This window comes from Numida meleagris, chromosome 5, assembly GCF_002078875.1.
Source record: "Numida meleagris isolate 19003 breed g44 Domestic line chromosome 5, NumMel1.0, whole genome shotgun sequence".
Classification (NCBI taxonomy): domain Eukaryota; kingdom Metazoa; phylum Chordata; class Aves; order Galliformes; family Numididae; genus Numida; species Numida meleagris.
The window spans coordinates 40161282-40449639 of record NC_034413.1 but is presented as its reverse complement, the minus strand read 5'-3'; the positions used below and the strand labels follow the sequence as shown (position 1 = coordinate 40449639).

The 288358-nt window shown below is 36.0% G+C and overlaps 3 protein-coding genes and 2 long non-coding RNA genes across 17 annotated transcripts in view; 3 read left to right on the top strand and 2 right to left on the bottom strand.

Annotated features, from left to right (window-relative positions):
- On the top strand, nt 8119–62957 carry TFPI (tissue factor pathway inhibitor). 8 transcript variants are annotated; one of them, XM_021398182.1, is made up of 11 exons: nt 8119–8265; nt 8879–9072; nt 14102–14173; nt 27522–27595; nt 39781–39900; nt 47322–47522; nt 50453–50491; nt 51969–52145; nt 53718–53813; nt 54320–54415; nt 60661–61184. In XM_021398182.1, exons 5-11 carry the CDS (start codon nt 39786–39788, stop codon nt 60960–60962), a joined length of 1026 nt encoding a protein of 341 aa, XP_021253857.1. In that variant the 5' UTR covers nt 8119–8265; nt 8879–9072; nt 14102–14173; nt 27522–27595; nt 39781–39785; the 3' UTR covers nt 60963–61184. The 8 variants fall into 8 exon arrangements, with proteins under 8 accessions (XP_021253857.1, XP_021253859.1, XP_021253860.1 ...); XM_021398184.1 differs by lacking the exon at nt 8879–9072 and having other exon boundaries at nt 8148–8265; XM_021398185.1 differs by lacking the exons at nt 8119–8265; nt 8879–9072; nt 14102–14173 and adding an exon at nt 21360–21884.
- Nucleotides 67618–139380, top strand: CALCRL (calcitonin receptor like receptor). 2 transcript variants are annotated; one of them, XR_002439217.1, is made up of 15 exons: nt 67618–68159; nt 99038–99162; nt 101734–101828; nt 102888–103032; nt 104392–104502; nt 105445–105557; nt 106638–106729; nt 112772–112898; nt 115435–115588; nt 116850–116910; nt 117027–117093; nt 123339–123557; nt 123910–123951; nt 129657–131467; nt 139067–139380. XR_002439217.1 is itself a non-coding variant. In XM_021398180.1 (14 exons), the coding sequence occupies exons 3-14, from the start codon at nt 101778–101780 to the stop codon at nt 129876–129878; spliced, it is 1404 nt and encodes a 467-aa protein (XP_021253855.1). In that variant the 5' UTR covers nt 67618–68159; nt 99038–99162; nt 101734–101777; the 3' UTR covers nt 129879–133359. The 2 variants fall into 2 exon arrangements, 1 of the variants encoding a protein (XP_021253855.1); XM_021398180.1 differs by lacking the exon at nt 139067–139380 and having other exon boundaries at nt 129657–133359.
- Nucleotides 148093–242263, bottom strand: LOC110400048. 2 transcript variants are annotated; one of them, XR_002439566.1, is made up of 7 exons: nt 242149–242263; nt 223605–223875; nt 157944–158008; nt 154628–154750; nt 153356–153505; nt 151274–151435; nt 148093–149085 (listed from the first exon to the last, which is right to left on the bottom strand). It is a non-coding gene; the product is annotated as an uncharacterized LOC110400048 (long non-coding RNA). The 2 variants fall into 2 exon arrangements; XR_002439567.1 differs by having other exon boundaries at nt 153356–153502.
- LOC110400466 lies at nt 277265–287546 on the top strand. 4 transcript variants are annotated; one of them, XR_002439864.1, is made up of 5 exons: nt 277265–277450; nt 278012–278182; nt 279433–279621; nt 281663–281805; nt 287461–287546. It is a non-coding gene; the product is annotated as an uncharacterized LOC110400466 (long non-coding RNA). The 4 variants fall into 4 exon arrangements; XR_002439863.1 differs by having other exon boundaries at nt 278012–278191; XR_002439866.1 differs by lacking the exon at nt 279433–279621 and having other exon boundaries at nt 277268–277450.
- The window catches only part of FAM171B (family with sequence similarity 171 member B), a 41108-nt gene continuing 36978 nt past the window's right edge, over nt 284229–288358 (bottom strand). Inside the window, exon 8 of the mRNA XM_021400351.1 lies at nt 284229–288358. This exon is cut by the window's right edge and continues 4262 nt beyond it. The gene's annotated coding sequence lies outside the window, so the exon portion shown is untranslated.

The following is a 288358-nucleotide window of genomic DNA, read 5'->3' as shown; positions in this document are numbered from 1 at the left end:
AGGAATGATAATTTACCTCAATACTTTGCAGTGCAAAACAGCTCTAGGGTACACTGAAAAAGAAGGTAGTAAATGAAATATTGTATCTGAGCTGTCTTGCTGTGAGAATTTGACAAATGAGAACACTAGTTCTTCTATAATTGGAAAAAGAACAGTGGGAGATTAGATAAGTTTACATTTCAGTGCTGATGGCTCAAATCTGGTTGTAGTTACTTTCTTGTTTCTCCTCAGGTGCTCAGATGAATGGCTATATATGTTCTAGGTGTTTTCTTTTCCCACCCCAAAATATATAGAGAAGTGCAAAAAAGGGGCACCCTGTTGAAGATAAGTAGGATACAAAGAATGGACCAAACAAGAATTAGTAGTCATTTATATCAATCGTGATATTTGAAATACAAGTCAGAAAAAGGATAATTTATACACAGTTAAGTAAGGCAATAATGAAGTTTACTTTACTCTAAATCTCTCAAGATGTAGTTTTGAACCCTGGCAGGTATATGGCTATGACAGATTACCAAATGTTCTAAGGTTTGGTGTTTTTTGGCCACTTCTATAGTTTATTTAACTAAATAGGCTTAAATTATTATTTTATTTTATATATATATTTTGGAGACACTGTACTAAAGCAGGACCAGTTTTTGCATTTGGCTTCTTAGGGCATTTGGAACATGTAGATGTCAGCTCAGAGCTGGTTTATATGCTAATGTGATGAAAGGCATTATTGAACCATGTTTCCAACCTATATAAATTAACATTGATTTTCATTAATTTCCATTCATAACAGAGGAGCCAAACTGATTTATATTGGTCTCATTTTTATACAGCTGGCTTTTACAGATGGCCAAACTTGCCTTTCTATTTACACTGGTTGTTAAAATATACTACTTAAATAGAATAGCAAGGGAGAAATGGTGGCGCATGGAGAAATATTATGACCATAACTCAAGTTGATGCAAGTAAAGCTGTGCAAACCAAAGTAAATATTTCCTAACACTCGAGGAGACTTTGCTGTACAATTTCAAACTTGCTACATTCTATTACTATCCAAAAAATATAGATACAGAGTTGTATAGCCTATGGTCTGACTGTATCATTCAGTACATGGTGTGCTGATTAAACCTCAAAAATGAGAAGCATTCAAAGGTACAAAATGTAAAATGAAATAGGTAAGTTAAGCTGTATCTTTAATTGGTATTTTACCACCTTATGTAACATGTAGTGTATATGAAACATGCAGAAATTTGATAAATTATGCAAATATTCATTTTCATGAAAGCATTTGACACGTGTGCAAAAATTCTTATCTTGTAGGTGAGATTATGTGGACAAATGAGGAGTCATTCACTGGAGTATTTCTCCCATGTTATTCACAGTAATATTCTATATTTCTATCTGAGAGCTTTTTGAGTCATTGGGGCTTGCAATTGACTTTGTTTGGATTTTACTTTGTTTTGTTTTTGTTCTGGTTTTGTTCTGTATTCAACTGCAATCTTAACATGTAAAATAGATCATTACAATTGCCTGCATTTTGATGCATTACTGTCTGTGGAATGATTGATCTCTTTCACAGCATTCATTAGCACTGTTTCTGTACAACCTGAGTTTTGAAGTCCTGTCTGAAAACCCCCAGTTCAACTAAATGTGCCAAGTAATGGTTCTCTGTGTTATCTAATGATACATTCACATTACTTTCAGTACTCCTTGTATAATCAAACTAGTAGAATTGTGAAGTACAGTGTGTCTAATTTCTGCTACTTATTCTCGTTGATATCTTTTCTTTAAGAGCAGTGCACTTAGAACTGTTCTTACTACAGGGAAGTCCAAAATTTTGTAGCTTTAAGCAGTATAAGTCAATTTTATGATTTATTTTTGGATTTATTGAAGTTTGTCAAGGATCAGATGGTTGTTATTGGACTTTACTACTTATCTTTCTCTTGTTTTTCTTACATACTTTACTGCTACCAGTTTGTATGGTTTTTTTTGTTTTCTTTTTTATTTTTTTTGTCACTGAAATGTGACACCAGAATCAGGAAAACATTAGGAAACAGTTTTGTGTAGAGAAGAAGGAAAGAGTAATCATTACAGTTTATATTACCTTTTAAAGTACATGCCTTACAGCTCCTGCTGTTGACATGTTACAAAAGGCAAGGAAGGATCATGCTCTATATATGCCATACAAAGAAATCTCACAATGGCATGATTGCAGTTCACTTACTATTAGGAAATCCAGTTCCCAGAGAAACCAATGAATATTAAATACTCCTGTTAATCCAAAATGGTGTGTAAAAAGAGATGGGCAAATACCACTAATACTTTGCCAAAGGAAATACCTGAGATGTTCATCCTGTGTGCATTTTCAACTTCTTTCCAGTGCAAAGGCCTCTCCAAATTTAATAATACTTGTTTATGTTTTCTTTTGAAAACATTACCCTGAAGATAATGTCCTTTCATCTTTATAGCAAGAGGCTGCACTAGCTCTGAAACTGGCCTGGTCTCTCTCGACTTCATACTTCATTTTAAACCTGTCTGTATATACTGCCTTACTACATCATAATCAAGTTACATTTTATTTAAACTTAACAGTTAGCTTCAGGAAGAAGAGTAACATCTGGGGATTGGTGGGGCCAGAGTAAGTTAACTTTTCTAGTTTGCTTTTCTTTTAATCAAAAGAACGCACTGAGTGAAAGGGTGGTATACTGTCAACGCTTTACAGGCGTTCGGCCCAGTTCCGTGACGAAGGGGATGGGGGATCCACGGGCCCACGCCTCGGGAAAAAGGGGAAAAGGGTAAGGAGATGGCCCTGAAAGCAAAGAACAGCGGCAACAATCTGAGGAGAAACAAACTAATTTACTAAATAAGATATTGGAACGCAAAACAACACACTATAATACAATATAGTTACAATTTAAGCTGATAAATCCAACACAGAGAGAGAGAATGTCCCAAAATCAAGGTAGGCCTTACTCTACTACCGACGATAAGACGGCTGGAGAGCGAGGTGCTGCCAAGACGAGAGACGGCGGAAAAAGGGACGAGGTCTTGTGATCTGCAAGTTTTTATACTGCAAGCTTTTATCTTTTCCCTCCGGCTGGAAAATGATAACAGAGGAGCAAAGTACCGTGGGGACTGTAGTAGTCCTTCTCTTCTGTGAACCAGGTACATTCACTACATGATGTTATGATGTGGAATACCAATAACCGAAAATCATAAAACCATGACATACACCTTTTTGAGAAGGACTCTAATGCAAAGTCTTCCTTCTTAGGTGAGCTTAAAACTTTGTTCATGAGTATTCATGTAAAATAAATCTTCCTGCATTATCAGCATTTTATTACTAAAAAAAAAAATCATGGATATTATTTTATAGTGTTCCTTAATTTTAGAAAAAATCTAGTGCTGTTAATAAAGGTTATTTATTTTCTTTAACTATTTTCTTAAGTTTCATAACTTTATAAGGCTGAATACAGCTTGGAAATCAGATGTAAAGTATTAGTATTACAGGAAATAGCTCAAACTATGAGGTTTACCATCAAGTATACTCATAATTGCGAACACTTCCAGAATGTTTTCTATAAATAATCACTAGTGTGGAATTATTACGTGTTGATTCTGAAACCAGAAAGTAAGGGCTCATCTGCTGTTGGCTATTATGTTACCACATGTTAATAATGCCTGGCAAAGATTTTGTTCTTGTGGATTATGTTTGTGGAGAAGTAAGTTAGTACTGTTTTATTCCCGTGAACTGGGCTGATGGCCCAGAGAGCTATTATTAATAGCTACATTGTCATAGTTTATACTCAGAGGTAAAATTTATGTTGATCAGGATGAAATGTGCAACCTGAAAGGAATGTTCTTGGAGAAACATATTTGTGTTCAGTTTACTTTGCACTGGTAGTGGACTTGTCATTAGATGAGGAACAGCTTGCGACATCATACCCAGAGAGTGGTGGCCAGTGACTCAGAGATCAATGACTAGTGATGTCCCTCGGGGGTCAGTACTAGGACCAGTACTCTTTAATATTTTCATAAGTGATAGTAACAGTAGGATCGAGTGCATTCTCAGCAGGTTTGCAGATGACACCAAGCTGTGTGGTGCAGTCGGCACAACCAAGGGACAGAATGCCATTCAGAGAGGTCTAGATAGGCTCAAGCATCCGGCCCAGGTGAACCTCCTGAGGTTCAATAAATCTAAGAGCGGGGTCTTGCAACTGGGTCATGGCAACCCCTGCTATCAGTACAAGGTAGGGGATCAAAGGATGGAGTACAGCCCTGCTGAAAATGACTTGGGGGTACTAGTGGATGGCAAGCTGGACATAAACGAGCAGTGTGCCCTCACAGTCCAGAAAGCCAACTGTGTCTTGGGCTGCATTGAAAGAAACATGGGCTGCAGGTCGAGGGAAGTGATCCTGCCCCTCTACTCTGTGCTGGTGAGACGTCACCTAGAGTACTGCATCCAGATGTGGAGTCCTCAGTACAGGAGAGATGCAAACTTGTTGAAGCATGTCTAGAGGAGGGCCACAAAAATGATCCCAGGGGTGGAACACCTTCTCTACAAGGACAGGCTGTGAGAGCTGGGGCTTACATCCAAACTACCTTACATTCAAACTAAATCTATGCTCTTTAAGTTTGAAAACGTTTGCCCTCTTCCTGTCACCACAGACCCTGCTAAAAAGGCTGTCCCCTTCTTTCCTGTAGCTCCCTTCTAGATACCCACAATCAGGTCACCTTGCGGCCTTCTCTTCTCCAGGCTGAACAGCCCCAGCTCTCTCAGCCTGTCCTCATAGGAGAGGTGTTCCATCCCTTGGATCATTTTTGTGGCTCTTCTCTGGACATGCTCCAACAGGCCTATGTCTCTCCTGTACTGAAGACTCCACATCTGGACACAGTACTCCAGGTGAGGCCTCACTAGTATAGGGGGCAGGTTCACCTCCCTTGACCTGATGGCCACACTTCTTTTGATGCAGGTTTCAATGGTTTCAAAATTAAAGAGGGGAGATTTACACTGGATATAAGGAAGAATTTTTTACAATAGGGATGATGAGGCAGCGGAAGAGGTTGCCCAAGAGAGGTGGTGGAAACCCCATCCTTGGAGACAGTCAAGGTCATGCTGGTTATGGGGTTCTGAGCACTCTGATCTAGCTGTAGGTGTCCCTGTTCACTGGGAGTTGGACTAGATGACCTTTAAAGGTCACTTCCAACTCAAAAGATTCTATGATTGTGTCGTATTTATGACAGCTAGATTTTCAGTTTATATTTGTTGTTACAGAGCTCTTAAAACAATTTTTAAAAACCCTGTTATTTTGCACTGTAAGTCTTGGAAACAGGGCTGCAAGGCATGGCATTGCAACAAGTACCTGAGGATAGATAACACCAAGAGCAAACTTGAATTTGATTGCTGATTCAGCTGTATGTCACTGAAGTAGATCTGCTTAACTCTAGCTTTGTTACAAAATTACTGTCATTTTTTTAAAGTAACAATTGTATTTCAGCACCACCTATAGGTACTTAAAGGAAATGTATTCGAATCTGTGATGAGGATCAGCAAATAAATCTCATAGTTAAGTAAAATGGGTCTTAACTGTAACTAACCCATCGCTACTGCTACAAATGGGTATCTTCTGCTTTCAATTCTTGAGTGACACAAATTCTTACAGTGCACTGTTCTATATAAGAAATATTTTTTATGAAATTGAATGAACACAGAGAATGACAGAAACCTTTCATAAGAGTCAAATTTCAAAAGTAGCTTAATTTTTGTGAAGTTCTTTCTCTGTCTGTGTAACTGAAGGGCTGGGAAATGAAGATTATATATTACACAGCAGAAACTTCCTCTTATTGCATAAGCAGACATTCTATTGTTTTGGAAGTGTGTTTTTAAACAGTGAAAACAACAACAACAAAAAAATCTGTTTGCCCTTAAACTTGTGCAGAGGTTGCTAAGAGTGCAAAGTACCTAGTACCATTTGTATCCAGTCTCCCATGTTTTTATTGGGTGGGACCTATGTTGGCATTTGGCAAGAGCAGTGCAATTACCAGTTTTGAAAGAGTAACATGTGAGAAGTAAGGTTAGCAAGGTCTCCTAAAGAAAATCTCTCAAACAATACTAAATGCATGATTTATTTGTATAGAAAATGTTTGGAGAATGTATGTTTGGAGAATTTTATTTAAATGTTTTATGCATTGCTTGGAATTTATATTTAGTTCAAACAAGTTTGGATTTTTTTTTAGATAAATTGTGAGTCAACATGATGTTTCTGATAATCCATAGAAAGTGTATACCAAAATCTGAAGTCTTAAAATACATTACTAGATCTAAGGTACAAACTATCCAACTAGATTAAATTTTATATTTTACTAGAACTTGTTATATATTCTTGTGGAAGCAGTAATGTTTTGTGTGTGCGTGTGTTTGTTTTTTTTTTTTCTTGATGTATTTCTAGAAACTTTTTTTTCTGTGGTTTAAATATTGCTACAGACATTCATCAACATAGGATACATGATGCATACAGGCTCTTCAGGGTCATTGTCACACTGAGTTGACCTTAGCACAGGGTGAACTAGTAGTGGTACTAGTGAATCTATGTTCATCCAGTTATCAGTGGAGTAGTGTCGCTGTCCAGATACATGTTAAATATGTCCAGATATATCACTGTATGTCAGATGTATTTGAGAAATGCCTCCAACAGATAATTCAGAAAACTTGTAGTCTAGGACAACAGAGGTAGTAGTACCCTGTGACCAACATACCATAAATAGTGCCGAACATTGTAGCATGGACAGTTACTGTCAATGTCCTTTTGGACATGAAGCTGAAGACAATGCTTTTTGCTTTTTTTTTTTTCATCAGTAAAAAGAAAAAAAAAGAATGGCAAACAGTTCTGTCTATATGTAAAAATTTACTGCATGGACTGGAAAGTGACTTGTTTAACAAAACAGAAGCTTCTTACTATGTCTGCATAGTTTGTATAACTGGCTAATAAAAATTCCAAATATGGATTATAAAGTGGAGAACTATGCCTTGTGGTTTAAGGATAAAATGCAAAAAAAGTGGATTGTACTTCTGAGCTTTCTAGTTTTTATTTCTGAATGGGAAATTATTATTGACTATATTTTCTACAGATCTTTACAGAGAGTATAACCATCACTTTGTCATCCCTTACTCTTTTCTGTAATCTCTTTGTCTGTTTGACAACACAGAAAGAATCAAGCAATTGAGAATTTTTTCTGGATGGATATTTTTAGTAAAAAAGGTCACCCTTAATTTGGTAGAAAAAAATGAAATACTTAAAAACAATTTAAAAAACTACTCACAGCAAGCATATTACACTTCTTACCAAAGTGATTTGAAATGAAGCTTAATATCTTAACAATTTAAAGGCACGGTTATATTTGATATTGTGCTTAAACTGAAAAAATTAAAAAAAAAAACAAAAAAAAAACACAGTTGAAGTGGACCAGAGCTACTGGAAAGTTCAATACATGCAATGTGGATGCTGAAAATAGAAGGAGAATGTTCGTGACACACTCAAAGTCAGAAAGTCCTACAGTTTTCATGCAAGCTTTTCTTTCTGAATGATCTTAGCTATGAGCCTACTGATGTGGTCAGTCCAAACTGAAGAGATTTGTTAGAACAAACTGAAATTGGAATCTTCCTCAAGTGTGACTTGTGTGGTCTCTTCTTTAAGACCTATAATGCATGCTAGAAAATCTCCCGAGTGTTCCAGTATGTTTTTTCAAAGTGGTCCAAATGCAGCAGCAGACTTGGCTGTAGGCTGATAGATGATACTTGCTAACTGTTCTTGTTATTTTATGTCACTTTCCAAAGATTTAAATTCTTCATTGATATTTACTTAAGATTAACTTCCCTGAATCTCAGTTCTTATTTTGAACCTGCCTAAGATTTTAATTTTGATCTGTATTTAGGTCTCATTAGAGAAGCTATAGTACAAAGCTATTGAATTCTCCTTCTACCTCATCATGTCTATCATGTGCAGGACATAGCAGGGACTGGATGAAGGGGCAGGAGAACAGTGGGAATATTTCATTTCTTTCTAATGTAGTCACATGCTCTCTGAAAAGCTAAGTGATAGCTTCCAATTGATATACTTGATATTCTAATTTTTCAGAGGCTGTGCTTTTGACATTTTTAGCTTATGTTCAAGTCTTGGATTGGAGGAGTTGAAAGAGAAGCTTGCCACAACCTTTACACAAGACATGAGCTGCAGCTGATGAGGCTTAAGTGCTCTGAATCTTTAGAAAGCACAGGTAGGTGGATTTGAATTGACCTTGGTTCATGCTGCGCACTTTGTACTTTGCAGTACTTACTCCTTCATGCATTAACTAGCCGAGCTTTTTTTTTCTTCTGGCGTGATATATTATTTCCATGCTGCAAGAGTATGTTTTTGTTCCAATATCCATATCAAAATTAAAATTAATTTTGTACTTTCTCAATTCTAAAACATATAAGACTATAGCTGTGGTACCAATTGGTTGAACCAATCATTAAGAATGATTTGTTTTATCTTCTGTAATCTTACCACATATTCTGTTATTTCTTGCCTAGCACCTGTCTTGATAAATCTTATTAAACATAGTTGATAAAACCTTTTTAGTTTCCATAAAGAATGTTATACCTCCAGGAAGGCAAAAGAGAATTTCTTTTTTTTTTTTTCTCCTGCAGGAAAATACTTAGTAACTAAGTTGAATTTGGAAATGAACTCAATCAAAGGACATAAAGCCTCTTCTCTGTGCGTTGGATTTGTTGTTCGTTTTTAAGTTTGCTGCTGAGAAAGATTTTTACCTTGTGGAAATCATTTTATACTCAGAAAAACATGAGACTTCCAGAAACTGTTAATATGTTCCCTCTTTTCATCCACAGAAATTGTACATTGCAAGCTGTGTGTCTTAAATGAGTGAGTCAGCTAAACAGAGACTAGGACTCAAGCTGGTAAATAATGTCACTCAAATGAAACAAAGACACTATTTTCTAATGGAATCCAGTGACACAGTCTTATGAAAAAAAACAGAGTTTGTGCAGGAGGATGGATGGGGACAAAGAAAGAAGTATTCCAGGTAATGCTTGTCAATTGTGAGTTGTATACCTGGTGTGAGCTGTGGAGGGAGATTTAACAACAAAGAGCCCAACAGACTCTGGTAGATCTTATCTCTATGAGGCCTCCGGAGTCTGGAGACAGGGCTAAGGTGTAAACAGAATAGTCTTTAGTATGCACAGCTAATGTGGTCACTTCTGGGACAGTTAGGCAACCCTTTGTTTGTTATCTACGTTGTTGTGAAGAACTTAAGGATAATTAACCGTGAGTGGATTTACTACTTACGAGTGAAGGATATATAAGGTGTGTGTAAAACACAATAAGAAGAACTTGCTATTCTGAGAACTTGCTATTCTGATGCCACACTGACTGGGGGAATTCTGTAACGGGACCAACCGCCGACAGTGTGAGCTAGTTATTTTCTCACTTTGTGGTGTTCCCATCAAGGATACAATTCAGCATGCAAACAACAACAACAGAACCAATTGTTGGCTCACTAGTATATTTTAATTTGGGTATATAGTAGGAGGATAACATTTTGTATTGTTTATTTAAGTTGGAAACAATGAAAATGACATCACAGGTTACACGGTTTTCCAACTATTACAACTATGAGCCAATTTATACAGGTAAATAAATGTAGCAGTCTCCAACTCTGTAGAAATCAACCTTCTGATGGTTGATTTCATCATGCAGACTTCAGCACATTTCTTTATCTGAAAAATAAGCAGAGAGATTGTTTGGTGTTTTTATTAAGCAGATGTAAAAACCTCAATGAAATTTGACAACATCAGTTTGTCTTGCTCTTCTTATTTGTGCCAGGCAACTGTGATTTGAAATCACTTTTATTCCTTTGGATTATGTTTCATCAAAATGAGAAGAGGTTTTGAATAACATTTCTTTATATTGACTGATGCAGTATTTCACAGCTCTACAAACAGAGCAATAAGTGACTACAGAAACTTGCTTCCATACTGTATTGCTCTAAACTGTGGAAAAGTTTATAAATTCAGGCACTTTCTTTATGGACCTCAACACTTCATGGGTGATGTGGAGTCCTTGTGTTTTATGTCTGCCAGCCTTATTTATAAAAGCAGTCTCTGTGTAGTGAACAAGCAGGATATGCCTACCATGTGTGAGGATGAACTCTTCAGGAAGAGAGGAGGCAGTATGGGAATTTAGAAGAATAGGGAAGAGCATTTGTTTGAGTGGTTGGAGGTGGAGACAGGTCTATTTTATAATGAGTATTTTTGTTTGTTTCCTTTTTGCTGTGACTGAATGTCTTAATCCTCCAAGCAGCACTAGGTAGAGATGAAACAGATAGGAATAAATGAAATGAGAAGACTTTTATGCTGGAGTGAATTAGCAGAGTGCTTCATTTAATGCAAGGTTTTTCAGTGAGCTGGCCATTCAAAGACTTCTCATGTTAGTTAAAAAATTAACATCAATGTTAATTTTTTTAGTGTTTGTTTTCAGTAGAATTCCTGATTGGTCTGCTCTGTCCCAGTGAGATCCACACTGAGTGACTGTTGAACCCACACAAAAGATCATTGGTGTCAGAGTTCTTCAGGGAGAGGGAAGATGAGATAAGTTCCAAAAAGCAAACAGATCAGTTACCGAGGAGTAAGAGAAGCATATGATTGTCTTGTAATTACCTTCAAGCATCAAGATAAATAATTAAGTGTTTTCAAATGAGCAGTTGGTTATCCTCACGTCTTTTGCAGATACTGCAAGCATTACTAATTTTTAGTAATGTTTATTGCTTTTGCGTAAAAAAAGTTAGTTTTCATCTACATTTATGGGTCATAATGCTGTATTATAATTTATTTCTTTGAAACATATGTTGTGTGTTTTGGAGGTGCTTAGTATGTAATTGACGTTCCAAAATCTGTTTGAGATGGTGAAGGTGAAGGAACATTCTCGCTAGTTTGGAATAAATTAGTATTTCCTGGAATTTAAATATGAGCTCTTGAAGTTTTGAAAGAAAGAATTTTCCATTCTGTACAAGAAACAACAGTTTACAGACACTTGCTTAATTAGTAAGCTGCTTACTATTTTATGATTTTTTAATTCATTTATTTATTTTTGCAGAACTTCAGATTTTTTTTTTCCTGCTGTGACAGTTGAAAGTTCAGACCACTCGTGTTCCTTCTGTTATTACGTTTCTAAGCCAGAGAATAAAATGTACAAAACAGCAAGCAGACTAGTTAATAGAGCATTTGCCTGAGACCATTTTCTTTTCAGTTAAGGCCCTAATTGCTAATATACTGGTGATTCTGACATCTGTCTTCAGTTTCTGGTTTTCTGCATTGATTTTACCCTGGTATTCTATTGCTGTATTCTAAAAAAAAAATGTTAATCTCTAATATGATGGCATTTTTTGATCAAAAGTTGTTTCATGATTGATGATCTCTGTTTGTACAGCAAATCCACATTTAAATAATGTTTTCCTTACCAAATCCATATCTGTTGATGACTTTGGTGCTTATTAATCTGTATATAGGCATGATTTAAGAGTCTTGCAGGGAGAAAAGGTTAGGGAGAGATTACTTTTTTCCAAGAACAATGTTAATAACATTATGATACAGAGCAGCTGTACAAAGCTTTTAAATTTCTCTTTGATATTTCTTCTAATGTTTTTTTTAAGAGCTTTATTTCCTTTTTGTGTTAAGCCGTTTAACTGTACGTGTATTGAGATAGTGTAGTGTTTGAAATCAGAATGTTTACAAAATATAGTGTCTGTATCTTCTAATACAGCAGTCTTGTAACTTAAGATATATTCTGAGAAATCTATAATCCCTCTGACATTTTCATTATTTTAGACTGTCTTTCCTGTGTTTCTATGGAATCTACATCCGAGTGAAAACTTGGAAAGACGTTAACATATTTTTCTTTTCACTTTTGATAATTGCTTAGTTTCTCTTCAGCATTATACTCCAAACCAGATAAAATGTATGTCAAAAAATTAATTATAGTCTTTTTTATTGTGTGGCATATCAGCTACATCCTGTCAGTTAATAGTGGGGAAAATTCACTCTGTCACAGAACTAGCTAAACTACCATTCATTGGATATGATTTGGGTCTGGAGTGAACTGAATTTGTCCCAAATACCCGGTTCAGGCCATACTGCTACTTTAGCAGTTGACTTCTGAGGGATTCTTAATTTGTCATGCATATAAAAATGCAGAAGTCCTCGATACAACTTTTTTTTTTTTTTTTTTTTTTTTTTGTAGTGTATTTTCCTCTTTCTTCCACAGAGTTTTGGTAGAACAGCTTGAAAAATAATTAGATTTCTGATAGTACTAGTAGTTCCACTCGCAGTACTCTTATGAGCTTGCATTATTAGCCCATTATTGGCCGTGGAGTAAGTGGGCAAGAAAAGATGAAACACAAAAAGGATCTCATTCTAATAGCAGTCAAAATTTTGGTGTCAGTTGTGGAGGATTTTTTTATATATAGTAGGTTGGGAAGAAGTTTATTTTAGCTGACTTAATAACAAAGCTACCTTTTTGGGAACCAAGGATAGTATATTCTTTTTAGAAATAAGATCAGTATGCTGAGGATAATCAACCACCAGATGTATTTGTGAGAGCATGTTGTACATTCTTTGTGGTTTTATATCTGTAAATCAAGATCAGGTCTTAAATATCGTATGGCCAGTAACTGAATTGAGTGAAAGAATTAAAGAATTCTGTAGTTGGAATTACAGAAGAAGTCTAATTAAATGGCCAAAATGGTTTATTTGGCTGCTAACATCTATTAGTCAATGAAGCAACCCTTCACGTTTCTCTTTGGAGAGCTGAAGAGAAAATGAAATTTGTAATGCATAGTTTAATTGCAAGGGGAAATATGCTCTTGAGAATTTAAGTATGTCAGTTTTTTTGAGTAAGCAAAATAAAAGAATTCATAAAGCCTTTTAACTGTGGGAGGTCATAGTAGATACCTTTAGCTTCAAGCCTTACGTTCCAAGCTCCTGGAACGTAATCTATAAAAGCTATACTTTAATGGGGTTTGAGAACTCAGTCTTTTTTCCCATGTAGATGGGGAAAGGTTATACTAGCTTTCATGGTGCAAAGCCAGTTTTTCAGTTTTATCACCCAGGAATCAATGGAATTGAAGACTGGGCAGGTTACTCTAGATAAAGCCATCTCCTGATGACTTACGGGGTTAAGTCTTGCTTACTTGTTTGTCCATCAGCAATGATTTTTCACACGCTTCTGTAATGTTTTATCACCTCTCTTTTGATTATTCTGTTATACCAGGATAGTGAAGACAGACAATACAGTATTATTACACACTTGTGTATATTATCTGCTGAAGAGCAAATTAAGTGACCTCATCAGTAATGGCAGTGTTGTTTTAGTGAACGTAATGACAATGGAAATGTGAGATTATCACATTGTTGATATGATCCATTTAAAAAAAAAAACAAAAAAAAAAACATAGGAGACAGAATAAAACTCCAGGGAGGATTTTTTCCAGTACCTCAACATTTTTCAAGAAGGCAGTCCTTGTTGGCATTTCTGTCTACTGATGTAATCTTGTTGCTTTAAATAACATATAGGCTTCTACAGCTTTTAAAAATTTGAGTAGCAACTTGGTTTGGTGTTTTGTGTCTTTCACTTCTTCTGCCGATGCTGGTGAATTGTTAATGTGGAAAAAGATGTTTTGAAGCTTAAAAAATATCAAAATATAGTACAGATGAAAATACAAGTTAACAGAGATTCATTGTGAAAGTGTTGCCATTATTTGCATTGCTTTTTCTTTGTGTTTGTATTTTAGAAGAAGGTTTGTGTTAGTGTGTCATTTTTTAAAGTACTTCTGACTTCTGGAAATTTGCAGTTTCCATTCTTGACTGTGTTTTTTTGTTGTTGTTATGAATTAGCATAATTACTTCTTTTCTAATGTAATTTGGGTAAATAAAATGCTGGCATTACTTAAAATGACCAATGATCTATGGACAAAAAAGAAAGACCAATTAAGGAGGGGGAAAAATGGAGAAGGAAAAGAAAAAAGGCTCCGATTAACTGTCAGTTTATTGCTTTTGCAGGTATCAAGAGTTTTATATGTAACTCAAGCCCATTGCTTTGCTCTGGAGTTAATTTCAACATCCAGTGACACAGTAAGTAAATCCTGATGTTGTCATCATGGATTGCATTTTAATAAGAAAATTGCATTCTAGGCACACAATCTGAAATGCAGATTAAACACTGCAAGCTGGCACTTTGCAGCTAAGATCTATGAAATAATAATGATGAAAGACAGGTTGTGCAAAAAAATATGTTCTGTTGATGTGGGCTGGAAGAAACTCTTTGTGTTTCTGCCATAATTTTCTTTCCTAAAGAGCTACCTTTATTCCAGTTCCAAATATTCCAGGTATCATTTCCAGGCTTGTTACTGTCTATAAGTTTTATGAACTTGGCATCTTATGTTAATTTCAATGTATTTTTGTCTGTTTATTGAAAAATTATTGACTTGACTTTTAGAATTGTTGTAGCATAATGTAAAAATATACTGTAATTCCCTTCAAAATTACTGTTACTCAATGTTTTCGGAGCCCACTGGTTTCAATTTTATTTTTTAACCCATGATTAAATGGCAGTTGCTACTGTGTTGCTTGCCAGTGAACTGTAGTTAAACTGGTTAAACGTACTGTATTATCTACTCTTAAATTTTCTTACAAGGATCTGGATTTTCTTTGGCACTAATTCAACCGTGTGACATTTTTCTAGTGTATTTCTAGTTTTATTAGTTTATTTGGGGAAGATAAACAGTAACAGATTTTTTCCATCTCTTTATCTTGAATGGATAAGGAAAAGAGGTGAGAAGGGTTTGCTCTTCACAGAAAAATGCCATAGTTGGTAGTAAGGGCAAATGTCAAAAACTATAAAAATAATTGTACTTTTTAATATGAGCAAGAGTCATGTCAGATAATATGAGGAAACATCGCAGCAGAACTTCACGTTTTGTAGTATGAGATAGTAAGACATAATATATATTCCTGAAGCATGTATAACAGATCGTTTATTTCTAGAGAGTGATTACATTGTGCTACTGTTACTGTGTTGTGCTTTATTTGTTCTTTGGATAAAAGAGTCCATTGTAGATGTTATTTGAGCTTCCGTCAAAAAGTCAGGTTTGGAAAAGTGTTGAAAAGAATGAATGAAGAAAGAAACACAAAAATATGTGAGCTGATAAATTATTCCCTGAAATCTAAAAGAAGAGTTAACATCTATTGCTTGTTGTGGCTTTCTAATGTTTTATGGGATGAATACAAATGTCTGACACAGCTGACATTATGGCTTGAGGGCACATGGCAATGTGGCAGCTAAAGTGTCACTCCAACTCCAAGACAAAAAGGGACAGTTACTCACCAGCAAGACACTATGACACTTCTTAAATTGAAACCAGAAATACTGCTTTTCATCAAACTCTCTGATACCTAGTTCAGAACAGATATTGTTTTAAGTGGAGTAGGAGAGGTCCAACTGGGGAGCCTGTGTGTGATCTGACCTAAGTTTTGAAGCCTGTACAGTAGCCCAAGACTGAGGAAAACATGTTGGAGTCTTGGCCATAAAGTAAGCTGATCTTCTAGTTAAATGTCTTAGAATTAATGAGATTTTTAAAATAGTTCTGTCTCTCTAGGAGACATAGTGATATTTGAAGAAATTGTTCTTACTCTCCATAAGCTAAAATGTGTCAGTAGGATTAGTCAGTATTTTCCCTTTTCCTAGGCCATGTCAAGTAGTGATGTTTCCTTATTCATTGTTTGATCATAGACTCCTTGTTTATCTATAATTGTCTCACAAACATTTCTTTCTGGTCATATTATAAAAATGTTGCTTCTCAGACAACAAAGGTGCTGTGATGTTGATTTGAGTAATTTGCTCTCATTAACAGTGCTTCATAAATGTAATGTTGATCAAAGTTCACAGTATCCTTCAGATTAAGTGTGTAAAGGCTCCAGCGAGGAATGTAATTTAACTCTCACCTTGGTTGTGAGTTGGGAATGTAGTTCTGCATAAACAGCCAGCAGTGTTAGAACATTGTTCAGATATCATACAATTACAGAATCATAGGGATTGGAAGGGATCTCTGGATATCACCTATTCCGGCTCCCCCCCCCCCCCCCCCCCGCCCTTTGTCACAGGTTCCGTACAGTAGATTACAAAGAGAAGCGTCCAGATGAGTTTTGAGTATCTCCAAAGAAGGGGACTCCAAGCCTCTTTAGGGAATGTGGGCTTAATTCTCTGCTCTGCATTGCTGAAATAGAATGCATATATTTTGTGCAGTCTTGTGGAGTTTGTGGAAATGAACAATGTATTACTCCATTGAAAAAAATTGTAGAGTTCTGCTACAGTTGTCCAGGCCTGTGTTGTTATCATTGTCCCTTTTGGTTCGCTTCAGACCTTTGTTGCATGAGAGATATTAAATTCCTTGGCTAAGGTTGGTTTTACTAGGCACGCAGAAAGCAGTGTGTGTCCTCCCTCTGTGTGGTGAATATTGACCTGCTTCGCTGAAGACAACTTCCATTTGTATCACATACTGTCCGTGCATGAAATTACTTCTTAGTGACTTGACTTTTCATATTACATGCTGATTAATAGCCTGTGGTGCAATTCTTAACTTTCAGATCCTTTTCATGCAATGTAGAACTATGCTATACTTTCACGGAATCAAATAATACCGACAGGTTAACTTCTTCATTCCTCAGTGGCTATACTTGGTACTTATCTGATACTCTTGTTTGTTTCTTTATTTTCTTTTCTGGTTTTTCTTTATTACTTTTTCTTAGAAGACTTTATTTGACTGGCTAGTTTTACCTCACAGGTTTCTCTTTGGCCCAGTTTACTGAAACATCTCAATAATTTGGTTACTATGTTTAGTTCCTAGTAGGCACTGCTTATAAGGATAAAACAAACAAACAAACAAAAAAAAAACAGAAAACAACTATTAAGCAAATACTACAAAACCATGATGTTAACGAATTGCATCAAATTCTAACAATGCACTGAAATAGGCCAAAACTGGGGTGTACTTCCCTTCCCACCCCCAGTGACTGATCTGCTTTTCTGAGCAGTGGACCTAAAATCTACTAGAGCCAGACAGCAGCAGAGATTTGCCGGAATATGTTGAAGTATCTCTATGCCTGTGAGGTGGTAGATATTCAGTGTTCCACTGCACTGAAACTCCTCTTATTTTGGAGGAAGAGAGATACTTCCACAGGTAGCCGCTGTAACACCAGCATTTCAGTGTGGTTCTTTCACATTATATATACTTTACAAAAAATATATTTATTCTGTGGACAAGTGACTGTTTTTTCTGTAGCTGTAGAAGAGTACAACACATACAAAATGTTTGCTATGTCAAAATTGAGCAACATTTTAAAACAAATGTTGTTGGTTTTTTTTTTTTAATCTTTTGGAAAATCAAAGTACATAAACTCTGCATATCAGATAGACAGTGAGGAAAGAAATCACAATTCCTGTCCTGATCTTGTCTTCATCATATACTTACTTCAGTAACCTGTACTGCCTGTTTAACTTGAGTTGTATATCTTCTAACAGAGCAGAGTTTCATTGTCCTAATTATAAAGCTACACTGAGCAGACTCTATTTTCAAGTCTATTTTGAAATAAAAGCTAGGCAGGTTTTTTCTAGACTTTTCAAAGACATTAGCACGAAGGAAAAAAGTCCATTAGCAAGCTAGGAAGAAAGTTCCAGACTGGTTGTGCTCTGTACAGCCAGGCTGCCTTCTTCAGAGCTGCAGTGCCTTTCTTTGATTCCAGAGGCACAGAAAGTAGGTTGGTATGCACTGATGAAGGAAAACATACAATTTTTCCCACTTTGTCTCGCTGTGAAAACTACCACCAAAGTCACAAATGCTCCTTTAAAATAACTAGCAGATAACCAAATTAAGTATTGTGAAGTATCATGCTTCTCACCAAACAGCAGTTATCACTCACCAACAAACTAACACTTTGGTTTTAAGCACATGCCCCATGATATGCTCAATGCCCAGGCAATACTTAATTGATTAGTCAGTGTCCCCTTAATTCCATAAGCAGAAAAAACTGGCAGCCCATTACTCATGCAGATGTTTGGCTATTCATTTTTCTTTTGTCTCCTGTAAGCAAAAGATTGATAGCCGAGGAAGATTTTGATAAGAAAATCAGATGTGTATGCTACCTGTAAAAATCTAAGGAACTTATTTAGATGATAGATATATACATATGATATGTAGGCTATGTTTAGCAAAGGACAATTTAGTTTTTGGAAAAAAAAGAATGTTTACTGAGGGAGGAACATAATTTAGCATGAATATTTTGATTTCCAAAAAGACATGTAAAAACTCTGCAGGGATTCATCTTTAAATAAATGTATCACTTGCTTTGGGCAACTGCAACTTTTGGGGGTTATTTTTTCCTTCTTTCCAGCTGGCCTGTCCACCTGCTTGCTATTTGTGTCCAAAAAGCACAGTTCAAAAGCCGGTGAGTTTTTTTAAGCAACAGAACAAATTAGTCATGACAATGGCTGTGTTCTTGATTGTTTGTAAAATTTTGACACAACCTGCAAATAAATTGCATACTGACCCGTATCACTGAATAAACTAATGGATTTAATGTTGAAAAACAAAACCATAATAGTGGTGTAGAAGAAAAAAAAAATTGAATTATATACGTTCTTGTGCATGTATTTACAAAGTACTACTTTCCTCATGAATGACTGGTTACTCAGCAGGATGCTTTGTCTTGCTTTCTCATTAAATTCGACCTCATCTGCACCACACTAAAAGAAATGAAATTAACTTTGAATTTAAAAAAAATACTGTTGCCCTGTTGCCTGAATATACATCATCTTGCATAGCTAGCTGGAACAAGTCCTCAAAAACCTTCATTTTTCTTATCTTTAGCTTCAGCATATGAAGAATTATAATCCTATTTTGGATCTGTGTCCTATTCAAGTTCTTTTTATTGATTGTACATCCACGCTTCAACTTTTCTTTTGCTAGCTCATCATTAAAGGAATAAAAATGAGAGAGAAGTTTGTAATTTGGCATGCTTCAGGTTAAGTCATTGGTAGTTCTACTTTGTGTCCCTGATAGATGAAATGGATAGAGTAATGCAGTTACAGGATTCCTGTACTTAGGGGCAAATAACTATCACCTGGTTCCCTTCTGCAGAACACAAAGGAGGGAATTAAGTTATTTCTTTAAAGCATAACTGAAATATTTATGCAACTTTGATCCTCAAAATAAACCTAAAATGCTTCTGAGAATGATTTGCACTCAGAACTTCTGTCCTTGACTAGGTAGGAAATGCGATGCAGTCCTTACTATGCTTCATGGGCTGCAGACCAGTGACATCCTTCTGTTCTAAGTAAGGGAATATACTGTAGTATCTGCAGTTTTCTAGATAAAAATGTGTGGAGTTCTTCATGTTCAGTATCATGGAACAGTGCTCCTCCCACTGCTTATCTGGCACTTCTAGTCTATACAGAAACCTGAAAACACAAAGCTGCATGTACAGAAATAGGCATTTAACAATGGCAGTTAACAAAAGTTTTTCATACTCAAAAGAAGTCACAGCTTGTGAGTGAAATATATGATGCAGCCTTTTTTCTATGAATATTAAGTCAGACATGCAGGCAAAAAAAAAATTCATTTTTTTTCCTAAAACATGTTATCTGATCTCTCTCCTGTGTATCTTCTACTCTTGAGAGGTAGAGCAGTAGAACTACTAGAGATTTCTACTACTAGAGCTTCTGACGTATGTGATGTGAGCGTATACTTTATTTACAGAGTCAGTACAATGGTTTTCCACTGAAACAATGGATTGTATATCCTTGTAAACGCTTACAGTGTTAAGATGATGTATGCAGTCATGAAGATTGTCTTCATATTATCGCTGAATGGCAAAGCCTGCTCAAATAATATCGTGGTTGTAGATAATCACCACCTCACCTGATAACAATTTTTTTCCCCTTATGTTATTCATAGGCAGCTGAAACAGCAAAAAAGCAACCAGCTTGCAATAATCTTCATTCATAGATCTTGCATGTATTCATTTGGCCTCCTGTCCTGCTCTCCTCATATCACTTTTTGAGAAAAGGCATACTTTTACTATTATCTCAGGAAAGAAATCTGGGTTTCTTATTGGGCTTTGACTATCCTTGTACAATTTTCTTCCTTGGTTCAATACGTTCTCTGGTGACGATCAAAAATATTTGTTCAGCTTATGTTCAGATAGTGAGAGGAAATTGCTTCGTTATCTGTATTACTGCAAGTAGTTGGTATTAAGAGCTGCCTTGAAACATAACTGCAAGCAATGGCAGCTTGCATGTATGAGGATTATTCTGTGAAATAAATGTATATGCTTGCATTAGGATAGTCATCCAGGGTATTAGAGCTGAGTATGTATTACAGTATCTTGACCTTGGATGGGTTTTGTTACCCTGAAGTGTAAGGAAGCAAAAATTATGACCCCTACTATCCCACATGCTGTAAAGAAATCAAATAAGCTGCCAGGTTTCTGCCAGAATCTAAAAGAGATTTGTATGGCATTGGAAAGAAATTGCAGAGGATCAAATAGAAATATAGAATAATACTTAACCTTCTTTTCCCAACAGCACCCAAGCCTTATGAAAAATCCTTCTTCTCTACATGTTTTCTTATTAAAAAGGTCTAATTCAGAGAATGTGGATGGATATTTCAACTCTTGATCCAGTTTCACAATGGTGTTTAATGAGGATTGATTATTACAGTCTCACAAAATTAGTACCAAAAGGAAATATCATTGGTAAATAACATACCACCTGTAGGTTTTGTTTGGAGAAGCATACAGAAATGTGATGATGAGCTTTGATTTTATATTGTCTTTCATAGTGATTATGAAAAAGCTTTTTATGTGAATGTCATATATCAGTGGGAGATGCTTTTCATTTAAAAATTATTCCTCGACTAACTAGTACTTTACAGAAATTTAATTTGATGTTTTCCTTAAAAATCATATGAATTTACACATCTTAAATAGAACTTCTTTGAGAACAGCTGTGTTTAACTATGTTTTACAAAGAATGTACTTAGTTGCAATGAATAACCTGCAAAAACACTATTTTTTCTTGTTATTGATACAGCATAATTCTCATGTCAATGTAATGACATTGTCAGCCTTCAGAAGATCACACTCAGTTTACTAACACTTCCAATCTGACTTCTCCTCTGGTAGTGCCATTAGTAAATATTTCACATGAACTGGCTGGCATTAATTTATTCATTGCAATTACAAAATTATTATGGATAGATTTTCATTTGATTCATTAATCTGGTTATTGACCAATACACGCATGCTGATGAGACAAAAATGTGGTAGTAAGTACAGTTTAATGTAGCATCCTGTGAAATATTTTTCTACTTTGTAAAAATACTTCCTTATTGCAGTGTTATTACTCATGTGCTTAGAGTTAAGAATGTGCTTAAGAGATTTTGGCTGGTCAGCATCCCAGATGTTTACTCTTCATTTTGAAAAGATTAAGCCCAAATGGAAAACTCTTGTGAATAACATTATGTTCCATTTCCTGTCTCTTGAGACAGGCAATCTTGCAAAAGATCTGTTTAAGTTTTTCATTTTTGTTGGTGCACCATGAAACTGTTTCACATAGGAAGTGTGTTGAACCCCGTATATTAGTTGAAGTCATTTCTCTACCAAAGAAAGGAGCTGCTGACTGCAGCTGGAAATTCTGTGAAGCTGCCAATACTTCATGGTTTCACTGCAGAGCTGCTAATTGGTCCAGTCTGTGACTTAGTGAAACACCTCTGAACTTCATCTTCTTCTGGTATGTAACAAAATCCAAAGATGTAAAAATTTTGTGGAGTTGTGGATGTTTATGGATTATAAACATTTTTTGTAAACTTTCAATGAAGCTATTCTGATTTTCCATTTATATAATCTCATACTTTTTTATCTGATAGGAATTCTTTATCCATTGTCCTTTTTATAACCTGTCTCTTCAGAATAGGAACTCTAATATTTAGATTTCCTACGCATGTCTATTCTGCTCATAAGGCATTACTTGTTCTCCGTTGCTGAAAAAAAAATAGTGATAATACTGGGAAAATGAGATATTTGTCTCACTACCCGGCAGTGTGAACTTTGCTGAAGATGGCTTTGATGATGGATTCTGTTACCTGAGAAGCATTGATTGTCCTTGGCTTCATGGAGAGTATGAGCATGGCACAGGACAGACAATTGTTCTATGCCTTCTAGGAATTACAGTTGCCATGTAAATAATTCTCTGGTAAGTAGGTGCACTGCAGTAGGACTGTCACATAGGAGCAATTGGCTTTTTTCAGTAGTTTGCTTACTTCTCATGAGAACACCTCAGGAGCTTGTTAGGCTTGGACATGTTTTCTAAGAAAGCTACTGAAGACACCCAAGATGAATACAGCATTTTCAAGAAATGTTCTCTCTATCTTCTAAAGATGCCTTTTCCTCTCCAAGTATATGCTTTGGCTGTCTGCAGGCCATTGAGTTGGGGACGTAGTGGCCAGACCCAGGGAATAGTACAGGTGTTCATCATAGCAGTTGTTAATAATGCTGTATTTTGTTTTTCTACCAACCCTTCAGTTTGCTGCTCATCTGGTTGTATTGTCTTTCTATAGCTGGTATCATCATTAGGAGTGAGCAAGAGGATGGAACGTACAAATAACAACAAGGGCAAGCATGTCAAAGAGCCGCTCTAGGCAAGAGCATAATGACATGGTGTTTGAAGTGAGGTGAACAGAAGGAAGCAGATTTGACATTGCTACAGAGAGGGCTGAGAGTAGATTCAGATTTGGCAAGTTTGTTAGTAAATACATGATTACTAGCTGGTTAGACTTCCCTGAACTGGCTGCAGTTCATGATGTCCTCAGTTGCCATTTCCTACAGTTACTCATCCTCTCAAATATGCTTTTCTGAAAGCATATTGTGAAACTCCTGTTGTTGCTCCTTCTGTCACGGTCTGAGCATCTCTCATGCTTGCTTTATTTCCCAGCCATACCATAGAGGAGTATTCAGCCTCACAGGTTGTGAGAAGCTGTTGTGTTTAAAAACAGAAAAACAAAATGTCATAGAAGACTACTTAGGTTCTCTTCAGAGGAGCCTCTATTACCAGTGGCTTCCAGTAAAATTCACCAAAGAGAAAATAATTTTCATTTCTGTTCATCATTTATTAAGACAAAGGATGTACAGGCATGCTCATAACTTCCTCAGAAATCAATGGAAAGTCCAAAGAACAGGAAATAATGCTCGTTCTTGGTCATCTATCTAAATGTGGGTTCCTTTGAGTTCCATTTTGGTTAATTTAAACAAGAGATGGAAACAGTTAAATACTGCCGTGATGATACATTTATAGTTGATAACTGTAATGCTTATAAAACGCATATCAAGGGGTTTTGGAAAAGTATCTATAAGAAAGCTGACTTCTTACTAACACGTGTTGAAGTTACTCAAGTTTGAAGATTGCAAACATGTAGGTTAGTGTTTCTCTTACTGTTTAGCTTTTCCTCAGGCCAACTAAGGCAAGAGGTGTTGTAATATTTTCAGTAATTACTCATTCCATTTAATGTTTTATATAAACCTACCTACACTTGGGCTTGGGCAATCCCAGGTATTTATACAAACTGGGGGAAGAACTCCTCGAGAGCATCCCTGCAGAGAGGGACTTAGGAAACTCAATGATCTTTGAGGTCCTTTTCAACCCAGGCCATTCTATGATTCGATGATACCTAGTAAAGTATTTTGGAATGCTTTCTAGAAATATTATGTTACTGTTATATATGCATGCATACATGCGTATAATTATAGTGCAATTGTGTAAATATTTGTATATGTATGTTTGTGTATGTATATACTAACAGAATTATGCATTTTTGTACATATAAAAATATATTTAGAAATAAAGCTCTTATCAGAGCAACAAAAACAAAGAATGGGCATGCTTTCTAACTAAAAGAGAAGCAGTTCTGAAATTAAATGAAAACTACACTAGTAGAATAGTCCCTGTTTTTCCTCAAAGCATAAATTTATCCTAAGGCGTGATCTCTGATAAATGTCATATTGACTTCATCCAGAACAGGAAAGAAAAAGAAAACCCACGATAAAATAGGTATATTTACCTCCTGTTTCCAGATAAAATATCTAACTACTTAGTGCTGCAACACTGACATCCAGTGACTAAGCCAGGAAGTTTTAGATGTAATCTACATTTTGATGAATACTAAAGGACATAGGTGGAAAGGAAGCCTTATTTCCTAAAATTCTTAGTGAAGTACTGAACTGATGATAAATAGGGGATGCATGAGAATGGAAAACACAATGAATAGGTGATTAATTAAAATTATGTAGATTGAATTAGCCAATATCTCTTTCAGAATTTGACATGGTATGAGCCAAGCGAGGAATAAGTTATTTTAAAACAATTGATTTCTCCATTGATACATTGTTTATTGAGATCATGCAGCATTTCATATATTTTGATAATATAACAATGAGTTCAACTGGCAATACCTTTTATATATTTTGCTTCAGATAAGATCTACCTTAGAGATAACTGCTGCTGTATGCTGGAAAATAGTTTCTATTTTTATCAAATTAATGAAATAAAAATGAAAAAGAATCAAGAAATCTTCCATGTGTAAGGAAGGTGACAAAATTGATACCACTCTGTCATACCTGATTCTGTTCTAATTAAAGTCATTGTGAGTTTTGTAATGAAATTCAAACCTCACATAGCTTCTGGCTCTTAAGAATGAGTGGCATCTGGTACTGACCTGACACCCTACTTGCTCAGTTATTCAATTTCTTTTGGTTGGAACTGACTCTTGAAATATTGCGATTATTCAAAATGTTATGTGATATATTCTGTACTTTGTTATTGTTGTAATTGTACTGAAGAAGTAGCTTGTGTCCGGGCTTTTCAGAAAGGTAGTAATATAAACTAATTATTTAGAATTTCAGCTTTAAAGCATGTTCCAAATTGCCAACTATGTTACCACTTGAAAATTGGTGAGTGAAGAAATAATTGTAAAAATATGTAAGGTCATAAATAGAAAAATAAACTCAAAAACTGATTGAGAACTGAAAGCACAGCTTTAAGAACAAGTTTAAAGTTCATGCTGTGGAAGTTGTGATATGCTTACTTGCTCAAGACTCAGTAGTCCTTCTGAGCCTCTGCTTCAAATTACTGAAAGGTGTGGTATATCCTCAGACTCAGAAATGTAGGCTACTCTCAATCACTTTTTAAAGTGGAATGGACTAAAATAATGGGAAAAATTGAAAAATGGAAAACTTAATAAAAGTATTTTAAAGAGATTTTAGAGTACTCCAAAAGTAAAGTTACTGTGATGTACCTTTCGGCTCAGAAAAATGGGGTACATACTGCATTCGTCAGAAGTGTGGTCCACAAGCAGAACCAGCTTGCTAAAGAGACTGAGGGATCAAAATTCATGATGAGATAGTGCATTTAGAGTTGTTTATCATAAAGCTGCTTGTACTGAAATACTAGTTAAACAAGAACTCTGATTCAGCTCAAAGTTTCTTTTTTTTTTTTTTTTTTTTTTTTTTACCTGAAAAGCAGATTTAGGTAAATAGTATATTTTTAAAAATGAGAAAGGGAACAACTGTCCACCTAAAACAAGAATTTCAAAGTTTCTCACATCTGGCCGTTTGGCAAGAGGTAATAGTTTTGACCAGTGACACCAGAAAAAAGATAAATTTTAAAAGCGGATGTTGAATGTACTCCTTGCTCCTTCTCAAACAGCTTCAGTATTTCTGAGGGAGAAACTTTTCATCCAGTGAGGAAAGGCTCTGATTAGCAGTTTCCTCTCATCTGTCACTTCCTTTCCTCTTCTCACCCCTTCTCACCCCTATCTAAACGTCCAAAACATACACATCCCTTAGCTTGTTATGAGTGCTGTTTCCCAGACATTTCAGGATGCAGTGAATAAAGACTCTCCATTTGAAGAGTCTACCTTTGAGGATGAGTCCTGAAGTGAGGACAGAAACATTGCCTGCAAATGCGGTTTCCTTATTGTACTATTTCAGTACTCTGTTATCAGAATGCACGATCATCCTTTCTATTCATTCTAATTTTAATCTATGGAAAACAGTAAAGATAGCCATGGTTTCTTTGTAAGAACAGGAAGTCACAGAACGGGGAGGAAAAGGCGAGGACTGTGTTATAGAGACAGGTCTTCAAGGGCCAGCTGCTGGGTTCTTATTGTCCTTTCATGGTTTTTTTCATGTTTTTTAATGTGAGTTTTAAATATGAAATGCTTTAAAGACCACAACACAAGTAACAAAAGAGATATGGTACAAAAAAATTATTAGAGCTACTTGCAAAAATCTATCTTATTAAAAGGAGCATACTTAAAGTTCCTCTTTTATAGCCCATAAATAGTCTTGCAGTAGCATGTCATTGCATATAAATGACCTCGGGTGGAAAAACAAGCATATTCTTCATTCACTTCAGTTGCCTTAAAAAAGATGAACTAATTGCAAGATAATGTGATACTTGACTACAAAACTAACTATTAGCTATGCAAATGCAGAGTCTTTGCCATGTAGCTGGTCCCTAACTTGCAATATTTTGCTATGGCATGCCATTATGTGTGGAAAAAAATAGCAATATTTTGTCCTTTCAGAAGTTCTGCAAGAGCAACAGCTTTGCACTGTGTAAGATGAATAGCGTCTGCACTGAGGCAAAGTTCTTTGGGAGCTTTTGCCATGTACGGTGATAGTGACTACTACCTCTTACCTTTTACTTTAAGATCACTGAGACAAGCCAACTGTGCTGGTAGTATTTTTCCTGTAAGGTTGCTGTCTAGCTCCTTATGAGGATTAAGAATAGTTTCTTATGAGGTTTGAGAAATACTTGCACTTACCCAATTCAAGCACAGAGAAAATGTATTAAATTATGATTTAATTTATTAAAGGCAGGAGACAAGACCGTATTCTATGGAAATCTGTGAAAAAATTAAGCAGTGAAGAAATGAATTGGCATCACTAGGGGGCATTAAAACATCAGAAACGTCTATATTGTTCAAGAACACAAGCAATGTCACACCCTCACTGCCAAAGCCACTTCTGTTGTGACCTGAAGAAGAGCTTGCATAGGCAAATACTTTTGTGTTTCTCCAACTGTGTTTTATTGCCAGTCTTGCCTCATGGATTATAGATTTCCCCAAAATAATGTATTAATATTGTATATGCATACATAAAACTTCGTAATTTTTTTGTTCCTTTACCTGCATTTTGTCACAGTAAAATAGCAAAATTTGACATATGTACATAATTTTTGTTTCTGAACACCACTGCATTTTAAGTATAACATTTTGCTAAGACCTATCAATTTTGCACACATAAATTAAAGATGTATAGTATCGAAAAATTTAAATCTGAAGCTCACAGTCTCTCCCTCTGTCCCTTTCAGCCTCTGTAATCTCCAACTCAAACTGATGACAGAAATTCCAGAAGACTGCTGCTCCAGTATTTTTAAGCTATGAGGTTAGATATTAACCATTTTCTTTCCATCTTCCTGATGTCCTGCTGGTACTATATATGTGTTTACTGGTAGAAGGATAAAGAGGTTATTTTAAAAAATGGAGCTTTAAGACAATTTTTGGTACTCAGTTACAGTATAAACTATGTTTGTGTCAGATTTCTTAATGGAAATTCTTGGAGATACGATCTTGAAAGTATTTAGGAGCTCTGGTCTTGTCTGCTGTCCTTCAGGCCTTTCTGCTTGGCTTTTCCTGCTTCTCTCCAATCTGTGATGTGCTGGGTTCTACTCCCTGAGTAAAGCTATCCTGTCTATAGGAGAATAATCACATAAATGCTCTCTGGACTGTCCTTTGACTTTCAAACCCTGATGCAATTCAAAGTAGGCCAGCAGAAAGTAGCATGTAAAGTGGGCTGGAATATTATTTTGCACACTAACTCTGAGTAAACCAAGCAAGATTTCCGGGGAAAAGAAGAAATGGTGCTGATATATTATGACAGAAACCTTCAAAAATTTTTGAATATTCCTTAAATAAATCACAACATTTCTCATTAAAACAAAAATAATGCCCACTTTAAGTTTAGACCAGGTCAAGTCCCTAGATTTGAAATATTTTTGGACAGACTGGGTAAATTAGGCCCACTCAGTATCTAGCGTGGCTGCACATAAAGCTGTTCCACTATAATTACCTTGTATAGTGGAGTAAATTTGAGTTTCTGTTCATATACGTAGATGAATTCTAAGAATATCAAAATGAAGAAGTGTGTCATTTTTGGGAACCTAGTTCATTTTATTTCTATTAAAAAAATACAGGCAGATTTTTTTTTTAAATCATGATATCATTTTAGTACATTGGTTTTTGTCCTTCTTACTTGTGACCCTTAAAGAGGTGTATAGATAGCACTACCAGATATCAGTTCCTAGCGCAGAGGCCCCCAAAATGTTTTTCAAAGGTATGATGTTACACACATGACAGACTGACTGCTTCCATTTAGCTAGCTTCTCCTGAAAGGGATTGCTCTCTCCTTTTGTCTGAGCTAGGAGCTGGTAATTAGTGACTGCATAGCAGAACCCAACCCTCAGTATTTAAGCTGCACCTTTACATTTTGAGTTTTTCTAGACCTCTTCAGGAGAGGTAATCCATTTGATTACTGACCCAGTCAATAGTTGGTCAACTCAGATGGCTATTGACTTTGCCCTGAAATGTGTTGCAGACATACTTACAATCCAGGAACAACAGACAGAATGTCCGAAATGCTACCAGAAGCACATCTGTTTGTTTTAGAACAAATAAGCCTGTTAATTGGCTTTGAGAAATTTCCCACCTGTTTGAGGATGTTGATGAACATACAAATATAAATCCTCCGTGAAAGAGATTTAACTCCCTTGTTTGTCTTTGCCTGGAAATAATTGCAGTTGGTTACAGCTGCTGATTGTATAAGTTATTGTTCTTCTTCTGTTCCTTCTGGCTCTGCTGCTGTTTAATTCATTACTTGGGAAATTCCCATCATGCAGTGTCCAGGAATATGATTCTAGTCTACTGTCTTTATATGGGCAAGTTAAATATCTCTGTCTTACAGGAGTACTGTGGCTGAGGAAAGGGTTGGATACTGTAATGATGTGTACCTTTAGTTTTATCACTTACTAGCATGATTCAGTCATTCAGAAAGATAGTATTTATTTTGCTAAAGGCAGCATAGCCTTTAGTATAGTCAGGCTCCGGATACTGCAGTGAATGTAGCCTAGATCTATTCTAAATAGCATGGCTTTATTTAAAAATGGATAAACATTAAAAAACAAACACAAAACAAACAAAAAAAAGACACCAGAGTTATAAACTACGACATCTCTATCTTAAATATACAGTGAATATAGCATCCTCCTGAATCAAAGCCTGCTAGGAACAAATAATAGAATATTCTACAGGCTGTCTCTTGTTCTTTAAAAGTGTATTTCAAGTTAGCTAGTGCTCTTTAGAAAGCAAATGCTCTAAACTGCAGGCAGATCTGAAAACTTGGAACAGGAAACTTCCCTGCTGCTGCTGCAGATCTCTGACTTCTACCCAGAGTAAACCTCTGTGCTCTACAAAAGCAGTGACGACTAGCTGATGAATCAACAGGCAGGGGCTGCTCTAAGAAGATCAGGTTGCAGTTTTGCCCTTGCAGTTTTACACCACGCCCCCACGTATTATCTTAAATGTGAATTAGTAGGGGAGGATCACATTCAGCATTGATTCAGGAATTCTTTCTGAGTTCAAGAACTGTTTCTAGGAGTTTGGTGAGTACTTTTTATCATACATTGTTTTACAAATCGTTTTCTTTTTAGCTGGTAGGAAAGTGTCTGCTGGTAGGTTTTCTTTAGAATGTGGTAGATGCGGTACTCAAATATTTAGATTCAAAGTCCAGCAGTAAGTGCTGCAAAAAGGGAGACTTCTGTATAGAGATCTGAAACAGGACAGCAATTAATGTAGCTTGACAGATATTAATGCAACTGATCTTTGGTTGTCAGAATGCCAGATTAAGGTATTTTTAGCTCCAAAAAAGTTTAAGATATTTTAAAGAAAGCCATTCAGAAAGTGAACACATTCATTTTGATCATTAATTGGAGAAAAAAACATGCCCTAGTTAATTGAAACATTTCTTCTAGTGCAGCAACTTCAAGGGAGACTTGACTCAGTCTTGGTTCTGCCAGGCTATTTTAAATCCTTCTAAGGTTTGTAGCATTTGAAGTGATTAATAATCTGAGAACATTTTAGGAAAGTCAAATTAAGCTGATGTTAGTACAAACCAGTTTCACTCGCAATGTATTATAGAAATTCTCGAGTAAAATACTTGAACAATAAATAGGATAGTGAATGAGGCTTGCAGACCTTGGTGGGCAGACCATCTCTGGTGACTTCTTTAATATTTTATTTAAGAATCTGCATAAAATTCATTTTCAGTAACTGTTAATGAAAAACAATGATACTGGTCTGTATTTAAAAAAAAAAAAACTAAACTAAAATTTAAGTTATGGTTCTAGAAAATATAAATATAACTTAAAAGAGGAAAAGGTATGTAATGATGAGAAAAGTAGCGAGGACAACGGTTTAGATGGGGAGAGTATGTGAAAGGTCAGTGTGACTCAGTACTATAGAAATTAGTCATCAAAGTACTTCATGGAAAACGTATAAAGATATAAACCTTCCTTCCTGAATGCCTTATGGACAGATGCAAAGACAGGAAGTACAAGCTGTCAGTAGAGATATGAACATCTAAGGCAAGCTTTAGTAATTTCTAGGCATCTACTTGGGAAAAATTGTTGTCCTTTTTCCTGTGTGATCTTCTGCGTGTTCTTTAATTCTACTAGGAGAGAGCTTGTGATCACCTGTGAAGATGACAAATACCTATATCCACAGCAAAATTTTTATCCACAATAAATTTGGATTATTGTTTAAGCTGAATTTGAGAACTGTAATCATTAAACAGTTTACATTGTGTGTAATGCATACAATTAGAACAACATTAAGGATCTGAAGAAGCGAACACACTCTGCTCTGGCCTCTTTTCCTATCAAATACATCCCATATAAATTTTCATTAAAAAATAGCCACATGACCAATTACTTGATAAATCCATATCTTTCTTTTTTTTTTATGTAGTTTTTGTGATAGAGAATATCCAACTATAAATAGATTTTCTTACTGAAAGTAAACTTTCAGTAATTCAGATTATCCTTAACTTTGTGTGTTTTTTGATTTCAGCTGTATATATTTTGTATTTCAGCTGTCAGTGTAGTTATATGATCTTTAGAGTGCATTTAGCCTTTCAGCACAGTGGCCACACCTACTGATATTGCTAATGAAAACTCATTTGTAACTCATCTAGTTGATAGTCTAAAAGCAGAATAATTTTAAACTGTGCTTTTATGGTCTCCTTGATTCAGAGCAGTTTGTACAATTAATGTAATCCAATGTATCTGTTCTCCTTAATATTGGATGTCTAATGGTCAAAACTCAAAATTGTTGTTAACTATTTAAAGGATGAGTATCACATTTGAAGGGTAATGAGACATACTCCAGAATTTCTGTCAGGGGATATGTCAAGAGATTGAGGGAAAGGTGATCTAAGATACAGTGTAACTATGAAGCAAAGCCTAGGTAAAAGAGCATGCTTCCAAGCAAGCTTTTAGAAAACATATCCAGAGTCTTTTGAGAGACTGTAATGTAACCTCTAGCTAGGCAAGACCCACAGTCAGAGAAGAGTTACTGGATTCCAGATCAAGCTTCAGGGACTAAATACATAAACAGAAGCAAACACTAGCATTGAGGTTTTCTGTCCACTACAGGGTCACCGATATCTTTTATCTTATTCTTCTGACTCTGTGAACCTTAAATTACTTTAGTGCAGAGCACAGAGATATAGCAATGGAATTAATGTACTTTCTGGAGGCATGAGTATTAAGTCTCTGGACAAAAAGAGGAATTGATGCTGTCTTTCCTATTCTGGGAAGCTATTCTAGCTTCTACATTTGCTTTAAAAAGACGATTCTGGCAGTAACTTTCTCCTGCATTTCAAAATAAAGTGGTAGTTTCTAGAAGTGCTTTGCAAGTATAATGATTTTGCTGTGTATTATGTTATTGTGCATTCAGCATTTGCTGGCAATGTCTGCCAGAGTGAATGTGCAAAAAAAAAAAAAAAAAAAAAAAAAAGAAACAACAACAAAACCCAACATAGTAGAGTTTACAAGCCTCAAGAATTATGGAAATCTTGTATACACAATTTGGAGCAAGCTGTTTACGATCCAATTCCAATACTTAACTGCTTTTTGTTTGGACTAAATTTTGATCAGTCTTTCATCTTCTCTCTTAAAAGCTAGGAGAAACTTGCCATTCCTAAAGAAACAAAAACTGCGTAGGTGTGTTTTGATAAGGATTTGAAATGGGGCCTGGATATCTACAAGTCTTCACACTTAAACTACGGAAAACTATCCTTTTTTAAAAAAACAAACAAACAAAAAAAAACCTGCCCCCACTTCTGCGTGTTTATCTTATGAAAGTGTTTTTATTTTACTTCACAAGAATATGGGACAGGGTTTCCCTGGGGACAGAATGAAGCAAAACCATATGGGAAGTCATACAATTTCTTTCCTGTCATAGTTACTTCACAGTAAAATAGATTTATTTTTAGTCCTTTTAATTTTGTCTCGTAACTTCTTTGTTCAATTTCCTTAGGGATTTTTTTCCCCTCTTGATGTTAATGCAACTGTTCATTTTCTTCTGTTAGTGTTGTTGTCACCTTCCCTGATGTGTGCCATGTACAACTGATTATACCCTGCAAGTTACCTAGTTAATTTGATTTGCTCTTTAGAGAAAAAAATAAAAGTAGAACACTTTTAATGTGTTGACACTAGACTCAAGAAAAGTTCAATGGCCTTCTTGAAGAACACAGAGATTTTGAAGAACTGATTTTTAAAATAACTATATTGAAAACAGTCATTGCAACAAGTAATTTAGAAATACTTGAATTATATGAAGGAAATACTTAGCTTGTACAGTTTGAATTAACGTAAAGGTGTGCATTACTGGTTTTCTGTAAACATTTTCTACTTTTCTCGTGTGTAACTGTTACTCATTTTTTGTCATGTTCCCCCTGCCTCCCCTCCATAGCTTTGTCAAGCTCATGTCAATTCTTTGTCTGGTTTACCATGTTGTTTTATGTTGGTTTTGAGTATCTGCAGGGCAGTAATCTGAGGCAGTTTGAGTCTGGGGTTATTCCCAGTAGTGATAATTGCAGCATTAATTGTGTGGTAATCCAAAGCTCACACATCCATTGAAGTTAAAATCTGTGCTGTATCCACCTGAGAAAGATAGGGTGAGCTAAACTTGATTATTGACAGAGCAAGAAAATTATTACTTTAATGTTGGCTATGTGTGCAAAATGTGCTTTATGGTGAGGTTTCATAATGTTAATTGTCAGGTATGGTTAAAATCAATTATGAGATGCATCATTGTGGCAGATGTTTTGCTCCTGTGCCTGCCTGTAGTAGCTGACAGTTCACTTAAGAGAAATCAAGTAGTTATGTTTCTGTAGTGTGTATGATTTTAAAATGCACACAATTGAGTTGATAACAAATATACAGCACTGAAATGACTTGATCCATTAGAGAAGAGGGTTGGTTCTTTTTGTTAACTGACCTCTAAATACAGGACTATTTTTAAGTATGCAGAGCTGTGATTTGGAAACACTGTGCTTTCCCAGTCAAAACTGCTACAAGGACAGGTTAGCAGCTTTCTAATGCTGCTATTGTTGGGGCTGCCATGCTGGTTCCTAAAAGCCTCACTAATTTTACTGCTTGTCTGTTTTGTTTGTTGCTTTTGTGCTGTGAGGGTAGTTACTGTTAGGATGCTGAAGATGTTCCCTGGTTGAAAATGAAAACATATGATCAATATTTTTGCTACTATCAGTTACTTTTTGTACAAACCTAAATACTGCGCACCATTATGTGAATCCTGTGTACACCTTCACTGCTTAGTTTCCTACGTCTGTTCAGTACAAAGTACTTATGGGCTGTATTTTGCATGAAATTATTTGGGTACATCTTATATTCTTTTCAAAGAGCAGGATTGACTATGTAATGGAGATAGGTTTCTGGTTGCTTTTAGATTTGTAAAATAATATGCATTAGTGATTTGGTTTAGTACACATTTAATAATTTGGTAAGAACAAATTAATTTCCTTTCACTGTTGAAAGCTGTGTCACAATGAAAATGGGGATGGATATGAGGAATAGAGATTTACCTCAGATTGGAACATGACATGTCACATAGATGCAGTTGTTACATATAAAGGAATAAGTGACTTGTTAGTTCTTTACCTTGATTTGCATCATCAGTCTTCTATGAGGTGGAAATTGAAATTCAGTTAAAGTATGATGGGGCTTCTCTGCTGCAGGTATGAGAGGAAGGAAACAGGCAGGTGTAATGTAAAAACTAAATACAGATACTAGTTGCATTAACATCTCTGCTAGCCACACTAGATATTCTTTAATAAGTGAACATTTACAAAGATGGTTTGATGTGCTGGTGTACAGCTGTTATGGTTCTTTCTCAACCTTTTTTACATGTGAAACTGTACCTAAAGGGGAACTACATATTGCTTCAGCATAATTTTGCACAAAGAAAAATCTTTGTTAAGCCAGTACTGCCAGAGTGGTGGAAAAGAAACCATCCCTCTCACTACTGAATTGAAATAAAATGTTTTGTTTTACTTTTTAAACCGTTCTGCTTCATGTTGTCAAATCAACATGTGGCTGTGGAAATAAACCTTAGCAGGAGTCTAGTTTGGTAAGGCTGTGAAGGTGGCCTAGCTCTTGCATTCTTGCTGAATATAATGTGTTGTCATTTTAAAAAACAGGAATTAGGAAGGGGAAAATATTAAAACTCAGACCTTTAGTAACTGTCCCCCCAAGACGATAACATTCAGAGAATAAAAGTGCTAATGACACATTGTGAAAACATTGTGGGATACATCTTACCAAACAGAGAAATAAATGTTGGTCAATGGAATTGACATATTTCTTGAGCTAATCTGGTGTTTTCAGGACTAGGATGCAGATGAATCTCAAAGATACATTTTGCATAGCCTGTGACTTGCCTTTCCATTGAAAGAGACACAATTCTGTTAGAATTGATAAATGATGTGATAGGATTCATACTTACTTCATTGTTCATGCATCAGAGTAAGTGAGTAAATGTGATAATTCAAATAGCTACAAAGCAGTGCTTGTAGTAAAAATGCTTTCAGGCAACTCACTGACTAAACAAACTGAGAGAGAATGCTACAGGTATGTTCAGTTAATCATCCATCATACAAGTCCTGGTGGGTGGTACAAGATGCTATAGGGCAAATATAGAGCCTGAGAACTATGGTGAGCTAAGAAAAGTCTGCTTTTATAACAGAGGTGCTATAATCATGTCTAATTAGACTTCCTTATCTTTAATTTCAGGCTGTGCTAAATATAACTTCTGACTATGCATAGCCTATCTCCTGCTATTTGCTCTTCCATGTACTGTATTCTTTGTTTTTTTTCTTTTTTTTCCCTCTCCCTTCCATTTCCTGAGCTGTCAGTGTGAATGAGTCACTTTTACAGTCATTACAACGTCACTTCATGGCATTTTCTGAAACTGTCTGTTTCTGGCTACTACGGAAATGCTAGCTTTTGTTTTGCTTTTTCCCATTAGCTGGTTAGAGATAAATGCCATGCTGAAAAAATGCTTGTTTCTAAACATTCTGGTAACTATAGAGATTGTGCAGAACAGTCTGCTAAGTAAACATACATAAAAAGGTCTCAGAGAATGCAGCAAGTTTTCTACTTCTCTGGCCTTTTCTGCTAAAAACAGATAACTTTGTGTTATTTTTGCATTTAGGTAAAAGGGTAAAAAAGTCTTGGTTATATAAGACCAGATAATAAAGATCTTCAGTGGGGAATTTCCTTTATTGCTTGTGTTCTGCTTTGTCTACCTGAATTGAGAGAAGCTAGTGGCATTACTCATGAGGAAAGAGTTTAATTAGTCAATGCGTTACCACTTGATTCTGCTGTCAGGCAACCTAGATTTGTCTGTTTTCAGATACAAAAACATCTCTAAAGGCTGTTTAGTTTGCGAGCAGCAAACTGCCATTTCTTAAAGAAATATTCTTAAGAATTCAGGAAATTTGCATTACGGACATTTTGATGTATAGAAAAGCCAGTGTTTATGCTGAACTGACCCCTGGCTGTTCTAAGTTAGAACCTTGCTGGAATAAGGAGCTGTACGTACTCTCAAAATTTTTCAAATTTTGGTCTAGATAATCAGGCCATTTAACATGAATTACTATGTAATCAAATCATTTCCTATCTTTCCCATGATGTGCAGTCCTTCTCTCAAGTTCTTTGATATTTTTCTGAGCTGAATGTCATAGATTGAGTATTTTGAATTGTGCTTCCCATATTAGTGCAATGAAAAATAGAATGAATTAAAAAACACGTGATATAATAAGAAGAATCAAAAAACAATATAATGCTTGCAGCTCTAAAATTCTGTTACTGGGCAACTGAACATGGAATCAGATAACTTGGACTTTTCTAGAGGGCTGGGGTTGTTGAGTTGAAAAAGCACTGCCAAATTGATTTTGATCCTGGATTTTACTGTTCCTTAAGGAACTAAAGGGTAGACTTTGCAATAAGATAGACATAGAGTTAGGTAGTCTAAATTCTTCATTTTGAGAAATTGCTAAAGCATCAGCAAGCCCTAATTCCGACGTGATCCTCTTTTCAGAGAAAAGCAGGAGTTAAATGTAAGAATAGAAATACCGTAACTTATTAAGATTTTTGTTCTCTGTACAAATACACTAATTTGTCTTCAGAGTGGCATGGTGACTATTGCTCATGGTAGCTCATGGTGTACATAATCCTGTTCTTCAAATGAAGAAGAAATTTATTTAGAATTTTCACTTTTTGGTGATTTTCTTATATTTTTCTTCTACTTCAGAACAGACTTGGAGGGATATTGGGTGGCAATAAAAATGGATTTACTAAATTTTGCATTCTAAAATCTGTACTGTGCAGATTCCTGGAAGAAGGAATCAAGACCTAAACTAGAGTGATCTATAAGCAAATAAAGACAGAATGTTTCTGAATTGATGGGATTGTTGCCATTGCATTTGGAAAAACTCAAACACTGAAAATGAGAGCCAAGGGGCAAACTTGGAGTTAATCCATAAGCAGTTGACATTGTGGGTAATTTCCAGATTCCTTTATTAAGTGTTCTAACTGTGTCAGTGATGAAAAATTAAGACTTCTAAGGAAGAGAAAGTGCTTAGAAATTTCCCCTTTCCCATGTAATTTCAAAAACTAAAATTGAAAGTTTCTTGTGTAATTTTTCATTACTATGAACTTGGAGTAGTCAGGTAAAAATTTTCAGACTTTTCAAGTTCATTTACAACTATCTAAATATAAAATCTGGATATTTTATGATATTTTATCCAGCTTAAATTGTTTTATCCAGCTTAAATGATATCAAACTATGACCGTCTTTATTTACATGATAATGCTGAAGGCTTGTACAGTTACTTGAAATTTTTGACTTAATATTTCTCCCTGTGCAGTTTTTTCTTAATTGTGAATTTATTTTAGTTTTGGTTAGTTTCAAATTAGCATAAATCAGATGTCTCTCAAATCATAAAGAAGTATTAGACAACTTCACATTACTTTGTACTGAGTTCTTTTGTTCACCTTTAAAGCATGGATGGCTTTTTTTATCCGACTATGAATAAAGACATTTACTATAACTATCTAAAGTTGGAATAAAAACACAGAAATCTTATAAGACCTTGTATCACATAGTTTTGCATAGAATAAAATTTTGTTTTGAGGTAAATAAATCATAAGAGATGTTCTGTTTCTGGAAATTGTAGAGTGACCTATGAAAGCTGAAAAGGAAGATTGTCAACTGTTCACTTTTAGCAGCAATATAGTCAATAAAACTTTTTAGATGCTGTCTTGGTTTATTTTGGATTTGGCTTGTGCTGTTATATGGTATTATTTTAGTATGTTAAAACCTTTTCACATTATGTATGTGACTTATTTGTAGTGCCTGACGTCTCAAACATGATTTTTTTGCCAGGCAGTATATAAATAGATCCTTCTCTGTGGATATTCTAGCATTAAATTCTGTCCCAGCGCACAGAAGCTGATCAAATTGAGGGCAGTCTTACTGAAACCATGATGGTAATGCCATTGCCCTTGGTCTTGAACAGTTACTTTTCTGTAAGTATTGAAGTGGGAATTTCTGCTGTTTGACTGACTGGAAAACTGAAAACTATCTGAAGAATGATGAAATGAAATGCTGAGAATATCTTAAAGAGAAACATGTTCTTGCTCTTGCCAGGCCTGGAACTGGAAATTATTGAGTGGAGAGCAATTGCCATTTCAGTAAGGACTTTTTTTTTCCTCTGATAGTGTTATTTTCAAAGATCATCAGTGAGATAACGTTACAACAGCTTGTTGGGAGAAAGGTAGCATTAATAAAAAGAAATAATGAATTCATATATTTATCACACATAAGTAAGAGACTTCTAAACAGACAAAAAAAAGAGCAAGGCAGATGACCAAATAGGGTACAAAAATAAATGCAGACAGTAGCATTAGGTATTGTAATAAAATCTTTTTGGAAATGTTAGGATAAACTGATGAGTCCATAGCACAGTGCCATAGTTGGTGGTTTTCATTATTGTTTTTAGTAATGTTGTAAGGTTATCCTGTGGTCAGCCAAGTGAAACATATCCTTTTAGTACAAATACTGCTAGTTAGGAAAACAGTGAGTATGCAGCGGGAGAACATTCATCAGTTGTAGAGTGAGAAGTGAAAGTTCTGTCTCTGATTTGGTGTTGAAGATGCAACTGCAATTTCTGGTTCTGGCACATTTCTGAGTGGCTGCTACAAATTGATGGGTGCTTTTTTCTGTGCATGCACAACGTGACCTTTGGCAACTTGAACTTGCCAATAGCTACGGAATAAAAAATGTTTTCTTTGTGTGAATGACAACAGCTACATTGCTCTTATGTAGCAAAGAATAACTGCACTTATTAACTAAAGTATTCAATATTAAGAGGGTCTGCAAGATACAGAATACTGCTTAAAAAATTGAAGTCCATGTTGCAGAAAGTTCACTGACTGCTGTGAATTGCAATTTCAAGAAACCTAATAACTATAAAATGATGAAATACTTGTTTAAAAAAAAAAAATCCCGTGTTTGACACTGAATCCCAGGTCTTCAGGCAGAGTAAAACTTATTTGGAAGTATTAGAAATGTCAGTCAGTGCGCATGTTCAGTTGACATTGAAAATTACTTTATATTACAAAGACTTATGTTTTATTTATTTATGGATTCTGGGAGATTATTTAAAATTGTGGCTTAAAATAAAAATAATAGCAATGCCTCTAGTTCATACTGGAGATGGGATGAGAGACTTGCGATCAGCTGAATATAAACAAAAGATCTTGTCCTATTCCTCATTGTGCTTACTGTGTAATTATATTAGCGTATCTTATATTCCTTCAAAAACTCATAGTTTGCATATATACCTGAAAGCTATGTACTACCTTGCTAATGACTTTCACAGAATCATCGAGGAACTTGATTCAAGTGTATGTTGTCATTTTTTTTATTCAGGAAGGATGAAAGGAAGAAAGAGGGGATGTTTCTTTCCTTTAACCTTTATCCTGCTGTTTGGCTGTATCACTGGGCATGCAGCTGATGACTCTGATGATGGGAAAGAAGAGGACATTCTGGGTAAGACTTTACAGAAAACTGTCTCACATTTAAAAAAAAAAAAAAACACCATGATAAAATGCGCTGTAGATGTAATTCTGTACTTGGAAAAAATTCAAGGAAACTTGATGAAAGTTGAACTAAGCATAAAACAGTGATAAAAACAAACTGGGCTGTAAATATTCAAGAGCAACCTGAATTTTGCATTAAGCTCTAGCAAAACTGCTAGACAAATGTAAGGGCTTCTGTTTCTCTTGCTTTTTGAAACGTCTAATGATAATCAAACCTGGTATTAGATATCAAGATTGCTCCCTCTTTAGCTCTGCTGTAGGATTCCTGGAAAACTTCAGTGTTGAGGGAAAGAAATGTGCAGGTACTAACTCAGATTTTGCCTTCCTATGCAAAGGGAGTTAGAAACATGATGAATAGCACTGTAGGCTGATATTGCTCTCTCCTGTGTGCAGCTCTCTTCAGTCACAGTTAATTTGCAAAGTTTATTCTAAAGATAATACAATTCTGGATTGCCCTCATTGTTTTCCTTGGCCTCAAATAAGTTCTCTGTATAATTCCAACTGATTTGGTATGGATGGATAAACAAAAACTCACCAGTTAGTCCTTTGTGTCAAGAAAAATAATGTCAGAAGTGTGACTTAGAGTAAGGGAGATTCTTGGATTCTCTTACTATTATGAAGCCATTGTTCACTGTACTTTCACTTGATTGAAATAGTTTACATTTCTATACTGGGTATCCTTGTGAAATATATTTTAATTTAATCAAACAACTTTGAGAAAGCAGATGAGAAAAAAATGCACTTTTGAGGGCACAGTAAAATAATCTTCTTTCCTTTTAGAAAATGTTCTCTTTCTTATGATGCAGAGAAAGATGCAGTGAATACCTCTCTCATTTGACAGGTCTAATTTTTAAGCCCAACAAGGAATACAGCTAAGGGAAACCTTTTGTTGTTGTTGTTGGCAGACTATCTGCCCATGTCTTGTCAAATTTCCATCCAGATTGCTTCTTTCTAGAAGTCTTTTACAGCAGTGTTCCTTGGGACTGAACTATTAATTCTGCACAATCGTGGAGCTGCTATGAATGAAGAGAGTGCTTTAGTACCACACTGATATTAGTCACCACAATTTAAAATATAAGCCACTCCATGTTAGTGCTATAATTAGCATGCTAATGTAGTCAGACGAATTTTTACAGAAGGAATTTCTTTCTCTTTAACCTTGACGTACAGAAGTGGCTTTCTTGTTTGAGGGCAAAGTCATACTTACCTTTGCTCTAGCCTGCAACTCTGTCTTATAAAAATCCTCTGCGTAAACGTGCAGTACATGAAGGCCAAATTATATTGTCTGTTAAAAATAATGCACTTCTGCAATAGAACAAGAAATCTGCTGATAGTTGTTCGTAAATATAAAAGGCAGCACAAAAAGCATCTCAAGTAAGTTAGTCTTTTTTTTTTTTATCAGGCACTATTTTATCACTGTTATTTAATGATCAGTCATTTGAGATTATACAGCCAGTAACAGATTTAGTATGAGAAACTGTCCTGAAGTTTTGGACTGGTACTCCACAGAAAAAAAAAAATATTGAATACAATGCTTAGAAATTAAAGCAAGCCCTGTTCTTGGGATTACTGAGGACTCAGTTGTGGTGTTTACAAAAAAGTATTTTTGCAGTAATCATATTTTTATAAAATGATTATATTGTTGCTAATTAAAATTATTGTTGTGATTCCTTAGGAATGAAGTTCTGGTTTCAGTGAGTTTAACTGCAGAAATTTCATAAGCTTCAATTTCATTCATGGTTTTTATTTTCTGACTTAGACAGTTGTAAAACGTTGTTGTAGTTACTTTAAAGGTACTGAAGGATTAAATGAGTTCTGTCCATCCATTACTCATGATATCATAATTCTGGATCATATTGGATATCACGTGTTGTATAGATCAGAGTTGCTTTTTGAGGGGACTGTCTACTAGCATTTTAATTGTGATAATACTTAAATTTGAAATTTAAGTCCAGTGAGATAGAATGGATTCTTGGTGTGTTGTCTTCTGGCAAAAATGCTGCCATCTTGCTACCAGTAAATTAGAGTAATGACAAAAATAAGTGGTATAAAAATAACTGGTTCATGCATATTGTTGAATAATACCTTATGTGATTGGGAACAACTTAGTAGATATTTCAAAGCTTGAAGAAAATGACTTAAAATGACTTAGTACTTGAATGTGCTTTTTATACTAATGTGAAAGTTTATTAAGAACAAATACAATTGCTTTAAAAAAAAAAAGTAAGAAACATATGGCTGGGAAAAGGGCTGTACACTGTGCTAATGGGAAACAGTCAAATTGGCAAAATGGAGAAAGAAGAAAAAGCTTTTCATTAGTGTCAAATTGCTTAATATTGATATTGATTATCAAAGAGAGACATTTACAAGAAAGCCTGGAAAGATGACATTGTGTCTTCATAATTAAGGATAACCATGGGAATTTGCATAAGTGAGAACCCATAATGTAAGAAAAAAAGCACAAAGTATTCTACATAAAAACCTCAGAAATATTCCTATTTCAGCTCAACACAATATAGATCGAGCTTTCTTTTTCCCCAATTAATTTATATACTTCTGTTCTGAAAAGCAAGTGTGTAGTAATACTGTTGTCTTTCATAGTGTGTATGGCTAACTGCAGATTATTAGAGCTTTCACAATGAAATTACTGCATGTTACTTGATAGTAACTTTTAAACAGCTATGTCCTGAGTTGCAAAAATTTCTGTGTGAATGATGATAAAGAGCTGTGCTGTGTAGAAACAGTCTAGCCAGTATCCTGGCTCTGGCAACTGCTGAAAGTATGAAGACCGAAGAAATGGAGCAAGAGTCATGGAGTGTCCCGAGTTAGAAAGGGCCCATGAAGATAATCCTGTCCAACCCCTGGCTCCACACACCACCACCTAAAATTCAAACCCTACATTTGTGAGCATTATTTGAACACTTCTGGAATTTTTGCTGCTCGGTGCTGCTACCACTGTCCTGGGGAGCCTGCACCGTGCCCACCACTCTCTGGTGAAGAACCTTTTCCTAATACCCAACCTGACCCTCTCCTGACCCATGCCATTGTCTTGGGTCCTGTTGCTGGTCGCCAGAGGGAAGAGATCAATGTCAGCCCCTACTACCTAAGAAGGTAGTGACGTAAAATATCTGCATGAAACTCATGGTCATTGTGAGCCATTTCATCAATGTTATTTTACATGTTCAGCAAAACATGGAATGCTAAAGTTGTTAGCATAGAAGTGCTTATTTAGTGCCTTCTGTTATGACAGTTTAGCATGTAGTTGACCTAGTAAAGGCTTTAAAACTTTTGGGGGAAGGTAAAGAGAGAAGCTTTTGCTTTCCTTTATTTTATTTTTAGTATGGCAAGTAATAACTGTAGTGTGGCAATGAATGTCAATTTTAACCATTTCTTAATGTATTTCTAGCAAAACAGACTCCATACTCTGAGTAGTAAAGTTCTACAATTCTCTAGATTTTCTAAAATTTTATTTGAACCAAATGCTTAAATGGAATGCCTACTGAATATCCTACAGAGCTAGGCTCAGCGTAGAGGTTTAAACTCATTTTCTTTTTAGAATCATGGACCTAACATGCTATAATTAAAAAGAAAAATGAGGTTTTTATGAACAATTTGGCCATCTGTTAAGAAAGATCACAAAGTACTTATCCTATGTAAGTATATCAAAACTTAAAGTTGCTTCCCGTTTTCACTTCCTGTGTTTCTGTTAAGGAATATTCACTGACTGGCAGGACAGTCAGCTTCTCCAAATGTCATGCCCTATGCTCTTCTAATGGGACCTAAAATGCAGTAGAACAATTTATTCTAGTATTGAAGAGCAGAGAGGAGTTATTTTTCTTAAGGTACGAAGGTAGCTCCAAAAGTAATGCCTCCTATTTTATTCTGTTGGCCCATGACATCAGACGTGGATGTTAATGGTATGGCAGTAGAAGATGAACCTTCCTACCAATATTCTGTTCCACTCCATGGAACTACATAGGATGCATTACTTTCGGGCTAACCTAGCTATATTCTGCATGTGAAATGTGTGCAGGCACATTTGTATCTTGGTGAATCTACTGTCCAAATACTTGTGTTTGCCTTCTCTTTGATTGTTTCTATCTGAGAAATAAACCTAATTTTACATCATTCATAGTGAGTTAAGTGTTCCGAGGTGTAAACTGGTGGGGAGGAACTCTGTCCCTGTTCCCAGACATAGGAATGATTCAGTTTTCATAAATCCTTTTGAGACTTCTTTCCTTACAGTCACTTGGTTATTGTTCAAACAGAGAAGGCTTGGCCTTCTGAGGCATCACAGGGTACTTGTTTTAGTTAAAGTATGGTAACTTACTAGCACTCTGTCACAGAATTATCTCTAGATATATCTATGTCCGTGACAGGGTGACAGCAGGCCCACCGGCCTGAAAAAAGGAGGGGAGGTGGGGTGTTGATGGTTTACGGGCGAGTTTGGTGTGGTTCTATGACTAATGGGGCTGGGGAACCACAGACCCATGCCCTGGAAAAGAGGAAAAGAGGGAAGGGTAGGGAAATGGGAGATGGGCCTAAAAACAAAACAGCAGCAATTAGCTGAGGACGAAAGTTAATTTACTAAATATCAGATATCGGAATGTAAGATAACACAATATAATACAGTATAATTGGAATTGAGGCTAATAGATCAAATAAAATAAGAGAGAGAGAGTGTCCAAAACCAACGGCCTTACTCTAAAACTGAGGCAAAATGGCTGGGGAGTTCATTCTCTCAGGCAGTATAAAAGAGAGTCGCATGACTTGCGAGGAGTTTTATCTTTCCCTCTGAACACAAAGTCCTTTGGGGTATGTAGTTCTTCTCTTCTGAAAACCAGGTACCCAGAAAATCAGCAGTCCATGGAACTGGGGCATTAACTCTTTAACTCCCAGTGCACTACATGATGTTATGATGTGGAATACTGATAACAAAAATTATAAAACCATGACACACTCCTAAGAAAATAAATGCCTCTGGTGATTCATAAATTGCAAAATGTGCAACAGAAATAGTCATTATGTTTGCAGCAGATGTCAGTACATCTGACGGTTGTAACAATGTCAGTGATTGCAGAGGGAAGGCCTGAGGAGGTAAGCAAAACAATAATTTAGTTTTGTGGTTTTGATGGGAACTAAGCTAGAAGTCCAGAAAGTTCCTAAGATAAACTGTACCAAGCCATCTGTTCATCATCTTTGTATAGTTTTGCAACTATGCTTGCACATTATTTCTGTTTTGATAGCCCAGAACATTGGTGGGGCATAATGTAGCAAGCAAAATGATCTAACATAACCCCATGTCTGTAATTCTAGTAGTAAATTTTCACCACCTCTTCTAAAACGAACTGGATCTCTGGCACAGGTCATTTATGAGGTCTTATTACTTGTGTGACAAGTAAATAACATGTTTATAAACCGGCTGCCAAGTCACACCCATCCCCATTTGAGTTAGTTTGGTTTCTGTGCAGCTCTAACTGTTTGATGGTAGCCTTTCAGGAGTTAATCCAAATGTTACAGAAACTTTTCATGTTCTGAAGGCATTTTTCGCCCTTTTACTGATTGAGGGAATTCTGAAGTTTCATTTTGAAATGTAGTATCATCTCAACTTTTATATCTGAGTCTTTTCAAGTCCCTTCCAAAGAGACTCTATTTGTTGGAGAACTTCAGACCTTTGGAATCAATTGTGACATCTAAATCTTGATTCTTCAGGTAGACTCAGATAAGGAAATAAGCAAAATTCGGAAATCTGTTTGGCAAGCTGAGTTCCATAGGAATTTTAATGAAACTTGTGTCTCTTTAATTCATTTAATGCATCCACATTTCATATTAGAAAATCTTCAGTAATATTTTCAAATTTGTCTTCCTGACTTTGGAATCTGTAAATATCATTTCACTAATGAAGAAATAGCTTGTTTTAGGGACTGAATATTTTGAAATTAGTCATCAATATGTCAATTGTCAATTTTAAAAATAGAAGATTAATTATCTGCTGTAATTTTTGTGGCAATGGTAATTGTGTAGTAAGTGTTAATTTTTCAAGGATCTATGTACTGTGGGTTAAAAAATGTTACTGGGAAACATATTTCCTGTAAGTATAATAGTTACAAATGCCCCAAATGGAATAAGAAGAGTAAACTTCCATTGATCTCAGTATTTATGAGGATTTATCTCAGCTTTGCATTTCATTTAAAGATTTGATAATAAGGACAATTTTATATGTTAAATCTAGATAGCCACACAGTGGGGTAGGTAGTAATGTGGATTTCTGTGAATTCTTGTAGTTAAAAGTGGAAACTTACTCTAGTTCATGTGAATGCTTGTCATTTTTTTCACCTCCTTTCTGAGCAACTGTGTATAGCACTACTTTTGCACATACACATTAAGACATCAGTGTTCTAATTAGTTCTGGGAGAACAAGGGAAAGATTTCAACTGTGTTCTTCTTGCTGCTATTACAGACATACAAGCTCTGTAAATCTTTCAAAACCTTCTAGGGAAAAATGCTTCCTTTTGGTAAAGCAAAGCAGCAAAAGATCTCAAACTATATATTGTTAAAGGAACAATATCATAAAATGAATCATCATAGTATCCTTATAGAACCTGACAACCTAATACTTTCTTTACAATGTATATAACAATTTTTATGAAGCATTCCCTGAGCTCATCATGTATACTGAAATACATTAAAATGGCTCAAGTTGAAAAGAAACAATTTCATTTCACCCAAAAATTCTGTTTGTTTATTTTTTAACTTTTGAAAGATCTAATGCAAGAACAGCGAGATCAAAGAAATTAAGACAGTATGATAACCTTTCAGTTATACCAGATGGGTTTATGTTCCAGTAACGTTTAATCTGGAAGAGGAATGGTGCCCTCTGTAGGGTTGTCTTGCCACACTACTTGGTGTGAGATGTTTTCATGAGCAATGTTTGCTATTAGATATGCATGGGGGGGAGAGAGCACAAGGGACACTTTTTCTGCCTTGTATTTATGCAAGGGTAGTCAGCGTGTCTTTGGGAGCTGCCAAAATTCTCTCAATGTATTAGTTGTTTAGAATTTTTCACAAGCCCCTGTGAATAAATCACTATCTGTAGCTGTTTTAGAGAGTTCTGATAAGGACTGGAAGTTTAGAGTGTGAGCTCTTTTGTTTGATAATTGTAACTACTTCTCCATTTGATTGAATGAAACTGTTCTTCTAATGGAGATGATGACTTTCTTTTTACATCTATGTTTAATTTGTTCAGAGCTTTACACACATATATTAGCAGCACCTTTCTAGCAGAACAGGCAAGCAAACTGATTTTGAAGTTAAACTCTACAATGAAGCAAACCAACTTCATAACAGTTGTCCTGTTTCTTTTCATTACAGGTATTCCTTTACCACCACTGAAACTGGGGCATTCAGTCTGTGCCCTGAAAGCAGATGAAGGTCCATGCAAAGCAATCCACATGCGTTTTTACTTCAACATTCAAAGCCGTGAGTGTGAAATATTTGAATATGGTGGATGCCACGGCAATGCAAACAACTTTCTAACGCTGGAAGAATGTCAGAACAAATGTGTGATAACAGGCAAGTACCCGTTCAATTATTCTTCTATCAGTTCTTCTATTTGTCATCCACAAGCCTTATGAATTTTGTACAGATCTGGTTAATATGGTAATATGATGTCTCTAACTATGTTCCCAATTATTATACTGTGTTGTAGTCATCTGAATTACTTTAGATTCCGCAAGCAAACGTTCTGGATTTGGAAAGACAAAATGTGATTTTTTTAGCAGATCTGTGGAGGAGAGAGTAATGGAAGAAAGCATATTTTCTGGCTAGGGCCATGTTTTGAATGAGTTGTTAAAATGAAATCAGTTTTGACACTGGGATAAACTGGTGATCAGCGCATTGATTGCTTTGAAAATATCACACCCAATTTCTGATTCTACATTTCTGCTTCTTTGAGAAACTGATAGAGCTGTCAAAAATCTTGAACATCTGCTATGATTCAACAAAATTAGAACTGCAATAATAATTCTCTTTAAAAATGTCATTTACAGCTGTTGGACTTAAAAGATCTGTTGTGCTGGAATTGAATTAATTATTAGAAAGAGCAAAATGAGATACAAAATGTACAGCAAATGCCTTATGAATGCTGTTTTCGCAATTAAAATGATCTTAAGAATTATTTAAGGCCTTCAGCATTGTGAAGGTTTTACAGAGAAAAGCAAGCAGGTTTTCTTTCTTATCTGTACAGATTGAGCCAGAATAGTGTGGTTGAATAGAGCACAAACCTCAGTGCAACTGTATGTATTGGTAATAGCAAAGTTTAACCAGATATTCTCTACAGAAGCAAAGTTTCACTGGTGAGAAAGTATCAGAACAGCCAACAGAAGGAAAATAACAGATTTATTAATTTAACAGATAATCACATATTTAAATCTTCATAACAGAGTTTATCTGCTCTTTATCCCTTTGATCTTTCTATCAAAAAGACTATATGCATTTTGTTTCCTCACTAAATACAAAATATTATTCACACCTATTTTCTGACCTGCTGGGATCCCCATGCTTTTTTATTGTACCTGGTACTAAAGACAATCGACTCAAAAGAAAAAAAGAAAAAATGCCACAGAAATGAAAGCAGATTTCAGTTATTTTTCTAAGCAATTGTATTTTGTTTTCAAACAATCTCATGCATATAGAACAGGATGAAAGACATAGCACAAAGTTTCACCAACAATTTGTCAGACCAAAAAAGATCAGATGACTCCATTCTTTAACTGAATTGCAGGGGTTTTTTGTTTGTTTGTTTTGTTTTTTGAGATTTTCACATAATTATAGGCATCTGATAAAGGTTCGCTAATAAGCCTTGGAGACCAGATGTGCTTCATGGAATAAGCAGCAAGAACCAGCTGTAGTCTCATTGTGTTTGCAGGAGTCATATATGGGTAAATGTAATCTGAATTATATTAAAATAAGAATTAAACTGAAAGGAGGTCACTGAGGAATAATATTTGGATATTATAATTAGTTACTAAATAACTTCATCTAGCATTTTAATTTTTTTTTAAAAGAGATGGTATAAACAAAGCATATTTCTGAATATAAACATCTTGCAATTAATGCACGCATGTGTTAAGTCAATGAAACTCTGTGCTACTTGGATCTGAATTGTGTCATAGCTCAGCCTTCACATCACTGATTCACTTTCTTTTCTTGTTGAAGTCTCAGATTTTGCTAGAATTGCAGATTGATATACAGAATTAACGTAACAATGGCATTTGCTTAAATTTGTGCTTATATTTCTACAAATCTGTGTCTAAAGTTCTAGCTATTGATTCTGTTCAGAAACAGAACCTTGCAATATTTAAGAAGAGCAAATGGCCTTATGCTGTCTGGAGCACTGCTTATAGTCAGTAGTAGGTTTCAAGATCTCATTTATCACAGCCTAAGTATTAATTCTGCCATCTCTATATTTTGGTTATTTTTTCAGTCAGAATATATGAGTTCTAATTGAGGAAAGTAGAGATATAGTGCTTGAGGTTTCAAAGGCAGGAGCTGGTCTTGCCTCACGAGCAGGCTGAAAAGTGACATCCACCAAACTGGATGTAAAAGACATACATTTAACATTTCCCAATCATTCTATTAAAGATTTCTGGGTAGAGAAACTGATGTCCGTCCCCTACTTAGTCCAGACTGGGCTAATTTTTCAATACAAATTAATATTATTTACTCTGTATGCTTATATGTGTAGAAAATGTACCTTCATCAGAATTGAATGATGGTAATTTGATAGCATTCAAGGAAAGTGTAGTTTGATCAAATTTCTACCATAGATTTTCTGTGAAAATTTAACAGACTATGGTTCTGGAAGTTTTTTGTCTGTTTTATGAAAATCAGAAATTGCACAAAGGGTAAGGATGAGGATGGCTGAAGTATCTTATGTTACTGCTTCCATAACAAAGAAGAGCATAACAGCAACTCCAGTTTTTCCAGAAAGAATTGTTTTCAACCTGGTGCTTTAATTTCATTAACAGCGCAAAGATCACATCACTCTGACAATAAGTGGCACAGCAAAGGGAATTAGCATGAGAGAGGTCTTTGTTGCTAACTAGATCAACTCTGAAGCTGTTAGCAGTATCAATAGCTACAGCACTTGGGCTAAGCAAGTCTGCTGATCAAATGTCTTTTGAGGACTAAGATTATATAATTCAAGATTCTGGCTCCAGTAGCATGAAGAGGAATTTGCCAGTTCAATTCAATATGGGCAAAATTCCACTGTTTTCTGTATCTTCTATTTTCAAGTATATCAGGTCTTCCCATATAAGAAAACGATAGTTCAGTCCCTTGAACTAAGATTTTGTGCCACTTCTCTAATAAAGAGAATAAAGAAAAGGAAAAGGTGTTGTTTTCTTATTCTTCGGTGTTCATAGTCACCGTGAAGCATTCTGGTTTTTACAGGTGAGACTTTACATCATTGTTTTTATTGATTATTTTTATTTATATTGCAGAATTGCCTCTGGAGGTGATGCTAGCAAAAATTAAGGAAGGTAATTATGTTTACATAAGTAACCTCGGACTCTTATGCAATAAGGTATTCAGCTTCTTTGGGTAGATTCTTTTCATATTGTTCCAAGATATCTCCTAAGCAGAACGGCATTGTCACAGTAAAGAGAGTTATCTAATTTTTGCCTATTTTCATCAAAGATTTGGAGGACAACTGCAGACACTGATCGGCCTCTTCTCCTTAAAATAAGCCTATTTTCTTTCTTCAGTAATCAGAAAAGAGTGAAGAGATTCAAATATGATGCGGAACTTTTTCCTGTGTGTTTTGAGAATAACCTAAATACTCAGTCTGCCATTAGCAAAAATAGGTTAAATCACTCTGAAACAAAAATTAAATATTTTGAATAGATACTTGGCTTAAAATAAAGGTAATAGGATGAACTTAATTACAACTCTCTTATCTTTTCCAAAAATGTTAGGAACTTCAAAGTAATTGTTCTAAGGTCACTTCTATTAAAACGGTAGCCTTCTGCAAATTGTTTTAGCCTCACTTTTCTGTTAAGTTTCATGTGTACCTTGGCTCATGTCACATCTGACATGATTATTTCATATATTGACTAAAAATACTTCCCTCTGCAAGTGAGCTAAGTCAAGTATCATATTTCATAGTATCTACTGGCAAGAATTTGAGAATACCTCCAGATGGATTTTATTACTTCTGTGGTGATTTTAAGGTGATAATCTAGAAAAAAAATTGAATGCAGTGAGAAATCAGCAATTGAGGATTAATGTATAGCTATGTTTTTATTTGCTGCCAGAATCCTTGGTATTGTGCCTGATTATTCATTCAAATTATGCAGTATTCATGTATTGAATTTTTCTTTGTTGATATTATAATTACAGATTGCAGACTAGGAACTGAGACTAAAAAAATGGTACTTAGAACAACCTCTGACTCCTAGTTTCTTGTATGCTTTTAAAGCAGTAGACAATCCCAGACAAAATGTATTCTTGTTTGTTTTTTTTTACTGTTCTATTTAAAAACAAAACAAAAACAAATACTATTTCCTTTTTCCTTTTATTTTAACATTGCCTTCTTTGTCATTCACACCAACACTGACTAAAGCAACTACATAAATGGGAAGTACTTAGGTTCAAATGATCCAGATTTAAATCTTGTTTTAATTCAGAATAAACCTAATTTTAATCGTAGACCTTCATTTCAGGAGAACACTTAAAGGAGTCAGCAGTATTCATTTTCCAAGGTACAATTTACTGGTTATTTGAAAAAAAAAGAAAAGCAATGAAAATATCCTGTAATGTTCTAGCACAATATTGCAGTGTTATGTAGAGAGAACAAAAGCAGGACATTAAAACTGCGTTTATTTTACAGATGGTCTTTATTCTAAAGTTACTAAGTTTATTATGTCAGCTTCCTCCAACTCTAATGTTTTCTTAGCATGTGATGTATTTTGTATTTTTTCATCCCTTACCCTGTTCATCATTTGCCTTTATTCACAGAAAAGCCCAACTTCTGTTATCATGAGAAAGACCCTGGAATCTGCCGAGGCTATTTTTCCAGGTATTTCTATAACAAAGAGACAAAAATATGTGAAATATTCAAGTATGGTGGGTGCCTAGGAAACCAGAACAACTTTAAGAGTTTGGAAGAATGCCAGACTACCTGCCAAGGCAACTGTAAGTCGTTGTCTTCATTATTCTTAGTTTTATTCGTCTATAAACAGCTTTGTGTTTTGAAGGTGTTTGTCATGGGGAAAAAAGCACAGTTTAGGGGACTCTGAAATGGCAATAATTTACACCTGAAACTAGCTCAATTATATATTTTAGAAAATATATACAAAAATGAGAAATGTAAAATAAAAAGGAAAATTCTGTTAAAAATTGTATATACCATTAATTTTAATGAATATTACAGGACTCTCCTACTTGTTTTACTTTCTCATGGTAGTTGATTGCCCACATATACTGCAATTCTATAAACCCCTGCAAAAAAATGCATTAAACATATTGTGTAAGAAGGAACACTATTAATTTTCATAAAACTGCATACTATATAATATATCTAAGTAGACCAAAATGTGAGTGATAATTTGAAACAAAGTATTAGAAGTAATGCAGACAGATGAAGTAATTGAAGTAACATCAATTTCAATTGAAGAAGAGATTCAGTCCACAATGAGTACTGCTTCCTGTACCTTGACATTAGAGCATCTCATTTCTCCACTACACTTGCTGTTAGGGGACAAATGTTATAAAAACACTTTCTAGAACAGACATCTAGGGAAATATATTGTGAAAATATTTATACCTACATTGAAGACAAAGTCATAGAAGCATAGAATCATAGAATTGCTCAGGTTGGAAAAGACCTTCAAGATCAAGTCCAGTTGCAACCTAACCATACTAACCTAACTCTAACAACCCACCGCTAAATCATGTCCCTGAGCACCACATCCAAACAGTTTTTTAACCCATTCAGGAATGGTGACTCAACCACCTCCCTGGGGAGCCTGTTCCAGTGCTTAACAACCCTTTCTGAAGTTTCTGAAGAAGTTTTTCCTGATATCCAACCTAAACCTCCTCTGGCGCAACTTGAGGCCATTTCCCCTTGTCCTGTCACCTGTCACCAAGTCTTTATGATAATAGAGATTATAAAGACAGAAAAAGACAAAGAATGGAGAAATTGTCCTGCTCTGGTTGCAGCCACATAAGTCTTTTTTTTTTTAATCTAAGATATGCTAGCTGCCTGGCCTTATAATGCCATAAAATGTTCACATGTATATATTTTAACCCATATATCTGAATATATTCCTTTCAAACAGGTCTTGTGAGGAAAAAAGAGATTTCTGTTTTCACTGTTTCCCTGCTATGGGTTGCTACCTTCCCACCTGGAAACCTGTCTCTCACTTCTGAATGATTTGACTGTGCCGCTTAGGCTATGAAACAGCAACTTAGACTGACCACAGATCCTTCTACTTCCTTGTCCTTCTAGTTCCTGAGGATTGTTGCGTATCAGAATACAGTAACCTTCCTAACTCCGCTTCTCAGAGCACTTGGTTTATATTCATAGGATGGATACATTCTCTCGCCCACAAACTCCAGGAGGTCAAGGGGCCATTGCAGTAATTTAAAAAGAAAATGTTTTTTTTTGTTCTGTTTTGCTCTTTTTACTTTAGAGTTACTGAAACTTTAATTCCTTTTTTTGTGTGTGTGTTTTTCCTCATTGTTTTCCTTTCATTTTTCTTTTAGCAAACTTACTGTCAATTGTTCCAGATGAAGAACATCCTAACCATATGAACAGTAGCTCCCCAGAGGAAGAACACAATCAGTTTCCTGGAATTTTTGGTAAGTATTTACTTTTGCTGTTTATAGCAGTTGGTTTTTAATGCAAACTCCCCTTGGCTTGTCCACTCATTTAATTGTTTATTTGAGGATTTATACATCAGTTGAAATACATCAGCATAGTGAACCAAGAACATTAAAACTACCTTCACAGACATTTTTGTCATAAATAATACATATTTTGAAAATGCACTATCATTGCAAAATGTTTGCCAGTAATAGAACAACCTTATGAAATCATGTTTGATTTAAATCATACATAAATAAAATGAAAGCAAAAAAGAAATCCGTCCCAAAGATGCTTTAGAACATCATTTTCCTCTGCCTTTGGGACTTGAAGGAATGCTGTCTTTTAGTAATATTAATACCAGCCTGGAACAAATCGGACAAGTACTAATCATAATTTATTTTCAGTACTTTGTTGTGTCTAGATAGCCTATCACTTACTATTTCATCCCGTCATGCCTTTTTTTTTTCTCTTTTTTTCTTTTTTTTTTTTTTACTTTTAGTAAATTTGTTGCCAACTGCTCCAAATGAGGAGAAGCCCTATAGTGTGAACAGTAGTTACCCAGAGGAAGAGCGCAAGCAGTTTCCCAGTTCTTTTGGTAAGAATTTGCTTTTGCAGTTCCTAGTTCTCAGTCTTTATCTGTGCCCTGGATTTCCTTTCCATTTCCACTCATTTTCCAATGTATCTGAGGCTAAAGAATTGGTTTCCATCTATGTCAATTATTTTGATAAGCAGAGCAAGTCAAAGAGAAGAAATGTAATTCTGCTTACATATCTTCTGTAAATATCAGATGGTGAAATATGGATCATGCCTTGTCCTGTCCTGAAAATGTGTGCTTCCTAGAAGTCTGATAGACACAAAACACTTAAGATCAAAAGCAAAAGCAGTGATGTGGAAATCTTTTAGTCAAAATAAATACTTCTGTGGGGTTCTAGCTGGCAGGTGATTCAAAGCTCATTTTACCCATTAAGAAAGAATCATATTTGGAATCTGGAATACACAAAATGTATTTATCATAACATATTTTTACTATTGTTAAGGCTAAATTAAACTTAGCTCTTGGTTTGACTATAATCAAGGTGAGTGTGAATGAATTTCATGTCTACTTCAAGGTATTTTTGCACTAGTATGAAGTATAATTTCTGCTATAGATTGCTGGTACTTGCTCACACTGTAAAGGGTGATTGAATTTGAGGCATGTCATTTTTATGATCCACAGTTATGCAAGAGGAAACAAGAAACACTTGGGAAAAGACTGAACATTCTTACCAAGTATTCCTGTTCGTTCTTTTTTTGCATTTACTCTTACCTGTACTTTTGGGTATTGAATGATGGTTTACAGATTGATCAATGCTTTTGTGTATTATAAATTCTCTAAGATAACAGGCATGTCGGATAACATGCCTGTGCTCTTTGATAGAATCATGTCTAATAAAGTTTAAATGTATGTTATATTCTATTTTTTTTTGCTTTTACTATGATACATGTATGGTTGGTTTGAGGTAAGTTTCTGAGATAGCTGGATTTTTTACCGCACACAAAACATTGATGCACTCTGTTATTAAAATGGCTGAATATAAACCAATAACCCTCTTGGCAGCTTATTTTACTGAAAAATATTTGCATATTTTAAGGCCTGGTAATAAATCTACTGATATAGGAGTGTACCTGCTCTCAGAAGATTTTTACTCATAATATGAACCCCCAGATCCACAAAGCAATTAACCTGTAAAAGCAAAGAGGCATTATTCACTGTATTTTCTCCAAGAAAACTGGGGAAAAAAAATAAAAGAAAAAGAAAAGGTTCTTGGTTATGTTAGCAGTGGTGATTTTTGAGGTAGAGCAGATTTGGGGAGGGTAAGAGACTGGGAGGTTAGAGGAAGAAAGGCTGGAGTAACAAGGGTAGGTGGAGTCAGTGCTGCTGGGTGGATCAGGTGAGAAATGTGAAATTGGAAGGACGGATGAATTTCAATGGAAAGTCTGAAGACCTCACTTTCTTCTCTACTACATAACCTTTGTCTGTCTTGCACTAGGCTGCAACTGAAGTTGTAAAGTAGAGCTGTCTCACAAATATGCACTGTGACTTTCCATAGCCCTCCATGCAGGAAGAGAGTGTAGTTGTACACACATGAGGTCAGAATGGACTGCTTAGGATGGAGTGGCTGATTCCTGTCTTTTCAAGCACAGATGAAGTAGTTGATCTGCTACCATAACATTTTGTGTTTTTATAGGTGTGGATATGTATCTTCTTTTTTTAAAATACACAACTACCATTAAAAAAAAATTCCAAGGACTTGTCCCTTTTTGAACACCTTACCGTACAACTGAAATGCTTTTTCTGTTGATTTCAAAAAACATAACCAAAAAAGCATATTATTGATGGTATGTATAACTATCACAATATCAAATTAATAGATTTCCAGCAAAAATCTTCGTCTTCAGAAGATTAGGTTCTTCCAAGGCCAAGAGAAACTAACATTTTGGCATGTAAACATAAGACTAGTGCTCTCTCTCAGCAATTAACTTTCTTGCAGAGAGTCAATGTATTTCTGATGCAATCTAAAACAAATTCTAGGGAAGTGAAAGAGAAGGCAAGAATCAAGACTCTTATTCTAGATTAAGTGAAGTGATCTGTGGTGTGAAATTGAGTGCTATACACTACATTCAGCTTGTGAAATAAGTGGGATGTAAGATCAAATGTCAGCTTTCCACTCAGTAAGTATGAAATGGCAGACAGAAGCAGCTCCTGCTATTATTTCTTAAAGTCAGGGCCATATCTTTTGCTAATATAAATTGACACAGCTCTATTTGTTTTAATGGTTCTGCACCAATTTATGCCTATAGAGTACTGTCAAGTGGAGATGACTCATTATTGTTTGTAACAATTTGTGTACTTGAAGAGACCTTTATTATCCCTCTACTGTAACTGGAATGAGAAACTGAAGTCTGAATATTTAAAAAATCTGTCAGTAAGTCTGAAGTTTCATGTATGCCATAGTCCCGTGTTTAGAAAAAGAGCATAGAGTAAGTCCTATTTTCATCTAGCTCATGAAGATCATTTCAAACTTCTTTCATATTATAATTAATTAACAGTTCCTTGTCACACATTTCAACGCCAGCTAAGCATGAGAAAAAAATGCTTTTTGTTGCAAAGTAAGTTTGAGATTATTTTGTATAAATATGAGTCCATATCTATATGAAAATGTTCCATAAATTCCCAAGTGTGACCATGTCACTTGTTTACATCAGAGGTAGGCTGTCTGGGATTCAAGGAAAAGCTTTATTTTAAGAATTGTATTTTAAACCATGAACTTGAAAAGATTTCTAAGTAGCAACTTCTAGGAAGCTATTGCATGTCATTTTCCTATATGAATTCTAAGTTCTTTTTTGCCATGCCCATTCATGACCTGACTTTTATCACATATTTTTGGCAAATAATATGCATAGCAGTTCCAAGGTTATGAGCTTGGTATTGGGTATTTAAAACCCGTTTAAATGAGATATTTTGGATAAACAGAATAGCATGAGCACAAGCATGAAGCCAATCTTAAGACCTTGTAGATGTTAATGCAAATATTGGTTTGATTTTGTATAAAATGAATCAAATGCCATGGGATCAGCCATGTGGTTTCATGTGTAATGAAGTTAGAATGCATTTCATGACATTTGTTAATTTGTGGGTTCATATGATCCAAAAGATGCTGACATGTGTTGATGTATGAAATCTAATGAATAATACTAAATGTACTGTAAAGATGGTATTGGTAAAGTGCAATCTAAATTGAGAGCAACGTAAACTTAAAAAACATTTATATCTGAACTAATCTCTCAGTGAAGTTGGCATCTGTAATTAATTCATAGAAATTTAATAATTACATTAGGGGAAAATAATTCTGGTAACAGGATATGTGTTGGCATTGTTTGTTTGTTTTTACTGTTTTTAATGTATACCCCTTAGTCTCTTTGCAGCTTTGTAGTTTGTGGGATTTGCTTCTTTCTTTCCCTCATAGAAAAGCTAGGAGATAAAAATCATTTCAGCCCTTCTCAGGATTTTTCTATATGGCAAAACTGAGAGGTTTTCTTCATGATTAGGTTGCTCCTGTCAGTGTGAAGAATATGCAGATATTTTCAATAATGTTTTAGCATCTTGGGCATTTTTCTAGTGATCTAGAAGATGATATCATTTTTAGGAACAGTACAAATTTAGAAACAGAAAAAAAACCAAACCCATAATCTTTAGAAACAGGGATTCTGAAAAGCATTTGGATGTCACTCTGCCAGTTGTTTTATGCATTCTGTAAATAGTCCTTATTTATCAGTTACTAAAGTCCCAAAATCTTATAATTGTTGAGAACACCTGCATGAGAGGACTTGGGAATCTCTCTAGACAAGGATTTTATATTACAAGTATATATTTAAATTCTATTTTAATTAACAAAACTATTTAATTTACTCCATCACTGGCAAGTGTTTTCATTCCTATAAAATATGTAAGCATGTTTTGTTGTGTTTTTTTTTTTTTTTTAACGTTGCTAAACATTTGTTTTGAATGTTAGTTTCCCTTCCAGCTACAGTGACATTACTTCTAGGCACAGGAGTTCCCAGAGAGCCAGTACCAAAACCAGCAATAGTCAATATATCTACCATCATCATTATAAATAGGACAGTAGATTTAATATCCATTGTGGACAATTATTCTAGATCAAAAATGAACTTCACATACTCTTACAATAATGTCACAGGTATTACAGGGAAATTAATTAGTGCTTATTTCATAACTTGAAACTAGTTTTATCTGTCTTGAAATACCATTTCATGACTCAGTTTTTGCATTTGCAACGTTTTTCTTTAATAGTACACTATTGCTAATATGGCTTCAAATATATTAATAGTCTAATTTGCCTGCCTTCCATAAATTACCATCTTATTTCTTTTTTTTTTTTTACAATTTTTCATGGTTTTTTTTTACCATGCCAGTTCAACTATTATACTTAGCACACAAGCCTTTTTCATCAGATAAATATAAAGACAAATATAAACTGTAGCATGTTCTTTTTTGTTTTTTTCTTTTCAGCCTCCTGAATTGCTCAAGTTAATTCATAACTTCTTGCTTTCAGTAACTCACCTGCTTCCCACTTTTCTGAAAAACAAGTTGCCTTCAGCTCTGCTGTAACCCAAGTTATTCCCTAAAATTTTAACTTGGTCTCCTCTGAAGAACTTTGGCTGGCTACATGGCTTTCTAACTTTAATAAAGTGATCTTACTAACTTCACTTGTCCATTTATGCAGTCAGATCTCATTTATCTCAACTCTGCTACTACTTTAAGGAAAACGACACTCCTTTGGGTTCCTCGTAACTCATGATACAACAGCTCCCATTCACCTTTTTGTTTTCTGTACGGCAACCATATGTCAGTTGTGCTTTTGCTTATGAGTCACTCCAGGCTGATAGATATCAATTTCTCCAGGTTTGGGAATTCTGGCATAGGTGAGTTGCTTGAATTTGTCCCAGTGCCCAGGTACTTCAGATAACTCAGGTTCATCTTCTGGTGTTTCAGTTCTCACACTCTCACTTGCAGCAGCACTGAAGAAACAAAACGTCAGCCTTCCGTGAATGGTAAAAACCTAACAGCAACACTAAAATCACCAGCACTGCAGTTGTTTTGAGCACTTAAATCTTTACCATCAATCCTTTGTTTTTCTGCAACTTATAAGCTTTTTCTTGATAATTGCTTAGTGTTCTCCAGTAGACCACGTTTTATTACTTAGGTCAAGCTTTCTATATTCATACAAAAAAAAAAAAAAAGCAACAATAATAAGTTATTGAATACATCAAAAATGCTATGTATGTACATCATTCCAAAAGTAATGCCTCCTGTTTATTTCCATGGAAACTACGATGGCTACAAAGAGCACAATAGTGCTAGTTGGTAAATTCTCAGCTACAAAACTGTTTTTCAGTATAATCACCATCACTGGCTATGCATTTTCACCAGCAATGAACAAGAGCCTGCATGCTGCACTTGTAAAAATCTACTCCAGTGGAGATGACTCGCTATCACCACCTCTAAAACACGCCACACAATGTCTCACTGTGCTCGCATCCACTGTTTGGTCTCCAGAAACATTCACAAGCATCTGTGAATGTCAGTGAGTGCCTTTTTTTCCACAGGGAGGAATTCGGTGTCACACCTTACATCACACGTACTTCTGCGTCAGAAGCAATATTGTCAGATTGCCCCTCCACTGCCATCTGTTGCATGACAACAAAATGTAACAGAATTCTGGTGGGAAGGTTCAACTTCTGCTGCTATGCCACTAACATCCACCTCTGACATAATAGACCAACAGAATAAAATAGGAAGTATTACTTTTGGAGCAACCCTTCTGTATGATTTCAGAATATCTAGCAGTAATTTGGAAAGTTCATTTCATTGATTATCATCAATATTTACCATTTTTTCTTAAAGCCGTCCTGATTTGAGTTCTTTCATTTCATATTCTACAAGTAAATTCCTCTATTAAATTCAAATATTATCTCCTACCACAGAAATATTGATTTTATCACTAAATGCATAGGAACAAAACCTTGCTTTCAGGTAAGGTTTTGTTGGCTTTTGGAAGTGAAAGAGAGAATAATATTTGCTGGTATTTTTCATTATCATAAAATGACAAATGCTTGTGCACAGTATCCTAGATTTTCAGGAGGACAGAATTTAATTTGCCAGTAAATTTCATATGAGTTTCAAGGTTCTGAAAGCTTCAAGTCTAATGCAAAATATCAGCATAACAGAAACTGGTAAATGGCAGTGTTGTATAACCTTGTTTTTTCTGGTATTTCTAGAACTACCCCCTATCCCTTCTTTATGCATGACTCCTATGGATAGAGGACTTTGTAGAGCTAAAGAGACAAGGTTTTTCTACAACTACGCAACTGGAAGATGTCGTCCATTTACCTACAGTGGTTGTGGTGGGAATGAAAATAATTTCACCTCCAGGAAGTCATGTATGAGAATCTGCAGGAAAGGTATGGGAACTGATATTACCGCAGACTATCACGAAAGGCAAATATTATGCATGCTATGGGATGAAACATTTTTGCAACTTCTATTAGTAAGTATTGGCCTGATAAAATGTAATAGTTGAAAGTATTGGTGAAGTGCAACTGGTAATCAGAAGAGAGAGCTAGAGAGAGAAGGATGGACGCTAAAATACTGTGTACAAGAACAGGCTGCTTAACATTCGTCGGGCATGTGAAGACTTTAGGTAGGACAGAATGTTCCTTTTTCTTTTTTCAAGAATATTTCTTGAAAACAAGACTTGCCTCATTTTGGATGATCTTGGATGTTACTCATACAATCTTAACTTTGTCATTTTACCTTCAGGATTTATTAAAAAAAAAGAAGGAAGAAGATTTATAAAAATCAAGAAGAAAAAGAAACAGGCATTAAAGACCACGGGGGAGGAAATCATCCATGAAAGAACACAGCTTTAATTTTTATGGCAATGGGAAGTAAACTGCTATTCACCTGTGAATGAAAGCCTTTAGAATACACTACTTAAATGTATTTACTGTACTGATTATTTTGATTGCATATTATTAAGCTGTTTATATTTTTATTATGTATGCCTTATTTGTGTTAATAAACATTACCTTGTACTTTGGAAAAGAGCTTTTAAAATGTAGTTTGACAATATAATTACTAAAGCTGAAACACGACATAATAGGCTATGTGGATGTAGAACTCATAATTAGAAAGTAGGAAAGGTTCCAGTTTACTTTATTTCCCCATTCTTTTCTGAAATCTATTTTGATCTTTAAAAAAAAAAAAAAAGCAAGCATAAGACTTGTCAAAGAGTAATCACTTGTTGTGCACAATTATTTCAGTCCTAGATTGAAACATAGATCTATTGCTTAAAAGAGGCCATGCAAATTGAGTTTGTTATAATAAGATTTATTTCAGGTTATGCAAGCTAGATATAACTCCATTGAAGTGCATGGAAATACGCTATTGTGAAATGAATGTGAATTGGAATTAACTCATTGAAACCATTAAGAGAATTACAGTTGTGAATGTATGAAATAACATGTCAGATATTTATAAAAATTTAAAATATATTTGCTAGGTTCATTGATTTTTTCCTTGTTACTGAAGTAGACTCGTGGCTAGCAAGTTAATCATTTTCAGAAATACATGTTCTTACTAAAAAAAAAATGGAAAAGAAAGAACAAAAAACAGAACAATCCTCTTTCGTGGTGGTGGAAAAAATCAATACAATTGCTTCAGACATAACAGTACATATACTCTCCAGTAGACTTTGTTGGTTTGGGGGTTCTTTTGTTTCTGTTTTTGTTGGTTGGTTGGATTTTTTTTTTTCCATGTTCCTGTAAGTTTTGCTTGTTTGTTTTAAAACTGACATGAGACGGTGGTTCAGTTCCTGCCCTTCTCCAATGCACCTCTCTGATCTTGGGTAAATCTAGCAAGACTTTTTTTAAAAGGAAAGAAAAAATAGTTGGTTTCCTAGAAAGGTTCTCAGAAGTACCCTGCAGCCTTCCGTGATGCTGAAAATCTTTTTTTATGTATCACATTTTCTCTTTGTGCTGAAGACTACTGAGGATACTTAAACCACCGTTCGTGAGAGGTAACATGAAAATAAATGTCTGAAATAGATGTGATAGTCTCAGACACTACAGTAAGGAGCAAGGAAAATGATAGAATATAAATGTTCTGCTGGACTGACCTGTTTTTGCTTGAGCACTATGAAATGCATGTGATTTTAGAAAATGTGTGTTTTTATATACTAGATGAACTTTGAACTAACTGCACAAAAAGGATAAGTTTGACTGCTGAAAATGAAAGTAGTTTTGCATTCTGAATCTAAGGGCTAAGTAAAAGCCACAGATTTTTTACAGAAATTCTCATTTCTGGCACCTAAATCCTCTAATGACTCTTAATCTAGGATTTATCAAGTGTGATTTGAAAAATGCTCATAAAATGGAAATGTAGCCTAAAGAATATTTGTATAGTGTTTTATCCTGTAAAATGTTTGAGCACTACAGACTTACAGTGTATGCCACTACCTGAATCAGACAAGTGCATTTCTGACAGATGTAACCTATAAACTCCTTAGACTTGAAAACTTGCAGTGTCAGTTCTTCACTGAATGAATTTAGTGCAAGTGTCATTGCCTGGTACATTTAGTTCTGATGTGACACCTTCCCACTCTAGTTCATCATTTTTATTGACAGTACTCTCCAAGTATCCTCTGCACTCTACTGACTAGTCTGCAGATTTCGAGTTGCACTGCACAGGGGCAGAGCAGTAGGTTAAATACTTGGACCAGCCAGAATTGGTCATTGCAGACAAGTGGAAAGCCCATGGTTTAAACTTCTCCCAGGCCTTTCCACACAGCGCAGTACTGCACATAGCCTCCTAAAGCAGAAGTTGCTTTAGGCACACGAGGTGCAGGAGAGGCGGGACTTAACAATAGGCTAAGCACCCCCATTAACGCCACTGATACTTTACTTATGTATTTACACAAGCTTCTGTCTGCCTGGCTAAGAACTGTCCTCTGCACAGCCTCCAGGGGCTGTGACTGCATCTGTAAGCCTGATGTCTTTTTTAGTTGAGATAGGACTCCGAGCCTTGTATCGTTTGAGGGGAAAGGGAAGGCATTTGCCCATAGTGTTTTTTAAAGCAGTTCCAACTAAAAGACTAACAATTACTTGCTAATCCTAGAGTTCAGTTTTATGAGATTATAAACTAGAATTATGATCTTCCATAAACAAAATATTCACAATGAGATAGTAGATATGTTGCATCCCAGAAAGTGTTCAGGGCCAGCTTGATCTAGTGCAATGTGTCCCTGCTCATGCCAAGGGGTTGGAACTGGATGATCTTTAAGGTCTCTTCCACCCCAAACCATTCAATTATTCTATTATTTCAAAGATAAATGTGTATAAAAGATGCAGTTGTTTGTAAACATATTGTGTTATGATCCCTGTGTCATTTAATGGTAGTATCTCTTTTCTCAGGCTCCATTTTGGTCAGCAACTTGCCCCTGGCTGCCTGGATTCCACAACTACCAAATCCAACACAGAAGTCTAGGAAAAATTCACCCTTTCTGTCGAAGCAGAAACCTGGCTCTGTGGCTGTTTCCCATTCTAAGTCTCCTGCTTGCTGAGCTCTCCTGCAAACTAACAGATTCTCCTTGCCAAGCATGCTCAGTTGCATTATACTGTCTTCTCTTCCAGAACTGCAGTAGCTAAGACAGGACTAACAGGTACTTCCCTATGTTCTCTTACTTTCTAGTTACAGTATACTACAGAAACCACACATGCATTTATTTTGTGGTAATAGTAATTGAACAAATGATTATTTGAGGGATCTCTACTGTTATTGCTGGGACAGAAAAAGACTACTGAGTTATGGCATCGCAACATTAATTAGCTGTGCTAACCAAGAAGCCATTACAAAGATGTTCATCTTTTAGGCTTATTACTTAGTGCAACAAGGAAGAAAATGGGCATGTTAGATACTATAAAAGAACTGATTTGATTATAATCAGAAATTTGATGTGGGTGCTGGGTTCAGCCACAGTACCAGTTACCCAGCTTAGTCTTCCTTATCTTGTTTTTGCAGAGCTGTAAAATGCACTGAATTAGTTTTTCCTGTAAAGAGTCCACACTGGTATGATCTGATTATATCTTTATTAACTCCACAAGAAATTCCTTTTGTGTTCTTCTGATTCATTCATTTCTTTTATTGCTGTATTTTCAGTATCTACGTAACAACCACATGCAAGAATGCTAAGATCACTGCATTTCTCAATGACAGTTAAAGGATGAATGTAATAGAGGGAATAATTGGGCCATAGCACAAGGAAAAAAAAATGATAGGGAATTAGGTGTCAGAATGGTGAAGAGTATAGAATGTAAAGCTAACAAGTTACAAGCTACTGTGTACATTTTTAATTAACTAGAGTCCATTAATCTGGCAATTTCATTCCAGCCCTCATTGCTTTGGAGGAAGTATGCACATTTCTGGGAAATTTCTCCCACATTGTGTGTTGGGAGACAAGAAGCTGAAGCAATCAAATTAGAGGTTGGATGATTTTCCATGTGTAACTTGGTATGTGCCCTCAGTCCATGCAGGTGATGAAACAAAATGTCTTTGAGAAATAATTTCAAATCTTTTAACTCCTGTTCTTACAGGCATGCCCTTCTTAAAAACTTTTACATTCTATCCTTTGTATCTCTCTTTTTTTTTTTTCCAATTTCTGTATGAAAGAAGATTTATCTCTGCATCTTCTGTCCATTTCCTTTTCAAAACTGATACATTTATTTAGAGTTTAATGAAGTTTTCATCCTTCTAGAAACCACCTTTGAAACATTTTAATGTAGACACACAGATGGCATTTGGTATCTTCTGAGAAAGAATCACATTTGGACATACAGTTGTGGGTTTTCGGTGTTTGAATACGAACTCCAGTTTTTCATTCATAGGCAACATATTACCAAATGGGGGAACGTTCCTTTTCAACCCGTGGCAATTCCCATTCGATTACTGAGGCTTTTTCTCACGGGGCTCTTTTGCCATTTATCGACCGTGCGGGAGATGGGCAAACAACGTCCCGTCCCCACGGAGATCGTCGTCGTTCCCGGTTTCCCGAGGCGGCGAGATCCTTCGTGCCCAATGCAGGGGAAGGAGGAGCGGCAGCTCAGCCGGGCGCTAGGTGGCAGCGCCGCACCGCTCCGGGGCCGCCGCTGCCGGAGCGGGCTGGCAAGTGCGGGCCGGCGGGAGTGAGGCGCCGTGCGCGCGGTGGCCTCTGCAGCCGGCGGGGTCCGGGAGCGCGGCGGGCAGCGCCAAGGTGCCTGGGCGTGGCCCTGGCCTGGGCACTGCTGTGCTGCGCTGCTTGGCCCGAAGGGAGAAGTGGGAAAAAGCAGCCTCCCCATACGGTCCCTTTATCGTCCGGGGACAAGCATTTGTAACAACCATAGCTTGGGAGTTTCATAGGCCCTCACGAGTAGTCCCATCAGTACGAAAACTCTATTTATCCTTGAGCTTCTCCGATCAGATCAAAACTCGTGATAAGTGGGGGAAATAGTTTTATTTTTCATCCCAAGGTTTTAAGCTTTTGTTGAAGCGCAGTCTCCTATTCTGTTAGGCCTCTTTTGAAGTGCTCCCTCCCACACTGCAGGGAGAGCTATACGATGTAATTCACATGCCTTTCAGCCAGAGAAAAGGGGTAGCTGAAGTAGTGTGGGGGCCTGCCGCGTCTTTGAAGTGCAAATTACACCAACTGAGACGCTTCAAATACCTGTAGAGTAGGAGTAAAAAAGTTTCAGTGACAGCTAGATAAGTAGAGTATAAGAAATTAGAACTTAAAAATCAACACCAAAAGCCCACACAACTCTACTGAATTTGACGTGCCAAATCAAATGTGGTCTGTGTAATAAATCTGTGCAATTAATTGAGCTGTTGAGCCTGTCTCAAGCATATGTGCTTAGCTGGAATATGTGGATTATTTTCTAGGTTAGAGTGTGTAATGTACCATATTGCAATCTCTTACCCAGGCCTAATTTGTCTAAAATAATGCAGCCAGGCTCACTTCTAATGAAATTCCACCACCTGAGGTGACCTTGTTTATTTCAGACAATTTAGTTTCCATCACTATTCCGAGTCAGATCTAATCCCTGTCTTATTTCTGTTCACATTGTTTAGAAATTTGGAATGCCAGTTCTTCGTTCCTTACTGATTATAAATCTCAGACATTCTCCCATTGATACAAGATCTTAGAAGCACCAACATTTGCATATGCTGAATGAACACTAAAGTCATATGCCTGCTCTTTTAGGAGCCCCAGAGTGCAGTTTCAGAATTTATACTGTCCAGTGACTGTATGAGTTTAAACTGTTCTTACCTCTTTGCTCTCTTTCAAACTTTTGTGATCCTGGCTTGGTTTTGCTTTTGCTTTGAGTTGGGTTTTTGGCTGTTTTCATTTTTGGAGAAAGGGTTTTAAATGTATCAGATGCTTCTGCTGGTAAAAGAGTGGTTTAACAATGGGTACTAAGAAGCAAGCAGAAATACCTCAACTTGTTTCATGAGCAAATTAAATTGTTGTGATTTTGATGATCACTTACAAAACCATGACCTTCTGGGACGTGTCCCATACAGATTTCTGGTGTTGTAGGTGTTTCTAGTATAATCTCCCCCTTTGTTCAGCGTAGCATTGCTGTGTGTATGCAGCAGCTATTGATTTGGAGAGCACAGATTCTGTCTGTAGCACAGGTATCAGTTGTTCAAAGAGGAAGCAATAAATGCCCTCAAGGAAACATTTTTAGGTCCTGATCTTCTTTGCAGCTAGTCTAAGGATTGTCATCTGTTCTGCTTTGTCTTGAGCTGTGGCAGTTTTCAAACTGGGCATCTGATGCTTTGAAATCAGTGGTATTTAAATATAGCTGGAGTTCTGTGCTGTAATAGTAATGTGCTGCCTTTTTCCTATCCTATTTCAAAGGCTTGCTTGCTTTATTTTATACCAAAGCAAAATTATTATATTTAAGTGATTCTTTCCCAATTAGAGCAAGTGCATAATTTAAATGCGATTCTGCACTGTAGCGCAGGTTTGTATTTGAGCAACGTAAGTATTTCTCTACACAGCTTTTCTGTACTGACTCTGGGGCACGATCGATGCAGACTTGCAATGTCAGCGGAGGTGAGTCAGGTCACTCAGATTTGAGAGGACTGCAGCTTGTCTAAAACGTTCATTTTATGACTCATTTCTCTGGGTCTAGTATGAGGAGGAGGATATGTGAAAAGACAAGTCCTCTGGTCTGCACCTTTCCATAGGATGAGTGAGTCTTTTCCAACTCATTAAGGAGCACGAACTTTTGGCTGGCGAATGAGCTGCAGCAGACCTCCGGAAAGGTGCGAACAAGCTGGCTTGGGGCAGGAGCAACGCTGCTAGGCAGCACGTGGCAGCAGAACGGGGGCAGCTCCTCGAAACCCTAGAAGTGCCTCGCTTCCCCGGGCCCCGCCATGTGAGCTCTAAGAGTAACTTAACGCGGGCTGCGGGCGGGGTCTTGGTGATGTAACAGGAAGCTCTGATGGCTCGCTGCTGCCGCCGCTCCTCACTCAGCAGCTGAACCTCTCCCGGCGCTGCCCAGAGCCGGGCTTCTCTGCCGGGCGCCTCTGCTGGCACCGCCGGACTCTCGGACTGGACCGTGCCCAGCGGGCGTCTGCGCGATTCCCAGCCGTCCGGGCGGGGAGGCAAAGGAGCAGCTCTCCGCTCCGTTGCTGGAAAGGGAGATCCAAGTGATCGAGCTCTGAACAACTCCGCGTGGTGAGTACACATCAAAACAATTTCATTGTTTTACCTCAGATCGATGTGTTTGTGCCATCTGGACGCGTTTGGTCTTACATATGGTCTTACATATGTTAGAGGGAAGAGTTAGGTGCGTTTGCATGCATTTATGTGAACCTCAGCATGTACTATGCGATCTGCAGGGAGAAAAGGGTCTCAGGAAAAATCTTCGTTTATTTTTAGTCACTGAAATGCTGAGCTCATTTTATAGCCAGTGTTGTTTTAATATCTCCTTGAGGAAGTAACCAATGATAAATAAGTAGAAAGATTAAAAAAAAAAACTTAATAATTGCCTAAAGGTTTCCTTCAAAAATCCTAGTATCATCTAACCATATTTCTGACTTTGCATCTGGAGAGAATTAGAGGCATACTGATTTGAAAACAGTCCATGAGACTAATTCAATACAACCGAAGCTCTTTCAAGAGAAGACAAATTAGGTGATAAAGTGGTGCAAATTCTCTTACTGAGTATTCCTTTAATCTTACTGGCATTATTATTTCGGAAAGAAATTGTATCCAAATCATTTCATGGTTAGGCTTTGCATTGTAATTACACGACAGAAAAGATGAAGCATCTATTTGCTTGAGAAAAAGTTAGCTTGAGTTTAGTGCTTGTACATGTGCTGGGGTGTTCCTGTTGGGATTTTTCCCACACTCGCCGAATTGATTTACTGAAGGGTAGATGTCTACTATTTAATTGTCTTGAGAAGCTATTGATCAGTGAGAAGTGTGTGATTCTGTGCCTTCCAGTGTAGAGTTAAGAGAGTCTTGCCACTTCTTCATCTTCTGAAAGCAGATGCACTATTGTTTTGAAAAATATGGTTGCATGGTTATGATGATCCCCATCTCTACATCTAGTCATTTGCCTGTTTGTGCAAGCAATGGATCTGTAGAATCAGGAAAAGATATTTTATTACTGAAGGACAGTTGAGAACCAGTATAGGTTTAACGTCACAGTTGGATTTGATCTGCAGTGATTCGTTTAGTTGTCCATAAGCAATTATGTTGAAATAGTAAGAAAAATAGATGTGGTTTTATTGCTCTCTACCTTAATAAGCTTGTGCCAAATACTTTGGGGCTGGATTTTGCTCTTACAAATGTGCCAGTGCTGAGTCTTTGAAATAATATTGTGCATCCTGAGGATCGTGTCATTCATTTGCAACAATAAAGCATACAACTTTTTAAAACTGTTCAGATTGGTATGTGCTAAAAGTCTGAATGTTGTGTTCTGAAGTCCTTCCAATGTGTTGAGGGGAGGCACACTGGTTCTGGAAAAATATGAATGAGACAATATTTGAATCTGTGTTTTCTTATGAAATACACATGCTGCCATGCTGAAATGCTCAATTATAAATAATGTGTATTTTCACAGTATTTGCTTTTGCAATCTGCTTAAACTGTCATTGACTTGACTGCATATAGGAGCAATTCCAAAGTCTATCCAGCTTTGAAAACTGTCAGCGCAGAAGGCACTTGGTGGTGCTAAATCAAGCAAGATGACATTTCAGAAAAATGTCCATGTTGTTTTGTACAAAACTGACTACCTGAACATAAAGTGTGGGTGACAAGTTGGAGAAGGGCATTGTGTCTGTCCCATTCAAATGTTGCTGTACTCTGAATTCCTGATCATCTGGGTTCTTGCTCTGAATTAAGAAATGTAATGTTTGTCCCTTTGAATGTGCTTGTTGTGATACAATGCAACTGTTGAAGTCCTGATTTGCTGAGAGTCAGTGGGAAATTTTCCACTGACTGTCAAAGGGCAGGATACTCCTCAGTGTGGGTATTTATGTTAAAGGAGTTATTTACTGTGGTTACAGACATTATCCATCCAGTAACTGGCATACTGTCATCAACTGGCAGTTGAGGTTTTTTAATAACTTTTGCCATTTTTTTGAATGCTGAAGTTGTTAAACAGATCTGCATGTCTTGTTCTTGGTGACTGGCGGCTTACCTGGCTAAAAAATGGGGCCTGCTCAGGGACAGCAGCATTGTTGTGGGCTGAGTACTGTAATCCAGGTTTAGACAAGGATACAATTAAGAACAGAACTGGGAGAAGAAAAGCACAGATATATTTCTGTCATAGTTTTATGTTTGCTTCTACTATGATTACTAACTTAGTTCCATTTTCTGTGAATTTTAGTAAATTAGCTGCTTCCAACAACACTTGTAGCATGTGGAAGAGATGGGTAGGACTAGGCCCACAAGAGTATGAAATCGTACTCATAAAGGATTCAAACCAGCCCAGTCATTTGGAGGGAACTGTTGCTATCAGTGTGCTTTTAATAATAAAGTGTACACAATGATAGTTTAAAAGTATCTATTTAATCACTTCTATAGTAAGTGCTCGACGTAACGTTAGCTTTTATGAAGGAATTTGAAGGAATTTCTCCAATGAGAAGTCCAAATCCACAGGTTTTTTTTGTTTGGTTTTTTTTTTTTTGGTTTTTTTTTTAGTAGAATTTCTCTTTAAGGAGTTGTTCCCATGTGTTCCCAACGTGTTTACAGTGTTCATGATCTGCTAGCAAAATTCCTTCTATGCTTCTGATCAGTGGTCATTCCTACAGTGCACATATGCAGTGCTGGCAGTACCTCGGTATTGTGGTTACCTCTGTAGTACAGGCGGCTGTTGCACTGTGTAGGGGCTGCTTTCCTTTAGCTTTATCCTCACTGAAAACAGTTGCTTGTTTCATGTAACTGTTGTAGCAAATTGTCAGAGTGCTGGAGTTGAGTTAAATTATATCCTTATATTATTGTTTTATACATATGCACAAAGTATTTGTCTCATGTTGCTGCTTAATGTATCAACTAAAGAGGGAACATACATTTTTTGAAAGAGATGTACTAAGTAGATTAACCTCAAACCTTGTCTTTTGTTTAGAAAACTGTGAATCGTTAGTTTTAGTATAGTTAGCTTTAAATTGACCACATCTGAATATTGTATTAATGTTTAAAAGAAGAAGGAGGAGGCTTTCCATGTGTGTTCAAAGCCCTTTTTTTCCTGTTATGTCTCACATTAGCAGTACTACTGTATTGAATGTCTTTTTTTATTCTGATAGTCAGTGTAATACATTGCACAAAGGGCAACAGAAATTAGCCTATTACTTATCTTCATGGTAAGTACCTATTATTTTCATGGAAAAGTCCACAGCCAGTACAGTATAATATAATAACTTAATAAAATACTGTTAGGAAAACAAATTTCTTTTAGCAGCATTATTTAGCCCTATTTTGAATCAAGACAAAATCTGAAAGGCTACATTTTAGAATTTTCAGTTATTTTTATTTTCACAATCATCTCTCCTGCACGTCTGCCTTAGTCTCCCAACCTTGTTTATACATTTTACATTTTCCCAGCTAAGTCATTCTTTTCCTGCCCTAGTTCAGTGCAAACACTTTCAATCGTTGCTGCAGTATACGCTGTCCAAAAGAACATAAATGATTTATTTAGAGTTGCTTTTCCTTGGAAAGATGCATTTGAAATCCATTTTACTGAATGCAATGCATTAAAAAAAAAAAAAAAAAAAAAAAAAAAAAAAAGACTTTCCATGAGAGAAGCATTTACTTCAGGAAAAAGAAAACAGATTCCTAACTGGTGTAAATTTGTATGCCTCCCTGAAGCTGTTACCTTTTAATATAACACAGATATCACCCAAGAATTTCTGGCACTTTTGGCCACTGTTAAGCTGTAGCTGACAATTAAGATACTAACCAAATTTTAGGAAAACAAAAACAATGTTGTATTTCTGGATTTGTGCCTGGAGCATGAAGCCCTTATTTAAGAAAATATCCCAAACAAAATTAGTGACAGAGCTTTGTTTAATGAAGCCCATACCAGTCTTGCTTCCCTTATTATACCAAGGACAAGGAACTAAGCTTTAGTGAGTTTTGTGGTTTTATTTGTTGTTGTTGTTGTTTTTTGTTTTTTTTTTCCCAAAGCAGCTACTCTATATACAGTATTCCATCGGCTGCATTTAGGCCTAGTATCCTTTTAGTTCCTAAAACTGTGTCTTCCTATCAAAGCACATTTTTTGATAATTCTGAGCTTAAAAAGTGTACAACCATTTTATTTTAGTAGTGGCAATGCTGGTAAGGTTTTATTAAGGTAAGGTAAGCAGAAGATAGACCGTGAAGATGGTTGTTCTCTCCAAACTAGTGCATTTTTTTGCTTTTTTTTTTCTTGTCTATATAATCAGAAATTAATATAGCTTTTCTCGCATTGTTGTTGTATTCTATAGTCCTTCCTAGATAGAAATTATGAAAAATATATGTAACAGACATAAATGAGAGCTCTAGACATCGCATTAGTTTTCTGTATGTATTTATGCATTAATTTACTGCCATAAAAGGAGAAAAAAATGTGACTGCATCCTTTTCTTTAATTATTTTTAAAGGGCATGGTCTTGTGCTGATTGTCCTGAAATGTTCTTATAATGGGGTTATCTACTCTTTTTCTGTCTTAGTGAAGTCCAGCAGGTGTCACTCTGGGGATTAAATAAGGAATATTCCACAAACAGATATAACTTTGTTTGGGAGATGAGATGTTGAATTTATAAGTATTTATTCCAATATATTTTTCCAGGATAAGTTTTTCACCATGCCATTTTCATTTTTAAGTGTCTTTTTTTCTATTTTTAAATTATGTGATTTAATGAGCATGTTGGTCTTTGAGTATCCATTTGAACATGAGAAACCTCACATTTGTATTGGACTATTTGTATTTGTAAAAGTTTTATTTGTAGGTGTCAAATCTGATCCATGGAGAGCTGGGAATCAGTTAAGCATTGCTTTTACGATATTAGAAAATGCTTTTGTGTTCTTCCCTGGTAATCAAAATTATTTGTCAGTGGAAATTCTATTTGCACAAGTGCTATTTGTTTATTGAAACAGTCCATGTATTGGTTTCTATTTAAATTCAAAAATTGACATCATGGATGGTTAATTATCCCAACTTTCAAAATACTTGGAGAAGACAAACTTTTTCACATTGCAGCAAGTTGCTAGAACAAGAAATTCAATGCTGTATGTTTTGTAATGGGGAAAAAAGGCTTTTTGTTTGTTTGTTTATGCACAGAGTCTGTCTTTAGAGACTAGTGTAACAATGTGTTGCATTTCAGTGGATTTTTACATAAGTGGATAATTCTATAGTCTAAGGGAATAGCATATTTAAGAATGTGCGGATTTCTAGAGGAAATCCTTTCCTATTTCCCATACCACAGTAAAGCCTACTTATACTGAAACAAACGCTTCAGCAGGCAGCTTTGCAAAGTAAAGCGTGAATATGTCTCTTTTCAGTCATAAAGAAGTTGTTTTTTTTTTACACATGTGCATACCTGTGTGTGTGTATGTGTGTACGTTATATGCATAGAGCACATGTATTTTACATGTGTATAATTATATATTTTACACACACACAAAAAATCATCTAGTTACAGAACTTGTAACCTCAAAACTCTTTAAACAATTCAGTTTCCTTTCTCTCGCTTCTTTCTCCTGTGTAAGCCTCCATCCTGTTCCGTTTTTTATTCTGTTCCACTTCCTTTCCTGTGATGGCTCTGAATGAGTCACTTTGCCAGGCATTAAGAATATGTCTTGACAGTATTTCCTAAAGCTTATCCTACACTAGCTCATGCAGATGAAATTAACCTCTGCCTTATCCTTCCTTTTGAAGAGGAATATCTGTCCTAACACATCCAGTTTCTTGGAAGGGGAAGGTGAGGGTGGGAACCCTTTCCATTAGTGACTATATATTTAAACTAGGAGTTCTTTTCCATGAAAGGCTCTTAAGAGCAACTGATGTGCGTACCATAGATGAATATCAGGATTGGTAACTTCTTATAAAATGGATTTATTATTCAGTCAGGAAGAAGTTTAAAAACGTTCAGGAAAGTCAAAATAAAGGCTCATTCCTGATTGGTGTTTCAGGTACTCTCTGCATGGCTACTGCTCTGCATTGTCTATTTTTTTTTTAAATTAAATGTCTTGTATATTGTATTGTAACATGTTGAAGGCCGCCAGGATTGTGCTTTTTGTATGTAGCAAGCAGCAATCAGAAAAAGCACTTGCTTAACACTAAGTGGGAACTTAAACATGGAGATAAATTGTATCCTTTCTTGTGGTTATGTGCATGTCAGCACAGGTTGGGGTTTTTGAAGTTATTCCTTTTTTTTCTTCCTCTTTGTCTCTTTTGTTTTGTTTCTGGGTTGCTTTTTTTTTGTGTGTGTGTGTGGATTTTTTGTAGGGTTTTTTTTTTTTTTTAAACGTGTGTTGTTTTGTTTTTTTTCAGTTCTGGGTAGGTAAAGATAGAAACACTAAAAAAAAATTCTAATCAGTTAATTGTGTACGTGCATCAGGAAACAAAAGTCTTTGTGCTAAAACCAAACAAGGAAAATGATAGTCCTAGAGAAGAGTAACTTTGGAAAACAATAAGCACATGAGAATAAGGATTCCCTTTAGGCTGAACTCTGCAGTTGCACTGTTCTGATTGTCCCACAGAGCTGCAGAATGGCAGCCTCACTCTTCCATCAGCTCTCACTAAAGGAGATCTGAAAGGTTAAATCCATTCTATCATTTTCAGATTTTGTCATAAAAATAATTAACATGGACTTAAATTGCACACCAACAAGCAATGTAGAAATAGAAAATTCATTTGCTGTCACAAGCAGGTGTAGTGTTTGTAATTGGAAGATCCAACAGCTCTGTCTGGAGAGCAATTGTTGGGTATTCATTTAAATTCTTGTTCAGTTATTCATACTGGAGATGCTTAATTTCTGACTACAGAAGGTGATTTGAACAGACTTGAAATCTTAACAGTGTCATTTGTGGATTGATTTCAGAAGTCCCAGCACTGCCTCACAAGAACGTTATGGTGTCCTCTTGCATGCTGGATGCACTATTTTAGTATTTTCACAGTTCTTACCAGAGTTCCTAGGAAACTAAATAGAAAAACAAGCATCATTCAGATGTTTTTTCCCTTTCAGCATGAACCACTGCACTGGGGTAGATGCTAGGCCTCCATCTTTTTATTTTTCTTCCTCCTCGCCCCAGTGTTTCAGAAGATATTTTAAAATCCCATTTCTTCTGTAGCTAACATCTCTCTTTCTCTCTTCTAAAAACTATGCATACAATCCAAGGATAGAATTCCCTCTGTAGTTTAGCTGGGCACTTTTTATTTAGAGCTACAGAGATAACATAGTCTGCAGACACGCTAAGCTTCTCTTAGAGTCACGTTACAGCCCATGAAGGGCATGACAGTATTTCAGAGTATGTTGGAAGGATGGAAAAATACTTGCACCATCTCTGTGGGGCCAGTGGGGCACCAGAGCACATCAACATATACCACCATCTGTAAGATTAAGCGTATACAATCAGTGCAAAACCAGCACCAAAATAATTCAGATCCAAAGTGGATTTTAGGGCTCAATTGCAATAAGACCTCTAAACAAGTTTAGACAAGGGGAGAAAAGGTGTTCTTAAAATGCATTTTGTCTAATGAAACCAAAACTATGTGGTAGAGAGTTGTGGCTTGATAGACAGTTACCTGTGATAACTCAGCTTTCTCAGGGAGTGCCCACTTGCTGAACCAAAGTGTTCAAAAATAGTGTTTTGTCATGCAGGAGTGGCTTAAGAAGCCCCACAGAAGTTTGTTTTCCTTTTACAATTTCTTTGCCTGTTAGTTGGACTTCCAAGCTTTTACAATATGCATTTAAACATAACAGTATTCCAGCTCTGAGGTAGGAGACGTTCTGCCTTTCTTGAGCATGAAGATAAATGATAAAGTTTGGTAGCAATGAAGGTCATGTGATGGAAGGAATGGAAATTGCACTCACACACTCACAAAATATCCAAACTAATTAAAATGTTGTTCCCTTTGTAAAGTGAACTGTGAGCAAATGGGTGGAATGATAGTGCCTAGAATGTGACTTTTTGACTGCAGAGGCAAAGCTGAGCCAAGTGTACAGGGTCAGTAACAAGCCATTTCTTTACATACATGACCATTTAGGTAAAAAAAAGAATCAGATAGCGAGAAATCTGTGTTTGCAGTTATGTGTATGATAGGAATTCACAGTAGGGTTGCTAAAGTAATTGCCTATTCATTATTTTAATTTGGCAACAAAAACAGTTGCTGGGTTTTAGTACAGTATACAGCTTAGATGCCAGTAACTGCTGTGATAAGCTAGCTCATATTTTCTCATACAGAGTGAAGGTGAGACATCCAGTCACTGTGTATGGAGGATTCTTATTATTGCATCTTTTCCTCATCTATGCAAGGGAAAGAATCTTCCAATTTCTGATACCATGATAATTTTGTTATTTAAGGCACCACATTGAGCTATCAGACAGCTCAAAACTTCTCTCAGTTTTTCAGGATCTTTTTTTTGCGGACTTACGAGCCATGATTTGTGCACGTGCAATTCAGTGTTACTTTGGTTCCTTTGCTGCCATTCATCCGCAATTAAAAAAAAATTGCTGAATTGGAGTAATAGAGAGGAACAATGGGCTATAACAGGATGTTCGAGACAGGGTCATTACAGTATATTTTCTTGTGCAATCCTGTTATGAGCAAGCTATGTATTTACCAGCTTGCTTCATTTGTCAGCACCCTATTATTAGTGTGGTAAGGTTACAAGCTGCCTGTTTTCTATCAAAGTTCTATATAATTTGATACATATTTTATCTAATGTATTTGCAGAAAATTATTTATAATAACTTTCTATATATATTTTAAGTATTCGGTATTTATCGTCATTGGTAATGACAAGTAGGGTGGGTAAAGTAATGAGAAAAAGAGCCAGGAAATGTTTCACTGTGAAATGGCAGAGTAGTTTTAGTGTACTTTGCAAAATGAACTCCCAGAAGCTTATGATGAGCTGCTGAATTTAAAAGTCTAGAGAAATCTTTTAAAACAAATATTTTGCTTTTAAGGTTTTAAAGGAAAACATTTCATTTGCAGTGTTGGTTTTTGACATGCAGAGTATTTTTTAGATTATTTTCAACATTTATACTACAGAAGGTCAGTCTGCTCTAAAAAGTGAGGGTGAGAAATAGTGTTTATTGGGTCTCTGAAGCAGCTGTGGACAGTTTATGTGATGTGTGATTAAGCTGACACTACTCTAGCTGAAGGACACCCACAAATGGTCACAGAAGCAAATGTTTAAAGGTGTTGAGTTAATGTGAAATAAGGAGGTCATGCAAGAGGGTTCAATCACATCTGGGAGGACACAAATTTGGAATTGGTATCCAGGAATTAGTAGAATAGCTTAGAAACCAGTCCAGAGGGATTTTGGATGCTGATGAAGACTGCATGTTTTCAGAATTGTGTGAGAATGTCTCAGTCTTTAATCAAGATATGTTATTTTCTTAGATGTGAAAATGATTTTTGGAATAAGTACAGCCTAATTTGGAATACTGGGCTGTAGCTGTGTAACAGAGTCTGAAATGGAAAACTAAGGGTACTGTAGGACAATTTTGAGGTTAGCAGAACTGTGAGGGGAAGTCTGTCTGGCAGCTAAATGTCTCAGTGCTGCCTTCTTTTGCACGAACCTCTTCTGCGTGGGAGAACAAGGGGGTGGAGGAATCAGCCACTGCTTGAATACTCATCTGTTTGATTCTGGTTCTTGCAGAATCAGAGACACCATTAACTGATATGAAGTGTCAGTGGATGAGATTTGAGTAGATGCTACTCATCAAAGTCTTTTCCTATTTGGAAAGTTACTGTACAGCTTGAGTGGCTCACTGGAAGTGTTAGAGACCAACTGTTTTACTTCAGCTCTCTGACTCCATTTGGCTTTTGAGTCTTAATCCTGCAAATCCTTAAAGTCCAAGTAGGATACTTACACAGTACTTAGAGAAACTGTATGGATGATGTGCAGAGCACAAAACAAGGCCAATGGCTTGCAAAATCAGCAACAATTTGAAAGGAATTTTAAAAATGGCAGGAAAAAAGCTAGTGACTGGCAAGAAAACATTGAGAAGAAAGTATGTGTGGGAAAAAAATATCATTTGGCTGCTGGGGCCACACCTTTTGAGAGGATACTCAGTAGTTACCACGCCCAGTGGTATTATCTTTTTCACAAAGAATGTCAGTATATTGTTTGACATAGGAAAGAGAATTTTTAATGTAAAAAATAAAGCAAACATTTAATACTAATTAACAGTATGTTTGTGACAGCACACTAGTTAAACACCCCCTCTGAAAATTATCTTATATGCCTGTATGAATGCAATCTTTTTAATGGAAATAGCTCCAAGAAATTCATGTGGACTTCCAGAATCCATTTTAAAAGGGGCACTTAACTGCTTAGAGCACTGAACATATGAAAAGGATTATGGCTGATTATGATTTATTTGTTGAAATCAGCCACATTTTCTTAGACAGTGACTAGTTGAAAGAACACTAGATTACTTGAGTGTGTGTCATGTCTCCAGGACAGGACAAGAACTGTGGTTAAAAAAGATTTCTTCTGGGTTGCTTTTCCTGTGGGAAAGCGTCTCTCTTCACTCTTTCTTCCCAAGAAAGTGAGATGGAAATAGCTCTCACCTTTGTAGGCATCTAGCTAATGCACTAGAAGCCTGCAGTCTAGAAATCACTCAGTCATACTAATTTGCCCAAGGGGACAACATTCATACTGCCATGGATCATTAGAGTTACATGATTTTAGTGGAGATGCAATGAATGTACTTTCACAGAGTTTAACTACCTGAAAATTTAAATAATATTGGCCTTTCTTATCAAAAGTAAGCCTTCAAAGAATCATCAGAAATTTTCTGGCAATTATTTTTTGTTTTGTTTTCACATTGCTCCTGCTTCTACAGATTATTTTTATGCATAAACAGATGAAAAAGGCTTCTATATACTATTTGTCTTACTGGTTCAGATAATTTAAAAAGAAAATAATTGTGGACCTACATTTGTAAGCACACTCAGGTAGCATACAAATTTTTTCCAGTCCCACAGCAGGAGATGAACCTCAGTTCGTCACAGAGAGACAGTTGTTTCCTGGCAGAGGCACTTGGTTCACAACTTCCAGTGCTTGAAGATGTCACGAGTCATATGGATTCTGTGTGTTTGCAGCCTTTGGGCTTAACAGGAAGGTCACCAAGTTATCAAGCAACTGCTGTCTGTTTGAAGAGATTCAAATGCCTTTCCTGCCCTGCTGTTCAGGCACATCAGTTTTCAAAGAGAAAACAGCGCTGTTCCTCTGAAATTACCACTATCTAGTCCTTGTCTTCTAGCTAAAAAGAGCAAAAGCAAAATTAAAGTTTACTTGCGTTATTATTTTTGTTCTGTTCCATTTGAGGTCCTGTAAACTCTGTTTTCATCTAGTGTAGTCTCTGTGAAACAGCCCAATATAAACATGTTTTATTCTTTCTGTGTTTTGGTAGTCTCACGCTGCTGCTTTTCCAAAGCTGTCTGTATCCACAAATTGTTAGGAGGATTCCCACTTTTCAGTAACTTACTGTGATTTCTGTATATAACCTGTCTATATACTGTAATAGAACAAATCATAGTGTAATTCTTCCTCACCAGACCTACATGGATAGTACAAAGGGTGATTAAGACATAAACCTCCTTTCCCAAGTAAAACGTTTGATTTCCTTTATCCTAACTGCATGAGAGCATGGTTATCAGAAGACCTATTTCCAAGTTGATGTCTTTTGAAGATGTGCAGAATGTGCTTGTGGAAATGATAGTTATGTGGTCAATTGCATGGATGTAACTACCTCTATTTCTTAGGTAGCTAGGCTTCGCAGCTAGGCTTAAGTGATAATTAACAGAAAATTGGAAAATTGGAGCTTTTTTGTTTGCTGTTTTGAAAATATAGCGAGCACATTATCATTGTTACTGATAGACGATCCCTTTTGACAGCATTTCAATGAATTATCTTTTTCCTTGTTTTGGATAAGGAAGGTAACCTTTGCAACACTCTGTTTTATTTACCAGTCATATCTGTAATCTGTAGTGATGTCATATGTGAAATCACAGCACAGCATTCAAAAAAAATCTTTGATGTTTGTTGGAAAACCACTTAGTAACAAAACAAACAGAACTATGACTGTTGTCAAATTTGATTTATTTTAAATAATGCCAACATATGTTATTTTTCTAAATTAGAAAGGGATGAAGTGATTCACATGAAATCAGAGTCCTCTCTTGTCTTCTCTGAAATCCAAGTTGTACCGTATTGCGCATGGTTGATGAATAGGTGAAGATTTTATTGCTGATGACTCTTTTCACATGCCTCTGCAGTTCCTATTCTTTTGCTAGAGTTGGAATTAAAGTGCCAAAATGTTATGGAAAAAGGCTGCTCTTGCATTATTTCTGGCAGGCTTGTAACTTGGGAGTATCTAAAATATCATCAGAAAATTTGTTCTTATGAGATTCCTGTCCAAATTTCCAGACTAACAAATCTGGAACATTATCCAAAAGAGTGTAGATACTTTGACCCTCATAGAATTACAATAGAACTTGTGGTTGACATTTTGGATTATTTTTGATGTTGGTTCTTGTTTGTTTGGATTTTTTTTCAGTGTTCCCCTTGTCACTTTTTTTTTTTTTGCATAATTTTACTTATTTCTTATTCTTTCTCACTTGTCTTCTCAGCAAAATCAGTAAGTAAGAACTTCCTATGTCCTTTTGACCCTTTCCCATGTTTTTAATGCAATTCATCATTCACTGTCCTTGTAAAATAGGTGTTATTTTTGATGAGCAATAGTCTGTTAATTTAAAGTGGAGTTTGATGACAATGTCTCAGTTCACATGCAGAATGAACTCTGAACTGAATCACTACTGAAGGTTAACCCAAGTGAGAGGGTGAATATCATTCGGGTAAAGGTGTTTTTTTTTTTTTTTCCCTGTGCTTAGTTCAAATTTAATAATGAATATGCATATTATTAGTATATCAAATTCTCTTTATTAACAAGTCTTTGCTATTGAAATGTTTCATAGTTTTAGACATGGTTGACCGCTTTGTTCAAACATTACTATAGAAAAACAAGACATGCCAGGATCCATCTATTAGTGTAGCACTGTGAGCAAAGAGCTACTTTGCTAGACAGTATAGGTGATGCAGTTGTCAGTGTTCTTACTGTGTCTGTATTCATCAGTAATTAATTCCATTGCTTGAACAAGAGCACTCCGAGACCATGTTATCATTCTAGCAGAACCCTGCCAAGCAGCTGGTGCTGTTTCTTGTTTTTGTTTTTGTTTTTTTCTCAGGGAAGTAGGATTGAGCTCACTGGAACTGTTTCTCATCTCTCACAGATAAAAAAATCAGTAAACTTAATCATTCAAAGGAAAACACATTTGACACTCATTACCTATGTGGACAAACACGAGGACTGCTCCAAGTGTAATGCCTCCTATTTCATTCTCTTGGCCCCTGACATCAGAGGTGGACAATGGTGGGATGGCAGCAGAGGTTGAACCTTCCTGCCAATATCCCATTATGTTTTGTTGCCATGAGACAGATGGCAGCAGAGGGACAGTCTAACAGAATGGCATCTGACATGGAAATGTGTGTGAAGCAAAATTCTAAAACTGAATTCCTCTTTCTGGAAAAAATGACACCCACTGACATTCACTGATGCTTGCTGAACATTTCTGGAGACCAAACAGTGGATGTGAGCACAGTGTAGCTGTGGGTGGTGTGTTTCAGCAGTACTGACAGTGCTGTGGAAGGCAAGCCGAGTTCTGTGTGACCATGCACAGCTATCACACCATGAAATGAAGAGCATCTCCATCAGCTCATCCATGTGAATTGGCTAATGGTGGTGACTGTAGGGAAAAAGTGTTTTGTAGCTGAGAATTCGTTCTATCAAATAGTGTTCTTGTGCTATTTGTATCCATTACAGTTTTCTTGAAAATGAATAGGAGGCATTACTTTCAGAGCAACCTATGAATCTTATGTAGTCTCTCCTACTAAAGGTTCATTAATATGGTTCAAATTTTATTTATGTTAGTATCTGTAGTCTCCTAAAGTATAATTTATTATGTTTGTTTAGATAACTGATCAGCACACTAGAGAATGTAACAGAGTTATATTTTAGATTCTATCCTCATTTAGTTACATGTCTTTTCCTGGGAAAAATGTACTTCTCTAGCATTTATGTCCTATTGCAGCAGCTCCCAGGAAATATTTGGGTATAGGAGTAATGTTCCCAAAATTCTTCTGTGAGGTAGACTTAGGAAAGTATATTCATTGTGAATAAAGAAGGGAAAATTCAGGTCTTGGTAGACTGCTAGTGGTTTTTGCACTGTGTAGTCCTGTACTAGCATCTAACGGTTGTCCTCAATTCCTCAAATGTTAATGAGTTCTATTTCAAAATTGTGCTTATGGAGAAACCTGCTTGCTTTTGGAAGAACATTAAGTATACTGGAGGGAACTGAGCTCCCACCCTCACCTCTTTTCCAATCCTGATGAGCTTCTTAAGTTTTTGAAAACTTGGCTCCGTAACAAATTGCTCATAAGATTAATTAATGCTGTGTGGAAACAGATGTTTTTTATTTGTTGGCAGTGATGATGTTTTCAGGGTTCACAATATCACAGGCCTGTTATTTTTTGTAATGCACCTCTTGATCTTTTCATTTATTCTAGAGTACTTAATTATGTTTCACAGGTAAAATTGAACTGGAACAGTTTCACTTTAAGTGGAGGATTTCTTATCTTGAATCAGTTCTAGACCAGTGAGCTTTAGTATCCTTCTTTTAGCTTCTATCTGTGTCAACAAACTTGATCATCAGTGCTTGCTGAAATGAAAAAAGTTGTTTTTACCACTTTAAGGAACTAAATTTATTTTTGCATTGCTTTGCCTAAATAATAATAATAAAAATTCTCCTTGGTTGTCTAGGAACTTACTCATTGCTCTGAAACTCACATATCTTTATCTAGCTGTAAATCTAGTTAATAACAATAGTATATAATTATCCAGACTTTTTCAAAAGCCAATGACTAAAAGCACTTGAAGGAAAGATCTGTGTTTGTGCAAGCTATATTCTGGGCTATAAAAAGTAACATTATTTTTGTAATTATCACCCATTAATTGTGTTGATTTCCCTTTCCTCCTAGAATTAGCACAGAAGAAATGCAAGTTTGTGTTTTGTTTAAAGCCTTGATCAACAACAGGTCCCTAACTTTCTTTTTTACTTTTCTAAAGCTTACTTACTCATAAATGGCACATGTCATCAGATGAAATGCATGTTTGCCACCTAGGCAGTAGGCTTGATAAAGCTCTAGAGCTTCTGTCCTCCAAGAATGCTAATAAAACTTCACAGTGACAATCTGGGCATCTAGCCTTATTCAGAACAGGTTATTTCTCATGTAGCATTCTGCATTTTAATAATCTCTGGCACCTTCAACATAGTAGTTACGTTTCAAGGATTGTTTTCTCTCGTGATGACCTAAGGGCCAGTGGAGCATAGAGAAATGTAAAAGAAATACGATTGCAGTTTCTGTAATGAAGAAACTTTGCAAGGATCAGAATCACACTTGGGCTTCTCCTGGGTCAAGAGAGCCACAGAAGCACTTAAGGGAAGTAACAGTGGATAAATGACAGTGAGCAGTGAGCTCCCACTATCTGGTCAAGCTGTGAGGAGAGAAATAGCACTGGTAAAATGAAAAATATGTGAAGACTCACATTTGTGGATGTCTCAACAAGTCTGTCTCTTGTTCAAATCAAAAGACTGCAATCAAAATTAACTGTCTGATTAACTTAGAAAAATTAACTGAATTAACTTACCAAAAAATGGTAGGATTTACAAACAGATTTTCATAGTTAAGGGGAAATAACTCGTTGAATGTTAACATGTAGCTTTAGAAATCTTCAATTTTTATAACTTAAACAGCCCTGCTTTGTTACTTGCATAATTTAGTAGAAACAAGAAATAATGTACGGATAGCATTCAAAGTTATTAAAGGATTGCATTCCTTGCAGTGAATGCAATACTGCCAAAGCAGGTCTCAAGAATGAAATTCTCAAATCTATAGCTCAGATAATAGATTTCTGCAATAATTCCTTAGTTATCCTCGTAGTATGTGGTAGCTGCAGCTAGGACGAGGAATGCTAACAAAAGTTAGGATGTAGCAGCAAGTATGTCAAGACCACTTTTGCCAAGAAACTAATCCAAATCCCATAGTGATCAGCTCCACCTATGTCACAGTCCTGCTGGAGAAAAAGGATATTGCTTAGAGAAATGTACCGGAGACATTTTATGGTAGAAGATACTGGAAATATATAGCTTCTCAATGAGACTTTAATATGAATCGGTAATATTTCTTTTTTTTTTTTTTCTCTATGCCTAGAATGAGTTATCATAAGGAAAGTTTCATATTATACTGGTAAGATGTGAAATGCAAATGATATGGGAATAATTTAGAGAATAGACTTTTCACATCTCAAGTTATTTTTTGTTCCCAAGAAATACCTGAGAATTACACTGTATAGCTTTCAAAGCTGACTACCTCAATGCATTAAGATATAAACAGTAATTTAAAACCATAGTTCAGTTTTTTTTTCAGAGACTAGATATCTATTAGATACAGCTTAGTATCTTTCACAGATAAAACATCATATAGTTAAAATGCAATTATATGAAGGGTCCATGAGCATGCAGCGCGGTAATGAGTGATGTTTACAATACTATTTACACAGTTTTGGCTGTTGGAAGCTGTATTGTTAGGCTTCTGGCTGGGACTCAGGATATCCCTTGCTGCTTTCAAAAAATCTCTTGAGTCCTTAATTTCCAGATGAACAGTTACCAAAGGGCCATGGAAGCATGGAAGAGTCCTTGAGCAAAACTAAGGCAGCACTGAGTGGCTTTTTTTTTTTTTTTAACTGGAACTGTTTAGCCTTGTAGTGAAAATAATTTGTTGGAGAGAATTTTCAAATTGTTCAAGGGGCTGTCTGGATTTCCAGCATGGTCTTATTTCAGCAGTGTATGCCACTTGTCTTTGAATATATTTTTCATCAACAAATATTACCTCTACAAAATCTAACAGAACTTAACAGAAATAGGAAATAGAGAAGGGTGCTGCTGTACTAATTATATTAAATTCTATCTTCAGAGCTGCCATTTTATGACTGTTTGGCAAATCCCAGCAGTGCCATTTGCAATCAGAGAGGCAAGCTGCTAGCCTCAACAGCTAATGATGTTTCAGTAAAACTAGTATCCCTTTCCTTCACCTCTCTGTGCTTCAAGAACACTTGAATTTGGTCACTTAAACTCTGGGAGGAGCTGTTTGCTGTAAAAATGACTCCATATTTCTACATTTGTCAATGTTTCTGGTGTACAGTATCCGAAGTCTATATAAACAAGACAAGTTAAACACAGCCTGCTGTACTCTTCTGCCTTAGTGATTGTTTCGATAGATTACAGTTGCTGGTAATCTGCACAACTTTTTGCAGTGTTCTTTCAGCTGTCTTTTGGATTCTTACAGCCATACCATGATGTTTCACCTCTGTTGGGATCTCACCCAAAATTTTTATAGTGCTTTTCTGGTCCTTGGTGAGGTTTTTCTGAAAAGTTTACTTAACCAATTTGCCCTTTCTTTGCACTCTGTGGAGGTGATTCAGTCTTTAAATGTGACACCCACCCACCCTCTCTCCTCTTTTCACACGACCTTTGTTTTTGAGATTTTTTTTCATTTTGCTCTGGGCATGTGATTACATAATGACCTTGGTGGTCCTGCTCCTTCAGCAAAGCTGTTCATAGGAAAGCTATTAATAGGGTAGGGATTTGTAAGGATTTTATTTATTTGAGGTGGGATGTGATTACCCAGTACATGGGCACCTACTGCTGCCTGGGAATTGCAGCTGCTACCTGAACTGCAGCTGCCTCCATGCAGGATGTGCAAGAGACATTGGGGCCAGCTTTGGTGTATGTCTCTTATCCCTTCAGGGCATCTCAAAGAAGCCCATGTGCAGGCGAGTGAACTCAGGCTTGATCTCTCTCAGTGTGGAAATGTGTGATGAGTACCAGTTGGAAAGATGCAGCATGTATGTGGTTACATCTGTGTGTTTGCAGATTGCAACTTGAGATAAGTGGAGTCAATACTACGGAGCAATTATGCTACTAGCGCTTTGTAGAAAAGTCAGAATGAGAGCCAGTGGTTTGATCAGTAACACTTTTGCACTCCCTGCAATATTTGTACGTGATGTTCACTTTTTCCTTTTGGAAAAGATCAATTAAAACCAGCATGTGTTGTGAATGTCCCCAAGGTACTGTTGGGGTAGTAAAATTGTTATTGGTGTTAATATTTAAAAATTTATCATTAGCTTCTGAAGTTAACACCCTTTCAATTCTATTGTTTTAAGTGCAGAGATCTGAGAAATCCTTAGAGTAGTGGGACAATAATGAATAAATTTCCCCAACCAAAGTGTTTCAAAATTGCTGTTTGGGAGAATGCTTCAAAACCTAAAGAAAGTCTTAGATCTTACATCTGTAGCTTTTTGAATTGATACTCAGTAAAGATAATTATCAGATAGTAGTTTAAGATCCTCTGTGAAGTGGCATGGATTTCTAGCTATTATATATATTAGAATATAACTTACATTAAAATATTATTTCATACATTGCAGTATTTTTCAAATTTTTAATCAAGAAATTTGTTCTATTTCAAGTAATAGTAATTTTCTTACAGTTCTTTTCCTTTCCTCATATTCCTGTTTTCTGACAAAAGTTTAAGAGGTCAGACTGCTTTTAAGTTCATGCTGGCATTACTAGTAAATCACTTATAATAGTAATGATGAAGAGGCAGCCCTGAGTTTGGGTGTTAGCAGTTGATCAGTTGAAAAAGCAAGAAGTATTTAAAAAAACAATATATTTAAAATGCATTTATTTTGTCTGGGGTGCTGTAGAAGTGCACTTGGGATTCTGATCAGTCACAGTGGCTCAACTGACCGTTGATTCCTGCATTATTATGTATCTAAACATAGGTGGTTTTTAATTCCTTGTGAGACTCTTTGGGAGAAATGATGGAATCATGACCATGTGACTGATGGCCAGATAGTTAAAATGAGTTTTAAATTTAAATCAGCTTTCTTCATGCCAGTGTGTTGCAGGAGACAGTTACTTGATGGAATGCAGCACTAGTGTTTCATTACACTTCACTACAATGTAGCTACTCCTGAATATCACTTGATAATTACAATGTGAAGATATATTTTTTGGGTTATTAGGGGTCAAGTTATGATTAAGATGGTTGCAAAGATTATTTATACAAGTTTAATATATGCAGTTCATTCTATAAGGCAAGTACTTATAATGGGTTGCAAGAGATGAGAAAAAGATAAAGCTGGCTACAGGAGGTCACACTAGGTAACAATTATACCTTCACTTCGCTGTTAGAAGTCTGCTTGGTGATTCTTAGATACAGAGAGAATATTGACGTAGACTGTCTCACTGAAGTGACTTAATGTGGGGAATTCCTCCTGGGAGATCTTCTTTTAAACTCAGCATCTGAAATGTACTAACAGGGGTAATCATGTCCAAACCGTAGCCTGAGAACAGATTTTGAGTAGGAGGATTCTAAACACTGCCTTTTTCACTGGTATTCTCTCTTATAGAGAATAAAAATTAGATCTGTGTTAGCTAATTAAAGACACTGAACTCTCTGATTCAGTAAGAGAATTAAAAATACTGATCCTCTTGCCATCCCTTTATGTTCTCTTGGTACTTCTTCGTGACCTTAAAGGAATATTCAAATACAGCATTTGAAAATGTTTTTTTTTAATTTGTTTCTTGTTTTTAGAACTGAACCCATCTTCTTTGTACTGTAATCATTCTACATTTAGTAGCACTATATACTTTTAGTAGCTGATTTGGCTCCCAGTTCTGAATTAGTTCAAATTTCCCGTAAGATTTGTAATTTGATTTTTCAACAGATATTTTAAGGTCATCCTCTATGTAATGACTGGTGCTCAGCAATGACCAGCCAAGTGGAGTTTAGAGTACTGAACTCTGGGTGATGGCCACTTCAGACTTGAAGTTCTCTCTTCCTTAAAAATGCTTATCAAGGGTTTTCCACTCTCTGTAGCCTTCTGAAATGGTATGAGACAGATCAGTAATGACTTCGAAGCTAGAAGTTGTCTGATAACAGTCTGGGAATGAATACACTTTAGTCTGGAGGATGAGAATGATGCTTACTGATATCTCAACATCTTACTCAATTCATATCTAGGAGATGATGTCTTTTGGACTAGGACAGATCAGATGCAGCTAAGCTTGTCAGTGTTGCTCTTGATCAAAGTCTGTAATTAATCCATTTTATGCTTTGCTTAGACGAAGAAGTACTTTTTTTCCTAGTCTATAAAACATTTATATGATATCCAGAATAATTAACGCCATCATAAAAATTCCACTAGACTTAGAATGATGTGCAGCAACTGTTCAGCACTGCAGTCAATATAGATTTGAGTTGAAAAAAAAATGTTAAATATGGTTCCGTGAAATGTGAGAGACTATCCAGGTAATGACAACTGTTAGCAGCTTTCAGCTTCTCTATAGAAGGTGCCTGGTTTATTTTTCTGCACTATCACCTTACTGGGAAGTTAAAAAATAAAAATACAAAAATTACCAGTACAATCAGTACAACAGTTGTTTCATAATGCTATCCTGAGAAGGGGAAATAGGTTTACTTTGAGGTGGAAGTAGGGGAGAGTAAACACAAAGGTTTTATATTTGCAAATTTTGATTTCATTTGAGAAACCTGGAGATATTAGGGAAGTGACTAGTTAGCTCATTAAATCTTTTCTGTTCTTTGAATGCTGTAGATCTGAAGCAGTAGCTAAGCATTTTTATTTCTGCAAATACCGAAAGCGTGTACCTCTTGCAGAATGTACTTGCATCTAGTTAAGAATTAATGTGGAAATTTTGTCTGTGCTTGACCCAGTTATCTACATCACCAAAAAAAGCACTTGATTTCTTTGGAGGAAAAAAAAAAAAAAACAAAAAAAAAAAAAAAACAAAAAACCTGCTCTTACAGCTTCAGAAAAGAACAGTATTCTTTCTCTACCATATATGCTGATTAATTCAGAATATCTTATTCATTACCTGTTGAGTTTAAGCAAATATCCTGCTCTATCAACAGCAAGAGGAAGCCCGTGCAGGAGAAGTCTGCATTTCACCAAAGGAAGCTTGGCATACGCTACCTTGATATAAATGCAGGAGGTTTTGTTTGTTTCTTTCTGGATGGTTCCCTTGCATGGAATTGGTTTGGTGATGTGGTTTCCGTTGGCTCCAGCAATGTCAAGGCCGTTGATGATGAAAGTTTGTACTGTTTTTCCCCACTGCTAGGAAAATTGTCTTCCCCCATCCTATCCCCCAACCAAATCTCTGCCAAGCAAGCAGCTGTGAACAAAGTTTCTCAGCAAAAGGAATTTGAAGTTTTGCATGCTGTGTGGAACAGGAAAAACACACACAAAGCTTTGGGAGAGATGAGGTGGGGCACGCAAGTTGAAATCCTCTGAGTATAATGGCATTGTATGCAACAGATGATCCTTTGAAGGTGTCTTATGTAGAAAACTGCAGGAAAGAGTGGAAAAATGCAAATGAAGATGATCTTTTCATAATGACTTTGAGTAACTTGGTCTAAGAAATGTTAAGTATTCTCTGAAAGTTTGATATCTCAACTTTGCTATTAAAGTTGATTTGCAAACCTACCAAAAATGAGTACTGCAATTGCGTCTGAGCCACTGGCAGTTCAAAGACAAGAACTGGTCAGTAGAATTACTCAACTGGATGTGTTTTAATTTAATTTTAGTAAACGTTGTCCTTGTCAAAGCTTCCCATAGAATTCCATGGATTTTATTTCCCCCAGGATTTTTTTTTTAATGGAGAACAGTGAAATCACTATCAGAATTTTGTAGGGTTTTTTCCTCTAGGAAAATAAATGCAAGATATGAATTTGCAGAAAAGATGCATGCCTACATTAGCCATCTATATTTTCCATGTTTATAATGGAAATTGTCAGTTGTTTGCCATTTTGACAATCTTTAATTGAAATTTTTCCATGACAATTTTCTGCCTTTATATTACTAATGCTTTTTACATTTGAAGGGGAGACAGTGTGCTTAAATATGTGAATGAACTATAAGTAGAATTTATACATAATTTATGAGCAGAATAGCTGTGCATAATTCCCATTCCTCTGTGCTGTAGCCATAGTGCTTGTGATGTTTTATTACATTTGGAATGAAATATTTGGTTGTCGAGAAATACCTTGCCCAAGAGAGACTCAGTTTTATCAAGACTGTGATACTGTGTCCAATATCTGTAATATTTTAATGTCCTTAACTAATATTTTTATTTTGGTCTGCGATCAGGTAAGCTAGGGTGGAATTGTGCAAAAGGATATGGAAAAGTCTGTTTGTAATTAAAGGAAGACTAATTGGACATCTGGGATTGTGTGTAAAATACACTAGTCTTTCCCACGGCCACGCCCTGAGCATATGATCTTTAACTGAATTCGTGGAAACATTCAGGCTGCTTCCTACAGATTGCAGCTGGCAGTGTCTGTAAAATCTGTGCTTCACAAAGAGGGGAGGATTTTATGTGATAATGCGCAATGATACATTTCATCCTGCTACAGTGTTACTATGCACTATGCGAAACAGATAGAACACACTGAGAAAAGAAGGAAAAAAGCAAGGTTTCATGCCTAATATAGGACTCCTATTAACGGTCATTTTTGCAGTTCTCATTCAGAGGAGATGAAATAATGTGGTGCTTGGCCATGAAATATGTGTGGCTTACAGTCTGCATGCCAGCTAAATTGTTAGGTGACATACCAACTGCTTCTGCTACTTCAAACTTTTAACATCTTTCCCTGGAGCATAATCTCTTCAAGTAGAACTTTTTCAATGGCATAGCATCACCTTCCTGTTTCAAATTTAACACCAGTTAGACCTGGGTCTAACCATCAGATACGTTCGTGTAGTCACTTGGTAGCTCTTGGATTCCTCTTCAAAGAATTTCACTTCTGATTTTGTTAAGATCATTAGTTAATTACTATGATCCTATAATTATTCTTAAAACTGACAGTAACTCTCGCAAAACAAGTGTTTCTTTTGCACATAGAAGCTTGAACCTGTGTCAGAGTTGTGTTTATGTGAATATTTCTCTGGATGTAGTACAGTGTGGATGAAGCTGAAGGGACTTCCCATTTAGAAACATTGGTAGGTGATATTTTCCTGTATTTGTCCACACTAATATTAATTCAGATCAGTAGAAAATTATCCATAAATTATTATTAGCTGTAGCACTTGAAGGAGTTGTGTGTAGAGGGGATTAAAAAAAAAACCCTTTTATTGGTCATTCTATTTTTGTCTGCTTTAAGACCATCTCTGCTGCTAGTCTGTGAGGAAAATTAGGAGAGAGATATAATAAAGCCTCTGGTTATAGATGTAAAGTCAAATGCTTTGAAATTGCTGTTTTCTTAATTTGTCTCTTGCGTATGTGCTTCCATTCTTTTCTGTCATTAGAAGTCATTCACAAGCTTTCACTCTTCTTCATATACTCATTCAGAGAGATAGGCCATGATTTTAGAAGTCAAGACTAACGTCTCTGTGGGTCTCAAGAAGACACGTATGTATGAATATACAACTAGGAATCATTATTTAATGCTATAGACTTCTAAAAAAATATGTAGGAGGTAATTTCTTAGTGGGCAAGGAGACAGCTGAGGTATTCAGCAACTTTTTTACCTCAGTCTTCACTAGTGAGTGCTCTGCACACAGCCCTCAAGCAGATGGTTTGTAAGGCAGGAGCATTGTCCCTCCTGCTGTAAGTGAAGATCAGGTTCACGACTGCCTGAGGAACCTGAACATCTGTAAGCCTATGGGTCCCCATGAGATACATCCCCAAGTCCTGAGGGAATTGGCAGACATAGTCACTAAGCCACTGTTAGTGATATCTGAGAAGTCACGGTGGTGGTGAATGGCTCAATGTCCGGATGGAGACTGGTGACAAGTATTGTACCTCAGGGATCAGTACTGGGACCAATGCTCTCTTAACACCTTCATCAACGACATCAACAGTGGGATTGAGTCAAACTCAGCAAGTCTGTGGATGATAAGCTGTGTGATGTGATAGACATGCTCAAAGGAGGAGATGCCATTCAGAGAGACCTCGACAGGCTCAAGCAATTGGCCCAGGCAAACCTCATGAGGATCAATAAATCCAAGTGCATGGTCTTGCATCTTAGTCCTGGTAACCTCTGCTATCAGTGTAAGCTGGGAGATGTAAGGATGTAAGGCACAGCCCTGCCAAAAAAAATTGGGGGTTACTGGTGGATGGCAAACTGGACATGAGCCAGCAATGTGCCCTCACAGTCCTGAAAGCCAATAGTACCCTGGGCTACATCAAAAGAAGCATGGCCAGTGAGTTGAGAGAGATGATCCTGCCCCTCTATTCCGTGTTGGTGAGACATCAACTAGAGTACTGAGTCCAGAAGTGGAGTCTTCAGGAGAGACATAGGCCTGTTGGAGTGCGTCCAGAGGAGGGCCACAGAAATGGTCCAAGGGATGGAACAACTTCCATACAAGGACAGAATGAGAGAGCTGTGGCTGTTCTTCCTGGAGAAGAGAAGGCTCTGGGGAGACCTGAGAATGGCCTTTCAGTATCTGAAGGGGGCTGTAAGAAGGAAGGCGGTGGTCTCTTTAACAGGGTCTTTTGTGACAGGACAAGAGGAAATGGTTTCAAACTAAAAGAGGGGAGACTGAGATTGGACATTAGGAAGAAGTTTTTTACAATCAGGTTGGTGAGGGACAGGAAGAGATTGTCCAGAGAGGTGATGGAAGCCCTGTCCCTGGAGACAGTCAAGGCTAGGTTGGACCAGGCTCTGAGCACCCTGATTTAGCTGTGGATGTCCCTATTTGTTGCAGGGGAGTTGGACTAGATGACCTTTAATGTTCCCTCACAACTCAAAATGTTCTATGATCCTTACCGTGCTCTTGTGGTTAACTACAACTGGTTTCTAACTTTCTGAGTCTCACTAATCTCCTTTATGGATAGCACGCTCTGTAGTAGTCCAATTAAAGTATTTTTTGATAAAATGCCATTTGAGGAATACAAAAGATGAAAAAACTTAGGAAAAATGGGAAATAACTAGCTAATTAAAAAGGAAAGAAGACAGGCTTCAAACCTCTAGAATTCAAAAGGTTGGTTTTGGCTGCTGCTTTTTCTTGGCTTTTGCTACAGTAAAGATTAATAGTTTTGATAATTTAGCACAGTATAACTTGTAATGTCTAATATTCAAAGCCTGAAATATACCAGATCTTGCTCTTCTGACTTTTGGCATGTGAAATTTTAAATGTATTCTGAAAGAGGAAATGACTTGAACTGTGGTGGCTTATGTTGACCTGGTAAAGACTTTGAAGTAGCTGGGGGTTTATTTTGTTTTGAATAAGTATGCTAAACTGATTTTTTTTTAATTGCCTTAAATTTATCTGATCCTTTTTTTTTTTGGAGTAGTGAATGCATCAGAAATAATCCATGAAAGAAAATATTGATATTTGGAATGAACTTCTATCTGAGAGTTCATTTTCAATGAGACCAATTGTTACTGATGAAAAGATGAATACTTTGAGAGTGTTTTGTTTCTTTATATTATGTTTTATTTGGTTGGTTTTCCCAAAATATATATGTATATCAACACATAATCAAAAGATGATAGTGCTTCAGACACTTCCTTTGCAAGCTTACCTCTGTTTGCAATATCCATTGTATTGAAGTCGCTGACCAAAGGTAAACTCAAATTGAGGACGCTGGTTCTAATGTGGTGGTTGCTGCAGCACTATGTTTATGCTGGCACAAACAGTTCCCTTTCCTGGCCACCTGCTCTCTCTCCGTCTTCCTCTAAGTTGTTAGTGTGCCGTGGTCCCCCTAAAAAATAATACTTACATAAAACTTCATATTAGAAAACCTTATCAAAAAATTTTTAGTGCTCAATGAGAGCATTTTTGTCTATGTTTGTATGAAAACGTTTGCAGTTCTATATGTGAATCTGAGAGAACCTCTGATTTAAAACCTATCACTTTCACAGAATGCAAGTAAGTGCCAAACTGAGTTGAGGCCAGTGACAAAAAATGTGATCAGTAACCTTGGAAAAAAACAAAAGTCCTGATGCATTTTGGTTAATCCATTCTCCCATTCCTGTTGCATTATTCTGACCTTGAGAAAAGTCTTTGAACTACAAAAATACTATTCTCGTAAAATTAGCATGTTTCAATGAGCAACAGCAACAACATAGCTTTCATAAAGGGGCCCGTTGAGCAAATGGCTTCAAGCTGTAACCATTTTCACAAAGAAACCTTTGGATCTCTTTCGATCCTTATTTGGTAAGCTGCAGCAGTCATTCAAATGAAAGCACCAACTGCAAGACGTACGTAGAGCAGCAGTTCACTCTCTGCAGTTGTGAAGAAGCAGCATCTGGAAAATAAACGAACTTCAAACATCTGAGCAAGAGTTCTTGTAGAAGTGTTTTCAGGTCTATTTGATGAAGTCATCAATTCATGCTGCCATTGTTTTAATTCAGAACAATAATGATTTTTCTTGGAAGTGCAGAAATATTTGGAGGAGATAGGTCAATATGTCTTATTTTTCACGTATAAAATTTAATCTTATAACTGAACTCTGTTTAAAATAAAATCTTTGAAATAAAGCCCCTTGTATTTCCCAGTTGGGAAAGGATGGAACAGGGAGCCAATTGTGAGAGAACAAAGAATCTGTTAGAAGAAAGAAAAGAAGCAGGCAGAACCCTCTGCTACAGGATAAAATTCTTGTTGTACACCCCTCGCACATGCGCTGCTGCTGAGATTTATTGCAGGTTACTCTTTTTGGTACTAATATCGGCAGATGCAAGCTGAGCAGAAAACAAGATGAGAAACATTTTTCTTTGGAGCATGTTGTTAAAACTCTCAGTTCTCTTAATCACAGCAAAGATGTAAGTTGTCTGTCTCTGTGCTCTCAGTTAAGGGCTGTGCCCACACTCTGTAGGAATTAAGGAAACTTGTCCTCTCTGTAGCAACTGTATAAATTTTGGTGTTGCCTGAACAAATCCTTGCCCCATATTCAAGCTCCAAGGAACTGTAAAGGGAGATAGGAAGAAAGATGGAGCCCTTGGAATAAAGTGTTCGAAGAAGGCCTATTCTAAAATGTTAAAGATAGTCCCTGTTTGAATACACAGCTGGAATAAAGAAATGAAGAATGAAGTTGGACTTAGTGATCCTTGTGGGTCGCTTCCAGCTTGGGATATTCTGTGATATTCTGATTCCAGTAGAATTTGGGCTAAAGCAGTATAAGGCAGGAACTGTAAAATGAGCACCAAATGAACAAAACTCAATCATTTTAAAATGTGACTAGTGGAGAAAATATTATCCTGCTTTTTTATTATTACTTTATTTTGGTAAAATACATAAAGGAATGTGTTACTGGGAAACTGATATCAATAGCAAAAGTTATTTTATGTTTGCTGCCAGATCTTTTTATCTCTGTTTAGACTAGAAGTAAGAAAGCTTTACACTATATCATGCTGTCGGACTCTGATAGAGGTTTTCATTTAGAAGATGAAATAATCAGTGCTATTGGCAGAAAATATAACCAAGAAAACATTGTGAAATTATTTTGGAAGTGTAGAGTATTGTTACTTTGCTTTAATGTTTTTAACATTCATATGATGCATTTATTTGGCACAACTAGATACCAACAAATGAAAACAATTTTGCTGAATTTTAGCTCTATTTATCTGTAATTGAGTCGTTGCATTTCTTCCACATACAATTGCAGCATTTCATGCTGCTGGCTTCATATGTTCTTAAATCAATGGAAAGTTCAACTTGTTTCAGTGGGAAGAGTAGAACTTTAATAATCTAGAATAAAGGCATTGAAATGCAGAGACAGAGAGAAAGCCTGTCTATGCAAGAGCAAGGAAGAAATGTTTTTGTATTTCTAACAGCTGTACCTGAAAGATATGCATCCTTTTCTGTCAATAGAAGCCCTGTCAGTGTAGATTTAAAGAGCCAAGCTGGTGTGATGGACAAAGACACAATACCATCTTAGCTCTGCAGTCTGCTATGTAGAGAGAAGAGTCACTGCCTGGGGGCAGAAATTGCTGAATATTCCATGAGAACATGGAGTTTGGTTGTTTTTTTAACTGTAACGTATAGCCTAAAGAACTACCACCACCATTATGGTACATTCTTATAATTTTAGGAATAATTAGAGATGACCAAGAGTGTTGTCAATAACTGCTAGGATAGTCTGTTGGAAGTGGGAGGAAAAAACTTAGATGAATGGTAGCCAAAAGCTGTTAATGGGAAAAAGTACACAGAAGTAATTTAATCTGTGTATTTTTATCAACAGATGGTTCTGCAACCTCTGCAAGGCCTCTGGCAAGCTACTAGAGTGATGCAAAAAAAACCCAAACAATTTGCATGCTAATAGAATAAAAGGCATGATATGTCTTTGTAAAAATGCTGTTGTGCCACAGCTATTCTGTAGTAAGAAGCTGCTGGAAAGGAAGATAGAGGAAGAAAAGTTAGTGTACAGAACAACAGATTTGATGTTTTTATAAAATGTCTCCATGCATATGAGAAGTGATGTGAGTTTGGAGAATGAAAAATTGAAAGAAACTGGGCTTGTGGTACCTTGAGTTTGTTTTCTATATTATATTTTGTGGTGGTGGCATGAATATTGCACTTTTTTTCATAATTATGAGTCCACTTGTGGAGGTATTCAATAGGCCTTATAGCACATTTTTTTTCTGCAGATGAAGGGATCTCAATTGATCCCTATGCATGCGGCTGCATTTCTTAGGCAAGTTCTTTGCAGTGCTGCATATTTATGATGCTGCCCACTACCAGTCAGTGGTGCACATGGTGATCTATTCCAGTCCTCTGAAGGAGTTCAGAATGGCACTGGGAGCGTTTTTCTTTTTACTTCCATTATTCTGTTTTTCCTGACGTGACCCTATCTGATTCGAAGAGTGGTGGTCACACAGATTTCAAAGAATAAGTGCAGTGATGGTATTGCTATAAGTGCTGTCTTACGGCAATTCTGCTAGCATTCGCAGTGTAGTTGTATCAATGTTCTAAATCAGTATATTTAAGTTAAATTTTGTTTATTGTAAAATCCAGCATCTTATGGTTCTTACATATTTGGTAATGTACTAGCTGATTTTAGTGTATATAAATGAAGGAGTGTTTTTTTGTTGTTTTTAAAAAGCTGAATAAAAAGTGCAATGAGGTCTGTAGGAAGCTGTGAAGAGCTAATGCTTCTATACTATAAAAGCTGTCTCAGGGAGAATTAAACTTTCAGTTTCCTATCTCACCTGTTTTAGGAGTCTGCAACAGCTGATGCTTGGGTCTTAGTTAAAAGTAGAAGTAGTAAGCAAGGAATTCTAATTTCATGAAATGTGCTACCCAGTGTTCAGTACATTTGTTCAGTGGCCATTATTTTTGAGCCTTCTTCCTTATCCCCATAGTTGTTAGGATGGAGAAATTCCTACACATACAGCTGTGAATTGATGTTTAATACCATCAGAGCAGTTTGATCCAAAAATTAGCAGAAGTCCCCTCAGAAATTAAAAGAGCATTTCACCTGGTTAGGAGGATTTCCAAATTGCCCTGAATTGGTCTCTGTGCAAGTTTGGAGATAGTTCACTTTCAGGACTAAAAGAATTTGGAGCGCAGAAGCCATTATACTTAGAAGATAATGTGCCTCTTAACAAGAGGAGTCTTTCCTCCCAGAGCATATGTGAACAGAGAAGTAAGTGATTCTCTAGCTCCAGTGGAGGCTACTGCATTTTTCTAACAGTGTAATACAGCAATTCAAATTAGGGATGCTTGGAAGGGGTTGGGTATTTTCCAACTTGTTTTTTTGGCTATACCTTGGGCTGAAAGAACCAAACCTTGCCTGGGGGAATGAAATATTTTGAACTGTATCCCTCTCTCTAAAAAGAACCAGAACAGAAATAACAAAATGCCCTCTATCTGAGAGTGCTACCCCCAGGAAAGTCAGGGAGTGCTAGAATAACAGGAAGAGGATGGGTTTTTTTTGTCAAGAAAATAGCCGTTCTGACTCCCACTTTCAGCAGAGAGGAAGGATATACATCTACATTTGCACGTTCAACTTCAGTGTTGCAATATTATAGTATCACTGCAAGCTAATGGAATTTATACTGAAAGTTTTTCTTAGGTGAATCACAGATTACCAGAGAATTCATGAAATATATCTGTGCATGTGAATGTACACACAATAATGTCAGTAACTCACCACTCATACAGAGATGCATTTTGACATAAAGTCCAGCTACAGGGCAACTGCTTAAGGTAAAAGCCTGTATGTTTTCTTGATATATTAAATGCAATTAAAAAAAAAAATCCTTATTTTTCCTTTTTTTTTTTTTTTTTTTTTTCCCTTTTGCTGTATGATTGAAATGGGAAGTGTCTGGGACTCAGCAAGGGCGACATTTATTCTTGGGAGAGTGGGAAAAGGTTAAAAGTAGAAACAGCTGATGAGGCAGGATGGATAGCTCTGTGGAGAAAGCAGGAGGAAGAGAAATGTGAACATCTGCTAAAGCTGTACCAGTGACTCTTTTGGCTACACTGCAGCTCCTTTTGAATTTGTTCTTCAATAGATGTCACTGCTATCAGTGAGAAACACTACATGGGCTCGTGCATTCTCTTGCGGAGATTGTAATAAAGACAAAAAGCAAGATGTTAGAAGTTGGTGGGTTTTATTGTTTTTGTTTTTGCTTTCGTTGTTGCTTTTTTTTGTTTGTTTTGTTTTGGGTCATTTTGCACTTTTTTTTGGTGGGACTGTTTTTTAATTTCTTTTTATCTGTTGGTTTTTTCCCCTTTTTCAGTTTTTGTGCTGCTCTGACATTTTGTCAACATGGATTAACAACAAAAATGAAAATTTAGAGATCTGAATTGCTATTGGAATTTGCCCTTCTTATCCCACGGACATTGTCTTCTACTGGGAAAACAGGTAAGGCACTAGAACTGTTAGTTCTAAGGTTGTGCCCACTGGCTTACAGTTCCATTCAACAACTGTCATGAAAATGACAGTCCTACCGGCTTTTGTTCAAATCACTGCTATCAGTGAGCCGTGTCAAGGGATTCAGAATAAATCCCTACCATCTTTTCCCTCAAGTTAACTTCCATTACACTCAAATTAATCTTGGTCCAATAAAGATGTCCTCTTTTCCCCACAGTAGAATTGTTGAAGATGTTTAATATTAGAACAGCGCCTTGGGAAGAATTGTTGTTTAAAGAAACCTAACAATGCGTCTCTTTTATTATTAATTTATTTCTTTTGTGCATCTCATGCCTTCCAGATGTGTGACTCCTGAGAACGGTATTAGTTGTTCAGCTCATCAGAACAGATGATTAATAAAAGCAACCTTACTTTGTCAAGAGTACTGGCTTGCTACCTCATTCAGTGGACTGAGTATATTGCTGTCCATTGCTAACAATGATTTTAATCTTTCTGTGAAACTTCTTGTCCAACCCAACTGGAATAAACTTTGAATGAATTCATCTGATGATGCAAGAAATGCTTTTCTCAAGTCCAACATAATTTGCTGAAATAGGCATCTGAATGACCCTCACCCTGCATTTTGTAATTAAATCCAATGGTGATGTTTGGGAAGAGACTTTTTTTTTTTCCTCTGTGTATAAGTTTTTGGCTTTACAAGTTAGTAACTGCGAGGAATAAGTGGAAAGCATTGTGCAAATAAAGGACTTAATCTTTTATCTTGGAAATAATTAATAATTTAATGCTGGATACTGGAGTACTTGATAAGAAATGTATACAAAATCACTAGATACAGACTCTTAAAGGAATCGATCTAAGGGATGACTTTTTATATTGTAAAACAGAAATGCTCATGGAGCGTGAAGCAACACAGATGAATTTCACACTTGTTCATATGATATCATATATGTAAATAAATATAAGTAAGGTTAATTGAGGGCCATATCTAAATCTTTATTTTAAATTTGCCATCCACTGTCTCTTGCAGCAAAAGGATTTTTGGAGAAAATTATTTTGAACTCCTTCATATGCATGTAGAAAAACAAATATAAAATAATGATTGCTATTTGTTTGTTTTGTGAACGTCCTGTACGGCTTTTAACCCTATGCAGATGTCCTTCGGCATGCTTTGGAGAGAGAAGATTATTGTATTTCTTTGCATCCAAGTAGTTAATTTTGATTATCTTAGAATGCCAGTGTTTTGTTTTTTTTTCTTTCCCAGATAAATAGGGACAACTGAAAACGACTTAAGAATTTTATCAGATTTGAATTAATGCACCCCCTTCCCAATTATTGTGTACAATTGATATCATATTGTGCCTTTACTAATTTACATATCTCCATCTATATTTTGTATTTGCTTGGCCTTTAGTCATTACACGTGGATATTTTGATGTTTTTTATTAATAATGTCTTTAGTAGCAAAGACCACAAAAGCTGCCATATTTTATGTGACAGATGGTGATTTTTGGAATTAGCAGTTCACGGTAGTTGTCATCAAATATGGATTTTCTTAAGAACCATTAGATTGTACTGCAAATATATTTTATGTATGTGAGTCAGTCTTCCTTTTAATCTTTTAAGAAACTTCAGAATTGCATATTTGAAATTCACTGTTCCACTGAATTACCTGGGCAATTTCCAGCAATCAGTATTAGAAGTTTACATGCCAGTGGTAAAAATAGAGGGAGAATTACTGATGCAGTTTTACTCTGGTTTAAAAAGGGACAACAGTAACTGATTTTAAAACAGGTTTCTTGTATTTCCATCACAATTTGCAATAAACAACAGTAATCTTGTATTTTGTAGTCTGTACAGCCAACAAAAATGCTATTTATTGAATTAGTTAAGAAGACGCAGTGTCACTGTATTAGCAAAGTAGACACAGAATGCTTGCTTTTTGTGAATGAGTCATTTTAGAAGGATTATCTTTGTGTAAAATTCCCTGTGCTGGGCAATGTACTATCACTTGTTTCTCATGGACCAGCTTATAGGTTGTGATGCTGGATAAGAAAAAAAAATCCAAAAACAAGCACAAGTACGATCGAAGGACGAATGTGCCTTGAGTTGGGAGGAAGGTCTACATGAAGATACTCAGACCACAGGAACCCTCTTGCTTCAGTAGCAGTTCAGTCTTTGAATTAAGTAGGCAACTCAGATCTTGGCCTTTGGGAGCTGTTAATTGCCATGTATCTGTTAGAAATGATACCAGCTAGCCAATTGAGATAAACCCTCTGAAGAAGTGGTGTTAGTTGAGGCAATGGGTGGCCCTTCCTGCCTCAACTGTGAGAGATGGGTGTGCTGGTGCAGGCAAGATCTGGCTGCTGGAATACGCTACTGGTGAATTGAATGCATTTTCCTCACATACTGTGCATCTCCATGTAGATCACAAGGCACTAGGTGGAATAAAAATTGGGTGGATCTCCATTGATTTGTTCTGCTGCATAAAGAAAGTATGAAGTAATTTATCAGTTGTGGCTTTAATGAATAATTTTTTTTCCTATATTTTTTTTTCCACAACAGTTTAATTCAATCGCAGTATAAAATACACTACATTGGATATAAAAATGACAAAAAACTGGGTCACATTTTTGCTGTTCTTCCTCTCAGTTACTATGGTGAGTAATATCCTTTTTTATTGTTCTTTTTTTTTTTTAAATCAGTATCATTTTGAACAAGGGTGTACAGAATACTATAGAAATTTTTATTTTCTAAAAGCTAACGATGTGTTCAAATATCGTTTCTGCAGAGCAGGATTACTAACTGTCTTATGTTGTCCTTTTATTTCCTGCATTAAAGGAACAGTAATAGTAATTGCCTGTGCTGAACCAAACATATCTTTTGCTAGCAGAAAAGTTTATGGTAACAGATGACATGTGACATATAAGTAGTACTGTGTAGATCCATGGAAGAGTGGAGGAGACTTATCATGTTTCCTAGGAAATCCTAGGAACTTTTAATTTCACCACTTTCATGTCAAGGATACAGTATTTCTATCTGTAACTGTTTGTTTTTTTTTTTCCCACGAAGCTTAGTCAATTCAGGTAAAATTTGCTACTTCTTTAAAAATGTAGTTGAAAGATCAAGATCTGCATTTTCATGTGTGCACACTTTATTTTGAAAAACTGCCATAGTGAATCCACTGTGTGTGGAATTGAAGGATTGATGGAATCCATGTCTTTTGAATACTTTTATGTATTCTGAAGGTTGACTGCTTCACAAGACCATAGATAAATGAGCTAGCTCTAAGCAAGTCAAAAGCTGTAAGAGTATGGAAAGTCTTCTCATGAAGAATCCAAATGCCTTTTAGAATAATAGAAATTCCATATATTTTACTGTATGTTGAAAAAACTGTCTATACACTTCCGATTGTTTCCAGGCTGTCTATGCCTTTTTTGATTATTCTTTATGAATCTTGTGGATATTTATTCCTCTATGCTCAATCAGGTGATATTTGCCAAGATTTAGTAATAAGAAGAATTCTTAAATTAGCTAGAAAAATGCAACATCAGATTGTCAGTAGTAAGATTTGAAGATCACTTTGCTATATTAAAATTATATTTTAAATACAATATTCTAAGATGCTGAAATTTTGTTATCAGTTTGTATTTGAGTAGTAGTTTCAAAATTGGTTAAAAAAAAGGTGACTTACTAAAGAGAAGTCTTTTTCCTCCTAGCTATTTGCCACTGCTATTCCATCCGAAGGTCATCAGAATATGACAGAGGACTTGGGTCAACTGAGTGTTACACGGAATAAAATTATGACAGCGCAGTATGAATGCTACCAGAAAATTATGCAAGATCCTATTCATAGGAAAGAAGGTAGAGTTTACTTTCTCATAAAATTTTCCAAAGGGAAGTGCCCAACATATAATTAAAGTAATCCAGGATCCTGATCCTTTATTTTCATGTCATGTCTTGGTAGCAATCACTTTTTCAGGCTCTGTTTGTACAGTTTTTTAGAAACAACATTAAAGTAATATGATGTATTACCTGCCTATTGTACTATATGTTGTACAACACAAATCTTGTATTTCTGATAAGAAAATGTTAGAGATACTCAGATTTTAAAACTTGAGACAGTTTCTGCATTGTAATTTCTGAAAATATCAAATGGCTCTCGGGAGAAGAGGCAATTGCACTCTTTTACAATACACTTTTTTTCTTCTGAAATGTTTCTTTGGAGAAAACTGATGTCTGGAGGCCAGAAATGGATATGAGAGTGTGTACATAGAAGCTTATGTACTGGTCAGAACACCACTTTAGAACAATACGGACAAACTGGAAAATCTCCAGATCGGAAGTAGAGGAAGTATGATGTTTGAGCCTTCGAGGTGGTTTGAGGAGCAGGGAGGAGGTGGTATTATTTCTTGAATAGAAAACTGAAGGAAGATAGAAAAAATATTTTTCCAATCTGTGGTCAGTCATTCTGCATGTGTTCTGGGAAAGAAGTTCATAGTAAAACTCCAGCTGATTCTCAAAGGAAGTTTATTTTAGTTGCTCTAAAACAAATCTACATGAGTGCAGTGAGGGATTGAAACAGACTCTTGAGGGACACTGCAACATCCGTGTCCTTGAACAGACAGAGAAATATCTACAGGCTCATCTCTGAGGAAGAGAAACCATGACTGCCTCCCAGATAGGCTTTCTGATAGCTTCTAGGATACCACTGAGTTTTCAGTGAGTTAATAAACACATATGTAGCTTACGTATACATACAAAATGTAAATAAATTCAGTAAAATGGTCTTTGCAAAATCATAGAACCATGGAATGGCTTGGATTGGAGGGGACCTTAAAGATGATCAACCTCCTGCCAAGGCAGATCAAATTTAAAGCCCTTTGTTGTGCATTATTTTGTTTGAATTGGTTTAGTTTACTTTGCCCAAAGAATATTACCCTACCATGCTCTAGATCTAATGTGTTTTGTGAACTGTAGGCATAGATCATTTAAAGATGAATGATAATGGATTTTAAAATGGATTGTGCGAAATAAACCTATAAGGAAGTGTTTCTATTACAGGAAATTTTAATTAACTGTTGCTAAATTTTAAGTTTCCATATTTATCTTTACGAAGAAAACTTGAGTGTGAGAAACTTACCTTGTCCAGAGTTATATCTTACTTTTGAAAGACTACTATGAAGGAAGAGCTGTTATTACCAATTGTCCACTTGTTCCTAGGTCCTTACTGTAACAGGACGTGGGATGGCTGGTTGTGCTGGAGTGATGTTGCTGCAGGAACTGTATCAGTACAGCATTGTCCTGACTACTTCCAAGATTTCAATCCATCAGGTAAGTGTGTGCATGGGCTTTCTGCATAAACATACTGCTTAACAAAATGAGTTTTTGGTTGCTTTATGCCCACTCTTTGCCTTACTGAAGTCACTAATGCACCAGAATTTCAGTAACTCCAAATCCATTATTTGCACTTTCCTGTTATCACGGAAGAGTGGCAAGGTTTTTTTACTTTTCTTTTCTGAAATGTGCCATTGTAGAATTCTATAGACTAGGAAATATAAATTTAATTTAGATGACAGTTCTTTGCTCTTGGTGATGAGCTTTACCTTCTTAGAGGAAAGCAGAAATGTAATTTATTTTACCTCAGTTTGGCAGCTGAGGTCAATAAGATTTTCTCCCACAAATGAGTCTTTTCCAGTAAGCTAATCTTTTCAACTGTGTGAGCATGTGGGAAAATATCATAGGCTTCCACTCCTGTCTGTTTCTGCTGCATTTGCTGTTTTCCAGGGTCTCTTGATGCCCATTTCTATTTGATTTAAGTCGTTATGTGCTCATGGAAATCTTCCAGTCTGGTTCTTGAGCAGTTTCTCTATTGATGTTTTCCTGCCTATTCAATTTACAGTGGTGGGATGTTAGATTTCTGTTTAAATGTTGGATGTTAAAGAAGCCATTTAAATATCCTCATCACTTCATCTGGTAGTTCTGTAACAGCCTGATATATTTTGATAGTATTTTGTAGAAGGGAAATGTATTTCTTTTCCTAAGAAAAACACATCATCATTTGGCTTTGCCAAACAAAAGCTATGGCCTCTGGTTTCTCAGAATTCATAATAACAAGCAGCGTTTCTCTAGTCACGTTAATGAGGCTGTCATTTGTTTGCCAATCTTTTTCGTGAAACACTAGGCATCAGGAAGTAGAACTTCAGTGCTGACTGTTGTGTTTTTGCCTTGTTTTTTTTTTGTTTTTTTCTTTTCAACTACTCTGACTGCCCGTAGAAAAAGTTACAAAGATCTGTGATCCAAGTGGGAACTGGTTTAGACACCCAGAAAGCAACAGGACATGGACGAACTACACCCAGTGTAATATCTATACGCATGAGAAAGTGAAGGTAGGAAAGAAATAAATGCATGTCACCAGTCTCAAGAAACTGATCTGGGAAACTTGAAAAATTCTGGCATGCACAGATACCATGTCTCATCTCATAATAGTTCTTAAAGCTTTATCTAGAATCTATTTACATGATTTCAAAAGTCAATATATGCAGCCATTCAAACATTAAATTGGAGTAATAGGTTCAGAGGACGCATACAGTATGGAGTATATGAGCCCATGCATGTAGGCTATTATTTTTCTTATATAATCTGGATAACTATACTTTATCATGGTAATATAAGTTTCATCCTGAAGATCTTCATTTTCTTCAGTGTAAAATGATGATTTTGTAATGAAAGACCAAAAAAAACAGGCAATTTTGTGAGGCAGATTCCATATTTGAAAGCAGAGTTTTGTGACTGGTAGAATATAATGTATTAATTCAAAGAATTGATGATAACGTCTTGTACATATGCCAAACATTACTTTATCAGTTCTTCGTTATTATTTTGCTCTCTACCTAGCTTTTCATAATACTATAATTTGGCTGCAGATTTATTTGACAGTACCATTTTGTCTTTGCTAGTTTGGAATTGTTAATTCTTTTCATTCTTCAAATGAAAGCTCCGTTTCCAGCATCACAATCACAGCTTAATTTGAAGAAAGTATCTTTATAAGAGAACAAGCTATAGAAGCAAAAAATACATACATTCATATGTGAAGCACATTATTTTCCTTAAGACATGTGTAATAGATGAATCAAACCTCAGATAGGAGTGCACTCAGCCCAGTAGCAAAAATGACCAAATTCATATAAGTATTCAGAAAAAAATATAGTGCATGTTTAAAAACCTAATGTTTTAACATCTAAGAGAGAATTTCTAGTGATTTAAATGAATCTGGTTTTTGCCCAGCAGAAAGAGATTTTAGTAAGATAATAATGATTTGCAGGATGGATTGATTCATCTTTACCAGTAAGTTTTTATTTTCTTAATCCCATTACAGACATTTTGTAGGTAGAAGAGATGTATAAGCATGTTGTTTCTTAATAATTCTGTATGTATTACATGTGCTTGGTTTTATTCTTCTATTGCAGACTGCTCTGAATTTGTATTATTTGGCTATCATAGGACATGGTCTTTCAATTGCATCACTTCTGATTTCTCTTGGCATATTCTTTTATTTTAAGTAAGTATATTTAACATTCTTCACCAAATATTAGTGGTTGCAGCAATGCTAGTTTCAATGCTTTTGAAACACAGGCCTTCCCAATAAATTAGATGGAGCAACAAGATGAAAAAAATCTGTATATTGGTTTGGCATTGAACATGCTATTACAATAAAATTTTAGGTTTCTTTTCTCAGAAACCTAAAATCCCAGATCTGCAAATTAAAAATTGTAGCAGATGTTGGAAATGGGGAAAATGGCACTTAAAAAACACGCCCAATTGTTAAACAAGTGCTCATGGTGGAGGAAGGTTGCTTTTTCACTTGTTTGATTTTAATAATAACTTAAGATATGAATATGTCAAGCATGGGCCAAACTAAAGAGTAAATGGAAATCAAAATACCAATGGTATATAAGTCACATACATGGTATACACATATGGTATATAGGCCACATTCTGAAGTAAATAGCCATGTAACACGATAAATTGTGAAGAAAATAAAGCTAAGAGCAGCACTAGGAATGGCAAATATAAAAATAATCTTATTTTTCTTTATTCATCATATTGTTTGTGAGAGTTAAGTCCTATCCACTTGCTAGCAGTGGATATATCTTGCAATAGTGGAGATTATCTTGCAAGAAAGCTTGAGTAGCATGTTGCCAATATAACTGACTTCAAAACTTGCATCTCAGCACACAGGTCTTTAAAAATTGTCTACTTCACTGCTCACTTTTTTTTGTGTTTGTAAGTTCATGAGCCTTAGTAGAAAGCTGAAACCAGTATCACTGCAGTGTTGCCACACGAGCAGAGCTGAGGCAAAGCACAGTGCTGTCAGTGTTGAGCTGTTCTCTCTGCCAATGCTGCATTGCGTGGAGTAGGCCCTCCTTGTCAGCTGGCACTCCTTTATTCATTTCTGCATCATTTTTCATTGGAAAAGATGGATCTGCTCTATGATGGATCTGATTCATGGTCTTAGCAGTTTCTTATCACCATACCCTTCCATTTCACTCCATTTTTTTTCCCTAATACGTAAATATGAGTAGCACATACATAGTAATGGTGGTGCTACCTCAGATTTTGCTTTTCTCTTACTCTGGACTTTGCGATGATTTAGTAGGGGTAGTAGATATCTGTTAAAAAATTATCCTTTTTAGTCAGATCTGGCAGCAGGTAGTGTTTCCAATTTAGTTATGCATTATTTGCCCAAGTACTGGGACAACATTGCAATAAATTCCTTACAGAGTGTTTCAAGTTCACAGCTCCTCTTTCTGAAATGTATTTAAGATGACTTCTCAGCTTTTTATGACTTATTTTCTTATTTCCAAATTCACTTTGCTTCCACAAAATTAAACTTTTAGAAGGCCCCAAGTCTTTATTAGGGCCTACAATAAAGCAATGCCTTTATTGTAAACCTCACAATAAAATTTAACAGATGAAAAAAATCTCACACGATAGGAAAAAAAATGCATGGCATAAATGTGTAAGGCAAAAGCAAAAAGCTTTTGAATACAATTTTAAAAGCTCGAAGACAGTAAAGCGTGGTTTTTCTGTGCTACAAATGCAAACCAAGCCAATTTTATCTTAAATTGTGGCACTTCCTACAGAATAAGGTGGTTTGGTTCACCACCATTATAACTATGTTACATTTGCCATACCCTCCAGGGACTTTTTTCTCCCTTTTGTAGAAGGATCCTCTATCCTCAGAGAACCACGTGGAATTAATCTAGACTCAAAGACCACAACTTCTAGACTATGGTTATGTTGGGATATAGAAGGAAATTACAGAATTCAAAGGAAGCTAAAGAAAGTTCTCTACAAGCTGTTCTCTTGGAATGTGCAGTTCCTCTAAAGTATTTTTAGTACCAGAAGGATATTTAAGGATGTCAATTAATACCAGGATGTATTATGTATCAGCTGAAGCTTGTGTAATTATTCATAGCTTCTCAACAGGTGGACTTTTTTTTTTTTTTTTTTTTTGCTATTGTGTGGGGGAACCCATGAATTTATTCCCTTAGTAGATTGTTCCCAGACAACATTTGCTGGCTTGCTGACCATAAAAAAATCTTTAGGCTTAATTAGGAAAGTGGGATATATCTCGATAGGAAAAATGACAGCTTTTTTTCATTTTTTTCCAAAAATTTTCAGCTTTTTCAAGTATCAATTACTTAGATTGTGATTTTTTTTCAGATTATAACTGTTCTGTGCATTTTATTTTCAATTTGATTTTTTTTCTGCAGAAAACTGTATCATTGGAAATATCAGTTCAGTTTGTGACTTGTGCTCCTCAAGTGGATTTTTGTTTTCAAATGGGTAATATACTTGGAACTCCAGTCTTTCTACCTGAGAAATCATCAGTGAAGACAAGAGTAGTGATTTGCAATGACTCTCCTTTCTCATTCTCTTGCATACTCAAAATTGTACATAAGTTTCATAGATAACTTTTCTTAGAAAAGTTCTATGGTTATTTTCATAAAGAAAGAAAAATGAGTTAACAGAAAACATAAAAGAGCAGGGCATTCATAGAAAGGAAAATGTCTGAAATAGAGGAGAAGCTGTTGATCAAGCATCATCCAGCGATCTGAGAGCACTTGCAGAGGTTAGCAACACTGAACTTAGTCTGGACAAATGCTGAATAAGACAGATGGAAAGATACTGGGTTCCTAAATCACTTTAAGTTAACCTTAAAGGCTAATTCCTCTTGGGTGTATATATGGATATCGCTATATATATATTTTTAATAGAAATTAGAAAATGATTTTTTTATTCTGGAAATAATTTTTCCATAGTGCCCAAGGCATACAGAAGTGAAATTAAAAATACATAATTATAATACATAAAAATACATAATTTAACAGGAAGATGTTGTTGTTGTTGTTTGTTTTGTACCACATGCGGTAAAACAAATTCAGTGATAGGTCATCTGAATGCTCTTGGATCATCACTATGAGAATTATATGATTAAAGGACATAATGTCACTAAGAAAAACAGTCAGAAGAGGGAAATAGGAAGGGTAACAGAAAAGGGAGGGGTGGGGAGGGTAAGGAAGAAATCCCTTTATTACCAAAAGCAAATTTCATTTTTAAATGTCAGCAGTCTTTGCTTTCTTGTTTCTTGTCCGGTGATCCTTTCAATCCTTTTCTGCATGGGTGGAGGTGGGTGTGGATGGGTGTGATTGAATATTCAACAGGAACAGCTGCTGGATGACCCCGGGAGATGGCCCCGTTAGCTGTACGTGCTTTTCCTTGCCTCTGCACTGAATCTTAACAATAAGCAGACAGGCTTCCAGAGTTCTTTAGGACTTGTTTATACAAAACTGTTAGCTGGAATCCAGTGTTGCTTTCCCTCTTTCTATATGAACCATATAGGGAAAAAATGCATATATATATATATATTCAAGGAATATGAAAACTAAGTGTATTTTGATAATCAAAGCTTTGTGTTGTTGGCATTAAAAACAAAAGTATTTTTAAAAGCCTAATGAAATATACTTCATCACTTAATTCATATCCGTGTATATATTTTCCTCAGTCAGATAAAGCTTGTCTACCAGGAGATCATATAGAGTTTATCAGAGTTGATCTGTGTGCCACACCGCATGGCAGCACTGGTTTCTAGAATGGTTTCCCTGACCTATATTTAGTAATATGAGGCTGTGGAAATGCCTTAGGGCTCCAAGGTGTGACTTGCAGAAACTCGAGTCTGCCTGACTGTGGTTTTACATTGTGCATACACAAACCTGATAGCTTAGTCCATGTATCTGTGTGACATTTCATACACACTTCTTATGAGAGTTGCAAATGATGCAACAATGGAGTGTACTCTCGATAGCCATTGTTTTTTGACTCTCTTTTGTTAGTGAGGTCATTGGTTTTCTTTTTTCATCTATTGTATTCTCAGCAGATTTCAACATGCTCCTCTAGATTTTGTGACTATTTCATTTCTGTATTTCTCTCTCAAAATATAAAGTTCTTCTTGTTCCTCTTGCCCTCCAGATTAAAAATGAATCACAAGTGCTTGTACTTTATTCTAGCCCAAAGGCTAGAAAAGTGGAATTCTTTCTTCCTGTGTAACAATTTAGGCTTGTCTACTGCTGACTTCATTCATGTATGTATGATATCCCTTAACAGTGAAGAGCAGTTGCATATGAAAGTGAGTCTTCTCCCTCCAGTTAGCTATTTCATTTTGTGAATCAGCTGCACTCTATACTCTTGGCTATTACATGGAGGGAGAGAGGGGCAGTTGTAAAGCACAGACTCTTCACAGGCTTCTGTAGATGCTTTCTCTGAAGTAACTAAAGAGAGTTTCCCAAAAGCGACCGCTGTACCACAGCCTCTGTCACTTCTCTGTGCTGCTGGGAGAGTTCTCTCAGTAACACAAGCACAGCAAAATGGGCTCTGTTGCTGACTACTGCCACTTGTATGCTATGTAACTGATCAAATCAGCTTGCTCGTGTGTGCTGTGCACTCCCTGTACTAAACAATTTTTATGCGGTTTTGTACACTGATCATCTGCTTTTAAAGCACAGTAGGTGCTATTTGCTCTGTCAGGAATTTTTTGCATTAAGTTTCAATATCCTTTTGATATGAATTCTTTTACTGCCATATAGGTTTCCTATTTTGTTTCGTGTTTGTTTGAAAAAATCAGTTCCTTTGAAAAGCTTGGATGAACAGCACTCATCTCTTGCAATAGCACTATGTTAGACTTGCTTTTCTTTTTTTTTTTTTTTTAGAGTGACAGGTAAGCAGAAATCTGCTATTCCTATGCTCAGTGTTGGGTATAATTTAGAATCATAGAATCGTAGAATCCTTAGAGTTGGAAGGGACCTTTGAAGGCCATCTAGTCCAACTTCCCTGCAGTGCACAAGAACACCACAGCTAGATCAGGTTGCCCAAGTCCTGATCCAGCCTTGCCTTGCAGGTCTCCAGGGATGGGGCATCAACCACATCTCTGGGCAACCTGTTCCCCAGGGCCTTACCACCCTCACTATAAAAGACTTTTTCCTTATATCCAACCTAAATCTACCCTCTTTGAGTTTGAAACCATTTCCCCTTGTTCTATCACAACAGATCCCGCTAAAGAGTCTGTCCCCTTCCTTCCTGTAGCTCGCCTTTACTCTGCACTGGCCGCCAGAGTGGCTGGCTATTGCAAGCCCAGAGAGGTGCCTCAGTGCTGTGGTATTGCTACGTTTAGGGGGGGATTCTGACTTAGGCATTCAGTTGTAATCCCACAGATGGGAGCCTCACTCCAGTAGCTCCTCAGCCAAGCACATACATCAAATGTCTGGACCTGCAGTTCCTCTCATATTGAGCAGGATTACTAGCACGACAACACATCATCAGTAGGGTAAAACTAACCTGTATCATGATGCTCTAATTTAGTATTATTCTTTTTTTTTTTTTGTAAATAGCCCTTCAAAATATATTTTAGTCTTAAATTTTATTGCAGTATTCAAAGGAAATGTTGAAAACAAACACAAACACGTTTGCATATTGCATTTTACAACTGTTTCATATTCTGTTTATAAATTGATTATACACAAGATGCGATAATATTTTTCACTCCCTTACTTACTTGGGTATTTCTCTAGCTATAGGATTAGGGAAGAAAAGTGACCGATAAAGTGAGTAAAATAGAATTGCCTCCAAAAATCTTGACAAATGTAAGCAAATTGAAACATAGGCTAAGACAGCTTCCTCAAGCTTGGGTGTGATGGTGAGTTGGAAGATCATCAGACACTAAGAAAAGCAGAATTTGAAATCCACCAAAACATGTTATGTTATCTGTATCCAAATACTTTTTAGGTAACCACGGCAATGCAAGTCCTTAGTTGTAAATATTTGAACTGAACATACTTGCTTTCCTCCTGTTGTCAAATAATCTGGAGATTAAGGGAAGGTATTACCTTTCACATCATTCTGTTAAATTTTGACTGGAGTTGAAGAAAGGGTTGATGTAAGAGTACATAATAAAGAGCTCTAGTATTTCAAAATTTCAGAGTTGTCCCCAATTACGCATAGCTGTCCCCTTGTGTATTCATTTGTTCTTGTTTCTCTTTTCTAGGAGCTTGAGTTGCCAAAGGATTACCCTACATAAAAATCTCTTTTTCTCTTTTGTTTGCAACTCTGTTGTAACAATAATTTCACTGACTGCAATTGCCAACAATCAGGAGTTAGTTGCAGCTAATCCAGTAAGTGAAAGTATATCTGGCAGCTTTGTTGATTTGTGAAAAATTTCAGCAATGTAGAAGGGATAAATGAAGCATGAATAGTTTATTAAATGTTGCATATAGCAAGGTTAAAATGTTCAGTAATAATGTATCCATGTTACGTTTTACAACAGATGTCAAACAGTGATTTGGGCACTTCACATTTGAGGTTTTGAAATAATAAAGCAGCATCAGAGACAGAGCATGCTAAAGAGTACTCTTCTGAATTTGTACAGATGACTTCTGCACTGAAACAACTGCAAGAAAGTAGCCTGTTCTAGATGATGTCAGTGAGGTTATGACAGCTGAAGTTTGGTAGTGTATTTTGGCTCTCTCAGCTGCTTTTCTATGGCTTTTGCTTTTCATCTTGAGTTGAAATCAGAATTTTTTTTTTCTGAATGCAGATCAAGCCAATCCTTATATTCCCATGCTAAAGAGCAGACTAAAACAGCCATCCCTCAGGGTCTGATTTGTCTCTCTCTCAGTTACTGATAGTACTGGGTTAAGTATGAATCAGTAGCCTCTCTCATAAGGCTAGGAGTTGTAGTAACAGAAGAACCCCAAAATGAAATACATAAACAGATCCCTAACTATGGCTTTATTTTTATTTAGAGCTAGAAGATAAATGTTAATTCTGTGACAGGGCAAAAATACTTGATTCCAGCAGCTTCTGGAAAAAGATCAATTCTCTATCCCATGAAAGCTTGAGATAGCTGCTAATAATTCATTGATACGTGAATTAAGTAGCAGAACATGGTAAAACTTTGAGTTGTTTATTTGGTTTAAGCTGGTGGACAAAGGAAGGGCAACTGATGTCATCCACTTGGGCTTGTGCAGGGCCTCGGACATGGTCCGACACAACATCCTTGTCTCTAAATTGGAGAGAGATGGATTTTCTAGGGTGGATGATTAGGTGGATAAATAATTGGTCACAACCAGAGGGCTATGGTCATCAGCTCTCTGTCCAGATGGAGGCTAGTGTTGAGTAGTTTCTCCCAAGAGTCCATCCTGGGACTGGTGCTCTTCAACATCTTTATTAAATGATATAGTGGGATGGAATGCATGCTCATCTAGTCTGCTGATGACACCTAGCTGAGTGGTGCAGTTGATAAAACAGAACGAAGAGACCATCCAAAGGGACCAGGATAGGCTTGAGAAGTGGTACCATATGAACCTAATGGGGTACAATAAGGCCAAGTGCAAGATGTTGCACTAGGGTCAGGGCAACCCCAGCTATGAGTACAGACTGGGGGAAGAACTCATTGAGAGTAGCCCTGTGGAGAAGGACATGGAGGTCTTGGTGGATGAAAAGATTAACGTGAGCCAGCAATGTACTCTTGTAGCTCCAAAGACCAACAGTATCCTGGGCTGCATCAAAAGAGGGGTGGCAGCAGGATGTCCGGTCCCCCTCTACACTGTCCATGTGAGGCCTCATCTGGAGTACTGCATCCAGGTCAGGGACCCCCGAGCAGTTGGGCTTCCTTAGCTTGGAGAAGAGAAAGCTGAGACCTTCGGTTGTGGCCTTCCAATACTTGAAGGGAGCGTATAAACAGGAGGGAGGCTGACTTATTCCACAGGCAGATAGTGATAGGACAAGGAGGAATGGCTTTAAACTAAAAGAGGGGAGTTTTGGATGATATATTAGGAGTATATTTTTTACACAGAGGGTGGTGAGGCACTGTCACAAGTTGCCCAGAGAAGCTATGGATGCCCCATCCCTGGAGGTGCTCAAGGCCAGGTAGGATGGGGCCCTGGGCAGCCTGATCTGATGGTTGGCAATCCTGCCTGTGGCAGGGGGGTTGGAGTTAGATGATCTTTAAGGTCCCGTCCGACCCAATTAATCACGCACATCGATTTCCAAAGGAGAAAAAAGGGTCTACTGTGTCCAAAAGAGCATGTTATTTCTTATTCACAATCTCACATTTTAGTCTTTACAATAAACTCTTATGTAACGTTGCAACTGAAAAATGTCAGGATATTTTGAATGAGGCTAAATACTAATATTTGCCATCAAGAATGCTTATGACTAGAATCTACTATATGAATTGTACCCTGGGGCTAAGTTCAGTTATGACTAGGTTAAATTGGAAATATTGTAAGGATGTTTAGAATGTTTATCATTCTGTATGTTGTGAGTGGTGTAACTGCCAGAGAATTAGCTTCATCAAAGGACATTTTCTTATGCATCTGCTAATTTGAGGACTCCATTTTAATTGGAATGACCAAATGTGTCACTGTTTGTGACTAAGGGGAACATTATTGTTACTGCTTCCTGCCATCATACTTGGGGATGTTTGCTTCTCATGTTTGTTTCATAAAAATAGACTCAATTACCAACTTTGTCACTATAAAATATGGAATTTTAATTCTGTAAAAGTAAGAAAATACGTAATTGCAGTGAAAAACAACAAATACTAATACTGAACACAAGCAGTATTTTTCTATTTTTTCCAAGTACTTCTCTGTGAGATTTTTGCAACTTAAGAATTTATACTGTACTGTGCTTTCTTTTCTATAGGTTAGCTGCAAAGTGTCAATGTTTATCTACCTGTATCTAATGGGTTGCAACTACTTCTGGATGCTATGCGAAGGCATTTACCTGCACACTCTTATTGTGGTGGCGGTTTTTGCTGAGAAACAGCACTTGATGTGGTATTACCTTCTTGGCTGGGGTATGCAATTTCACACTATTTTCAGGCCAATGCTATCTTTAACTCCTTTTCATGAGCAATTGAACAGCTGTCCTGTTGCTTCTCTGAGGTGGTGTCTTTGAACAATGACAACACGCCCTTCTTCTTTGTCTGGAGTGTTTTAACAGTCCTAGAGAAATTAATGTAGGAAGTTGAATGTACCTCTATCTTTGCTGAAAGAGAGATTATGCATTTCTGTAGTCAGGAAGTGACTCCTCCTTTGTATAGAGAAAACAGTCTCCTATTATAAAAAGACATTAAGAAGTAATTATTCATTGTTCCTCATCTGAAGATGTTTATTCAGGAGTGAAAGTTTTTTTTCAGAGAAGTCTTGCCATGTCTAGGGTGGAGGGTCAAAACTGAATTGGAGATGGCTAAGGACTTATTTTTCCAGAAGTTCCATTTGACCTGTATTGTTCACTCCAAATACAGAATAGCTGTAGCTAATGATCTCAAGTAATATGAGCATTAAAACTAACAAGCCAAACCTGGTGGTTTCAGATACTGTAGAACAGCATATTTCCGAAGTGTGAGTGAGGACTTTTTTCCTCAGCTTATTGTCTGGGCACATTCAGCCACAGCATGACTTGGTACCTGTGTCATTGGCTGTACCACAATGGACACAGCTGAGATGAGGCTGAGAACTAACACGTACTCTGTGGTTTCTAAAAAATAGGTACCACCAGGATGTCAAGCACCCCAAATAACTATTTGTTCTTCTAAATTTTGAATATGCCAGGTTTCCAGTCTGTTTAATTTTTTAAATTATTTTTATTTATTTATTTATTTTTGCAAGGAATCTTGTTTTATGGATACCCAGAAAACACGAGGAACACAATTAATGTTGTTAATCATAATGTTATTTATATACAGTTATAATCATATATACACTTATCTTACCATTTAGTGTTACTGCAGATTGCAGCCTGAAAATCATCTGTGTTAATATTGATTGTTACATTCTAAATAATTAAATATGTTGATTTGCCTTTTCTTTCTGTACATTGATATGGATTTCCTGATAGGAGAGAGGGAGTAAGGTTTCATACATCCCTCTAAAAGAAAGTTGGGAAAACAGATACTGGATTGATCCTTTTTTTTTTTTTTTTTTCTTGCTCTGAACTTATGAATGGTTTGAATGAGGTGAAAATACAGAGGATCTCTGCAAAATATGCAGGTTTATTTACCTATTTACTTATTAGCTAATAAGTTTGCATATTAAGACAATGTTTTTTATTCACAGGTTTTCCACTGATCCCTGCCTGCATACATGCTGTTGCTAGAAGCTTTTATTATAATGACAAGTAAGTAGTATCTCAAATTGCTTTGCAAAATGATTATATTTGGTTTAAGGAGAAGAAAAAGTAATAACAGATAACAAAATATCAAATGTTTTTCTTTCCTTGCTTCTTTTCTCTAGCTGTTGGATCAGCTCTGATACTCATCTGCTCTACATCATCCATGGCCCTATTTGTGCTGCTCTATTGGTAGGCATTTTTCAGATAATTTTTCTTGATTTTTTTAAATTGTTCTTGGTGGAATGTAAAGTATGAAAGAGCCTAAAACTAACAGTCCCTCATTCACAGGATTCTCACTTAACCCAGTAAGTGTCCTAAACACACAAGATAACTGTGTCTTGACTTTAAGGAGCCACTACACAAATCTTTGCTACTGGAGAAATAAATTTGAAATAAGTAACTGAAGACTTCACTTTATTTAAATCAACACTATATTTAAATTATTCTAAGATTAAATTTAACCTAAGAAATTCAGTCAGTAGTTAACTTCTAAATAGGAATAGGCTCATAATAAAAGTAAATGCTAATATGGACGTACTTACCTTAACAGAAACTTCTGTTAAAGTGTCTGGCGAAGATATTAAATGTGTGTGTAGTGACTTTCCTTATGACTATTTAGTTTATGCAAGGAAATTAATTAAGGATAATAACATTAAGTAACCTTTTGAAACATTTTGGTTTCTGATCTATATGAACTTCCTCTCCTTTTAAACTGTTATTGGATATTCATGGGGTACTTCTGTACATACAGAAATCTCTCTGAACAATGTTTGATAAATTGAATGGTTCTTGTGATTCAGTTTCAGTCACAGTGAAATTAACTGGGGAATGTATATTTTGAAGATTGTTTTGACACCATGACACATCTGACATCCTATGCTCGAGAAGCCAGAGGCTGTCCTCATGAAATTATTGAGATCCATGGCCTTTGGCATGTTAACTGTTACTGATAATCCCTTGCCCTGTTAGGTCATCCATACATGTTGCCGTAAAGAGAGGTGAACTAGTACTTTAATTTTTAAAGCTAAAACCAGATCTAAATCCTCTCAACTTTTTTTTCTCTGCAATTTACACAGAAGATGAAATACTATTTTCTCAGCAAGTGATACGATTTTTTGCTCGTTTGAATGGCACCTATTTCACACTGCGTTGTAATGTGGGATCACTACTTCCTTTGTGTAGGCATCTCTTCACAGATCTATCACTTTAGAAAAGCTCTTTAAAGCTGAGATATAATTTATTTTAGATCTTGCTTAAACAACAGCAGAAAAAAACTGTATTATGCGAATTATACCATTGTTTGAGTGACCTCATTTTAGGATGTAAGATCATTTTCTCCTTCCCAGCAGAAGTCTCAACAAAATCACACTGAAATAGTGATAAGACTCCTTCTTACTTCAGATGCTCGTACAAGATCAGTCCAAAACTGTCAAGTCTTCTTTCCACTCAAGGCAACACTGAGAATGTCTTCTGATTTTATTAGGAGCATAATAATCTGCTCTGTGTGATTGGTTTTGGCAGAATCCCTATCCATTCCCCTTGCAATTTACAAATATGCATGCATTTGATTTTCCTATATTTTTCACGAACTGCATTTTTCTCACCTCAGTGCAATCAGCAAATTTATTTGAAAGCCAGGAAAGAATAACAGATTAGACACCACTACACGTCTTGCCTGTGATGTGCGTGATGTGACAATAACTTAAAAGAATTTTTTTGCTTTTAGGTAACAAAAAAATGAATATATTGATTCAGAAAAGACAGGCCAGAGATAAAGACAGAAGATGAAATGCATGTGTTCAGACTTGGTGAACAGAACCCTCATTTGCTTTCCAGCTTGCTTGCCAGATACAATTTTCACACTTTACTAAGCATGACCTGCTTTAGTAGAAGTTTAAGTAACAATATTAACCTGCAAATTAGATAACAAGGGAAAAGACACAGTTTGTTTGCAGGAGTAAGATCTCAAAGGGCATGAAGAAAATTGCCAAGAGGGTGCTGGGAAAAATTGGCAAAGCCAATGGGGATTAGGCCTTTAACTCTTGTACATCACTGAAAATCCTACAATTACATAATGTTAGCAACGGCACTGCTGGTCCCTGCTATTATGTAACTGTGGCCAGATCCCTGCCAAAGAATCTGCAGATGGGAGCAGACCTAAATTACATTTTGGTTGAAATTGTTTTCAGTTGCTCATTTAATTGCATATTTTTGCCTAAGCAACCACAATTAAAGAAATAGAGTGGGAATGAAACAGTAGAGAGTGATGTTAGTTATTACAGCAAGTTTGCAGATGACACCAAGCTGAGTGGTGCAGTTGACACACTAGAGGGAAGAGATGCCATCCAGAGGGACCTGGACAGGCTTGAGAGGTGTGCCCTTACCAACCTCATGAAGTTCAACAAGGCCAGGTGCAAGGTCCTGCACCTGGTTCAGGGGAATCTCAAGTACAGATACAGGTTGGGTGGAGAATGGCTTGGGAGCAGCCCTGAGGAGAAGGTAGTGTTGGTTGATGAAAGATTCAACATGAGCTGGCAATGTGTGCTTGCAGCCCAGAAGGCCAACTGTATCCTGGGTTGCATCAAGAGAATTGTGACCAGCAGGTTGAGGGAGGTGATTCTGCCCCTCTACTCTGCTCTTGTGGGACCCCACCTGGAGTACTGCATCCAGTTCTGGGGCCCCAACACAAGAAGGACATGGGGATGTTGGAGCAGGTTCAGAGGAGGGCCACAAAAGATGATCAGAGGGCTGGAGCACCTCCCCTTTGAGGACAGGCTGAGAAAGCTGGAGCTTTTCAGCCTGGAGAAAAGAGGGCTCTGGGGGGATCTTATATCAGCCTTCCAGTACCTGAAGGGGGCCTACAGGAAAGCTGGGAGGGACTTCTTATAAGGGCAGGTAGTGTCAGGATGCAGGAAAATGGTTTTAAACTGGAAAAGTGTAGATTTAGACTAGATATTAGGAATAAATTCTTTACTGTGAGAGTGGTGAGACTCTGAAACAGGTTGCCCAGCGAAGTTGTGGAAGCCCCCTCCCTGGAAGCATTCAAGGCCAGGCTGGATGGTGCTGTGAGCAACCTGGTCTAGAGGGAGGTGTCCCTGCCTATAGGAGAGGGGTTGGAACAAGATGATCTTAAAGGTCCCTTCCAACCCAAACCATTGTATGATTCTATGATTATGCTAGATAAATATTGATAAAAGTGGAGGGAGATTTCAGTGTTGGATATGCCAGTATGCTAGTGTTTTAATTGGCTTTGGCACCACTAAAATAAGAGATTTTTATTTAGCTATGCCATTCTTTGTATAAATAATACTCAAGGGACGGTTATTTTGTCTGGCTATAACACTATGTATGAGGGTCTTAGCAGCGTCTTAGACTGACATCTAGTGAATGTGTACTAGAAGGAAGTTCAGGAGCCTCAGTTTGTTTCTGCTTTTGTCACTGACCTGTTTCATAACTTTAAACTGGACTTGGTACAAGAAGTTGAAAGCTTAGCATTCATATTCTCAGCCTAGGGAATGTCCATAAGTTGGGTATAAAACATGTTTTCCTGAGCACATACAGGTGCTCTGCCCAAGAAAGCCAGGCTTATGTAGGCTTAGGTCTGAAGTTGCATAGCGGTATTAAAAGCAAGCAATGGCTACCATTAGTGTCTAAAAATATTTGAGTTTCTGGATCTGAGAATGATTTGTTTAAAGCAACCAAGAAATAATGTAAGCAGAATTTAAAAAAATATCCTAGTAAGGATTACAGTACTGCTAATCACAAACTGGACATGGAGAGAAGTAGAAATATTAGAGACCTGAGAAATTTTTAAATCAGGAACTGCATGTCACAGAGACTGCACATCACAACCACTCTGAAGGCAGAACCTAAATTCTACCAAGTTCATAGCATAGGCTCCAACATTTATGTTCATCTAGGATTGCCTTCCCTGCCTTTGTTTCTGTCTTTGTTCACTTGCCTAGATTAATGTTTATGTTACTGTGCTGCTGCCAGTACTTTCCTGTGTGTTCATGCTGCAGCTGGCGCAACAGGACTCCTTTGGGTCTTTGCAAACCATCATAGTCAATCTGATGATAAAACAACTTAGAGAAGTTCCATTGTCCTACTTTTACTTAAATGCAAAGATCTACTCTCTACCTTGCTCAAATCAAGACCTATTCACTTCAGTAAGAATTTGGTTTGTCCTGTACTCCCTATACTTGTGGCATTGGTTATATGTAATTTTACTAACTCTCATACTGCTCTTCTCAAGTGGATCCTCTGCTTTGTCTCACTCTTCTGTCTGTTCTGATATTTACTTGCAAACTCTGAATATGTTTATTTTCATGCTTTTTTTGTTTTGGTGGGTAAATGGAAAATTAGAAAAATTCTGTGCATTTCAGCATTTTGCAAATGAAATAATTTTCTGGGTGGTATTTACTTCTATCTGCTGCAACTTTCACCTTCAATTAGCTTTCAAAGGACAGTACCATAGGAATTGGCTTTGCTACCAAAGCACAAGAGGGATGAAAATTCTGAGAGAGGCTGACACTGAACTAGTAATTTAAGTGAGAAGGATTAAATTTAGAAATGGAGGAAGGACTTACTGTCTGCGTGTGCCATAGGAAGTTGGATGAGAATCGTGAGCTGCATGAAGGCTTAATAAATCCTTTGAGAGAGACTCAGAAGACCTTGGTTGCTTAAATGCCAAGAGGTAGTTGGAATCTTCCAGAAGAAATTAATGCAGTAGTTTCCTATGTAAAACAATTTCCTGTTAAAATGATTTAAATAGCATGTAAGTAGAATATAAATAACATAACATGTCTGTCAAGGGCCATGTTGCTGTAACAATACACAGCTGTTTATCATGAAAACCTGAGCTGACATGAGAGGAATTCAGCCAGGGTTGTGGAGGACATGGTGACACACATGGTCTGGAGTAGCTTCCCCCCTGTTTGTACTTGTCCTACAGAGAGGCAGAGGCTTCCTAGACCAGGAACTCCTATTTATTGTAGAAGGGATTTATCTGTCTTTCTGATGACTTCTTCCTTCCCATCCTTCCATTTTTTTTTTTCTCTATATAATTGTTGACAGGAAAGACAAATTACCTGAAGAGGAGACAAATGAACCAGACTTTATTTCTTTGCCTTCCTTAGTGGGTACCTAGGCAGTGTTGTCTTGCCTCTTGTACCCCTGGGCGAGGTGCTTGGATTGGCTGTACTCTCCAGAGTGCTTTTAGCTCTAGTTTTATGGTGGTTTGGGATGTAGTTTCACTAGGGGGTTGCCACTGTTGCACGATAGATTAAAACACAGCCCTACCATTGCTGTTTCTCTAGTTATTCGATTCTTAGACTGTTGTGTGTATATGTGTATATATGCATATACATAGGTGAATACATTGCTTTTCTGGTTGGTTATGAGTGCTAACATGCTGAATGAGATTAGTATGGATAGCTGTGATTTCAGGTTGGTTTTTTTTTTTTTTTGAGAAACTAAGTGAACAGATATTCACATATTCACTACTATGTACAAGAAAGCCCTTAACAGCTATGTACATAATTAGCTTCTGTATTGCATAAGAATGATGTTGATACCATCTCAATGTTTGCCCCATTTGTAGTTCTGCTGATTTTGAAAATCAACCATGAGCCATTGTGAGACTAAGTCAATAAGTTAAATCTACTGTTTGTCTACAGGAGTATACTGTTCCCTGTAATAACATTTAACTTGTCAGATTTCTTTTTCTTTCCTATAGATTTTTCAAATTCATACTTGAAAAGGAAAAAAAGATTTTTTTGGAGAAGCATGTTAAAATATAAAGATGGAAGAATGTCATTTTTTACTGGACCAACCTAAAAAACATAATCTCTTAATAAAGAAATAATGGCCAGGTCAATTTCTTTCCTCAGGTATAAAACAGGGAACTTTTGGATCTCATTTTGCCAAAATAAAATTTTAAGGATTTGATATAGTTCACTTACTTCTGTGGAGCTCAGAACAACCTTTCAGATTATTACCCTAGGTCTTCAAAATAGAATGATGTTTTTTCCCCTTTCTTATGTTGAAATGCTAGTAGTGTGTTATGGTTATGTTATTGTTTTTTAAATTGTAGAAGTGAATTGAAGTGTTTGGACAGAAGGGGCCTATAAGATAAGCTGAATTGTTTTTAAAATAAAATCATATCAATAATGGAAATCTTTTGTCTTTTCAAATTTAAGGTTCTAAGATGGATCTAACTGATAACTGAGATCTAAACAGACAAGGAAGGGTAGATTTTAAACCATGTAGAGACAGATTTTTTGCATTGCTATAAGGATCTCAACTGCAGAGACCTGTGTTCTGGTTGTGTGTGTGATACACTGCTACGGAATCACTGAATTTTTAGGAGCTAATTTCAATCAGACTTTTTTTAATTTTCAGAATAGCTTCAGTATCATTTTCTTTTCTAACAGGTGAATCTTTTCTTCCTGTTAAATATTGTCCGTGTACTTATAACCAAGCTGAAAGACACCCACAAGGCAGAATCCAACCTATACATGAAAGCAGTACGAGCTACCCTCATTCTGGTTCCCCTGCTTGGCATTGAATTTGTGCTGTTTCCATGGCGACCAGAAGGTCGAATCACTGAGGAAGTCTATGACTATGTGATGCACATCCTTATGCATTACCAGGTAGGAATTAAATATTTTTTGCCTACTTGAGCTAGAATAGCTGTTGGCATATTAAGCAAATAAAGGACAAATTATCTTGTTATTTTAGTCAATAAAGACCTTTATGCAAAAGTCCTGTAAACAACTTCAGATTTCTCAGTATAATGAATTTTCTTTTCTTTAAAGGAAAGAAACATACCATGGTCTACTACTTTTTAGTAAAGTATTTTTAGAAACTATACAGAGATTTTAGAGTTGTAGAACATTTTGCTTGCTATTTATATTGGAATTGTATCAGGAACCTCTAATTGTATCACAAACCTGAAAAGATCCACGTGCATGTGAAATAAAGCAGATTGTCTTAATCTTACAGGGCCTACTGGTAGCTACAATTTTCTGCTTCTTCAATGGAGAGGTAAAGTAATAGTTTTTATTGTATTGATATATTTTGTATATATACAAGTGTATATTCTAGCAATTAAGGAGATTGCACACCTGAAAAATATAATTACAAAGTCAGAATTTAATCCCTTACTGTGCTTGAGTCAAAATTTCTTGAATAAGAAGTGTACTTTTGAAAAATCATGATCAGTTAATTCTAATAACTAACTTCTTTATTCTTGTGCCAGAGAATTGCACCATGTTTCATGAATATACAGAACTGATCCTTGTTGCAGCTAAAAGCTTTTTCTGTTAACTTGAATAGATTAAGGTCTTGTCAACTAAGCTTTAGACTTGAGAGTATACTTATAGGGCCTTAGTGTTAAAGATAAACACAGTAGAAAGGCTAAATATATATGTATACACACACACATACAAAACTTCTCACTGCAATTTTTGCAACTCTTGCTTGAAAAAATAACCAAAACAAATGAATAAAAACATCCCACCAAAGAAGTAAGTAGGGCTTTTCCAACACTTTTGGCAGAACAATTACAATCCTGTCCTTATTCTTACACATCTGTTTGTTCATTTTTTCTACATTTAGTGCAGTTGCAGTATATGGCTGTAAGCAGATGTGTGGCAGTAAACAGATGTTTTCATAGGACTGGACCCTTAGTTTCTTTTATCACATGTTGTGTTCTTACATAATTTCATTGGACCAGTAATATTTACCTGTGTGTTAAGTATATGGATAATATAAGAATTGGTTCAAGTAGGTCATGCTTCCTCCTCTTATTCTTCAGTCTGAAGCTGACTGAATTGCAATGAATACTCCATGTGGTTTCAATATACTTTTTTTTTTCCAAGAAAAGTATGAGTGTCATTGATTATTATTAGCTAAGGAGGCAGAAAAGATGAAGCAAGAGTGATTTCTTTTCACAGTTTATCTAGGTCAGTGGTTTTGATCTGGTTCTATGGCAAAGGTGATCCACGTTCAAGTCTCTGCTTATATATTTGATTCAAAGCAGAGAACATCACTAAGCATTCTGGATCTGATTTGAATACTTCCCAATGTTCAGAATAAATATTTTACACACTCTTTCCCTTCTAAGTTTTATAGTTAGAATTCCTTTAAAAAGAGGCATTTAGGAAAAAAATAAAAATAAAAACAGAATTCGTTTCATCTCAATGCAAAATGTGGACAAAAATATTTGAAATCTCCAGAGTTTCTATGAAAAAATATTGTCCACAGCTCAGCTCTGTCTTTTATCCCTCTTGGTCTTCTGAGGCTACTTTAATCCTACCTCTGGTAATCATTTTGTTTCATCTGAGAATTTTTTACATTTTCCAAATTCATGTTTTTTTACATTGTTCTCTTCTGCTGCATAAGAAAAGCAAAACCTAGTTGTTCCACCACTTGAGTATTAGCGGAACATCTCTGGGCTGATGAGCGTACAAGACAAGCTCTTCTGCAACTCCTACAGATGGTAACAGATGAGCAATTTCTTGAACATCTCTGGTCAGGTTAACATTAAAAGGTGGATTCAGATATTTTAACAAAATATTTATACCCTATGTCTTTTTTTTTTTTTTTTCAGTTACACATTTGTTTCCATTTGCTTTCTATGTAGCAGAAATTTATGCTTTTTAAACAAATTTAACTTCTGGTTGCAGTGCTTCAATTATCAATACTGACTTTTTTTCAACTCATTACACATTGCTGGGGAGAGGATTTGTTGCTTTAAAACCAGCTGCACAAGTAAGGAAATCCATGGGGACAATGATAATTACACTTAGGAAAAAACGTCTGGGTAAAAAAAAAATGTATATTAAAGAATTCTGTTTCTGGCATGTGAGCCTGCAGGCGTGTGTGTGTTCTGCTGCCATTATCATCTGTTACTGTCATAACAGTGCCTTAACTTATCCTGATACTGTAGCTTAGCTGTTGTGTACAAGACCTTCTCTATCAGGATCTGTCACAGCAACACCTTGTTATATTCTGTACCAAATGGCATCAGTGTTAGCACTTGTGTGCTGTTCTGTAGCAAGTCTGGGGTTTGGAGGTGAATCCTGAGACTGGAATCAACTCTTCGAGTGACAACAGGGAAAAAGAGTTTCCAGAGAGGTATTAGCAATTAAAAATGCTAAAAGTAATAGTTTCTTTTTAGCTAAATACTATTTCCCAAATGCTACTGTAGCTTGTTTCCTATAAACATTAAGAGCCAAATCCTGTTCAAGGAGTGGCTTGCAGGCCTTTTCAGCCACTGGCCGAAAAGGGATTTAAAAAAATCACCTGCTAACAGAATGAAAATATACTAAGTAACATTTAAGGAAAAAGTGTTGGTATGTTCTGCTGACTGTAGCCTCAAAACACCTCCAAACTCCTTAGGCAGTGCAGCCAGGGATGTTCTGTCAAATCCAGTGCCAACATCCATGCAGCTATCACTGCTGCTTCTACAGCAGATAAGGGCATACATGCAAACTCTTCACCTTTATCTTCTCTGGCAGGAATTCCCTAAGGACACTCACATTCTGCTTATGTCCTAGCATCCCACAGAGTATGATGCTTCTTGAGTACCTCACAATGCTTGCCAATTGGAGTTGGCTTAGGGCTGTCTTTGGGGTGACACAGGCTGCAGTCACAGGAGAAGCTTGTAGCAGCTTTCTCTGTAAAATCAGTAGAAAGATTCCTACTGACCTATTAATAATAGATCATAATATGTACTTATGATTTATATAACCCATGTGAAGTTTGTGGCTTTGGGGTTCTGGGGTTCTTTTATTTTTGTTTTTGGTAGTGCTGTTTTTTTCCCTCATTCCAGTCGTCAGTGGAAATGTAGTAAAGATTACAATTTCAGTTCTGCAGGATTATAAAAAGCTTTCGTAATAGGCAAGGCTCGGGTTTTGTTTTTTCCTCTCGGGTTTTGTGTGGTGTTTTTTTGTTGTTGTTGTTGTTTTTTTCTCTATGGAGCCATTTGATTTGTGCTACATGGAATATCAGAGTACTAGTATGTTAAAGAAGGTGCAATTCATTGAAGCTCATCAGAAAGAGCCGCTAACTAATAAGGTGAGGAAGTATGAATGCTTAAGCTGGAACTGTTATCTGTATTAATGAGACATGCAACTACATTTGTGACATTACTTTCTCTGATTAAATACATTGTTTAATATCTTCTCACAGTGTTGCCCATCCTGAGCTGAATCCACAGCTCTATCCAACTGCTCAAAGTTGAGGAAAAGAGCGATAGATCTTCTGTTGTCACTTAATGTGTAGAGGTGTGCATGCTGTTAAACAGTATAAACAGTGGTGGAAAATAGCTGCCTCATTGATTTTTCCCATCTTCTATGAGTGATTGATTGGACAGAAGGTAGTAATAATAAATGAAAGGATGTAACGCCCTGCAAGAATAGACACAGAGAAGGTCAGAGGTGAAATACTGATTCAGCAGTAACAGAGAGGCTTTTTGGAAGAATGCCAGATGTATGTGGCTTAGTTAGAAATGCACCAAGAGGATGTGATGGGCACCAGGGAGGGCATAGAGGAAACTGTGTTTGCCGATATAGGAAATATTATTTATAGCAATTTGTCACTGGTGAGAAAGCAGCCTGAACAGAGAATTTTCACCCTAGAAATAGCCAGCAGGCACTTGTCTTGCAGGAGTTCCAAAAGTCCTCTTGAGATATGGGGACTGATACCCTTTGATTTACAAATAAATATTATATTAATATATATAATATATAATTATATAGTTTTATATAATAATCAATATATATTGATATTATATATTATTAATATTATTATATATTATTAATAATATTACATTATAATATATATTACTATATATAAATATTATATTAAATATTATAACTGCAAATAAGACAAATTACTGAAGCCACTAGGAAGAAATGTGGCAGAGGGCTTTCAGCATAAGCTGCTTTTGCAACCTTGCAATTCTAGTTTATTTCCCAACTCTCCCAATAGGTTCTTTGACTTTGCTTAAGCCATTTAGATGCACTTGTTCAAGTTTTCCCATCCCATACCTATTGTCTGCTCTTTGTAAAGGGAACATTCTTCAATATCTTTTTTGTTTGTTTCTTTCTCCAGCAAAACACTAATCTTATTGAGGAACTTTGCTAGGGAAAGGAGAAAAATTGGAACAAATGGAGACTTTGTGAAATGCAAAGACTAATTGATACGATTTAGAAATAAATTCTAAGCTTCCTTCTCAGACAATTTGGAATTTTCAGAATGCTTCTTCTCTTGTGTTTTTGAGGGATGGAGTGATGACATTGGTGGACAAAGGAAGGGCAGCTGATATCATCTACCTGGGCTTGTGCAAGGCCTTTGACAAGGTCCCAAACTACATCCTTATCTCTTAATTGAAGAGAGATAGGTTTGAAGGCTGGACTATTAAGTGGATGAAGACTTTGTTGGATGGTCACAGCCAGAGGGTTGTTGTCAAGGCTCTGTGTCCACGTGGAGGCCAGGCATGAGTGGTGCCCCTCAGTGGTCTGTCTCTAGACCAGTGCTCTTGCAGCCCAGAAGACCAACAGTATACCCCTCAAAAGAGGGGTGGCAGCAGGGCAGCTCACTGTTCCCCTCTGCTGTTCATTGTCCCCTTCTCATCTGTTTATTTTTCATAATTAAGGACAAAATAAAATTAGAAAAAAGAAGCCATTGTGTTATCAAAATGTAAAGAAAACACAAAAGACACACTGGAGAAATATCTTAAACAGTTTTTACCCACTACAATGTCAATATCTAAGTGGGGGTAGGTTAGTTATTCTGTGTGTTTCAAAACAAAACATGATTTTGTAATGAGACCAGTGGTTTAGGGTACACTGCTGGATAAATTTGGGTGTCAGCTTCCGCTTAGCATTTCATATAAGGCAGTACTTTTCCAGTCCATGCAGGAAAGATTCTCAGCGTCACTGGCCATTGGGTGCAAAGTTTTGCTGAAGAGGAAATGAAATACTCATGATCTGTAGCAATCATTTGAAAAGTTGGTACTTACTTCAAAGAAGACATTTTGAATAAAACAACAGTAGCTATTGCCATTCTTAGCATTCCTTACTTGGTATCTTGACTGAAAACTGATGCCGTGTGAATTTAATTAATGTGACACTTCAGCTATCACACATGCGCAGGTGTTTAAGCATAGTGTAGGAGAGGAAGTCCATGATAAACATAGCATCCTTTCTGTGGAGACATGTAAACAAGCTGGGGCCTTGAGCTATTTTATCATCACTATTTTTAACTCTGGTAGAAATGTAGTGTTCAGGAAATTGTCTTTCTAGTCATTTGATGAAGTAGTGGTCAGAAATTAATAAAGGCTTTCTTGCATCCATAGCAGAAATAATTTATGCTATCTTGACCAGATGAGAATTTACAGTTGCTACAGTTGGACTCTTTATATAAGGATAGAGTTTTTTTAACTGTAAATCTGGTCTGTCCACATTTCACTTCAATCCACAGGGCAGAAAGGAGAAAAGTGTGTTGCTGCTCATCCTTCTATAAGCTAGCAAATTTGGCATGAAAAGCACAAATAATGCCTATTTACATTTTAATTCTTTCAGAATATCTCATGTGACATATCACATCTAGTTACCCAGGATTATTGGGCCTTACCACCAAATTTGCTGAGACATTTATTACGGCATTCATTTGTCAAATAATTAAGTCTAACATATCTTTCCACGTGTTTTATATGCATTTGTTTCTGTTTTCTGTCATAGGTCCAAGCTGTTTTGCGAAGACACTGGAATCAGTACAAAATCCAGTTTGAGCACAGTTTCAGCCACTCAGATGCTATGCGCACCGTCTCCTATACAGTATCAACAATCAGTGATGTTCAAGGCTACAGCTACAATCACGACTGTACCAGCGAACATTTAAATGGCAAGGGCTATCATGACACGGAGAGTGTAGTTTTAAAAACTGAAAAGCTCTATGGTTGACTGAAAAGACTCTGCATATGCCAGTGTTCACCCTCATAGTTTATGAACTTGAAGTTTGATTTAATGACTTAATGGCCAGAAGATTTTATCTAACTTGGAGTATGATTTTCTCCTGAATGATGCAAACTAAAACAACACATTTTTGTATGTATATATACATGTGTTTCTGTTTATGTCTATTGATATAGTATGGACATCCATACATACATATATAGCTAGGTAGATATATGTGCATTTATATAAGCATACAAACTTTGCCTCTTCAGTTTCTACTATGTAGACAAAGTTGGCAATTTTTTGTACAAAGGGAATCAATGAATGAAGGATTTTGTATTTTCTTGGAAGTTCGTATAAAGACTGGGTTGTACTGAAGCCACTTCATTTGTCTATAGAAACTTAGGGTGTAAATACCATACTGTATTGTCTTAATTAAACCTAAAAGTGAACAAAGGAAAATTGTTAAAATAGGTGCAATAGTTACAGAAGAATGTCCAGGTTAATTTTATGTCCAGCATTTGATTGCCAAAAACATACAAAAAACAAAAACAAAAACAAAAAATGCCAACAGTTATTCTAAGATAATAGTCTCATGACATTAATGCTGAACCAGTTCGATTTTGCAACTGTTTTTAATGAAACATCAGAGATGCTAGTGCAAGTCTAAGATTCTATTTACTTGTGTATTGCAGCATAACAGTTTACAGCAAGCCTTGAACGATTTTATTTAAACTGTTTTCGTATACACAGGAGTGTCTCCTCCTCCTCAAGCTTATGAATGCACATGAGATCAATGATGAAGCCTTACTGAAAAGTAAGAAAGAGTACAGAAAGAATAGTAACCCGAATACCTGTAAATCCATCTCAATGTTACATTAATTCAAGCTGATGGAACTTCGCTGTGTGCTTAAGCACTTTACTCTGCTGGGAAAAATCATGTACAGATTTTGTTGTAGCCATGTTATTTGTTTTGTTTTTCTTTTAAGTATTTCTGTGGCCAATATGCTTGATAAAATTATTCCTTCGGTTTGGGGGACAATGTTTTGTTTAAGTTTGTGGCTTGTTTAGTCAGAGAAAAGCAGACCGGACTGAACACAGTGCAAATGATACGCTACCTTTAAAGCCAGTGTATGAGGTAGATTAATCAAGTAAATTAATGTCAATAACATATTATTCCATTGTTTTGAAAATCCAGTATAGGATTTACCTTAGAAAACTTTAAGGATTAAGCATTTTAATATTATTTGAGGGGTGCTTGATTCAGAACAGTTCTTTTTAAGAAAGTTGTTTCTTTGGTTCTACTGGTTTATAGAGGTCTCAGTGAAAAATGAGAAGGTTGTGGAGAAGGTATTGAAAAAATATGTCTGTGTTTGTACGTCTTTATACTTTAAAGAAAGAGTAGTTATCTTAAGTGAAACAAAATGTTCAAGTATAAGAAATGAATTTGTATAAGTAAGTCTTACTAAAAAGCTCAGAAGTAGAAAAAGATTTTATAAGTCTGTTTTGCAGAAAGTCTACTTCAAAGTTGGAGGAGAAAAAAAGAAGAGTGGATAGAGGAGCTTATCAACAATTACAATGCTAACATGCATCAGGTAAGCAAGTCAAAAAACTGACAGCTTTTTCTGAAACCACTTTACTTCTAAGTACTTAATTTTGTTTATGAAGAACTTGACTTTTACATCTAAACACTTCTGTCAGTAGCCTTTCTATAGGCTTCATTAACATAGAATTAATTTGCTGTCTCGGTGTTTATTATTTTGTAACTTTATAAGGCTTCACATGCTTTGCATTTAGAAGGAAAATGTTAGGAGGATGCAGTAAATTCGTGCTACTTGCACTTTTTGTGTTTTTTTAATATTTCTTTTGTCTAGAATTTGAATTTAGAGTTTTGTTAATGATGTAGTTTCATGATACAGAATCTCAGCTAAGATATTAAAATCAAGATTTCTGTTAATCTACAAGGCTATCTGCTCGAGTGGTGGAAATAACATGAAAAATCAGTTGGATGCTGTACTAGAGTAGTGTAAAATCTGAAAATACTGTCTCACAGCATCTGATGATGGTATCTATTCCAACACGATTAGAAGTTGGTTACAACTCAACTTGCTCATTTTTTTAATAAGTAATTAAGTAATTAAGCTTTACTTAAGAATCTTTGCAATGTTCCAAAAATGGAATATTTACTGGTATAAATCTTTGAGTTCCAAGTTTAGAATCAGTGGGTACCAGCTGAGAATCAAAGCCTATGCAGATACTTGTATATTGGAAAGTGCTTCACAGTCCTGTATGGTGTATTATGTGACAATTATTTCAGTGGTACCTGGTGGGTTGTTACAGTTAAAATGTAACAACTGAGATAGATTTTGAATTCAGTTTACTTCTCAGCTAGGCAGTTAAAATTAAATTTAAAAGCCTGCAAATTTGTGTCTTTTAATACAAAGTACTAAATGCTAGTAGCTCAATGTCCTCTGCTGAGAGACACTTGTAATTCAGTGGGGGAGACTGCTTTTCCACAGAAACTATCCTGCTACTAGGTGGACAGTCACAGCATGTTTCTAGGTGCACTTTTGAAACGGTAACACAGCAAGCTGGATATGCAAGAAAACATTCGTGGCTGTACAGGGAGAGTACATTCCCTCCTCCTCATGAGGTTCTAGTTTGCATCGAAAATTATAAATTCCATATTTTGTCTTCCTACCTCTCCTTTTTCAGTTCCTACATAGCAAAGAGTAGAGTCTGCTTCTTAATTTATTCTTTTTTTTTTTTTTTTTTGGTCACTATAAATTAAAATCAAATCTTTCTGCTGAGATTTCTTCTTGTGGGTTATATTCTACTTTATTGGAATACTGTAGTCATTGCCTGTAATGTCTGGAATGGAAGAAAACTTTTGGGGGGCTGTGAGATTCTTTTCAACAGGCAGACAGTTATCTATCATTGTTATTTGCTCTTTTGTTATTTACTGAGCACTTATTGTATCACTTTGAAGGGGGCTACAAAAATGCTTGTCTTACATTTAGTATATGGAACTCTACAACGTTAGTTATATATTAAATGGAATGTCTATTTTTAATGCTACTGTCATCAATTAGTAAATGCCACAGTTTGATTCTCCACTGCAGGGTCCCCTCAGTTTATTATTACAGTGAAATATTACCAGCTATTCTATGTATTTTTTTTTTTCATTGTGACGATCTCTTAGAGTGCTTGGCTGTAGAAATGCTGCAACACATACTCTTGTTCATGTTGTGAAACATTTGGGCTGGAAACCCGATAACATTCAAATATTGTACTGTGTAAATAAGACTAATAGAAGCTATAGCATTGTATTTATTGCTTCCACTAAGAATGAAATAGAAAGAAAGGTGAAAAGTTATTTTTTGGTTGTGCTTTATTTTCACTTCTTTCATATGAGTCATAACACATTTTATTTGCAGAAAGAAATATTATGTTTGCGATCAATAAAATATTACTACATTTATACAGATTTCATGTTCTATTATGGAAATAACTTTCACGTATATATTCAAATATAGAAATAGGCTTTCACTGATGCCTTAACTGTGTGTTAATACTTTATTAACTCAGAGAGAAAGTCATTACAAGGAGTTACTAATAATTATTTAGTATTTGTTTGTTTACTTGGTGTTTAAAATTTTCCTTGTAATGCATAGTAGTGCACTGCATTTCTTGAGGAAGCCTCCACAGGTGTCAGTACAAGATGGCTGCACTTAAAATTGTTTACTAAATAACTTAATATTTAGTGGAAAAAAAAAATGCTATTCCATCATAAGCGGAGTAGAGGCTAAGGTAAATGCATCTTTTCATTTCATTGGTGTTCAACCAAACCCCAACCAAATAAGTTCCAAATCGCTTAGCTGTGCAGAAGCTGTTTTGTTCCATCAGGACCAGCTACAAGGCAAGTCACTGAAGGAATGAATGAGTTTTTTGGCTGACTTGTTGGTTTTTTGTGTTGTTTTTTTTTTCCCCCTTCAGATAGGGTTGATGGTGTCTGTACAATAGTATGAATGACATACATGTTTTAGATCTGTAGAACTGTATTTCTTGAGAATTCAAAAATAGCTAACTTTTAGATCATTAGTTACCAGTGTGTAATTGCTAAACATCTGAATGTTCTCAGCTGATTATCAAACCACTGAAATATAGATAGAAGGAATGCCAAAGTACATGAGCATTTATATTGCAACTCGAATTAAGTTACTACTCACCTTGTTACCCCTCAGTATGGGCACCAGCCATAGCATCATATGGGCACAGCAGTTATAGTATGGAAGCAAGTACAATTGCACTGGGCCAACTCAGATCTCCACCTACACTGCCCCAGGTCTTGATTTTTATAAGTTAATGGGGTTAAGTATATTTCTAACTACAGTGAACATTACATTTAGCCATCTATTTCCAAGTGAAACCTAAAGGAATCCTGGTGAACTTGATCAGTCATCAGAAACTGGGAAGGTGGGTGTTCCTTATGCATGACTTAAAGTAAATCGCGTTAAACTTAAAGCTGGATAAAGTTATGCTTCACTTTAGGACCATGTTTTTGTAGTGTTTGGGTAGTGTTTTCTGATTTGTTTGTTTGTTGTGGGTTGTTTTTATTTTTAACTAAAGCTACTGATACTCTCTTTTATCTATTTATTGCAGCTAAGGGTGTGGCTTACTGTTCTCTACCAATGCCTACTACCACTTGCTGCTTTTCTATGATACTGTAGCTACAGATTTCAAACTCTTACGTTTAACAATTTCATACACTTTGATATAAAAATATAGAAAAAGATGAAAAGCCATTCCTCCAAATCCAGACCTTATCACCTACATTTTGTCATTCTGTCCAGGAGTAGAAAAGTAACACGATATCCACAAAAACATGTGCATAAAAACACGCTACTTTGTACCTGAAAGAAGAACTGAAGATAGCTACCTAATCTTTGCAGATGAGTACACAGGGATTCCAAAACTTGTACTTTTATATTCATTTTAAAAGAGGAAATGCCTGTACAGCACAGGTATCTGTATAATATTAGAAGTGCCAGCAACTGTATTGGGTGGGGTGAGAACAAAGTTTGTATCACTTCTAGGTAAGTGTACACTGTACTCTCTATTCATCAAGAGTTACTAGTAAGCTTTTGAGAAAGGACAAGCTGAAACTAAATGCAAAGCTCTGCATCACAGCATGGTTGGTTTACAGCCACACTTGGTGTTTCAACCCATTCTATTCTGAAACAAGAATGAGCGAGAGAAGGAATAGGGGAAAGCAGATGCGTGTGCCAGCACACATTCCAGTCTGCAGGCATCTGGCTGCTAAAGGCCACCGTAAAGACTACACAGTGCAACAAGCTGATTGATAGATCACAGCAGAAGTAATGACGGTGGAAAGATATGCTCTTCTAAAACAGCAGGATAATTTGAAATGTATTGTACTTTGAGAGATCTAACGCTTCCTATTTATTTCTATGGAAAATACACCAGCTACAAAGAGCACATTAACACAATTTGATAGAGCAAATAATTAGTTAAAAAACACTTTTTCAGCATAGCACCACTGCAGGTGAAAATGCATAGCTACTGGTGAACAAGAGCCTGCATGCCATGCTCATACAACTCTGCACTAGCAGAGGTGACCCACTGTCACTACCGTGGAAATGAACCACCCATCACCTCACAGTGCTCACAGCCACTGTTTGGTCTCCATAAATATTCAGCAAGCATCAATGAATATCAGTGTCTGCCATTTTTTCCACATGGAGGAATTCAATGACACACCTTTGCTTCCTCAGCACTTCCATGCCAGATGCCATATTGTCAAACTGCCCCTCTGCTGCCATCTGTCACAAAGCAACAAATCATAACAGAATATTGGTGGGAAGGTTCAATTTCTACTGCCATACCACCAACCTTCACCTCTGACATCATAGGTCAACATCGTAAAGTAGGAAGATTTATAGAATCATAGAATCATCAAGGTTGGAAAGACCACTAAGATCATCTACTCCAACTGTCAATCCATCGCCACTGCACCACTAAACCATGTCACTCAGTGTCACACATACCTTTTTCTTGAACAACTCCAGGGATGGTAACTCCTCCACCTCCCGGAGCAGCCTGTTCCAATGCTTCACCTCTGTTTCTGAGAAGAAATTTTTCCCAGTATCCACCCTGAACCTCCAATGATGCAACTTAACTTAAAGCCAGTACCATAACTTTTGTAGCATCCCTCATAATAGCAATAAAACACAAAATTTATTTAACAAATAAGCAAACAAGTCTGGACACGGAAAACCTTAGGAAATTGTTTGTTATCTTTTTCAAATCTCACAAAATTGCCTGAGCAAGTTCTATCTATACATACTCTGCTCCTATACATTATACTCAACTAACAAAGGAAAAGATTTTTTTTTTCTTCTGCTACTTCATTCTTATATACTGCTACAATTCTCTTTCCGCAAGACAGGCCCTGCACTTTGATGAGCCTGTCTGGAATTTCAGAGCTGACGGCCTCCTGGTTGAAACTGGAATGATTCCTAACATCTCACAGCTGTATATTTTTAATAACATTTAAAACTGACTAAACAAACAATTTAGATTCATCCACATTAAGTTCATGCTGCATTTGAGACAAATGACATGTACGATTGCTTTTCAAATTAAACTTTTTTTTTATCAATACCCAAACTAAAAATTTGCACACTGAATTGTAAAGATATTTGTAACTTACAGTTTCTAATGACTATTTCCCCTTTTTCCCTCACAAGTCACAACTTTCTAAATGAAAGCTGTTACAAAGGGGAAAAATAGTTTCTGATTAGTGCTATACCACATAAACATTATCTTAGGTGAATTTAAACAGAATACAGAAAAAATCCAACTCTCTAATGCATGTTCTATGAAAAAGTATTTCAACATTGGTAATTACTGGTTTGAGATCACAAGGTTTTTCTGTAAGTTTACGTTTCAGAATCACAGATCACCGTTTCTGTGACAAACAGAAAAATGCCATAGAGAGAACAGAGAGCTGAAAACAAGTACTATGGTCCCTGATTAAAGCAAGCTTTCATGGCATGTGCATGCAGGTCAGCTGTGTTTTCCAGCTCTGCTGGAGCTAGAGTTGACTAACAATGCAAGCCACCTGCTGACTAGTGTAAGGTTATAGGCTTTCTTTCCCTGTCCTAAACAAGCATGCTGTTTTATGCAGAGAAATATTTTGAAGTTCATGGTAGGCCTATGGCCAGCACTCTAGACAAGGTTTAGAAATGAAACCTGAAGTTCTACAGCAAATATATACATAAAGAGATATCAACTGCACAAATTATTAAGGTAGAAAATGAGCTTGAGTATAAATACATACTTGCTTGGTTCCTTACTTTGATACTTGCAAATTAAACCTGACAAATGTGTGACTGTACCAGAAAAATTTCTTCCAAAGGTCCTCCATGCATTGGATATGCGTTGTTGCCAAACTGGTAGTTCCGCTGACACAGTGCAGCTATGTCGATGGTTGTCAGGTCTATTCCTTCCAAAGGATAGTCAGAGCTCGGTGTTGTGGATTCCACTGTATATGCAAAAGCTTTGCATATAAATATATGAGAAAAAAAAATCTGGATTTAATAGTGAACAATCTTTCAATCTTGCAAAACATGGATAACGCAGAACAGAAATACCTGTCAAACACTTCTTTGTTCTTATGCACAATTGTCAACGGTTTAAGGGCGTTAGGCCCGATTCCGTGACAAAGGGGACGGGGGACCCAAGGGCCCACGTCCCGGGAAAAGGGGAAAGGGGAAAAGGGTAGGGAGATGGCCCTGAGAGCAAAGAACAGCGGCAACAATCTGAGGAGAAACAAACTAATTTACTAAATAAAATATCGGAATGCAAAACAACACACTATAATACAATATAATTACAATTTAAGCTGATAAATTCAATACAGAGAGAGAGAATGTCCCAAAATCAAGGTAGGCCTTACTCTACTACCGACGATAAGACGGCTGGAGAGCGAAGTGCTGCCAAGACGAGAGACGGCGGAAAAAGGGACGAGGTCTTGTGATCTGCAAGTTTTTATACTGCGAGCTTCTATCTTTTCCCTCCGGCTGGAAAATGGTAACAAAGGAGCAAAGTGCCGTGGGGACTGTAGTAGTCCTTCTCTTCTGAGAACCAGGTACATTCACTACATGATGTTATGATGTGGAATACCAATAACCGAAAATCATAAAACCATGACAACAATGATGGATGATAAAACCATTATTGGGTTTATTACGCTTAAAGTAAAGGTAAAGGATAGAACTATTTTGCGCTTTTTTTTATAGTTGTGTTATAGAAGGGTTTAAAAATGAAGTACTTTTGCCTTTCATGCAATACATTTATATGCTTAGACTTCGTCTCAAAATTCCACTTGCCTTATTTTTTCTGACATCAGTAAAGAACTAGGAACACAAATGCTCAATCATATTTTATTTGGTTAAATTTGAATATGAGCTAAATGCCTACATTTAACAGAGAGCTCAAAAGTGCGTTTGGCTATATGTCCCAGAAGGCTCTGTGGCTGTATATTCCACAGAACACAATCTCAGTTGTTTCTACTATTCACAAGGAACTTGCATCTTGCAATTCCTAATGGAAGCCAGGAGTTGTTAAGTATGGGCTCCTTTCATGACATTTTGGGCAGACGATGCCAGCAAGGATTTCCTTGTTCAAGAGCCTCTTTCAGTATTCTGTGAGCAGATTGTCATCATGGATACTTCAGAATCTGAGATAATGAAATTCACAGAAAACAGCCACAGATGGCTTGAAAAATTGTAACAAAACTGTATTAATATTCTGGGGATTGTTAAAGATACGGTGATACTGCAATATTTCTTATTCACAAAGCTCTTAAAAATCATCTCAGTTTAGCATAATTGTAATATGCTTTTTCCAGATGCTGCAATAGGCTGACTACAATAACTAATAAAATTAGAATATCAATTCCTTCTGTAGCTTTTTTTTAAGCAAATTTCTGTAGTGAAAGTAATTCAGATAGTTTCAAGGTTTGGATGCTGACTCAGATAGTCCTTTCCAGTCCAATGCTGTATTTGCCACAAGGAACACAAAATGTTTCTTTTTCTGACAGTAGCTTATTTTTTTCTTATTCGTTTAAAGCTAATCACTTTTTCTTTCCTTCTTATTTTTCCCTACAGGGACTTGTTTTAAGTCAGGAGTGCTGCTTGCCTTCTCTAACTGTAATTAAGAAGGTGATTAGAGAGATTTGTAATTGAAATATAAGGAAAACTTAAATAAGAAATACAAATCATCAGGATGCCTCCAAATAAAGAAGAAAAATATGGAAAGCAACAATAGAAACGTTAGTACCAGAATTTTAGAAACGTGTTTTCATTACAGATAACATCAATAGCAGTGTATACACTGCATGTTATTTCATTGTATAATGTAAAAATTAGTTTTGAGAAGTTGTTTAACATTTATTGGGAAATAAAAACACTTAAAAAGCAAACTAACAAAGAAAACATACATTTTTTTGAAGTTCTAAGAAAATATTTTGCGTTCTACCCCTTACTCTGCTTCCCACCATCTTTCTCTGACCTCAGTATTTCACTGGTATTCATTGACATAACCTCTTATTCTACCTCTCCTTATTATTCACCAAACACCAGTACACAGAGGGTATTCTACCACCAGCTGTCTCTAAAGCCTTGGCAATTGGAGCTACTATTGCTCCCACCCAGCTGTTCAGAGACCAAAGGAGGAGAGCGATAAGCACATCATGATTACTCAAAGACTGTTTTGGTTGAGGTACACCTGGCACAAGAATGAAGCTAGCTAAGCCTCAGAGAGTCTCTAACTCATACACATTTGCTCAGTGAAGTTGTTTTGGCACTGGGGGGTAACTGACTTTATGCCTTCCTGCAAGGAAGAATTCACTGAGCTGGTTTTCTGGCTGGGGTCTCATCTCTGTCCTGTGGAATCTCTGGCCTTCTCTTCAACCATTCCCAGTTTATACCTTTTTAATGCTGTTGAAACAACTAAAGGGAGAAGGAATCTCCATTGGTTTCTACATGCAGAGGCAGCTGCAAGTTGATAGCCAGACAAATCTAAGAATTCATCGTATTTCTAATCCAGCAGAAGCGTGAAATAAATAAAGTATGAAATGACTAACCATTCATGGATGGTATGAACACTCTGAAGGCCAGTGGAAATACTTCAAATACACAAAGACAATGTTAGCCTGGAAAGCCATAGGAGTGATGTTACATTCCATACCTGCATGGCATGAAAAGAAAAAAATAAATAAAAAAAACCAAACACATGTATGACATGTAAATGATTTAAAAACTACAATACCAGCTCTTCTATCAAAGAAAAGTACTTTAAAATAAAGAAAAATTGAATACAACTCTATCTGCAGACATAATCCATTCTCCTTCCAGGTCCACACATGCTATTGAGAGAAAATGTTAAAAGGGAGGTTGAAGTTTCTTCCATTAGTACAGTGGATATTGCACATACATTTAAGAAAAAGGATAGGGTAATTTTACACACACTTCTCCCTTTTCTTTCCTTGAATTCCTTCTGTCCCTTCTTCTCTTCACAACAGAATATCATCTCATCTTGCTTTAACTTCTGCAGTTCTACATGATGAAATCCTTAGATATCCAGTCCAGTTCCCGACAATGGGTGCAAAGATTAAGAAATTATTCCTATTTCTGTTAAAACAATGCTTACTGGCAAAGTTATGTACTGTAGAATTTCTAGACTGGACAAGATGATTCCCACAGACTTAAGTTAATCATTTTAAGTAAGATGTTTAGACTAACTTAACTGTCTAAAAATAAGCACAACCATTTCATAGGCTGAAAATACATTTTTTTTTTAAAATGGTCTGCAGCTGAAAGCAATAATATAGGAATGCAGTGAAAATGACTAGTTCAGCAGTGTTTCATTTTAAACTGTAAGTAAACTCCACAGAAATAGAATGGTTTTGGATTAAATAAAAGTGAACGTGCATCATAAAATTAAAAAATAAAAATAAAATCAAGTTTACCCTGCTTGATTTCACCTAATCCTTGAATTTATATGTCATCACATTCGCACATCAACAGCATTGAACACCATTTTGGCTCTCAACAACCACTATGAGATCACAGATATCAACAAATATGCAGGATTGATTTTGACCAGCTAACTTTGCAATACCTTATTGTAACTTTATAATTTTTGCACCATCTTTGTTTGAAGTACTATACATTTATTTCAGAGCAGCTATTAGAAGTAGCATTGAACATTTACAGTTTTCATTTACGTGGAGGATAAACATGAGATTTTAAAGCGCATAACTTGTTACAGAGTTAAAGAGGTCTACTGACCAAAAGGGCATGTTTTTCTAAAACAGAGGATATACCAGCTGTGTGCACATACTGATAACGGGTAACGTACTTAGAGAGATACACCCAGGGAATCATAATTTTCTTGAAGTTGCAAATAATAGATAATTACCAGAGAATGTGAGCTACCACAAAGGGACAGAATATGCTCTAAAGAACATTAAAATATATCATGAAAAATCAAATTAACAGTGCTTTCAGAAAACTCAAGCAAACATCCAAATTTTTACATTTTCCAGGCCTTTTGTATTATGTTTTCAGGCCCACAGAGAACTGAGAGTGCAACGAAGTTTTAAAATTACAATATGTCCATCAAGTTCCAGGGTACAGCTGGAAAAGAACACAGGAGTATCTAGCAAAAGTGCCTACCACTGTCGCTAAAATTGGAGCTTTTTTCACTGCTGCCTCATTGCAATCACTTTTAAGATAGTGAATCTCCTTTTCTGGTCACAGTGTGACTTTGAACCTCCCAGAAAATGTCCTGCTAGCTGGCAATTACAAGTGCAAGATCACACTTCATTACATTAGAGTGATGTTTAAATTTAAAGATGATCCTGGCAGACATTACTGTTTCCTCATCTTGATATTTTAGCTGTCAGACAATGTAGCTCATACAATATACTAAATATGCACAAAATATGATTCAATACCTTATTTTGAATGCTGAAGGCGGCCAAACTTTTTCCAATGTGCAGTATCGTCTTTAGTATAACAGTTTCAAAATTGAGAATGTGAGACCCCCAGTAACAAATGGATATTGTGTGCAGTGTGCTGCCATTTCAGTGATGACAGAAAGCATAGTTCAGCAAAAGAAGATCTTGCTTTTCCCCATTTGCTCTGAACTTGTCATTTTCTCTTTGCAAGCTTTGTTCATCATCTGTAACTACTTAGCATGGCCACATGATTGGGAATTATAATATCATTCTCCCTCCATTTATGTGTCACTAAAATTACTCAACTTTGCTGTTTGATTCAAAGTCAGTTCATCTGCAGAGTATTTTAACTGTCTCTGAAGTGCAGTCCCAAGATTATGTGAGCCTCCAACATACTGAAGGCTACAACGGAACTGAACCTGTTCTTCCAGAGTGACAGAAAGCCATAGGCAGCACCTGAACTCTTGAGGTACTTCAGTCAAGATCCAATTTACCTGTCAGTACGGGGCTTCTTGGCAGTAAATAGATTCAGGTTTCCTCTTCAGTCCACACTGTCTTGTGTTAGATTATTCTTGTATTCTTGTCCTGTAAGCCATGCAGAGACATTTGCAAGGAAAGAGCTCTTTGAGATTTCTGTCTCTTCTGTGAATTTGAACAAGACCAAGCATACTCTGATCATTTTGTTCAGTTTCCTTGCTTCATTTCAGTCAGTCTATCTTGGCTCTTTTTAAGAGCCAAGCTGTTCTTTTCACCACCATCATTTTTTTTTTTTTTTTTTTAAAAAAAAAGCTTTTTAATACAAAAGGCCATTGCAGTTAACCAGAATAGTTACCCCAGACTAACTGTTCCAGAATGCTCCTTCCAGAGACTTTCTTCAGAATAAAAGAGGGTTCTGTGTTTTTATTCTGCTTGCTTTACTCGTGCTGGAATAAAACCTTTTAACCATTTTTTTTCCTGAAGTATTTACTTTGGTAAATTTCCAAGTACAGTTGTTCTATCAGTAGCTAATAGGGAAGCAAAACATAAGGTTCTTCAAGACTCCAAGGCATATTTTGGATCTGTAAATCAGCATTCACTCATTCACTATATTAGGTCCTTGAAGAATCTTTGTTTAATATTTTTGTGCTATAAAATTATTGCTCTTGTACAATTGCCACAAGACTCCATATCTGATACTGCCCACCACTCAGCAAATAGTCATGATAGTAAAACATACTAAACACATCTATATTTGATATAAGACAGAGTGAAAAATTGTTACAGAGAACTTAAAATTTAAGAATTCAAAAACAGAGTCACGAAATTTTTGTGAGGGTGTATTTTACAAATGCACAAAAGCACAGAAACTGCAATCAATATTTGCAAGAGCACTAACATGGACTGTATTCTCAGGCCAGTTCTTTTCTAACTTTGGCTTTATTCCTATGTTACAGTTCTGAACTCAGTATACTTCAAAATATCTGATATCGGAATCTTGCCCCAAGAGGCAACCTACTGGGAGAGAGAAGAAAAAAAACACATATAGTTCTCAATTTAGTTCATATTCTTACAATGTGATTTTTTTAATAGTAGCAACTGAGTGGGTTAATCAACAAGCTTTCAATCAGCAAAAAGCTCTAAGCAATTGAATCTGTTAAAATTCTCAAGATGTGTTATCTGTGCGAGCCTCTGGCATATTACAATTTGTCCTATTCCAGGCTATACCCAAGTGAAACTGATTTGTCATATAAGGAGAAGTCTGAAACAAATATATCAGGGGAAATCAGTGCCCTTCATAGAGAAGTAGTAGTGAAATTTCTGCCACTTGTCAATCTTACTTCTGGGATCTCCATCAAAGGGGGTTTGTCAGTATCTGAAATACGAGGTTCTAAGTAGAATGGCAATAAGATGTATATTACAGACTACTCTCAATTTCTATAAGTATAGAAGAAATGCAGTATTTAAATCCCCACTGAAAAATAAATCATTTATTTATTTATCTTATTTTCTGGATAACAGTTTCCAAATATTCAAATATTGAGGAAATACTGAAGGAAAGAATTGTTTACTTATAGAACAAGAAGTTATTTACTAAAGAATTATTTTACTGGGATATAGAGTCATTATTTTTAGTAGACTATCATAAAAAAAAAAATCCCTCATCAATGGAACAAGACTCCCCTCTCTCTGCGGTTTTGCCATTTTAGCCAACAAATCTTGGGTTTACTTTTCCCCGATATTTTCCTTTTTTCACTCATTTCAAATCCATTAGATAAAAGCTATACTCATTAAACACGTCATAGTTGCTGATTCAGATCCCTGATTTTAAACTTCTGATTGCAGTATAGGTCTATAATAATAAATAACATAAGTCCCATCTACCAGTGAAATCTGTTCTAAATGCAAATTGCTAATTTCCTACCAGCTGTTTTCTTCAAATTCTAGAGCCATCTTTTTCAAATGCTTTGGACAGATTTGTTTTCCTTCAAACTCTTTCAAATACATTATTTAATCCTCATGTAGACCATGTAACAGCTGTGTTGAATGAACTAATGAACTCTAAAGAATTATGCTTTAGTAGTTTATATTACTACCCTTAGCTCCAGCTCCAGCTGCCCTAACAATGTCAGACCACTGGCATATTAGAGGAGAAACCATATTATCAGTGTTTCCATACTGAACTATTTCATTTATGTACTAGATACAACAATGCAGATGTAGATTGCCAGTTAACCCCTTCTATCGTGTCCCATTTCAGCTTAAAAACAATTAATGTGCACTTTAATTTTTCTCATGTACTTCAAAATTATGTAGTACACAGACTTGAAATTAAGCAGGCTATTTAAATTTATCTCATTTCTGGTAAAAAGAAATATATATATCACCTAAATATCTTTAAACAAACACATCCCCAGTTTATATAGTACACATAAGTAGATAATGTTTAAGGCACGTAACAATGTGCTCGTTATGCTTTTTTAGAAAGAATAGCAAACTGTGTTTACAACTTAAATAATATTTTGGATTTTCTCATCTTGAGCAGTAGTTTGAGATTTTATCAAGAAATGTTGAACATAACACTTGTACTTTACGCAAAATCAGACAACTGTTTGTGTTTTCTATTGTTATCCAAATCAGACAAATGGTTTGGACTCTGAAACTAGAATTTTCAACTCCTTTAACCATTTCAGTTTTATGTTCAGTCTAATAATAATGCTTTTGTGTCTAAAAAATTTATCTTTCTTCTCTTGGAAAAGACTTTGCCAGGATAATTTTCACAATAGAAATTTTTGCTTTTGGACAATTTCAATCAACATAGACCTTCCATGAATCCAGACTTATTTTTCCCCCAGCCCAACCCAATTAGCTTAGAAATCTTTTTCTTAATCTCATCATAATTGCAGTAAGTTTTATTAGTGTCTCTACTGCACAAGATGCTGAGTTCTGCTGACAGAAGTACTGTGCCAGTATTCTTGTTGTCCCAGTAACAAAACTGCTCTGACTAGTCACTAAGACTTCTGTCCAAATCTCAGACCATTGCAAAACAGCAGTGTGAGACTGCTGAGTAATGCAGCTAGACTAAGAAAAAACATCTCCAAAAAGGCCACCATACAAAGCAATCCATACACACCATTAGTTAAGGCAGGGAAGGAAAATTTATTTGACCTACTTATACATTTTTACACATTCACTTCTTTCTCTGAAGTGAATTATTAGATCCAGTAACATAAGTTACATAAGTTTAATGATAACCTGACATTTCTGTTTCTTCCCGAAGTTGTTCTGAGCTTCTGTGGAGGTCTCTGGTTTCCACTTTTAATTAACTAAATCCTTGTGATGTTACATTTGCCTTGTGTCATGCAACATACTTGAAATACTAAAGAGAACATGAAGCCTTCCGTAACAGGGAGTCCAAAAGTCCACACATTTTTGTTCTGCTTTTTTGTTTAAATTAGAACAGAAAAGGAACATCTATTGAAAAATTTTTATTAAAAATTACATTTGGAAAGATAGTTAAAGAAGTATTTATTTAAATAGTTTGAATCTGTTCACACAAGGCACTTTTAAAGTTTTTGTCCTCTCCCACAAAGTACCTTTTTTTTTTTTTTTTTTTTTAAATTCTACCAAATTATCATAAATACTTAACTGTGGGCACAACAGTGCTAAGCTCTGCTTATAGCTTTCTTCATGTTACCTACAGAATGAGTATAATGGTACAAAACTTGAAGGTACATTCACGGAGATGTTTAAAAAGAATGTTCAAGAGGCTACATACATTTATAATAATAAATAAATAACAGATTGTCCCTAAACTTTAAATTATTAAAAATACAAATTATTTGCATCTTCATCAGTATATTATGAGCTTCTCTGTTGCATTATTCATAGTATTTATGTTGTGTGTTAAGGCCATGCATGGTATTAGCTAGAGCAGGCTGAAGATGATTGCTGTACTGAAGTAAGACTAAAGATTAATTTGACACAGTGTCAAATTCTTCAATCCATAATATGAACAACTATGTTTGTGAATTTGTGTGTGAAGGCAAAAAGTTAAAACAGACACACGCATACATGCACACACACAAAAAAATCGAATTTACCCATGGGCATCAAAAAGCTTCCCCAGAGCTAGATTTTTCTCTGAAGAAAGGGACTTTTGATGCTTGTTGTGTATGTTGTGTGAATTTTCTCCTGGGTGGCTGCTTTATTCTTACTGACAGCAGCAGAGTATGATCTCTGAACAGTGACTGAATTGTTCTGACTGTTCTCCAATTTTTTCACTATTTCAGTTCCTTAAATTGTATAAACAGCAATCCTTAGCATTGCAATTTTTGTGATCCAAACTCAATATCTGACAAAAAGCAACAGAAGATCCAGGGGCAATACACCGTTGTCCCCAAGCTAGAGATTTTCTAATTACTTGTCTTAAGAGGATCAGGAGGAAAGGAATTTCCTCCAAACAGATGACTGAGCTACTGAGCCAGGAAATAGTATTACTGCCTACCATATGTTATATATTTTAGATGTATCTAGAATTTTTCATTCCATTTTCAATTTTTCATTTTTCCATTGCAGATAGTCTTTCTGGGGGTGAATCATTCTATTTATGAGTTACTGAAGACACAAAGTTGAAAATATATGTTTTTCTTACATTAAGATCATATGCCTTTTGATGGAAGAGTTGGAAAAAAGAGTGTTTGATAATTGAATTACTGTGCTTCCATACTGAAGTCACTTCCTGATAAGCAGCCAAATTTGTTTTATAAAATAAATAAATGAGAGAGCTTGAATAACTCAGTCTTCTTGGCTGGTCACAATTGGTGCTGTATTAGTCTGACTAATACTAGAATAATACTGCTGCAAAGTCTAATACCTCACTCCAAAATAATATGCAGAATTCAGCTACAAATCCAACTGTCAAAGACACTCACCACTTCAATCTCAATCTTTTCTTTTTTTCCTGATTTTCTTCCCTAAAGTGAAGCCCTGCTCAGATTTGACAGAGTAATAGATTCTATTTTCATGAAATGTAGTTTAAATACATGCATCTATAATTAACAAATACACTACAAACTTCTGAGTGGCACCAGTGACAGGAAGTATCGCTAAGTATTGCTACTCTAGAAGGGGAACTAGTTCAGGAAAAATCTATCCACATCAGCACCACCAAGAAACACAGCTTCAATTTGCATCTCACAACAAAATAAGCATGACTATTCCTGCTGACATTAAAAAGCAGGCCAAATGATATATGCGGGTTATAAGGCCAAATATAGGTGAATGCATGTACAAAACTTTTTAATATACATGCAATCCCAGAGAACATACGAACTCCAAGCATCGCCAAAAGCTATTTGGAAGTTTTATTACAGTTGTTCCTGATGTTTTACTGGAATTATTTCCCATGCTTAATAAAATACTTTCATGTTCTGCCATCATGTCAAGGAACCTTTGTAGTCATGATTTGGCTTCTACAAAAAACCAAGCCAGATGAAGTAGCTTTCTTCTTTTCACGTTAATAGTATCTGTTGGGTGCATTTTTTTTTAATGTTAATTGAATTTAGAGTAATTATAAGCTTGAAAACCTTCTTAAAAGTTCTGCTGACTAGAAAACATTCAATTTCAGCATATTCTTCATCTTTACAGGATTGATAATTGATCTCATGCTTAAAAACTATCAATCCTCTATGGAAACACGCTTAAATGAGACTAAATACTTCTGTATTAAAGGAGATGATAGACTCTCAAGTGGAAATAATAGGATTTGCAAATGTTCTTAATCGAACCTAGCACATTCTTGGTCCTCTCCATCCTCTGTGGGAAGCAGTAGTTCCTACTTAAGAAAGGCTTTCTTATGCATACCCCAGTCACTGGGGCACAAAGTCAGAGCTAGGCAACACAGCTTAAATTACTTTAAATATACTTTTATCAAACAAGTTAGCAGAATTTGTAACGAAGTGCTGAAAGAGCATTCATATGAGCAGAATGCACCACGAAGGGGCAGCAATAATAGCTTTCAAGCCAATACGTGTTTGAGATAACACATGAAATTACCACTCAGTATAGTTCATTGATGCATTTTAAAATGCTTGAAATGGCCACTGCGTAAAAGAAGAATTATATCACTGAGAATACAACCTTATAGGAGCCCATCCACAGCATCAAGCACAGTGATCATTGTTCAGCCGAGACGCTCGAACAAATGGCATGACAATAATTTTTATAAAACATTATTCCCTAGTAAGCAACAACTATTTCCCTGAAGTAAAAATACCCTTCTCCATGAAGGAGCTGGTTCACTAGCATCACAAGTTTTAGTCTGAAAACTATTTTTAAAACTAATAATTAATGTTCTTTGGTATAATGGAACTGATATCAAACTGTGCACGAAATCAAACACCGAGAAGCCACCAGAAACAGAATTGCTAAAGAGGCAGCAGTACCCAGATTCAAATGTATTAAGTCTTAGTGTAGAATAGCACTTAGTTTTGATGATTACTTTAAACCAGCAAAAGGCTGCATTTCCACCTTCATTGTACACTGTATTTGTACCTGACAAGTTCTGTACTGGAAGCAGAAGATGTGATATGGAAGCATCTCCACCACTGCTTCTCATTTTAGTTTGATCCCAGCTGACTTTTACGAGATGTGTCTCTGTGGTTATAGCAGTAGCTTGTGGACAATCTGTAATAGCAGGAAGAATATTGTCAGTGGAGCATAATAATATTTCAGAAAAAATAAGACATTGATTTAAAAATATATATATATTTTGTGTATAAATTTCTGTAGAAAATACTTCCTACCTAACCAGACTCCAAACAGGAAAATATTTCACTTTTTATGAAAGTATGTGACGTTGCCAATTATGAAACAGGATGTAAAAAGCTCACCAGTGAATACCAACAACCTCTATTAAAGACACCCAAGCAGCATAGGGAGTTCTAGAGAATCAATAATGAAAATATGCTGCCACTAAGTTCATTCTTTCAAGCAGAAGAGCACTTAACATTATGCACAGCAAAGAGATCATTCTTAAATACTTATTTTCTTGTCTAAGTTTTACACTTAGACACTTTCACAAATGCTATTGATTCTATTTATTTCAAATTTTAAATATTTTTTTTCAGTTCATTTGAAAGTATAGGGTGCAAATTTCTGTTTACAGATGTAATTTATCATCAACAGGCTGGAGTACCACACAGCTTGTGGTTACTGTGGCTAAGTGAAGGCCACACACAACGATTGCACAAGTACCAAAGGGCAATTTTCAAAACGATACCTACCTAAGTTTTACACTTAGACACTTTCACAAATGCTATTGATTCTATTTATTTCAAATTTTAAATATTTTTTTTCAGTTCATTTGAAAGTATAGGGTGCAAATTTCTGTTTACAGATGTAATTTATCATCAACAGGCTGGAGTACCACACAGCTTGTGGTTACTGTGGCTAAGTGAAGGCCACACACAACGATTGCACAAGTACCAAAGGGCAATTTTCAAAACGATACCTACCTGCTGCTATCTGAACAGCTCTCAGACTATTACTAGAGACTTATTATACAAATGCTTGAATTATTGCAATGTGATACTGCCTAATGAGTAGTAAATACTGAGCATTTCTCAGATTTGTTCTTCCATCCTTCTTTACACTCTTGCTTCCCAGGGCAAAAGTTCACAAACATCAGACTGTCCCATCTGTTTGCAACATAACTGTTACCACTTTGGCTCTCAGCAAATTCAGTTTACAAGTATTTGGCTGCAGAAAGAAATGATGTGATTTTTACTGGTTTATTTTTGTTGGGTTTTATTCCACCCAGAATGAACTCTCACACAAAATTGAAATTGAATCCAACTTTGTCATCATAATCAGTACTTAAATGAGTAAATTACTATTAACCATTGTAATCTATTTCTAATCTATATTATTCCAAACTCCGTAAAGGATAAGAACTACACACTGAAGGAATCTGAAAAAAAACACAGTCTTTGCACTGGAATATTTACAGTTCTATCAGGAGAAAAAAGAAAGTATTTTAGCCAGATACATTGAAAAATTGTCATTCTAGAGTCTAGAAAGACAGAAGAGAGAAGAATACTGGCTGACTGACAGACTTCATAAATTATCTTACTGTCAATATTCTACACAAATTGAACCATAGCGGCTAGGGTAGCCAAAAAGTAGTCTGAAGGTGTGCATAGCCAGTGCTTCACAAAGCCTTTGAAACTAACAAAGCAGTACAAAGTAAAAGCACTGTATGATGGTGATTTAGCTATAGAGCTATAAAAGACCAATCTCAGTTAAAATGGTAAACATTCAATAATTAAATTTCAAGATGGAACATGATAATATCAGGATATTTAAGAATGATGAATTTCTTTTTGATTTATTGGAAACATCTATTTCTTAATGCAGAAGCTATCATAGTGCTTATAAACATCAGGAAATTAATACCACCAAAAAAGCATCTTTGGTTTAACATGTCAATGCAAAAATAGCTTGGTTTAAAAATGTTCAGGAAAGTGTCTTTAAAGCTTTGAATCTAATTTACTGATCAACTCATCTTATCAATGGAAACATTATCAAAGTCTAGAATTCTGGTGTGCTTTTACATCAATCCTATTATGTTAGCATGTTGATTACAAAGAAAATAATTAAAAAAAAAAAAAAGAAGGATCTGATTCTAGATAACTGTAGAGTATTGTAGGTGAACTTTTCACCATGCGTATGTCTAATTGGAAAAAAATTTTGAAGTGAATTTTCATTCACTATTCCACTAAAAGAGAAAAATATCCTTTTATGTAATGTCATTTTATGTTCTCAAAAAAAATTGATTTGAACATTTTGTTATGGTAGTGTAATTCTGCTCTACCTGCTAGTACCCATATTTCAGAAAACAGCAAAATGAAGTTCTTGTGTTCTTTTATTCAGAGTATCAGATATTCATCTTCCACAATCTGACAGTTCCCAAGTCGCTCATCAGAATTTATTAGAACTGCATTTGATATCAAATACTAAACCCACTGGAAGCCACCTGTAGAGAAAAAGAAGAACCAGAAAGTCTGTGAAAAAAACATGATTTATTAACTATCATTTGAATATTTGCTTTAAAAGCAGAATAGATAGACAAGCAACATGTTTCTTCAACTTTGCAGTTTAAATGTGGGACTCATTTCTCTTTGTCAAACACATTTTCAGTTTCTTCAGACTAGCTCAAGAAGAAACTTGAACACCACAATTTTTCCTCTTCTAGGAATCCGATAACACTTCTATTTTTGGAAAATTAAAATTGTTCAACATATCACCCTTAGGAAAAAGAGAACTTTTCCATTGATTCACTTGAGTGTTCTCTTGCTTTTATCAAATAATAAAGTCTCACAATCAGAGAAAATTATTTCTGATTTTAAAAAAAAGCTTGTAATTTATAATCTCATTAGAGAAATGAGCTGATAAATAAAACATAAATAAAAAACTTGATGAACGTAGGTACAATGACAAAACATGGAGGTCTGTTACCAACGCATATCATATTTTAACAGATGTGTTTATATACTGTTCAATAAGCTGCCGTAGATGTACAGAGAACAGAACTCATTTGAGTAATCTGACTGTCAGAGAAGCTGATGAAAATTCCTGTAAATGCTGGAAAGAAGAAAGGATGAGGTTTGGATGGAATATAATGGTGGATAGTAAGGAATAGATTGCAGTCAAATCTGATGTCATTACTTGATAGTGGGGAAGGGAGATGTGCTCTGAAATATACATTAAAAAAAAAATCTATGTTCTCTTCATTATTTCTTACATTGTTCTGCTTATACAACCCATTGTCAGACAAACTGATGCACCAAACCAGTAAACTTGCTAACATCATCTCCAAAAATCATAGAATTAACAATTGATCATGGTTTAAATGCTAAGCACAACAATTTCATTTCAATCATCCATCAAAAAGATTGGGAATTATTTCAGGAAGAAAAATCATAGCAGTTCAACTTCTTCCATTTTTCCACCTCTTGCTAAATAAGTCATTTAAATTCCTTTTCATTTTTCCATATTATGAGATCATTTCCAAAGCTTAAAATAACTTGGCAGCTCTACAAACATTTTCTGTTGTCTTAACATTTCCTTGTTTACTCATTACATGGGTAAGGTTTTTGAACAGTGGTTTCCCGGCAAATTAATAAAAGCCTTCAGTGTTCTTCAAAAGTAAGATAAGAGGTCTCCATAGTCACACATAGTGCAATCTAAAGGGTTCAGTTCTGGAGATCTTTATTAAACATATCTTTAGATAGACAAATCCTTTTGACTCCAAGTACAAAACTATTTGCTAAAATGAGCACTTAGGAGTGTAGAAAAGTGCAGAAAAAACTATCCTACAGAAATCATTCTACTGTTTAGTGACTATCAGGCTGTGTGTAATGAAGGACATAGTCAAGAGAGTTTACTTTGGATATACTACACAACTGGTAAAGAACTTGTCCTCATTAACAGTCATGTCTTCATGGCATTTTTAGAGATAAACCAAAAATCACTTTGTGTACGAAATCCAGTGGTTCATGATTCCAAGTCTTTACTAAAACAGTATGTACTTCAGTACATTTTTATTATCCTCCTCATAATTTTGAGTTTCAATTTCAAAATTCCTACTATTTAGTTAGCAGGATATTTGGAAAGAAAAATGCCCTTACATCAATTCATTTTGGTGGCAAGAATTCATGATGCCATCTCTCAAAACAGACAAAACTCACTGGTTGGGTTTTGATTTAAGTAATTAAAAAGGAATGCTGGGAAGGCCAGGCACTCACGGAAATAACTCAAAGCTTTACAGCTGGTTTGGATCACTGCAGCTCCATGGCAGTTATCTGGCTTATATCAACCAAATAATTATAAAAATTGTGGGCAAAAACGGCAATGTATTACAATTCAAGTTTTGTCAGTCTAAGATAACATTTACCTGCCTTTTGATACCTTCAGTTCTTTTATTTTCACAGCAGCAGCTCAATGTCCCATTGCAAGAATTTTGTAAATCTCACGAGACTTATTATCTTTAAGAAAAACGAAATGTTACGAAGTCCTGCAAAACTCCATAGGATGTCATATGCTGCTAAAAATAACAAAAAAAAAGAATGAAAAGAAGTCAAAGGAGAAATCTGCTCATGTTATGTAGGAATATATTCAGGAAAGATGAATATGTCTTGGAACAACAGATATGAAACCTGAACTCAAAGAAATTTTTAATTACTACTAAGTGCAGACTTCCAGAGGGACTCATAACACCAATCCAAAAACTTGAAAGGATTAGGATGTTTTAATGGTAACTGCAAGTCCTTTTAAGCATCGTAATTCAGAGGATCTCACTTTGAGGTAACATGAAAAGGACTTCTTAAAATGGCTTAGGACATTCATGATTTCATGATTCTTTGCAGTAGATACTAAACATTAGTGACTGGTAGCTTATTTAGCACAGCATGCTCACAAACCAGATGAAGATTATGCGTGCAATCATAATGAACGTGTTAAATAATATACTTCAAGTCAGATACTCTACAAAGAAGGCAGGTAGGGGTGTTAATCAATCATTAACTTATCAGCTTCAGTAAAAACCTGGCTTTGGCTTCTACTGAAATGCACTGTGAGTAGAACCTCAGTGATGTGTGAATAGGAAAGAATAAAAACCTACTGTTTCATCAATGTTAGCAGTTATTTGTGGAGAGATTTTCAACTCATTTGGGACCTTTCACATTATTATTATAATCACATTATAATTCTCCAAAGTACTGACAGTTTTTCTGATTATACCAGTCACTGGAAAACATTACTAAAAAATTTACCTGATTTACTGTGTTCCAGACTATGTCATGCCATTATGGAATTATACCTTACTACCTCTTTGAGTAACATCAGAAATTGTTGGTAAAATGAGCACAGCACAGTGTTCCAAAACCCCAGAATTACAACCACAGGTTGAAAGTAACCATATGGTCACAAGATATCTCAAAAGTTACACCCCTTTTAATAAACACAAAGTTATCGTAAGTTATGATAAATACAAGGGTTTTTTTGTGCGTTTTTTGTTGTTGTTGTTGTGGGTTTTTTGTTTGTTTGTTTTACAAAATCTGAGTAGTTAACACAGTTATGATGTTTTATAATGAGGAAAAAAAAAGTATAATCTGTTTAATTTTAGGCCAATCCAAAAGACCACTCTCTCTCCTGCTTCCACACTTACCTACATCACTACTTACTACAGTCAGGAATTTTAACCCTTCTTCATTTCCAGGGAGAGCTTCAACTTGAGGAGTCAACAGATTGTTCCATTTATTCCAAATACACCCGGAATTTTCTTTCAGCACTGTATCAAGATGCAGTTTTATTTGTTAGTTTTCTTTATATCCCATCTTCACCAGCATTATATTACCAAAAAAAACCTAAAACAAATAGGAACTGGAAACAAAAGAAAAGCAAACAGGCTTTCTTGAAATGCAAAGGTAAAAATGGGAGAGAGAGAAGGAAAGTTACACTTGAGGTTTTTCTTTCAGATATCACATGCAGACAGTTATATTTGGTTATACCAAAAGAGAAAAATTAAGGAAATGCTAGAATGGCAGTGGTCATAACAATCTTACTTTGTCCATATTTCATGCAAACATTTGCATTTATGTTACATGGTCTACACTTACGCAAGCACTGCTATCATTTTCATAGAATTTTTTCTCTTAATGGCATTGGGTGGTTCTGATCTGAGCAGTAAGCCAGACTATTCATGATGATTTTACAACTACCCATCTCTTTTTGTCAAAAGAGGGAACACTGAGGTAAATGTATCTTGCAAAATCTTCTATTCTGATAACTGCCCTCGAGTTTTTCTGTAGAATCATTAGAGTTGGAAGGGATCCTTAACGGTCATCTAGTCCAAATCCCTTGCAATGAACAGGGACACCTACAGCTAGGGACATCCACTACCTCTCTGGGCAACATGTTCCAGTGCTTTACTACTCTTACTGTAAAAAATTTCTTCCTTATATCCAGTCTAAATCTCCTCTCTTTTAGTTTGAAACCATTTCCCCTTGTTCTCTCACAGCAGATCCAGCTAAAAAGTCTGTCCCCTTCTTCCTTATAGCTCCCTTTTAGTTAGTGAAAAGCCACTATCAGGTCTCCCTGCAGTCTTGTCTTCTCTTCTCCATGCCAAGCAGCTCCAGCTTTCAGCTTGTCCTCACAGAGGATTTGTTCCATCACTTCAATCATTTTTGTGGCCCTCCTCTGGATGTGATCTAGCAGGTCCACATCTAGATGCTGTACTCCAGGTAAGCTGTCACCATTGCAAAGTAGAGAGCAGAGTTTCGAGCATGCCTTCAAACTAAAACTCACAGGAATGATGTTCAGTCTTCTTTCTCTTCTAGGGCTAAATCTGCACTTCTTTATTTTGAGTTATATTGATTATAGCATCAAGATATAGTAGTGGAGAATTATTTTTTTTCTTAAATGTGATACAGTCTGTGTTTCACATAGACACATCCTACATATCGAAGTCGGAGGACACAGACCACGAAATGGTGAGCCCCAACAGCAGCAACTGAAGTAAGGAGATGCTGTATTTGATTACGCTAATGATATTGGTTTGCCTTGTTGCTGAATCCCAGCTCTCCAGTTGTAGAACAAATGTAATTCTACCTTCCAGCCAGTCAGCAGCCACATGTCAGAAGCCAATGAATGGGGGTGAAGGACTCAGTTACTATACACAAGTATGTCACTTGCAAATGAGTAATCATGTTTTTCACAGTAGGATTTGAAAAATATGTAATGAATAAGATAATAAGAGCACACATTAATGGAGGATAAAGTAAAACAACAAATGGCTGACTAATGATCAGCTTTCATCTTGCGTGCTCTTCGTGGACTTTGTTCGTGTGCAAAAAAGGAGAATGCAATCACATAATTACAGGCCAAATTATAATGAATATTCACAGTGACTGAACAAAGTTTCATAAGGAATTTTTTCTAATTATGTCAGTTTGTCTGACGTTGGTATAGTAACATACTTCTAATATAGCTAACATAAGCTGAAAGCAGCCACAAGGAATGCCCTTATGAAATCCCCATATGCTTGGGCTCAGTTTTTATAGGATTTGGCTTTTGTGCACTCTGGTCAGCACGAAGAATTACAAAAGAGACAGTTCTTTTTCAGACTTTTTTGGTGTAGCAATCTTTAGCAAGTACTGAGCACGTACAAGTTGAGCAAATTTGAAGACATATATACTGTTTCTCAAGAGGGCATACAAATACCACCCTGAAACACAGAAAAGCACAAATAAAGTTTAAATTTCTCAGGAACAAATCCATGAGAGCATTTCCATTACAATAACTCAATGCTTATTCGAACAAATAATTTGGCATGTATTTCCAGATTTATGGAAATGCCAAAAACATTTTGGCTGTATAGTTTAATGAAATCTCAGACTATGGCAGACATCAAACAAAGGAAATAAATTCCCCGAATTTGAATTTTATAAAGTTTTGAGCAGCAGAAAATGCAATCTTACAATGAGGGTTGTCAGGCAACATTAATATGATGAGTGGTTCTGTCTATCCTACCTATACTGCAAATTTATTTATGCTTTTATTTTGCAATGAAACCATTGTTTCATGGCTGTTCATTCACTTTTTTGTACTGTTGGTATCAAATGAATTTTTCTATAAAAACTATGGTGGAAAATCTATGCTTAATAAAAGAAAGAAGCAAAGCAGCTAGACTGGAGTCATAGGTTGATTGGAAAAAAAAGAAAGAAAAATTGAAATGGATATATGGAGCATGAGAGGAGACAAAAAGTTATACTAGTCAAGGTAGACAAAATTTTTACCATTTTCCAGTCATGAACATAAATGCAATGTTTTCGGTGAATGATCTTAAACAGAAAATAACTATTAATGAAAAACAGAGAAATTCTCTTTGAAAAAGATCTGATGGGATAGGGGATAATTAAACATATGTAGGAACTGCATCAAAAGTCAGCAATGGGGAACTTTGTCCTAATATGGTCTAATTTCTTTATAGTCCAAACACATGAGTGAGAGTTGATAATGTGTACTCTGGCAAATGCTATGAGGAAGACCACATAGAACTGCTTGCATATTAGTCTTGACACCAGTTCTTCAAGGAAGTGTCCTATATCCACCCTTTCTAGTGCCTAAGGAGAAATTGGCCAGCACACCACGGACTCAGCTTTGACAACTTGATTCTCTTCTCCCTCCTATAAGCTGGTTCAAAAGAGCTTTGTTCCACATCTGTTTTTTTTTTTTTTTTAACTGGTTCCACAACCAAGTGTCCATCTAAGCACTAAGAGTAATGTTGGCCTCTCCCCTCTCAAGGCCAACCAACACCAGAATGCATGGCCAGAAGTGTGCTTTAATTAAGTAGACTGTTTCATTGCAATAACATTACAAAACACACAAACATCTCTTCCCTCTTCATTTGGTCACAGAGTCTCTAAGTACAATTTTTGAAGTGATATTTAAAAAAAATTATAATGTTTAAAAGTTGCACTCACCTGCTTGTGCACATACAATATTCAACCAGCAGTGATCTGTTGCAAACAGCTGGTGTACCAGATTCCTAAGAGAAAACAGAACATTCAAAAAGAGATTTAGTATAGATGGCGAAGATAGAAACTTTATTACCTAATCCAACATGTTGAAAAAACATGTTGGATAAAAAAACAGTTTAATAACCACAATCTTAGTGTACATTGACATATTCAGTGCCATTTGATTTAGGATTTATTTATTTTTGGAAGACACAAGGAACTATGCAACTGAAAAGGCAGTTCCAATACAACATTAAGCACTGAATTATTTTTACTAGACAAACAGGGTCATACAATGCTTAGCTAGAAATCAACTTGCTGAAATTCAGATATCATATACTGAGTAAACTATAGCCTCTTTTTTCCTGTTTTACTACAAAAACAGACGGCAAAATTTTTCAATTTTTTTTTTTTAAAGAATTTCCAGATGCCTTCTGATTTTAAACTTTCTGAAAGCAGTCATCATGTTGTTGATTTTGATACAATAAGGAAGACACACATTATCAGATATTATTTGGTTGCACAGCTTATTATAAGGGCTCTTTCTATAATAAATAATGAATTTATTACTTTGTCTGTAAGACTAATATGCAAAATGCCACAAAAAAGGAAAAAAAAAAGGTATGCTTTGCTCATTTTCCATACTGGGGCTTTGCAGTTTTATCCTGAATTTTTCCATACTGGGGCTTTGCAGTTTTATCCTGAAAACCTCTATTTCTAAAAGTTTCCACATAATAATAAGAAAGAAGAAAAAAGAACAATTTCAACAGAAGTTGCCTTGCAATGTTGGATCACTCAGATATAACCATTAAAATGGAAATTAAAGGAAAGTAAAAGCAAACTCAAGAACCAACCTAGGGAAAACTAGTCATATGAATGAGAGAAGCGGCTGTACTTTCCACAAAGCTAACTTTTATATGGCAGATGTCCAGAAAACATGTACAGAAAGTTCTTGAACTCAGTAGTAGCAGAATTGAAGACCTGTCTCTTTTAATATAATATCCTTGAAAGGATAAATTAGCATCATACATATGATAGTCTGCCCAATGTTTTTCCCAGCTAATGACCATAATCTCACATTTTATCGCCACAATACTCCAGAACTTTGCTGTGCAATGCAAGCACAAAATAAAAGGAGAGCTCCTGCCCCAAAAGATTTAGTTAGCAAGTACAAAGAGTCAGCTAGAAATCAGTAGCTGTTAGGAAAATTAGTTATTCATCCTTCAAAAACAGGTTAAATTTTCCTCCTTTTGCGTAAAGTGAATATTATATTTTCCTGAAAAAATCCTCTAAGAATTAAAGCAATGATTCACCACTGGAGATTAGCAGTTACTACTGTTAAATTTATCTCTGTAAAATTCATATCCTTGTCCTGATTCTAACAATTTATAGCTCTGTTAATCCATGTGAAATAACCATATAAACTGCTTCTAAATTAAGAACTCTTTTAACTATCTTATTGCTATCTGTATGGGAATTAAATTTAAGTTAATGAGAATGGCATTCATTAAAGAGAGCTTAAGGACGTGCCTGGAAATATGTAGCATGCAAACATGAAATTTTACTCTAGTTCTTGAACTCAGTAAAGAGGATCCCACTTAAAACCACATTCCTACAAAGTTTTACAGCCCACCTTTCCACGCATTTTCTATGGAAAAAGGTAACAAATTTCTAGAAGCTTCAAATGGTTAATTTTTATTTATTTATTAAGTTCAGGTCAATTTTTATTTTCTGAGATATACTCCTTTTAAGCTCAGCTGAAAAAAACTACATGCCAAACAAGTTTTCCCAAGTTTTGTATCACTCAGGTTAGGATCTACCCAACTTGGCTTACAGCAGCGCTAGAATTACAGTTCCATTGGGCTTGGATTGTAATTAACCACTGGAGAGTTAATTTTGTAGATGTAACCCATAAGGACATTTCTTCAGAACATGTACTGCTGTAACATCATACCTGGTTTTAAAACATGAGTTCTAAGTTGCACACATCAGAAAATATTACCTACAAAATTAAAAAAAAACAACTTGTTCATTTTTCATCTGCATTCTAAACCATATTAGGGGTAACAGATTTATTATCTTTCCTTCAACAGATCATGATTAAATAACAACAATTGCCCTGAAAAGACTTCAATGATGTTTAATCCCTAACAAATAAATGCCAGTGTCTGACATGATACAATCACTTCAGCTAGGAAAAAGTATTCCAGCAGTGGCAGGAATAATTTATCATTAATGAGTTACAACATTTGTTAAAAACAGACCACTATTATGCTAAAAAAAAAAAATTCATTAAACAGGATGAACTATGTATATTTCATCAAATCCAGGCTGTTAAGCAGGTTATCACTTACCACTCAGGAAAGAGAGAAAGGAAATCCTTTTTCATGCCCTACCTGGCATGTCAGGTATTCTGGATTATAATCCTGGATCATACCTAAACCATTAGCAAGTCACTTCATTGCTCTGTTCTTCATCACATGTTCTTAAAGGAGATAATAACATTTCTCTTATTATTTGGTCCCTTCAAAATATCAACAATTTATGGCAGAAGAGTTTTGTTTGTGCTTTCTAAACAGTTGATTGTTTCACAGTGCAAATATTCATTTCTATATCTGTATTTTTAAGGCAAAAATACACAAAATATCAAGTTCCTAAATCCTTATTGAACTGTCTAAATAGTTACTTGGCAGTTTGCAGCTTTAAAGAGGAGGGAAAAAAAAAAATCTGTGTACATCAATCATATTCTGGTTTTTCAGAACAACAGGTTTACTTTTAAATTTCTGCTTTTAAATTTTAAGATGTTTAAATAAAACTTCATTTTTTCTTTCTTTTTCCAAGTTCTGCACCTGCTTGCCTTTTGTTTCTTAGTTTGTTTAGTTTTTCATTTGTTTTGTCCTATTCTGCAGTGAATTTTGCTTTTCCTAACAATAGTTCTCATTCAGGAACTCCCTTTTATCTCTCTATGTTTACATGTACTATAAACAAACACAGAGTCAGATTTACTCAGGAACACATTCTCAGAATTGTCTGTATTGTCTTGACTTCTTCAGAACACGTCTCCTCTTCATTTGACCCCAAGACAAAATCTTCCGCCCTACCTGCCAATAGCCTCAAGTAACATTAGAAAGAATGCATGAAAGTACTAGAATCTTCTGGGGCTAATACTCCCAATGAGAAATACAATTAAAATTGATGGAAGCTCCTAGTAACATCTATGAAACCTTGCTCAAGGAAGGGATTAGCAGAGTCATAAACAAGAGCTTTTCTTACAATGGACATATTACTCACATCAAAAGTAAAGTGTTGTCAGTTGAGGTACTTTCTTTACACTATGTAGTGTAGGCTACATCAAGTTACAACAAATTTCTTTCAGTGCTGACAAAATACTATTATGCTGCAGTGGTCTGGTTTTAAAATTCTCCTTTTTTATGCCTCTGAATCTACCAGAATAATCACTGCTCATCTTCCCATGCTCCTTTTGATTTAAAACTCACATAGAAAAACACTTAGAAAAAAAAATAACACTTTTTTTTTCCCCTCAGCTATGATGGTTGTAACTTAACAGTGAAAATTCTATTAATTTCTTAAATGATTATTACTACTTTTTCCCTGCTTCCTTAATCCTATTACTCATTTTGTCAGAATGTGGGGTGAATGTTGCAGCACAGGCTCCAATCTCAGGTCATTACAGTGACTCTTTGATTGTCTGAGACACTAAGCTTAAGTCACACAGATTGAGCCATAAAAGGTCGGTTGATCAATGCTGGCAGTAATGCTGCTCACAATAGTTAAATAAGTTCAATTAATTGCAAGTGTAATGTTAGCATTTGGGCACTTAAGTATGTGTAATTCCATCTTTATCTGAAAAATCAGGTCAATGACTACTACTTCAACATTTAGCAAAAGAGCACAAGATCATGACTCTATGCATCAAGCTTGTTTTTGCCCAGAAAGTGCAAGAATAGAAGATTTTTGCCTCCAACTTTTGTTGTATTCATTAAAAAGTCTAGGAATAACACTTTGTTCAGCACTCTGTATTTTCTGCTGTACCAGTATAAACACTAAAAATCAGGGCAATTGGTGCTTTTGCAAAGAACAACAAAAGTAATTATAATTCCCAGTGTTAACTATCATACAGAAGTGCCTTACTGACAGCATAAAAACTTCATGATAGTCATTGTCTTTCTCCACAAAGCTGCACAAAGAGCCTCTAGAGACAGCCGCTAGTAGAAGAAATCAATTGCTCTGTATTACTAAATTCTGCAGTGCTGGGAAACTCTGGTTCCCACACACAAACCTCTGACTGTAAAAGAATCCATCCTTCTCAAGGGAAAAAGTATTGCCACTGCCATGCTGCGTAGAAACTGATGCGAGACCAGCACATAAAACGGCAAGACTCAGCCCAGTGCAGGAAGGAGAGAACTGTGCTATTGCTACTAGAAGTTAATTTGAAATACATGCACAATAAATCTGAGAAATTCTCAAATCGGAGATTTTTTTTTTTTGTTACCACAATTTTAGCCTACTGTATAGCATCTCTTCCCACTATAAGGAGGAGGAAACATTTATTTCAGGGGATGAAGGGATAAGGAGGGAGAAGTATTAGGCTATACCTAAAGCAATGAAGCACCCGCAACTAGCCCATTTTCTAAAGAAAGTATGTACTTAGGTTAGCTATTTGAGATTCCGAAAGCAATGTCATTTGTAGCCATGGCTAGTCTGCTCAAGTACTCCTTCGGAGTGAATGAGGAAATGGAGACATAAAAAGGTGAAAATGTTCCCTTAATACATATTAAATTTGGTCCCTACTATTAGAGTGAAGATAAATGTCTCTGCCCAGCTTTTGGACTGTCCTTTCACTAATCTCACAATTAGGTTAAAAAAAAAAAAGCCATATTTACAAAAATGCATGTAGTACTATAAAATAAATAATAGGGAAATAAAGCGTAATAAAATAAAGGGTAAGTTTGTAAATTCAAGTGAATGTGTAGCTCCTCAAAAAAAAAAAAAATTACACTGCAAATTAAGTAACTTACTACAAGGAAAACAAGAGTTTTATAAAATAGATTCCAAGCAATTTTATACAGATCAGTGAAGTTTCATGAGAGAAGAAATTTCTTGACTTTTTTTTTTTTTTAGCATGAACTCTATGTTGAGATTTTTGGGTAATCTCAAAAATTATTCTTTGAAAAAAAATTTATACTAAAAGTACTAACAGTACAAAACACTATGCTCCGTATTAAGTATGAGTTAAAGAAACAATGAAAAGCAGTTTAAGGAGCAAGACTTTTTTGAGGAGGAAGGGAAGGGAAAGGGAGAGAAAATGGAAAAGACTGCAGAAGGACTCTACCTGAGAAATTATTTTAAATGTAACTTTGGAATAGATTAACTCACTTGGTGGATTTAAAACCCATGTATTTCCTGAATCAAATGCAATTGAACTTAGCACAAACTTAGCTCCAGATGTAATAACAAACTCAAGAAAAAGTAAGAGGAATACAATACCCCACATCACGACTATGAAAAATCCTACTGGTGTACCTTCCAGTAAACACATGGAATTGTTAGTTCCTCTGAAAGAGCACTGCACGCTGTACTGAAATTGCAGGAAAGGATCTGGTACAAAGGAAAATAAATCAGAGGCTCCACAAAACCTTTAATAAAAGAAAAAAATGAATCTAGATGCTGTCAAGGAACTTGGAGAGTGCAGTGCACTGAATGAGGCAATGCCACAAGGAAACAAATGTGGAAAGAGATAAGAAAAGTGATGAGAATGCAATAGGAAAAGCATCAAAGAATGACATAACTGATGAAGTAAAACAAGAAAACATGGGCAACAGAATGAGACATATGTCACTTGTGAGATCATCATTGAATGAAACTGACCCTTATGCATGAATTAAAAAACATTCAAAAGCCAAAAGTTTGTAATCAAAAGCAAAGAATATTTCCATATCTTTACAGCTGAGTATTAAATATTCACATACATTTTATATATTTGACAAAATATCCAAAAAACAATTTTCCTGCGTTACACTACAGTTGTAAAATTTTAACAGAAGTCTCAGTGTTCCAAAAAAAGTGATTATTTAGTTAAAATCAGAAATAACAACACCCCCCCCCAAAAAAAAAAAAAAAGAAAAGAAATAATGCAAAGAACACAAAGATTTAAACTCACAAAGCTCAGAAAGATCTAATGAACACTACGGAAAAATTGCACGAAACTACGTCATTCAGATTTCACACTGACATATCAAACATTTTGCTACTGAAACTGAAAAGGTTTGTGCATGGACACAAGTGACAGACTTCTGCACCTGTTCAGAGCATCTACAGTTGAGAGCAGCTTCCTGTTCACTTCTAACACAGTGCTCAGCTAAACTCAATTTAGAATCAGATATTTACCCTTTACCATTGGATGTCTGATTTGATCATCAGATGCATAGCATTTTCTAACCTACACGTTCAAGATTGAGGTCTTTCAAAATATGATTATTGCAGCTTTCATTTTCAATAAAGGCAGAAATATTAGTGGTGATCAAATACAGAACTCACAAAACAATCAAGTCTCTTCCCCACTCATGGGTGCTCAAAAATGTACCTTTCCTTTTCACCTTCATCTTTTACAGTAGCTAGCACGTGTCTACCTCTCATCTGACAATATTTCATATGGTGAAAGAAGATGATAGCTTGTTAGTTGTCACAGCCTACTTACAAAAATCTTGCTCAGATCCTTTAAGATGTATGCATTTTATGGTAAATTATGTCTTAGGTTTACTTTGAGCACTTAAGCAAAACTAGCCATTTACTCAGTCAGCATTAAGAAAAAAAAGATCAAAAATCGATACCTTATATCTCAGATTTTTGCTTTCAGGTGTAACAGAATGAAGTAGGGATGCTAAGATTGCATTTGCTGTATTGCAAAGGTATTTCCAGTACTTTTGGTAAACATGCACACACATAATCCTGCAAGATACAGCTTAAGATCAAGTCTAAGGCTTTCCTAGCACACGCAATAACCATACTGATAATAATTATGGTAGCAGAAAGGCTACCTTTTGACTAAGTTAAAAAATTTGAGTAATGTCAGACAATTGCCATTTTCTCTAAAGCAAAGAGAGTCCTTTCAGACAAAATGAAAGTTCTGAATAGTAGATGACAGACAGGTGAATTGAAAAAATCATTAAAATAGGCAGGGAAATAAAATAAAAAAAATTAAAATGCGTGACTCAGGTACAGCAGCAAATTATTTCATGTTACAAAAAACTTGTTTTCCATAATTATTGTAGCATACATTAAGCACAGAAATAGTAGGCTGAATTCAATTCAGCCTGCTATTTCAGAACTACTCAGAACTGCCTATGAGATTTTCCTGACAACATGTCATATATATTCAAATTGCCTCATTTACTAGTGAAAACAGCACAAGTTTAATCCTGTGACTGCCAGCCTAGCAAACACGACAAGATGTGAACTTCAAGCTATGTGCTGTCTTACTTGTTTTGGTGGTAGTGAAGATTCTGAAAATCTTTCTCCTGTATAATGACACCTCCATATTCTCTGTGTGTTCTGATCATCCCTTAACTTGTAAACGTTGTAAAAATAAAAATAGAAAAAAACACTCAACTATAATAAAAAAATTGGCACTAGAGTGAGGTACACTGGATCAAAAATCCTGTTTGTTCCACTACTCTAGATTACCTTGGGTATGCATTATATATGCTGGTAATCTATGAATGAAACCAGGGAAAAGTCACATCATAGGCACAGCTACGCATGTGTAACTTCATTATTTTGCACAGGTTAAAGTCAGGAAAGCGTAACAGGTAAATTCAAAGTACTAAGATGTCAAGTTAAACAAATCTTTTTAAAAGTATAGTAGTTCCTACTCTGTGGTTTTCAAGAGATGTGGGAAGATAGCCAGAGGATATCAACTTACATGTCTCCACTGATTCACACCACCAGGTGATCTATCATATGGACAGTAAAGCGATGACCTAAAAATAAATGTCATTAAAAAATGCCTTTTATTAAAAAGGCACAAAAAGGTACTAATGGTTGAAAGAGAAAACATTTATCATCATTTATGCAAGATAAGAAATACATCAGTGATATTCAAACGAACTCTCCCAGCATTTTCTAGTTAAGATAATTGAGCTGATAAAGAAAGATGACATTTCAAACAGTTGGTCAGTCTTCTGTGTTAAGAATGTATTAGCATCTGATCATTTAAGATTCTTTTTTTGTCTATAAGTCTGCATTTCTAAACATAGCTACTGAAGACAAGAGGTAACCTACTAATATTATATTAGCCACTTCGGTGACTTTAAGAAAGGGCAAGGATATCAGCTTTAAGTTTTAGGCCATTCGTTATTAGCTTTTTTCAATAGAAATTTGATTTAGACACTGAGTTAAAAAACGTAGTTGAATATTTGGAATGGAATCTGGCTGCAGCTGAAATCTGCAGTTTTATCCACATTTTAAAAACAAAAAAACCCAACCCTATACTACTGTAATTACTAGTTGTATCCCACAGGGAAAAGTTAGAGCAATAAAATACATTCCTTTTTTATCCTTAAGTTTACATCTGAAAAAAAAAAACCACAAAAAACCCAATAAGTGTTATTGTATCTATTGTTCCATTGTATCTCTACTAGATCAGATAAATGGAGTATGTTCTTGCTGTCTTTGAAGTTGCATAATTCACTCCAGCAACAGCAGAATTTGTGCTGCAAATTTAAGCAGCATCTAAATAAAAAGCTAGAAGGGCATTGTATTTAGTTTATTCAGTAATATCCACCCTTCATTTATAAATGCAAAATATTTTGTTCCATTATGATCATACGTGAGTTATTAACATGATCACTGAAAAGCTTCCAATCATAAGATCTTTACCATTACATTGTTTCTTATCAGTAGTTTTTTCCTGTCTCGTGGAAACGCTATTAAATTTAAACAGCTAGTCACTGAATAATAACAGCATTCTTGAGTTTTGTTATGATACAGTCAGATTCCTTTTCTTCCTAAATACAATTTTGCTGAGACACAGTATTTTGGAAAACAAACAAACCTGAATTATTTTAGTAAAGGAAAGGCAAGGCTCCAGTAGCTAAACAAGATATCTATCCCTGGTACCAACTGATTCTCAAGGGTTGTTAAAAGAAAAATGTAACAATTCTGGTCAAAAATAATGTGTGGGAACTCATTTATTTCATAAATATAAGGAAATGAACTATTTTGCTATACACTTCCTACAGTTCACACTTTCTTTCTCTGTCTCATTTGTTTCTCCACCTCCTGCCCCACCACTTAAAATAACTTTTCTGTCTCTGTACACACATTCTATTGAAAGTTCAACGATGGAAAAAAATCAAAGGGCTCAAGCACCATATGCTGATGGAGAAAAATTATTGCACATCCAGGTGTTCGCAAGTTGTGATAACTCTACTGCTGAACAGTATGATCAGCATTGGTGCACAGGAAGTGAGCCCACAAAACCTTTACCAAATTTTAGTTTCAATAAAATAATGCAAGTGATAACTATTTGAAATGCTGCAGTTGTCTAAATAATACTTGAGGATTTCTTACATTTAAGAGGAGTTTGTAGATATTAATGGGAAGTTTAAAACATGGAAATATCAAAACAATTGGTAGAACTCCACAAAAACTCTCTCCCAGTATTAACTATCTCATGGGATAATTATAAGTCATCCCTGATTGAAATAATTTGGGGCTCCCAAAGCTTTTCCAATGCTGATTCTGGAATTTGTGCATATAAGTATATTCCAAATATAGCTCTGCATGATTACACCTACACTGAACATATACCAAAACACGCAACATACTTTCAAACATGTCTGTTTTTATCCAGTTATAATCTTCTCAAGTCAAGCAGACAAGCTGAAAAACAGGCTATGTAAATATGAATGTTCTTCAAATATATTCTAAACTGTCTTAAAATGGGAGATGAAAGCCTAACTATGCATTTTTATCATTTTCTGAAACTGCAGCCAGATAATATTAAAACTACCTTGAAAACTACACTAACATGAAGAAAACTTTGTATTAATCCAAATCAGAAATTTCAGTTATGGAGATCCAGATAACTTTTTCTGAGACTTTTGATTAGAAGTATTTTGTAAAATTTTAAATGTACCTGTTGTAAGTTCTATAACCTTGGAAACATCAATAATTAAAACTGCATTTAAAATCATCTCCCAGAGGGGAAAGAAAGAAAAAAAAAAAAGGACACATTTTAAAAGAGAGACCCTGAGATATATAAAAGGAAGGATAAGAAGCTTCTTTAGTTAAATAAAAATTTCAAAAAGCCCTATTGCACTTCTATGATAGAGCACTTTTACCTCTGCCAGTGAATTATATCTAGCTATCCTCACATATTACTAGGCTTTCATCCTGGCTATTTCATGCTGTTTCAAGCACTCTCTGTGTAAGAGTTAGCATACAGGCAGTAAAGCTCCTTAAGATCTGTGAATTACATGAAAGCATTAAAAAATAAATATCTTAAAGACATTTTAATCATCTTTTACAGATGAGAGGTTTTTCATTGCCCTTTTCCTTTCTAGTGCTGTTAGTCAGTGCTAAAAATCATTTTCCAAGTTAGCCCTGAAATTTAAGAGAAGGCTTTTTTCAATGTAATAATTTTTATAAGATAAAAGCTCAATGCAACAGAAATCAAAAGGTGTTATTGTTGGAATCTGATACCAGAAAGAGAACATAACATTCATGAACAATTTCCAATCTTTGATATACACTGATGACTGATTTTATAATCCTGGTGTCATAAAACTTCTTAATCTAAAACACACAGGTATGAATCTGAGCAACATGAGATTGTGAATACTAGTTGCATCTGAAAATGTTGGTATCAAGGGTAACGATGAAATCTCAAAATCTTAATATAGCAATAAAGCTTTATTTTCTTCCTCCTCAATAATCCATTTTTAATCTTTGTTAAATGACAGGCACAAGCTATTTTATGAAAAGAGATCTATCAAATACTTTTAATCACTGAATTTAATTACTGTAGTACTCTTGACTAATGGCTATAGAAAGGTTGAAGCATAGCAAATGTTTAAAAACAGTCATTTTTCTTCTTTTTGATCTCAGAACTATTTGAAAATGTATGGTATAATTCGGGCAAAATAGACATGATTTCCTATCAAGGTCTATCTATACTTTTATCTTTATTAGTAAAGTGATCTACAAATAACAACAGGAGACAACACATGGCAGCAATCTTGATCTCTTGCAACAGTTTTTATAATCTAATTTTATCCTGAGTGAGAAAGTACTCTCCATCTGAAATGCTAAACAACCAAACTTGTACTCAACTATGAATGTAAATGTAACCTCTGAAGAGCATAGGTTAGGCATTTTAGAAAATGCTGCCCCACTGTAAACACATAATCCTGGCATTCCTTTGCAGTTCTAAAAGCACCTTGGAAATTTTAGGTGCCAGACTTATGCTTGTGAACAAGACCGCCATGATTTTCTATTTGTATCGCTGTACAACTACAGGGAATAAACAGTGCTTGGTCTTGTACAGTCAATTTTGTATATTATATTTTGATTTCTATTCAACACTGAGTTTTACATGTAATAGAATCATAATGGCTCACTCCACCCAAGCTGGGCATTTCCTGACAATTAATTAATGGCAACTAAGAGACTTCAGATTTGCTGTTGGCACTCAACTCAAAGAATTGTCAACCATCAGGAAATACCCTCCCTACTTGTCATATCTATCAAATTATTAATTAATCATTTAATATTTAAAGAAACAATATTTTATGTGATTAGTTTCAAATAAATTAATCAATTAAATCTTGTACTTTCTAAGATCTGGCTGAAATTAGCATAAAAACCACAAAAACAGTTGAAAATCTTAAGATCTGACAAAAAAATATTTGTCTCCTTTGTTGCATTGCATATTAAAATAAATTATTTCCATGTTGACTATTAAGAAAAGAAATCTCTAAGTATGAGCTAAATAAATAAATCAGATTCATACAGATCACTGACTGGAAGCAAGTTACTCTGTTGCAAGAGTCTGGCCCACCCTTAGTCTGTATATTTATGTCTGATACAGAGAGAAATGTAGATTTAGATTTAGGGACAACAAAAGAGATGTGCTCTGCCATGCATGATCAGCTAAGAGAATACTTGACTTTTTTACCTTTCCAGCTTTTTCACAAATGTGGGACTCCTGGAAAAATTCAGTTTGAAAAGCACTACTGCCCGTTACTATCTTGCATCATCAGAAGAAATCAGAACAAGAACAATGGGAACTGTTTCCAGAAATGATGAGGAAGGCATTGTTTGGATTATCCTTCGGTACAACGATTACTACTGGGTAGCATCGTAAGCAGTAGGAAATTACTCATTTTTTAGCATCTTCTACTAAGTCATTACAAGGAATGACATTTTCATCTTAAAACAGATACCGTCTCTTGCTTTGGCATAAACTTAGCTTACACTAAACCCTATGTTTCATGAGAAGCTTAAGAAAAACCTGCATTTTTTACATTCTTTTTCAAAAACAAAACAGACAAAAGCAACCAACTAAACAAAACCAAAAACCACTATGATTTATCTACTAAGACCTAATTCCATTAGTTACCTATCTTCAAAAAAGATATTTTCTGAAAAAAAAAAAAAAAGACATTATAAGGCACAAATGATGTGATCTTCATGTAATTAATTTGTAAGAGCCTGCTTCAATTTCTATGGGAGTCAGTAGAAGATCCTGAACAGACCATAGTTAATGAGTAATTTTTTTTGTTGTTGTTGTCAATCAGGTTAAATAGGCTTTTCAATTTACAAAGAAGGAGCAAAGGCTTGACAGAATATATGTTGTAAACAACTTTAAAAAAAAATCTTTTCAGAGACATTTTCAAAAGCTGCTGGCAAGGAACTTACTATATTTTATCTGAAAGCAAAGACAACCTTCCCCTTAACTTCAGTAGGAGTCTATTTTAATTAACATTGAGCTCTTTTCAAAATTATTCTTTCAATTTTAGATTTATTCTTTAGCTATTAGACAAAAGATTGTTTTGCTGCTGTTGTAACAAAAGAAAACATTCAAATCAACAGAATTTTATCATTTAGTGCCAGCAGTTATTTAACACACATGTTGTAATAAGAGCCGGTATTACTGTTGATACATAGCTGTTGAAATAAAGTTGATATATAAATATTAATATTTAGAATTCAGTAGTGCAAAGGCTGAAAGACCTAAATGTTAATTCTGACTACAGTTTTCCACATTCACATTAATCTTCTGAGAAACAAAACAATATGTTTATTTCAAAACAGTTGACTACACTGAAGTGGTTCTCAGTGCACTAGTTACTACGGTCATAAGCATGCATTCATCCATTTGCCTTTAAGAGAAAGAAGAAACACGTCCTTCTAGAAAAGAAGCATTTTCTTTGCGACCACCATGTGACTTTAAAATTATAATTAAGAGAAGCAATATTTTAAATTATGTTGGAGCTCTGTGGGCTGCTAAATGAAAGCTCTGCCCTTCAAATACACTAAGGGGAGGGAGAAATCTACTCGTTTTATAAATACTGAACAACAAGGTAAACAAGGTTATATTCAAAGGAGTTGTGCATTTATGCATACAACTATTCATGATACTATAATTCAAAGCACTGTTTTTATCTGTTGCTACTAGAAAGTGGGGACAGAATAGAACAAACGTTTGCATCCCTGTATCTTGTTACTACTGTCCCAAGACCATTCTTATCTACAGCAGCAATCAATGGCTCCAAAGAAGCAAAAATGCAGAAAGAGGTGCTGACACATCCCTGTCATTTTTCTTCTGCATACAAGCTAAAGGAGATATGGAAAGGAAACACTACAGGTGAGGAACAAAGAAATCTAATTTGCTTCTGAGGCATGGATACCAGATGAAGAGGATAATTTGCTCCAAGAATCCTCCCATTTAGATCAAAGTTTCACCTGTCTCTGTATCTAGTGCAGGATTTATAATAAAATATATCAAATCAATGTCAAAAATGACAGATTTAAATATCTATTGCAAGGAAGGCATTCTGGATGAATACAGATTTTCCATTTTCTATGTTTCATTCTGCCCTGCATGAACTGAATGCATCCAAATGGAAGACCCCAAAGAATACATCTTATATTAAGTCCCAACATTAAAAACTGTAACCAAATGACAAAGCTGTAATGGGGATTATATTGGCCTGTACACAGAATGCTCAATTCTCCGCTCTCCAATTTTCCAAGGAGCATTCAGTGCATATTGACATGACCCCATACAGAAAGTTGTATATCCACTCTACGCAGCTCACCAGGTCTCAGAAAGCTCCAATCCGCAAGTCACAAAGCAGCAGTAACCTGATGCTGAGAAGCAAGGTATGTTAACTCAGGCTCAGTGCCACACAAATTAACGTTACACAACTTCTGGCCAGAAGTGCCTCACATCCTGCCCACTTCAAACAAGTGGGGAATAGATCTATAACAATATGTTTTTGTACTCTTACACAGGTAGAAATATTCTGTATTTTTTCAAAACATAGCGTATGCTTTCCACGTTTCATTTTTGGCACTGAACCTGATAGGTAGATGGTTTTGGGTAGGAAGGAAGTAGTTTCAGTGAGTCATGGTACACTTTACCATCAGTAAAGGACAGTGATACTTTTTAAACTACTTGCAGATGGAACTTGTGAATAAAACACTAAACAAATCCAACAGTCAAAATAAAATATCTATTCAAGGCTATTGAAATGTGGATAGTATACTAAAAGACATGGTTTTAATTAAATTTATTTGCTATAGTAAAAGTTCAACATATGATCTGATTTCTCTGTGGCTACAATAAACAGGTATGAGTTCAAAGCCACTACAACTGAATGATTTTCAGAAAGACTGAAACACACATCATCAATAGAGATAAGAGCACCAAAGCTGTGGGAGTGAAAACTTGTGAAAAAGACAAATCCAACACTAGTTGATTACAGTTTTTGTTTTTTTTTTTAATAAATAAAACACCCACCCATATACTACATATAAAAGATTTTAAATCAAGAATCCTTCAACACAGAATTCATTATCTTGCTAGTGGCTGCAAAAATTAATAGGTATGTATTCACACCAAAAAAAATGGCTGCACAGTGCCTTCACAAAGTGTCTAAGATGAAAATTGTAAAGGACAGGTATAAAATAAAAGAAGTATTCTACAGGACTCAGACAAAAAAAAGTAAATGCTATGGATAGCCGCAAACTTTTACTGAAAAGTTTCATGTTTTCAGCCTTTTCAGAAGGAAACTTAAAAACAGTGCCTGATCTTTTGGATTGCCCTATAGGACTCCAAGGTCACAGAAACAATCTGCAATTAAGAAGGGTGTAATGAAGAAAGGTCATGAAAAATGAATAGGAACGTGACCCAGCACCACACAGCAGTGAGGTACAAAAACAATCAGGGTGGGAAGGCGCCAGCCAGCATGCTTTCCTATCTAATCAGCTGTGTCTCTGATAAAGAAGGAAATAAGTTAGGGGAGGGAGTCTTCAGCACTTAAAACAATTCCCAAGACTCCATTTCTGCAGTAGTAATGCAGTGTCTTTAGGATTCAGGCCAAGGGAATAACTGAAAGGAAGCTTAGCAGTCCCTAATTGTCAGCTGCATGTTTGTTCCTGGATAATAATGACCTGTTTGAATCAGGACAACAGACACTGCTTTCCAGAAGTCAGTTCTCTAGCAGTGGTGTGCAGCTTGGTCTATGAAACCTCACAGAACAAACTCTGATACACATCTGCACCGTGGAAAGGCTGTGTGGGTAACGCTTGACCCAGTTCTGCCCTGTCTTTCAAACTTCACTTTTCCTTACTTATCTCAATGATATTTAAAGCATATTACTCCTCAAGTTCTGTAACAATTTAATGAGCACTGTAGATGCTGTTTGGGAGAAAACTGACTGAATCTGAGTTTTGATGTAGTAATCACTTCTGTAGATTTCAAAGAACCATGACATGAAGGGATTTTAGATTTAAGTAACTTAAAAGTTCTGATTCATGAAAATAGTTTGTAACAGCTGAGAAAGCTAATCAAGGCTGGCTGTCAAACCTCTGTGAGGGTGCATGGACAACAGAGCTCTGTGAGAATCTGATCCACATTTCCTGCATTTTATGGGCTGGCATTTAAGGCAAACTTGTTGGTAATGCCATAGCCATTGCCTGATAAGCCACCCCTGACAACTGACCTCTCAGAGGCAAGCCAGAAGAAGTAACAACATATCTAAGCCATACTTTCAGGATACTGCTACAAACTATGTTTTAGACACTTGCAAATGCTATCAACTCCAATGCATTTGCATGGTTGGCTATCATGTCAACCAAGTTTTGTTTTTGCAGAGATAAAAAACTAATTCTGCCAGTTAAAAATGACAAGTCTTGAAGATACATGGGAATGAAAATTCATTACTTATATTGAAAGGTATTTCATCAACTCTTGCTGTTAGTTATCTGCATTTTATTTCTCTCTTAATTTTTCCCTTTTCAGGTAGCACATGCTGACTCTTCTTACCCTTCTCTCCACTATAGTAGTGAGTTTCTACCTTTCCTTCCTCCAGACAATCCATGAAGTTTCTTGCACTCTGTAACCCAGGATATTTAGTGTTGCCTTCATTGGCTAATAACAGCACAAATGATGTTCAAAGAATAGCCAAGGTCTTCGAGATCTCTGTTGTATTTTATTACCCATACCATTTCTATTTATCTTGACTATTTCTTATTCCAATTATGACACCATAAATAGCACAATCTTGATAAGCCTACTTAAGTGTAAGTGTAACTGAGAAGCAGTGCTTATATAGAATTTTCATTTAAAAGAAATGGCAAAACAAGTTTGGGCATTTCAAACACTCAGTTGCCTTGTTTCTGAACATCCTTGCTTTTTCTGAATAAGACCAATTTTAATACTAAATATCCTCTTAGATATTGCTTACAAATCTGAAAATTTATGAAATAACTGTGTGCTTTGTTGTTTTATGTCCTTGAACTAGCTTCTCTGCTTTGTGTGAGGTTCACTTCTGTGTTGTCAGGCACTAAGCTGTCTTGTTTCTTGTATGGAGAAGTAGAGCCTTCTACTGCCATATCCACATAGCACTTTAAAACAAGAGGATTAAATAAAATGGCACAGAAATTTGAGCTAGAAATCTAGACAAGAAAGAAAGCAATGAAATGGCCTGCTCCATCCAGGCCCTCAACCATATCTCCCTGTCACTTTAAAGACTGGAATTTGCTAGGGTCCTGTGGAAATAATGAGGCTGAACATGAAAAGCATCAATAATCAGATGATATCCTATCATTCATATCCAATTCTCACAGTAATGACCTCCTGCCAAAATTGTCTGCATACCACACTAAAGGTAGTATTACCTGAATTGCGGCAGTTTGCTCTGCATCCATGTGGAGAGGCAGAATCATTAGACAGAGAAGCCAGAAGAAAGCTTTTCTAGCTTCATGAATCTCTGAGATCTCTGCCTCCAGCAACTGGAGGAGACAGAAGCAAAAGAGGAGCTTGCAAAGTAATGCAAAACTTTTGTTCAGATGGCCCTATGGCTCTAAAGAGTCCCCATGCAGGCTCCAAACATTTTGAGTATTCATTCATGAAAATGTTTCAGTGATTTGCTGCCTTGACACTCCAAACCACAACTGCAACGTATTTGAAACAATTGCTTCAGCTTTGACAATAATTACTTTTCTTATTAAAGAGATCTTTTAATACACAGATACCTTTCATAAACAAGACAAGCTGCTTCAGCAGAGTTAGAATTCATTAGCTGTTATTAAAATTGGTATACTAAAGCTTGGATAGCTTTAAAAAGCTTTGAAGTTTGGTTCAACTGAATGTTTCATTAAATTCCAGATTTATGTTCACATCCCAATATGTGTCTCCTGTTGTGCTCTGGATGAAAATATTCTGAGATGAGTTCTGTAGTTGCTACTTTTTTTTATGTGATCCAATCATCACCATTTTATAGTAAGGGATATAACATCTGTTTTGAAAACCTACTAACCACATTTTCCCACACTTCAAAATGACTTAAAAAATACTTAAAAAAAAAAAAAAGGTTTTTTTTGGCGTTGATGGTTTTTTGAGCTTTTTTTTTAAAAGCAATCTTCAAAAGTTTCCAATATGATAAAATTTCTAAACAGAGCTAAATGAATCAATTTGCTAACAGATTTCACTACCTTCTCAGATTCCTAAATCTCAGTCTGAATTCTGAGACGACTTGCTTTAAAGGCTAATTTAACATAAGTAAAAAGGCAATATTACTATATTATTGGGCTTGCTTATTTATACTTTTTTTTCTGTCCTACAGTACCTGAGAAAATGACTGCTTTTATGTTCTCGGCACTGTTTTACAACTAGAACACCTCAAAATACTTTGATAGTACCACTTTATCCATCTTCTGTTACAGAGCAAGAAGCCTACATATCCATCAGGAACAAAGGAAAAGACCCATAACATTTGAAAAGGCAATTTCAGACTCTAATAATACATCTACACACATGAGATTTTGAATTGGACCTGAAAGTCTCTACTATTTTTATTATGATCTTTTTATTATTTGAAGCTGTGATAGAAATCTTACAAGAAATAATAGCTTCTTACTATGAAGAAAGATTCCTGGAAAGCAAAAAGTGGGCAGTGAAGAAAGCCAGCTCTAATTTCTAAAATTCAAAGCCATGGCACACATCAAGCCATGTGTTGGAAAGCTGGCCTCTCTACGCTGCTTGGGCAAGAAGAGAGACAAAGAGAAGAACAGAACTTTGTCTTCGATTCGGAAACATACTTTTCTTTCTACCTCTCTCTAGAATGGAGGATAAGGTTAACTGTCATCAGAAAACATGTGGGTTCTCAGAGAGAGACATCCCGTAGGCTTAAGACATTACAGGAATGGCCAAAACACAGAAACAAATTAAGTCCACTTTTACAGCTGCCAGTTTATAGCATGTGAAAATGAACCCAGACCAGAAGAACAAAGTAACTTGGAATACTAGCCAAGTAATTGATGCTGGAGAAGCATTTTCACCAACAGTCCCTGCCTATCCAGAAGCTGCACAGAGACACTTAATTCCAAGAATCTTTTCACAGTTTCAACTTACCCAATTTCTTTCTAATTAGATTCATCCATAGCTACCAATCAGCTACTCCTTAAGTAACAGATTGCCTTCCCACCCCCCAATTCATTCTTTAAAATGCAAATCAGATTCCTGAGCAGTAGAAACAGGTATTGTGCTAGAGACTGCTTCTGAATTCATTCTTTGATAAATCTTTCCTACTTTCAAACATACTGTCACTGTGTGAATTAATGTATTTATTTCAAATGACAGAAGTACAATCTTGGAATCACAATCTCCAAGATTGTGCTCTTGGACTTAAATGGAATAATGTTTTCAACAGATGTATAATTATGCCAACGTATGTGCAATTTTTTGAAAAGAAACAAAAATTGCAGCCTCATGAATCACTGTTTCCTTTGATAAACTTTGTCTATGCAATTGATCATCCATTGTGAAAAAGTTACCATAGCCTCCAAAGAATATGATGCATACACTGATCCAAACATGTAGGTCATTCCTCTAACAGTAACTTACAGCTTGATATCAAGTGTTTTTCATGAATTAAGTCTAAGAAAAAAAAAAAAGGTATTGTTTCACTGAAATTTCTACTATATTTAGACATACTGGCTCCTATGCATTTGACCCCCAGACAAGAGGCCATGAAATCCTTGATTAAGCAAGCAAAGATACAGCTAGTTAGTTTGCTCTTTAGATCTTCCAAAACAAATTTAGTAAAAGAACTTCATAAATAACTTCAAGTGTTGTATCTTCTACTCTATTATTCCATGTGTGTGAATCCAAAAGGAATTTTTTTTTCAGCAACAGTGCAGCTGCTCCAGAAGCTTATTTCTTAAACAAAGTAACAGCCCACTGCATGTAATATCATAATTAATTACTATGTAAATTATTCTGTTTTGACAAATATGATTTGATGAAGGAAATAAGTAGTTCTTTAGAACTAATTACTTCTTTATGAACAGATTGTATTTACATCAACCAAACATTAAGTAACAAAGAATTAGAACAGAATATCTAATTTTGATTTCACATCTAACAACATATCTTCATAGTATTAATTATTCTACATATGACTCATATCCTTCAGAGGGGACAATTAGGCACAGAGAAGCCATCCCAACTTTAATGATATTTAATGGATTTTCAAAGTTTCTAAACAATTGCAACAGCTTTTTACACATTTGTATCACTAATGATTGAAAACAGGCACTGACAGTACGACTGAAAAAGAATTGATGGATTTCAAAAGTTAAGATGTTTTCTAACATATACTAAATTAAAAGGAAATATGATGGGACCACAGCTTTTAAACCCAACTACCACACCTTCAGATTTTCACACTATAATCTAGATAATATGAGCAATACTATTAATAAGGCTTTTACTTTTTTTCTCCTTTATTCTTCCTTGTAATTCTCAAAAAAAAAAAAAAAGAAAAAGAAAAAAAGAAATCAATTACCTTAAGAAAAGCAGCAGGCAAATTCTGAGAAGACTCAAAGAAAACTCACATTACTGGATATGTACTAAAAGTTCTCCTAAAAATACACAAACCCACACATCATTTCAGGAAATGTACACAAACCCAAAAAAACAATAGTCAGCATGTCCAGCACCTGTAACTAGAAGATATTTGCATTTTATCATATCCCATTTCAACATGACTGATCTATTCTACAGGTGCCTTTTTGCAATCTGCTTCTCAGTCAATGGCTTGTATATTTGCAAATGTAGGCCTTTGCAAATCTGATGCCATAATATTGGTTTCATGACTCATTCAGTGATTACATGCTAACTTGCCACTCCTTGTCACTCATCATTTGCCAACACAATGTTTATCTAAACAAGAATGTGCTGACTGAAAAGTACATGCCGTTAAAAATGCGTTTAAATTAAATCACAGTTGTTTTTTTTCCTGTCCCTGCATAATATTTGCATGCCTAATGCTGAAACACTGAAGCTGTTCATCCTATAAATCATAAAATCAAAGCAGTGACTGGTTTAGTTTCAGATCTTCCCCATTACACTTAATAGCCAGACTTCAGAATAAATCATAAATAAAGACTTTCAGTGCCTACAAACCTGCATTGACTTTGGAGTAATAATAAATTCCTAAGCCTGTCACTGAAATTTGCTAGCACAGAATTGACCACAAAGGGAAAGTTGCTCTTAACAACAGACATTAAATTCCACACACTTCCTCTTCTACTACTGAAGAAGGGGGAGGACAGAGCAAAGAGAATTCTTCTGTGGCCTTTACAATTACTGCCACATCCTGCCCCTTTGCTCTGCCTGGTTCCTACCCTCCACATGCCCATTTCTCACAGGGATGTTGGGTTTTCTTCATCTCTGTGAATTTTTTCCACAAGGTTGTACCATGCCAATTATAATCCACATTAGCTCTTTAGTACTCTTCCCAGAATGCCTCCCCCTTCAGCAACACTCAGATTGCTCAATCTTTTCTTGAACAACAGACACCATAAAGAAATCCCAGGCCAAGATCCCCCTGGGGCATTTCAAACCCTTGTTTCTGTGTGAGGTCACAGAAGTCAGCCCCAGAGCGTTTTCACTCTAAAGAGATGTTGAAGCTTCCCAAGAGAAATGTTTCATGGAAGGAGCACAGAGCAGGAATTTCAGAAGCTTTCTGAAAAATCATAATTATCTTTATCTTCTGATCTTCTGTTACAGTATTACTGAATAGACAATGTTTGATCCTTTCCTAATTATAAAAACTTGCTCATCCATAGTCTTGAGAACTTATCTAACGGTCCTGCTCTTTATTTCCCTTCCAGACCCTGAAATTTCTGTTGATACGTGCAATTTAGAAAATGAATCAATATTACTTCAAATAAATAATACATTGCTTAAATTTACCTACTAGCAGAAGATAACAAAAGTATTAAATCTCAGGAAAACAAGTATAGGCATGTCCTCATTACATTTATAGTGCAACTCTGCAATCTCAAGGTACATGGAAAGTTCTGATAATAACAAAATTCAAATAAACAACAAAGTTGGGTACTTACTGGAAATAAAATGAAATTAACTTTATATAACTAATCAAAGCCAAATGGGAGAGAACAAAAAACTCAGAAATGCTATGAATATTATTCAAGCAATGCTGAACTGACCTTTTAACCATCAATATAAAAGAAACACAAGAGGAATTACAGGTGCTTATAAAACTATAATAACTGAAGACAATCTGCTGGTTGTCTATAGGTCCTATAGACATAGCTTGGGATGCACAGCGGTGTACAACTACAAAATTAACACAGTTTTGCTACACATACATTCTGATAGGTAGGGAATTGGCATTCTTTGTCAAAAGATTCCTAAAGATGATAGACTGACTGACAATGTTTTATTTGAGTTTAGTTCCTCCTACTCAATCACTGTGAGGATTGACCAGAGAGGGAAATCCCAACAACAGGAGCATTGGCTGAGTTCTAGAGATGAAATCAAAGGAAGAACCTTTTTAGAACCTTCTTATTTTTTCTATTTCCTTTTGGTTAAAATGAACTTCTATGAAGGACTACATCTACCCTAGCAAGAGCAACATCTATATTTGAGATGTATTCTAAGATTCTATTTTTATCTCTACCGATCACTTATGACCTTACAATGAGTCTGACTTGTATTATAGTACATTTGAAAATAAATAAGCAAGAAAATGCTGGATGTTGGGAAAAAAAAAAAGGAGGGAAATGTTTCCTCTTACAGTTCTGTAAGAGGAAGTGTGTGGAATTCAAGCTCTACATGAATTTGAATTTCCTATGATATAATGAGATACAAATATGCATATTTACTGATGAGACTTTACTGATGAACTGGGGAGGAGGGATCATGCACCATTATATTCTGATTATACCCTAAAGTTTTTGAGAAGTATATATTTTTAAATCATCAAAATTGATGCATTCCACAGTTAAAAATACTCCGACCTTAAAAGAACTTCTTGACTATATTCAACCTGCACTATATCCAGGATATTAAAGTTCTTTTGTTGGTAAAAAGAAAAAAGCATTACAAAGGAAGTATCAACCTACAGAAGACAGGACATAGCACTGCAATAAATGGATAGATGGATTGTCACTGACAGATACTTCATGGCATAGGTAGCCTCTGGCATCTTTTTTTTCACCCTTTGGCACAAGTCAAGCATACAGTACAATCACCATTTTCTCTATAGCAAAGTTTTCCCAAGTTGAAAGAGCAAGTATTTAACTATGGTTTAAGAGTATTTATTTTATTACTAAAGAAAATCAGAACAAAATAAACATTTCCATGCAAATACAGCACACGTGGATATCTTGTTTTCTCCATAACTACAATTATTTCCAGAGCAAAATGAGCATAGAAGCTGGTATAATTCTGATGCTGAAACCATACTCAATATTAAACTGTGCCTAAAGGACCTTATTTACGCACCCAAGCTACTTATGTGAGTGCAGAACCCTCTCACGAGTAGCAGTTTTCTTTGGGTCCGAAAACAACTTTTCAGAATACTCTGTTTAGATTTCTTCAAGGATGTACTTTTTTTCTCCATCTCCCTAAAAGTATCCTCTAGCTTAATAAAGACACAGAGAAATACCACTCTTCCATTTAACTATTATCAACAGTTGTCATCATTACTATGTAGGTCACTTCACAAGTAATGCCTTCTATTTATTTCCATGAAAACTAAAACTGATACAAAGAGCACAATAACACTAGTTGATAGAGCAAATGTGCAGCTATAAAACCCTATATTTCAACCTAGTCACCACCACTAGCTATGCATTTTTACCACCAATGAACAAGAGTCTGCATGCATTCTGCGCTCATAAGAATCTGCACCAGTGGAGGTGACTTGCTGTTTCACAGCTGCTATGATGGCATCACTGCTAGGAAAATGTTGCCCATGCAGTCCATCTTTTATCAGCCTGAACAGATGGAAATCAGTAGGTGCCAAATATGGACTTTACAGTAGGTCTGGTGAGACAGTCCAGACAAAACTGGCAATGTACTCCACAGTCTTCAAACTGGTATGGATCAACATACCAGTTGATCAACTAAATCAATAAAAAATGCTGCTGTTTCAAGCAACACAAGGGTAAAAAAGCAAAGCTCCTAAACCCTAAGATGCCAGCCTATTCAGTTTTCTTTGCAGATACACAATGAAAAGAAACCAACTCTTTGTTATGGCTTTTATTTCACAGCTCTTGTCATGTTTCAACAAATGGTACTGAACATGGAGCAAGCTGGCCCATTTTGTTACATTTTTCCCCATAACCTATTCCCTTCAAATATCCTTACTGGCCTCTGCGAGGTTTTTCTCTTACTTCAATACTGCCTCATTTCATATAATAAGCACACCAGGATTCCCTCAGAGTTACAGGCTCCCTTTGGGAGATTGATTAGTAAAAAGCTGTTATTGTTAGAGGCATTTCATGAGTGGCTTGCCTTTTACCCACTTTAACTTCTGCCTCCTACCACTTGACTATTGCTGGCAATAGCAAAAATTTCCTTGAGCAAAGCCTTGGCTACTCCCCAGTAGAGCGCAGACCTCCTCTACCAGAGCTCTGAAGTTCATCTGTTGCAACAGGCTGGAAATTCTTATTCAATAAATAATTCAATAAATAAATTCAATAAAAACTTATTCAATATATCACCAGCTTTCACTGTTACTGAGTCATTCTGTTAGAAATATGGCTTTTCTGGACATTTTAAAGAGTGTTATTTCTGAAAAAAAAGAGCAGTATGTATATACACATTTATAATGGGATAATGCTGTTTGCAAAAGTGCATATATAATTTTTTGCCAACTTTTATAAGAACAAAAATAAGAAAATAAACTAGAAACATCTAAATCAAAAATTATCAATTTAATTGATTTTCCCATGAAAACAAAGCTAATATTGGAGGATATTTAAAAAATATTTGGAATAAAAAGAAGAGAAAGAAAGCTATCTCCACCTAACTTTCATATTTTGACTGTCTAGACTTTTCTCATTCTATTCAGAATGGATACACTTAATAATTTCTAATCCTGCATCAGCCTTGTACAACACCAATTCGTCTAGGGCAGGATCAACTTAAGCTTAACTCAGAAATATTCTCTTTATTTGATTATCAGAAGAACTTTTCAGTACTTAGTGATGCAGATATCACAGAAAACACAACCTAAAAACCCAAGCAAGATGCATGTGGGCACACCAAAACCTAATGAGGTTTAACGGGGCCAAATGCAAGGTGTTGCATTTGGGTCGAGGCAATCCCAGAAACAAGTACAGAATGGAAGAAGAACTCGTTTAAGAGCTACAACAGGTTGCCCAGAAAAGCTGCTCCTTTTAGAGCCCATTTAATAGACAAACACGGCTAAAGTGAACATTGTTTAAAGATATCATTTAAATACAAACAAACAAAAAAAACCACATGAAAATCTTGGAGAGAGAAGACTTGACTAAAAAAAAAAATTTCACTAGTGGCCTTCTTTTTACACTGCAAGATAGTGTTAAAACTACTGTGGTTAGTGACTAGCCTTAATACCTCTCTCACTTGCCTCAGCTGACTACATTTATACAAGTTTCAGCTAAAACTTCTACCCAACACACAAGGTAACCATCAAATTTGCCATTAGAGACCTCCTCAAAAAAAAAAAAAAAAAGACAAAGAGCTCATATTAAAACACTATATTCAGACAAGTGAAGCACTTGGGTACTGTGTCCCACAGATGACATGCAAGAACTTTCTTAGTTACACTCCTCCTTTTTAAAAATTAACTATTGAACAAAATGATAGCAATTATGAAAAAAAACCTCACAACGTTAGCATATATCTGTTTCCAACAACACTGCTGAAAAACATATCCTAGAACTGCTTAGGTTAGAGGAGACCTTAAAGATCATCCAGTTCCAATCCCTCTGCCATGGGCATGGTTGCCAGTTGCCAGATCAGGCTGCCCAGGATTCCATCCAACCTGGCCTTGAATGCCTCCAGCAATGGGGCATTCACAACTTCTCTGGGCAACCTGTTGCAGCACCTCACCAAAGGATTTGCAATCCACAGAAGCAACAAATGCATTTCTGTTCATGGTATGATTTTCCCAGAAATCCCTTCCTGCAATTCCTGGAGCGCATATATCCATTTTTTGGCAGATATCCATTATTATTAGACACATATGTCCAATTTTATATGTTCTCTCACAAGAAAAAAAATACTTCCAATTGCACAGCAAAAAGCAGAGAGACAGAATAGCTGAGATTGGAAGAGACGTCTGCATGCTGTTTAACCCAATCCCCCTGCAAAAGCAGCATCAGGGAGAGCAAGTTGTCCAGGGTCACAACCAGTTGGATTTTAACCGTTTCCAGGGATGTATGCTCTATCAACCTTCAATGTTCTACAATAGTTTCAGCCAGTATCTCAGTAACAGGGTTTCCAAGACAATTACTGTCTTTTCACACAACCTCAAATAGTACATTGGTGTATGCACCTGGATCACAGCAACCCAGATTATCAATGCAAGCTGGAGGACTAAAGGATTGAATACAGCCTTGCCAAAAAGGACTTAGGAGCACTGGTGGATCGCAAGGTAGACATGAGCCAGTAATGAGCCCTTGCATCCCAGAAAGCTAATCATATTCTGGGCTGTATCGAAAGAACTGTGGCCAGCAGGTCAAGAGAGGTGAACCTGCCCTTCTACTCTACGCTGGTGAGGCCTCACCTGGAGTACTGTGTCCAGATGTGGAGTCCTCAGTACAGGAGAGACACGGACCTGTTGGAGCAGAGAAGGGCCACAAAAATGATCCAAGGAATGGAACACCTCCCTTGCAAGGACAGATTGAGAGATCTAGGGCTGTTTAGCCTCAAGAGAAGGCTCTGGGGAGACCTGATAGTAGCTTTTCAATTTCTAAAGGGTGGGCTATAAGAAAAAAGGGGACAGACTCTAGCAGGATCTACTGTGATAGGACAAGGGGAAATGGTCTCAAACTAAAGGAGAGGAGATTTATACTGAATATAAGGAAAAATATTTTTACGATAAGGGTAGAGAAGCATTGGAACAGGTTGCCCAGTGAGTGGATGTCCCATCTGTGGAGACAGACATTCAAGGTCAGGCTGGACAGGAGTATGAGCAATCTGATCTAGCTGTAGGTGTCCCTGTTCATTGCAGGTTCCTTCCAACTCAAATGATTCTATGATTCTTTAAGTAGTAGCTCTGCCTGCCCTTCAGTTTTACTTTTCACCTTGTTTCTCATCATTCTTCTTTCATTCCCATATATGTTGTTTTCTGACCTGACAAAGGCCATGAATGCTTTCTCTCTCCTTATGATCATACTCTGTTCTTGGATGACCTGCTGGAACTGAGCTCTGAGGAGAACAACTTGGGGGTCCTGCTGGAGAACAGGAGTGAGTCAGCAGTGTGCACTTGTGGCCAAGAAGGCCAATGGTATTGTGGAGTGCAGCAAGAACAGACGGTCAGTGGGTCAAGAGAGGTGATCCTTCCACTCTACTCTGCCCTGGTGAGGCCACATTTGGAGCACTGCATCCAGTTCTTGGCCCCTCAGCTCAAAAAATGTATCGCCTAGAAAAAGTCCAGCAGAGGGCCACAAAGATGAATAGGGGCCTGGAGCATCTCCCATATGAGGAAAAACTGATAGACCTAGGACTCTTCAGTCTGGATAAGAAAAGGCTGAGAGGGGGTCTCATAAGTGAGGGAGTCAAGTCAATGGGGGCAGATTCCTTTCGGTGACATGCAGCAACAGAACTAGGGGCAACAGGCAGCAAATCAAACACAAGGAAGAACTACTTTACTATAACAGTGAAAGAGCACTGGAACAGGCTGCCCAGAGAGGTTATGGAATCTCCTTCTCAGGAGACATTTACAACCTGTCTGGACACTTTCCTGTATGACCAACTGTGGGAAACCTGCTTCAGGATAGGGGTTGGTCTCGATAATCTCTCAAGGTCCCTTTCCAACCCCTACAATTCTGTGATTCTTCAGCCTCCTCCATCTTTCTTATAATAGCCTAGGAAAAAGTGATCACGTAATCTCCCTAGAAAATATGTTTTAATTAATCTTAATTTTGTAATTATTCTATAGTATTGTTACCAAACAGAAGCTACTCTGCATTTTAGCTGTGCACTTCAGTTCCTAAATATGTTTGTGTTTCTTATGCTATTGATCTTTATTTAGGGACAACTGTACTTACAGTACCACACTATTACATTATACTAACACACTCACCAGAACATAGTTTTGGCTCGGGTTAGTCAGTGCAACATTAAACTGTTTTCACTGATTGAGATAACAGCATTCTTTTCAGCAAAATTTCACATTTTTTACCTTATGTAGCTAAACTGAATGCCTTGCATTTGCCATAAATTTTGATCTAAATCTCTTATAGGCAACATTTTACTTGGAGAAGTACAAGTTATGACAACTGCAAAGCTTCACAACCCCAATCTGAGAAGACTATTTTGAAGACTAACAGGAACTTTCTGTTACTATGTCTACTCAATCTTTCAGTTATCCAAGAATTATATGAATTTACTTGTCTGGATTTCATTGCTATGAGAACTAAGTCTGAGACAAGACTGTTCGCGCAGATTTAAAATAGTAGCATCTTTAATTTGCTTTGAGGCTATCAGGCAGTCAAGTGCTATGGACAAACTGGAATGATTTAAGGACAGTAATAAATAATACTTTGTTATTTGGGAAGTGTGCAGGGAGTTGATGTTTTTTCTTTTCTGCAGATGAAATATTACATATGGGATTAGGATCTGCTCATAGCAACAGTTTCTACAAATACAGAAAGCAATTGTGTCATCCCAAGTGTTCTGTCGCTGCATATTGGGTGGAAATTTTTTAAGAGAAATTTCTTGAACCTGAATAATCAGTGCAATGGGTGGAACACTCACTTTACATCCCTGAATATTCACCTCTGGAACGGAGTTCAAACCAAGTAAAGATGACATCACAGAAAATTATTTAAACAAAGCATTACTAATGAAATTCTGAGTCAGCTTCAGAAAGATAATGCCTAAAACAACCTTGCTATTATTTTAATTATCTGTTGAACCCTCTGGCCAGTGCATTCTATCACTACAGAAGCATCACTGACAAATATGTAATGCTTGGTCTCTCATTGTAGCCTTGAAGAAAGCTTCAGGTCAGCACCATATTAACAAATATTGGATAATAAAAAATGAGTTAGTGACTCATTATATATGCATAGAAGGCAAAAGAAATATGCATTTTAAATATGCAGTCAGAACAGGTGTAAAACAAGACATCTTAACAACCACAGCTAATGCACCATAAAGCAGTTTCACCCAAATTATGCTGTCCTCTTAGTGATGTCTGGTGTTTCTTTTCTTTTTGACTTTTTAAAGGTAAAAGACTGCTGCTAGTAAACAGTGGTACTACCAAAAAGGACGCATCATTGTTCATTGTAGGCCTACAGGAAGGAGAAATGAAATGCTACACCTAACAGTTTGCACTTATATAGTGAAATGCCCTAGGAAAAAGGCAGATAAAATAACCAATTATTCCCCTACCATCTATTGCAAAGACTCCAATTACAATAAGCAAAAACAGTTTTAAGAAACATTTCCTCTCACTCAACCATGAAGACTTCTGCTTTCATTTGATTCAGAAAAGACAGACTGTAAGTAAATAATTTTGAGTAAGCTCTCAGACAAAAAGAAACATAAGGCAAAGTAGTGCCACAAGACTGGTGTGAGCTCAACAAATCAGACTCAGATGAGTTTATAAGAGAATGCTTTCCCTTTGATGAATCTTGAGGCTAACTGTAATAAGTGCATGCCTCACTGGTGATGAACAGTTCAAACTTGGAAAAAAAACAGCTTCAAATTTTGGCATAATTTTTCTACCAAAATTCTATACGTGACAGTCTATATACATTTGTATGAGAAGCATTAGAGTTTGCAGCAGTGACATGAAAAATATCTTTAACCCACCAATTTTCAAAGCAATGAGAAAATCATAGTGTTTAAGGCTAAACTCAATTAGCTGTTTTCCGGAAAAGTCATCTATGTTCTTATGTTTCCCTTTCTATTCCTACCTAAAAGAAAACTAAGTAATTAAAGAAAATGCTTGAAAGCTATAAAAAAACAGATCATTTTTTATTATTATTACTGGTAGTTGCATTCCTTTCATTTATTTTCATATGCCTTTTTTTTTTTTTTATGGGGCTTTGTTACTTTGTTTTTGCCCCCCATATTTGTTTTCTACAATTGCTACTGATAGAATAAGTTACATCGGTAGTGGAGTTACGCTGCTACTATCATAGCTTTCACGCTCAGAAAATGAGCAAAGGGAAGAAAAGGTGATGGTTTTTTGTTATGTGCTTCTAGAATGTCTAACACAGAAGTGTTTGAGCCCATCACAATAGACTTCTGTCTTGTTTTCAAACTGTAAAAATGCACAAACAATAAGATACCACATACTTGAAGGATTATAAATGCACTCGAGTCTGCTGGATAGAATCAGATCACTGTAGTGATTTTTTGATGCCCTCCTGTCAAGAACCTTCTATTAGAGAAAGGTACTGCCATAGACAGAATTATTTTCTAGTGATCTGAAACTGTTTTTCTCCTTTTGGTAAACTCTTACTAATAACAAATTCACAAATACATCATGTAAACACCCCAACTCAAGTCACAGATTAAAAGAGATTTCTTTCTACAGAAAACAATGTCTTTTTATGCTACCCAAATGTACTGTGGAAACAGACTGGGAAAAGCTTGAGATCAATAACAATTGCTACTACCAAATGAAAACAAAATAAAACCCTAAGGAAAATTTACTTGCACTGATCAGTATAAATTCAAAGAATAGTAAGAATTAAGCAAATTGCAATAAATGGCTTTTCGTGTGTCCATAAGATTTTGTTCTGAAAGCACGTTGCACAACCTTCCATCTCACCAAGTCAGTATTTCTGTAAAATTCTGTATTACTGCCTCCTCAGTTGTATTAATTCAACATTTTGGGCAGCTAAACTGAATAGGTAAATGGTCTGGTTTAAAATAATAATAATAAAAAAATTAAGATAATGCGTGATTTTTGGATATACATTTTAAAACGAGTTTCTGCCATGGAATGAAAAGAGTCAAAAACTCACTTAAGGCTTATTTTACAGATCAGAGTATTTCCTTACTAACGCTCAAGACTGTAGGGAACTGTGACTTCCACATGAGTAGGAAGGAATAAAATGATCAGACACTGAGATGATTCAAACACAACCTTTTAAGCTCATTTTGCTTCAATAACAATTGCAATGTGTTCTATACCTAAACTCAATTACACCACAGTTTCTATATTTGTTGAATATGTGCTGGGAAAATCAAAGATAAAATTGAGAACAGAGTTTTTTGTGTATAAAAATATATCAGTGAAGATTTCTGATGTCAATTTCATCTATTAATAATTTACTTTAAAATGGCATTATTTTCATTTAAGTAATTTTAATATTAGCTTAATTATTCATATTTCACTAAAATAGCAGTGATGTGTCCTATGATTTAGAATTATTTGAAAAGAGATACAGCAAGAAACAGGACTCATAGGAACATTTGTCTAGAAAAAGGATCAACTGTGACATGTTTTTTTTTTTAACATATGTAATTTCTCCCCCAAAAAAGAAAGAAGAAGAAACGAAAGCCAACAACCTGCAAAACAAAGCTAAATATTCTATGTACAAATAACAAATTTCATTTTTACAAGTGTAAGCCCTGCCAAGAAAGCTTACTACATAAGATTTAGACACAATGGTTCAGTCAAAAAAAAGTGAATGAGTGTTTTATCACAGAAAAAAGATAATAGTAAATTACTTCAAGCTCATTACTGAAACACCCACAAAAATACAATTTAAAGTATTTAAAAAATATTTATGCAGTTTAAAGTATTGAAACAAAATTATTGAAACTCAAACACAATACAAACTGCATAGAGAAGAGAAAAATTGTTTTGTTTGACTCCAAGAAAAAATAAAATAAAAATCTCAGCGCTGCTGTCATCATACTTTCATAAACAACAGATTTTCATGAAGCCACTGATTTAAAAAAAAAATAAAAAAAATTCCCATTTGGAACTAAACATTTAGGTAGTAATTTATGACATTGGTAGGAAGAAGTACACTCAGAGGTGGGGCTGCTTCCAGAATTTTTGCATGTATAGCACAAAAAAAGGCTCTTGGATACAAGTTGCTTATAGGGTGGGAATGAATGATAAACATATCCTGCTCTAGTTCAGATAAGAGTTGGTTTAATCAAATAAAATTTACTTAACTTTTATGCAGCTTCACCAAATATTTGATGACAAACAAAATCATGCAAAATATTTTACAGGAGTAGCTAACATTTTATCAGATACTAAACAATTCTTAAAGACCTTTAGTTTCTACCAAGGAATTAATCTGTTACATTATCATTACCTTTCCATTACTCATTTTTCATGCTTTCCACAGTAAGTGTGATTAACTTAGCTTGCCTACAACTAAAAACTCTATATAATCATAACCAGCTTTTCTTTTCGTTTTTACAAATCCTTTGGATAAAGTTGGAAGCTTTAAGAGAGAATTCTAAACTCATCTGTGGATCTTGCTAATTGCTATTGTCACTGTTGATCCTGAGATCTAACATTTCTCAGGATCAGAGCCCTGGTGATTGTACGGAGTCTGGAATGTGTCTGTTTAAGGAAAGTCCTTCTCAGCTGTTTTTATTATGTTAAGGATGAGTACTTGTTTTAAGAGATCTCTGAGAAAGGGAAACCAAAAGGACACGAGACAATGTTTGCCTGACCTTTGACATAGGTCTGTATGATCTAAACTTTATCATAAATCTTCAGATCTAAACATACGTCTCCCTGTGTACAGAATAAAGCCATGAGCTAGGACTTCACCACTGTGTATAGGGTTATTTTCTCTTGTTATTAAAAATAAGTACTTAAGCAAGAAACAGAAATTCAATAGAATAGGTACCATAAATAATGTCAGTCCAGTTTTCCATAAGCTCAAGACAGCACTGAAATAGGGGTGGTTTTGGCAATAGAGCATACACAGCACTACAGATAAATCTAGGAGGAATTTTCTGGGTATAGAAGCCGTTCTTTTTTACATTTACATTGCCCATCAAACTGAACATGCACTACCCATGCACATACACAGATATAATTAAAGAAAACAAGAAGTAATTGTAATAAAAGATACATCAGACTGTTTTGGAAAGATCCCTATTTAAAACTGGTATCAAACAACATTCATTTAGCTTTTGGTTAATATTAAGGATTTTTCCCCTAAGATTTGAAGTGGTATCATCACTTACCAGCAAAAAGATCAGATCTGTTTTAATGATATTAACTTTCTCCAGGACAGAAGTTTATAACTGAAAGGAGTCAGTACGCATAATCTCTCTTTCAGGAAAGAAGAAACAGAAGCACCACTTAAGTAGTTTAATTTTGTTATCAAGTTTTATGAGTTTTAAAATGTAAGAATACAGAAGAAATCTAATCTTGTACCTATGATAAGATTTATTTCATGATAGATTATACAGGATTTAAATATAGCATCACTAAAATACGTCATTATTTCTAATGAATGGTCTCAAAATAAATTAAGTAATTAACCTCAGACTGTGCAGACATCAAAAACAAATTCTGTAAATTAAATTGTTACATTCAGTAAGTCCTATGGCACACTGACTGTTCTAAATTCAAAGTGACATTTCAAAAGCAATTAAAGTAGTCAGTTCTATATTTTCCTGTCTCACATTAATACAAAGCAAGGTGATGAAAGTGACTAAGTTACTTTGTAATTTCCTAATGTTACTTCCAGAAGCCAAGCGGCAACATCTGCACCCAATTATATATAGTTAAATCACTGACTCTTTTGTGGACGAGAGATTTAAAACTTGGAAGACTTTTGTCTCAAAAAATATATTTTATCCCATTATATATCCTACAGGATGATTTTTAGTACTCTGTGAGGGATTGAAATATTTTATTGTTGATTGGGTTTGGCTCCAAAATACAAAATGTGTGCTAGATATTAATAAGTTAAATGTAAAGATTCATTAGTAAAGAGATTAATTAGGGTGTTGATTTAAAAGTCCATACAGAAAAGCTATATTCCTGCACCATTAGATGTCCAAGATAATACCTTTCTGTATGGATATAGCCTGTTATGATGCAGTTCATAGCTCCCAGAGAACCATGGTAAGACATCAGGTGCTGAAACAGACCCATGCCTGCTGTATAAAGTTACTATATTTTCATTTAGATAACATTGAAAGAATATTATGTATGCTGATTTTCTATGCACTTACATGATCTTCAGTATTTTAGAAAAATGTGTTCTGAAATTTGTAATATCATAGCAGGGGATGTTGTGAGAATTGAAAGACAAAAGACTATTCAAGTAAAAGATTTTACAGTCATGCCCGCTGAAAAGCATCTCCTACAGAACCTAAAAGTGCTGGTAGCTCAGGCTGCCAAAGTCTTAAGAAAATACAGTCTGTGTATGTCAAACGGTTTACGGGCGTTAGGCCCGATTCCGTGACAAAGGGGACGGGGGACCCAAGGGCCCACGCCCCGCGAAAAGGGGAAAGGGGAAAAGGGCAGGGAGATGGCCCTGAGAGCAAAGAACAGCGGCAACAATCTGAGGAGAAACAAACTAATTTACTAAATACGATATCGGAATGCAAAACAACACACTATAATACAATATAATTACAATTTAAGCTGATAAATCCAATACAGAGAGAGAGAATGTCCCAAAATCAAGGTAGGCCTTACTCTACTACCGACGATAAGACGGCTGGAGAGCGAGGTGCTGCCAAGACGAGAGACGGCGGAAAAAAGGACAATGTCTTGTGATCTGCAAGTTTTTATACTGCGAGCTTCTATCTTTTCCCTCCGGCTGGAAAATGGTAACAAAGGAGCAAAGTACCGTGGGGACTGTAGTAGTCCTTCTCTTCTGAGAACTAGGTATGTCCACTACATGATGTTATGATGTGGAATACCAATAACCGAAAATCACAAAACCATGACAGTGTACCTCATATATAAGGGCCTAAATAGGCTGTCATCTCAGAAACTAAACAGCCACAGTCACAGCATGGATGGCAGTCTTCATGGAAGACCACCATGTGAGGTAAAGTAAATGCAAGGAAGCATGGCTCAACACATGGTTTCTGTGACCTAAATTTGCCAAGTGAGTCTTAAAGAAGTCAAGTGGTTTCTAAACTGCAGTGTTTCTAAACTAGCAGACTAGAACAAAAAAAAATGAATAGGGGACACTCAAAGTACCAGTCAGACCTTTCCACTTTTTTCCTTTAGTCATTCTGTAATTATGCTTTTCTGAGCAACACAACTTTGTTCTGATTTTAATTAAGCATTACTCTTTTTCAGTTGAGTACTTAAATCAGAAAATGAATTTTTGGAGGTGCTAGAACCAGAGGCTAACAGGGCCTCCTTAACACAAAAAACTCTCAGCAAGGAAGCAGTCACATGAAACATTCATGGATCTACAAGCAAAAGCAGTTTTAGCTTGGGCCACACAAGCTTCTTTGATGCATATTCATATTTCTATGTGCAGAGGACGAATAACACTACCCCTGGGAAAAGAAACTGCTAAGAGTGTTTCATATTGCCATAATAAAATCCTACTTACGAAGATTTTTTCCCTTAAAATAAATAGAAGATGAAGGCTTTCTTATTGAAAGTCTTTTTGGCCTAAGTAGTACCTAAAATGCTGGCAGCTTTTCCACCAAAAAAAGGAGAATTTTTGTCGTATTATTGTCTTGCATAAAATCATAGTTTTTCCAGTAACAAACCCATACCTCTCCAACAAAATATTCTGAGTCATTTGCTGCAACTTTGGCAGACTTCCAGAACTATCTATTCAGCAATTTTCAAAGCAACCCAGAATAAGCAGGCAACCTGAAAAGTTCCTAGCTTCAACTTGATCTCATACATAGCCTTCTAACAGTTCTACAAATGTAAGCAAAACAGAATTTTGTACCTTCATAGAACATTTGAATTGTATCTTTAGCCTCTTTATTCTGTGGCAGACAATTCAGACTATGCATGCCTACCGTGAGTAGTGTGCACCAGTCAGAAAAGACCTGTAGAGAAAAGCGCAGTAAGGAGTTGACATTCACCTTCCGCTGCTTCCACGGACAGAATGAACACAGTTAGGCTTTTGGAGCCTACTTTTCTTTCTCTTTTAAGTTTGTCTGATAGAAATCTAATTTGCTTAAAAGTGAACTTAGTTCACTAAAAAATTCTGCTCTGCAATGTGAGCAATGGCACAATAGAAGTGAACTAAAGCATACAAAACTATGCTGTTTTAAAGCAAAAATCTCCTGAATAAACACTCCTTGTCTTAGTACAAAGATTTATGATGGCTTCTCTCAAAGTAATGCCTCCTATATTTTTTTTCCTGTTAAGGTGTGCCATTGAATTCCTTCATGCGGAAAAGATGACATCCACTGACATTCACTGCCACTTGTTGAACACATACAGACGCCAAACAATGGATGAGAGCACAGTCAGGCAGTGGGTGGTGTGTTTCAGGAGCGTGACAGCATTACTGGTCACCTCCACTGGTGCAGTCTTCTACAAGCACAGCATGCAGGTTCATTGCTGGCAAAAAATGCATAGCCAATGGTAGTGACTATGTTGAAAATTAGTGTTTTGTAGCCAAGAATTTGCTCTATCCAACTGTGTTACAGTGCTCCTTGTTTTGGCTGTAGTTTCCATGGAAATGTATAGGAGGTATGACTTTCAGAGTAACCTACATAAATACCTGTACCAAGCTTTTCTGTCAGAGTGGAGGACATATCTGGATTTTTACTTCATTGTTTATTTTTTTCCTTACAATAAGGGTGGTGAGGCAGTGGGAGAGGTTGCCCAGAGAGGTGGTGGAATCCTCATCCCTGGAAACATTTAAACTCAGGCTGGACAGGACTCTGAGCAACCTGATCTAGCTGTAGATGTCCCTGTTCACTGCAGGACAGTTGGAGTAGATGTCATTTAAAGGCCTCTTCCAAGTCATATGATTCTGTGATTTAACAACAGGGATATAGAGAGCGATAGATAAAATCCTGCCTTACATTATTCAGAGTACAACACTTTCATCTTTTCTGAGCAGCGTTTTACATTTCTAGGTACTTGTGAAAATCCTGTCAAAACAACAAGATTTTAATTTTACAGTATACAGAAGAGATAAAAAAAAAATTACATAAAGAAGACATACAGCACAGACCAAAAGAGGCTGAAAAGTAGTAAAGTACATCATCTGATATTTCAAAGATTTGGTGATGCATACTGCAAGTTCTGTAGATGTTTTATCTGAGTAACTGTTAGTATTGAAACTGGAAACATTCACATTATATTTAGCAAATCTTAGGTAGATTTCACATCATTAATCAAAGTTTCTTTAGTTTATTTTCTAGTCTTAATCTTTTAGTGTAGATAAATTTGTAAAAAAAAGCATCCTCCTTAGAAAGATTACTTAAGTAGATCTTTCATCCATTTAGATTACTCAGCTAAATAAAGATTTATTTAAAATCTCGTTAATTCCACAGAATTTCTAAATTAATATCATTATATTTACTATGGTCAGGATAGCAACCATTTATCAGTGGGAAGTAAAACAATCTGCCACATACAGTAACCTGCATTCATTTTCAATTTAGGATCTTCTAGTCACAAACAAACAGATTCTATCATCACCTCCATCTGTACGATGTTTATAAATAAACTGAGAAAGCCCCTTCTACTTAATGAATAGAAATTATTGTTCCATTTCCTGGATATGGAAAGAAGGAGTTTCTATGTAATCTTAAGGAATGCAACAACTAAACTATTTTGAAATTAATCATTAATCTCTGTTTCTAAAATAACAATCTGAGTTTTAAATAATTGTATACTTAACACAAAGAATCAAAAAAGGTGATAGAGAAGACATATATTACAAATGAAATGTTATGTCTTGCCTGGAATGACTTCTAGATCACATCAACTTTTCTCAGAGGCTCTGCATCATGCATCTCACGTAGTAATACTTTTTTTTTTAATAGTTAAATTTGATTCAAAAATCTCATTTCACAAAAGCTTATAGCTAGTGTTGCAAAACTGAGTAACACAGACCAGGCTCTTGACTAGCAGACCATGTGAAGCAGGACTTTTCATTTAACTGACAGATGCTCGACTGCCCAACCACCCTTTCAACAAGAACAAACACAGATTCATATTCAAAAGTGCAGGACTATAAGTTTCAGACAAATAAAAAGATAAGTTTCATTATCTTCAGCAAAAAAAAAAAAAAACAACAACAACAAAAAAACAAGGTTATTCTTATACTATTGTGCTTATCATAAACTTAAAAACGAAAATAATCATCATCAATGAAGTTAATGATTTTCCCTGCTCAGTGTGTCTTCTTAAGTACTGCACAATGAAAACTTCTTGTGGCTAGGAAAACTCAGAAAAACTTCAGCTTGTATTCTGAAAACAAGCAAAAAAAAATCTGACAAGTTGTTTAGCTTTCTGTTCTAAATGTATTAGACTTCCATTATAAAGATTATCTATTTGTAGTATACTTTCAATCTCTAAACAAATGACCATGAATATTCGCATTGTAATGTAAATATTTCAGATTTGAAAGCTTACCAAAATATCTCAGTTTAAATCTAGATGCTTAAATCTCACCCTGTATAAAAATATTCTTCTTTTAGGCTTTTAAAATCTTAGTATTTAATTTCTGCATAGAATTTGCAGGCATTTGCTTTGCTTTTTAAATGACAGAAACTCATCTTTTTTCAGAACGGTAACTCATGATAACTGTGTTCCTGGAACTCAAGAGACAATTTTAAAACTGCTGTCCAAACTTTCACCACTTCACATGAAGCTTTAGTTTGCTGAAACCCACAATAAATGAAAGAGAAATACTTGGAGAACACATGCACAGGGACACACACATGCACAATGACCTTCATTTGAACTTGCTAAGGAAGCTTCTAACAAAACAGTTAAAGACAGGGACAAAGATGACGATGATGTATAGGACTTTTTTTTTGAATGAATGAATGAAAACTGAGATAGGGTCTTGATTCTTCGGCTTTGTTACAAGTGATGTTCCCCTTCTCCTCAGTTTATGTAACATGTGAGTGAACATTACGAAAACTTTGCCCCTGTTAGGTTGTGAGACTGTGAGGCAAATGATGAGAACATGTGGATGATTAGTGAGTTACTGCATTCACACAGCAGAGCTAAAATGTAAAGGTGAGTATTCTGTGACCTTCAACAGCTTTTTTGAAATCACCGGATTTTTCTGTGAACCACAGTCACATTAAGATTTTTTAAGGGTGCCACTTCCGGCACTTGAAGCCTCCAAACCAACAATAGTTTTGGCTTTTCTTATCTGTGAATCTCTCAGAGTAATATTGTATTAAATAGGCTAAAAAAAGATTGACACTAAACAGTAAAAGAATCATTTCTTGTCTGTTACTGTCAGTGTTGGGAAACATTTGTCTGGCCTCTGTGACCAATACAAAACACATCATCTCACATAGTTTCAGTTTTATATTAATACTAATTTGCTTTCTCTGACACGGGGGATCTTTTTTTCTGTTTGTTCCAAATGAGTTACAGTAACTAAACAAAATGGGTCACCCTAAACCATCTTGCTCAGTACGCACTCATCAAAGTGAGAGCTGCATGCGAACTAATGCTGTGCTAGACAGTAGAGAAGCAACCACAGATGTTCTTAGAACACACAATACACTGCACAGTATGTCTAGATTTTCTTCTAGTATCAGAAGCATTTTGGAACAGAACTGAACATAGTAACATGCTAACTCTTCTCCAAAGATTCACGGAGGAAGTTAAGTAATTCATGGTAATTGCAGACACGTTTTCTTAAATAAGTCATAGTGTCTCCATTGTAGTATTACTCAAGCCATGCAACATTTCTTAGTCTTTCTTTTTCTTTCATGGTGATTTGTCAGGAAACTGCCAAAGTTGATGCACTAGAACACAAGTGTAGTTGGAAAGCGTACTCTGTAAATATATTTTCTTATGGTTAATTGGGAAATAAGCTCTGCAGGATTAGGAAATATTGACTACAGAAGAGAAATAGCCATTTACAAAATGATTAATTTTAAAAATAATTTTGTCTTTTCCATACACTATACTGTCACCAGTGGAAAATTCCTACTGTTTGAGAAGCTATGAAGCTATAAATCAAACAAAATAGGAAACGTCTCCTCAAGCCCTCAATAGATAGAATACAGCCACAATAATAGAACTGTGGAGTGAATGGTTTGGTATATTCATTTTTCATACATCTTAAATCATTAACAGACACCATTCTAGTTGCATTATATTGTGCAATAATAAAATAACATTCTACTTGGAAGTCTCCAAGTTTAAATTGTGAATTATTCAGTATATTTTGGTATTGCTAACATTTAACTTTAGACTAGCTAAGATTGGTTGCGTGACCCTAGTTCTAGGTCAAATAACAGACCTTTTACCATATTATGTGATTTGAAGTGAAGTACCATCTGAGTTAAAATAAGGCAGCTGAAAAGGAAAGAGGAAGTGAGTTCAGGCACCTTCCAGCATAACTGATTGCACTAAATTGGCTGAACAGAAAAGTGAGAAAAACTCTTCATATGAGGCAGGCAGGATGTTTTTCCAGTTTTACTGAGTGATGCTCAGTTACTGAATTAGCAGTTTTACCCTTGAGCAACACAATTCTTTTACTGGGTTTATACTTAGCAAAAAGAGTGGATGATTTACATCATTTTCACCAGTGCTTGAAATCAAAGATCCAAGACGAATTGACTATCTTTTGTCATTTGGAAGTTATCCCAGGAATCATCAGTGCTCAGCAGCCACACAAGGAGAACAAAGTTCAACACCAAAGCCAAACTAAGATTTCCTAGTAACTCAGTTAGGGAAAGAATGATTACTTAGACTCACAGAGATTTCACCTGGAATGGGGAGTAAACAAATGAGAAACAACAAAAAGTCAGTTCTAATACCCATTAACAAATCTTCAGTAATTTTATTCCACTCTTTATCTCAGAAAATACTATGCTACTTGCTATGATGTGCTACTTGGAGATCTTTTTCTTTATACTTTTAAAGTTTATTTGTCATTTATAATCAAAAACTATGCCAGGGAAAATTCTTTTTGCTTACAATGACCGAAGTTGTAAACCTAAATCTAGACTCAGATTTTAAGCCTTCTTATCCTATGTGTCTCAAAATTATATAAAGGACATTGATATATACCCCTTCTGAACATCAGATTGTCAAAATATTCTTCTGTTTTCATAAGACTCCTGAGATATGCTATTAGAGTATGAAAAATACTGCAATTTTCAACATCATATACAGTTCACTCTTGAGGTATACTGTACCATATCCCAATTACCCAAATTGTAAATGGGTTGAGAAAGAGATAACAAACTTGGAATAGGCCATTTCTAAATATTATGCTACAATTTACTGTGGTTACCTAGACTCCTGGTAAGAAGGCTGTCAGTTAATTCTGCATTTATGAGTTTAAAATGTAACATTCTTCTTTCATGCGACTAATTGGTATACAGTTCAGTTCCATTGCTGGCACAGGATAAATTACAACTCAGGCACAACATTGAAGAGTTTCACCAATAAACTTTCCCAAATTGTTTCTATAAGAAACAGTCGTGTGAAATTCACTCAACAAGAGAGCTCAAACTCTAAACACTGTATTTTTTTTTCCCGAAATACAGTCCTAGGCATTTTGGATGTTTACAACATATGTGTTATTTTTATTAATGAAAAGTTATGTATGTGATGGCAAAACTGAGATATATTAGCAGTCAAGACTCACCAGCTGAAGTACATTTCATAAAATCCATCAATTTTTATCTGTACTCATTAAAATAACATTTGTTTAAATTGTACAACAGTGGCTTAACAAGCTGAAATAAATTAATGTCAAATCAGAGCCAAAATGCGATGGAAGCATTCCAAACACACTGTTTGGACAATAATATAAAGAATCCATTTTGGACTGTATATGAGGGAGTCCACTACTCATTTCTGTGGTACTGGCCTGACCTACAGCTTATTTAAATCAGTGGAAAGCTTTTTATCGATAGCTTGCACTTCGGATTAGCTCTCTATGTATTCCTGTTTCTAACTGTGTCAAAAACTCCCTACTTCACCAAACATCTGGTTCATACTCAAGAAAATTACACTCAATGTAAAGAAATACTGCTTGCAATCATTTTCAGAATAGATTATATGAGAAAAATCATCAAATCTGAGCAGACTTGGCATTTTTACATAAAACAACCCTCTAGCCCCATCTTCAACTTTACTATAAACTCGAAAGCTCAAGAAATATGAGTAGAGATTTATCCACAGCAACCTTCAGTGTTCTAATTAACAAATTATATTAGTTAATACATTAAGACTGGCTTTCATATTTCCCTTTGATAATTATCACACTACATTCTTCACTTTAGCTCTAACATCCATAACAACTTTATTACTGGAGGCTGAGATTCTTTATATTTCATTAAACCAGGGTTTGAATTTGCAACGATACCAATAAACATTTGACCAATTATTTAATTAAAGTTTTCCAGGAACTATCTTTGAACTGTCAGAGTCATGCACCTTTCAGACTTAACTTTTATCAGATTCAAATATGGAAAAGTCAAGTGCAAAAATGAAGACTGAAAACAAAAGTTAAAAAAAAAAAACAAAACAATCCACTTCCAGGGATAGATCATACATCCGAATGCAACACTGATTTAAATTGATACAACCTATCCATCTACAAAGGTTAATCTAATGTTATTAAGCAGCAAGAAAGTTCATAAATAATGCTCTGAATTTAATAATATAGAAAGGGAGGGCAGCACAGATACTCAGAAGGTCACTAAATCTTGTCCCATGTAAACAATCACTGTTACAATTCTACTCACTAAGTTGTCATAGGGCATCTTTAAAACAATTTGGGACATTTTCCCTCCACTATTTAGATGATGGTTAGAAGCTTTATAATTTTGAGCTGTGAATAAATTTATCAAATTTATTCACAGCTACTTCATATATTTATTTGACTTGCTAGTTTATTGAGTGGGCCATTCAGAGCTCACTAATGCACAGTAAACTAATACTCCCAGTTATTAATTTATCCGGAATTGAATAATTGACAAGTGATAGAGCTGAGGTGACAGTCTCTATGAAATACAATCTAAACGTTCTCTTCATCAGAAAATTGATGTATAATCAGAATTCATTTGAATTTTTTAGACTGAAATATTATTCTACTAATGCTATACATTGAATAGTCATGCATCTTTGATTTGACATAATCCCAGAAATAAGGTCATAAGCTTGCTCTATAGTCTCTGCAAATCAGTGCTCTTCATCTTACAAGCTTCTGTAAACTTAAGGGAAGTATATAGACCCATATAGAAGAGTCATACACAGCACATTCTTGAGAAGTTTCACTGAAGATGTTTTTGATTTTTATAGCAATTATCTTTCTGTATTTTTTCCTACCCTGTAGGCGATATCATTTTATATTAAATTTTACAGTGCGCTCACAAGCAAACAAAAATCTTATAGGAGGTTTAATCTTCTAGAATGAAACTGTGGAATTACCCACAAAATAGGTTTTTCTTATCCTCTGGGGATATCAGCACAATGGTTTGAAGTTAAGTGGTAAAACTACCTTGAGGCTTCACTGGTGGATTTGCTCCCTGCTTTGAGTAATGAGAGCAGAAATTCTCTACTGGAGCTTATCAGTCTTGAATGGAGCCCTGCTGGACATCAAACCTGCTCTTGAACAGAGTGCAAAACTAAAAATAATTCTGTCCCTTGCCTCTCCCTCATCAAAAAAAAAAAGAGAAAAAACATAACCTATCACATTTGTCACAGACCCTTCTCAGAGATAAACTGACTAGGTTAAAAGTTTTGCTTGCAATGTCTTTGCAAATCAGAATACTTGATTGTCACATTACTTTCGAGTTTAGTCTGAAATATTCTGATCTACCATTATACTGAATGTAGCTGTCAAGCAGAAACTGTGCGAGACTTCTCATGTTAACAGCTCCAGCAGATTTAATGACATTTTTATAAGTGCTTTTATTCTGTCTCACATCTGTCAGATTAAAGCATGTTGCATTCATAAAAATAATCTTTCCTCAGTCCTGGACTTGAGATTTTTCCTATGATTTGTTTCCATGGGCAAACACACTCCTTTTCAATTTTAATGATGAGATTTCCCAATTGGATTTAATGTGCAGTAATCCCCTAGAAAAGGTACCAATGCTAAACAATATACTTTTTTAAATTTCCTTTTTATTTCAAAGAGTCACTGCATATTAATTCCAAAACATCCCTGCCTACCAAGTAGGTGCATTGCTATCATGCTAAAGAAAAAGCTTCAGTCCTTTAGGCCATTCATATGCCATCTTTAAAATCTCAATACAGATTACAATGTAGGGAAAACACTGAACAATGATTTGAACACTTTTTTGTTCAAAATTGTACAACCACAACTCAGCAGCTGAAAAGCTCACCACCAAACATTCTGTCACCAAAAAAAAAAAAATCACAGCTCACTGTACCTGTGCAGGGCTGCTGAGTTTCAGCAGGCCTTCCTTCTGGGCGCAGTCAACACTGCTAGCTGAAATTAAGGACTGCATGTCCCTTTCCTATTGAAATAATTTCGCTCCTTTTGACAAAGCCAAAAGTGGTGAGGATTACTTTTTTGTTTTCACTTGTAGCTGTGAAGCTAAATCAAACGTAAACAAATAGACCAATGTTTTGTATCATCCAGAAGGTCAAACAATATCTTCAAGAAAAATGATTCTATAAAGGCTGCTCTGAAAATAATGCCTCCTGTTTTATTCTGTTGGTTCATAATATCAGAAGCAGATGGTGGTGGTATGGAAGAGGTTGAACCTCCCCACCAATATTTCAGTACGTGTTGTTGCTGTGTGACAGATGGCAGCAGAGGGGTAGTTCGACAAAATGTCGTCTGACATGAAAGTGTGTATGAAGCAAAGGTGTGTCACTGAATTCCTCAATGCAGAAAAAGCAACACCCATTGTCATTTGTAGACACTTGCCGAACATTTATGGAGACCAAACAGTGAATGTGAGCACAGTGAGGCAGTGGATGGTGCGTTTCAGCAGTGGTGACAGTGACGTGAACAACGAGCCACATTCTGGACAGCTATGAACAGCTGTCACACTATGAAATGAAGAGAATCCCAATCAGCCCATCCACACAAATCTACTAACAGTGGTGACTATGCAGAAAAATAGTGTTTTGTAGCTAAGAATTTGCTCTATCAAACAGTGTTACTGTGATACTTGCATCTATTCTAGTCTTCGTGTAAATAAAGGCATTACCTTCAGAGTGACGTATGTACCTGAAGTATATTCTGCTATTACTAGCATGGAAACTAGGTTTCCTTAGGTAGTAATAGACAAGGCTATTTTAACTGTGAAGAGATGGGCTAGCAGTTAATTTATGTTGCTGTACAGACAGCTGGCTGACAGAACTAAGACCTTTCCTGCTTCCAAGTAAAGCTAGTGATATTGCAAACATTTCCCCCCCCCAGAGTTTTATCTTAAGACTTACTATTTTCCCCTCAAATTAGTCAAGATAAGGATTTTTTTTAATGCATATAAGTACTCATCTGCAAAAGCATTATCTATCAGATTTGTACCAGTTAATAGATTCTTTGGACCAAATCTTTTGAAAACAGCTCTTAATTATAGAAGATAAATATAGCACCATAATGAAGGATACACTTTACTGTCAATGGCATGGAACCATTAGGAAACACTAACATGTTCTCGTTGCCCTCTACAAACAGAGCTATGCATTTCTTCTTTCTGACTGTCAACAACTGTCTGGCCTAAAATAAATTTTTATTATATTATTCCTTGAAGTTGAAATATAATATACATTTAACGTTTGTTTCAAACACCCAGAATTATACTCATCTGTTATATAGCTTCATATAGTTATAGTTTATAACACACCATAAAAGATGCTTTAATTGTACTTAGGCAGTTTAATTTTAACCATGAACTTGAATTTTTCTCTTCAGTTGAAGATATTGATACTATGCTCTAGAAGCACAGAGAAGTTATACAAATAAGCTTCATTTTCTCTACGTTTGGAAATACTGTCTTTAGTTACATTTAAGCACAATTTAAGACTCCTTAACTAACTAAATCTTTCAGAAAATGGCAGGTGTCTTTTCACTTTAGAGTTCTTTTGGGGGGCACCTCCGGCATTTGCTTTTGCTTAAATTATCTTTTTTTTTTTCCTACTGAGCTCTACTGAATTTTCATACATTTTAGTGTAGCCTGTGGATAAAAATGAGGCCTGAGGGAAGTTTACGTAGCTGTTTCTGCTTATCAGGACCCATTCTCACTTATGCCATGAATCAAATTTATCCTTTTTCATCAGAGAAGGACATTGAGGCATAATTTATATGCCATAACGGAATGATACTCCCATGTTATTGGTAATGACATGGTCTAGCATATCAATAGATAATATTTCAAGACTAAACATTGTTAAGCATAATGTATCTGATGTCATCGGTCATACTAGGACTTTATCCTGATCTTTTTCAAATCCACCTCTTCTTTTATTCTACTACTATTATCTCTTGACAGCAGTCAGATTACACATCTACTACTGCTCTGTCAAGTAAAAACCATATCCTTTTGTCCTACACATCATCACTTGTTCAAATCCTCCAATATTCTCCACCTGGACAGCTCTCTCAACTCACCTGTAAAGACCAATCTAACATATATTATTTTGATAAGAACTTCTTAATGTAGCTAATTGCCTCCACAGATACTCCTTTAGAGTGTTTCTTTCATTATCCACATTCCATATCCCTAATTGTATTACTGAGTAACATACAGATTCCTAATTAATATACACAGTATCACACTTTTCCCCAAGCAACAGGGGAGCAGCTGCAGGATGAATTCAGTCTATAGTTAAATCTGTGATGCTAAACGTGGAGCTACCATTTAACTTTATACAAACAACATGCAATACGATTGCTGAGTGTAGTGACAGATATTTAGGAAAATATCTTTTAAGTCAGATGGCAGTTATTTTGTCAGGCCTAATGCTAAAATAAGAATTCACAAAAAGAAAACAACATCATACTTAAATATCTGAAAAAGAATTGACTCTGCTGGAAATCTGTGGAATAAAATGGATGCTTACAAATTCTTGCAAATCACAGGACAAAGCCATGGCTTTTACTTGAATGAAAAAATCAAGATTGGACATTCTTAAAAAAAAAAAACAAAAAAAAAAACACCTTTGTTTTGTATTTTAGCATCTGAAGACTGATTAATGTGAAAAAATGTTCTGCCTTTATTAACTTGTATTTCTAAGGATGACATTCTAAGAATGAGGTAGTAGAAGAAACAGTATTTCAATAGCAAACTCATGATCTATCTAGCACTATTTAACACAAAATAGATGCTCTGTTTTGCTATTACAGGGCAGAATCAACAATCAAAAGACAGGAAGGTAATTAAAGATTTGGCTCAACACCAGACTTACAGGAGTATAAGGAGACTCAAATCTGTTTTCTTAAGACTCTATGAAAAAGAAATAAAAGCTCCACATACAAGACCAAGAAATTCAAAACTGAGGAAACAACATAATAATTCTACTGCAGTGCCCTGACATTGTCGTCCTTCTGCTTTTAATGAGCTGACATCCAACAGGTCTCAGAAAAGGTATCCAAATGAAGAAGTCATAATTTCATAGCATTTTCCCCTCCACCCTGGGAACTAGATTAAATTCATTTGGAAGGGTTCACCAAGTATAAAAATGTGCCAACAGGAAGAAAGGTTTTTAAGGTTTCTTTAATTATTATTCTTATCTTTAGTTCTTTTATAGTAATAGCAATGTTACTTTAAATTAACGTACTAAGTTAATGTAACATTTTGGGTAGAGAACACTATCTCAAAATTTCATTCTTAAGTAGGAACGAACTTGGCCAGAGAAAAAAAGAATAAAATTGAACATAAGACAAAATAAAAACAGATTTTGTTTGAAAATTCTGCTCCCCCCTGGCCTGTTCTTACTGGGATTAAATCTGTAAATAGTAAAACTTGATTCAGGTTTCAGAGAAACTAACAATAGCACTTTTTAATTTATGCTTGATTCATGAAGGCATTTACACCTGAGGGTGACTATTTTAATCAAGGGATAATAAGGCTCTTTGCATGCTGAATTTTACCTAACTACAGTCTTCACAGCTAGCATAACACAGCTAGAATAACAGAATGATCACTTCCTAAGAAAGCTTATTAATAAAAAGTAAAGCTATGTTGACTTTTTAAGAGATCGCTTTTGTTTTGAAACTCCATCTGTTCTGCTGATTTGCCAATATTAAATCTGCTTCTCACGATAGCAATTCGTTTATGAGGATGTCTGTTTCTAAGAGTTCAGAGTCTGACAGTGAGCTACAGCGCAGCTAGCAAATACTGAGAATATAAAAATTAATGCCAAGAAATACACTGCTCCCTACTGGAGCATCTAGAAAAGAGCAGAGAACATATTTCCTTCATGCTTCTTAAAGTAACAAATTAATTTTCCACAGTTTTGGACTATACTACACCACAGAGTTGAACTATAAAATAAATATTAATAAGTGTCTGGGTAAAAATGTAAATGATAAGAGAATATATTAAGTAGATGAAACATGGAAAATGTTATGCTTTCTAAACAAAAAATTAAGTGAGGAAAATGCAAACTATATCCAAAGCAAATTTTCTTTTTTACCCTGAAGCATTATAAGGGGAAAATAAAAAATAACTATACCAATTAACTAAGATATAATACTGTTTACTGATAAGAAGAAGATACATAAGATCTTAGCAATATCTAGAATTATTTTACTTACTTTCAGTCTGGCAGTTTCAGCCACACGTCACATTTTGCTGCCCTCCCTAATTGCAATTAAGCTGTGAAACTGAAAACTTAGAATAGTGCCACTGTGGATTAGAGCTGATTTGACTGTATCTCAAATACACCAGATAAGAACAACAACAATTTCATGCACTTGACAGTTCACAGAACCTAACAAGATCAGTACTTTGATTCCAGCACATCAATACAATCAAATAAGAGCTTGTCTAGCTTCCATAAGGTCGCTTACTGACAGATAAATGGAAAATTTAATGATTTATACCATATCCAGTGAAGTCTGTCATTCAACAATATGGAAACGCTTAGTACTTAGTGTTAAGAAGTTAGCAAAAAAAATAAAAGCTTTTAATTAAGAGTCTTATGCTATTGCTTTACAGAAACTCTACATCAATTTATGTTTCAGAAAAACATCAGAGCTTCTGAACATTTACCTAAACTAGATTTGGGACTTTTTAGATATCCTTTGTAGAAAGGCTTCTCATATCTTGCACCTCTAAGATCTGGTGTTTTACTCTTGGCACAGATGGAAGGGTGGCATTTTCTCTCTCTCTCTTTTTTTTCCCCTGCAGGTCTGCAGGGAAAAAAAAAGAGAGAGAGAGAAAAGCAGGTCTTTTGGTTTTGCTAAAATTCTGCAAGTCTGCAGAATCTGATTGCAGATCTTTTGGTTTTGCTAAAATTCTAATTGGTGAGCTTTGGGTTGAATTTTCAGTTAGATCCAGACTGTGTTTGTCTCTTTGCATTAAACTTTCATTATCGAAACTGAGAACTAAAACATTCACTGCATTCACTGTACTTTATGCTAAGACTTAGTTACCTGGAGATACATTCTCCATAGTAAAACAGAATTGTTATTCCTTTGGTCTGTATGATACTCAGCTGAAAGGGTTTGAGGTCATTTACTCTGTGCAATATGGTACAAGGTATGGTCTTACAGTATATTTTGGATAAACACACAGTTACCAACTGCATAACAGTTCAGCAGCGAATTCAAGCTGCTAAGAAAAACGTGGATAATGAATGGCTGGGCATCAAATATCTATCATGACAAACTGACAGCTACAGTAAATTTAAATCTTACTATGTTGTCTCCAAAGTTAAAACCACAGAATGGACTTGTGGGAAAATGACATTAAGAGTTTACTTTCTACGCTTCCATGAATGAAGAGATTCAAATTCTCCTCACTCATTTGACTTGCCAGTTTAATGTATCTCTGTAAAATTTCATTATCAGTGAAGATGCTATAACTTATCGTTTCTCCCTTGCCTGTGGCAACAGATCAGCTAACAAAGGGTTCCAGGATCCTGCCTTTTCCCAGCTATACACACATCTTCTTCAGCTTAAGGTAGAACAAATGCAGGAAACGGTGGAATTACAGGTTGGTTTTTTTGTTGTTGTTGTTTTTTTTTTCCTAGAAGGGGACTTTGAAACTTAGGAAAGAAATTCCTATCAGCACTTTACTTACACAACCATGAATTGGAGGAAATTGGCTGCATCAAGTGGATTTAAGCTGACTGACATGACAGAGAACTAGATCGTCACTTCCTAAAAGGGATGGGCAAACACACTCCCCGGATGCACCTTCCTCTAACATTTCCTGTGCCTTTCCCTATTAACTCATTTCCAGTTAACCAAATAAAATGTGTCTGAACACTAGAAAGTGTACCCAGAAAAGCCGTTGCTCCAAACGCCTTCAGTGTAACAAGCTCTATTAAGTGTAAGAGCTCTTGTATTAAAATGTTATAAATACAGGAAGCAAAGACTTGGAAAGGAGACAGATAAGATATCTATCATGAAAATCAGCTGAATTCCTAACAACCTTACTACTTGATATTGCAGAAGTACTACTGAAAATCTCAGCGTGGGGGCAAACTCTTTGGAGCTAACACAGTCCTCAACTTACAGATCTTATACAAATGGAAGTTCATTCACGGTTAAAGGCAGAGGGGAAAAATATTTTATTTTATTGCAAGCCATTACTTCACATTGAAAAGTAATAATTAACAAGATCTGAAGACATAACAATATCTTACTAAGAGAACTTTGAGATAAGTAATGGAGATTGAAATGCAAGACATTTCCCAGGAATTAATGACTGGCCAGTGAGAGCTGCTGGTGCCTGACTGAACTTCAGACTGAGTCCCAGATGGTCACTAAGTCCCAGGAAATGTCTTGAAGCTCAATCACTGTAATACAACAATTAAATCATAGAATCACCAAAGTTGGAAAAGACCTCCAAGATCATCCAGTTCAACTGTCCACCTACCTCCAAGAGTTCCCACTAAACCATGTCCCTCTGTGCAACATCTAAATTTTTCTTGAACACCTCCAGAATCGGTGACTCTACCACCTCCCCGGGCAGCCCATTCCAGCTCCTGACCACTCTCTTGGAAAAGAACTATTTCCTAACGTCCAACCTGAATCTCCCCTGGCGCAACTTGAGGCCATTCTCTCTAGTCTGATCACTAGTCACATGGGAGAAGAGGCCAACCCCCACCTCACCATAACCTCCCTTCAGGTAGCTGTAGAGAGCAATAAGGTCTCCACTGAGCCTCCTCTTCTCCACACTAAATAATCCCCACCCCCTCAGCCAGTCCTCATAAGGCTTCTGCTCCAGACCACTCACCACCAGTTTCATTGCCCTTCTATGAACACACTCCAGGGCCTCAATGTCTTTCTTGGAATGTCAGGGCCTAAATGGAAAACAGTACTCAAGGTGCGGCCTTGCCAGGGCTGAGTACAGAGGGACAATCATTTCCCTACCTCTGCTGGCAACGCTATTTCTGAAACAAGCCAGGATGCCATTGGCCTTTTTGGCTGCCTGGGCACACTGCTGGCTCATGTTCTGTTGAGCTGACCAATACCCCCAGGTCCGTTTCCTCCGCACAGTCTTCCAGCCAACTCTGCCAAAAGCCTGTAGCATTCCATGGTGGTTTTTGTGGCCAAAGTGCAGGACCCGGCACTTGGTATTGTTGAACTTCAATGCCATTGGCCTAAGCCCAGAGATGAAGCCTGTCCAGACCCCTCTGCAGGGTGTTCCTATCCCCAGGCAGACTGACACTTCCTGCCAACTTGGTGTCATCTGCAAACTTACCAAGGGTGCACTCAATGCGCTCATCCAGGTCATCAATAAAGATATTGAACAGGATGAGCCCCAGTACCGACCCCTGGGGAACACCACTTGTGACCGGTCACTCATAGAATGAGATGAGGTTGGTCAAGCAGGTCCTGCCTTTCATGAACCCATGCTGGCTGGTCTGATCTCCCAGTTGTTTTGCACATGCCATGTGATCTCACTCAAGACAATCTGCTCCATAACCATCCCTGGCACTAAGGTCAGGCTGAAAGTCCTGTAGTTCCCTGGATCTTCCTTATGACCCTACTTGTAGATGGCAGTCTCACAGGCAAGCCTCCAGTCCTCTTGGACCTCTCTAGTTGACAAGGAATGCTGATAGATGAGGGAAAGCAGCTTGGCTATCACCTTCACCAGCTCTCTCAGCACCCATTGGTGGATCACTTCCAGCCCCATAGTCTTGTGGCAGTCCAGGTGGAGTAGTAGATCTCTAACTGTTTCCACCTGAATCATGGAGGCTTTATTCTGCTCCCCATCCAAGACTTCCAGGTCAGGGGGTAGAGTGCCCTGAGGATAACTGGTCTGACTTTTAAAGACAGATGTAAAGACACTGAGAACCTCAGCCTTTTCCTCATCCTCAGTGGTCATGTTCCGTGCTGCATTCAGTAAAGGATGGATGTTCTCCTTAGCCCTCCTCTTATTGTCAATAGATTTGTAAAAAAGTTTTTTGTTCTCTTTTACCACAAGAGACACGTTGAGTTTAAGCTGGGCTTTTGCCTTTCCAGTTTTATCCCTGCACATCCTAGCAAATTCTTTGTACTCTCTTCGAGTTGCCCATCCCATCTTCCACAGGAGGTAGAGATTCTCTTTTTCTCCCAGAGCCTTAGGAAAAGCTCCCTGTTCATCCACACCAGTCTTCTTTCCCGCCAGCTCATCCTGCAGCACAGAAGGATAGCCTGCTGCTTCCCTTTAGGACTTCTTCTTGAGGAGCAACCAGCCTTCCTGGACCCCTTTTACCCTTCAGGACTAATAATAAGTCCATACCCACAGGCATGGTGTTTTAACAGGGGACTTGCTCTTTCAGTTGGTATGTCCAGGACATTGCTGGAGAATTACAAATCTGCAAATCAGCCAGCTTGAATCATTTCTCAATATGCCATGTATCTTGCAATAGATTACATATGGTATTGCCACTTGCCAGGCTACAGCACTGACATTTTGCATCTATTTCTACATATCTTCCTGTTTTAAATGTCTGCTCAGAGAAACACAATCTGTGTCAAAACTGGATTTCCTCCTTTAAGCACATTCAGTCAGACATAGTAGTTCTGAATTCAGCCTGCATGTGGTTTATATTTCAAACTGTTGTTTAAAATACACTGTGTAATTTTTCTTTTTAAATTTATGCTGGACCAGAGTAATATTTTACACTCCTGATCTTAGTGTTTTGCCTTTCCCAACTACAGGCTCTGATATTTTTGCCCAAGCCACCTACTATGCCCATAAAAACCAAGCAGAGACCTGCATACCCTGTGCAACCTGATTTAACATCAGACAAACTAATCTGAAACCAGGAGCAACAAAGCTGACTAGTCCTTTTCAGCAATCTTGGGCTCATTGCTATGCTGATTTGGTTACTTGAAACAAGTCAGCATCACAGCCCTGCACTGTGTTGTGCTACATGAGATGGAACTTCATTGTTGCCCAAAATTATACCATATAGATAGCTCTGTTCCAGTTCACAAGCAGCCCTGATGAACACAAGATGGTGGTAGTGGGGGAAGTTATAGAGGTTTCATATTTTACAAGCAATTAATAGGTGATCTCAGTTATAAATGTTTGCTTGTTTCAAATCATGAACTACCAGCATACTTGGTATATTTCTCAATAATGCTGCTCTGCATTTCAGCAGTATTTTTCCCAGTCTAAGAAAGAACTCTCATACCCAGAATAGCCCAGAGGAAATCCAATTTTCATGCTCATTCTAAAGAATTTAAAGCTGAAATGCACAGATTAAGTCTCAGAAAAGGCCAGACAGTTAGCAGAAGAACTGGGAACAGAGTTCAACAGTTCTGATTTTCAGTCTCCTTAGCCAGAACACATAGCTTCTCGAGAATAGCCAGTTCCACAGCAATTCTCTCAACAGCAACCAAACAGGAACTGCCTGAAAAAATAGGATTCACAGTTTACTGGTTCATTATTAAGGTACAAACAGTGGGGAACTGAAAAACCACTATGATGTGAAAAAAGTTAGGTAAGTTACGCTACATTATGATCAACAACAAAATTGTTCCTCCCACAAAGGCAATACAAAAATTGCGTCAATAATCCAGCCATTCTTTCTTCTCCTCTTTTTTACATCACACTAATAATTCACAAAAAACTTTAATATGGGACTCCTAACATTTTCATTCCTGTGGAGAGAAGATGCATCAGCTACTCATATTGCACTATGCGAGTACCCCATTAATCCTCAAGTCCATTACCAATGCTGGTGTACCTGCAAAATGCAAATACAGCTATATAGCATTTCCCAAATGCAGGCAGTTTCTTTCTTGCATTGTTTTTTTTTTTTCTCCTAGCTAGAACTTCATAGCCAGAGTATAACTCTTGCACCAGGTGTGGTCCTGAGTACAGAAAAAACATCAGCAGACAAGATTTCTCTCCTTTTTATACCATGACAAATGAAGTGAAATTGTGCCTTTTTGTTTTCAGGAGGAGAGCTCTGGAACTAATTCAGTTGCAGATTTTCCCTTTTTCTCCTGCCTAACACAGATCTTGTTCTAACATAATGAGTAATGCTAAGGCCCAGCAAGAACAAAATCTCAGGACAAAATAAAGGAGTTGTTTTGTGCATTGCTCAGTAACTAATGATTCCATAAACGTGTTTGTGTATATATATATGTCTGTAAGTATATATTTCAGAATATATATAAGCTTCATTTACTTAACATACAGTAGTACTGTTTTACATCTGTCCTACCATACTGTATTAATTTACTGTGTATAAAAAGAACCTCAACGAAAGACCTATATGAATCCTGGTTGCTAAGCACCTGATTTGCTAGTGTCTCATAAATGAGAAAGTACAGAAACTGTACAATACGCTGTGATTCAAAGAAACAGGATTAGGCAGAAAATGAAAGAAAATGGTGAAACTCAAGGATGTTAGAAGCAAAATTTTACTGCATTATGCCATTTGTCTTTTCTTCATAGACAAGCAATCAAACCAAAGTGTTTAGGGATGTTCACATCCAGATCTGAGTTTTTTTTCCACCAGGAAATTCAAAACAGATCCAAATGAAAAAGGAGCTAACAATCAGAGACAGAGTATTATTATGTAGATGGATTTGTCCAACACATTATCCCACTCCCTCAGGTTTAGTAGACAGAAGTGGGACTGTTTTCCTGCCAGAAACAAATGCCAAAACAACGAGAGTCATGAGCTGCACTTAAAAGAGAATGTAATGACTGTCGCCTGTTTTATGCTTAGATGTTAGATAATTCAAACCAAGATAGAGTGGTGGCTATGCAGTCTAACTACAATAAACATATCTTGGAAAAAAGATGGTTGATATTAAAACACATTTGTTTTCTGCTTCATTATTAAGCGTTTGCACAATCACGTAATACACAAGACGTGCATAGCTCACTCTGAAATTAATACCTCATATTTATTTCCATAAAAATGACAACAAATGAAAAGAGCACAAGAACACTATTTGATAGAACAAATTCTCAGCTACAGAAAAGCATTTTTCAAAATATTCACCAACAATTGCTATGCATTTTTGCCAGCAATGAACAACAGCCTGCACGGCACGATCGTAAAAATCTACACCAGCAGAGGTGACCCACTCTTGCTGTTGCTACTGATGAAAAGCACCACCCACCACCTCACTGCACTCACATCCACTGTTTGGTCTCCATAAACGTTCAACAAGTGTCAATGGATGCCATTTCTTCTGCATGGATGAATTCAATGGCACATCTTTGTTTCACATGCACTTCCATGTCAGACAACATTTTGTCAGACTGCCCTTCTACTGCCATCTGTCATATGGCAACAAAATATAACAGAATATTGGCAGGAAGGTTCATCCTCTACTGCCATACCACCAATATCCCACTCTGACATCATGGACCAAGAGAATAAAATAGGAGGCACTACTTCTGGAACAATCCTTTTAAATAAAGAGTGGATTCTGTGTATAAGCCTCCAGGTTTGATACAGTGTTCCTTTAAATTCTTCTGCCAGACTCAGAATGGAGACAGGAACTGAACCAACAAAGCTGAAAATTGACCTTCAACAGTTGGAGAAAGGTCTGTTGCAGGCCTGAATTTGACTACCATACATTTGGGGGATTTTTTTTTTTAATCTATTAATAACACATAGCTTGAGATAATTTATCAGAATAAGGAAGATTCTTCAGTTCAAAACTCATAACAGTTAAAATTTTCAAGTAGTAGCAGAGAACTCTGGATATTCACTCACATTTATGTCAAAGGATGTGACAATTCTATGAATGCGCTTTGTGATCTTTTCTGAAGTCAAACATTATTTCTCCACCACAGAATGTAATAAATTACAGTGTCTAATAGGATTGTAAGTCAAGATGGAACACTGTCTGAAACAGTCTTATAACTCATTTCTAAACATTGCATATTTTGAATGCTGCTATCCAGAGAGATCAGAATTAGGGACCTACAAAGATCATCCAGACCAACTGCCTAAGTACATAAGGATCAACCAAAACTGAACGGAAATTATTGAGGGAATTGACCAAATGTCTTTTGAACACTGACTTGCACTGCACATCAGCCATCTCACTAGGAATTCTTTTCCAGTGTTTGACAACTATCACAGTACAGAAATGTTTTCTAATGTCCAGTCTGAACCTCCCCCAGTACAACTTCGTGCCTTTCCCTCACATCCTGTCCTTGATTATCAGGGAGATCAGCACCTCCCTCTCCACTTCCTCTCCTCAGGAAGTTGGAGACTGAAGCATTAAACCATACATCATGAGCACTAATAAAATCATAACTTTCCTGAAAATTAACAGTAGTCCAAGTGAGATATACTATAAGCACTGGTTTGTGTACCAGTCCTAAAATCAGAGGACAAATAACAAAGCATACAAATTATGGGTGACAAAACAACTAAAAAAGGTAGTTAGGATCAAGCTGAAGGGAAAAATGACACCCTTTGTATTGATAAATTTATGCAAGAAAGGGAAGCTATATAATTTTTTTTTTTATAATCTGTGGAAAAGAGATGAGCTAAGAACTAAACAGAAGCAGATAACCTGACTGATCACAAACTTGAATGTCTGAAGAAGCAAACTCTCTTAACGTTTTTCTCCATTTATTATTAACTGCAGTGTTTTGAACAGCTGATGTTTTCTGAATCCAAAAGGCAGATACGTCAGCAGGAGATGAACTAGAGTACACCCAGTTATGTCAGTATTCTGCATGGCTTTTATCACTGGGCGTGAACAGTAACTTCCAGGCATGTGAAACTCAGAATTAGATACATTTTTCAGAGAACCATAGTAAGAACAACAACAAAAATCTCTCATATTTCAGAAGTAATATATACATGGGGAGTATGTTTTTGTTTTAACAGGAAGAGTATAAAATCATTTTTGCAATAGAATTTATTTGATGCTTCTTTGCTAAAAATCAAAATGTTTTATTGCTATTGTCCATCCTTTGCTCTGTGAAATTTAATGTAATTTTATGTAATGTGCCTTTTTTTTTTTAAACTATTCTTATACTGAAGACATGTTACTGTTCAGTAAGAAGATGCTTCATATTCTGGTTTTCTTTAATTATGCATATTTTTACTAGAACTAAGTACTGTAAAACTGAGTTTTCACATTAAACTCATGTTTCAAGACCATCCTTAATTTCAGTTTTCACAGAGTTAGTATTTAAGTGAAAATATTTGTATTTTAAGATGTAATAGGCTCTGCGGTACACACACAGCATGACTAAGCTGTCCTTGGGCAACCTTAGCTGTTCTCAGGGATTTGAATTACAATCTCTGGGTCAGTGATTCTCAGATTTCTTTCCCCCTCATTCCCTTCCCCTTTGTTCACACATGTAATTCAAACTGCTTCTACAGAATCTTCTCCAGATGTCCTCTTGCCAAATGAAAAACATGTCAAAACTAGTTCATTTTCTCTCCTTTCAGCTCCTTTCCTCCTGGTTTTGCTGTAACTGCCAGCACAGTACATTCCCTGTCACACCAATATTCAAGTCTTCGAGTATGGTATTATTTTCAGCTCTTCTCCACCTGAAAATGCTCCAGTCACACAATAACAATTAATGTTAATCCTACCGCCTTCAGTATCATCTCTCTGCAGCACTGTTTCAAACAGACATCAAAAATATATCAAGTACCACAGATTACACAAAAGGACAATTTATCAGCCACTGAAGGCCTTGCCCAAATTTGACAGAAAAGAAAAACTATTATTCCTGCAAAACACAGAACTGTAGAATCATTTAAGTTGGAAGGGACATTTAAGTGTCATCTAGTCCAACTCTCATACAACAAACGGGGACATCTACAGCTAGGTCAGGTTGCTCTGAGTCCCATCCAGCCTGACCCTGAACATCTGCACAGATAGGGCATCCACCACCCCTCTGGACAACCTGTTGCAGCACTTCACTACCCTTATTGTAAGAAACTTTTCTTTATATTCAGTCTAAATCTCCCCTCTTTTAGTCTGAGACCATTTCCCCTTGAACTTTCACAATATATACATTGCTACAGAATGCAAAATATTCATTAGAAAGTGAACTTGTAGGCACTTAGTAAAAACAAAATGCCATCTGTATTGAGCTGACTTGCTGACAGCAAAATCCTTACATAATATCAGGCCCTACTCCAACTACACAGTTTAAGAACAGTTATAACTTCGGTATGGAACACAAAACTAAGCCAGCCACTATTTCTGAACTTCTACATACTTATACATCTTTATTATTTCTCTTCATTTTCTACAGGATTTCAACTCATCTATGGGCACAAGCTCTTCTATTACTATCTTTAGATCTAATCCTGTAACATAATGCAGATTATGAGTCCTTCTTTCAAATATAATTTCAAGAAAATTTTGTCTTTTGAATGAAAGAAAGAAACCACAATGGAAATGTCAAGTTTTTGCAATCCATTTTAGAGCTCCTGGATTGCATTTCAGTAGTACCTTCCTGAAAGAAGCATTTTCATATTCAAGAATAATCACAAGGGAACAAGTTAAGCTAAAAAATATTACATCATAGGCTGCATGAAAGATAAGAGATTTCATCTTCTTCTTTAGTTCATCTTAACAGTTATGTAAAAAAGATTTCCCTCTGCTGAAGTAAGGAAAGAAATCTTGCATCTTCCTTATGATTTAGAAAATGTAATGTGTATTTTGCAAGTAAATTTAAAAAGAAAAACTTTCCATGAGTTACCTATTCTAGTTTTCATAAATGTGTAATATTTTTAATTGCAGAGACAATGTTTTATATATATTTGAAATTAAAGTAAAATATTGTCTCAAGCCTCTGAAGTAAGTTGTGTGAAATACGGTGAAGGGGGCTTTCTTAATACTTGGCAGGAATTTCACCTTATCAGGTCGGAATGTATTCTCAGCTTCTAATCTGGTTGCTGTATTTTTTCCATGCAACTGAGCTGGTGGAAAGGGCACATTTCAGAATGAAAGCATGGAGCACAACACACTTTTATGAAACTAACAAACAAAAAATATCAAGAAATCCAAACCTCAAACCTGATTATCTGGAAAGTGACAAAGATGAAGCAAAAAAATATATATATATATATATCCCTATTAATGTCTAGAGCTTACTTTGTGTTTAGCAGAATTGTTAGTTGTTTTCATGTAGAACTAAACATTATGCACTGACTGGTAAGAACATGCGTATGATATAGATGTTTAGCATTTACCAGGCTTAAATGGGCAAAATACATTGCCTAATCTTGATATTTCTCAACCACTAAGCAATAAAATTCCTTCCACAATAACTACAAAAAAAAAGTGTATCAATAAAAATATTTTGAACTTACAGGATATGATCACTACTGATTGATGTATCTGATTTGTGAACTTTGATGAAGGAAATAATTCCCAGAAATATCCAATTCACTTAAAAACTGAAATTCCACAAAGAATAGCGCTTCTGGGGGCATCAGTGGGGGAGAAGCCTCAAAAGGCAAGGATAAGATTTGTTTCCATTGTCTTTGAACTCATAATTTCCTAGTTAATAGACGTTTTCATTGTCTGCTACTTACATCATAACAAGTACCATCTGAGTTTGCCATTTTTCATGCTGTCTTCCCAATCATGACTCAATGATTTCTGTCTATCAGTTTAGCTCATAAACAAGGCAAGCAAGCATGGAGCCATATGGGAATGTAAGTACAACTAATTTCTGATTTCTTTTACTTTCTGCCAAACTTGGACTTTATCCCAGTACTTTCTTCACATAAGCCATTATGTCACACGTGCAGGCAAAGCAGGAGAGAAAGAAAATTCAATCTAGGTTAAGAAGCCAATAAAACACTTGCAGAACTGCTATTTCCTAGATCTTAATAGGGCTTAGTTAGCAGTCCAGCAGTCCAAACTGCGCCACTGGAGTCAATATCCACATTTCTTACCAGTGAATCCATTCCCTTTAAAGCTTGATTATTTGTGACACGGTGAGGTGATGTACCTAGCTCAAGCAGGTACACAGACCTTCATTTTGGAGTAAAACACACACTGTGTCAGCACTGATCTGCAGCACAGTTCAGAAACTAATCTTTCCTCAACACAGAAAAGTCTTCTCAATTGACTACAACTGCTCAGTCAGCAGATCTGCACAATGATTTTGAAGCAGGGAAATTATAGCTGACATGTGCTAACATATCCTACTGAGATATCATGCTTTAAAACAATAATAGTATTCCAGCTGGAGGAAAGCTCCCAGAAAGTCGTTACACTTAGAGACCCTCTACATGCTGTTTACTGGTGGTTCTTGAAGATCCAAAATCAAAAGAGGGAAGATTTTTCTTGGTATTTTGTAGTTTTATTGTTTGGTTTTATTTATTTTTCTGTTGTCTGGGAGGGTGGTCATTGTTGCTGTTGCTGTTTTGTTGTTGTTGCTGTTTGGTTGTGGGTTTTTGGTTTAAGACAGCTCTCTTTCTTTTACTTTTTCCTGAAGAAAAATGGTACAGGGATTAAATTTTGAGAATCTTTGTACATTTAAAATCATGTAAAGAAAACACCAAAAAAATCCAAAGGCATAGCTCTGAGGAACATCAAGGGAGTACTTGATAATTGAAAAAAAATCACCCGAAACAGGACTAGATAAGAGGAAACGTGCTGTAGACAAAACATATCTAGAAATTATCACTATGTGAATACAGAATTAAAAAAAAAAAAAGACACGAGATAAGTAAATAGTTACATTGAGTAATTATACATTGACGAGATAAGTAAGTAGTTACACTGACTACTTTGTTCCATAGGGAAGATATTTTTCTCTTTAATTTTTAGTTTTTAAGCAAAGCTTACTTGACTTGCAGAATTTTCATTACTCCCGCAGGACATTCACCTACTGATAAGTTTTTAGAGCTTTACTTTTATTAATACCTTCAATTTACATATTGGTCCTGCCATTTATATCCACATATAGTATTATTAATACATGGATTGAGTCACAGGGACTTCATATGGAACAGCAGAATGAATAGAATAAGCAGGAAATAAGCCTCCTCCCAACTTCCAGACATGTATTCTTTTATTTAAAAGCTCTTCAGAAGTAGCACAGAGAAGCAGCCCATCTTTCTCAACACAGCTCATCTGGACACACTTATTTCATTCAGCACAATAGCATCAACCTTAACCAAAAAAAAAAAAATCAAATCCCTTCAAACTAAGTACATTACAAAATCAAATTAAGGAAGAGAATAGCATTTGTACAGAAACAAAGGACTGAACGCAATACTTGGCTTTTGTTCCCTTGCTAGATTTATTGAGAAGTTGGAAGTCAAAATTGTTTTTTTGTTTGAATTTAATGCCAATATCTAGAAAAAAACATCTGGTTATTCTACAGAATACTGCAACTAAAATTGCCAGAGAACAGAACATCTTTCACAGAGTACTGAATGTACCTCTCAAATTTTTCAGGTTTTATTTTCAAAGTGATAAGGACTATTTACTGCTTTATTTAATATGCTTCTGTAGACAGGCAATTCTTGTAAAATGTTCAGTCTTGGGTGTAAGAATCACCTATTTTTACCACCTATTCAAGTGTTATCAAAGACTTAGTTTTATTTGCAGGATTTAATTACTGTCAGTTTACCTGGACCATAGCAATCATTTAAATAGCTAGCTGTTAAGGAGCACACACCTGAAAGTTGTTTTTAAGCATTTTATTAGAAGTGTATTTTAATATGCATTAGTAATTGCACAAGGATTAAAAAAAATGAAAAAACCTATCATTTCTTTTCCTACAGGTCATTAGCATCAGCTCACTTTTAAATGACAATTCAAGTAATCTGGAATGCAAGATTGTTTTGTGTGCAACTCCATCTTTACATGACTTTCATTATAAATTGTGGCAAATAACTGAAAATTTAACCTCACTTATATTATTTACAAAGCCTAAAATTCCACAAATTTAAAATCACAAGCATGATTATATCTTTTCTTTTTGTACTTGTACCTGTGGAGATAGAGATTTCAGATGCTATTGCAAGGAATTTGCAGCACAATTTTCAGGAAAAAAAGGGAAAGAGTGACTCACAGGTCAATTAAAAAACAATGTTTTTTATTATTCTAAACAAATAACTGACTTCATGTTTTGTTGCATTTATATCTCCTTTCCCAAAAGGGTCTCCAAAAGATGAATGTAGGCTTGAATGACTAGTTTATAGGTTAGAGTCTTCATGTATGTTTAATTCACAATATCCATTCCCCAGCTGGTATGCATTACTGTAATACTACCGATTACACTGGAGCTTTGCCATTAACATCTGGTAAATCCTTGAACCAGGAAAACTCTTCAGAAATGAGGAAACTACCAGATTAACCAAGAGAGTACTTGAGACAAATATTTCAGAAAATGTGTACACATGGTCATGATGTATTTGCATGTGATTTGGCAAAGTCTTCTGAGAACTTAAGGAATATTCAAAAGCCTGATATAGAGAAGTCTGATTTGTGTAAAGAAGTAAAAGCCATTCTGTTTTAAGTACTGCAGCCTTACAAGGATAGGAAAAACTTTCTGTCTTTCTAAGTAATTTCTTCAGTGCAGAATACACTGAAAATCTGCAAATATGCCACCATTTTATTTTTATCTGAAAACTAGACAATTACAAAATCAAAACAGTAGACAAGAAAATTCAAGAAGCTACTGTGAATAGTAAACAGTTCTGAGTCTGTTTACACAATACGATAACTTGTAATCCTCCTGAAGATTTATGTCATGACTCAATTATCAAAATTATTTTGACACTTTAGTTTGTTGTTGTTAAAAAGTACAAATCCAGCTTTCTTGCAACAATGTAAGAAGATCAGATCTATGTTACCAGTAGAATTTGTAGCTATTTTACAGAAAAAGTGATATAAAATTTACTGAATTTTTGTCCTATTTTTTTGCTTTGATTCTTAAGTGACAAAAAAAAATCAAATAGCACGTAATTTTTCTAGCTTAGAAACACTAGCAAATAAGAGGGAGCAGAAAATATATTCACTAAACATACAGAGGGACAATCTTTGTTTTTACTACAGATAACATATTAATAGGACAAAAGACAACATTGTCCTCAGCACAATCTCTATGGACTGGCTACCATCCTTTAGTCAGTAGGAGTATGATGGTGATCTCTGAAAAATACCAACGATCAAGTTGGTTGTTCCACTTTACAGTCAAACTTCTTTCAGCTTTAACAGGGCTAATGTTTCATCTTTTTCATTCTCTGCTTACTGTTCACTATCCCCATTATATATGGCAAGAAATATAAACTGCTCTTTACTGTAATTCAACAGCAGTGTCCGAACAAATTATGGTATACCAAATGAGGCACTAAGGGACACAGCTAAATGATGGGAGTAGGTAGGTGAGGTTGAGGAGTGAACCTGATGATTTTTAAGGTCTTTTCCAACCCAGACAATTCTTTGATTCTAAATATTCTCTCTCAATATTAGCTACTATCCCTCAAAGATTTTACTTTTTACTGAGGTTTGTTCCCAGTGTGACAAGAAATTATAATCTCCATAGCATGCTATAAATATTACTCTTTAACTTATTAATTCTAATAGGAGAAAAAAATAAAAAGCCACTAAAGGTACCCTCTAACACTCATATTACATTTCAGTTATAAATATTTCTAGGAATGCATACCTTAGGTACTTCAATTATTGTGTCTTCAGAGTCAAGTCATGCATCTATAATTTGCATAGATCTTGCTTTCACATGGTTCTGCTATTAAAGAAATCAAGCAGCCCAAGTCTGGAGTCCTCCTTTATGGACAAGAAAAGTACATAAACTAAGGGAAAATTCTGAGGATGGAAAAGAGTATGCATGATCAAGTGGGCAGGAGAAGACAGTTTTATTTATCTTCTCTGATGACCTGTAGAAAGGAGAGAATAATAAATCATCCATTGGATGATATCATACTCTTTCAGGTAGCTAAATGCCATGCCTATGGCAAGTACCTCAAGTAGGATGTCACTAAACTCTGGAACTGGGATGAAATGTGGCAGACGACCTTCCATGAAGATAAAAGTATGTGGGGAAATTATTTAAGCTACACAGTCATGACGCTGTACTTGAGACTATCACTTACAGCTCAAGAAATGGACATTGGAATTATCTATGAATGCCCTCTAAAATCAATGAAACAAACTGGCAGTGGGGGTCAAAAAAGCCAACAGATCATCAGTCGCCATTCAAGAAAGGTATTAAAAACAAGACAAAATTCTTCATTTTGCAACTGCATAAAATCCTGCCGTATCCACATCCCAAGTATTGAATGCACGTGTGGTCTCCACACTTCAGGAAGGATGTAATGGACTTAGAAAAGGCCCCAAAAGGACGACTGAAATTATCAAGTGGGTGAAACAGCTGACTTAAAAGGACAGACTGAACAGGGTGGGATTCCACAGGGGGAAACAAGAAGACTTAAAGAGGACAAAATTATCAAGGTTCAGAAACAGATTCAAGAAACTCTGAACACCTGGTCTGACACCTGAAAACAGAGACAGGGCAAGGGTATACTTTCTAACGTTCCCAAAACAACAGTTCTGGATGCTGACCAAGAAGGAAAGGCATGGTGTCACAAGCAACAGAACAGTTGGGAAATTCCATGCAGTTTGACTAATTGCCAATTTACAATGGTTCCTTACCTTCTGCTGCTCCTGAATTCTTAATTCACAGCTCTGGCATGCGTTCCTCCACTGGTCAGAGTCCTTCCGGGTGTTGTGCCTTTTCTTATGACTTCAGTCATTCTGCCAATTATGTCCAACACATATGGATACAAAGAATTCACATTCTTCGTGGCTACCCTCTTCTTGACACTGTTGGACTCACTGATGGACCAGACAAACTATTGGTTTTGCAAAGTAGAGCTTTTTTTTTTCCCAGTTATATTGCTGGACAAGAAATGCATCAAGATTCCTTTGAAGAAAGACCCAAAACAAGTATTACTTGTGTAGATGTTTGCTCAGAGCATTGAAGAAATCTTAGTTTTCATGCATGAAGTTTCTGCAAAATCCATTTATTTATGGATATCTATTTAAATGTGTATGCTGAGCCACAAAATAAAACTCAAGAGGCTGAAGAAATTAGCATTTTAAAATTGCAAAATAAATGGTCATCCAGGTGAAAATTCAGAGTACTCTAAAAAGCAATTGCTAACATTCTTCGTGATTATATAATAAACCTCGGACATCTCAATTACTATACTCATAAATAAAAATGTTACTCCCATTCTTCGCAATCAAGTTAGAATTTCCATCAGCATGCAACCTCTATTTGTATTCAAATAAAACAGAAGTGTAAAACAGTTGAGCTAAAACTGCCTTGGTTACTTTGCTTTATCTTTCAACAAAAAAAATATTTTACTAAAGTAAACTGCTTCATTCTCTACTTGAAAGATTTCCCGAAGTATGTATGATAGAACCTTTCCTAGCCATAAGCTTCCTTAAGATATTATTTCAATAAGTTCCTCATCTAATAGAAAAATTGCAGCTGTTGTGTTTTGACAAAAATTGGCAGGACGTATTTGTATGTTGTGAATGATGTCACCATCTTGTGACAAGCTACAGAATGCTTTTGGCTAGGTCAGTTTTTGTGTAAGCCATAGTTATCTAAATTTATTTTAAATCCTTCGTTAAAATAAATCTTAAAATTGCACACATAAACAGTCCTGTAGCAGTGAAAATTGCCTTCATTTGTTTTATTTGATTGTTTTATGATACCAAACAATACAACACATTCACTCTCAATAAAGGCATTTAATCAATGCATGTATTAGATAAATTTACACTGAAGCTGGCTACTCACCTTCACCTTCTAAGAAATTTGCTCCTAGCATACACTGTATTTCAAATTATTGTTTTCTGGAAGCAGAATTCTATTCCAAATGAGACTGATCCCATGTGTCAGCTTTAAAATCAGTAACGGCAGCAGTTGCCTAGGGCCCCAATTGAGACAGCAAAAATCACCACAAAAGCAGAGGTTGTGTGAGAAGCTCTAGGGAAAAAGACCATGCAGCTGTCAGGCATCTCTCCAAAAGGGCTGGGCATGAAGAAGAAAAAGAAGTGGAAGCACACAGAAAGGGGGGGAATGAAGATTGACCAGGTTGCCACCTCCACAGAATTCAATTTTGCCATCCCCAGGCATGAGAACTGAATAAGTTAATTCAGTTTATTTAATGAGCTGGAAAGCTTCTACTGAACCCTGCTTTAATATGTCTGGTCAGGAATACAAAAATCTTCCCAAGGCATTAAATCTACTGCTTGCAGAGAAGAGGAAATGCTCCCTTGAGGTAAAGAACAAGGCTGGTGAGGGATAGAAAAGGATACAACCCTGTCAGGAACCTCAGAAAAGCAAAGTGTTCTTCAGTGGAGCATACAGACTTCTCAGAAATGTTAATTACCTTTCCCTTCTCTGAGACACACTCTGCCCTACTTGGGAGCAATCCAGGTAGGAGGCCAGAAATTGAGTTTCCATTTACAAGGCTGTTTATGACTTTTTTCTTTCCACAACCTTTTGATTTATTTTGCTGGAGAAGTAGATCAGGGTTCTGCTTTCAGACTACATGCTCCTGGCAAGATCACCATGAAGGAGACAATCAAATTTGTCTCATGTTATTACTATGTACAAAATATCCCACAGTATTTTTCTCAGAAATTTCCTTCCTACATTAAAAATTCACACCTTTACTACTCTGAAAGATGTTTAAGGTGACTTTAAAACTCACTGAGAACACTGGGTATATTCTAATGATACAGTACTAATAGAAACCTGACTTCAGCTATGTTCCAATTATTCTGTGAGCCTTGACGAATATCATTTCTGAAAGCACATAAAATTAAATTGTTCTGAAATGCATGTTTCTTTTTTCCTCTTGAGTGACATAACATAGACAGCATGTTTGACTCTCAGGAATTTCAGCAAATTACAGTTTCCCCAGAGTATTAAGATTTCTGCCTAGCAGATTTATGTTGCTCTATGAACGTTACCTACCATCTAATGAAACAAAATATATTATTGAAGAACACTTTTTAAAATATATTTTATCTGCATTAAGGACTCTGAACCTGGCAAGCTAATAGCAAAATTCATATTCCACCATGTTATTCAAAATGAATTATCCTTGCAAAAGAAATAATACAGAACATATTTAGTATTATAATGAATGTTGAGCACCTTTGAAGCTTTTCTCCATGGCATTATAGACAATGACATTACTGCATAACACAATATGCTACTGATTTTCATGTGGATGCGAATCTGCAAGCCCTGTGCTGTAAAATGATAAAATGGCAGTTGCATTTCAAGTGCATTTATCACAGCCATATTTCAGTACCCTGTTTTCTGTAATATTTTGTGGCTTTTTACATTTAATTATCTCTCAAATTAAAGAAAAATCAGCTTTCTCATTCCTTCTACTTTTTCCAAAAAAAAAAAAAAAAATGTTATTCCTGATCTTCATGCACTTGATGACATGCAGGGAAAACTCAAATCCAAAAGCCTTAGCAGTCCGGTGGTTATTCAAGTACTCAAAATACTGTTTTCTTTCTTTCTTTCTTTCTTTGCCTCAGGGTCATGGGGGAAAAAAAGCTTAAACTAAAAGTTTTACAACTGATTAAGATGACAGAACACCACATATCAAATATGTGGCTTTATCACTAGTCCTAGCTTCTGAGATACTATTTTCCCAGTAGAAAATATACAATCTACATTCAAATCTGTCTCTCCTTCCTTTTTCTTATTACTAAGTCTCTTCTCCTACTACATTTGAAATTCTATAATGGATAAAAGAGTTGTTCTCAAGTCTTGTAAACAGACCATACGATCTTTTCTATAAAGAAATTTTCACTTGACAATCCTTTCCTGAGTAATATATCATACTCAGGAACTGGAGCACAGCACCGGTTATAGCAGGACAGTGTCCAGTATTTAGCAGTTAATAGAAACTGTGCTACTTCCTAACATGCTCGTCTGATCGCCATCATAATACAAAATCAGGGAGTAATGAAAATAGGGTACAAAGAACACCACAAGTTCCGTAATAAACTAGTTGTAACCCATTTAAGTGGTATAGATATATCGTCTTTTAGATACTAAAGATTAAAAGCTGATCATCTGTGTTGAAGGGAGAAAGACAAAAAGGATCTACCTTTTCATTAAATATCTAATGATATTTAAGAGGTAACAGTACTAATACAACCTACTAGCAGTGCTTTCCTCCTTGCCAGATACAACAATAATTATTCCAGCTGCATGCACAGGACAAATAGACCAACTGCTCATCCCAGTAAGTGTTCTAATATCCTGAATTAGAATAGTAATATTAGCTACAGTGGTAAAATTAACATGGAGGAAACAATGGAATTATGGTTCCGTAATAAGATATTTTAGCTATAAATGCTATTATCATGCAACTTTTGCCAAGAGAAGAGCATTTCTTTGTTAAAGAATCAGTTGCAAATATGTCAGTGCTGTCAATGTCATTTCACCGTAAGACATCAGCTACAGAGATTTGATAGAAAACAGAAAATTATGCTGTACCAAAGGTTTTTTTGCTATACTGTTATTTTCCCAGTTTTGGTTCTGCTATCTATTTTTCTGTGACCCACAGACTGAAACCACTCCTCATCCCAATCATTCTCAACTTTTGTCAGATGAAACTTTCATCAAACATTATAAGGGAAAAAATATAAAATGCTGCAATACTCTATAAGCACCGGGAAGTCTTTGAAGGAAAGGTATATTACATGAGACAAGAAAGGACAAAAAGGCTCTTTCTGATGGAAAAACACTTCAGAAATTCTAATTTTCTTATCTCTTTCCATATCAGAATCCAGGTAAGATCACAGGTAGATGTGAAAATATTTGTCAGAAAAGCATAATTTTGAATTGCATCAGCCTCAAATATAGCATTGTATCTAGAAGACTGGGCAGATTTGCTTTTAATCACAATAAAAATCACAGAATTTTCAAAATCTGAACCAAAGGCTCCTACAACTAAAAGCGCACTCTTGTTTTCAAGGCAAGATCTACATTTCCTCTGTAGACTAGCAAATAAGTAAAACTTGAAGAAATAGTTGTACATACATAATGTAGTATTATTGATTTTAGTGGAGATTTCCTGTGAATAAAGTTATGACAGTAGGGTAGCAATTAAGACTTAGTAGAGAGCTAGTTAAGTCATAATTCATTGGTGCGTGCAAAGCTAATACATCTGAAGATTTTGAAACTGGACTCTCTGAAGGCATATTTAAAATTCTTTTCTTTATGTCTACTGATGACATTAGAAGCCTTGATAGATTAGCTGCTTCATTTACACACTTAAATTATATGTTTCTAAGTAACCAGTGTGATTAACTCCATCTGTGTTTCATTGCTCATATGAACTAATATTGTTTATTTCAGCTTACTTTATAAAACATTTTGGCTTTGCTTCAAATTCACAATTACTTAGTATGGAAAAATGACAAATCGATTCTCTCTTTCATATCAAAGTGAGACCAACTTGTGAAGTTCATCTGTGAGTCTAACCAGATTTCCTGACTCTAACCCTTGACGTTCAGATAGCTGGATAATTGGTTTGCCTGTTTTAACTGAAGAAAGAACTACACATTTGCTGCTTAACATAGAAATAAATTTGTGTTTAACAACTGCAGTGTTGATTCCAGTCAGTTTTACAGTTCACTACACTGCACTATATTAGATTACATAAAAGAACAATCCACAGAATCTCTGGCTGACAAGCCCACTCTTTTGCTTAGCATAAGTTGTCAGCATTAGGACTATATTTATGTCACATTTGACCACAGTTAAGTTTAAAACACTGGAATCATTGATAGTACTAGCAGAATAACTAATTATTCACTTTCAAGGATTTCAAGCTACTTCACAAAGTTCATTAGTTACATCTGTCTAACTCACTGTGGAAGAGGTAAACGTTGTACATAATAACCTTCAGTATACCTTCAACATTATTGATTTAAACTTAAGAGAATTGTTTTTAATTGCTTTCCCATCATTCAAAAAACTTAAGACAGAAAAAGAAAAGAAGCTAAATGAAGAATATTAAAATTGCCTACCCACAATGAATCCACATTTTTGTGTTATGCTGTTATTGTAACACATTGGGAATAAGGACGCTCTCCAAACTGAATTATGTACTACTGCACAATCTCTTGAGAGTCCTATGTATCGGCATTTTTATCCCAGAAAGATCCCCTCTGGAGAATCAAAGCTACTATAAGTATCATATACAAAAACCTAGTTAGATATTTCATCAACTGCAATAGTTTTGTATATTTATTTTAATTACATCTCAGACAGAAGTCTGTTTGCATTTTTATCATACCATGATAACCATGGCTTACTTGCAACCACTTCGTCTTTTCCAGCAGATGTCATAACCTACATTAAAGAACAACACACGAGGATGAAATAGCATTTTAAGAATAGCCAGGATTCTCGAGGAAATGCCCTACTTTATGGAGTCTCAAAGCAGAAATTAAGATAGATCTTTATCACCTAACTTCTTAATAGGTGGATCAGGAGCAATTTAGCACCAGAATAAGAGAATCTCAGCATGGCTAGATCCTTAGAACTCCTGAGGCTACCATAATTAATCAAGGTGCAACCCTATTCATCACCTACAATTCTTTCTCAAAGTGTCTCACACGAATGACTCATTTGCTTCAGCAAGGGAGTTGAAAGCTATAGAAAAGGTTTTAGCATTACTATCCAGCCAGAATTATGGTTCATCCACTGATGATTCAAGGGGGAAGCTATCCTCACAAAATAACAACAACGGTTTACAAAAAAAAAAAAAAAAAAAAAAAAAAGAGCCTTAGAGAAGTGACATCAAAAAAAAAATCTGGAATATTTTTAATATAATATCTGAAAATACCGTGTAATTTTCCACAGATCTAGCATCATTACTAGCTTTCAAAACATTTCAGGTTTTTTTTTTTTTCCTTCTTGGATATATTTGTCAGATGCCTTAGCAAACCCAGGATAACATCCTTTTGAATGACATGATTCTGCACGATATTTTTCAAATTCAACCTAGGATTACATTCCCATAGCAAATAGTAGAACCTGATTCATTTCAGTGACAAGCAGTATGGTAGAGAAACTAGATTTGTATGAGTGAGAAATACATGTATGCATATATAATCAGGCACATCCATGGCCCTGAAAATATAGAAAGCATTACAGAACTTCATTCAAAAGAGAAGTGTTTTTATCTCACAAATCATTTCAACTTCATTGCAGAACAACTCAAGAGCAGTTTATTGAACTGTTTTTTCAAACATGAGCAAAGGGACAATTAAGGTCATCTAAAAAAATGAACAAATATAAAAATGAATTCCTCATACACTTTGTTTAATCCAGTTTTAAATATCACAAAATAAAAATATGGAACTATTCTGATATATAACAGATATGTGATAATAACTCTTCATACTATCCACTTAGATTATAATTTCTTTGAGATGTGAACTATATTGTAATTGTCTTTTCTTTTTGCAGGTCTTTCTATCATGTTTAGCACCTTGTTACAATTTTCTTACAGCAAGCAACAATTAGCTCACTAGGAAAGTCTTGTCCACGATGGTTTCATTTCCAAAATGCACTAGAATGCTTAAGTCAGATTATCTTCAGATGTATGAAAAAAAAACAACAGGTCATACATCGGAGCAAGGCCAAGAAAAGCAATCTCAGCTTTTTGACTCAAGTAAATGACATCAAAACCACGAAAAGAATCAATGATCTTAATTTACTTAAAAGAATTGCCTTGTTAATCTCTTCATGCAGATACCTTATGTTCCCAATATTCCTAAACACATACCAGATCTTTTTCCTTTTCAAAAAAGAAACAACTGGGAAGCTAGTTTGCCCCTAGTATTTTGGCCCAAATATTCAATAGTTCAAGCAAAAATTACAGAAGCACTAGTTATTTTAATAGGCTTGATTTATGAACACATAGGTAGAAATATCGGCAGTTTCTGTGACTGACTTCAGTGGAGGTAAAATATCACTCCTGAAGTAGGTATTAAGATTCATAATGAAAATCTTGAGGTAAACAAGTTATTTCATACAGGACCATCACAGACAATAACTAGCTAAATCAAAACAGCATATGCATAAGGCAAGTATAAATTTCAAGAAGGAATAATTAGATTACACTAAATACATTACTGCACAATAATTCCTTGTGCTTATACTCAATACTGACAGACTAAGTTGATGAAATACATTATGGTTGGTGAAAGGTGCACTGCCCATTTTTAGAAATGGATAACAAAAATCTGTTATGAGTATTGTTCTTAAAACTGTACTCTATTTTGAAAATATAAGGTAAATTCTGAAAATCATTTGTATATTTGCCTCCTATCTGAAAGAAATTAAAAAAAATCCATTTTTTTTTTATAGGCTTGAAGGTTATCATATGATACTAGAAGGATATTCTTAACACTGGCAAAAAGGAATCACAGTTACAGGCCTTGTCCTAAAATAAACTATAAATCTTATGATTAAATATATCATAATAATGCATGGCTGATAGAAGTATGATTTGCAATTATTCTTCTAAATTCTACATGTAACTCAGTAAAGTATAGAATCCAGCCAGATTCAGCACATTAATTTCGTTATTTAACTAGGGCAGGCAAACAGGCTTGGAAAAATTAAGTCTCTGAAATTCTTCAGTCTTTCACCCTGTATTCATTCTCATTCAAATCTTACTATTCTTCCCATTTTATCACACAGCAGTAGACATATGAACTGTTTTTGTTATTGTTTCATTTTGCTTTTGCTTGGAGGTGTTTGTATTGTTTTAGTTAATTGCCTTAATAGCCAAAATTAAGTCACCCTACTTCTTCTGGAAGCTGCCTACATAAATGCCATTATCTGATTTTTCCAAAGTTAGTCTAGAATAATGCGGCTCTTTGTATCTAACATTAGGTTTAATCAATATCATAGCATTTTATTGCCTTTCTGAAATTCATTAAACTTCATCTTCACATCTCAGTATGGCTAAAATATACTATCCTTAAAGTGGAAAATCGACACCTAGAGAAAACTAACTTACAAGGAGGCCTAGAATTGTGCATGAGGTTTCTGAACTGCTCCACCATTATACTGTTAGACAAGTGAAGGTAAATATTTTTCACTCTGTGTTATGTTCAACCTTCTGCATTCTTCAACTCTTATTTACATTTTGGGCTCCAATCACATACATCTTTGCACATACTTATTCTTGTATTAAGTAAAGCCTTACAAAAACTCCTAAATATTTATCTTGCTCTTCTGCAACCATTCTTTGCTTACTTCTTTTCTGAGTCAGAACTGTGATGTTCTGAAAGACTCAAAACCTCCAGTAATTTTAAAACCAGGAAATACAAATGAAAAACCATTTCTCAGGGGATGGCCAACATGAACATGTGGATCTGAAGAGTTCAAAGCCACTCAAAAAAGTACCTATAAAATTGGGTGTTTAGCTACAAAGGAATTTTTGAGCACAACTGTGTGATATATTTGTTATCTTGTTATGGTTGGGTCCAGAAATGGCTTAGATGGCTTCCCTTCAGAATTTCTATTCATTTAGAGAAGGTATAGTCAGATATATACTACAATAACCTAGATGGTTGCATACTACGCATAATGACTTTATAGAATAGCTTCCCATACACTGATTATGGGTTGATTACGAAAACTCTGGGAAGATATTTGATCACTACTGGTGACAGCAAACTTTACTTTTAACATGTAAACTGGACAGAACTAGTGCAGTGATTTAATTCACATTCACATTACATATTACATTTCATAAAATCTTAAGCTTTATTTATTTATTTTAACTACTAACCACTCTCAGGACTCACTTTTCATAAATTAAAATAGTCTGGACTTGCATGGAAGCTTTTATACAAGGTGGGACATTATTCTATTTACTCTTAACTTCAGGGATATTTATGAGTAGTTTGGGCTTTACATCTCAGGCACTACTAAATACTTTGTACCAAGGCTATTTCTAGATTCAGAGCATACAAAAACTATGTATCACTGAGATCAATGATTATCTAAATAGAACCAAAAGATCATAAGTAAGAGAAAACATATTGTAGAAGAATGTGATGTTTCGGAAAGAAGTGGTCCGATAACAGATCTAAAGAAGTGGAAAACTCCTTCCCAGCTTTCAGCTAGCATGAAACAGATGTACTCTGCACCTGTTAATGCTTCATCTCTTTCGTGAGCTGAAGAACATGGGTATCTTCAACATATACAATTGTGTTTTCTTACTTGAGATGAGGAATTTGAGAATTACTAAAACTAACAGAGATACACATGTTGCTCCCAAAGATCATTTCCCTGTACCATCTCTCTCTACGATCTGTGCATCCAGTGCATCAAAATGAAGATATCTGAAATAAGTCATCTGAATATAGTTGTGTCCAAAAGCACACAGGAATCTTTCCTTTCACACAAGACCTTCTATTATTCAGAACTCCCTGACTTCCCTGAAAACACTCCACAGTCCACTTCATTGAATTCCATCAATATTTGCGGGGTAGCAGCAGCTAGTTTCTTGCATTCCATCAGGTCTATTCATTCCATATAAAAGCAGCGTTCAATTATATGCTACAACTAGTCGGCCCTCAAAGTTGATATACTAACCACAAAATATACCAGTCATAATTTATTACCAAGGTTTAGACCAGCTATTCTCTCTCAGACTACAGTTATCTACACTGCTCTTCATTCAAACTTGCATAAGACTCTGTGACACTCTCATGTGCATCTAACGAAGAATCAAAGAGCTAAAAAGTCTAAAATCTATACATAAGTCAAAATCAAAACAAATTTTGATGACTCTCTGGAACACTCAAAGTAATAGATCTATACTTCCATCAATTCCTGATCATAAATGGAAATTTCATGTCATTTTGGACATGCAAAATGAAGTTCTGGACATGCCTAATTATCCTTCTACATTTGCTCATTAATGCAATGCATCTAAGAAATAGAAATCATAACAATTAGTTACATTCTGAATAAATTGAATTAGCATTAGAAATCCCTTTGTGAGACAGTCCCAGTGTTAGAGATTAAGGATGTCTTTTACTTAGACTGTCCACACACAGCAGATGATATATACTGATGTTTGGAATTCTCACCTGCATAGAATTCTGTAAAGACATAATAACATAGGTATTCCTTGGTAGTGAAAAAAAAAAAATCTATTACACAAAAATTACTCTAAACTGTTGCATTTATAAAACTATAGTATTCCAAGAAAAAATATTAATAATATTATTATTAATAAATTCTTAGGTCAAATTCAAGAATCAGTGAACTCTAGTTTGGTTAGCCCTAGACAAAAATGGCTACAGACATATCTCAGATTTAGATTACTACACTTCAAGCAAAAAACATCCATACATACAAGGAGGCTAATCAAGTACAATTAGTCAAATAATGTAAATGCTTTTTTAAAATTTCCTATGTTGTTTTCTCAAAACAACAGAAATATTTGTTTTCAAACTAGCCTAAAATGAATGAATTCTTAATAGCGTAACTACAAAAATTGACATATATTTATCATTCTTTTGTTATATTGTCACCTGGTTGTATTACTCTTTTTGCAAGTTATATTGATACAAGTTCACATTCTCTCTCTTTTTCTTAGAGAAATGTAATTTTTGCCTATGCTAATAACCATTCCATATGAGAACTATTGCTACTTCTTGCATAGAGGGTAAGGGCTGATGGGCCAGAAGCTCTTAAGGCATTAAGGTTTTTCCTATGTTTGTTGTTGTTTTTGTTGATGTTGTTTAGATTTTTTAGCCAATCATAGCTTTCTTACAATTTGTAAAAACAAAAAGAAGCCATAAATGAAATTTAAAAAGAAAATAAAATCATTTTTCTCTAATAATGATAGAAGTCTTTCTACTGCCTTTATTAAAAATGGGATTTTACTCAAAGAAAGTTAAGTTAATAAATAAGTTACAATCTCAAAGAGAAATACTTAATATTGTACTAAGAAGTATATTTTTATGGAAGATATTGGTCCAAACAATTCTGTATATGTTGTCCAAGTGACAAAGTGGACAGTGCCCAAAAAATGAAATAAGATCTAGGAGCCCCAAACAAATGAAGGCAACGAAGATGATAAATCAGCTTTTATTGATGGCAAAAGGCAAAGCTCAGAGCTGGTTTACTAAGCTTGGCAATTACTAAATAAACACTGGTAGGAATGGATTTTATTTTTTAAGATAACTGCTTATATAACAATGGTTTTAGTAACTACTATCTATAGGAAGTTGTGGCTGAATCCATCAGAGGAAGCAGACACAGAGCCAGTCTCCAATACTGTGCCGTTTGCCAGAAGTCAAGAGATGTTTGACACTTAATAACATCAGCTTGTTCTTTTGAAAGTGATACATTTAAACCTGTGCATGCATCTAAGATGGTTTATCTATTTTGGAAGTATAAGAGGCATTTATAGCTCCTCAGAACACTAAAAATTCTGTCAAGGCTACTTGTATTTCAGTCTGGATTACTGTATTTATGCTAAAACACAAGCTGGATAAACTGGTGATCAACAACATCCCCTATATGTATATATTTCATTCAGATTCACAGAAACCCCTTATTTGTACATGACTGAGAAGGTAATTAAGTATTGTAACTCATAATAGCAGTATAAAGAATGGGATTCTTTGAGAGAAGTGGACTTCCAGTCAGCAGGAAATTAAATGTTTCTCCTGGTAGATAGCAAAGCACACACACACACAAAAATAAATCTGTAGGCTTAAGCTCCTATGCTTTCTCAAAGTTCATTAAGAAAGGTTACTCAAGGTTCAATGAATGCCAACTCAGGAAATGATTTCAGCTAATTAAAAATGAAAAACAGAAAATGTCATTCATTGAGCAGATTAATATAAGATCATTGCATTCTCTTCTGGTAAGTTCTCTGACCTTTTTGAAGGTGTGACTCTTTGAAGTCTTATATGAAAATATACAGGATTTACACTAGAGAGATAGTCAATGCTTTAGAGAATCTCAAAAATGAAAAAAATATAATGAAAGGTCAGATGATGAATAACAAATCAGGCTAGGTCTATCAACTGAGCAATTTGATCCCCTGAGCAATCTAGAACACATTCACAAGGATAAAGTATGGCCTCAGCTCAACAGTTGGTAATTCAAGAACTCTACTATGTAGGCACCAAAATTTCCCAAGTTCTCATGTGAGCGAAGATAAAAATTATATGAATTAAGACTATCAGTGGGTAGGTAAGGGAAAAAAAGATCTAATATAATTTCTAGGTTGACAGTTTCTCCATTGACCTGTAGTTAGTGACACTGGCATGGATTCATTTCTAGATGTTTCATATTTTTCCCTTCACTTGAGCCCTAAGATTAAACACAGAAGAAATGACAGTAGAGATATAGAAGTAAATGCTACTTAATTCAAGGAACATGCAAAAGAGTGAAAATGTGAGAAAAAGTAATTCTAACAGCCATTCTAACAATCTGCATTACTATACTTTGATCTTCAAATAGTATGTTCATCAAATCTATGCAAATCCTTCTTTACTGATGCTACACTGAAACTTGGATAACTGAAGAATTGGCTTCTCAACAACAGTTTCAACTACACATCTTAGGAGACCGTGATACACAAGAATTTGCATTCTAGGATTGCATCTAATTAGCAAATCCTAGAGCCTTAAAACACCTGGGATATAGAGCCGTGGTTTTCCGAGAAGTGTGGCAGAAGGCCATAGAGAATATCCTTCAGTATAACATTTACAGTCCTGTTTCAACATAGGCATTTTCCAGATAACAAGAAACACAAAAATACTCAAAGATGTATACACCACTGGCTTAAAAAAGCACTTCAAACATATTTGTATTTAGATTTTTATGCTGTTTCCACTTAATTCCAATAACAAATTACAAGAAAAGACAAACATGCTTATTCTGGGATAAAAAGAAAAATAAATTAAAAAATAAACTTATTGTTTAGTATTACGTACTCTCAAAAATCTAATTCAAAGTAACCTAATAGATCATGTTTTAGAGTAATTGCTTTCAGTGTTCACATATTCTATATTATATATTCCATAATCCAGTACTATTCACACTCAGAAATGGATAAACTTTCAAATCTACAGGAGTCCCAAATAGTCAAGTGTTTGCTTTACTTATGAATTTTTTTTTATGCTACACTAACAACATGGTTTTATGCATGAGGTAACAGTCTAAAATAGATCTGATTTTCTGCAACAGAATTTGTTTTATTAGTGGTATTTTGACAGTTTTAAAATGTTTGTATGAGGTTAAAGTAAAATTAACAGGCTGTAATCACCATCTCCAACACAGTAAATCTAAGTAAATCCATACTGTTGATACACTCAGAAGGGCAAAGGCCATTACATGCAAGTAATTCTATTGGGTCACTGTATTGCTTTCTAGCTGCAAAAGTCAGTTTTGAGCCTCTGTGATCAAATGGAAAGAATAAGGAGAAAAATCCTTCACATTTACTCCATGTTTCTCTGGCTGAAAGCCAACAATAGCAAAGCAGCTTAGAATTGCGGGGCTAAATGTTCATTTATGTCACTCTTATAGTCCTAAAACTGTTTATCCAGACAAAAGAACTGACAGAATTTTATCACCTGCCATACACTGAGTTATTAATAGCTTCCAAACAACAGTTTGTTTGTTTTCCTCTAAAAGTACACTAAAGGGTTGATTAACCAGTTTGGAAATTCATGCTACTGGTAAAAATTTGGTGCTTTTGTTCTTGTTCTGTGGCAGGGGACACTTCTGCTTTATTTTGCACAAGAAGAAATACAATCCAGAAGAGGCATGATATTTATATGTAGAAAAAAGAAATCATGTACAGAATGTGGAGAAAATAAATGAGAATGACAAGTGGTAGATTTAAAACTGTTTTAACATTTCAGTTCTGTAGCTAAAGCAAATACCAACAATTGTGGGAAAGGTTCAAATAAGAAGGAAAGTGAAGCTTGACTTCTTAGCTGTTATACTGCTTACTTTTGTAAGCACCAATCACAAGTTTAAAATACTAAATAAAAGCAAAAAGGCTTAAAAAACTGAGCCCTTTTGTTCCATATCCTTTGATATTTGCTTTCAATGCCATGACTTCATTGCCTTGAAGCAGATGTTCAGAGAGAACTGTTATCATTTAAAAGCTTAAGTGGTGATCATAAAAATATCTTGAAAGCTTAGGTATTCAAGTTGTTCTCAAATTTTACTTCTTGCCTCATATAAGCTTGTTATGGTAAGAGCTGAATTGTGTGCACTGATATAATCACAGCCATCTTGATACATATTTTGAAACCTTCTTCAAAGTTGACTGCGCTTGTTTACAGAAAAGGCTTTAAATTCCCACTCAATACTTATTTCCCATGCCTATTATAAAGATCAGTTATATTTTAAATTGACCATCTAGAGAATATTTACTATTAATAAGAAGCCACAACTGGTATCTAATATGGTCTTCCCACATACAGCATATAGTATATGCTTCCAGAGTTAATTTGGTGCATTCCAGATATATACAGTTCCACAATAGCAAAACAGGGAAAAATCAAAGTATTCCTGTTCTCTACATACACCATGCTCCATTTAAGCCAGTTTACCTCAGCTGAAGTGTTGGCATGCCATGTAAGAGAGAGAGAAGCAGAAGCCATGCAGAACTTGAAAACTGAGAGAATACTCTAAATTGATAGCATTAAATGCTTTACAATTAATGACTCATGCCCCTAGAATGTAGATAGTTGAAATGCTGGGTTCTTTGATGCTTACAGTCTTCTTTATTCTCTCTGTTTCTCTTTCTCCCTTCTCTTTTAAGCTAGAACAACCAGCAAAATTAAAATCCTAACCTGATCAAACAGAATCAGGAAAATAAAGCCATTTTTTCTTGACAAGTTGCTTTCACTTTGAATTCAGACATTCAGCTTGAAAATCTCTTTGTCCACAAAACCAACCAAACAAAAAAACACCGCAAATGCTCTGGCAGTCCAAAAATAAGAGCAACTGTGATCACAAAAGATTTAAGACAGCCTGGCTATGAGATCAGCATCTCACAGAACGAAATGACTTTGTTTCCCTGTACAGCTATTAACATCCCCCACAGACACTGCTAATTATTGTCACAATCACAGAACAAAGAATGAACAAATATAGTTTACATATTAGACATGGGTCATCCTTCAAGTGACAATGTTGCAGGTACTACAACATTAGCAGAAGAATGACAATAATTTTGGAATAATCTTGGAAGAGGTGAAACAGCAAAGAAAAGTCTAATTCCCAAGAACATGGGATTTTGTCAAGGATCTTCAGTCTACAGTAGACTAAGAAAAAAATCAAGAATTCAAATTTAAAAAGTCATTAGAAAGTAATTAAAAAAAAAGAGTAATTCAATATACCAATGTTCAGTGTTTCTTAAAAGTTTAAGAACTGCAAAGTCCATACAAGTGCCTTAAAAGCATTTCCCTTCTTGAAGTTGGTCTGCCGGGGCTCCAGGCTGAGCTGGAGACGGTGCAGCTCCAGGCTGTCCCCCTTTCTCTGCTGATCTCAGAGAGCCTCCAGGCAATGCAGAGGCCCAGGGCTGAATCCCCTTCCTATGGGAGCTGCTTTTAAGCCACCTCTAACCATTTGGCCTCTGCACAAGCTACAACTCCTGCCGTGAGCCACACTGATCCAGGCCTCCACCTGCGTGACACCCAGCCTCTCCTGGTAACCTTGCCCAGCCATCCTGGGGCTGACTGACCCAGGTTCCTCTCACCAGACCTGCTTTACATACCTCACTTGGGTGCTGCCAGCCACATTCCATGCTTAGCTCTGGGCTCACCTTCTCTTATGGAGCTGCCAGCCCTAACTGCTCTCTTGCAATCTAACCTGATGTTTTCTCTCAAGCATTCAAGAGAGAATGTGAGGGATAGGATGTGATTTATTAATGGTCTAATTACAACAGAAATAACTCTAAGCCAGCTAGCTCAAGAAAATAAAGCCAAGAGGAAGTATTGAATAAAACATTTATATGTCAATATGACCTTTGCTGAGCGCTAAGAGTTCGTTATGAAAAATCAGACTTCATGGTCACACAAAATCAAAACAAATCTGGAAAAGAAGCAGTCGTCATTGACGTAACTGCGGACTTGGAAAACTTCTGATGCATCTATAACATGATGTAACTCACTGGAAATACATCTATGTGGACAAACTTTTAACTTAATGTTGGTGGAACAAGAAAATAAACCAAAACAATAAAGCTTAAAGGGAATGGCTTCTTTATTACAGGGAGAAATAGTGTCTATGCACTTCCATGTGGAGATTAAAAATTCAGGGATGAGTATTAGACTAATTTGGGCAGCTTTCAGAGGAAATCAAAGAAGCAGCGCTTTGATATTTCTATGGATAAGTTGTTCAAACTTATTCAACTCATAGAGCTCTTCCTCTAGATATTCTGTCTAGTGATAGGCCTGCAGTAACTGCATCAGTTATCTTGTTTAAATCTTGTTTAAATCCATTTTAGAATGGGTCCACTTAAGTTACACTGACGCGTGCAGTTCCAGCAGCTAGAAATGAGAAATTAAGTTTCTGTGAGATTACACTGCATAGAATCGGTTTCATAATCAAGTTGTTCCCAACATACTGGATTTCTTAACAGTTCTTTTTTGTCAACAGTTATAATCCATTTTACACATTTCTCCAGGACCACATTATCGTCTTTTCCATCACCATAAGTTACTTATTGCTTGAATGAGTTAACTTATTTAAGTACTAATTAAAAAAAACAAACGTAGTACTTATTCTAATACAAGCCTTCCAAAAACAGCAATTCTTGGAATCTGTGAGTAGTAAAGAAACTCTCATTTACCATATTAAAGAATTTAACCTTCTAATACCATTCCATGCTTATCTCCTCTCTGACAAAGGTCTATTCTCTCTTCCTCACAGAAGAAATTACATGTATCTATAGCCAGAACTTTTTGATGCATCTAAGAATTACCAGAATACCAGAGACCCAGGACTAGAAAATATAACTGTTGCAAAATCTAAGTATTGAGCTAGCTTTCTGAAAAAGCCACATTTCTGGTAAACTACACAGGAAGCTAGCAGTGCTAGTTCGTAAACCAGCAGGAATCATAGTAAAACAATGCCACTAGAGCCACAGCTGCAACTTCTTCTTTCATTAAAATAAATTGGAACTCTAAAAAGGTAATCCTGAGCTTTTGCAGCACTGGTGTATGTAATCACATTAGTAGCTTTCCAATGTAGATAACCATCCACACAAAGTTAAAACAAAAGAAATCAGAGCATAAGTAAAAAGACAGTAGAGAAACGCAACTTTTCCAGGATTGTTCAGTTCTACTGTGTAAAAATATAAATAAAAAGAGAAGTATGGAAATACTGAAATGATCAGAAAACAGAATACAACAGAAAAAAAAAAAGATGTAAATGAAAGAGTAAAAACAAGTTTCAGCAGCAAAGAAATTGAAAGAGCTAAGCATGCATGAACCTATTTCAATTACAGAGAATTCTGATGACTTCAATTCTAGCCTTCTCTTAGCAGCAATAGCACTAATTGATTCAGCTGCATATATTAAAGAGAACTCATCTGATACACTCAGACAAAACAAATTCCTGCAGTGTCGTTGACCTGGGATGAGGTTATGAATGAACTGGTCATCAAGGTCATTCCTCAAAACTTTCACTACTGAACACTTAAACTTGTATCCTCTAACATAGGGGTGATCCATTATCAACTTGATTAACATCATTTCTTATTTAAATTGACTATCACAAGTGGAAATTAAAACACCTACAGCTCTAGAAGTAAAATACATTGTTTTACATAAAGCTTTTAAGTGATTCATGGAATATATGTTGTTGTTGCCAATAAAGTATACTTTTCAGATACATTCACTACTTGCAGTCTCTTGAACTACAGTATGATACTTTTAAAGCTACACACAGGAGGACATCAGCTCAACAGGCATAGTTTCTTAAACATGTAAAGGAGACAGGGGATTTCGTTCATGCAGCAGCAAACTACGATTCAGCAAGAGTAAAGCAACAAGCAAAATCTCTTACTAAAGCTAAGCTAGAAGAAAACTATTACAAAGACTAAAAAATAATATAATAAATATTTACCCTTCATCCAGTGCCCTCAGCAGTACAAGGGGAATGATCCACAGATGAGAACCAGGTTCACAAGCTCTAATTAGCATCTCCTATTTGTCTGTAATTATCCACTGGTGGAGAAAGAATACCAGCCTGAATAGACCACTGTCATCATCTGACACAGATGCATTCTATATATCGTTACAGGTATATATATATATACTACACAGGTGGCCATCAGCACAGCTTCTCACAATTTAATCCTCATCATGGGACTCTCCTATTGAAAATGCTGGGTAACCATAAAGTTACATAATATTAGAACTCCAGAAGTAGTGCAATAGTATGTTTATATGACCTTTTTAAGATATGCCATGCAGATTTGGTGTTCCACAAAAAGCCCACTAAACCATACTAAACCACATGTATTCTCATGCGAACAGAAAAGAAATAGGGTTAGCAAAGTACTTCAAAGCTTAGCCCAATTTTTTTTTTTGTCCAGAAATGAAAAACCACTATAGCAAATTAGAAAAAAGAGGTTTGTATGTTGTTTTCTCCAAACAAAACAGACTGAGGAATATTAAATTTTCACCACATCTCTCAGAGTTTGTATTTTTTCTACACGAAAACTATGTGAATGTGTACGTTGAATACTCAAAGGTTCATCTTCCTAAAAAGCAAGATAAATTTACTGTTTCTGGGCTCTTTCTCATCTCTTCACTGCTATGCAGCAACAATCATCATGGTTGTATCCTCAAGAATTTTATGAGAAATACTGAATGTAATAGTACTAGTCTCATCATGGACATACATTTATACACAGAAAAGCAAAGATGGGTAACCCTCTATCTTAGAAATTTGGAGCTGAATTTTAAGGAAGAGTCTAAGTAAGAAATGCTTTTGACATTTCCTTCTTAAAAAGAACTTTCCTTTTAACAGAAGGTAGACAAAATCACATGCTTTAAGTTTTCCCAAAGGTTAATTTTGCTCACTTTTACTTCTGCAAAATTTGACAGTCTAGGGGAAATAATTTGTCAGGTTGTCATAACGTAAGCTGAACTCACTGAAAACACCCAATAAGTAAAACTTTTATATCAACATGTCAAACTATGCTATTTTAGAATATTTCCATTTATATAAGTGCACATGCATAGAACTCTAGTTAGTGGGGAAAAAAGCTTACTTTGTTGAGATAGGCATGCTTGAACAAAAGCTCTGCCATCCCTCACCTAGCATGTAGCTTTTTTTTTTTTTTTTTTTTTTACCTTTTTTTGTAGGAACCAGTGATATCAGTTCACAGCTATAGCCACTTTTCATCCTTTTCTGCCTAGCTCACTCATTCTTCTCTTCTGAAAGCATTTAGTGCTCTCCTCAGAAGGAAATGTACTGTGAGGAGTCGTGATACGGAAGGCACGTGAATCAGAAGGACACTTCTAGGGTAGATGGCAGTATAGAAGCTCTTCAACAGTGGGTTTCAGATGGGGCAGTCAGAAGCATGCCACACTACCATGGAAAACTGTAAAACTGCTATCCAACATAAGGCTTAGTGTGTCATGGTGCTTCCTCACCTTGTTGCTAGGTAGCCTCTTTCATTTGTTGTGGTGAGCTTCTTATCTGAGAAAAGCATCTTCTCTTCCCCAAGGGGGGGGAGGCGAGGGAAAGAACAAGGAGGGCATCAGCCAGAGGATACCTCTCTCTATCAAGCTTACTCATACACTCCTTTTCACTTTTCTCACAACTTTATTACTTTCCATCTGTTGGGTTGGGGGGGAGGGGTAGGATGGAAAACTTAAAATTGAGTGATAAGAATCACATTGGAAAATAAAGATAACTGCTTTGTACCTCTTGGATAATGAGCAGCCAGCCCCTCCTGACCTTAATAGAATAATGTTACAGTCAGTACTTGCTCTGTAACATACTGATTTTTGAACATTTGTTCCCTTTAATTTGCAAAGTTCATGGGGGGGGGGGGGGGGGGGGAAGCATAAATTCAATTCTCTTGCATGTGCCTCTGATAAAACCTGTATCACCTCAACACATGATCTTCAAATTAATCTGGAAAATTTCAGTAATCCTGATGAGGAAAGAAAAGGCACCGTCTCATGATTCTGAAAGGATTAGAAAATAATGAGAATTTATTTATGTCCCCTTGGAAATTAAAATAGAAAGGTTGCTAAAAATATATTAACCAATATATCATCTAAGTATATCTAATATATCCAGAATTGACTTAAATGCCTTCTAAATGCTCAGATGTCTATATTTGGCTTTAAAGTAATTTATTATGAAATTGTATATATTTTCCTACATTATTTTGTCACATCTGTATCACACTTCATAAATTCGAGTGATCTTTAAAGATAAGGAAAAAATAAAGTTAAAATAAATCATTTAGACAAAAATGTTGGTTGCAAGCTTTCATCAAAAATAAATGTTAATCAGAAATTTTAATTGTACATCTTATTCGCTAGTACTTTGTCTTCTGTACTTCTTTTCCCCAATAAATTGCACATAAAAATATTATTGAATTTCTGTTTTTAAATTATGCAAGTTCAAAAATGAGAGATTCAAGTAAGAGGACTTAGAGAACTATCACTATATAAGGGCTTCTACAAAAGTAATGCCTCCTGTTTTATGTTGTTGGCAGTATGGCAGTCGAAGTTGAACCTTCCTACCAATATTCCATTACATTTTGTTGTTGTCTGACAGAATGGTGCCTGACATGGAAGTACGTATGAAAGAAAAGTGTGTCACTGAATTCCTCCATGCAGAAAAAATGGCACCCATTGACATTCATGGATGCTTGCTGAATACTGATGGAGACCTAACAGTGGATGTGAGCACAGTGAGGCGGTGGCTGGTGCTGTTGTAGTTCCCATGGAAATAAATAGGAAGCTTTACTTTTGGAGCAACCTACCTAGTTTAGTTTCTTCCCTTTAGAAAGTAGTATACAGATGGAAAAACCGCTTACAAGCTATTTTGAAGTGGAACTCATAATGTTTAAAGACTTCCATAGACACAGATGGATGAAAGCTTTTGTGAAGAAATACATAATCAGTAGAAATTTGGCAATGTAATCTGTAAACATATCCTCTGGGGGGAAAAGGGATTGGAAGGAAAGGGAAGGGAGAAGGGAAGAGGGAGGGAAAGGGAGAAGGGGGGTGGAAGGGAAGAGACTCATTAAATTTGTTTTTTCTCAATCCAAAATGGTAACAATTTAAATTCAAGTAACAGAGGAACCTTATAAAAGCTGTCAACATAATGTTAATTTTCAAATATTTATAGCTCCCACACAGGAGCTTCATTGGAGAAGTATGCAACGTCTTGTACTCTGGAGAAGAGCGATCGTAGTGTCAGGAAACTCAACAGTCATTCTGTTATAATGCAGTAGTCTCAACAAATAATAAAACATATGCCTTAAAAAGGCAAAACATCCAGTGTGTGAAACCTTTTAAACTGTTTTAGAAGGAACAGCTTTAACAGGAATGGTGTACTCATGGAATTGCACTCAGCAACACACTGAAATGCTCAGACTTTACAGTGGTTTGCATCCAGAAGACTAAATAACAAAATAACCAAAATAACAAAGCAAACTGTCTCAATATTTAAGGACTGCAGATTGTTATGCTGATATGTAAACTCACTACAGTCCATACAACTTCATTACAAATTAAGATAGACATTATTTCTTGAAATTATAGCAGATGAAGCATCCAGGTTCAGTGCTAACAGCAAGTGCACTATCTTACCAGCTCTGACTCATGTCACAAGGGCAGTTCATTGGTTACTCCTTGTTTCTACCTGCACATCAACTTAGGAAAGCAGTATTTCATGTTGTTTTATGTTTGCAAATCTAATAATTATATACCTTATGATAATCTGTATATTCTGATGATTTTCATGTAACAACGCTTACAGAAATAAGCTCTAAGGTGTTTATTGTTGGCAGTTTATAGCAAAAGATGCTGTGCTTATTCAGACATGAAACTGGGGTTTTCATGTAACATTTACATGCTTCATTTTGGCAGTTGCATTTCATTGTTTATGAGGACTATGAAGAAGGAGTTTCATATTCAAAGCTCTGTTTATAAACTGTAATTTGTTATGAAAAACCATCTCTGCTGTTGATCAGACTGCCAACTCCTGGGAGAAGGCCTTTTCTACCTCTAAAGGGCATTATTTAATTATTGAAAATATTATTAGGATCTATCTGACTACGATTTAACTTTGTATAACTTATACTCCAAGCTGGGCACGATTTAAAATATACTGATAACAGTTTTTAGTCCAAAATTTAAAGAAAAACTTCACTACTGAAAATGGCAAGAGCATAAATGTGTTTATGTACACTCAAAAAAAAAAAAAAAAAAAAAAGAAGAAGAAAATCATTGGTACTTCATTTACCATTATAGTTTCTACATATTCCCCCAAAAGCATACACCTTACCTNGTACTTCATTTACCATTATAGTTTCTACATATTCCCCCAAAAGCATACACCTTACCTCTGGTACAAATGTAAATGTATGTTATTGGTGACGGAGAACAAGGCCATCTATATAAGTTCCTAGTACGTGTAGGATAATAGAAATACTGTTTCAAATTTGATGCACTACGTAGATCTTCAGTTGGCACAACAGTCAAATGTACAGGAGTGAAAGGTATTTTAATCATTCACATCAGCCTTCATTCCTGTTCGTCCAGGACCATTATCATTAGCTTTTTGTTTATTAAACTGATTGCTCTTCAAAGCTGAAGCATCTTCAGTGGCATACTTTTCTGATTATAGAAACAAATTTGTTACACTTGCAACCCCTAGATATAGTCTCTAAAATGACATAGCAGAGTCAAATAGCCATAAACACTGCTTAGTCTTCTGAATACAGTTCCAAGTTACCTGCAGCATATGCTTTCAGAAATTATCTGTTCTTAGCTCTTTTAGAGACTATTCTTAAAATGAAAAGACTATTCTTACTAAATGAAGCTAGGAAAAATTAAAGTGTTGGTGTATTTATGTGAAAATCCAAGAGTCTGAGCAGCTATAAATCACAGATCTCCAAAAGATGGCCAGCTACGGGCTAAGCATTTATATGTTAACCTCAGTTTGACTTGTTATACTGACAGCAGTGTGGAAATACATGATATATGAGGTAAAGAAAATTTAATCCATTAGACAAAAATTACTAAGTCAAGCAGACCATGCTGTGGGCTAAATTACAATAGGCTCTTTCCCACTAGATTTTCATCCCTCTCTGCATGGAACCTTTCTCACCAGCAGCTATCTCCACCCACATATCAAACAGAATTGTGTTAGTCTATTTCTCAACATAAGTTTCTCAGAGAAAATCAGATGCTTTATGTTTCACCCAGAATGTAAATCAGATTTTCATATGGCAGTTTGTCTCAGGCTATTACCTAATAATTTCTACTGCTGTCAGAAAAACTGTGGAGCAAACAGATTTCATCAGGAGGATAACCTAAATTATTGCTTCAGGCCCCTTCCAATCCTATTTTTCTACACTCCTACAAGTTTGGAAAAAGACAAAAATTTTCATTCTGTAGCTGGAAACTGAACCAGAGCATTGCTTCATTACTCTTGCAGCAAAAATGGAGCCTGAACACCAGAGCATCAAAGCTGACCATTAAATTAAACTTCATGACATACAACAGAGGAAATGTTCCATCCAACTCCCATGTGTTCAAGCTGGAATTCTTGAAAATCCTGGCATTGTTTTCTTTTTCAGACAAGCCAGTTAGTACTAGGAAACCACAAAAGCCCAAAGAACCACATAGTAATATGATCTGCAGTATATTTTTCACACTACAAAGTGAGTAAAGAGAACAAGCAAGACACAGGGATGTTCTTTTGTGTAAATCCTTAGGCACACACAGAGGAGAGTGGAACTGGGTTTGCAGATTGGATTCCCAAGTAAACTCTGGGCAAGTTACTCTAGCAAGGTCTAGAATACTAATTTTATTATTCTGGAGTACTTCTGTGCTCTTAGTCAATATGCTTTCCTTCTGCATGGTCCAAATCCATATTAAAGTAAAGTTTATCTCCTCTATGTCTTGATCTTTCATGGAATCACAGCCTTGAGAAGCATCACTGCTCATTCTTTATGGACAGCACCATCCAGACATTCAAACTCCAAACCCAGAAGCAGAATGCTCATCTTAATTTCAGAAACAGTGCTAATTACTCCTATGGCAGTGCTGTGACAACACAATTGTATCACTTCCAGCACTCAAGCTAGTTATTTTGAATTACTCTACTCTTTATTTACACAAGAAAATTTAGTAGTGCTACCCAGGGATCTCAGGATGGTTCTGTACTGTGTTACATATATGGTTAATTGTCTAGCTCTTCATCAGACATGGTCATATTCACTACATTGTAAAACTGAAACCACAGACAACATTCACTAAAATATCACAGTACTCAGATATTAAGTTATTATGAATGAAGACAGATATCCTAGGAAGAGATAACCAGGATGGAGTCATTCAGAAATTACACTACTGTTTTGAATGTGATAATGGTAGCCATTCTGACATATTTCTACAAAATATCCTGGAACCCAGTAACTACAGAAAATCCACAGTACTAGACATGATAAGTAGGTTTCTACAAAAGTATTAAAAATTCCTTCATCAGCAGAAGATAAACAATAATTCATTGACTGACATTATAATATCAAAGCAAACATCACTTGCCATAGCCTTCAGTTAGCCAGCCATTGTTCCTTTGATACACTGTACAGTACATTTACAGTTAGATCTGTGCTTGGTCTACTCTCTGCCTCTTAGGCTCTGGAAAAAAAAATAAGCAAACAAATAAATGAATAAATAAATAAATTGCCTTTAGGTAAAAGAAAAATTCAGAAAAGTTTCTAAAGAAAATCTAGAAAATAAAATATTTTGATCTAACTAGGCTCCTTCTGTTACCAAAGCCATATGAATTTCAAAACTCCAAGAGCAAAGCGAGAAAATGTTAATGAAAGAAAAATATAGGACTTCATAATAACCCATATATCTCTCGCATAAGATGTAACAGCCATCTCTGTTTTCCAAGTATTCATAATGCAATATCAAAACTATAGAGTTGTGAACAGATCAATATAGCTCTGCCAGGATTTATTGCACTGTATAGACACAATGAAGAATATCACAACCTCCTTGCACTTCATCATGCTTCTCTCTATAATGTAGACAGCTCTAATAAGAAAGCCAGCCTGTCCCAACTGACATACTTCAAAAATTCTAAATCACAATTTATTGTTTTTTGCATTATTGTTAAAAGTATAAAGAGTCTTTTTACAAAACTGTTGACACAAAAATCTTCTTCCCAGAAAGGAAACTGCATAGTCAGAACATTTCATTGCTTTTAGAAAGAAGATAGCTATGAATAATACTATGAGAACTTTCAGAACATACTGCATCAATCAAATTCTGCATGAGTAATTACAATAATGTTTTATAACATCATTAATTTTGTCTGCACAACATATCTCAAATTTCTGAAATACAACATTTCTTCCCCAAAGTACAACAGCCCTCAATATAAGTTCTTGGCAAATTACTATAACTCTGCAGAGAATATCCAAGAAGTAAAGAAACATTTGTTTTCTGGACTAGGACTTGAGGTCACAGAAGGTACTGTCTGCAAAGCTGGCTATTTTCCTAGCGTGGCAAAGAAAGATTTTACAAATGCATAGAAGCTGTTAGGTGTAGTTAGGTTTATGTCAGTAAGTATTAAAATTATTTTTCCTTCTTGTGGGAAGCCAGCTTACTTCTTTGTCTTTATTGCTCCTCAGGTGGGAATCTATCCATTTCGTATGGTTATATCTTCAGATATCAAGTTAATTTTTCACTTGTAATGTACATATCATAATGAACTAATAATTCCTCTGTGGAAATCAACAGTGAATAGTTTAATTGTTATAAAAAATAATATTAATTATAAGTAAAGCTAAACTTTAAAAGGCAGAAGTAGGAAAAATGAGGCACAGAACCCACAAGTCCCACAAACCAATATTAGATTCAGAAATGGTTACAGAGGTTCATATAGCAATGATCAGTCCAGAATTTCATAGTATTACTGTGAAGAAAATGATAAGCTTAAAGAAAGTTAAGAGGCTGCACAGACAAGACATATAAAAGAAAATTATAGATGCAGAAAAAAATGGGGAAGAGAGTGTTAAAAAGGAGATAGGGACTAGTTACTTGAACTAATGTCAAGCCAGACATGATATCAGAAATGCGAGATTGATGTCAGTAACAGTATCTCCCTAAGACAGGCTGTAAGCAAGACAGTCTTACAATGAAGTCCTCTGTTTTCTGAAATAGTGTTGCTTTTGCTTACTTTATGTGTGTCTGTATAACCACACAAGAAGTGTGGACAGGCTGACTAATAGGCATTCAAGATACTTGTGAAATTAAATTCCTTTTTAATGAGAAGTCATATTATTAAGTCTTCCATAAAATTTTAGTTAAACAAGCTCTGTTTTAATAATTTCACTGGAGTTAACAAAAATCATTTTACAAAACAAGAAACATTTTTCTTGTTATTCTTAGGGAGCTGATACTAATTTGAATGCATTATACATATATATATAAATAAGATGGTTAAAAAAAGACTTAGAATGGCAAGGCATTCCATTTAGATATAATATTCATACCCTTGAAAGAAAATAAAATCATATACAGGATAATTCAGGATTCCTCGAGTTTTTATTATTTATTTCTACTCCATCCATTCATATGTGTCCTTTTTTCTCCCCTCTCATCACAACACAACCCAAAGATATAGCATGCTTTACACACTTATAACTGGTAGTACATTACAATGATAGCAAAATTTTTGAAACATTTTTAACTTCATTATTTTCAGCCATAAATGTTGCTGATGGTTTATTAGGCATTTCTCCACTAAGATTTCTATTGCTATCTTTCTACTTGCTATGTTTCACAGTAATCCACATATTTCTTGAGACACTATTAAAATATTAAAATACTCAGGAAAATAATGGAAACGTTCTTCAATTCATAATTTCTTCAACCCCTCTATGCATGACAGAGAAAATAAAGAAGATAAGGCTCTTATGCAGATTCTTTACAAACATGTTTTTCATGGAGCATCATGTCTAAATAAACTGTAGTGACACTACGACTGTTTCTGATCATCTGTATGTCTCCTAAATTCTGTGTCTATAAGGAGATCCTTCTGTCACATCTGCCTTTCAATCTTAAGTATGTGTAAGTAGAACAATTAGAAGTGCAAAAGTATAAAGGGGCTCTCCTGAATGCAGCCAGCCTTCATAATTCATAATCCCTTAAACTGTTCTCACCTAGAAAACTGGAATCTATTAAAGTAGCCAATACTCTAGCATATAGATGCATCTTTTATTCTTCTCTTGTATCATTGATCATATCACACCAAAATAGCCTATGTATATGTAACTTTTTACTCAATGTTCAGACTTCAGTGAAAGATTAAAATCTCATAAATATTCAGTTTTCAGATTTTCTGAAAAATCACAGCTGGCCACTAAAATTACATACTAAGGAAAATGCACTTCTACATATTACAGCCTTTTCACTTTGTATATGTACTGTATCTGAGCATGTATAGATTTGGCATATTCGAAAAACATATATGTATTTGTATCAACTGCATTCAGCAGCTTTCAGTTCTAATACTTCTTAGTGTTAGCTTCCAATTACAGTTTCCTAATTAAGAAAGAAATAAGATTTTAACAAGATTCATTTCTGTTCTTTGTATTTGTTACTTAAATTTTGACTAACTGCCACAATAAATTTTTAGCATAAAAATTTTTAAACAGAAATGTCAAATCCATTGATGATCTAAACTTCAGTTTGTAAGCCTCTTTTGCACTAGTTTGATTGCAGTTGCCTATTAAACACCTTCCAAAGGACATATATTTATCCATGTTCTACATCTATTACTAGAATAATCATTCCAGTGGTTCTACCACTGAAATTCCTCTCTGGACCCAGCTCAAACCAATTGGCAGGTGGTTTACAGCAGGAAGGACTGCCAGACAGAGATTCTACCCATTTTTCCTTAGCAAATGAAAGGTCTAGGCAAACAGGCATGTGTTCATTCAAGGTATCCTCCCAGCACAGTGACACAGTCGTCAGACCTAATGACACTAAGCCTCATTTCTGCATTCTGTCTAAAATAGTAGAAAGGAAAACATGTATCAGATTGTAAATAATGGGTAAATAAAGGCCAGCAACACAGCTTACCATGATATTCATTCTTTCCTAGGTTACTTTAAAAGAATATCAGCTTGACAGTTAAAATTGCATATAAATGTGTTTACATGTATAAAATTGCCAGAAAAAAATACCTTGACATTCCCAGACTGTCTTATTTCTTACTTAGTCTATGGAAAGCACTCCTATTTTTTGTCTCCATGGCAATTCAGTTGGCTTTTAACTACAAGGTGATTACATTATTTCCAGCCTTAAGTGTGTAACAGAAAAGAAAGACAGTTTTGAAAACAGAAAATTCTTGTGCTGAGAAAATTAAATAAATCACACTTTATTTACAAAAAAAAAAAAAAAAGTTTTTTCTGTCCCCATTTGTAGTTCCTCTGGCTCTACAGGCAAGTTGCTCCATATGAATTTTAACTCTCAGTTTTGCAGGTAATCTACAAAGAAAGATTACACCAATAAATCCATCCACCGTATATTGAAAAACTTACCTGGGGTTTGAATAAAATGTATCCATAATGTCAAAGAGGACAGCTTTCACCCTTTCAGAACTACTTAGTTTTTAATCACTTGTAACAACAAGTAATAAAACAGTGCTAATTCCACCCACTCACAGAGTGAATTGCAGGAGTAGGCCACAATGTCCCATCTCCAAACAAGTATTAATGCTACTTTAGTGGTTTTAATTCACTATCATTCACACTAGATTAGTTCATTATTAGTTCATGTCATTCACCAGATTAGTTAGTGATGGAATAATAGCAGCAGAGAAAGTCTAGGAGATTGAGGAGAACTCAGTACAGGATGATTGCACCTAAATCAGAAAGTAATCACAAGTGGAATGCCTAGTAATTTCATAGACTAGTAGATTTATAGGAATCTCTGCCTAGCAACATGGAGAAAAGAAGCTACTTCATGCAGCACAGTTAAATGTAGAGTTTTATCCTTGGAACCTGTAATCCTTTCAATTTCAGTACATCCTGAAGCAGATGGAAGGTCTCTTGATGAGATTTTTCCTTCCTCTGTGTAGGAGTCCCTCACATCAAAATAAAGTAGCTTCTTTCCTGTCACTCATTGTTCCATTCCTGCAGGGTTAGGAGATCATTTTGCATTTGGGGCATTGCTTTAATTAAATATATCCTTTAAAAAGACAGCTCTGCAGCATCTTCACAAGACTGGGTGGGGTTTCATCAGATATAATTAATTTTAAAGAAACGTTTCCCTTTCAGAAGAGCACCATGGCATACAAAAGCATATTTTCAAACAATTGCAGATTTTGTGGACCTCTGATTATTAAAATGTCACTGGCTTATGAAAATGAAAATTTTGTTTTTCTGACATTCACACAAACCTTTAGTCACATACTTTGACAGAGGAACCAAAGGATGGCACTTAAATATTTGAACTTAAACAAAAATACAATCTGGAACCATAAATCTGATTTAAAAATGCAGATAATAGAGATGTCTTTGTTGAAGATTGAATGAGTATTTGTTCAATCTTTTGCCTTAAATATCTGTGCCTAAACCTGCATTCCATGATTTAATAACTATGTCTTTCTCATATAAATAATTAACAGATCTCCTTTTAAATTATTTAATGTTAAATGGAAGGAAATCTTCTCTCTCTTCTCTGGTTTACATTTTTCTAATTTTTTTTTGTTTTTTAAGCCAGTTACTATCTCAGTTGCAGGAACAGGTCAAGCCGAATGTTACTGAACATCTACTGCAATAGACTGATTTTTGATGACTTCATTGGCGCTTCCCTGGATAGTTGGTCAAATTAATATCAATAACACATTCCTGTATTTAATTTTTTTTTTCCTGGTGTTAGATGCAGAATCATAATTTATTCACAGCTTACTCAAAAGATCTCTCACATCACAAGATATCTGCTTTTGAATCTTGTATGTATAAAAAATCCCAAACCAAAGCAAAAGTCAGCCAACTTTGCTTGTGGTTGCAAATATTACGCGAAGTTGCATTATTCAGTTAGGAAATTAAACCAGAAAGAGATTATGTGACTTGATATCTTGTGCAATAAGTGGTACACCCTGTGGGTTTTCTGCATGTAAAGATTCACCTCTGCTGTGTTAGAATTAAACATAAAAATAGTTTGAAAATCATGAAGTTACAGTGAACAATCTAATTGCCTGTCTACAGCAGCATATGTTAGGCTTATACCATTTGTCCTGGGGATAAAAATTGCTTTGGAAAAAAAAAAATACTATAACAAAAATGACAGACCTTATCAAGACAAAGTGATTTTTTTTAAAAAAGTAAAAAAAAAAAAATCTGATTCCATTAATTGTTAGGAATAATCTTCAATGCAATAAAAGAAAGAGAAACCAGTGGAAAAATACTGGTGTAAGAGCAAAATGAAGATGGCTGCCATTTATGCCAAAGATAATGTTTAATTCATTGGCTTTTACAAGGAATATAAACCTATAAAGCTTAATAATACTACAGAGTTCAGTTCAAATGCCATTTAAAATCAGCTGTTTTGATTTAAATATATCACGGAAACACAGAATGGCTTGGGTTGGAAGGGACCTTAAAGATCATACAATTCCAAACCCCTGCCTTGGGCATGATTGCTGGATTGGGAACTAGATTGGGCTGCCCAGGGCCCCATACATCCTGGTGTTGAACATCTCCATGGATGGGGCACCCACAACTTCGCTGCACAGCCTGTTCCAGCACCTCACCAACCTCTGAGTAGAAATTTCCCACCTAACATATAATCTCAATCTCTCCTCTTTTAGTTTAACCCCCACTTTGTCCTATCACTATCAGACCGCGTAAAAAGTCAGTCTCCCTCCTGTTTATTAGCTCTTTTCAAGTACTGAAAGGCCACAGTGAGGTGTTCCCAAAGCCTTCTCCAAGCTCAACACCTCCCTTAGCCTTTCGTCATAGGAGAGGTGCTCCAGCCCTCTGAGTATTTTCGCAGCCCTTCCCAGGACTTGTTCCAACCGTTCCATTACTTTTCTGTGTTGGGACCCCTAGGCCTGAATGCAGCACTCCAGGTGGGGCCTCATGAGGGCAGAGCAAATGGGGACACGTACTTCCCTCTCCCTGCTGCCACCCCTCTTTTGATGTAGCCCAGGATACTGTTGGCATTCCAACACCTGGCACCTCTGACTCATGTTCAAGATTTTCATCCAGAAGGACCCACAAGTCCTTCTCTGCAGGGCTTTTTCAAAGAGTTCTTCCCCAGTTTGTACTCATAGCTGGGATTGCCCCAATGCAAGTGCAGCATCTTGCATTTGGCCTTGTTGAACCTCATTATGTTCATGTGGGCCCACTACTCAAGCTTGTTCAGGGCCTTTTGAATGGCATGCTTTCCTTCTCTTCTATCAGCTGCATCACTCAGCTTGGAAGGGGTGGTATCCTTAGTGATCACCTTTGATTTCTATTTTAAAACACAAATTTTCCTCAAAAGGGCCAGGAAGGATGTGGGAAAACTATGGGACTTCAGTGGTACCAGAACAAATCATTTCAATAACCAGCACGAATGCACTGAAATAATTTTGTCCACAGAACAAGCAGAGAGTAGTGCCCGAGTAAGATCGTAACCTCTTCTATCTGCAATTGCTTCAGATATAGCTGCAGGTACTTTCTTCTCATCAGCTGAGAGTCAGTTCTCAGCATACTTCTGTCTCTGCCTCTAAGTCCCTTCAGGAGTGCTCGTACTACCTTTTTTTTCCCCTCAGCAGAGTGCAAAAGAAAAGGCCTATAATATTCTTGTCTCACTACAGTGAATCATCTACTTGTTGTCAGCCCTTATGAATGTCCTAGTGAAAATTAAAAAAAAAAGTGGCAGATCTGCACAATAAAGAGAACATAGATAACAATGTTCTCAAAGAAACAGATCAAGAGGGGTGTATGGAGAAAACATCTACGAAGAGCACCATTCTGAAGCAGTCAGCCATACAGAACAAAATTCTTGGAACTAAAAAACATGATACGTACCCAGACTTTGCTATCATAAGAGTCTGAAAACTCAAGCACTTCAAAGAATGGCATTTTCAGCTTGCAGAACTGCACTCCAAATGCAAATCCACTCCAAAGCTCCAAATTCTCAGTAAAAGTGAACATGGAAAACACATTTATTGTACTTCTAACACTCTGAAAATTGCATTTTACTGAACAACAGTTCCAAAACATGGAGAATCACCTGCACTGTTTTCAATCTCTAATTTAGAAAATAAACTTATCTCAAGGAAACACAATCCAAAGGTAAGCACTATGATCCATAACAATGATTTTTCTATGTGTTACTGTTCATTTGGCACAAATATTTCAAGTTTCTTAATAAATGTAGTTCAAAACCACCACAAAGATTTCCAATCCTAACTTTAGACAAAATCTCTTAACTTCAGCACTTCACAGTTTTTTTTTTTCTAAGACACTCCAGATGTGCATATGTCTGCAGGGAAGAAAAGAGAGACAAATGCAATCTATGCCTGTTTTTGATCCTAGAAATTCACAGCACAAAAGAATATTAAGAAAACAGTGTATGTGTGTGGATTGTTTCAAAATGCAATTAACCAATCTTGAATCTCGTGTGGGTGTATTTTCAAGTTCCTTTGAAAAATTAACCAAAAGCTTTGCAGATAATGTTAAAGCAACCAATCATGAAAACAACATTTTTGTTCTGTTCATCAATCTCATAAATTAAAATAGAGAATTAAATTATTCCCCATGTATTATCTTAGAATAACTATAGTTGACAGTTACTGTAAACTTTGTACGATAAGCATTATTTTAATATAAATTATTATTAGCTTTCTGGAAAAGCCACAAAGTTTATATTTGCACCCTAGCTTAAGAGAAGATAGTCAAGAGGCAGAAGAAAAAAATGGGTACGCTCTTAAATTCATTAAATGTTACAGATTCACTCTTCCTTATGGTATTCCAGAAATGCATTTTTATTGGGCACTTTAAGGAAATCAAAGGGATACTTTGAGGTACTTAGTGATACTAACATGTGAACTTTATATCGGTAGAGAAAAATCAAACTAAATTAGCTATTACAGAAGCTATCACTAGTTATCACTTGTAGCTGATAGAATTATTTATAGACATGGTCGAACAACTTATCATAAAATCATAGAATGATAGAATGGCTTGGGTTGGAAGGGACCTCAAGGATCATCAAGTTCCAACCCCCCTGCCACAGGCAGGGCCACCAACCTCCACATCTAATACTAGACTTGAAATATATATATACCATCAAGAAGAAAAACAACCCACCAGAAGCAATGTCTTACAAATACAGCTCACATTGAGCTACTTTAACCAAAATTTTAAACAAGAAGCTTTTAAACAATAGCAATTGGATGGTTGCATTATCTGTTTTTTAAATTATTCTTATTACTTGATAATTACTTATTCTTATGAAAATTACATTCCCTTTCTGTTAGTTAGGATGCTAATTAAAAAATCATTAAAGAGCTGCTGGTAATCTGCTTGTTACAGATTGCTCTATCTAGTATTACAATTCAAGCAGGATACTGAGAAGAAAAAGCTTAATGAAAAAATCTGTTTAAAATTTAATCTTTGCAGTTGAGTTTAAAAATTCATTTGAAAAAAAAAGCTGCAAATGAAGAAATAATGAAAAATGGCAGTTTAGAAATTACTTTCTGGTCATGTGTTGGCAATCGATAGCTTGTTCTTAAAAATTGTTTGAACCTCTTATGAAGTACAATGCAATAACTTTAAATGAAAGACACCCAAATTCATGCAGTCCAGCTGGCTTCCCTCCATGTTTCTGACTTTACCCCAGGGACTACAAGGAACAGCTGCTTGAGCAATGAAAGCTCTACCAACAGCCAAAAGCTTCCAACAGTAAAAAGCCGCCTCGTCTCTGTTCTATCCTGACACAAACAGTTGTTGGCAGCTGTATTTGATAGGGGGAGAAGAAAGAAGCAAGAAAGTCACGGAAAGAAGCAGGTGCTGATGTAAGAGTGTAATGTTAATTCCCGTTTCAGAAGAATGTGTAGAAGGAAGGAAAATGTGTCCCTGTCCCAGGGAGATGGAAGCAATATCTAGGTTAGCCATTCACTGTTTGAGATTCAATCATCTTCATCTAAATGGTTACAGGCCTTCATCATATTCATGTTTAGTCTGAAAAGAACACTTTGAAGTGTTTCTCGTGGCTATAATCCAGATTCCATTTTTGTGTCATGCACTGTGTCAGGTATCACAGCTTGTAGAAAAATGAGCACTAGTGAGAGCACCAACCTTAGAAAATTATTCTGTAATACTCTTTATTCCAGATTTGCAGGACTGAGACTAATCTGAATCTTATAAAAGAATATTTATGTGGCTCTCATCTGTTATATAATTTAATAGAACTTCACAGTATGCTTCCTCTTTTCAGAGGTGTTATCAATCTGCTTAAATTTGCACTGTATGCAAAATAGAGGGCTCTAAAACCCAAAAAGCATAACTGTACTAATCACGATACAATTAATATTCACTTGCCTTGCATCCAAGTATCAGTATACTAAAACAGTGTAAGTAACAGCAGTACCTAAGTATTTTCCAACACTGTTGATGGCATAACAGAATTGCATGTGTTGGAAGGAACTTCTGGAGATCATCTAGTACAACCCCTCTGCTAAAGCAGGTTCCCTGGAGTAGGTTACAAATATACAGTTTTGATATCAATATGAGTGTTGTGAGAGAAAAGGCAGAGACAGGTGAATCTGGGTACATGTAAGGTGCATTCAAATAACTGAAGCTGTCAGACAAGATAAGAACAAGTGACTACAAATAGACAGAACAACCACTCTGCTACACAAGAAGGATGACCAGTAAAGCCAAGAAGAAGATAACAAGCATAGAAATATCCTTTTTGAGGGGGAGGGAGCAATAGTATAAGAACATCAAACATAATCAAGGAAAATCAGAGAAGACAGAAGTCAAACTCACCTTAGTTCTAACTTTTGTCAAAGAGCTCTCAAAAGTAATCACCCTGATCTCAGAGACTAAGAACCATCAAGGATTTCACCATCAGTCCAAAATGTATGTCATCAGATCTGTAGCACTGTGTCCTTTGTGCTAATATGTGTTATAAAAGTAACAATTGTGTTTAAGAATATGAAGGGACTTATAATTTTCAAGAAGTTTGTTGTTAGTGAGTGAATTCACTAAGGTCAATCTTCTAAACAGTCATATTGCAGCAATCTGTAATTCTGTATATACAAACATTCACCTGCAACAGCACTATAATAGAGACACATTATGAGAAATTATAGAATATATAGACTAGTCCTTAGTAAGCCACCTAAGAGAACAGAAAACTGCAAATAGCCTGACTATTCCCACTAAATGCTTACATTTCTTTCTCAGTTGTAAGTCCCATGTTCACTAGGGAAGTTGAACATAGGCACTTTATTAAAAAAAAAAAAGGAGTTGGAAGAAGGGCTGAGTCTCTAACTATGGTCTGAAATGTTTTTCAATTTACAGTAGCTGCAAACTACCAAAATGACAACAGTATGTTTTTGCGAGAAAGCTGAAAGTGAAGTTTTGTTGTAAGAAGTTAGAGCAGAGATTTAAAGAACTTATTATGATTTCCATTTTTTCTTCTTTGCTTTTTTTGGAAATCCTCCCAGGACATTTCGGGTTGGTCTCCTTACACTTCCTCAATTGGTCTACGGGGATTTCTAAAATCCAGGCTACAAATTAAGACATGTACTTTATGATCACATCTAACACTGGGCAGTAGTAAATTGAAGGAAAATTTGATGTGCTTTATTAGTCAGAATCACATAATTTACAGAGGCTGGCATAGCAGTTTTGGTGGGCTGAAAAACAATAAATCCTCTGTAGAAAGTATACAGAGAATTCTCACAACTTTTCATATGTTATGCAGAGGTCTGACTTTGCAGTTTGAAGACTAAGCAGCAAACCCATTAACTCTGCTCATTCCTTCATAATTCCCAAAGCTGCATTTAAACAGAGAACGCTAAACTGGTAAGAGACCAAACAAAGTCACTTAGCTTATCTATGGCTGGTGATGAGGAAAAGTGTAAGTGGCTAGATTTTAAAAGGTTTTAGTTTCAACAAAATGCAAAAGCTTAAAAATTTTCAGTATTCTGCTCCTGGAAAAATGGGCTGACTGGCAATCTAGAGATCAAGAAGTTACTTCTCTGTACTTCTACAGCATTATTTCATTTGCCATCTTGGCCACTTAATTCATTCCTTATCTGTTCATATGCCAGTTATCCTTTCTCTTACACATATATTACAAACTCTTCACAGTATATGTGCCCATTGTGGCATAAGAATAGAGTTCCTAAATGCTCCATTAATACTACGAAATGCCACTGGCAGCAGTTAAGCTGTATCTCATCAATGAACCCACTATGTATATCAGTTTGGCTTATATTGAATGACACAACACAAGCTGAAGATTACAGCCCATCTTCAGTTAATTACTTCAGGCTTTGATACAAAAGCTGTGATGAGTTCCATGTTTTAATGTAGCAAAACAACCACATACAAGTCTATAGCAGCTTTCCTTTTTCTGAAAATCCATTTACAGCCTTAGTAGCCATATTGTATTTTGTGGTTCCTCATAAAAAAAAAAAAAGCATCTCTTTCAGTTGCATCCTTTAGCCAAATTTACAGACTAGCATCAAGTACCCTACAACTGGAGCATTAGACAGGAAGGAAAAGCTCTTTCCTTTTTCTGTGTGGTAATTAAAACTTTGTCTTCAAAGCCAGCCCAGCTTTTTCAACATGTTTTTTACAGTGCCTAGTACAATGAGCACCACAGTCCCCAGTTAAAGTGCCTATACTTCATCACAAAAGGAACAAATATATATAAAATACATTCAGTAGAAAATAATTTGCTGAATAGCTTAGGATAATGTTTCTGTTCCCTTCAGGAGGAGGCTTGAAAGGAAGTCATTCTGGCTGTAAACAGGAGTTTATCATATCCTACTTCCTTCTGAATTGTGTAATGATTTTTCTTTGTATAGCTACTTGATTTATGGCACTGTACAAAGCTCAGCAGCTAACAAAACTGAATCTCAGGAGCATCAGAGATTCCTCTCCGAGATTTTAACTCCATTTTCACTATGGCCTACAGCATCCATGTAGCAAACATTTAAAAAAAAAATCAAACTGTTCTATATATAAAATAAGGGTAATCACAGCACTGAAGCCTGCTTTCAGGAAAATGACATTCACTTCCCACATTCTGGGGGTGTGCCTTTGCAATAAGCAGGAACAAAGTACAGAAGTAGCACCTCTATTCCTTTTCTCACTCAAATTCTATGGTAGAAAGGAAGATACGTCACTGTATCTAACATCTGAACTTTAAACTCACACAGACATTAAGACACCTCTAACTCAATCATCTGTATTTTTGTCAGATAAAAAGTACAGATGGTAATACCTGATACAAAATATTCAGTTAACTGAGCAAAGAGTTGGATATACATTTTGTAACAAGGCATCTGATGAGGCTGATACATAAAATTTCCCCAGAGGAACAGAATGTGAAAAACACCTCATAAGTGAAAAATTATAACCAATTCAAAGAGAGTAGGTGAAAGTACACTTAAATTATTGACCCCATAGTCTTTAAGTCCTTTATGCTACTGGAACTATACTTGCAAAATATAAGTGTAATAAGTGACTTTCTCACTGATAATTCCAGCAGACAAAATACTCCTGACTGTCCCGTTCTCTATCAAAAGAATCATTCTTCAGTAACACAGGTAAAGGAAAATAGTTGGAAATAAAAGTGAGCAGGAATATTTTACAAAGTATTGGTCTTCAGAAAGCATTAATTTGTACTACCATTTATACTGACGTTTTGGCAGAAAAGGCTTGATTATATCTTTCCTCAAAAAAATCTTCTGAAATGCCTCAATTCTACGACATTTTTCAGCAAGCACTTAAACCTCTTCATTATTATTGTTATTTATTTTAAATGAAAGAAAAAAATAATAACACATAAAGTTCTGGGCTAACAATAATGAGCTTTGTCTGTTGATTTTTATTTTATTTTTCCATTTTAAACCTACAATATAATATTAAGATCATTCTCCTGAACTTTTTTTCTTAAAAAAAAATCATACTACAGTCACTATATTGCCACCTTAGCTGTACTGAAAATGACATAATAGGCTACAAAAAAAACTTGTTTTGTGTTGTTTAGTGTTTTGTATCATATGACAAAGTCCATTTTTGAGAAAGGTATCAACAATGAGTTCAGCTATACATAGAGGTAGCTGCTAGTTCTGCACAACTCAGAAAACTAAGCCTTTGTACAGTCTTCAAATGAACTTTTTTCAAATGTTGCATAGAGTTTATTTGAGTCAGGCAGTGTTTTTTTTCAGCTGTAAATTTTAGTTCCAATTATTTGCAATGACATTTAATAACCAGAGGGCTGGAGTGCCTCTCCTATGAAGAAAGGCTGAGGGAGCTGGGTTTGTTCAGCTTAGAGAAGGCTTCAGGAAGACCACACTGCAGCCTTCCAGTATTTAAAGGGCACTTATTAACAGGTGGGGTGCTGACTTTTTACATGATCTGATAGTGATATGACAAGGGGGAACTGTTTTAACCTAAAAGAAGGAAGATTTAGATTAGGTATTAGGAGGAAACCTACTCAGGGGATGGTGAGGCACTGGCACAGGCTGCCCAGAGAAACTGAATGCTCCATCCCGGGAGATGTCCAAGGCCAGTTGGATGGTGCTCTAGGCAGCCTGATCTGGTGGGTGGCAGCCCTGCCCACAGCAGGAGGGGTGGAACTTTATGGGCTTTAAGGCCCCATCCAACCCAAGCCATTCTATTATTCTGTGAAACAACTCAGCAGTTGTTAATTTTTCTAATGCTGACTTTCTCACAAACACCTTTTTGAAAGGAGATGTCTCGCATGCACAACTAAATGTCTATTTTTATATATTTCAGCACACAACAAAATTATACCTTAATAGTTGAAGAAGGTTCAAAACAGTAGACCTACTCAGCTCAGACATATCCCCAGTAAACTCGGCACATTCTGAGTCCAGTTCATTAATTTACGTACCACCTACTATTAATGCTCACCACAAAAGAATTTAAAGCATTGTGCATTCACTGGTATGTTGAACTGTACTTCACTGGATGCTATCACTTCAAAAAAATCTGCACCACACCAGATTTGGTTAATGACACAGAAAGTTCATCAAATATATCACATTAGTGAGTATCTTTGTTTCTAGATACCTGTTGTAATCTAGCAAAGTTGAATCATGTGTCTACACTAAGATAGGCAGGATCTCAAATCTTACTGACTTTTTATAATACATTTTGAAGATATTTCGGAACTAAATGTTTGCTCAAGCTGAGGGGAAATCCTCAAGACAAGAACACATAGGGAGAAATAAAGAATAAAAAATTATTACTAAGGCAAAGTTATCAAAGGTCTTATAAAGACCTAACAGAAAGATTAATTGAGAGACCAGAAAGCTTTTGAAGAAAAAATAAATGGGCATGTTTCAGTAGCAAGGAGTACAAAGTCAAGGTATATTATTATGCACACAGCAAGCCATAGCTGGTAAAGACCAGCTAGACTGAACAGATGAGGTACTAAAACAATTTATATCCTTCAGCATCTGGTCTAAGGAATGCAGCTGAAGAATGGTTCTGAAATATATTATTTGAGAGGTTAAAAGCAAAACAAGTCTTAAGTACAAATGCAGTCTCTCTTGGGCCTTCCTTGGTAAAGATAACCTATAGAAATCTTTTACTTTCCAATTGTTTGCATTCATTTGTGCTTTATATTTCACGTAGAAAACCCAAATGTATTCAGAAAGTGTTTACAAATATAAAATGAGTTCTGTAGAATAAGACTACAACTAAAAAAGTGTATTACTGGTCACACTTCAGAAAAGAGAATGTTGAAGTTGTGGTACAAAGCTGGGCAGCTATTACTTGATGGCAGTTAAAGTCCTGCAGGATCTACCTCTCATGAGAACCCTCTCAGAAGTGAAATGGAGAGTTAGCTCTAAATTCAGAAAAAAATACCAAAAATTGAACTGTTTCACCTGAGAAACTGCGATGAAGCTCTTCAAATGCTAGAACAATAGCTAGAACATAGGGAAAGTGCAACCTCTTCAGCAGTAACCCTCTCTAAAAACAACTAAACCAAAATCTCAGACCTCAGGAGAATAGTATGTGTTCTTCTCTTTACTGTTACACATTTTTAATTAAAGCAATGGCAGTAGAACTATCCTGTTTTACTTTTACACCTTTAATCTGTGTTATTCATATTATATTCTAAACCAGTTTTGATTGCTACACATTGCCACATGATAACACTGCTTTCATGTCAATACAAATTCAGTAGGTATTGGTATTCCAAATCTAGATATTTAATTGCGACACTATCAGGCTATTTGGTTCATTGGTCAAATTATATCGCAAACAAATCTCACCTGAGATTATGATGCAAGAGGAGCTCTGCCTGTACACAAACCACCAAAAGACAACTTGAAAACAATAGCTACATAAGAAAAGCAACAGCTGATGGCCCCCACCTGGTCTCTTATCAGACATACCTGTCTAGGATAAATGGACTACTCACTTCACAGGGTAAGTCTCCAACAGAGAACAGCCAAGTCATTCTTAGAGACTTTCAGATGTCATTTAGGCCAGCGTCCAGCTTAAATATACATTTGCCTTAAAAGATATACAAAGTAAATTCCTAGTCAACTTTCACACTTGTTCATTTTTTATAAGTTAATACATATAAGACAGTAAGTAGAACTAGTGGCTACAGTAAAAAAGACATTCCAAACAAATTTCTTTTCTGCTCAGACTCCCTAGTGTAGTATGACACCTGTTTCTTTGAGCTTATGAACTAATTTCTCAGCAGGAAAAGGTACATCATTTGAACAGCTGAAAAACAGTGCAAAGAGTTTACAATGGGAAGACTGTGACCTCCAAGATTTTTTTCTATTACCAGCTGTTTTTAAAATCTGTATAAATCTGAAAGGCAATTTTAAACTCCTACACCTACAACAAAGAACTAGGAATTCCCTTCTTGGTAAAGCAAAAGATACAAAATCTCATGTTTGATGCTGCAAACAGAAATTTAAAACCAGAAATGTTTCCTTGTAATCCCTGTCAAAATAATATGGTTTTGCTGTTGTTCTTCACGTCTTTCAGCTGGGGACTAAGATCAGTGCAAATAAGTAAGCTAGGAGGAGGTAGATAGTGTTGCAGGCTACAGTTCACAAGGGAAAGGCTGAGCCTACTCTCATATTTTGAACTATTGGTCACAAGAAAGATGTTCTGAAGAAACTGTGGATGTTCAGACTGCTTCCTTAAGAAAAACCACTGCTGGGAAAAGAAAAAAGACTGAGACATTTCTCAGTAGTTAATCAATTACAAATGTAAGGAAAAGTATTTCCAAACAAGAGGAGGAGAGAGAAGGAATTCTCAGTTTGCTGAGAGAAATAGGACCTAACTAACAACAATACCTCATTGAACTACAGTTATGAGTCTGCATCATATTCAGGTTCAAAAACATATGTTATATCTTCAATATAAAACACCATGACAGTCATAAGCAAGTACTAGATTGATTCATTCAAGTGTGGGAAAACCCAGATGGGAGGAGTAATGAAGCTTGTGCTGACCTTTGTTCAAAGTTCCCAAGAATAAATACAAAGTGAATTGTCGCTTACATTGTGCCAGATTTTTATGATATTCTACATTTGATGTGTGAACTCTGCTGTACTCAACAGCAACAGTAAAAAAAAAAAAGTGAGTGTACATTCTCTCTTTAAATATTCAGTAACTATAAAACAAAATCTACTGAAGTATAAGCTATTTTTTCAGCAGTGCAGTGCCCAAGAGGTTTTTTCTTTCGTTGATTTTTTTTCTCTTTCTTTTTTCCTTTTTTTGGTTGAGATTTTCAACGAAATATTGAAGTAAACTAAACAAAGCTGAGAGAATAAAGCTGCATTCTTTTTCAGGGAAAGGGAGAAACTGGGCCGCCATAATACTGTTCTTCATGAGGAATGCATATAGTCTTCTGATATTTTTATACACGTCAGTGATGTCTTAATTATTTTTTCCCATGGTTGCTTTAATTAAAGCAGTATTTCTCAAAGTACATGTGCTGCTGCCTTGAAAATAACTTATTTCCCAAAAAATACTGCATTTTAAAATATTCTGTTACTTTAAGAAAACTCATGTAAAAAATGTTCTTAGAAGACTGAAAACATGAAGGTATGAAGCAGAAAAGCCATTGCCACAGTGCTGCAAAGTCTCTCAGTTGTGTGCTGAATTTCTAAAAGACTTGAATTGCTGCCAGATGTACAAGATTTGAAATCCATTTATTGCTGCATGATGACATTTTCAAGGAAAAGGTCCAAGCCTCATGGATGCCTATAGACAGATAAAATAGACTATATAACACAATAAAAATACAGAATGTTAATGTAGACAAGCATGAAAGGGTATTTTTAACAATTAATGGTTTTCAAACAAATAATTTATAGAGAAATGACTAGGTTCTTCCAGAATAAGAAGGAACAAGGAGGTTGAGACTTCCCCACAAGATGGAAAGCAGATATTTCTATTATCTTTCTTGCATCACAATAATTTATCCCTAATTGAAACAAAGTCTTTGCAATCATTTAACACTTGAGATCCTCTCTAAATCTGGAGAAGCCTTTCCAAACCTATTTTATCACCAAACATGAAAGACATCATCTTCTCAGTCACATCATCCTGTTCTGCCACAAAAAGTGGAGGCTTAGCCATTTCAATAATGCTTTTTTTTTTTTCCACAAGCATTGCCAAAAATACACTCCTCATCCCGGATCTACACGCTTTGGAGTTAATAAATGAGCCAAGAATGTACAGAATCTCCTAACCTGTCAGGTTCTTTAGAGATTATCCAGAAAATAAATGGCCCTATTGTTGTAACATTACTGCTTCCCAGGCTTTTTCCCAATGAGGATTCTGAAAAGGGGCAATGACACTTGTCTCTCTACCACAAAATAAGACAACAGCATTTATACAGGATGCTGACAACCTACAAATACTAGCATAAGTAGGGTGAATGCATCAGCTTTAAAAAGCACTGTTACATTTACTTCAGCCTGGTTAGCAGATGACTTACCTTCACTTTCCAATGGTTCTCTAAAGATACAAAATGTCTCAGAGAAACCTGTCTCATGTTCTATGAATTTCACTGCTTAACAATTGTACCACATCCAAGAATCTATCTACCCTTACTAAGTTTTGCATCATGGTTTTTACAATTACATATTTGCCATCAAAGCACAAAATAAGAAACAATATGAAAACTGTTTCCTTAGTAACTGCCCAGTGTTTCGATTTAAGTATTTCAACAATTTTGAAGACCATTATTTAAAAACAATACAACCAGATAAAAAGCCCCATAATGAGGACTTCTTTTGTCGTCACACACACACAAAATCACTCTCCTCACTAGAGTGGAATATATTTTAATAGCTTTAAAAAACTGAAAAGAACTTCAGCCCCCTCTTGTGACAAATGGTCAGAAAACATAGTTTCACAATGGAAGTTGCTTCAAACTGTGCAGTGCCACAATCAAATAAGAAAGTTGCTTCTTCGATTTGCAATGTTAGAGCTGCTAAGTTATCCCTATATCAATATTCTGCATCAAGGCAAAGTGAACATAATGACACTGCAGTCTCACAGTTTAGGTTCCAGTAAAAGTAGCATATTTGATGGAAGACTATACATTTTTTTAAGACATTCCAGTACCAATAATACAAAAAGAGACACATTGCCCCATGATGAGTATGCTCTTATAGCATAATAAATACAAATGCAATTATGAGTCACAGAAGAATCTCTTCAAATCACCAGGTCTTTGTGAAACATCATTTTCTGAAACAGAGCAGATTGTTCTGTTTCTGTAATTAAATCAATAAAGTATATTTGATTAACCACTTGAATTTCCAGACAAGCTACTACCATGCTGACAGCCTCAGAAGTGACAGAATATAGTCTTACACCAGATGTGTGAATTACTGTACTGGTTCTTCTCAACACTCACCTGCCTGCATAATACACAGAATTGATTTAATCGTGATAACAAACACATAGAAATTAAACAGAGCACAGATTTGTTATTTTGTGGCTTCAGCACAGTTATCAAAGAAACAAACTAAGACTCCTGGGAACTGTTTACAATAAACTATGAAAATCCTTATGTTGACTAACAGGATGAAATGTACCCTTTGGAACTCATCTACCTTCAAGCTTGCTGATGCATCTGTATAATACCAAAGAAACTCAGCATAAGTTAATAGTTTTCATTAAATGTTATTTCAATATAAGAATTTTAATTTGGTGTAATTACAGATTCAAATTTTGTTCCCTCCAAGGTAAATAAAAAGCTAATGTACAAGCACAATAGATCATCGACTATTTGTAATTGAAGTCATAAAAAATGAAAAAGTTTCAATCTAAGGATGCCAAGAGCATGTTCAAGAGCAAAACTATTAACCATAGAATAGAAACATAGAACCTCTAAGGCCTTACTGGAAATTGGCAGCCAGCAATGTCTATATTGCTCTCTCATGAATTTCCCAAGATGGATAGTTAGGAAAAGAAAGAGATATCAGATGCATTTGGAAAACATTTTTCCTCAGAGCATCTCTAATGCCTCTATCTTGCATAAATACATATATATATGTATACAGTAAAGAGTTTTACTGGAAGCTATGGATACCAGTATTTAGCAACTCAGAGCTTTGAATAGTATATTTGAGAATCAGTCTTCTAGAACATCAGAGCTAGACGTACTTATTGTCATTTCTATGAATTACAGAAAGAAAAAGATTAAAAAGTTCAGAAGAATTGAAACGATCAAGTATGTGTTTAAACAGCCCACCTATTCAAGCCACTTCTAAGCCAAATTACTAGATCTCAGCTGTTTAACCCAAATTAGTCCATTGATCATATTTGCTCAAAAGACTAAGTACTCAAAAATAATTCAAAGATTTCAGAAGAAAAGCAATTCTAGTCACATTTCCTGTAGAACCACAAGTAGCCTTTCTCTGAATGAGCCCATTGCTCTGATGGAGCAGGTGAAATGCCAAATGCTAGAAAGTCTCACTCAGCCTCATAATTTTATTTAGTTTTACTGTAGGTCTAATTCTGAGCATTTCTTCACTGTCCCCTTTAATCTTCTAATCTATCACGGATTGTAGCTTTTTCTGTATTTGGATTTTAGCTAATGAGAAGGGATGCCAAGTACAACTTACGGATTCTCCTAGTGTGCTGCTTTTAGCCGATCTTAAAGCAGATCTGTGATGTGACCAACCTCTTGGCAAAAACCATATGTGTCCTTTCATTGCTGTGCTTTCAGATATCCTTTCTTCCATACTGTTGCCTTTTCTTGTTTCTGTCCTTAGCTCTGCCTGTCTCTACTGCTGGTACAATCTACTCAGTCTGTCTACACAGGTACAAGCTCTGACATTGTGTCACATATCTATTTTCCAGACGGTAGATAACGTTCTATTGTTAACAATCCATTTATTCTCCCTTGTCTATCCTACCAGCAAAATCCTCACAAAAATTTCTGAGATGTTGCAAAAACATTAATTTATAGATGTATAAATAATTCAAGTCTGCCATAATTTTACAGATCACTATATAATTGCAGGTGATGTACAAGCACTATCACTTGTTTCTGGAGTAAAACAAAAGAAAATAACAGTACCATAGGAGGATGGTGAGTAGAGGCTGGCTATTTAGATTAGAACAGAAGAAACTCTGAATTAGAATAGCAATTGTTACTTGCCACGATGGACTGTTTCTCCTAGATGATGAATGAAAAAGCAAACATTGCCTGTTCCTCTTTTTTCTCCAACTTAGGGTACTGACTCAAAGCACTGCTGAAGCCCAGCAGCCTTTAGAGACAGACTCTGATCCCAACTAGTGCTGTTCCTTCACTTAGAGGAAAACCTTTACTGTGGTCCTTGAGCTCCAGTTGCTGCAGACCAACCATCTCCTGATCTTGGTGATCTCTGCTTAACAGACAGGCAGACAAGGAATTCAGATCCTTAGTTCTGAAGTTATGATATGATCCTGTCTATTCATCCATTACACCTGTTCACAAGACTTTTCAGATCTGCTTATTTTGCATCCACATAGAATCACAGAACCATAGTATCATTAAGGTTGGAGAAGACCTCTAAGATCTTCTAGTCCAACCGTTCACCTACCACCAATATTTCCCACTAAACCACCTCCCTTAGTACCACATCTACACATATCTTGAACACCTCCAGGGACAGTGACTCAGCCACTTCCCTGAGCAGCCTGTTCCAGAGCCTGACTACTCTTTCAGAGAAGTTTCTACTAATACCCAATCTGAACCTCCCCTGGCACTTGATGCCATTCCCTCTCTTCTTTTCACTAGTTACCAGGGAGAAGCGGACCCCACCCTACCACAACCTCCTTTCAGGTGGTTCTAAAGGCAAGTCTTCCCTGAGCCTTCTCTCAAGACTAAACAAACCTAGCTCCCTCAGCCACTCCTCATAAGATTTGTGCTCCAGTACCTTCACCAGCTTTGTCGCCCTTCTCTGGACACGCTTCAGGGCCTCAATGTCTTTCTTTTGTGAGAGGCTGAAACAATCACCTCCCTGTCTCTGCTGGCAACACTATTTCTAATACAAGCCAAAATGCCATTGGCCTTTTTGGCCACCTGGGCACTCTGCTGGCTCACGTTCAGCTGGGTGTCCACCTACACTCCTAGGTCCTTTTCCTCTGCACAGTCTTCCAGCCACTCTGCCATAAGCCTGTAGTGTTGCATGAGGTTGTTGTGATCAAAGTGCAGGACCAGACACTTGGTATTATTGAACTTCATCCCACTGGCCTAAGCCCAGCTATCCAGCCTGTCCAGATCCCTCTGCAGGACCTTCCTATCCCCAGGCAGATTGACACTTCCTGCCAACTTGGTGTCATCTGCAAACTTACTGAGGGTGCACTCAATGCCCTCATCCAGGTCATCAATAAAGATATTGAACAGGATGGGCCCCAGTACCAAGCCCTGGGGAACACCACTCCTGACTGGTTGCCAGCTAGATTTAACTCCATGCACTACCACTCTCTGGGCCTGGCCATCCAGCCAGTTCTTTTCCCAGCAAAGAGTATCTGTCCAAGCCATGGGCTGCCAGCTTCTCCAGAATACAGGGGGAGACAGTGTCCAAGTCTTTGCTAAAGTCTACGCAGACCACATCAACAGCCTTTCCCTCATTCACCAGGTGGATCACTTGGTCTGAGAAGGAGATGAGGTTGGTCAAGCAGGACTTGCCTTTCATGAACTCATGCTGGCTGGGCCTGATCCCCCAGCTGTCCTGCACATGCCATGTGATCTCACTCTAGATGAACTGTTATATATATATATATATATATATATATATGTCCTTACCGCCCTGTCAGATATTCTAGGCAGCATTAGCATGTTAAGGTTTCAATATGAACCACGTTATTGATTCTTAAAACGTCTGATTTACCTTGCACTATATTGTTGCAAAATCAGTTAACAGCATGAACACAAAAGTCAAAAGAAAAATTCACTGGGACTTCTTTTCTGAATGATTGTTTTTTATATGATTGTTGGAAGAAACCAACCATCAACCAACCAATAATAACAATGACAAAGCTGGAAAAAAATATAAACAGATATAGGAAACCAAATCTTTCCTTCTATTGTGCTCACTCTATAGATCTAATAGCACCAGTTGAAGTCATTCTTCAGAACCCTAATCCTATTAGACAACAGTATATTAACAATGGTTAAATCACGCAGAAGTCAGGAAATAACACTAGATTTCTTATTGATGGTGTCAATATCAGAACATAAGAAGAGGAAATATTATTCCCCTGTTGTTCAAAAAATATATGATTATTGGCAAAACTGAGCATATAACATTCCACTCCCAGCTGTCTCAGTTTATCAATGCTATGGCTCCATTACAGGTATCTGTCATAAATTGAGCTTCATATTTCTGATGGAGAGGAAGAGAGAAGGTAGTTTTTCTGAATTCTCATCTTTGCTGTTTTTGTTTTCCCTTACATTTATGGTTTCTGGTATTATGTGGAAAGAATGTAACAAGCTGATATCCGCCAGTGATTGGTATCTGTGTGGCTTTGATCAGAACACATTGTTTGGTTCCAAGAACTCATAGAAATTAACGTCCTACTGAAAAAAATCAAACCAAAAATCTACACTCAGTGCTCATTATAATTAACGAAGCAGACACTAGATTATCAGAATCCCACTGAGTCACTATAGGTACATACTGACAGAACTGAACAAATATGCCACTACCAATATTTAGTGAGAGAACTCTATATATTGTGAGAGAACTTAATATACAGTGATGTAACTGAAGTCCTCCTTCTTAGGGGCAGGGTCAATCTAAACAGATAGGGTAGGGAAGAAGAGAAAGGAAATACTATTGTTAGAAAACTAATGCACTGCACTGCAATTGTGCTCAAGGCCACTCAGGAAGTTTTTAGAAGAGGCAGGATAATTAGAACCTCTAGAAGTCTATCACTACATCACAAGGTCACCTTGCTTTTTGATCCTTAAAATATGTATATTTTTTACCACTAATTCAGTATCTCTGAGAGGAAACATCATCTGTTTTCAGGACATTTTCCTGGATCCAGTAATTCTCTTTGATTCCCAGAATCCTTGATCCTATTTTTCAGTCAAGTTTTCTTTTCTTCTTTTTTTTTTTTTAGGAGCTTCTTTGGAATAAAATTTCATACTGTAATGGTTCACAGTATTTAAAGGCTCCTGGGATAAAACAATTGTAAAACACACCTTGGAAATAGATACAATTTGTTCTCAAGCAATGCAGGGAGCATCTGTCAGATAAAATTCCAGAGAAAAATATCTACCTGGTGAATTTTATGGGCTTAAGCACAACATAGGTATGTATATATCAAACAAGACCAAGTTATATACGTAGGACACTCCAAAAGTAATTCCTCCTATTTATTTCCATGGAAACTACAATCGATACAAAGAGCACAATAACACTATTTGATAGAGCAAATGCTCAGCTACAAAATTCTATTTTTCAACACAGTCACCATCATTAGCTTTGCATTTTTGCCAGCAATGAACAAGAGCCTGAATGCCATGCTCATAAAAATCTGTACCAGCGGAGATGATCCACTGTTTCACAGCTGCTATGATGGCATTGTTGCTAGGAAAACATTGCCATGACATCCATTTTTCCTTGGCCCGAACAAATGGAAGTCAGAAGGCACCAAATCAAGTATATGCGGTGGCTCTGGTAGGACAGCCCAGCCAAGATTGGCAGCGTGCTCCATGGTCTTAATGTTGGCATGGGGCCTGGTGTTATCATGTTACAAGAGAAAGGCTGTGCCATGATTTTATGAATTTTGTTATTGGTATTCCACATCATACATAACATCATGTAGTACAGTGGGAGGTAAAGAGTTAATGCTCCAATTCCATGGATTTTTTTATATTTCCAGGTAACTGGTTCTCAGAAGAGAATAACTACATATCCCAAAACACTTTCACTGTTGTTTCCATTTTCCATATAGAGGGAAAGATAAAACTGCTCACAAGTCACGAAACAGCCCCTCTTCTTTTACTGATTGTCTCTGTGGTGTGTGCTCCCTGGCCTTCTCACCTTCAGCATTAGAGTAAGGCCTTTGGTTCTGGACACTCTCTCTCTCATTTTACTTGGTTTCTTAGCTTCAATTCCAATTATATTCTATTATATTGTGTTATCTTGCATTCTGATAACATATTTAGTAAATTAGGTTTTCTCCTCCCTTGGCTTGTTGCCACTGTTTTGTTTTTAGACCTATCTCCCTATCTTTTCCCTCTTTTCCCCCCTCTCCCTTCTCCCGGGGCATGGGTCGTTGGGTCCCCCCCATCCCTGTAGCCATGGAACTGGGCCAAACCAGCCCATAACCCGTTTACAGGTTGTCTTCTTTGGCCTGACTCTGAAAGTTCGAGCCTTCAGCTTAGTCAGCATTGTAATGTAGAGGTCAGAACTGATGGTTTTCTAGGTTCCAGGAAATCATAGAAGGATGTCATTGTTTTATGATTTTCAGTTATTGGTATTCCACATCATAACATCATGTAGTGTATGTACCTGGTTCTCAGAAGAGAAGGACTACTACATTCCCCAGGGGACTTTCCTCCTCTGTTACCGTTTCCAGTCAGAGGGAAAGATAAAAACTCGCAGATCATGAGACCTTGTTCTCTTTCTGCCTGTCTCTCGTCCTGGCAGCATCTCGCTCCCCAGCTGTCTTATCGTCGGTATTACAATAAGGCCTACCTTCATTTTTGGACATTCCCTCTCATTGTATTGGATTTATTAGCTTAAATTATATTATAGTGTGTTGTTTTGCATTTTGATATCTTATTTAGTAAATTAGTTTGTTTCTCCTCAGATTGTTGCCACTGTTTTTGCTCTCAGGCCCATCTCCTTACCTTTTTTTCCCCTTTTCCCTTTCCCGAGGCATGGGTCCGTGGGTCCCCTGTCCGATTTGTCACAGAACCGAGCCAAACGCCCATAAACCATTGACAAAGGATCAGCCCTTTCCTATCCCAAAAGACAGTGCGCATCACATTACTCACTGTGGGCTGCATCTTGAACATAGTCTTCAATGGGGAATTCACAAGTCACCACTCCATCTACTGCCGTTTTTACTCCAGCTCATAGTGGTGACACCACATCTCATCATCAGTAATTATGTGATCCAGGAAACCGTCACTTTCAGCCTCATAATGGTTCAATAGGCCCTGACAAATTTGCATCCAGTGTTCCTTCTGTTCCTGTGAGAGCACTTGTGGGAATCACCTGGTGCAAACTTTGCTGTTTTCCAGTGTTGCCACCATTATTTCCAAAGCACTGAAGCTGATATTCAGATTCACGAACAGTTTCCTAGTTGTAATCTGCCAGTTTGCACTGATGAGCTGAACGAGACGCTCTTCATTTTGTGGTGCAACAGCTATGCACAGACATCTCGTCTTTCACATCACTGCTGAAATGCATCACTCACATCCTTATTGTGCTCACATTCATTGTTTGGTCTCCCTAAACATTCAGCAAGCATCCATGAATGTCAGTGGGTGCCATCTTCTCCACATGCAGGAATTCAAAGACAAACTCTTTCATAAGCACTTCCATTTCAGCCACCATTTTGTCAGCCTGCCCCTCTGCTACCATGTGTTACAATAGCAACAACATGTAACTGAGTATTGGTGAGAAGGTTCAATCTCTACTGCCGTACCATTCCACCATCCACCTCTGACATTATGGGCCAACAGAATGAAATAAGAGACATAACTTTCACAGCAGTTCTCATGGAAAGGAGTACCTAACCCAAGGACAGGCATAGAAGCCCTGGTCTCTCCAGAAATTAGAAGGGCAGCATTTCACAGTAACTTTCAGTGGAACAGAGGGAGAGTGGTGGAGGCACTCTCCATCCTTTGTGCCCAAATGCAGCCAGTACATGGGCCATATACTGAAGAAGAAAAAAAGAATAAATCATGGAATTTGTAATGAGGATGCTTACCTGAAAGAAGAAATGTGTAAGATTACATATATGTATTCCACTTACTTGCAGTCTATTCAGTGAATGTTTAACAGAAGGATTATAGAAAAAATACATGAACTGAAAGTTGCAGTTACAAACAAGCAAAATAAAAAGTCACCTTCTTACTCTCTGGTCCACAAAAATATTGACTTAAAACACAGTGAAAACGAGATGCTTCCTACATAAGTAAAAAATGCAGATTTGATCTTCTTAAGAGGTGAAAGTTGAAATTGTCTCTTCGCTTTTCCTCTTGCAAACTAAAATCAGAATTGAGCTCTAGCAGTGTTCAAAATTGCATTGTGTTAAGGGGGAAATAATCCACTCCTGTCTGGACTCTGCGTGGTAACAGTTCAGAGATGAAGATAGATGATGCCACATATCTGTACCTCTGGCAAAGTCAACAAAACTCTCAGGAAGCTTTTATGTACCAATGCGAAAGAAGCTCTTTCTGACTTAAAATACAAAAAAAAAAAAAAAAAAAAAAAAAAAAAAAAAAGAAATAAATGGCACTCGCTGTCTCAAAGAATACTAGAACAAGTACCCTTTTACACAATAGTTATTTGTAAAGACTATTCATACAGCTGGATCCTGCCATGCAGTGTGAGAACTGTCAGACTATGGATATGCTATTTGAGACGCTAGGCATGCTGGCAAAGATCTGTACAAGGTGGTCTGCTTGGATGGAGGAAACAGTGTCATTTTGCCCTTCATAACTGGAGGAGGAGGATGGAAAGCACTGGTAGAAAACAAAAGGCAAATCAGTGTCAGGCTGGCTCTGGAACACAAATCATTGAAAAGTAACCCACCACCTCCTAAGAGCGAAACGACTACAAAATATCATGTAACGGATTGGCTCATACCTGCAACAGGGAAGGGTCTGTCATATCAGATACGTAATAACCATTTATAACAATATTCCTCATTTGCTGGCTATAAGTATTTCTCCATTTTCTTGTGAAAACTGTGTGTTTAAACTATACATAACGTGGCTGTTGATCCACAACATTTACTGTAACAGTGTCTTTTTTGAAGCCTGTTCTTAGTTCAAAAAATCCTGAAATGCAGTCATATATATAAACACACACATCTCTACAGTTAGTCACAGGGATGAAGTAACTGAGAATACCAATATACCCTGCACAGGCAGAGGGGCCGGCAGGAACTTTAACTGAAACCAGAACTTTATCTCCTTACTAAACCATATCGATCAGTAAAACATTTGGAACACCTCCAGGGACGGAGGTGCACCAACGACCGTTGGCCGCGCACGCGCTGCCCTCAGCAACGGCTGGAGCGGCGCGCGTCCCCCGCAGCGATGCCGCGGCTGCAGGAGCGCGGGAGCTGGAACGCACCACCCGCCTGCTGCAGGGCGGCCGCTACGGGGACGAGGCGGTGCCGGCAGGTGGCGCTGCGGCCTTCAGGAGCCGCCGGCTCCCGCGGGGGAAAGCGGCTGAATGCGGTTACCGCAGCAAGCGGGTGAGTGAGGACGGGGGCAGGGAACGAACTGGTTTCCAGACGCTGGAACAGGCTGCCCAGGGAGGTGGTTGAGTCACCGTCCCTGGAGGTGTTCAAGAAACGTTTAGATATAGTGTTGAGAGACCTGGTTTAGTGGAGTTATGTTGGTGGTAGGTGGATGGTTGGACTGGGTGATCTTGTAGGTCTTTTCCAACCTAGCTAATTCTATGATTCTATGATTCTATGAAAGATGCCAGGAGGGTGGCCGGCCCCTTTAATTTAAACTCGTTTTAAAAACTCATTTGAATCTGCTCTGTTGTGTTGTTGCCGTTTAGACTGTTTAAAAGAGAAGTAGTACCACTGCAAGGTAACTTGGCTTCTCTCAGCACACTGCCTGCTGGGCAAGGTTAGAAGATTCTAACAGGGCTGCGCCACTTAAATGCTGATGTTGAATTAAAGTTAACAAACAGTGCATGGATGCTTTAATATTTCACGTACTTTGGATACCAGAAGCAGGATACTGCTGCAAAAGTACCAACTGCCAAGAGATTGTAAATCTAAGTATCTGTTCCTCCATTACAGCTTGCTATAGAGCTTACTCACTCGGATGGATGAAGTCATGGCCTCTGGCTACCCAGCAACACCTCAGGGAAGATGCAAACAGAAGGCAAATAGCTGCAAAAATTTCGAAGGGGGAGGGAGGAAATCTTTCATAAAAACAGCTTGTACTCCAGTAAATCCAGTGTTCTCAAGGTACTCCTGGTGAGCATCACTCGTTTGGTGCTTTCCCAAGTAAGAAATGAGGTGCAGACATACAGTTCATCTCATATTGCTTCCACATAGTGAGTCCTTCAGCACAAACCAAGGTAGCCCCAAGAACTTCCCTAGCTCAGCGCAACATTTTGACTTCTGCAACATGTAAATGACAGCATTTCATGAATGCTGCCAATGCCATAAGGATTTCCCCTCAAACCTAAAGGTATGTGGGGAAGCAATTATGTAATCCTTTCCTGATTTTGGCATTTGTGACCTTATGTCACCAAAACCACAATGCTTTCTAATCCAGAGTATAATCGGTTCAGTTAGGTTGTAAGGTTATGAAGAGTTATTCTCAACTACTTCCTTAGACTTCATTTCCTAAAACTTGAGGAACTCCATTAACTTTAATATCCTGCAAAATCATTAGCCCAAAGCTGTTTCTCAAGTAATACCCACAATAAAGCAGCTAAATACAAACCAGCCTTAAAGAATGGCCAGTAATCAAAAAGATACACAAAACCAGACGTCTTATTCAAAGTCAGAAACTAGCCTGTGTTTCTATCTCAGCAAGATTTTAGGACACCTTACTTTCTGAAGTTTTGTATAGGTAAAAATAACTTCAGTAGACAATGAGCTGGATCTCAACTCATGAACAGCATTCACGTTGACATAAACCCACTGACTCATTTCTGGCTGTGAGACTGTAGTGGTATCAGATTGTTGTGGCATCAGAACTACACCTAGACTGAGTTTCAGAGAATCGATTAATTTGCCAAAGCTGGTTGTTAGCAGAGGTATTTTCTATCTTGCATCACTTTCTCATCACTTCTAGGAGACTTCTCCATTATTTTACTGAAATTTTTACTGAAATGTCAGCAATTGGTTATGAGATCAGCCTCCTAAACGAGAAGCAAAACACATTGAATTTATAAACATCATGAGTTACACTAACAATGTTTAATTGCTTCTTTTGTATTTCAAATTTAAGCTATCACTGATGATTTCACGGTTTAGAAACATCTTGGTTTCATTTTTGTCTCGGATAGCATTTTAGATAAAAACTTGCATATTGTAAATAGATTCTGTGATAATTAAAAAAGAATTTGCATTTTGGGGCTGAAACATACCATGTTTATATGACAGAGGTGGTCCCTTCTGCATTTGGAGATAGGGAGTTATTGTAAATGAGGTACATGCAGAGTTCTGACAAAAAAAGTTGAGGTGTTTGTGTTGACCTTTCCTAGATGCTTCTAAGTTGGGATCTGTGGAAAGAGAAGTTGAGGGTGTACTGCAGCAATTGCACCAAGAACACAAACACATAGCAAGTTCCCCTCTCACAAATATGTCACACCAAGAGAAGGAACTGGTTAAAAGGATGCTTGTCCCATTTGTCAGGAGTTCTTCAAGAAAACGTTTCCCATCACTTACTGCAGGTTAAGTATACAACTTGTTCTTCGCCTTGCTACTTTTCTGATTATAGAATGACAAGACCTGCTAATATTGCTAGCTTCAGTACACCTGTAGGAATACAGTTGTCATAGATGAAAATGACTCTTGTAGTAAAGCGCCCACTCTGCAGGGAAAAATGTGCACCTCTAAAGCTCATTCTAGAAGAATTTAGAAACTCTAATCAGCTTGTGACTGCAACAGAGAAAGCAAAACTAGATAAGCACCTTGGAATCCCTTGCAACAACTGCAGAGTATTTCCAATTGTGGGGAAGTGCTACAAGTACATATTTTTAAATAAAGATTAAGACAGCTACGTCTTTGGTTATTCCTCTCTTTCTTACACGTGATTTGAACTACAGAGTAGACAATCCACTTCCAAACAATTCTGTAACATGTATTCGGAATCTTCCTTTTCCAAATGAAAGCCTTATCTACAACTTTATCATAAAACATTGTTTAATACCTTAACTCCTTGTTCATAAACGTGATTTGTTTTTCCTCTTTAGTGTACTGAGTGTGCTGATTATCACCTATATCATGAATGTTTCATTGGATTCTGCCATTTTCTGTGTTCTTCTTCTAAGACATGTATTAAAAAAGCTTTCTCCCTACACTGAGCTATGCAATATTAGCTCACTTCTCCTTAAATCATACAGATGTTGCACTGAACTATGCTCATTTTGCTACACACTAAGTAAATACAGAAAAATAGTGAGATAAGAAAAAAGTAACACAATGAGATACAAGCTTAGTTATCCTCTGCAGGTATGCCTTGCATCATGGCACTCTTATATGGGCAGTTGTACATACATTCTAGTTAATTTAAGCTACCTTTCTAGTTTCTTTTTGTAGCTAACTGCTTACCTTCTCTGAGAGGCATGCCTGAGACAATTGCAGGCTGCTGGAAGTTTGTCACCAAGTTTTCACCCAAATAAATGCTACAAGAAGACTGCTAAGAGTCCAGGCCTAGAACCGAAACACAAAACTCATGAAATCAAGGAGCTGAGAAAATATGTATGTACATATCTACAGATAGCTGGTTCCTTTATACCATAAATTCACTCTGGAGCACCAGAGCAGAGAAAAACATCAGTCAATTCAGATTACTGTAACAGCCATAAATAAACATACTCACATCTTAGAGGTTAATTTTTCTGTCACTTTGTGTCAGACTCTCTAGAAATAACAGCTCTTCAGGTTTGCCATTCCTGAGAGAGCTGTGCTACAAAAAAAAAAAAAAAAAAAAAAAAAAAGAGAGAGAATATCTTGAAGCTCTAGCTGAAGTAAATGTTTTCTGTTCCAGGCTTAGCAAAGGCCCAAGTAAGAGATTTCACTTAAGATGGCTAATTGTATTTGCCACATCAAAAATAGTTAGGAAACAAATTTGTTCAATTGTTCTCAGATACTTTTTTTTTTTTTAACATTTACAAGCACACTTATGTCTTGAGTTCCATTTATCTCAATTATTTTGCACAACAGAAGAGAAATAAGAAGTGCAGACCTCATGAACAGCTTTCAGAACCATCATATCAAAGAGGAACATATAAAAGCTTTAACCTAGCAAACCATTCCAGCATCTTCAAGAGAAGTAAGAGCTTGTCTTTTCCTGCACCATCTACTATGACAAACATAAAACATTTTCTTTAACAGCATCTGAAGAAATAGTAAATACTATATACAAAAGGATAAATGTTTTAATAAGAAAATATAGCAATATTTCTAATAAAGCAACAACTCATCTTTATATAGTTCAGAAAAATTCACACAAACTACTGCAAAAATTCAATAGCTTACATTATGCAATTGTTCAGGCTAAAAAAAACTTACTAGTTGGTGTTCTGGGAGATTTAAGTGTTTGTAAAATCAATAACACAGAAATGACTTGCACAATAGCAAGTCTGGTCTAGCAGACTGGCTCATCTATCAATTATTAAGTTTCTGTCAAAAGCCAACTTATCATTCTCAAGCATTCAGCCTTAGTTTCTATTTTTCCTAATGCACTGTTTTTTGTTTGTTTTGTTTTAGGACTACTTGTGCCCCACAGAACATTGTAAAATCTGAACCCAGTATTTTAGCTAGCAAGCTAATTTACTTGCCCTAGGTAATCAACATAGATGCTGTTTGAATAGCTTTCATCGTGGTCGAGATTCCCACCATGTAATCACAAGGTAAGAGGGGAAAAAAAGTGCTTCAAACATTAAGGAGCCAAATCTTCACCTGTTAGCCTGTACCACCTCAGACTTTTCAACTGACAAGTATTTGGAAATAATATTACCTTGCCAACCTGTTAAGATCACCTTTGTTTTTGCAAGCACCCTTTTCAGATTGAACTCAGTCTAGCTTACCTATCCAGCAGTACTTTTTCCACAGATGAACAATACTAGTAATACAAAACCCAACTTTTTGATCACTTGGCAGGATCTTCATCAGTCTCCATAGTCACTGCCCTTTACAGCCAGCACTGATACGTAACACAGTCATAAGAGCAATTAAGCTCAAAGAAAAACAAGCAGTCAGCACTGATTCCTCATTTTAATGAACATGTGCAATCTTATTCTCAAGTTACTCTTACAGGCTGTTGGAGCACCTTAAGAAATGTGATCTAGACACCCCATTTAGAGCAGCCTGAAAACTTTTTCTTCAGCCTAACAGCGTCCATAACTTGGGGTGTATCCACTCTATACATCAGTGGCATAGCCATAGCCCCCATCGTGCTCAGTGAAATTTCTCTTGATTTGTGCTCAGAATACTGGACAAAATTGAATTACTGCTACATGGTCAAACAATTGATTAGCCCACGTTTAGCTAAGAAATATGCTGACAACTGACCTTTGTCTTTTAAGTTTCATAGGGAATATATTGACAGCTGGCTAGCGCACCAAAAAAACCCACGTCCTATTGATGAACATGTTGTATACAATTCTCTGACTTGGGAAGTGTTCATGTTTGACTAGTATATCCTTTCAACAGGTTCTCATGCAAGTGTTAGAAAACTTGCAAAAGAAGAGGAACCAGAAATGTGTGTCTCTAGAAATCAATATTTAATCAAGCAAGTATCATCTCAACACTAATCAGAAAGTTCTCCAAATAGCTTCAAAACACTTCATAACAGAAGTGTGCCAGAATCTCAAATGGATTGAATTTTAAGAAGTCTTACTGACCTCCATCTAGGAGGTGATTCTGATCAGAACAGCAGAACGCTGATTGAGCATTTGAGGCATGATGAGGATAATTCTCTAAGCTCTTCCGAGGCAGCATTTTCTGGGAAGTCCAATACCATTAGGAAGGATAACATAAATAAAGCTTTGAGAAGCCCACATCATTTTGACAGTGGCAGTACAAAAAAATGCACTCGCTTTTAAAACAGGTGAGTGTGATAATTCCTCAATTCAAAGATATTCCAGAGTGCTGAATTTTCACTTTAATCTGTGCAGCAAGCCATTCTTCCTAAAAGGACAGTAAAAAACTGGGAAAGACCAGCCATCAGCAGAGGCTCCTAAGACAATGACTCCCTAATGATCTCAATTTTAAACCAACAAAAACAGATTTATTACTGGAAGGATTTCCTCTGCATACCAGCTCATGATTTTCTTGTTTTAGGTAACAGCTGTATTTTTGCTTTTATATTCCATACACAGGATTTCTGGGAGATCAAGAAACAATATGTGAATAATCAAATGTCATTAACTGTAGATGTCACAAAAATTAATTTACTGCGGCTAGAAATGCTTGTATTTGGTCATCTCAAGCACAGGAACTGATCTGGCTGGTGTAGATGTGTTTCAGAAAATAGCAATATACTTGTAAAATTGTTGCTCTTTCTCAAGTTTTTAACCTTCAGTCAAGTAAATTGCTCCAAGAAATGTAAAATGTGTACAGCTTTTATATTCTTGAAGGACCAATTACATCAAAGTTCTTATTCAGAGCTGTAATAAATAAAGCCAGACTGATTTTAACATTATTGCTGAAAAATGTCATATCAACTGCTATTTTCAATGTACAATACTAAAAGCGAGATGTACAAGAACATATTCATAGTGTAAGGTACTGTCTGTAAGATCTGCTATGGTTCACTGACATAATTTATGCTCAGAAGAGGAGCTAAACTTCGAAAACTATTTCAAGTACACAGGAACCACGCCTACTTTCAGCTGTGTACGGATGGCCAAGACAAAAAACTTCCAATTATTTCCCAAATGGTAATATAACCAATGTAAATTTTAGTCATTTATTTTCTTAAAAATCTAGGTTCCTAATAAGGATAATGAAAATTTAAACCCAAAGGCCTGAAATAATTTTTTTTTTTTTGGAAGCTTGGCCAAATTCAAGACATAACTTTTTCCAGTTATCTTTCCTTATGCTTTAATAGAAACCAAAATTTGTTGCAACTTATTTAGAACAAACTTATCAGTGTCACCTACTCACAGACTTTAATTGATATTTAAGTGACTAATCCATAGACTTTGAGTTTTATAGAGGTTTTTTTTTCTTTATGACCACATAGATCAAGTTGAACTTCAGTTCATTTTTCGTATATAATTATTTGCATTTACAGATCTGATGACCCAGATATTTAATCTGTACACAAAAATGAAATATGACTGAAATAGATTTTTATTTCGTTGAATTGGAAATAAAATTCATGAGATTCCTTTAATTTCCTGTAGAGAGAAAGGAAACTGTACATTTCAAAGCAACTAATGGATTTGCAATGGGTTTAAATAAAGTGAAACAACTTTTCAGGAAGTTTGAAAATATTTTTTTCTGTGAGAATAAGAAAACCAGTAGTTTCCTGGAAGACTGTAGCTTCTCAGAGCATTAGATTGCCGAACACAAGCGAATGCCCGCCATGCCAGGAGAACCTTTGCTGCATGCTTGCCTGTAGTCTTGCAGTGTTTCTGAACAAACGTGAAATAGTTGACAAATAGCTTTTGTAAAGCTGAAAAAGAGATAAAGGCTTGAGAAATATTGCACTATATGCAATTAAAAATCAATACTTTATACCCTGAAGTTCGGTTTAAGCTCTCCCATATCACACAATCCTTCTGTTCTTCTACCTGAATACTTAGAGATTATCTGTAGGTGGAATTGATGCTTCTGCATGTCTGCACATTCAGACATGCAGAAATCTTATTTGTTCTTGGAGTCACAGAAAGTATCTAAATGAAAGAATGGAGAAAAAAAGATTATGAGCATGAACAAAACCTAAAATACTATTCTTGTTCTCTGGGTACCCCCTTCCAATTCAACAAAATCAGTTTACACAGGTAATACTCTTAGCTGCATTAACAAACAGGAATCAGATGCAATGTGAAGAGAAAAGGCTTTCTTCACTAGAAATGGAACAGAATATGACTGAATTAGAATTGGTAAACTTTTAAGGAGGATAACATTGCTCAAATACTGGAATTATGGCCATGGAAGAAATACAGAATTTTTTTTAACATTATTTAACAAAGAAAAAAAGTGTGAAGTGAGACAACTATGTCCCCGGACAACATATGATTTCAAAGACCACAAAAATTAAAGTTATGGCACTGATGACTTCTAACTATTTTATTATATTGCATAAGCTGTAACATTTTACGACTCTTAGTTACATTTTCAGTAACATATTCACTGATACTGTAATAGAGATTAAAAGACACCTCTGATAAAATATAAAAAAGTAAAAATACTTAAAATCTGGATGCCGAACAGCAGGAATGTTGTAAACAAACATCTCATCTGTTCTTGAACATTTCTGAAAATGATTGCCAAGGTAATGAAGTGCCTACTGAGTGTAAGGCTCCAACACACAAGGTGGTGACCACAGCCAGCGACATCAGCTCACCTACATTTTGGTACCTCATCAATGGTCTATGGCCTCCATGCACAAGTTGTGCACTAAACAGTGTCTTCATACACAGCAAGATGTTGTAAAAATAGTACTGTTCTAACATGGACTGAAGTGCAGCAAGTCCTTCAAAAGAACTGAAAAATTAACGGAGGAAAAATGCACCAGTACATTTTTGGATAGATGCAAATAGAGAAATGTTCAATAACCGTAAATCGACTGAAAAAGTTTCATTCTGTAAGATAATTTTCAGGCTGAATGTTAATGGGAAAGATTATAAACACAGCTTTCCTCTGCCAGTCATGAAAATAATCTTAAGTCATTTTTGTTTTTTTTTTTTTTAATAAGCAGAACACACTGAGTACTGATTTTAAAAGAAAATGAAATTCAGATTAAAACCTCTTAACCCACTTTTAGCATGAGTTCTTTAAGAGAAACATACTTGCCCTCCCTTAGAACTATGGCACAAGTTAGTAAGAGATCTATAAAAGAATGCTATTTTTAAAACTATAGGTCTATTATTGTGTTTTGCATGTGTACAACTGCACCAAACTAAAAAAAAAAAAAAAAAATCAATTGAGAAGCTTGGGTTCTGTAAACAGCGCAGGTTAGGCCTCAAAATTAGATACAAACTGGTTCTTAAACACAAGAAAAATTCAATATACATAACTCAATACACCTTCTACTGCCAATAAGGGTTAGCAACAGACAAAGGATTTTTATCATCATAATAGTTTGTATGTTGAAAACATAATAATTTCATTTCTGAAGTTAAAAACCCAGTTTCAGGCCTGTAAGCTGAGTGACTTCCAAGATGCTTCCTTCTGACTTACGAAGTTGAATTGGATCCCATATGTGGTTTTTAAAAGATACTGCTGTTCGGATTGCTAAAGATATACTTCTTTAATTTCTTTCCAAACATAAAACATGAAAAAGACAAGGTGTACAACAGCCATCATAATCAACATGCAGAAGTCAGTATTCCAACATAAAAACACTAGATCTGCCTTTGAAAACATTATAAAAGCTACGTAACTGAAAGTCTGAATCAGGGTTTTTGGCTAACAGAAAAAAACCACATACGTGTGCTTTTCAGATAGTCAGGTGTCCCACTGATAAAAGAAGTCAGATGAAAGAGAAAGGCACTTCAGCAGGATAATTTAGTATCTTCAGATACTTCTAGTACGCCATGTTTCACATGCAGTACTAGACAACGGTTGTAGTGTACTGCATTTTCATTTGTACACCATTATAACGGTAATATTGTTAATCTGTTTCATATTTTAACTAACGAGAAGAATTTGAAGTGCTGTCCAATCATTTCACCCTCTTTGGTACAAATTACTGCACAGAAACAGAGCAGACAACTAAAAATGCGCAGTCCTATATACTGGATTATCTGATGTGCATAATCTCTAGCTCTGCATTGGTAAATAGCATCCCTAATTATCAAATCAGTTGTGCTTTCAGGCTTATAAGATAGCAGAGTTCTCCTATTTCTGACAGTATTTAAAAAGATTTTTCTTGCTAATGTAATTGTTAAGCATTTCTCCTTTTTTAAATTACTGTAGTACCTGACTTTTTGTAACAATCAGAAAATTACTGTTTATTAGCTTATTCTTATTCTGGTTAACATGTACAGATTAATGTATATACAGTTATGTACTATTTAATCTGATCATTTATATTTTCATAAAATTCTTTGAGTTGGAAGGGTCCCTTAAAGGTCATCTAGTCAAAATCCCCTGCAACAAACAGGGGCACCTACAACTCAATCACAGTGCTCAGAGCTCCATCCAGCCTGGCCTTGAGTGTCTCCAACAACAGGGCATCCACTGCATCTCTGGGCAACCTCCAGCACTTCACCACTCCCATTGTAAAATACTTCTTCCTTATATCCTGTCTTCCCTCTTTCATTTTGAAACCATCTGCCTTTGTCCCGTCACAACAGACCCTACTAAAGAATCTATCCCCTTCTTCCTTACAGCCCGCTTTAGATCCTGAAAATGATTATACTGCATCGAAGCACTGATCTGAGCCACACAGATTCATCTGCAGAAGCAAGGCCTCAACAAACCCCATCAGCCACCTCACCAAAACCTGCTAGCACTTAGAAATAATATACCCAGCTGCAAGAATCTCAACATCATGGTAACAGTTTGTCTTCTCCATCTACACCTTGCATACAGTATCTGCAATTAAAATATTAGAGATCATTGTAGTGAAACTCCTTTTCTTGAAAGGATAAGCAAAATAAAGAATTCCAGGCACTAAGAGGTAATACGGGTTTCTAGTGCGTTAAGTTCCAACACGAGTGGAAAATGATGATTATATTTACAGAATATATCCTGTAAATATTGCATACAGATATCAAATATTTTAAGTATTTTAGAGTTGCATGCAGATTTTAAAATCCAAGATTTAGTGCTCATGATAGGGCCAGGGAAGAATTCCCACTCACCATGCACTTAAGAGCATCATCTGGTTTCATACATCTATCTTCCCCCATACACCTATAGAAACATTTCCTCTCTACAGACTAGATTCCCAAATTCTGACACAGAAAAAAAATTACGTACATACTTTTAATATAAACCTAAACTTCAGAAAAGCCTTCTAACATGTTACCAGCAGCATAAGACACGTGATAAATGCTAGCAAGTCACACTCAGTGAAGTTGGCATATGGGACCTACAAAGCAAGCAAAGCATGGATGGAAGAAATAGCTAAAGACAGCCTTGGAAACTGTATTACCTTTACTGCTGCTTGTGCACTCCAGAGTAGAATTTAATTACTCCACAAAAACAAATGCTCACATCCTCATTAGGCAAGAGAGGACTGAGGCTCTATGAGAAACACCAGTTCACAAAGATGTTGATAGGAGG

Excerpts from the sequence above, each read along its gene's own strand:
- TFPI (XM_021398182.1), top strand. The coding sequence starts at position 39,786 with ATGAAAGGAAGAAAGAGGGGATGTTTCTTTCCTTTAACCTTTATCCTG. Across the intron at positions 47,523-50,452 it reads GAACAAATGTGTGATAACAG|AATTGCCTCTGGAGGTGATG; the intron begins GCAAGTACCCGT and ends TTTATATTGCAG. Across the intron at positions 50,492-51,968 it reads GCTAGCAAAAATTAAGGAAG|AAAAGCCCAACTTCTGTTAT; the intron begins GTAATTATGTTT and ends CTTTATTCACAG.
- CALCRL (XM_021398180.1), top strand. The coding sequence starts at position 101,778 with ATGACAAAAAACTGGGTCACATTTTTGCTGTTCTTCCTCTCAGTTACT. Across the intron at positions 103,033-104,391 it reads TCCTATTCATAGGAAAGAAG|GTCCTTACTGTAACAGGACG; the intron begins GTAGAGTTTACT and ends ACTTGTTCCTAG. Across the intron at positions 112,899-115,434 it reads AGTTAGTTGCAGCTAATCCA|GTTAGCTGCAAAGTGTCAAT; the intron begins GTAAGTGAAAGT and ends TCTTTTCTATAG.